General features: G+C 38.5%; 17 protein-coding genes across 29 annotated transcripts in view; 9 read left to right on the top strand and 8 right to left on the bottom strand.

Moving 5' to 3' along the window:
* The window catches only part of myoz2a (myozenin 2a), a 6633-nt gene extending 1481 nt beyond the window's left edge, over positions 1-5152 (top strand). For both annotated transcript variants that reach the window (XM_079451913.1, XM_079451914.1), the window contains 4 exons: positions 933-1099; positions 1376-1484; positions 4219-4402; positions 4490-5152. In XM_079451913.1, coding sequence (XP_079308039.1) covers positions 933-1099; positions 1376-1484; positions 4219-4402; positions 4490-4724 — 695 coding nt within the window. In that variant the 3' untranslated portion in view covers positions 4725-5152. The remainder of the gene's footprint in view (positions 1-932; positions 1100-1375; positions 1485-4218; positions 4403-4489) is intronic.
* A 9089-nt stretch (positions 5153-14241) lies between these two features.
* On the top strand, positions 14242-52585 carry usp53a (ubiquitin specific peptidase 53a). The gene is made up of 18 exons (XM_079458042.1): positions 14242-14615; positions 21423-21656; positions 21835-22001; positions 22832-22924; positions 23018-23152; positions 24976-25089; positions 25652-25734; positions 25849-25948; positions 27216-27362; positions 29419-29568; positions 30879-31056; positions 31911-32060; positions 34942-35073; positions 37789-38491; positions 41031-41092; positions 48288-48339; positions 49156-49865; positions 51110-52585. The coding sequence occupies exons 3-18, from the start codon at positions 21858-21860 to the stop codon at positions 51184-51186; spliced, it is 3030 nt and encodes a 1009-aa protein (XP_079314168.1). The 5' UTR covers positions 14242-14615; positions 21423-21656; positions 21835-21857; the 3' UTR covers positions 51187-52585.
* frem1a (Fras1 related extracellular matrix 1a) lies at positions 52472-79150 on the bottom strand. The gene is made up of 37 exons (XM_079458068.1): positions 79066-79150; positions 71974-72419; positions 70915-71009; positions 70507-70820; positions 69776-69972; positions 69367-69690; positions 69049-69157; positions 68172-68303; positions 67733-68077; positions 67339-67481; positions 66880-67076; positions 66655-66745; positions 65589-65756; positions 64499-64707; positions 63987-64080; positions 63656-63908; positions 63324-63506; positions 62546-62731; positions 62242-62438; positions 61875-62097; positions 61285-61429; positions 60899-61040; positions 59721-59916; positions 59266-59530; positions 57253-57670; positions 56965-57166; positions 56744-56888; positions 56540-56669; positions 56390-56462; positions 55920-56066; positions 55563-55765; positions 55441-55488; positions 54596-54772; positions 54290-54421; positions 53880-53995; positions 53473-53558; positions 52472-53382 (listed from the first exon to the last, which is right to left on the bottom strand). The coding sequence occupies exons 2-37, from the start codon at positions 72202-72204 to the stop codon at positions 53183-53185; spliced, it is 6516 nt and encodes a 2171-aa protein (XP_079314194.1). The 5' UTR covers positions 72205-72419; positions 79066-79150; the 3' UTR covers positions 52472-53182.
* Positions 79151-83097: 3947 nt separating this feature from the next.
* Positions 83098-85900, top strand: LOC306895102 (bone morphogenetic protein 2-B). The gene is made up of 4 exons (XM_079458092.1): positions 83098-83425; positions 83543-84158; positions 84234-84308; positions 84414-85900. Exons 1-4 carry the CDS (start codon positions 83125-83127, stop codon positions 84541-84543), a joined length of 1122 nt encoding a protein of 373 aa, XP_079314218.1. The 5' UTR covers positions 83098-83124; the 3' UTR covers positions 84544-85900.
* Positions 85545-98258, top strand: tspan5a (tetraspanin 5a). 4 transcript variants are annotated; one of them, XR_013786755.1, is made up of 11 exons: positions 85545-85900; positions 91863-91913; positions 92031-92177; positions 92355-92525; positions 93069-93194; positions 93833-93880; positions 94317-94433; positions 94528-94589; positions 95538-95631; positions 97376-97418; positions 97520-98258. XR_013786755.1 is itself a non-coding variant. In XM_079458105.1 (10 exons), exons 1-9 carry the CDS (start codon positions 85817-85819, stop codon positions 97386-97388), a joined length of 819 nt encoding a protein of 272 aa, XP_079314231.1. In that variant the 5' UTR covers positions 85562-85816; the 3' UTR covers positions 97389-97418; positions 97520-98258. The 4 variants fall into 4 exon arrangements, 3 of the variants coding, with proteins under 3 accessions (XP_079314231.1, XP_079314230.1, XP_079314232.1); XM_079458105.1 differs by lacking the exon at positions 95538-95631 and having other exon boundaries at positions 85562-85900; XM_079458104.1 differs by lacking the exons at positions 97376-97418; positions 97520-98258 and having other exon boundaries at positions 85562-85900; positions 95538-95726.
* Positions 98259-98919: 661 nt separating this feature from the next.
* rap1gds1 (RAP1, GTP-GDP dissociation stimulator 1) lies at positions 98920-122266 on the bottom strand. Of its 2 annotated transcripts, XM_079458069.1 has the most exons (15): positions 121922-122266; positions 120570-120677; positions 118370-118492; positions 115766-115891; positions 112459-112605; positions 109353-109481; positions 109115-109240; positions 106058-106201; positions 104681-104812; positions 103655-103789; positions 103419-103544; positions 103011-103150; positions 102700-102826; positions 102099-102227; positions 98920-101167 (listed from the first exon to the last, which is right to left on the bottom strand). In XM_079458069.1, exons 1-15 carry the CDS (start codon positions 121923-121925, stop codon positions 101040-101042), a joined length of 1824 nt encoding a protein of 607 aa, XP_079314195.1. In that variant the 5' UTR covers positions 121926-122266; the 3' UTR covers positions 98920-101039. The 2 variants fall into 2 exon arrangements, with proteins under 2 accessions (XP_079314195.1, XP_079314196.1); XM_079458070.1 differs by lacking the exon at positions 112459-112605.
* Positions 122267-123844: 1578 nt separating this feature from the next.
* Positions 123845-130972, top strand: slc1a1 (solute carrier family 1 member 1; the record flags this gene model as incomplete). The annotated part of the gene is made up of 12 exons (XM_079461010.1): positions 123845-123944; positions 125911-126051; positions 126276-126368; positions 126494-126608; positions 126945-126987; positions 127079-127180; positions 127312-127496; positions 128230-128337; positions 128792-128914; positions 129740-129934; positions 130021-130155; positions 130732-130972. The coding sequence occupies 12 exons, from the start codon at positions 123845-123847 to the stop codon at positions 130970-130972; spliced, it is 1581 nt and encodes a 526-aa protein (XP_079317136.1).
* A 1467-nt stretch (positions 130973-132439) lies between these two features.
* On the bottom strand, positions 132440-139102 carry spata6l (spermatogenesis associated 6-like; the record flags this gene model as incomplete). Of its 4 annotated transcripts, none has more annotated exons than XM_079470149.1 (13): positions 132440-133246; positions 133512-133603; positions 133742-133835; positions 134683-134819; positions 134942-134985; positions 135145-135259; positions 137371-137484; positions 137673-137756; positions 138113-138237; positions 138362-138403; positions 138491-138539; positions 138611-138748; positions 138902-139102. In XM_079470149.1, 12 exons carry the CDS (start codon positions 138974-138976, stop codon positions 133532-133534), a joined length of 1089 nt encoding a protein of 362 aa, XP_079326275.1. In that variant the 3' UTR covers positions 132440-133246; positions 133512-133531. The 4 variants fall into 4 exon arrangements, with proteins under 4 accessions (XP_079326275.1, XP_079326277.1, XP_079326276.1 ...); XM_079470151.1 differs by having other exon boundaries at positions 132521-133246; positions 137371-137481; positions 138902-138949; XM_079470150.1 differs by lacking the exon at positions 132440-133246 and having other exon boundaries at positions 133330-133603; positions 137371-137481; positions 138902-139064.
* A 399-nt stretch (positions 139103-139501) lies between these two features.
* Positions 139502-141928, bottom strand: gabarapb (GABA(A) receptor-associated protein b). Its single transcript, XM_079470186.1, has 4 exons — positions 141561-141928; positions 140534-140612; positions 140261-140379; positions 139502-140182 (listed from the first exon to the last, which is right to left on the bottom strand). The coding sequence occupies exons 1-4, from the start codon at positions 141648-141650 to the stop codon at positions 140117-140119; spliced, it is 354 nt and encodes a 117-aa protein (XP_079326312.1). The 5' UTR covers positions 141651-141928; the 3' UTR covers positions 139502-140116.
* Positions 141929-143609: 1681 nt separating this feature from the next.
* ctdnep1b (CTD nuclear envelope phosphatase 1b) lies at positions 143610-149247 on the bottom strand. The gene is made up of 7 exons (XM_079465360.1): positions 148573-149247; positions 147026-147092; positions 146697-146815; positions 146095-146283; positions 145865-145976; positions 145469-145553; positions 143610-145235 (listed from the first exon to the last, which is right to left on the bottom strand). The coding sequence occupies exons 1-7, from the start codon at positions 148684-148686 to the stop codon at positions 145175-145177; spliced, it is 747 nt and encodes a 248-aa protein (XP_079321486.1). The 5' UTR covers positions 148687-149247; the 3' UTR covers positions 143610-145174.
* Positions 149248-149282: 35 nt separating this feature from the next.
* Positions 149283-151931, bottom strand: elp5 (elongator acetyltransferase complex subunit 5). The gene is made up of 8 exons (XM_079468179.1): positions 151562-151931; positions 151433-151493; positions 151268-151348; positions 150915-151126; positions 150623-150798; positions 150446-150541; positions 150045-150145; positions 149283-149925 (listed from the first exon to the last, which is right to left on the bottom strand). The coding sequence occupies exons 1-8, from the start codon at positions 151614-151616 to the stop codon at positions 149817-149819; spliced, it is 891 nt and encodes a 296-aa protein (XP_079324305.1). The 5' UTR covers positions 151617-151931; the 3' UTR covers positions 149283-149816.
* Positions 151932-155264: 3333 nt separating this feature from the next.
* atxn1l (ataxin 1-like) lies at positions 155265-162307 on the top strand. The gene is made up of 3 exons (XM_079455053.1): positions 155265-155424; positions 156546-157688; positions 159096-162307. Exons 2-3 carry the CDS (start codon positions 156666-156668, stop codon positions 160329-160331), a joined length of 2259 nt encoding a protein of 752 aa, XP_079311179.1. The 5' UTR covers positions 155265-155424; positions 156546-156665; the 3' UTR covers positions 160332-162307.
* A 6742-nt stretch (positions 162308-169049) lies between these two features.
* Positions 169050-179770, bottom strand: znf821 (zinc finger protein 821). Of its 2 annotated transcripts, XM_079467974.1 has the most exons (7): positions 179551-179770; positions 179330-179447; positions 174485-174616; positions 173916-174028; positions 171962-172060; positions 171314-171477; positions 169050-171237 (listed from the first exon to the last, which is right to left on the bottom strand). In XM_079467974.1, the coding sequence occupies exons 3-7, from the start codon at positions 174567-174569 to the stop codon at positions 170448-170450; spliced, it is 1251 nt and encodes a 416-aa protein (XP_079324100.1). In that variant the 5' UTR covers positions 174570-174616; positions 179330-179447; positions 179551-179770; the 3' UTR covers positions 169050-170447. The 2 variants fall into 2 exon arrangements, with proteins under 2 accessions (XP_079324100.1, XP_079324099.1); XM_079467973.1 differs by having other exon boundaries at positions 169052-171237; positions 179343-179770.
* Positions 179771-182326: 2556 nt separating this feature from the next.
* Positions 182327-207154, top strand: ap1g1 (adaptor related protein complex 1 subunit gamma 1). 2 transcript variants are annotated; one of them, XM_079467998.1, is made up of 23 exons: positions 182327-182472; positions 192238-192441; positions 192556-192680; positions 194844-194985; positions 195082-195178; positions 195358-195434; positions 196334-196429; positions 196617-196697; positions 196796-196894; positions 197035-197090; positions 197315-197428; positions 197534-197674; positions 199120-199174; positions 202543-202665; positions 202823-202912; positions 203008-203132; positions 203229-203333; positions 203414-203555; positions 203682-203808; positions 204311-204412; positions 204504-204664; positions 205943-206041; positions 206337-207154. In XM_079467998.1, exons 2-23 carry the CDS (start codon positions 192241-192243, stop codon positions 206436-206438), a joined length of 2460 nt encoding a protein of 819 aa, XP_079324124.1. In that variant the 5' UTR covers positions 182327-182472; positions 192238-192240; the 3' UTR covers positions 206439-207154. The 2 variants fall into 2 exon arrangements, with proteins under 2 accessions (XP_079324124.1, XP_079324125.1); XM_079467999.1 differs by lacking the exon at positions 182327-182472 and adding an exon at positions 182490-182915.
* Positions 207155-211392: 4238 nt separating this feature from the next.
* Positions 211393-249421, top strand: phlpp2 (PH domain and leucine rich repeat protein phosphatase 2). Its single transcript, XM_079460165.1, has 19 exons — positions 211393-211687; positions 213766-214043; positions 218093-218226; positions 230377-230567; positions 230924-231049; positions 232092-232246; positions 234123-234269; positions 236294-236524; positions 238213-238415; positions 238676-238736; positions 239728-239823; positions 240653-240808; positions 241967-242167; positions 242260-242422; positions 243219-243349; positions 243496-243609; positions 244257-244451; positions 244767-244998; positions 245107-249421. Exons 1-19 carry the CDS (start codon positions 211502-211504, stop codon positions 246349-246351), a joined length of 4245 nt encoding a protein of 1414 aa, XP_079316291.1. The 5' UTR covers positions 211393-211501; the 3' UTR covers positions 246352-249421.
* Positions 249188-251486, bottom strand: marveld3 (MARVEL domain containing 3). 2 transcript variants are annotated; one of them, XM_079460171.1, is made up of 4 exons: positions 251366-251486; positions 250685-250925; positions 250513-250604; positions 249188-250431 (listed from the first exon to the last, which is right to left on the bottom strand). In XM_079460171.1, the coding sequence occupies exons 2-4, from the start codon at positions 250912-250914 to the stop codon at positions 249824-249826; spliced, it is 930 nt and encodes a 309-aa protein (XP_079316297.1). In that variant the 5' UTR covers positions 250915-250925; positions 251366-251486; the 3' UTR covers positions 249188-249823. The 2 variants fall into 2 exon arrangements, with proteins under 2 accessions (XP_079316297.1, XP_079316298.1); XM_079460172.1 differs by having other exon boundaries at positions 249402-250431; positions 250685-250917; positions 251366-251470.
* Positions 251487-253648: 2162 nt separating this feature from the next.
* On the top strand, positions 253649-278608 carry usp10 (ubiquitin specific peptidase 10). 2 transcript variants are annotated; one of them, XM_079464698.1, is made up of 15 exons: positions 253700-253954; positions 262889-262957; positions 263401-263446; positions 263763-263822; positions 265692-266891; positions 268683-268774; positions 268888-268997; positions 269537-269595; positions 271305-271408; positions 272024-272123; positions 272255-272435; positions 273715-273880; positions 274354-274498; positions 275047-275112; positions 276604-278608. In XM_079464698.1, exons 1-15 carry the CDS (start codon positions 253934-253936, stop codon positions 276789-276791), a joined length of 2607 nt encoding a protein of 868 aa, XP_079320824.1. In that variant the 5' UTR covers positions 253700-253933; the 3' UTR covers positions 276792-278608. The 2 variants fall into 2 exon arrangements, with proteins under 2 accessions (XP_079320825.1, XP_079320824.1); XM_079464699.1 differs by lacking the exon at positions 263763-263822 and having other exon boundaries at positions 253649-253954.
* The last annotated feature ends 5809 nt before the right edge of the window (positions 278609-284417 follow it).

A 284417-nucleotide genomic window follows, 5' to 3' on the forward strand; every position in this document is an offset into this window, starting at 1 on the left:
TGCCTGTCTGAAGTTCTATTTCAGGAAGCAAAAATTCATTGGTCTGTGTGTGAGTGCAAGTCAGTTTTTGACAGCTGTAAGAAAATACCAGCGGGATACATTTTCACCCTTTGATATGTCTGTAAGATCTTTCTGAGTGACTTGCATCAGGGTCTCTAGTAGTTAATCATTTTATGTCATTGCCGAGAACAGCAGACTACTACTGTATATTTACTGCTCTTCCTGTAATCCAGAACATTTAGCGACATCTAGTGGTGAGGTTGCGAATTGCAACCAACGGCTCACTCCACCCCGCCCTTTTGAAGCACTATGGTGGCTGACACAGGACAAAGATGTCGTCACGTTTTCGCTTCTTTGCCAGAGGAGATAATGTACTTAGGAAACACGCTCTGTACAGCAGTTTGTCCATTTAGGGCTACTGTAGAAACAACATGGCGAATTCCATGCAAGGGGACCCTCGGTGTGTGTTAATAGAAATAGCTCATTCTAAGGTAATAAAAACATATCGCTTCATTATGTAAGAACTTTAAACACCTCTGAAGAAATCGTTGTGCATATTATATTGCATTTCTGTCAATAGATATTCCCAAAAAATGACACACAGCACCTTTAAGAAATAATAAAAAGGTCATATTCTGGTCATTTCAACATAAACGAGTAAAATTCAAAGATTCATGTTTTCTAACCTTAGTACAGTAATATTTAACTGTACCACAGTAATCACTTCTGTTTATCAATTTATCTTAGGTCTAGTTAATATAAAAAAAATGCTAATATACTATAGTAAATACAGAAAGACGTTTTTCATGATTTAAACATTGTATATTGTGTTATTTTAAAGTATGCAAAGCTTGCAATTAAACATTGGCGTACCTCTTTTTTCACACTTTTTTAGTGTACTAGGCAACTCAAGACTTTATGCTTGTTCACAGAGCCAGAGATGGATCTGGGGAAGAAGGTTAGCGCACCAAAGGATATCATGTTGGATGAACTCTCCCTGGCATCAAACAGGGGCTCCCGTCTCTTTAAGATGCGGCAGAAACGCTCAGAGAAATATACCTTTGAAAGCATTCAGAATGAAGCCAACACACAACACAGTGTAAGTGTTTGTATATTATTAGCATTACATAGGCACATTGATTCAAGTATATTTTTTGGAAAGACACATATGAGCACTGATGCAGTCATGTATGTTGTGAAAATAAATCAAAGACCCTCTTCTTTGAAATCCGATCATGATTGGTCATAGGAGACGTAGTCACCTGACCACTTTGTATAAGATCACCCGTGTAGGATCTATGTGTAAACAGGGCATAGGATCTATTCAGGTACAGTTTACTCCTTTTGTGCAATTATCACCCAAATGTGTTCCCAGAACAATGCCATTCATCACGGACAAGACATTTTAAGTAATGTAAATGATCTCGGAGATGACCAGGCACCAACAGTCAACTCCACTCCTAACCCTGAGAATATTGCCCCAGGTTAGTGTGTGTGTGGACAGATGTACTGTAACAGATACACTTCCACAGAAGTTCAAAGCCTGGCGTGTCTCTGTGTTAGTCAGTGAATGCATGTGTTAAGATCTGTGGAACCTATTTACATTTCAATGTAGTGAAAATTAAGGTTTGCAATGTTGTATATACTGTATATCTATGTGATGTAATATGCTTTCAGACAAACCATGTGCGTAAAATTATATTTTTAAGGTAATCGACTACAGATTTTAAAACTACGAAATTACACATTTATGGAGATAAATAGCTAAAATAGACGTGAGGCTAAACACATTTGACAGTAAATATATAGTACAGTAAAATATACAGCTGTTTACAAGCAGTTTTTACCAATTTGCATCTCTTGGCCAGTAAAATACCAGTCCCTCTGTGATCATTGGCTGTGTCCGAAATAGCCCCATACCCTAATATAGTGCACTATTTGAGGGGACATCCATTTTTAGTGGTGTCCGAATTCAATCCGATGATGCATTGTAATAATGAGTGTACAACCGATGTACTCTCATGGGCCGCATCTCAATATGCGTTTTTCAGCAGTGTTGTGTCCTCGGGTTCTCCCTCTACGTCATCAAAAGTCCGTTCCAATTCTCAAGCACACAAGAACATAGAACGCATGAAAGTACCTGGATGTGTTCTCGATTTTAAGGATGCAGCATTGATCACCTACGGAATCCGCTCCCAGAAGTCACTGCGGGGCGTTCATCCAAGTTCGTTCTTCCCAGGCTTCCTTGCAAGACCGGTCTCCACAATAACACAAGTCCATTCTTTGCGTTCTTGGAATTGAGAAACAGCCATGGGCAGCTGTTAGACATCTAACGTGAGTCACACGCTGAACGGATTTCTGCGTCTATTCACAAGATGGCGCACTCTACGGCAGAAGAGTGTCCGAATGTACTCACTCATTTTCATTTGCTTCTCCAAGTGGACTAAATTAGTGAACTAATGTAAGGAATAGTGAATGAGGGTATAGGGGGCTATTTCGGACACAGCCAGTGACTGTAGTGTCCCCACAGGAAGCTTGATAATTGTTTCCTGTATCTTTTTCCACGATAGCATCTTAAACAAACCTTATCCTTCTAACTCCCATGACCTGATCTAACCTGTCTAGATTGAAAGATGAGCACACGTACAGTGTGTCATGCTATTTCCGTGGCTTTGAGGGAGGATTCCTTTGCAGGGTGTGTAAACTAGATATGGTACGAAGACAAGAAGTTGCACAACTGAGTGCATCTGAGATCGCCTACTTCTATTCTGTACTATATAGTAGGCGAAAATGATTATATATATATATATAGCACAAGCAGTATGTCTGAAACTTCAGTATGCACAAAACAGTAGCTGAGAAATACCCGGATGGTCTGCTGCTTCCACCGAGATTTGTGAGAGTGCATCAGATGGACACTTCTGTATCCCATGATGCCACGGGAGCTGAGCAACGGTCAAATTTAAAAGGTTAACCAAATAAAAATTGCTGAAAACTTCATAGCGGGTGTCCGTTTTTTTAATGTAAAGTATTAATGGATTTCTCGTGAATAAATTATGTACGTCCGAAATCAATTACTACCCCCGCACATACTATATAGAAAGTACTGTTGTAACGGAAGATATGTAGGTACTTCATTTAAATCAGTATGAACTGTCTTAGTATGCGATTTCAGACCCAGCTAATTATTTTTATTTCTTTTTACCAGCACATAAAAGTCTTCAATGAATATTTCTTAGTGAGATTAAACGAGTGAAAATGGAAACTTTTGCTTAAGTCTCATCCGTCTCAGGCATTTCTCCTGAGAAAAAAGACCCAGAATCTCTCAACGTTCAGAATCTCTTCTCAATAGAGTTTCAGAAGAGATCCTAACAATCTGAGCACAGATTTGCTAAGTCTGCAATCAAAAGTTAATATTATTAAAGTCTATTTAAAACTGCATTTCAGTCTAATTTTATTATTTTTATTTGTCCAATTTTGGGACGAAATTGATACTTAATATGAAACACTGAATTAGAAATAGTTTGATGTTTAGCTTGAACAGAATTGGTCTGTAGTTCACTTTAATCCACTCTAGTTCATACACAGACTATAAATAACTCTACTTATATTAGGAAGCTGGAAGTTGTGTAGCAGCTGGCCAATCACCTTTCAGCTTGCTAAATTGAAGAAGCACTTTGAGATTTATGGACCATACATCAGAAACGTCATGACCCTGTCCCTCTGGTCGTACCTCTCTTTTTTAAGACCAGCATGTGCGCGCAAATGCATTTCCAATTTAAACAATGCGGCACAGGACAGGAAAATGAGACCAGCGTTGGGCTGAAACTAGCAAAAACACTTGCGGGGCAACTTGCGCCGCATTGTGCCGGGTGTGCGAAAGGGCCAAAAAACATGGGTAAACTGCAGTATTTTACAAAATATATTTTGAGGAATGTCTCAGTAGTTTTGTCTATACAGCTGAAGTCAACGGGGTCCAATGTTGTTTGGTTACCAACGTTATAAAATATTAAAGATCTTGTTCTCTTGTTCTGCGATAGAAAGAAAGTCACGCAGGTTTAGAATGAGAATGAATATACATTTTTCATTTTTGGTGAACTATTGGACCTTTGGAGTCTGAAATAAAGCTTTTATTGATATCCCTTTCAGACCACAACATTAAATTGTAGTCAACGGACTATCTTATGGACTTCAACGACTTTTTTTTTCCTCCACTAGGTTATGGTGGTCCTTTGAAGGATGTTCCAGCAGAGAAATTCAACAGCACAGCCATGCCCAGATCTTACCAGTCTCCCTGGGAGCAGGCTCTCATTAACGACCCTTCCCTGGCTGATACAGTGGTCGCCCAAGTGCCGAGTCCCGAGCCCAGACAGGAGATACCTCAATACAAGAGCTTCAACAGGTTTGTAAAACTGCTACAAAATGTAAGTATAAGTACAATTCTGTATTCATTGTTTTAGAATGTCACTTTCATTTCTGTAAATTCAAGGGTTGCTATTCCATTCGGTGGCTTTGGCAAGGCACCCAAAGTCGCTGTTAAACCTCTTGATGTGGATCTGGGCATTCCAAAACCCATAACACCTGTAGCTGACCCCGTGATCAAACGGCCCACCTTCAACAGAACAGCATCAGGCTGGGTCAATGATGGTGTACCCTTGAGGCTTCACCTGGAACCCATATCATCAATGTCTTCCACATTTGCCCCAGAGTCTGATGACCTCTGAGTATTATCCTTTGTTTTTTTGAGCTTCTTTGTCACTGGAATACAGGTTGCACCTTTCTCTGAATGTTTACTGTCACAAATATTGTTGAATCAGGGAAAGTCTCATTATTGACATCGATATATTATGTCTTAGAAAAACAAAAATGACTCAAATATAGGAAATTCTTTTAAAAAATGTATGTTTTTCCCAAATACTCTTCAGGGCTCTGTAAGACTCTAGAGTAAAGCATGCGTTGCAAATATTTTAACAGATTTTAATTAGATTTTTTTATTTTTTATTAATTGCACCCCATGGCCGTAATCCATTTGCCAAAATATGATGATTAAAATGTGCTGTACATATACATGTATAAATTGCTGGTGACATAAACGCAATTATTTAAATTATTAAATAAACTTAAAGTTTAAGGAACTTATGTTTCTCCTTTTAAATCTTTCAAATGTCTTTTTTGGCAATAAAATGAAATATTTGGGAATGCATGATCTACAGTAAAATCAAATAATACATGTAATGAAAAGCAAGCACTGTATACTTGTGTCGCTGTGTTTGCTCATATCCTCAAGGTTAACATTTCCAGGCCTGACAAATTGAATTTCTTTCCCTGACAGCTGAGATGAGTGATGAGTCCTTTGACTTTTAGCTGCATGTCTTTTGCATCAGACAGTCACTGATGGACGCAGCACATGTTGGTCACACTTCAGTGCAGTGTGACTTCACAGGCAGTCCAGAAACCCATGTTTATACATGCTCATTATAAAAAAGTTGCAATTGCCAAAAATGAGATGGCTTTGAATACATTTTCTACAGCATCTCATTTTTAAATCCTTAAACAAGGTTATTCAAGGTCGGTGTGGTACAATTGGTAAGTCACTTTTGAACTGTTTGCTAAAGAACAGGTCAGCAAAATGCTTTCTAAATGTTTACAAAACAATTTATTTATTATGCAACTTCTTGTCTTGCAGCCATTGACTGATGTGTACAGTTCTAGATTTCAATTTCCCCACTCAGCGCTAGGGTTTAGATATTGGGCTGTTCACATGTCAAAAGTTCATAAACTTTCTTTTAATTGAAATCATAAATCTGAGCGGTTGAAATACTACATACATTCAGTATTGTTCTTATGGCTAGCTCAGTCTGTAAGCATCAGCTCCTGGAGAAAAGCCAGTCAATTAGCTTGAGTCTGCTAAGTCAGAAAAAAAGATGCTGATCTTCAGGCAGATTCAGATTATACAACTGGATGGCAAATAAAGCACTCTGGGACTGAATGGTCAACACATGCACTTTTTTGTACATGACCAAATGTTGCTGTTCATTGCTGCAGAATATTATGTTATTAAGTTATTTTTTATAGTTTTGATTATTAGGGTCCAACATTTCTCGCACCCTATCTTAAATAAGTGATGATAATATTAAAATCAGGCCTATTTATATGACCCTTATATTTTTTGCATTGTGTTATTATTTTCGTTTTACATTTAAAACAATACCGTTTGCCCAATATCACAAGTCAGAAAACACAGGTACATATATTAAATAGTATACTTCACAATTATTTGGTGACCGTTTTTGTAGTGTTAAAAAAATTTAATTAGTTACTGCATTCAACTTTTGCCTGTTATTTGCCTACTTCATTAAATATTTTTCATTATTACACAGCTTGTTGAAATGCTTGATTCTGATTGGCCAGCCGTGACATTTGCAGGTTAGTTATTCCCAGATAATGACCTCTCAAAACTAATAACACGCGGTAAGGTGGATGCAACAAAAAATGTTCTACATCGTATATATCTTATAATAACATTAATCATGACAAATGATTAAAATTGCCTGTGTGTGACATTTGAATGTAATTTCTGATGTAAACGGATTTTCCTCATTCTGCAATTGCCATTTCATGTCCAGTTTTTTTCTCATGTGGCAAGTAGCCGTGTAATAAGCGGAATAATGTACAAGCAGCCGGCTGTTAGCGCGAAATAAGCCCCTTCGGTGTCATACAAGAATGATCGCACTGTCGGGGCTTATTTCTGCACATTATGCCTTACATAAAGTATTTGTTATATTCCTTTTATAAAGAAAATATAATGAAAATCATAATTTACATGCATTACGTTAATACGAATAAGATATTTTGATTTTGTCAATAAGAATTCTGTAGTTTGCCCAAAAAATTCAACAAAATCTAGTTTTTTTATTTTGCATTCCAACTATAAAAACGATGTCATCATGAAAAAGGTCCTAATGTTCATATGGAACAGCAATTTTTTGAGCATGTTTAATAACATTTCACATAGTCATTTTATATTTAATATTAATTGAATCAAACACAGGTAATACAGTGCTGAAGAGTGTCCCGAGACTGTCCTGTTGACATGGGACACATTCCTAACCATAGATTGTTTGATTGCTATTGGACTACCAGAGATGCTCGTAGATGAAGAGCATCTTAGATTTTCTGCACTGGACCTCCAGGAGCTTCAAGTTTCTTTGAAGCTGTTTATCAAAGGTTGGGCTGAAAATAACTTTTGAACGCACCTGTTTTCTCTATGGTTGTGTTTTTTTTTTTTTTGCTAAATTAAATCAACAATAATCATTGATCTTGGTATGGTGTCATGGACAGATGGGTGGATATCTGTCTAAACCCTTATTAAACGTCTAATATTAGCAGATTTAGAAAATAAAATGACTACTTTCTTTAAAAGTTACGGATAGCAAACAATGTTTATGCTTTTAGTATAAAGTACTGCTGCTCTATGCTAAACATCTAGATACATTTTACAGGTCATTTGGATAGTTCATTCATATAAAAACTTTGCACACTATGCAGTATGTTAGGTTTGATTTCATTACACGGAAAAGGAAATGTGACACTCGGCATAGAGCAATAACATCCTGTTTAATATTTGACATAATTCACATGAACACACTATCCTCACATGCTGCCAATTGTTGTTTTTGGCAATTAACACACAATTAACCTCATAAGCTAATGCTTACATCCAGCCTGCGGTCTGAACTTTGAATGGTCACAGCAGGTGGTCAACTAACACAAGTTGGCAGAAGACAGCAAAGAGAGAGCACCCGTGCATTGTCGTTCCGATACTGGATACAAAAAAATATCTAAAGGTCAAGAGCGGGTCGCTGAGAACGTGGTATAAAGGTGTAAAGGTTCCTGCTGAGCATTAATGGAATCCATGCGTGCGGGCGCACCTGCGACCACTCTGTTTATGTCATCGTTGTGACATTGTGAGTCAGCATTGATCTCTGGCACGCTGACAACATATAAATAGACACAATCTGATTATGACCAACAAAGCATGATGCAAAAGGCACACAACATTGGAAACACTTCAGATGTTGTCATCTGATGAGGCTAAAGGATTTTCAACAGAATTCTTTAGGATTATTTTACATTTTTACGAAACCTTGGATGTCCAAATTTGCTGTTTTCAGCAAATGGAAAAAAACTGTAAATACCGTGTTGTCAAGTTGACAAGAACTTTTTAATAGTTTTTTATGGGTTAAATGTATCCAAAATCCAGTGACAAACATAACGGGTGACTACTAATGCTGAATTCACAAAAAATGGAGATTCGAGGTTTCAGAAGGACAGCAGAGTTATAATATTTATTTTGTAAATAACAGTTCAATTAGATATGTTTTTTTAAACATTTAATTGTAAATATTGTGGTATACTACGATACTGTATTTATAACAGATTATCAATCTACTATAGTTAATGCCATAAAATACTGTAGTACACAGTAAATATCCTAAAACATACTACGGTACACTACTACAATTTACTATAGTAAAAATTTAAGTATAGGCCTACTACATTCTTTTTACACAATCTTCTAAACATGACGCAGAACAAAAAGCTGGTCAGATGGTCACTTGGGTGGTCCCTGACCAATAAAAGCTGCGTAGTCTAGACCTTCAGTCTAAAGGTCTGACTATGTGAGACTAACAAGCCCCTAACCTCCTCTAGTGAAAAATGTTTGGTACATTTTATTTAGTTATTAAGAAAATAATATTGAGAGCAACGAGTAAACCTCATTGTCCTGCAGGCTGCGGATGCTGAATTAAAACTATGCAGCATTTCTTTAAAGTGTTTTTATGGAAATGGTATCCTCAGGGGTCCAATTAACCATAAGTAACCTGAGTCTATACATCTATACACTTGGGGTTGCTGTGGTCGATACAAGGATGTGAAGACACGTCACTATAGATCCACACATTGTACTGGAGAACAGTGGAACATAAACATACTGCGCTTCCTCGGAGTAGCACGTTGCCCTCGATTGAGGAACTTTCAAGAGAGAAGCAAAATGTTTGAGCGAGGCTTGCTGGCTTAGCTGATGATGTTTCTCCAATAATGTGTTGAAAATCCGTCCCCGGCTAAGTGTCAATGGAAGAAATTGTTTCTTATCCTAATTTTAGAGCCAGTTTGTCCGCCCTGACTGCCATTATATCAAGACAAGCATGTGATCTCTTCAATAAAGGCTAATGCTGCCATGGCTACAGTAAACACCAGAAAAATACATAACAGCAGTCACCACCTAGAAAACAGTCACAGTTCATAAAAGAAAATCCACAAAATGTGTTACTGCTCCTAAAAATAAGAGCTGCGGTGAGTTTGTGGGAAATTGTGCCATCCCCAACAAAGACTGCTTCCTTGTGTACTTGCTTTACACTTTGGTGTTTTTTAAAACGATTTTAAGAGAAAAGATCAAATGTCTATCATTATCTAAGTTAATCATGAATACAACATTTGCTTTCTTGTATCTCTTTATTTTTGTGTTCTGTTCTCACTGCACACAAATCTGATTTAGGGTTCAAGCTTAGGACTGGCTGCCTTAAACAGTTCTTGTTTTATGGCTGATGTCACTAAGACTTTACATTTTTCTATACCTACCCCAATACCCCCGTCTTATAAACACCCACTTGACAAAATCAGGTCACATCACATTTATTTGTTAAGAAACACTAAGCAGGCTTTAGAGGAGCGTTTGGCAATTGTACTTGAACTCACAACCAAACCAAGGTCATAAATCAAAGATCACATTCCTTGTTTCAACACAAGCAGGGTGAATGAGGGCAGAGATCCACCAGCCCATTTTTTGTGACGTTTTTTTAAGCCCTCCGATTTTAAAGCAGTTGAACAAATGGACTACATGGTCCATTCTTTCTGTCATTTGTGATATTGACATTTATGCAAAGGCGCCTTACATTGCATTACTATACAATTGTTTCTGAGTATGTGCTATCCCTGGGATCGAACCCATGACCTTAGTGTTGATAGCACCATGCTCTAACTAGTGAGATGAAGGCCTTATAACATAACTTAATGAGTTTTTCCAGCTGTCTGTTATACAGTAGGGGGTGCTGTTATACATCTGAAAGAATATTGCATTTACAGATCTGAAAACAAGCACATTTAGTTAAGTTTTAAATGTTGTTTTAAATCTGGATAAAGTCAGAAACACAGAAACGTGCATATTCAAGAAGAGGCAAAAGCACAGGCTTTGTTCTCTCATTAAATATATTGTATGTTCATGTACTCATTGAAGAAAATATTCAGAGGGCCATAAAAGTTTTGTGAAAATGATCAGTAATGCTTGCGCCGGCTGTCAGGGAAAGAGTTCATTGAAAGCACTGAAATGAATCCTAACGTCAATTGAGACATGTTAATTTACACTTGAATGTACAGTAATGCAGTAAATACAATTTTCAGACAAATTTAGTATGAACTTCTGTAGTCCTTGTCCTTATTATCATCATTATACACTTGAGTCTATATACTGTATTTGCTACCAATGAAGTTCACCTCTGTGAAACTCTTTTCAAGGTCAGTATCCTAAATTCAGATAGTTCTTTGCATCTTTGCGATTCAAGCTTTTTTGAATCCCCACTACTGATTTTAAGAAATAAATGTAAAGAAAGAACAGACAAAAAGTAGTAATTTTGGATAGAGATGAATGAATGGACTATATGTTAAAAAAATCATATAGGTTTTAAACCTGTTTATCATTATAATGTAACTGAATATAACATTTATATGGCTTCATGTTTGCATATGTGGTTGCAAGAATATGCAACCTTCATCAGTTCATGTAATATTTACCGATTACTAAGTCATTTCAAGATCTTGATTATGAGAGGAGGAAGCATTATGTGTTCCTCAAGGAAATGATTTGCAGATGGAAACTGCATTGTCTTTTGAATGGGCTCTTCGAGTACTTCCCAGGGAAAGGAGTGTCCCATTCCGATACACGGTGACCCCTCATAGCACACTCAAATAATGTTCCCGATTTCCTTTTACACTCTGTCCCATCGACCAATTTGAGTATGAACAATGAGGAATATGTCTGAATCGACTTGTCAAATCACAATACCTTCATGTTATGCTTTGTACAATACCATCCTCCTTTTAAAATGGTATTTTAAAGCAAAAACGAAGATGCACCTACGATGAGAATGAACAAAACTAAATGGTACAAATAGAGTTAAATTATCTCCCCATATTTTTATGTAACAGGATTGGACAGATGGTGTCCAGATAACAGTGGTCTTTCATCACACTGCACCAGACAGCTTTCACAACGTCACCAGTCCATTACACGTCTAAAGCAGACAATACATAAATATACATCAAACTATAGGGGGAAAGTGTGAAGAGAACACTGCCTGCTATTTCAAAATAAAAGTATGCGAATCTATACTAGGCAATGATAACCGTTTTACACAAATAAATGCTTTGCCGTGCACTGTAAACATTTTTGCTGTAGTTATGCAGCTAGCGACCGGTAACTTACTGTAGATTTATATTTATGTATTTATTGGCAACAGTTTGTTCAAAGGTAAATGAATATTAAACATTAACAAGTCTTTATCTTTACAGAAAAACAAACTGTAATATAACAGCCTCATGCAAAGCATTCTGGGAACCGAAAATCCACATAAGCCTTTTTCAGTTTTTTTTCTAATTTTGGTCTTTGCCAGTGGCGGCTGGTGAAAAATATTCTCGGTGGGGCTGTGCCATACTTTTTTTGTTTCCGTAACCATCGCAATAATATTTAACACAAACTGCAGGACAGCAGTGCTCAGTGAAATAGTCAGTAATTATTTAATGCCAATATTAAAAAGTTGAGGCATTCGTACACAAAAACATAAACATCATGATGCACAAACACAAGCCTTTTATTTGCATTTAAACTGAACTTGTAAACAATTGACTATTTCTACATATAAGTAACATCTTTTGGAAAGGCTGTTGGTGCCATTGGTAGTAAATAGGCAACACAATATGCATGCTGTCAGAACAGAGTGGAAAGTGGACAATAACATTAAATTATTATAAAGTTTATAGGAATTCTTACACTGTATAAAGGATGTATAATATAGAAATGGATATCAAGTGGCTGAACTCAAACCTTTGACTGGAAGAATAGCATAAAGTATTTTATGATCAAACTAAATGTAACTAATTGTTAATGTGCTCCAGAACTGCAACAATTAATTGATACAAAACATATATACAGTAATATTAGCAAACACACTATTAACATTTTTTAGAGTACCATATATAACTGAATGATTTTTATGCTAAGGTCAACTATATACAAAGAAACGTGTGTGTGTGTGTGTGTGTGTGAAGCTACGGGAGAAGCCGCGCATATACTGCTTCCCTTTTTCGCTAGCCTGCTGTTTGATTGAGAGGTCAGGTTGATCTGGGCCCAGCTCTTTCACCCGAACTTTCTCCGACAAAGTTCTCCTCTCAAACGGATCTTGGAGGAGAGATTTCACCGAGTTAGGGTTGGGTCTTGGAGGAGTAACGTCCGCGCTCGCCATTGTCGTTTAGTAAAAATGGCGCCCCTAGAGCCCAGTCCTTATTTTATCAGGGCTTGGGGCGATAAAATGATCGCCCTTCTTGGATTCTATTTAAGAACGCTGATTGGCTAAATTTTATGTCATACATTCATATCTTAAATTAGCAATTGGCTTAACTGCTACATAGACCCGCCTCCTTGGGGCGCTTTCTCTATCGCCCCAGAGCTGATGAAGCGGTCAGACAGGCAGAGGAAAGGTTGCAAATATGATTTTGTATCATATTTTACATGTATTACTGGGTGCATTCCATATTTAAAACACACAAATATTGACATACTGATGTTTTTCTCATTATTATTACTATTTTTGTTTTAATTGTTTTAATTTTTTTTTTTGTGGCTTAAGGGGGGCGGCGCCCTAGCGCCCTCTATTGGCCGGCCGCCACTGGTCTTTGCACCAGGCTGTTTATTTAAAGCTTGTTAATGTTTAATGCTCATTTATATTTATACTGTTGCAAGTAAATTACAAGAATGTAAATCTACAGTTAGTTACTGGCAAACTGCTGTCAGTAATCCTGTCCAGTGTGTTTAATTCAGCACCACCGGACTGTTTGCTTTCATAAATTCCCTTTGTGGTCAGGTCGATGAATACACTGCACGGTGGTACACAGCAATGCTGCCAAAATAATTACTTTTGCATGCCAGAGGAACACCTCAGAACTTCTAGTTATAATTTTGGAAGTACGCTCAGTTTAAATAAGAAATCGGAAATGAGGATGCTCATGCACACGAGGATTTTTGTAACAGAAGCAGCACTAAAACATAGAAAAGACAAAACATAGAAAAACTACAATGAAAAACACACACGTGGACTATACCTGACAATGCTTTCTTACTAAAACTATACTAAATGTTGCAGGGGCACTTCCCACTTAAAATAAGTTGTAAACAAATGTCGTTGCACCACATCGAAGAACCACTTTTGTTCCTCTGAGAATCTTTCAATTAAGAGGAACAATTTATTTCCTACCTTTTTCCTACTATGAACATTATGTCCAACATACATTTAACGGTTCTCTAGATTAGATTAGATTCAACTTTATTGTACATATACAAGTACAGCGTAACGAAATGTAGTTTAGGTCTAACCAGAAGTGCAGGATATACAGTGAATAAATACAGAATACAGTATTAGGAAAATATTATACAGTGGGCATGGACTATGGAAATATGACAGTAGGTACTATGAACAATCTATACAGATGACTATATACTATGAACATTAATGTACAGGTGGCTAAGAACAGATCATAATTTAGACTAAACAATAGTGCAAGTGACTTAAGTGTGCATGAATTATAGACATTAGCTATTAAAGTTGCAGTGCAATAGGTGAGTTAATGCAGTTGTTGAAGTTGCAGTGCAGTGGATGAGTTATGCAGCTATAAAAGTTACGGTGCAGTATACGAGTTAATGCAGTTAATAGAGTTACAGTGCAGTAGATGAAATGCAGTAAATAAGCAGCCCCACAAATAACCTTTATTTATAAAAGCGTATCGCCACCCATAAATGAGTAGTTGCGGTGTTTGGACGGAGCAGAAGAAAGTGTTAGAAAGCAGAGGACAGTGTAACTCCTCCCTTCCCTCCTCCGTGCTGCATGAGTGCTGGGACAGACTGCAGAAAAGACTGGAGCGTAGCGTGGAACACAAGTGGGCGGGGTTTGACCTCAGCACCGAAACCAGCTCTAATCCAGAAATTCAGGTGCCTGCAGTCAGTCAACTCAGTCCGGGGCTCACAACTGCCTGTAACGCGCACACGGGACCTCTGCTGGGATCTCTAGATCCACGGTGTGGCGTTTTGGAGTAACTAGGAGAAGGGGAAATAACACCAAGTCGTACGAACTGGTGATTATAATGTTACGTTTGTGATCTACATACGTCGCTTCCGCTTTGAGACGACCCCGCAGTTTGACGGCGAAATGGGAATATCTAATCGTCGCTAAATAACTTGACTGGAAACTGACGGAATTTGAGGAATACCGCTCGCGATTGTTGGTCGTGGGGTGAGTAGAGTTGCAACTTGTCATGTTTGTACATTTTGTTTTGATCAAACTTTCCTACGCCATGTTTCAGTTGTCAGTGCGCATGCGCGGAAATGCACCTGGATCAGGTATATCGGCCAGGCCGGGAGATTTTACAGCAAGACGGACATAAATAACCCTTCATATAGCACTAATGTTGAGCGTTAGTTTAGCGTTTTGCTAATATAGTCAAATAAAATATGTTTAATGGTCCTTAGGAACACTTAAACTTTGGTAAACTGTGTAAATTATGGTAATACACATGGTAGTTTGTCCGTCAAATAAGGATTTCACTTTTACTATGGTAAAGCCATGGTTACATTTCTAAGAGATGGTTTTAACATTTATAACAATGGAATACGAAATAGAGGCATTTACACGTCATTGGCATCAATATATATATATATATATATATATATATATATATAGAATATTCAATATATAACGAATGTAGTAATGATATATAAGTAAAAAGCCAAAAAAAGGTTACTTGTTGAGTTTAGATAATAATAATGTACGCGATATTTTAATAACACTGTTTAGTTTTTCATTTACGACTTTTAACCATGGTTTTATTGCAGAAACCACAATTCATTTATTGTATTTGTAAAATAATAGTAACCACAAATTTAACTTGGTCTTGCTACCATAGCCATCATTTTACCATAATATGGTTTTACATACTGAGAACAAAAAACAATAGTTAGTACACTTGAATAAGTTGTCCTAACATACTTTAAATCCTATACAACAATAATTATTTCTTCTTAAATATTGGTTGTGCTTCCAAACTGAAATTAAATCTGTAAACAGCAAAGTAATTGGCAAATATAGAATAGTTTATGAAATCTTTGTTTTTCAGACGTAGATGTGTGTCAGGATGCAAACGTCATTCATTTGTTTATTCTTGGCTACAAACATTAGATCTGATTAAACTCCTAATAGGGCTCTGCGCACAAGCGTTTCATTTGCACTTCGCACAGCTTTTCATTGACTCTTAAGTACATTATCAGAAATGAAAATTTGCTTTGATTATCTTTGGATATTTATATGGTTAATATTTCTGTGACAGATATGATTGTTGTGTTGCCTTTCTCCAACTTCAAGTAGGAATTGCGGTAGTTACCCAACGTTGCTTGTTTAGTGTATTGTGAGAATAAATAACATTCGTTTTATTTATGCACATGAGACGCTCTGTTGTACAATTCTCTCCAAACCTATCTTCCACTGTTCTCAGTTGATCTCGGGAGAATTCTGTCTCACCACCTCCCATTCTTTTCATTCAGACTCCGATCAGACCGCATAGGTGCTCATTCACTGCTAGATCCTGTTGCACGAGCCGACAAGGTGTTTCCTGGTGGAAATAAATGGAATAGTTAAAGGAGGAGTTTCGTGGAAAGCTTGTTTTGCAGATCAGGTTTGTTGAAACTAGGACGATTTCACACCATGTAGCCCTTGTTAAAACACATCCTTTAGCTGTGAGGGGGCAATACGAAGGTAGTTTAAGGGTGTGTTTGTTTGTGTTGCGTGATGCTCGTGTCCGACTGAATCACACATGACTGGTGTGTTTGCATCAGAAGAAAGGCTATGACTCTTCGTTCAGGCATAGCGATGATGTCATTTGTGAATCATGCTTGCAGACGTTACAACATAAGGGTTCTTTTTAAGGCTATTATAAATGGTCTTTTGTTAAAGCATGCACACTTGTGTAGTGTTAACTGGTCCGATGTTGTCATAATGATTACATACATTCATTCAGTGTTGCGCATGGAGCGAGCAACGCCAAGGTAAGGGGTTTGATTCTGAGATATGGGTGGTTAGGGTAAGGGGTAAGAGATTGAAAAAAAGACCCTTTCTCCCCATATAAGCCAGCTGCTTCATTTGTTATTGTTTACAAGGAATCCTCTGCTGAAGTGTCTGACTAAGCACTGCACTAATAATGCATGAAGTCGCTGAAAAACTGTTGGAGGAAACTCAATTTTTCAGTTAGAAAATGAAAGGAAGGAGAGTTGTCGCCCGCATTGTGGCTTTGACATTTATTGGCGAGCTGTTGGGAAGAAAGGAAACGTTTGGGAAGTCGAGTACGCTTCACAAAGGATATTCCACTTCAGTCACCGATAAAAGACTTAAAAGTGAGGAGGTAATGTCTTTATAAACCCATTTTTTGTCGAAGAGGTTTGATGGCGTTCAGTCAGTTATTGTAGTTTTGCCGTTTGTGTTTTTCATGTGCGAGTGATTTTGTGACCTGTTCAGTGTCAGAGCGCTGCTGACCGTGCGCTGGAACGCAACGCATGGCCAACAGGAAGCCCACACAGGAAACGGCCGCAGCATTGTTGCATGAAGCCAAAACAGCATTCTCAGATCCTAAGGGAATTCTGCTGCTCCCTTAGTGTTGTTTCAGGATTTTAGGAGCGTGTCGCGTTTCGCTTCGTCAGTATGGCCCACCCGGGATAAATCAGTCTTCATTACAAAATTGTTATGGTGTGTATCAGAAGATGGAGTATTTTACTCTTTACATATTCGTGACAGTTCTAAGCACATGACATCTGTCTACTTTTAGGGCTGGGTCATAATTAAATAGCATAATTTGCATAATTAGCCATCTGTCAATCTGAGCAAATCTTTCTCATACATAATTCTTAAATATGTTGGGTATTTTAATTTCTCTTACAGCATCATGTTACACAAACTGATGCATCATGACATTGCAGGTTGGGCAACTGTAGATTGTTGGGGTTACTGTAGACATGTGCATTGGTTTGCATTATACGTTACTGCATGATGACTCATGGAATTATGTCATTTTTCGTTTTATTTTCTCATTGCACCGTTTATGAATCACAGCTCCCCGCCTTATGATTGTCATATGTCATCTTTTCTGAAGAAAATGCTGAAAATAGCTACTTTGGCGTGTCAAATAAGTATGTATCAGGTTGCACACTTAAGGCATCAAAAGATGTTGATGTTCAGATGTTGTCAGGCCGTAAAAGTAAAATCCTCATATATTTCAATAAAATGAAGCAGTGGTTTTGAAAAAATATATGGAACTTCAAAGTGGTAGCAGAAATATCTATTGGAAATTGGTTGTATTAATGAACGTTTTCTATTATATATTCAAGTGTTATATTGTAGTAAAATGTTCTTTTGATTAATTTACACCTGTAGGCACTTCATTTTCCTGTTCAGGAGGGATCTGTACAGCATCTCAGCATTGAGAAGATATTAGTAAAGCAAAGCCCTGGATTAATATCATTACAACACCCTGAGCTTCATATTGCAAATGAGGGGGTTATAATCTTATTAAAGAGCTCGAAGTAGGTCCTAATTTTATTCTATATGTAATGCGTTCAAGACTGAAAAAAGAATAGCTAAGCATAAACATCTGTGGGAGAAAAGAGGAAGAAATTGGTTTGATTCTGGTCTTTAGGCTATATTAAGAGATTTTAAGAAAAATAGAGACATCTTTACACTACGCTGTAGGGCAGTGGTTTTCAAATTAGGAAGTAGATCAAAGCTGTAATGAGAAGAAAGGAAACTATGTTCTCCACAGTTCAGACATTATAGGTCTTTGTAGCGAGGGTGGGAATATCCTTAGTTACACGAGTTGACTGGTCATAATAGCAAGTCTTCTTTTAACCAGCTTTTTGAGCATTAAGTGTTAATATTGTTATTTTATTAAATACGTGTGTAATTAAATATATTGGAATAAGGATTTAAATGTTGTATTTCTGTTGTATATTGCTTGGTTGTTATTTAGCACATATCATTAAGCCCAACCTAACAGTATATATTTCAGTAGCATACATACAGTAAGCAGTGTGGCAAGTATTTATGCCATGCATTTTCTCTCACTCTATCTCTCTCTCTCTCTGCTGCCTCGACCTCGCTCGTGCTGCCCAAGTTTGTGTCATGGATGGGATAAATGACCATGACCGCAGGCTTATGAGCTCGGGAGAAAAACCGTCACCCATAATGTCAGCATTTTCCGCTCTCCAGTCCAGCTACATCATCACCTGATTGTGGGAGCTGTGATTCGCTCTGCGACACAGTGCTTTCTGTTACAGAAAGTGATGATAAGACCGCAGATGACTGTGGAGGTAAATGTGGACATGTCTCTTGGCTTCTGCAGAATTGAGAGGTGATTGAAATCTGAGTTCCTAACAGAAGTGGTCGTTAGCAGAGATATTAATATTAACAAGATGCGCCACTGCCGTAACAATGAACGGCGATAAAGACTGATTTAAGGTTCTTGCCAGCCTGCACGCATGTGCAGTAGACGAGGCGACCTCGAAAAACTTGATTTTATGCGCAATTCAAGTTATGATGCAGTTTGTGTCATGTTTAATTGTTGATCGTAAATATGCGGTTTAATTTAAAATCTTCCCTGCGATTTTGGAATGATCTGCCTTCCCCCATTCAAGTAGATAGGATTGTGGACTTGCTTTGGCGTAAGTAACTGCCTAGATAAGTTGCATACATGGCCGCCAAGTGGCATGACTTCAGTCATGACAGTGTGGATGCAAGTCATTCAACTTCTTGTCAAAATTTAAACAAAAGAAACCAGGTTCTTGACATATTCAGTGGCCTCTCCCCTTTTTGGCCAGTAGTATTTAGTTCATACCTCACAGAATTTTGATTTCATGGGGAAATTAACATTTATTTTCTTTCCCACTGTGTTGACCCAAACTATTAATAGATATTTCAGCATGTCCTCCTGCACATCATGTTCTGCCAATTTAGTTGTGGTTTCCCCAAGCACATTGATTTTTAGAATCAGATGTTTATGTGTAGGTGCATCTCTAGGGTCAGGCTCTGACATAATCCCGAAGACAAGAACTCCTTAGCAACGCTACGGCTAAAGTGATCACACTGGTATGCTGTTGCTATGGTACACAGGGTACTTCTGAGCTTTTAGTAGACCTTGTTGCCAAGTTTTGCATTGTTACTTACTGTTTTTGTTAAACCCCTACCAAAAAATACTACTGTTGGGTTACTGGTCAAACTGTGCTTCTTGGTCACTACAAAGCTGTTTCAAAATTGTTGGAATACCAAAGTGGATAAAATGCTGTCGAACAGGTTTCCGGTTGCGTTTGTGTGCATACATGAAGTCTGTGCAAAATGGCCTAATTCTATGTGCTTTTTAACATCTAGTGTCTCCTTGGGAGATAACTCATTTAAGTGCTTAATGCTTTAAACTTACAATGCTTTGAAACATTTACTAGCATGTCTATTGTTTACATTTATGCATTTAGATTTATTCAAACCAACTTGCAGTGCATTTCATCTATATGTAAATATTATCAGTAGATTTTCTTTGTTAAAAACATATTACTTTAAATGTTATGTTAGTGAATCTAAGCTGATCAAGAACTCACAATAATAAATCTTCCACCTTTCTTATTTATCTTATTTTTGGCTCATATTTCACCAAAACGATCCACCGTACCAGATGTCCACACCACGGTCTCTGCCCAGAACAAACCATAATCCGCAAAGTATGTCTGAGATTTTGTATAAATTTTTCATCTAATCTTGGTACTCAGTGTTCTGTTTTTATTTTGGTATTAAAAGAATGTTATTGCAACATCGTCCCATTGAAAACCCTTGAATGTAAAGTCTTGTTAAAGGTGCTGTGTGTATGTTTTGGAGTATCTATTCACAGAAATGCAATATAATTTACATAACTATATCTTCAGAGGTGTGTAAAGACCTAACTTAATGAAGCGTTATGTTTTTATTACTTTAGAATGAGCTATTTCCATGTACAAACCTGCGAGTCTGGTTGCATGGAACTCGCCATGTTGTTTCTACAGTAGCCTAAAACGGACAAACTGCTCTACAGAACGTGTTTCGTAAATACATTATCTCCTTCGGCAAACAAACGTAAAGGTGACGACATCTAGTCCTGTGTCATCCACCGTAGTGCTTCAAAAGGGAGGGGTGGAGTGAGCCGTTGGTTGAAATTCGCAACCTCACCTAGATGGCGCTAAATTTGACACACTGGACCTATAACTATTCTGTGCACAACACTGAATAGGTCTGTACCGGTCCATGTTCATGATGTAAAACTCACCCGACCCTTGTTTGCATCATTCAGGGTAGTGTTGATCAATGTAAATCTCACCTCAGTCACGTTGAGGTGTTATGGGTGGTTGTCAGGGAGTGTTGTTGTTTTCTCTGGCTCTCGAAGGCATTCTGGTCTTATCGTAGTCTATTCACAAGCTTGGGAAGGCAACCTCTTTTCAGCAAGCTGCATAATTTTACGTCCATATTGTAAAAATGCTGAGCTGCAGGTTACGTCAAAACTGTTGTTTTTATGTCAATACATTGCCAAACTATTGAAGCTTTGAATATCAACATAGTACTAGCATTTGAAAAATAAATCCTGAAAGTTTCACATGTTTGGATCAACGTAAGAAACTACAGTCATTGGATATGTCATGCATTAAATGTCACATTGTTGTCAGTTTGCTTCTGTTGGATAAACAGACTGCTCTGATAGTATAAATAGGTTGTTTAAAGTATAGTCATTACAAAAAGTTAAACGATAACTTTTCCAAGCTGACCTACTGACTTGTGCACAGTTTTCAGTATAGCCACGCATCTTGCGGTGACACAACTGCTGTTTTGATAGTTCAGGAGCAATAAATAGAAGCGGCATTATGCTCATTGTTTCATTTATTGGCTCGAATTGAAGGAAGCAATTGACATATTTTAGATTTTAGTCTATTTTGAGCTGAAAGAATATAAAATGCTTAATGGATTTAAAGACGTCCCTTCTTTCCACAGGTTGTTTTCTGTGAAACCTAAGGCTGATGTCCTCGGTGAGCAGCGTCTGAGAGATGGATGAAGGTTGACTGATTCTCACTGACGCCTCGTGTGCTTCATAGCTATGCTGCAGGTCACCAGAGGCCTCACGGCCACAATACCCCACACCAACACGCTGAATTCCCCAGCCTCACTCAGGGAATGATCAAACCGTCCTGTCCGGGACATACACTTCACAAGACCTCCTTCATACGGGTCAGTAGCTTCTATTCGTGGCATTACTCACAGATTGATTTTGAAAATGGATCTTAAATACTCAAGTAAACTCATTGCCTATTCAATGTTAAACAACACTTTTGCATTGATTTGCATGGTTTTCTACTCAAGGGTTTAATTCAACTCCACCTGCTTTAACAAGACACTTTATCTGCAGGAAGACAGATACCCCAAAATTCAATGGCATGGGCCAAGTTCTTCAAGAGACCGGGGGGGAATCTTGCCAGGTCGTACCAGCCAGGTTCTATGATGTCTCTGGCCCCTACAAAGGGATTGTTAAATGAGCCGGGCCAGAACAGCTGCTTCCTCAACAGTGCAGTTCAGGTACTTCATAAACCCTAAGCCAAAGTTCAATAACCATGTCTGTATCACATAGTAACTTAAAACGTAGTTAAAATGGAATGTGACACAATCCATTTTTGTAAGTGCTATTTTATGTGAGTTATCATATTCATGATACTAACTGTTTAAGTTTTAACTAACCAAAATCTGTTACAATAAGAGTTACAATAACAGACGTTCTCACATTCTCAAACTTCAGATCAGATTGTCAACTCCTCCATAGTGCTTACTCAAGACAGCTTCCTAAACAGTGTTCTTACACACACCAAATATTTACAGCACCCATGTCACTCCACCCATCAACCCCCAAATCTTCCCCCGAGCGGATGCTGTCATGCTCCCGGCCTGTCCGCCAGTTCCTGGGAGCTCTTTCCCTTGAATGGGCTTGCCGACATTATGATTGAGTGCATCTCTCTGTTATCTTGTTCCTGGACTCATCACCGTGGAGTAAGATAATGCTGATGGTATGCTCAGACTAAATTGTCTGGGGCCAAAGGGAAAGACACATTGCTGGTCCAAACACACAACACACAGCTCTTTTCCCCATCAATGGTCAACCGAGTGTCATTTCCCTTAAGCTCAGTCTGGCGAGCAAGGACACGGAGTCATATTTAATTCCTAAGAGTTTTCGGAACAGAATGACCCCGGGAGAAGTGAATGGCAAAGAAACATGGCAGATGGCTGGAAGATATTCAAACTAAGTTTGAGATATTCAATTCGCCTTGATATCTTTGTTGGCAGCTGGCACAGTTCTTGAGTATACGTATGGTGTAGGAATCCAACTCATCATTTCCCATAATTCCTTTCATTAGGTTCTATGGCATCTCGATATCTTCAGACGTAGTCTTCGCCAGGTTCCAAATCACTACTGCTTAGGAGACTCCTGCATCTTTTGCGCTTTGAAGGTATATCGATGACCAATCAACTAATTTAACAATACATTAAATTGTATTTTGTGCAGAAATTCATAAAGTTGTTTTCGTTTGTTTGTTTTGCAGGGAATTTTCTCTCAGTTCCAGCAGAGTCAAGAGCGAGCGCTGCCTTCGGATAACCTGCGCAACGCTCTGGCTGAAACCTTCAAGGACGAGCAGAGATTTCAGCTGGGCTTCATGGACGATGCTGCAGAGTGCTTTGTGAGTGTTGCATATAGAGCCATTTTACTTTAAAAAGCCTGGAGGAAAAGAGACATTTTAATAAAATGCTAAAAATAAAAACAAAAACTGGATTACCTCAAAAATCTAAAGATATCACTGTTATTTCCTAATACTGTTCACACTTTCTCTGACAAACGTACGTAACAAAACCTGTTTTCCGGTTTGGTCATAGGACGTTTGACATGTACCCTATTAATTAAATTTGATGCGAATAATGACGCTTATTAGCATGTCAATATTTGCTGATAAATTATGTGACGCATACTGCTGCCAAAACTGGCTTTAAAAGTCAATATATTGGTTTTTCCTCATGTCTTTGGACATAAACCTGTGTGCTACTTTAAAAATGCATGTAGAAGCCCTTGTTCATGTTTAATTCTCAACCCATAATGTTATATGATGCTCGTTTACAAGTTTCTTTTTTTGTATGTGTACATGAATAGCGTCCAGCCCGAATGACTTCATACAGCTTTCAATCCATGTGAGAGTTAATAATTTTCGGATGAAAATTATTATTTTCCAAATGGACGAAAAGACAGGCGAGCATAAATCATAATTTCAGGTCCTCAAGATCAAGTTATTAGGTGCAGTATGCACAGTGTTCACTTCATACAGGCAAGGCTGCATCAGCATCCTAACGTTAAGATCGCTGGAAAGGCTGATGTAAGCAAGTTGGCTCTCAGCCGTGTGTGAGATTTCTCTCAGGCCGCCTAATTGCAGTAAACCTGCTTAGTGTTGGGACCTGTAATCATTTTCTGTTTAGCACAGCAGGACTATAGAGAGTCAGTCATTACCTGAGTAAAGATCCATTTACAGTACTACCCTAAACAACACGATCAATGAAGGCTCTCTATCAAACCAGAGGTGCAAAGGAAAGCCAGTCAATAATGGCTTTTGTCTTTTTCTTCCACGTTGCCCTTTTGTTGTGATGTAGGGCTAGACTGTACAAAACAAACCTTATTCTTAATCTTTACTGGAGAAACATAAAATTAATCTTGCTAAAGGGCAGGTGGAGGCAGCGCTGTCGGGGGAAAAATGAATGCGCCGGCGGTTCTCGTGTCTGAAAGGGTATGTTTAAGCAGATAATAGGCTTGGCGAAAATTACTCAAGCTTAGCGTGCGTTCGCTTAATGTGAAAGGTATCATTGTGCCGGCCCAAACAAATCTAATCCGTTCCTGGGGAACTGCGAGTCGTGGAATTGTGGTTGCGGGGTTTGACTGCGGCATACTAGCGTAAATGTTATTTTAAGAACGGTTTCCTCTAAAATAAGAAAATAATCATTGTTTACTTGCCCTTCTACACCGCCATGTGCTTTTTTCTGAACACACATGAGTATTTTAAGGAATATGATACATTTCTATATAATTGAAGTGAGACGAAAAACCAAAAATAGAGTATTCTTTAATAACCCTTCGTACTCAATATATTTTTATTAACATTTAAATTTGACATTTTGGTATTTAGCGGACGCTTTAATCCAAAGTGACTCACAAGAGTAAAAGAAAGCAATAGACCATGGTAATATAATATAAAAGTTATGAAATATCATAATGAAGAAATATTTAATAGGAATTCAAATAAGTTGCCTGCAATTGATGGTATACGTTGTTGGTTTTTGTTAGTTTCATGACAGTAAATAAAGGCTGTAAATCTACAATTTCACACACAAACATGTGAAGAAATGTTTCACAGAAAATAGTTTTCCTGCAATTGAAGGCATACTTTGTTTTTCGGTTCAATATTTAAGTGGTTGCCGTAAATCCCCATGATGCACCCCAACACGTTTGCCGTTTTGTTCACAGGAGAACATCCTTGAAAAAATTCACCTGCACATCGCACCTGACAGTGAGACGGACGCCTGCACGTCCAAGTCCTGCATCACTCATCAGAAGTTTGCCATGACGCTTTATGAACAGGTACTTCAGCTTTTTAAATAATGCGTCTCGCACGTGCGCGCACACGCAGCTCATGTGAGTAATAGAGAATTGATCACTGTCCTACGCCTGTGGCTTTCAATCAGTCGAGTACAGTGGGCGGATTACACGCAGGGAATACTAATGCAGAAACATTTACACGTCCACCACCTCCTATGGATACATGGGCACGAAGTGTTAAAATGTTGGTACCACCCTGCAGTAAAGCTATCTGACGGCAATACCATTTTACTTAGGGAATATACACACCGCGATGGCATAAAGTGATCACTATTTTCATTCCACACGAAACAAAAGATGGTAATATAAACGTGAAATGTGATTAACACATATCATGTGAATATACCACGGGACATTTTAAAAGGATTAAAAGACGCGATGGGTATTTCCTTCACGTTGTACATCATTGAGCTTAAGTGATGTATGAGTGTAAAAAAATAGATTGAGACGTCAATTACATCACATTGTGTCATTTAGACCGTACATCATGTATTATAGCAGAAGTGAGTTGCAATGAATCACAGAGTGTGTGTTTGGCTTGCAGTCGGTGTGTAGGAACTGTGGTGCATCATCTGACCCTCTACCCTTCACCGAGCTCGTGCACTATGTGTCCACCACGGCCCTCTGGTAAACATCTCGTCCAAAAACATCCTTTTTTGATTCTATATTTACAAAACTGCAAACTATGTCATTTAGTTCTGTCACGTTGATTTGTCTTTTTCCTGCTTCTCTGCTCTTCAGCCACCAATTTTATGACAGGCGAGATGAACGGATGCGTCCCGACACGTTCGGAGAAGTGCTGCAGGCCGCCAGCACAGTCGGGGATCTGCGAAACTGTCCGGTAGGTGAATCATGCAGATCCACGTTGCTTTTGTTTGTCATGCTTTGCAGATCTGGTTTATTTTGTGACGGCATACACTGCGACACTTCCAGTCAAAGGTTCAGAGTTCTGTTTATTTGATTGATATTCATTGCAATGCACAATAAAACAACTGATCTCATTTTAGTGACCTAAAAGCATCCAATTTTTTTTTACTTCTGACATTTTTGCATTCAGCTTCTTGGGGTCTTACCCTGGGAAGCTTTGTAAAGAGCATTAAAGTAATTTGTGTCTATGCTGGAGTCTTATTGGCTGCTTTTTATTTATAATTTGGTTCAAGAAATCCATTTCAGAAATATTTTATATAAGTAAAATTTTTGTCTACAACAGTAATTTCAAACATGGATTGGATTGTATGTGTGTAATGACAATAAATTGAATCCAAGTACAGTGTAACGAAATGTATTTAAGAAGAAAAATAAAGCATAACATGGGAAAGGTGAGGAGAAAAACACGTACACAATACACCATAGACAAGACTTGCAACAGGAAAAAGTAATCCGGCAAGCAGCCATCCGGTCCAGTGCAGTTACAGCACCGTTCACAGACCCACTTGTCAGGCTGGCGGGTCAAAGAAATACACACCTTAAGATTAAAACAACATATCATGAGAAACATTTTTGTCATGCGTGTCTGAACTTTTGATTGGTTACAATGCGTCACAATGACGATGATGAGTGATCACATGCAAATGAATAAAATGTTATTAAGGCATTATGTTAAAGCCACACACACAGTGTTTTTTATCTTTTACTGCATGAGTGTAACACATTCACGTGATGAAACATGAGGCTGTTTCTTTCCTCTCACATATCAATACATTCTGCATTTTTAAAGAGCCGGCAGTAGGAAGTCGCATGGTAGTACAGTAGAAGCAGCAATACATCCCACTTAAGTAATGCGCTGAACAGTGTTTGTTCACAAATAAAATCATGGTTACATGTACACACTTTTTTTCAACATAAATAGCTAGTGTCAACATTATTAAAATGTCATAACGTAAAATCACATTTGGAAAGCATGGAACGTCAGCTCTTGTATAGCGATGATAGAGCGCCTTATGTGCTTTAAAACCGAGGACATATGATTTTATCTGCTTTATGAAACATTTGCGTTTACTGGGTGGTAAGCTTGCATACAAGCCAGGAAGTAATGCAGAATCATAAAAGTTTATTTAAAAAATATTGAACATATTTATAAAAATTTTTTATCTTTACCCCATCAATAGAGCGACTGTGGCCAGAAGATGAAGATCAGGCGTGTGTTGATGAACTCTCCAGAAATAGTGACCATCGGGATGGTGTGGGACTCGGAACAGTCAGACCTCACTGAAGATGTCATCCGATCTCTTGGATCACACCTCAACCTCTCAGGGGTAAGAATGCAAACCTGAATATTCTCAAATGCTCCAACTGTTTACGTTTTTAATTCAGCAAGATGCTTGGACCTATCCTAGAACTTCCTCGGTACAAAAGTGCTACGGTACAGGAGGTCATGAGACTGCTGTAATGAACATCTTTAGTTGTTCAAAAAAGAAGACTAGGACTTTTTCAGTCCCAAAATAAATATATGCATATAATGCATATAAAAAAAGGGCATGCTCACGTATTTCAGAAGTCAGATTGTTTTGTAAAGCTGTTCATTGTTTAAATAATGTTCAACTTTACGCAAGCAAAGGCGAAACTTGCGTTGAAATGCGTGATGATGCTTGCAGCGTGAGCGCTTTGATGTGACGCGTCGCAATGCCCGGTTTGAGAAGATGGCCGTGGAATCACTAGATACTCGTAGTACAAAGAGAAAAGCGAGAATAAACAAACCTAAAGACAGAGAGTAGCAACACACTAAAAAGAGCGATGAAGACCTACAGTACAGACCCCATAAACACCAGTTTATAACACCAGTCATATACTGTACTCTCATTGTTCGTGCATAAATTCATACTTTATTGTTATACTTATCTTTCTTCCTACTGTATACATATGATATAGCCAGATATAGTTAATATAATATCTTAAGTACATTTTCATTACTTGCCTACATTATTTATTTATGTATTACTGTTCATTAAAATGCTCACCATAGTTATAAAGTAAATCTAAGAAAAATGAGGTATAAGAATTATAACGGGAGGTTGTTACCGTGAAAGATAATTTCTCATGCCGTGAACTAGATTTTTGGTCATTCCTCCCACCCCTAGTTTGATGGTTTGGTTATAAGTCTTTTTAATGGTTAATTTGAAATGTAATAGTGTTATGTACTTATTCATAAAAAGTACTTTGTTATCGGATTTTAAGAGAAATACCATGGTACTGTACGAGTATCATATTATAATAAGTACTTCAAAGAATACAGTGAAATTCCAATGATGCATGTCCAAAAAACATGCCACAGTCTTAATGTTGTGCAGTGAATTTACAAGAAACTGCTGATCTACATGAATATGTCAGTGAATATAAAATTTTAATGGGAACCTCCTATAAAAAATCTCATTCCTGAACATTACATTAAATATCAAACTTATTGGAACCCACCATCCAGATTAAATGGCTATAAAAAGAGCTCCTGACGTCACCACGGTTGCTCCTTATGTTTTATTAAATTATTTTTGGTAACCTCCCATCTCGTGTCATTGAGGCTGATTTATACCAGAGTCTGAGAGCATATGTGCAAGATAAAGCGAGAGTTTATCCTCTTCGTGTCAGATGACGGTTAGCCCACGCCGTATGACCAGAAGTCGCTGCAGTGGAAGGTCACTTCTTTGATCACCGGTCCCATGTGTGGGAGTATACAGCTGCGTTTGCAGGTTATCTACCACCTGCCGCTTTTGCGTCGATGTACCGAAGCAGATGTATCAGTGTTCTAGGTCACTAATGTGGCTCAGTTGTTAGAACATGGCGCTAGCAACGCCAAGGTCATGGGTTCGATCCCAGGGGATTGCACGTAGTCAGAAACAAATGTTTAGTACAATGCAATGTAAGTCGCTTTGGATAAAAGTGTCTGCCAAATGCCTAAATGTACTGTTGGTCTTGGTCTCAAAACCTACAAGTGATATAGATCTCAAGTGCTTGTTCCCTTCTCAAAACAAGCGATGCAAAATAACGTTCATTCTTAACGCCCACTTCCAGTACCACCCTCCAGCATTGGATTAGTCCCAGTTGAACAAGTACAAAGCCTTTGATTCATTCCCTGCTTCTCCATGTGATGGTGGAATGGAAAACAGCTTCCCGCCTGCGCGGGATCCATTGTTTCACGGGCCTCCAGGAACAAGTGTTGGTTACGCAATATCTGCTTTTATTGAAACTTGCATACTTCTGAAGTCTGTGTCACCTACTTCTCGATTCTCTGCTGCGTGACACAATGGTTTTATTCATAGTATGACGGCGCTGTGCATCAGTTGCCTAAGAAATGCTTTATGCTTTTTGTTTTTGCAGCTGTTTTACCGTGTCACGGACGAACGCGCGAAGAAGGGCGAACTGCGGTTGGTTGGCATGATCTGTTACTCAAGCAGACATTACTGTGCCTTCGCCTACCACACCAAAACCTCTAAGTGGGTTTTCTTTGATGATGCCAATGTCAAAGAGGTGAGAAAGTCACAGAAAATCCCCCCCCCACCTTTGTGTTCCCAATGCAATGCTCGACAATGTAGATACCATTGACAAATTTGATGATAAATCTCAGAAATTCAGGTGCATTATCATTCAAATGAATGTGCATTAAGGAGAAAATACTTTCTTTAAAATAATATCTCCATTAACAAAAAATCCTAACGTCTTAAAATAATCGTTTTGTAGTATTTAATGAAATGTCAATTCTTTATATTCTCGGACGAAATGTGACCTTATTTTGTTTGTATGAGATTTTATTCTTCTATTTTACGTTTCTGGTCATTGAAAATGTCATAAAATATCAGTGTATATATCACACAAAAAACTTAACTAAATAATAATTTTAGTAAACCAACATTTCAATGATCAACTTGACACTAAACCTGGAATAAAAATATACTTCGATAGCAACTTGCTATACAGAAATGGTCAAATAAATAAAAATGCACATTACCAAACTGCTAAAAAATCTAACGAAAATCAAAATGATATGAAAATAAACAAAGTTGAATCAAAATGTGAATAAAACTACAATAAAAGTGAAATCAAAACTATAATAACTCTGGTCACAAATCCCCCTCAAAATAGTGAGGTGAAGAGAGTTTGTTTCTTAAGGCAAAATCTAAAATTAACGGTATTATAATATATGCAGTATTAACACAATATTGGTTGTCATTGTCACTTTTATTGACAACCTGTATATTATGACACCCCTTGTATTATATCAAAGACTTCTGGCTGTTTTTACATCTGAAAAGTGTGTGTGCTCGCATGTTTTCTGAGATGAGGTGTGTGGCTTTCATCTCTTCATCAATCTATCAGTAGTCTGGGGCTTGTGCTTGCGTCTGCACTTCAGTTCTCACTGGGCTAGTGGCGCCCGTTGGCTTCCGTCAAGATGGATCACCCCACACAAACACAATATGTGCACTAGACATCCAGCATTCTGCTGCTAACCCACAGCACACTTTCATTCTTCATTAAGACTAATACAATTTTCTTAAGAACTATTTATATTTAAACAGATTTTAGGAAGTAATACACCCATTTCCTGTGTGTATGTGTTATTGTCTCTCGTCCATTAATTAAGAAGTAAAGGTCCATCTGTTCTGCGCTCAAATCCCTAACTGAACCACCCTGAGGCATACACCCTTCCATGTTTAATTATAATCAAACACCTCAGATGCAAAGTTAAACCCTGGTGTCGTTGTTCACGTTTAACCATTAAATTGTACAATAGCTTTGTTGCAAATGTACAAAGTGAATAGCCGCTATTCATTATGTAATAGGTTGGAACCAGGTGGAAAGATGTGGTCGCCAAATGCATCAAAGGTCACTTCCAGCCCTTACTTTTGTTCTACTCGAACCCCGGCGGCAGTGCTGTGACCACAGATGAAGCCCCGCGGCCCAGCAGCAGCACCCCCAGCACCACCCAAAACAAGAGCTCAGTCAACGGAGACGCACCAGGTACAAAACCACATACAGGCTGTATGCAAACAACTTGTTTAGTTGGTTTAATGTGTCATTCAACACAAAGCAAACAGTGTGACCATCGATGTTATTTCATTCATTTCAAAATTTGCAACTATTTGTAGTTTGTATTAAAAAAATACTTTATTGCAAACGGTAGCTGACCAATGGGGCTCAATGCGCTGTAGTATTGCAAATATTTTAATTGTTGCAAGAATAGGACTGTGGTTTTTGTTTTCCCAATTTTATTGATATAATCTTGGCGTGCAAATGACAGATCAACACTAATGTTAGTATCGATTGACACCTATTGATCATTGTTTGCTATTTATAGAGTCGGAGCAGTCTGTGATGTATGACAATGCTAAACTAGTGTAACTACTGTTGACCTTAAAGATTTAGAAAATAGCTTTGTCTTTAGCTCTTCATAGTTGAACCACTAACAGTTTAACTGTAAACTAAATAATAAAGTACATGTTTATTTATTAAAAGCATCATGTAATTTACACCGATTTCTTTACTAGAATCTAAAAGTATTTTATCGGAGATAAACTATTTATAAAACTATTTATCGCCGAAAAAATCGTTTTAAATTCTTGTTTTGAAGTATTTTAACATGTGCCATTATATTTTAATGTCCATAAAGCTTTTTATATCTGAAGTGAGAGAGAGACAGAAAGAATCAAAAGAAAGAAAGACAGAATAGTCTTTCTTCGATAAAATGGTATACTCGGAATACTTCAAACCATGAATTTAAAACTATTTAATCTGAGACTATTCTATAAAACCACAAAATAAAAATGTTCATAGCATTTAGAATCTTGACATTTTGTTCATCCTCACTTTCTTAGGTACTCCTGTACCGGGTAGTAAGAAGTTGGAGTTGACTCGGGAGAATCTGGCTGCGTTCTTCACGAATCACGGTACTCTGAAGCCAAAGTCTCAGCCGCCCTCAGTGTTCAGTCGTGGCAGTAATCAGACCAGCTGTGGCAGAGGACCGGGTAAAACAAACCTACACAAACTACAATTATATAACCCTACTGTCCACAGCTTTGAATGTATGGTACTACTGTATATCTCACAATGGCTTACAGATTACAACTAACACTGTTTAATGTGGCATTGCAAGATCTCTATGCATCAGAATTTGGTTCGTTTTGGTTGATGTGAAGGCTATTTTCTGCTTGAGAGGTCTGATGTGCAATTCAGACCATACCGGATATGCCGTGCAATTGTTATGCATGCAGTCCGTCGTAATTCATGGAGCTTTTCCGTTATCATTTTCTTTGCATGCTTTGTGCTTTTAATTTGATGAATTAAACAGCCCTAGTTACAGTTCATCATAGGTCATCCTCTTAAAAAAAACAGCACATGTTCCCACTCGAGCATGTGCTGATAACGGAATACCGTTACCTTGATTTACCCGTGTCAGACCTCATCCTTTTTTCATGAACATTGCAGTGGTCAAAACCGTCTCTGCAGCAGGCAACACTGTTCCCCCGCCGAGTGTTTTAATGCCCAGAGGATCAGAAAGATGCACTGTGTGTTTGCACAGAGAAAGACTTCTTTCAGACGTATTACCTTTTACGCTAGAAGGCCACATTCTACTTTTCATACGGACCATAATAGCTTGATGCATCTCTCTTTTATTGTTCAAATTCCTTTAAAGATTTTCCACTAAAAGCTCTTCGATCATCTTGGGTAATGGCTTTCTGTCCTCGGGCAATAAAAACATTTCGTTTGGCTCTGAAGATAAAGCCTTGCAGAAGGACTCACGGTCTGCTGCAATTTAGGTGCATGGCTGCGTTTTTAAATGAATGTGACACTAATTTAGTGCTAGTTTGCACAAAGTCATCGTTGCGTTTATTTTGGGGGATAAAATGACATGTGTTTTGATAGTATTGTGATGATATGCAGTAGCCTCATGAAATCTGTCATGTTTAAGCCACGCATAAAAAGTATTACGTTACAAGATCAAACCAATTTATATTTGTGAGCAAATGATGCTTGAGGTTTTCTGAGCTTAAACAACTGGTGCCAGAGTTTTTTTCAGATTTGGTAGGCTTGTCTTTAAATGCTTCATCTTAATATTTGACATTTTGTGATTTTAAATGCTAAATGCTAAATGCATTTGTTAAGGTGTTTCGGTCGACAAGTGTGCTTGTCATTTCCAGCCTGCAAATAAATGAGGTTTCATTGTTTGATACAGTATCTGGTGCAATAATGTCCCTATAGTATAATTTAAAGTCCCGGTAAAATAAAAAATGACACTCCATATTTTTTCATGAAATATTGAAGCGTTTTTTGTAAATAGTTATCAGTGTGGGTCATTCTCTTTTCTAAAATTCGTGTGCCCTCATAATCTTCAGTTAAAATCTGAAACTTCCGTCCTGTATTTATTTTTATTTATTTATTTATTTAACAGGGACAGTGTATATTAATGAACATTGCTGTAAATGCACCAGAATTAGCCAGAAGGCTATTTTTCATCAGTTGTCCCTGGACAGATCTTAAAATTGTCCAAATAATGACTACCAATCTTAAATGACGTATGTTAGACGGCTTGGGCATCCGTTAAGTCCTCCCCTTCAACTGTTAGTCTGTTGCCGGTTCCATTTCAAAATGCACGGCTGTTTTTATACATCCAATTAAATGGCAAAGACAGGTGAAAGCCACGCCCACTATTTTTAGCATTCGAAATTCCATTTCACTCGGAAATGCGTCAAAATACGGAAGTAAAAACGATTGTAACTTCTGGTTCACGGCACTTTAAAGGGATAGTTTGGCCCAAAATGACAATTCTTTCATCATTTACTCATCCTCATGTTTTGTTCTGCAGGACACAAAAGAAGATATTTTGAAGAATGTTGGTATCCCCGTTAAAGTTTTCCTACTATGGTGATCAATGGTGGCCAAGAACTGCTTGCTACAGGCATTCTTCCAAATATCTTTCTCTGCGTTCATCAGGTCAAAGAAATGTATACAGATTTTGAGGGACAGAAATGATGACAACATTTCAATTTTCAGGTGAACTGTCCCTTTAAGTGTTAAAATACTGTGCCCCGTAGGCCACTGTAAGAGTCAACTTTATATAATGTTCAGTAGGAGATCTTCAAAGTATGTTTACTGAATGTCAGATGTAATATCACTGTGATATGGGGATGTTTTTACAGCTGCGTGAACTGGATTTGCCTCTGTGTTTATTAACCCCTCACACTAATGGAATATTATGAGTATGGCCGTGTTTGGGAATGCTGGTCCCCGGACTGGATATTGCTGTCGGGCGCTTTAGCATTTCTGGAAAATAGATTTAAAAACCACTAACTACAGTTCGACCTTGATTATGACACTGCATCATGTTTGAGGGCAAGAAACGTCTCTTTCTTTCTTTCTCTCTCTCTCGCTCATGTAACACTTCATTGCTTTTCTCCTTCAGCGCAGCAAAAATCTGAAGCACACACACACACACCCACAGCAGTTATCGTTCTTATGCGCGGCTGTCCTTCCCAGAAGCCTCGGGGGTATATTTAAGTAGTGCAGAGGCCACCGTGCCCAATGATTCTTAACTTCTAGTGTACTCAAAAGCTTTATTTGAAGGGTGCTGCATATGGATTTTACAGCAGAGCCATAAAACACACTTGACACCTTTTTTAATGGCCGCATTTACATTTCAATATTCCTGTATAGGTACAGACTGTGACGTATGATCGTTTGTAGTTTTGGATAAGGAATTCTGGCTATATAGTTTTAATACGTCCGTGAGACGTCCCTCACCGTAGAATCTCATTTAGAGGGGAGAAGTGCTTATAAAACAATATAGTTTGTAAAATGGCCACAGTTCTGATGGAAAATAAATGTCTAATGTACTGTTTGTTTTCACAGTGAAGACGAACTTTGATCCTAAGAGTCACTTCAGAGAGATTTTGAGGGAGTCGAAAGAAAGTCGCCCCATCAACCTCATCAAGAAGGATTCTGACAGGTCACAGGCCAAACCAGAAACACAGAGACAGCGCGGTAAGAGAACAGACTCACACTGACAGAGACAGTACATCCTGACTAAAAGGGTAAAGATTTTTGAATATACAACCAAGTGCTTTTTCCCAAGTGCTACCTACACTATCTGTCAAAATTGTGGAAACACGTACACTTTCGTTATAGTTTCAACAAGTTTAGTTGTATTCTAAAAGGTGGGAAAAATATAGATGTATCTGTGGGAGTTTTCTCCACCAATAGCCGATTATTCAGAATAATAACTGCCGATACCGATAGTATGGTGGTTATATTATATCGCAATAACAAAATTCTAAAGATTCAACGAATATTTCGTAACTTTGGGAATGTTATTAAACTGATGATTATTCTTAAAGTTTTCAAATTCACAAATTCATTGCATTTTCCCATCCTCTTTTGATTGACAGGATGTATCGGCCCTGATCATTGACTGCTTTTAAACTATTGGCTGATATCTGATGTGTGAAAAATTGCTTTTCTCGGCCAATAATTGATATCGGCCGATAAAGGCAGTTTTTCACACGTCGGATATCAGGCGATAGTTTAAAAGCAGTCAATGATCAGGGCCGATACATATCGACGGACGACTAAATAAAATCAACACTAGTTTATCTCATAGCATCTTCAAGGTTGCCACCCTTTGACTAGAATTTGCAAAACCGAATTTATCATTCAGCTTCGTAAGGTCTCATTCTGGGAAGCTTTTTAAAGAGCGTCGAATGGGTTCCCAACTGTTCACGGCTCTTATTGGCTGATTTTTATTTAGTCCAAGTCATCCATTTCAAAATTACATTTTTATATATTTTTGTTTACAAAATTAATTTTAAACCTTTAATCATACACCGTGAGATCCAAATCTTGTAGTAAAGCGTTTCCAAACTTTTGACTGGTACTTCACATAATAGATTTTGGTGTGTAAGTCACCCTGCATAATGGACTTTGAAATCCCAAGTTTATGAAAAACCTGGAAATGTTTAAGTATTTGAGTTTAAGTCCAGATTACTCATTATAATTGTGTCACATTGTGGAAAGGAGTTATTTTTATTACCTCTCATAAAATGTATTATGAATTTGTACAAATATTATTTTAGTGAGGGGGTCTTGGCTTGGGGGGTTTACCCAAGCAGAAGTGCTTTGCATATCTACAGTCACTCGTACTCTCTTGTGTTATGTTATTCTAATAAGTCTTTGCGGTCTTCAGACGAGCGCAGATTTATGCTGGTGACACTCGGAGGTTTTAGCAGAGCTTTGGAGTGGAATAAACTGGCTCAGTGTGATCTGCTGGTGCTTATGTAACCTGGGGTCAGTGAAAAGTGTTAAAAAACACAGATTACCTCAGACGTGAGTCCACTGATCTGTGCAACTGTCTCACAGCCTGTGCTGGGCAGCAAGCTCTACAAATGCAAAGTAATGGGTCGTATTTGGGTAATACAGTTATAGTTTATATATATATATATATATATATTGTATTTAAATCGAGTTATGCAATAATATTGCCATGCGACTCGTAAAGATGCTAAATGCTCTCCCTGCTAAAAAAATTTAAATGTAAAGAAGGGGTTAGTAGATCAAACATTTCTATTTAAGCTATGCGTTAATGTGGTGGTACAGAGGAGTATCATTCTCAATGGCTCACCACACAGGTCATGTGACCTCCGTTACTATCCCATTAAAATGCTCATAAGCGGTAAAATCACAGTTTGCAATCCAAGCTGCTTGACTTTCCTTCACCATTTGTGAGCTGGTACATGTTAAATGACTTACTAATGGTTCTTTAAGCCTGTAGCGTGTAGATCTTTGACCTTCCTCTAGTTGAGAGTTAACAATGTTTGAGAATTGTTAAATTGAGGATTTTTTTTGTTGCTGCATTAATGAGATCCTGTTTTTAAGGCTCATACTGCATAGCGATGTAATGGACCTGGCAATGGGGCACAACAGCATTTGAGACGTGCCCTGCTGCAGAATGTCTACGCCAGCTCATAGCCAATATCAGCAGTGTTCCGCCCAAATAGTGTTTCACTTTCACAGAAAGAGAGGTCAAGCGGGCTATTGTGGGAGATGGATTTGACCTGTAGACTAATTTAAAGCATTTGTATTTGAGCAACGACATTGAGGATGGACAGTTTGCCAAGGATCTTTGGGGGGCCCTCCATTTATTGTTATAGCTGGTAATACTTTACATTAATTTTCCATTTGTTAACATTGGTTTATACACGGCTTGTTGGAATGCTTGATTCTGATTGACCAGTCTCGACATTCACCGGATCGTTATTCCCAGATAACAACCTGTCAAAACTAATAACACACGGTAACCCGGATGCAGCAAATCGTTTTGACAGGTTTTGTTTACATATATTAAACATAATGTCATATTTAAAGACATTTAACGAACAGGCAATTTGGTTTAATCATTTGTAATGTTGTTTCTTACCTTAAAACCTTGATATATAATTCAAATCTTTATTTATACTATAAAATAGCATAAGAGACATTTATTTTCGTTCTTTGTTTTTTGCAGTTTTGCTGTCACGCCATAGGACTTGAAGGCCAACGTTGTGTATCATTTTTGAGACTTTTTAAAAGTGTATTTCTTAGACTTAAATTCTGTAATTTCTTATGGGCACCTTTCTAAATTATAAAACAAGTCAAATAAAACCTGACCTTTAGGAATGAATCGTTGTTATATACTGTACTTCAACATATGCATGCTTTTTTCAGATTTACCTCCGGAGAAGCCCTATTCCCGTTCATTGTCACCTCCAGAAAACTGTTTCAAGCAACTGGAGTCTCGGCTCTACAGCAGTCAGGGCAGGGGCCCAACAAGGACCGAGCGCTTCCCTCTTAACAACAGCCACCCCGACCGTCAGCCACGCTCACAATCCCAGCCTCGTGTCCCGGTCCATTCCCCCAGCGGCGGACAATCCCGGAGGTTAGATCTCTACAACAGCTATGACACGGACAGCAGTCAGGACTCTCGCACCTATGGAACTACCCGCAGCCGATGGAGGCCGATGCGGGAGGCACTCAACGTCGACAGCGTTCTCAACAGCGACAATAATCAAAACGACCACAACACTCGCAGACAGACCTCGAATCAAGAGGGCATGGAGTTGACGTGGGACCGTTGGGAGGACCGCAAACCCAAGAGTTTAATGACCATCTATGAGGACGAGCAGAGGCCGGATATGGGCAGCAAGAGCTCGCTGGAGTCGGAAGGTCGTCCGCCTCTGGAACAGGAAAGGGTCAAGGGAACGGTCAACAGTCTCGCCTTTCGAAATGATAACTGGAAGATACAACGCACAGAGTCTGGATACGAAAGCAGCGATCGTCTTAGCAACAGCTCGGCTAACCTGGACTCTCCTGTAGTGGAGAATTTGGGCAACAAAGAAATGCACTCGGTACCGGAACTGAACACAGCACGGTAAGAACTTAAGTTATTCAAAACATTTGCATTTAAGCAAGACACATTGGGAAATTTATGGCACAATGACGGTGACCTGAATATGATAATGAAATTATCAGTATTATTTCAACTCTAGCGTGGTGTTTGGCTCTGTGGGACATGTTTTGAATTATTTAATAAAATTGATATTATTATGAACAAACAGCACCTTTTATAATAAACATGATTTTGGAGAATCTATTGATGAAAATGCAATATAATATACATAACTGTGTCTTCAGAGGTGTTTAAAGGCCTTACATAATGATGCGTTATGTTTTTTTAACCTTAGAATGAGCTTTTTCTATCGACATACAGCACGGGTACCCTTGCAAGGAATTCGCCATTTTGTTTCTACAGTAGCCCTAAATGGACAAACTGCTCTACAGAACGCATTTTGTAAATACATTATCTCCTCCGTCAAAGAAAACGTGACAACATCTTAGTCCTGTGTCATCAACCGTAGTGCTTCAAAAGGGAGGGTGGAGTGAAGCATCGGCTGCAATTCACAACCTCACTGCTAGATGCCGCTAAACTCATACACTGGACCTTTAAAGGAATTATATCTGTAGACTAGAGCTGCAAGATTCATCTTTAAAAGATCGCGATTCAAACACCCACACGATCTCGTTCGTGAAAATCAGCGATTCTCGTGTCTATTAACTTACACCTCCGACTAGAATCGTAACGCTTGAACCTGTGTTGTTGCTGCCGCTGAAGCAGAGAAAGCATTATCATTATAAGGTATGAAACGACGTCACAAACAGTCTTTTCAACCACACACTTTCATTATTTCTGTGTCAAACGATCACAGAAGCACTGGGATTAAAGCAGAGAGTTGATGACGCGTTTACAAGCTCTCACTCTGCCCACATTAACCTCACACCAAATAACAGACCGACATAAAGTAAATGCATCCCGACAACAAAACTGCTGTTATGATTGTCTTTCAGGATTGTGTTACATTGTAGATCGTTACATACTAGACAGATTTGAAACTAAACTAGCAATCCGAGTGCACGCTTATTTCTGTCATTGCGATAAAAACACGTTATAAGAGTGCATGGCGCTTATCTTTTAGAGCTTTTAGCGCTTTTAGAGCTTTTCATCAAGTTGCCAGCATTTCATGTTTATGATAATACTGTGTTGCTATGTTTATTTACATTTACGCATTTGGATTTTGTCCAATGCGAATTACTTTGCATTGTACTATACATTTTATTCTTACTATGTGCAATCCCCTGTGATAGAACCCATGACCTAACCGTTGCTAGTGCCATACTCTTTCCAGGAAAGTGTTGTGCAAATGCATCAATCTTTCTATTGAACTTTAATTGCAAGTGTCACCTTATATATTTGTTTTACTGTAGAAATATATTATATACAAGTTCATTCTTTTTAGGAAGTTTTGGATTTCGAGAAAAAAATACCTTTGGTTGCATATTTGTTGTAAAAATGTTCTCACTGTAGTTACTGTAGATCAACCATGAAATGTGTATTAAGTTTGAATATAAAGTCCATAGCTAAATAAATAATATTTTTTTGTCAGAAATAATGTATTACTTTTACTCGTCATTCAGAATCGTAAAAGAATCACAATCTTTATTAGAAACAAAAGATTCTCAATTTACCCAGAATCGCGGGACTAGAAATAGACATGAGAAAGAAAATCATACAGTAATAAGAGCGAGGACAGTCTATGTAAACAGAATTGTTGAAAACAATTAAAGGGTGTGTAATGGTTTTATTCACTCTCATTGTTTTGACAGAAAATGAAGTATGAAGTACAGTATGTTTCAGTTATGTAAGGTAGATGTGTTTACTGTAAACCAGTCTGTGAATCATTTTTAAACGATGAGGTGTGAGCGCACTGGATGTTTATTAAAGGCCTTGCACATTTTTATAGTGCTTAGTGTATCAACTTTTTTAATACAGTAAAGAAATCTTTGCAAGATGTAAACATAGGTCCAGCAGCACTTCCGATTTTATTTTGTAAATCGTACAGCCACCGAAGAAGTTTAGAGACCACTCCAGATTTTCATTTAATCCGCATCTCTAAATGTATTGTCGCCATTCCCGTTCAGTGTCTGTTGAATTTCAACAAAATCAAACCTCAGGAGTGACAAAGTCATCCAACAGCAACGTGAAAGACATGACAAGACAAGGTTTTCACATAAAATAAGTGAATATGAACTTGTTTTCTTTGTCGTGTTTGAGCATCTCATCATCGTTTCAACCCGTTTCTCCAAATTTCACTTTCTGCTAATTTAAACAAATGGTCTCCGCAGCTGTATATAGTTAAATCGTGTCACGTCGGTTGTATTTTGTTCAAACGTTGGTGCAGTGTTTAAAAAACTGAAACAGGAAGTTCTGTCTACAGAACTGGTCTACAGAGCGAAAGATACAACACCATTTAAATGATATTATTCGCCATGTGATACTTTGGTGATGCGAATTCTCTCAAATTTTCTCTTGGACAAATGTATTGTTTTTGAGTTCAATGTTTTGTATTTTTTAGGCGTTATCAGCGGAGGTACGAAGATTCAAAGGCAGACATCTTACCTTCGTCCATCATCTACGGTAAACAATTACACTTCAGAATAATAAAAAACACCAGACTAATGTCGGAATTAGAAACATTCTGGCACGATGGAAACGATATGCGTATCAAATAATGATTGAAAAGTGTTGGATTGTGTGTACTCTCACCACGGTGGCTTTGGGTCAGCTAGACCCTTTACATAGTGTTTGTGTCCAATGTTTAACTTTGTTCAGCAACGTAAGATTAAACAAATGAGGGGAAGATTGCATTGAATAGATGAAATGAGGTGGTGTGTGGCATAAATGATATAGAGTAGCAACGTGTAAAAGTACATTTATATTAAAACTTTTTTTCAATTGAACTTTTAAATAGTAATAAAAATGCACAGAATCTGAATTACCAAAACAAACAATTAATAGCACGAGTCAAACAGAAAAAGTAAGAGTTTTCCTGCTGTGACCCATCAGACAGAATTCTGAACTACGCTGTCAGGCAGGTGGTATTTGAACACTCGCCCAAACAATATGCCAACGTGTGCCCGCGCCACCCCATCATGGGCTGTTATCAGACAGATAAACTGCTGAAGCAATGGGTGCAGATGGGGTCATGCTTAAGGACGCATCATTTGTACCGCTTGTCAGTGCTGAGAGGCGTTTCTGCATGTGTTGTGATGGTCGGGTGGGGGTCAGTTTACCCCAGCTGAAAGTGCTTTATGGGAACTTTACCGCCTAAGGAAGTGAAGCAGAAAGGACAGCACTGAGTGACGTGTCCTCTGTTTTTACTGCGGTGTTGGTGGCCGTAGGGAGTAATGACCGAAACATCTTCTTTCGGTGGACGAGCTGGTTATGGTCTTTGGGATGTGTATATAATAGTGTATATAAAGATTTTTTAAATCTTTTTACTGCGCAATCTTGAGTTGGAAAGAAAGAAATGCACATTTCCAGCTTCACTTCATGCCTGTTTTTTTTTATCCAGTAGCTGCTTCAATGTTGTATTGACAGCACTTTCCAAATGCGTCAATTTGGCATTAGTTCAAATGCGCCGTCGGCTATTTATTGCCTCTCATAACGCACTGGCCTCATTTCAGTGGTCAACTGGAGTTATTTTGCAAAGTGCTTAAATAAGATTGAGAAAAAGATCAAATAAATAAATTACAAACACTAATACAAATGCATTTTTACATTGTCCCTTAAGGTATTTTTACATTTAAGGCACATTCAAATCAACTATATATATATATATATATATGAATGGTATTATAATAGATAAACAACCGTGACTGTGAAAACTTTTAGATGCATGTTTATCTGACAGTTTTAAATGTACCCCAGAACACATTTTGGAGTGTCTTGTATTAATCTTAGATGTTATTATTTTTTACTCAATGTTTCTTTTGCCATGAAAATGATGGTGTGATGGATAATAAGAATGAATTAATAATGTTTATTATATTAGCTTTATACTTACAAACAAAATTAACTATATACTAACAATACCATAAACTTTACATTTACTTTTTATTGAATGCAGACATTTCACAAAATAAAGTTTGTCAGCTTTGATGGAGCAATGTAAAAAGTTTAGCATCATCTAGTGGTGAGGTTGCGAATTGCAACCAACGGCTCACTCCACCCCTCCCTTTTGAAGCAGGACAAAGATGTCGCGTCTTTGCAGAAGGACATAATGTATTTACCCAACACGTTCTGTTGAGCAGTTTGTCCGTTTAGGGCTACTGTAGAAACATCACAGCAAATTTCATGCAAGGGGACCCGAGGTGTGTGTTGATAGAAATAGCTCATTCTGTCAGAGCCGACAGCCACGTGGCGCGGTTACGCATCGGGCAACCCGCGTTCAATTCCCTCTCCCACTGCGCTTCCAGTCCCCTCTCTCACTTAACTGTACAAGAAAAGGAAAAATCCCCAAAATACGCTTTGAATTGAAAAAAACGCTCATTCTTAGGTAATAAAAATACAAGCTTCATTATGTAAGGACTTATACACCTCTGAAGACATAGTTTTGTATATTATATTGCATTTCTGTCAATAGATCTTCCAAAAAAATACACACTGGACCTTACACAATAGAACAGTAGATTGTAAGAACAGCTGAAAAAGGTTTAGATGTCATGGTTTGACATTACAGTTGAACGCTGCCATTATGTAATAAAACGTGCACTATTTTGTCAAGCCTCATCGGTTTATTTCCTCCACGCTCTCCGGTTAAGTGTTCATCCTGTGCTTGGCGTTTTCAGCGTGCCGGCTGTGCTTTGTGTCCTGTAAGATGTTTGAAAAGGTCACGTCAGTGAGAGCTGCTGTGCGTTCAGTCCCAGCTAAACAGACTTCTGACTATTGTTTGGTTTCCTTGGTTATACAGACCCCTGCCATTCTTACACACTGCGTCCTTAAAGCGTTTGTAAAGGCCAAGACGCTTTAAATATCAGTGCCTGTCTGAACATATTTCCACCTGTTATAAAACATTACTTCAGAACTGAGACGCTGCCAACTCTTTCAAATTGAATCACATGGTGGTGTTTGTTATTGTGAGAGCAGTACATTGCTTTATTATTCAAGAATATGTTTTATCCAAATGTATTTGCTGTGTGATTTGCAGCGGTATGAAGCATTGAAACTGCGAAGAGACGATCTCTGTGTTGCATTTAAAGCATATCCTGTTGCACTGTGGAAAATATTTATTCTTAGACATCAGTTAATATTTTTGACAGGTCGAGAGATCCAGTTCAGTTCAGAGTGTTGGATTATGGGCAGAGAGTTTGACTGCACTCCCTCACAGAGTGTTGGATTATGGGTAGAGAGTTTGACGGCACTCCTTCACAGAGTGTTGGATTATGGGTAGAGAGTTTGACGGCACTCCTTCACAGAGTGTTGGATTATGGGTAGAGAGTTTGACGGCACTCCTTCACAGAGTGTTGGATTATGGGTAGAGAGTTTGACGGCACTCCTTCACAGAGTGTTGGATTATGGGTAGAGAGTTTGACGGCACTCCTTCACAGAGTGTTGGATTATGGGTAGAGAGTTTGACGGCACTCCTTCACAGAGTGTTGGATTATGGGTAGAGAGTTTGACGGCACTCCTTCACAGAGTGTTGGATTATGGGTAGAGAGTTTGACGGCACTCCTTCACAGAGTGTTGGATTATGGGTAGAGAGTTTGACGGCACTCCTTCACAGAGTGTTGGATTATGGGTAGAGAGTTTGACGGCACTCCTTCAGAGAGTGTTGGATTATGGGCAGAGAGTTTGACGGCACTCCTTCACAGAGTGTTGGATTATGGGTAGAGAGTTTGACGGCACTCCTTCACAGAGTGTTGGATTATGGGTAGAGAGTTTGACGGCACTCCTTCACAGAGTGTTGGATTATGGGTAGAGAGTTTGACGGCACTCCTTCACAGAGTGTTGGATTATGGGTAGAGAGTTTGACGGCACTCCTTCACAGAGTGTTGGATTATGGGTAGAGAGTTTGACGGCACTCCTTCACAGAGTGTTGGATTATGGGTAGAGAGTTTGACGGCACTCCCTCACAGAGTGTTGGATTATGGGTAGAGAGTTTGACGGCACTCCTTCACAGAGTGTTGGATTATGGGTAGAGAGTTTGACGGCACTCCCTCACAGAGTGTTGGATTATGGGTAGAGAGTTTGACGGCACTCCCTCACAGAGTGTTGGATTATGGGTAGAGAGTTTGACGGCACTCCCTCACAGAGTGTTGGATTATGGGTAGAGAGTTTGACGGCACTCCTTCACAGAGTGTTGGATTATGGGTAGAGAGTTTGACGGCACTCCCTCACAGAGTGTTGGATTATGGGTAGAGAGTTTGACGGCACTCCTTCACAGAGTGTTGGATTATGGGTAGAGAGTTTGACTGCACTCCCTCACAGAGTGTTGGATTATGGGTAGAGAGTTTGACGGCACTCCTTCACAGAGTGTTGGATTATGGGTAGAGAGCACTCCCTCACAGAGTGTTGGATTATGGGTAGAGAGTTTGACGGCACTCCTTCACAGAGTGTTGGATTATGGGTAGAGAGTTTGACGGCACTCCTTCACAGAGTGTTGGATTATGGGTAGAGAGTTTGACGGCACTCCTTCACAGAGTGTTGGATTATGGGTAGAGAGTTTGACGGCACTCCCTCACAGAGTGTTGGATTATGGGTAGAGAGTTTGACGGCACTCCTTCACAGAGTGTTGGATTATGGGTAGAGAGTTTGACGGCACTCCCTCACAGAGTGTTGGATTATGGGTAGAGAGTTTGACGGCACTCCTTCACAGAGTGTTGGATTATGGGTAGAGAGTTTGACGGCACTCCTTCACAGAGTGTTGGATTATGGGTAGAGAGTTTGACGGCACTCCTTCACAGAGTGTTGGATTATGGGTAGAGAGTTTGACGGCACTCCTTCACAGAGTGTTGGATTATGGGTAGAGAGTTTGACGGCACTCCCTCACAGAGTGTTGGATTATGGGTAGAGAGTTTGACGGCACTCCTTCACAGAGTGTTGGATTATGGGTAGAGAGTTTGACGGCACTCCTTCACAGAGTGTTGGATTATGGGTGGAGAGTTTGACGGCACTCCTTCACAGAGTGTTGGATTATGGGTAGAGAGTTTGACGGCACTCCTTCACAGAGTGTTGGATTATGGGTGGAGAGTTTGACGGCACTCCCTCACAGAGTGTTGGATTATGGGTAGAGTGTTTGACTGCACTCCCTCACAGAGTGTTGGATTATGGGTAGAGAGTTTGACGGCACTCCCTCACAGAGTGTTGGATTATGGGTGGAGAGTTTGACGGCACTCCTTCACAGAGTGTTGGATTATGGGTAGAGAGTTTGACGGCACTCCTTCACAGAGTGTTGGATTATGGGTAGAGAGTTTGACGGCACTCCTTCACAGAGTGTTGGATTATGGGTGGAGAGTTTGACGGCACTCCTTCACAGAGTGTTGGATTATGGGTAGAGAGTTTGACGGCACTCCTTCACAGAGTGTTGGATTATGGGTGGAGAGTTTGACGGCACTCCCTCACAGAGTGTTGGATTATGGGTAGAGTGTTTGACTGCACTCCCTCACAGAGTGTTGGATTATGGGTAGAGAGTTTGACGGCACTCCTTCACAGAGTGTTGGATTATGGGTGGAGAGTTTGACGGCACTCCTTCACAGAGTGTTGGATTATGGGTGGAGAGTTTGACTGCACTCCCTCACAGAGTGTTGGACTATGGGTAGAGAGTTTGACGGCACTCCTTCACAGAGTGTTGGATTATGGGTGGAGAGTTTGACGGCACTCCTTCACAGAGTGTTGGATTATGGGTAGAGAGTTTGACAGCAGAGATCGGATGCTACTCACGTACGCTTTAGGGCTGTAGCAAACATTTAATAATATTATTATTGTTGTATTATTATATAATTGAATGAATCAGAGATCCAGGGAAGGCGGGAGGTTTTTAATACAGTGCTTTAACAATCATTGCCTTATGACACCAGCTGGTAATGTCATCATTCTGTGGTTTTGTCACCCATAATAATCATTTACTCATAAATATGAATATTCATCAAGGTAGTTTGTTTAACCCAGCCGTAACAACTCCTGACCTGTATGATGTTTGTAGCAATGAACAATATGTTTTTACAGTATTTAACTATTTTGTGTTGTTCTTAAGGAGTTCCTTAAACGAGATTCTTTTCATATTTTTCAATGTGATATTCATGCCGAAGCTGTCCACTTTATTGACATAAAACAGTGCGTAATGTCTGTTAATATAAGGAGATGCAAATACGTTTCTTACTGTGCATTAGCTAATGTTTTGATTTCAAAAATGCGTTGTAATGCTGTAATTGACCTTTAGCTATGAAAAATAGCTGCTGTGAAAGTATCGTTCATTGTTTGTTCATGTCTACTAATGTCAACAGTCCGACGCTATTGTATAGTGTTACCGATACGTGTTTATCAGCCTGATAAGATTGCGAGTTCTGGGCATCTTTACACTGGGCTTAGCAGCTTTAACATGACAGACCTGGAAAAAACTGCAGTCTGAAGTCCAATCCTCTCATAATTGCATGCTGGCAAAGGGATTACGTGTTAATGCGCTGGGAAAAAATCAGAAGGGAAAGCAATGGGTGCTCCAACAACACACAGAGAATCGCATGGGTCTTAAGATCAGGAACCACTGGGGCAGAGATCAAAAGCATCTCTTATAAATTCGCCCCAAGTATATGACTTAACATAAAGAGTTAAATGAAAATGATTAAGTATAACTGGAATTGATTGAGGTTCAGTTTCTAGACATTGTAGTATTTATTATTAGTACTTGCAGGGAAACGACGCAACCAAATTGTGGACCGCTGTTGAATAACAACTGAATTTCTCTTATCTTTTTAGAGAAGACACGTAGGGCATGTATTGTAGTGCCCTCTGGTGTTTGTAGACATGTTCATCCTCTTATTTAGATTCTGTTATTATTTATTGACTTTCGTTAGGTTCATTTAAACCAACGGTTGGGTTTGTCCATATTTTTCCCAACCGTTGTTGGAAACAACCCAGAATATAATATAAAGGAGACGGGTTCTTTTTGACTTTAACGTCGTGACAGCAGGTTTTGCATCAATTGTGTTTTATTAGTGCTGAAATTTTTAAAAATGTTTGGTCGTGAAACCGTGACTAAAATAAAATCAGGAGTACATTGTTTAAAGTGTTTGCACAGAGGTGCCGGTGGTACCGTGCTTGACAATCTCTTGTTGCGTGTGAACATGTTTCTGGCACGCAGCCGTGCAGTCATACTTAACAAAATCCATATTATGAAAAACTTTGCTCTTTTACCCTTAAAATCCATGTTTTCCTGACTTACGGCCCACTTGGCTTGGTAAGGGCTCATTCTGATCGAAGCATTGGGAGTTGGTTTGAGCTGGATGCCCAGCCTGGGCCTCTCTGCTTGGGTTTGTCTGGTTTAGACTCGTAGTCCCCCGCAGTGCACCGGCCGCCTGACACCCTGCTGTGATATTTTTTGTTCTGAATCCAGACAATCCTCCAGCCCTGACCCGGTTATATAACACGTCTGCGCTCACAATTTACAGACTGATCTCGCCGGCCGCAACACATCTGTCAGAATTCAGGCTCGCTCTATGTGAACATTGAACAATCGCCATGTTTTTAACACTGTTCCTTCAGTACAGAAACATTTCAACATTGTAATTGTATTAATAACTCTATATAGTAAACATTTATGTTCTTATCTTGTTAGGTGACCATCAAAAGAGACCTCTAGATCACTCCACGAGTCCTTTTATTCCACGGTAAGATGTTGAAATATCACACTTTGACGGATTCACAGCTGTAAAAAGTTAAACTAAGTTAATGTAGATCTTTATGAAAAATACTGGTCCTTTAAAAACACACTTTAAACACTTTTAAGTGGATGCGTGATGTTGCTTTTATTATTTAACAGAAAATCTAACACACAGAAAATCGAAATGACCCATACTGTGTTGAAATTCCATAAAACAACATTTTTTGAGATCTCAAAGAAAGGATTTGGAAAAACGTAAATATTTTCTTTCTTGGTTTAATTAAATGTGATTTAACATTATGTTGTCAGACACAGACTTTGTATTTCTTTTTGTATTTCTTTAAATAATGGGTTAATATTGGCAAAACGCACAGACAGACATTAAAAGTGACAGTAATGATATATAAAAATAACGTAACATTGGTTTTCGACCAACAGCTTTAATAAACAAAAAACAAGAGTGAATATCCTGTAATTTTGTATTAAATATTTGAAATGTAATTTTAAATATTCATACATTTGCAATGCCTTACTATAAATGTGCAAATTGTTTTTTTGGCTTTATGTCATGTTAGTGTCAATATAAATATAGAATGATTATTTTAAAATGTATATAAATAAGTTATACATTTATTATTTATTTATACATTTATTGTTTATTTAATTTTACAAATTACGAATAAATATTTCCATACAACGAATACACGTTCCTAACACAAATTGCTACTGTTGAGGTCAGTGATGGAAGTATTAGAATACAGTTCTGTGTTTTCATGACGGCAGTTCTGTTGGACAAATCTACAACATTTGTTTCCTCTTGCAGAAGACAAGCACTCCGACACATCCCTGTTCAGGAACGGACTGAAAACACCACAACGGAGCGAGTAGACATATTAAACGGGAACCCCACTCCTTTTTATCTGATCAAAACCATCAGCTCCGGGTGGAATAGCTCGGATGTCCTCACCGGCCCCTTTTCCAAGCAGGAAGATTCCTCCTCACGCGCCGATACAGCTTCTCGCGTTCCCGCTCGGACATCACCCCGCGCCACAGCTCCACCCTTACCTCCCAAACCCACCGTTCTGACTTCAGAGAACCGCCGACGCCTCGGGCAGGATCCCTCTCCGCCCAGCCCTCAGCGTCTTCCCCGGAACGGATCGTCTCCGTCTCCCACAAGCCTGCAGAAGTGGCTGGAAAACACAGCCGAATCGAAAACGCTCTCATCAGACACGAGCTCCAAATCGGGTTCGTCTGATCAGGAGAGGAATGATCTCTCGGCGAGTGAGGGTGAAGAGAAGTTTACCACCGTTCCTCCTTCGGACTCTCCAGTCTTTCCCACCACTTATTTTTCTGTGGACGGCTGCATGACGGACACGTACCGTGCCAAGTATCATAAAAGGAGACCTGCTCTTTATATGGTGGCAGACTCTAGAGATCACACCTCATCTGGTGAAAGTGATTATGGGGAGGGAGTTTCACCAGCTCCTTCTGAAACGCTGACGTCACAGCACTCCAGAGCGATACCGGTACCAGGTAACACCAGTCTCGGATGCACGTACACGTGTTAATGTGTGGAAGTGGATGATATACTCGTTTTTAATGATAATTTAATTTCTGTTTTAGTCGCTAAACACACCAGCATTCACATTCTATTGGACAATTTTAGTTACACACACAATACTTGTCTGCTCTTGTTTATAGTGCTGCAGAGAGTATATTTAAAATAAAAAAATGTATGAATTAAATAGTTTAAAATCTAAATGTACATTTATTACATATTATAAAATGATTTTGTTTTATTTGAATTGTATTTACTTATTTCATGTTGGGAATCCAAGCCTTGCTAATGTTACAGTATGTAGACATTCACTGTGTCCCTGTTTACATATTGTTAATCCTAACAGTGTTCAAATTAAACTATTGAGAACTTTAAAGACACTAAACTGAATTAATAAACCAAATGTGTCAAGCGTCACCGAGATAGTTAATAAACCGTGTTATACGCATAAGAAATAAATGAATTATGAAAGAAGAAAAGCTGAAATCCTATTGCAAATGCAGTTGTATTTTGATGTGTGCAACTATGCATATTAGTATTTTCCTATAGACGGTTTCATCGGACGCACACGTCGCCTGCCCCGAAGTTATCCTCGGCCGTTTTTGTTTATCGGTCTGGCTAGTGCCTAATAATATAACTATTTACATTTAATTTATGTTAATGTTAATTTGTATTATTATTCTTTTTTGTAGAATCATTGTATCAAATAAACTATTTGTTGAATTTTGTTGTGTTCGTTTTCTTAAAGAAATTTGTTAAATGGGTCGTGAAACTTTCACGCATTTGAACATATATACATCTAGCGGTTGAACTTGATATCGCAGTCTAAAATCGAAATATTGGAGAGGCAAGTTTAGCAAATAAACTGTTCCTTTGCTTTCAGAAATAATCTGCAGGAACTCTTTGCAGACGTGTAGCAGAAGTTCGGTTCAGACCACAAATGTGCGCATGCGTAGTAACGCTTGTTTATGTTGTTGCTTTAAAGCCATCTTTTAAGCCTACTCTCGTATACTCTCATAACAAAAATACTACATGCTATTAGTATAATATACACATCATTTATGCTATATATAATATATCATCTCGTGTCTGCCCATATTGCAATATTTTATTGCGATTATCGTAAACAACATTACGGCAATGAAATATAATGTTATTTTTATTGAATCGTGCAAATTAAAAATTGTATTTACACATATGTACTTGTACTGTGTTTCAGTTCATGTTGCCAGTAAATCCACTGCAAAATGGAACCTTGTTTCTATGAAAGGCTTGGATGAACATGGCTACCTATGACGATACATCTTATCTGGGAAATACTCGGTGGTAACGAAAGCATGAAATGACATCCCTCTGCCTTTGACATATGGATCAATGGACTTTAAAATGCCTTATTGTTTTTACATTTTGAAATTATGCATTTCAAGAGAGAGTATGTAACAGTTTAGATCTCACGTTTGCACGTTTTCAAGCCAAAAGAGAATAACGTTGCGTAACTTCTTCCTGAAACGCTCCTTAGACTACTAAGACCTTTGATGTATGAGGACTAAAGACTAACAAAACTAACGCTGAAAGTGTAAACCGTACAATGGAAATGAATTTAAAACGCCCATCATACAGTTATTTGATGCTCCTGGTTTTGTCTTGAATGGTTCAATGGGTTGTTTTACAGTTTTTGATGGGGGGGCAGAGCTGGTAAAGCGTCCGATTGTATTTTCAGAGAGTGAAGCTGCTACACGTACTCATGTTTAGTAAGAACTGCCTTTGAAAAGAGAAATGAAGCCTGTCTTAATATATTTCATGGCCTTGGTTTGTCGGTTTAGATTAGATTTTTTTATGTAGTTCCCGACCACTTTGGATATTTGCATCCTTTTGTTCAAAGCTCAGCGTATTTTGACCAATGTGCACAGAGATTTATAGTCGATACTGGAGAGTTAAATATACGCTTACTGAGACGAATTCATACATTGTGCGAAAATGTTAAATTCTGAAATGATTTGGGCACAACAAAGTGCATTTGTTTTTTCTTTTCATATTTGGTACGGAATTTGATATTTTTGTTTGGTTTGTATAATGATGTTTTGTATATTGTTAGGCGGACACCACTGAATATAGTGCCTTATTTTGTATGTAATGACGGGATGATGATGTTTTTATCTGTAAACTGGTCACTTTTTAAATTCTTTTGTATAATGTAGTTCATTTGGGTTGATTAGGACCTTTTAATAAACTGATTTATTTAAGCATAACATCATTTTTGTCGTGGTTATGATGGAGCATAGTGACCCAAATGCAAAAATGAATATGGGTCTAAATAGAGGTTTCTCTTTAGTTGTTAATATTCCTTTTTTTAACTTCCCCTATTTTATTTCATATAACATTTACGCAGGTTAAATATTGTATCAATTTGATGGGATGTAATTCAAGATTCTTCATTACGCGTTCTGAATGGACTCTATCATGTAAAAAAAGAAAAAAATATCTTTACTTTTAGCAGCATGTGATTTATATGTGATGTCTTTGGAAATTTGCATAATTTCAGAAACAGTCACTGTAATTGTAAAGAAACTAACTATACATTCTGTAAAAAAGTATATTTAATCTGGTGTTAAATGTAAGGCATACAGTCACTTTATTGATTTTGAATATTGAATGTAATTTCAAGATAATTTATACATAATATAAACTATACATAAATGTCACGCAGGTTACAGTAAAACTTATTTCTTGTACATTGCAATTTTGGTTCCATAACATTAATAATCTCTGAGTTTACAGATCACACACGGTAAAATATGTACAGTAGAGATACATACAGTATTTCAAGTGTAAAATATATTTACATTAAATGACAGCATCAAAAGCAAACCATTTTTAAAACGCAGTTACAGCAGATGACATTTCATGATCAAATATTTTGGGAATGAAAATTCTGTCAGTCGACTTTGAAATAGATGTTTGGAAGAATGCTTATACCAGACTGACCATGAAAACATTTTGAAGAGTGTAGGGCTACTTCTGACTGACAATGTATTTTTTCCCACTATGGGAGTCAACGGGAGGCAAGATCGGTCTAGTTATAAGCCTTCCTCCAAATATCTTTCTCGGTGTTCATCAGAACAAAGACATTTATACAGATTTGGAACAACTCGAAGGCGAGTAAATGACAGAATTTTCATTTTTTGGGGTAAAGTATCCCTCTAATATATGCACTTGGTAGTCGTGTGGTTTCGTTCCATTCTCTCAAGTTGTGTAATACGCCGCTACAATTTGGTGTTTTGTGAGCATTGACTCACGTTTTAACATTACACACGTAGCGATGTCCTTTTCCTTTCTTGCAATCTCTCATCTGCCATTTTGTTTTCCTCCAGACGAGAACACACTTTCTTGTTCCCTTCATCTTTTTTGGAGGGTTCCTCCTCCAGTTGGTGTAAGTAACAGGCTCTCCGCCGACCCACTCCCACCTGCCTTTGCTTTCACGGTCATTTAGACCTGTGGATGACGAGAGAAACATGTTAAGGTTGAATTGGAAGTATTATGGCATATTTAACCCTCACACATTTTTTGGCCAATGTAATTTACCAATCCAAAAGGGTTTTCTGTCGCTGAAGTCCCAAAGCCAGTCCATATCAGGTTTTGACAAAATACTGACCAGGTTTCCATCGAAGCTTTGAAGAAAAAAACATTTGGTTGCAAGTCAAAGGCTGCCTGTGTTTTCATTTTAGTTATATAGTTAGTATGAAATCATTTTTTTGCAGTTTTCCCCATTTTATATGTATTAGATACTTTAGTTTTCAAGCCTTGATGGAATGGTTCAACCAAAAATGAAAATTTGTCAATGTTGGCCAAGTTTGGTTATAAGCATTCTTAACCTCTTTCTCTGTGTTCATCACAACAACACATTTATACAGATTTGGGATCAACTCGAGGATGAATGATGACAGAATTTTTAACTTTCCGTTTAAATCTGAAGTTTGATCTAGTCTTACCTTTCTCTGCACGCCCGTGCTGCGCCGCTCCATGTGGCTTTGCTATCTGTGCTCAGAAAGTAACAGTAGTTGTTGTGGTACGTCCATCCTGGAGAACATGTCTGTGCTTTCACAGTCTGGATACACGTACAGAAGAGATGAAAACACAAATCATCTCATAATAATAAATAGCAGTAAATTACTTATTGCTTTTATGGCGAACTGTCATTTAAAGACCCTCTCCCATTTCTCAAAATATCTTCTTTTGTGTTCCACAGAAGAAAGAGTCGTATGCAGGTTTTGAACAACGTGTGGGGGAATTCTTGTAAATATTTATTTATTATTAATATTTATGTCGGGTGAACTTCCTTTAAGATGTCCTAAATCATCATCGTGGCACATTGTAAATATTAAAGTGTGATGGTAATGACCTCATTTGTAGGTGTCCAGGGCCTCCAGGTGTCACCATTACAGCGTAAGAGTTGACCTGAGCTCTCATCGTAATGTAGAAAGCCAGTAAGTTCTGGGCTACAGGGTTTAGAATCAGGTTTAGATGGGATCTTCTGTTGGTATAAATAAATGTGCGTTGATTTAATTTCCATACAATTGATCTACTGTAACATCACGTGACAAACAGAAAAAGGGTTTTATAGAAGAACGATACACATTTCAGTTGATAAGTTCACATATGGACAAGGCCATTTGTACTATTACGTAAACTAGGACTGATCTCTCACTTGTGTTTTAAAATGTTGTAGAACTTGAGTGTTTGTGTGAGATGCCGTCTGTAGTTTTGCCTCTCTGACTGGAGCCGAGCGCTGCTGCCCCCTGCTGGTCACCTTCACCTGAGCCTTTCTTCCTGTTAAGGATGCAGTGTTGTCTTCCTCGACTGCCAGCGACATGATCCCGTGATACTGTAAGAACACGACGATATTATTTCAAAACGGAATCACACAATATGTAAAAACCCCTACTTTAAATCCACACCTTTAGACGTGAACACATTTTAATTCAGTATGTGTCAAAGGTTTTGGTTATACAGCCGCGGAAGAAATGAAAAGACCAATCCAAATGTTCATTTAATCAGAATTTCTAGATGTATGGTGGCCATTTCAGTCAAGTGTCTGTTGAATTTCAACAAAATCCAACGTCAGGAGTGACAAAGTCATCCAACAGCAATGTGAAAGACTGACAGCATGACAAGACACATGACAACTGGGATAAAAATCCAGGATACACGTAAAAAAATTACATTTACAAATATTACTGTCGTATTACTAAAAAGTAAATATGAAGTTTTCTGAAAAAATACAGAGCATCTTTTCTGTTATTTTCACGTGTTTCTCCGGTTTTCATTTTCTGCGAATGAATGAAAATGTGACAATATTTCTCCCTAATTTCAAATAAAAATATTGTTTCTAGAATTAAACAAAAAACTGATCATTTGACCCAAAGACAGTTTTTCAGTTAAAAACGCTTAAAATGGTCTCTTAACTTACATCCCCAAAATGCTTGTACATAACCTACAATGGCTACATCTGCTGTACATAATGTGATCATTGCATTGTTTCATGCATCTTACTTTAAAAATGGTATCAGATCCTCGGCGAATAATTTCAGAAGGTTGCACCTGTGAATCGTAGTTTTAGATTAGTATTCAGACTATCTATCAGCACTATTAAAGTTATTCTTTTTAAAACGTACCACTTTGCCGTTTCCATTGACTCTGAGCCTTTTCTTTGTAGCGACGGGAGTCTGAACTACTAGATCTCCATCACCTCTGATATATCCCTGAGAGAAAGGCAACACCTCCACCTGAATTGAGCTGTGTTGAGGGAACGACACCGGCTTCATCTCTGAACCTTGGAGGTCAGTGTTCACTTTGAAATTGTTTTCACTGCATTGCGCTTCAGAATGTGATCAAACATAAAACACTTATTATTAGGACGCTTCTTATCTAGGACACCCATCATAGTTTATAAATATGCAACAAAAATGTATTCAGAAGTTTTTCTGTCGTTTCAAAGGAAGCCTAATCCCTGTTATGTACAACGGTTTTACCATTTTTGTCCATTATGAGGATGGTGGCTTTTGTGTTCCCTCTCAATACCGCACCCCCTGGGAATGCCAAATTCACCTCGAATTTCTCCTCGGCCTCTTCTAAGGAGTCCTGAACTATCTCTGTTCTCCATTCTCGACTGCTCGCCCCTGCGGAAAAAAAACATTTGAATCTTTGTTATTTGTAGCATCTCAATTCCGTTCTTTCTATGTTAAAGTAGTAACCAAAAATAACAGAAAACAAAGCACAAAAGATATTTTGAAGAATGTTGGTAACCAAACGACATTGACCCTCATTGACTTCCATTCTATGGATGCAAAGCCACTTAAACATTTATTTAAATATCTTCTTTTGTGTTCCACAGATGAAAGAGTCAAAGACATGTTTGAAATGACATACGGGTGAAAAAATAATGACAGAATTTGTATTTACAGTAGTTTAATACACAACAGATACAAAAATGTCAACATACCTGGGTCGAATTGAATTAGAGATGAGGACGCAGGAATAAAATCTTTTCCAGCAGATGCTGTTAGTTCTTTTACCTGTGGGAAATAAAAACTCTATAATATTAAAAGAAATGTAAGATTAATAATGAATGAGCTAAATCCATACGCTCTACCTGTACAGTTACAAAAGATGAGTCCTGCACGTTTCCTCTTCTCTTAATGTTTAGTGAAACTGATCTCTGACTCTCACATATCACATAATCGCTCATGGTCAGCTCCACACTGGCCCAGCTGAACTCCAGCCTGCAGACGGGAATGATATTAAACACTGTTCTGTATTATTTATTCATTATTTATTACGTAAGGATGTACTGTACTTGTTCGAGGGTCCGGTATTGCCCAAAGCGTCAGAAACGGAAAACTCCAGACTGTCAGTCAGAGCATCCACAGCCGAGTTTATGATGTAGACAATATTCCTTCTGTTCAGGTCCCTTTGAGAGAAACGCTCCCTTACAAACTCACCTGTTGTTCATGATAGATTTTACAAATATATTATACAATGCAAATATCTAATGATATAAACATTTTTGAGTCTCACCGTTGATTGAATTTTCCAGGTACCCGTGGTAAGGTCCTCTAAGGATGTGGTATATAAGACGATCGTCTGGCGAGTTTGTATCGTGAGCTTCGAGCTCTCTCGATGAAATAAAGATCCCATAACGTCCATCTTTCATCACCTCTACTTTCCACAGAGTATGAAGCGTCACGATCTGTGGTGCGGAGCGGTCTAGAGCGTCAATCTGTGGTGGACACGTACACAAATAGTTATGATTCAAATTTCTACGATCATAAAATGTAAAGTTAAATCATTAATAAAACGACTGACTTGTAGTGTGATGAACGAAGGCACGGTTTGCACTTTTCCATCCACCAGAAAGCCTCTGTCTGTGGTATCGGAGGCTATGAATGTTAAGCGGTCGATCTGAGAAGATCCACCCGAGTGTCTGTATGCTACATCCAGATCATGAATGTTCTTCTGGGTGAAGTTACTGCCTGTGACCAGCGGATGTCCCTTCAGGAGCAGCTGGCCGTACTGGGGAGGTTGGGTCACTTTGTAGATCAGAGCGGTGGGTGGGGTGTCGGGGTCGGACAGGAACAGGACATCGGGAGATAAAGTTATGGTGGACCCCTGAGGAACACGCAGACCGGCATTATGCACAAGGGTGGGCAGAATCGTATCGGTCAGTTCCACAAAGATCTCCATGGTTCCATTGCGGGTTGATTTGCCGTTACTGACCACAAACCTAGAGACAATTTAGCCATATGGACATTATTAGTAAAGACGACACATCTTTAATCTTTAAGATACAGCATTGATAGCCATTATGTGCTTAAATATTGTTAAACATTATGATAGTCACAAATGCAAAGGAATTCAAAAAGTAAATAAGTTAAATACATATGCAAATAAAATATCCAAAGAGTAATCAAAATTCTAAGTGAAAAAGATCGTAAATATTTTACATAAATACAATTATTTAAAGTTTTTGTCGCAAGGAATTGCGAAAAGATTACTTTAGCGTTAAAGTCACTTTTCTCTTTTAATATTTTCCCCAAATTCTAGAATAACAGTAAACCGGATTTTTCACAGATTGTTCTCGTAATAAATTTTTCTTAAATGACAAATGACAGAAAAATACTTTTTCACGAATACAGGTTATTAACAGGAAAAAGCTGTATATTTCCTGTAATATTTCGGAGAAAAAAGTCACAAAGTGGTACATTTGATCATCTATTGCCTACAATTTGCACCAATGGCATTTTTGTCATCCAGCATCTTGGATAGAATGGAGTTCACATCTTTGTTCATTATTATTAAGCCATTCGTTTAATTTTATAATGCATAACATAAACATGTCGGCACAATCATAAATCCTTATGCAGATGAAATTATTTTAAAGATAATTGAAAACATTGTGTTATCCTATAGTAAATTGTGATGCATTTATATGTTAAAGAGCTCCTGAGGTTGACCTTATAACACGCAAACTCCGCCATTTTGGCAGGCAGTCAGGATAGCACTAGAGCTGCTGTTGCAGGCTTTTTAAAGAGTCTCCGGAGTAGGACGAAGGAAAGTTGATGAGGTAGTTGTGACGTTATATCAGGATGGTGCAGGTCGGGAATGCTATCCGTTCCTTTATTGCAGCGATACTCAAACCTGGCTCGCGGTCCATTTTCCTGCTGAGTTTTTAGCCCCAACTCTGATTAAACCACCTGAACAAGCTAATCGCTCTCCCGGTCATACGCCAAGCAATCTGCGCAGCCCTGCATGAACTCTTGAACACTTTGCTAAGCTTGATCACGTGTGTTTTATCAGAGTTGGGGCTATAAACTCGACCGGAATATGGATCTCGCGAGCCAGAAATGAGTATTACTGCTTTATTGACACACGTCAAAAGCACCCCTGGGGCATTATAGGGACCTGTTAAGTTTAATCTATTAGGTTTTGCTACGTACGTGACTGTGTCTTTTGAATTAAAGTGCGCAGTGAACTCTGTTGCTTTGAAACTCATGCTGGCGCCATTCACTTCATATTTGCTCCCGGCTGTCCTTGCCTGCCAGTATGGCGGTGTAAAGAGAATGGGTCACGTGACCTCCGGAGCTCTGTAGTTGGATTCATTTATGCTGATATTATTGTTTAAGAATGTGTGGACATCTGAACAGGGTGATTTTCCATTATTGTATTACAATGCCTAATGACATTCTTTCACATTAAAAAGGCAAACGTGATTAAAAAAGAAACGATAGTGGCTTAAAGCTTAAATCAAGCTTTTATTTAATGCAAAATGATCATTTAGACCATTTTGTCAGGAGTGGTTCATAATGTTTTCGTGATTACCGCAGTGTCTCTTTGGGTGAATCTGCTCTGTTGTCGTGTACGTAGCACACCAGGTTTGCAGCTACATCCAGCTGACTGAAGGACCGAATCTGCACACCCGGGTTTTTGATGTACTCCACATGTCCATGCGCTGGAGGTACAGTGATGATGTACAGAAGTTCCTCTGGCTTATCAGTGCCGTCCACAGCCAATAACACATCTGTGGTGAGGACAACTCGCTCCCCACGACTGGCTCTCACAGGATTCACAAACAATACTAGATCTCCTGGAAAGCAATCACAGATAGATGTTGCTACAAATATTTTGCTTATTTTTAGGTCACTTGCAAATCCGTACAATTACGTTTACAACTTCAGCACAGAAGCGGTCTAAAAATTGTGTCCATGTATTTTCGTGCATCATATACAGTACTCAGATGGTATGTTTCAACTGAAAACAATGAACTCCCAACTCACCTTTCTCTAGTTCTTTGACAGTAATGTGGAAGTGCTGAGCAGGAGAGCGGTTTTTGCCATCAAACAGATGGAAGACAAAGAAGTCAGTGGTGCGAGCTCCGGGTTGGCCAGTGTGAAGGTAACGCAACAGGTTCATGTCCAAAACCTCCTGAGAACAATTCATTCCTGCAGATAGAGCCACCCAGTCTGTGCCTACCTAAGAAACAGCAGGCAGCAAGTACTGTATATCAGGAAGGGGAAATTAAATGTGTCTTAATGGTCAATATGTTCTCAATACATGTTCAAGTTTTTGACATTAGAAGGCGTGACGTGATTCGGACTACGATTCAACAAAACTACGATTGGACGGACGGTTTAGCACCTCAGAGTCAAAAGCATTATAAGGTTGCTCGTTTTAGAAAGATGAACACTACATAACCGTAAATGGTGTATGTTGTAGGAACTGTATAGTTTATTCTGATAGAAATGAGTAAATCAATTACTTAGAGAAGAATTCTTGTTGTGTGTACTTGCCACCTCTAGGGTGACCGTTTCATCGGACAACTTCCGGTCTGTGTTTGGCTAGTGTCTAATAATATGACTATAATATTTGATTCAATTATTTATTTTTATTATTATTGTATTGTATATAAATAAACAATTTGTTGAATGGGTCAAGTTCTTTGGTCGCATTTAAATTAACCGTATAGTAGGCTACATGCGCATCTAGCGGTTGAGCATGGTATCGCAGTCTTAATTCAAAGTATTGGAGAGGCAAGTTTAGCCAAATATCCAAGTTTCTTTTGCCTGTCATCAGAAATAATCTACAAGGCACACTTTGTTTGCAAATGTGTACCGGAAGTTAATCGCAGCCCACGAACGCACGCATGCGCAGTAACATTTGTTTATGTTATCGCTCTGAAGCCATCTATATTAATGACAATTTGATACAAATATGATTTAATTCAACTAGTTTCGCTCTGTGACACAGCAGGGGATTGAGTCATCGCTGAGCACCGCTTACAGACAACGAATGGGGCAAGCGGTGTGTGTTTCTGTTAACAGAAAAATATTTTTTCAAAGATGCTAAAAGACTTTGATGGCACTTTTCATCCAGTGTGTGACTTATCGGTTAAATCTACAAAAAAAATTATATTTGAACTTTGTACCGTTCTTCCTAGACATGTTTTAAGTCTGACCTTCATCTGAAGGGCACCATGATTGGGTACGGTCTCAAAGACGTAGATGACGTCACAGGGGGGAGTGTCTTTATCCTGGGCATTGAGAACAGCACTGGAGATACGTCTAGACTCCCCAGCCTCAATCTGAATCCCAGTGTTCCTAAAAAAAATAAAAACAGTACCCAGTTTTGGGATTTACCCAGTCAGACAAGGGCTGCTACCAGTTGTACATTTTAGCGTTCTGGTAAAAAATTGCTCTCAAAAAGTAATTTTCAACAATCCATTTCCCTTTCAGTTTAAGGACTTTGGGTTTAGAGTCAGGATTATAAAAATAAATATAATTTATTAATGGATAACAGGAACGGTATGGTATTCATTTTCCTTACTGATATACAGCATGTTACCGTGTAATATGTGGTTCCTCGTCATTGATCGGCAGCACTTTCACATGCACGCCTCTCTTGAGCTGGTGTTTTCCATCGGAGAGCTGAATGATGAATATGTCCGTCTGACTCTCGGAGTCATCATGCATGTACATCACACTCATACCTGAGAGTAAAACAATAACTGTATTATGTGATATACTGTATGCATCTAATGTCACTAATGGAAAGAAATTGTTTACACATTACACTGTTGTGACAAATGTGGTGTAGTGACATGTTGCCTTAAATTAGCTAAATGGTTCTTTCAGCATTTCTTTATTTCATCCAGCATCACATTACATCTTGACCAATCTTTTGGTCTGTGTATAATATGATATAAAGTACATAAAAAATATATTGACTTGAGTCCCTATTAGAATAAACTCAGCTATTTGCTTGTTTTATGTTGGTTCAACTGATTTTTCTGTTTTGATGAGAAACAGATTGATAGAAGCTGACATGTTGAGTTGCATAAACTCAAAAACAGCTGTGCAGCAAAATTGGCTTTTCAGTTAACTTTATTATCAACTATATATATATATATTGTGAATCTTTAAAATATTAAGTACCGTTCCTGAGATCATCCATTGTAAAGTGTTCTATTGGTATTTCGGTTCCACGCCTGTTCTTGAGTCTCTTGTGAAACGTCAGATCACTTCCGTGCGCCGCACCCATGATGGATCCATGTTGGGGCTGCTGGATAATGCTGAACGTTAAGCGCTCTCTAGGAATGTCGTGATCCACTGCGTCGAGTACAGTGGGGTCCAACACGGTCATGTCTCCCTCCCTGACCTTAAAGACAAAATGTGTCATGCTCACACGCCTGAAATGACTACAGAAATGCTTCCCAGATCAAATGTGGTTTATACTTATTAAATAAAATAAATATTTTCTTGCTTAAGATATTCATGTGTCAAGCATTTTCTTTGGACTGACCGTGATGTTTCTAGCCAGTAGGTCTGGAATCTCATCATTGGTTGGACTGATGATGATGTAAAAGGGGACTGGAGATGACTGCTGTTTTCCGTCAGACACACGCAGCATAAACTGGTCCGTGGTGGGCTCCATCCTCTGGTGTCTGAACTGGACATAGTTAATGTGTCCGTTCAACACATTCCTGTGAGTAAAAGAAACTAGAAGAAAAATGAATAAACAGTTAAATATCAAGCATTCTTTTTCTTTATTGTAATTGAACAACTTTAATGAAATGTCACAGAAATCACAAGATCGTCACACTGACCGATACTGATTCCCATGTTGCTCTTTTCAAAGCCAGGGCTGGGCAGAATGTTTTCTATGTATCCAAACTGTGGAGGAGAAACCAGGATGAGCTCCAGGTTTTCTGGACGAGTGTCCTGGTCTGTAACTCTCAGATGGGTCGCCGTGATAGAAGCGGACCCACCCTCGTCCACTACAAAGAGTTCTCCTGATGTATGAACAGAAGATAGATTTATCACAGGTAACAAATAACATTTGGTAAACTTTTAAATATTGTTAACATATACACACATAGAGAAGACCCAAAAGGTATTTGGATCAGAGGTATCACACATCTGTTTTCAGTTTAATTATATTGTTAATATTGTTTTGAATTGGCATTGTTACAAGTTTCATTATTGTAACACAAGTACTTTTGTAATTTTATTATATTTTTATTATTATTATTATTATATTTATTTGTATTTATATTACATTATTTGTTCTTTTTATTAAAATTGAAAATTGAGTTTTCATTTTCAGTGAATCCATTTTTGCTCAATTTTGGAATAATGTTTTTGCTTTCAATGTATCAGTACATTTTCAGTAGTATTTCAACTATAAATCAATTAACAAAAAAAAATTAATAGTTTAAGTTTTGGTAATCTTGATTTGGACACAAAAAATGGTCATCTTAAAAAAAAATCTAAAAGTTTGTCGGCTTGTAAATACGACAGATTTTAGGACAAAACTGTCAGCATTAACGTTAAATTGAGGGCTTAAACATATCATTTTTCTCGCAGATTTCGTGTTTCCTTTACCAGCAGCAATAGATGGTGGTTGGTTGTCCACAGGATAAATGGTGATGTTAAGATCATAAAGCGGCAGGCTGTTTTGTAGACGAGGTGTTTGTCCCCTGCCATTACAACATGAAGGAACTGACTCTCCATCAGAAATCACAAATGTAATGATGTCGTGGCGAGGCTGTAGCCCAATCTCTTGTCCTTGAGTACAAAATAAACAAATTGGTTCATGCAATTTATGATTATACTTAAACGCATTAATCTAAAATGGGTCAAAAAATGGCTTGCATTACTAGATCACTTAAACAAATTCAATGCATGTGAATTAAAATACAGCCTTGAAATATCACCTGTGTGCCTGTAGGAAATGACTCCAGCATTTACATCCGCTTGTCTAAAGCGATCCACAACCATGCCGTTCCTTTGAACGACCCCATAATATGGTTGCCGGCCGATCATATACATCAGTGTGCTGTCGTCACTGTCAGGATCTGTGGCACAGATGTACTCTATAGTGATGATCACTTCCTGTCCCTCCGCGCAGGATAAAACAGGTTTTAACCCTGGGACTAGAACTGGTACCTCGTCGTTGACCGGTGTCACCTGTCGAAGTAAGTTTGTCAGACGTGTCTATTATTATCAAATGTGATGCAAAAGTATTGCGAGATAAATCAAGGATACCTTGACATGTAGCACAAAGTCGGCAGTATTGATGCCATCGGTGGCGATGCATTGAAAATCATCTTGTTCTGTCTCAGAGTTGTCATGTTGATACCTGTTAAGAAAACACAGAGGAACACAAATCTGTCATGTTTGTGTTCGAATGCGCATTGTTCTCTAAAGTGACATAAAATGTTTTTAAATGTTTTATTTAAAACATAAAAATTCAATATTTTTAAAGGGATATTTTACCCAAGAATAACATTTTGCTAATTTCTTCACCCTCAGATCAAAACTTGTATGACACAAATGAAGAAGAGTTGTTTGACGCAAACGAACAACATTGGTAGTTGTGGACAGGACACAAACCCGTGAGACATTTCTCAAACTATTTTGTGTTGCGTTAAAGAAAGAGTCATATTCTGGTTTTGAAAGACATGAGTATCGATATATGATGACAGAATTTATTTGGGGGTGAACTATCCCTTTAAATAGCATTGTATGGGTAAAGGATATGATGAACTACACCTGACCTAACTTTTAGGCTTTTCAGATCCCTCATTGCGAACATTTGGCCTGGACTTATGGGTTTGCCGTCGAGATAAATCATTCCATGCTGAGGTTTTCTCTTTAGCTCAACGTGCAGAGAGTCTTCAAGTGAGTCCTGATCAGTTAGACGCAGGTGATCTTCAGTCACCCAACACTCTCCTCCCTCATCCACCGTCAGCTGCTTCACATGCACCTAAAGAGGACAAGAAACACTTTCACATCATGTATGAGCAACGAAGTGTTATGTCTGTAAGAAATTAGGTCTAATTTAAGGTGATATCGTAATGATGTGTGAAATTGCAACAAGCTAATGTATGTAGATGTTTGTTGCTTTTGCCTCTCTATCGCCATCTCTGGTTGAAACGTAAAATTGCAGGTTACTTTGTGTACTTTTCTTTACGTGAAAATGACGTCAAACCCCCAAAATCAAATATCACATTAATATAGATAATAGCACACCTCTCCTGAATAAGCAACACCAAGGTCCTTGGTTTGACTTTTGGGGAATACAAGAACTGACCAAAATGTGTATACCTTACATAATACAATGCAAGTTTGATAGAAGCATCTGCCAGAATGCATACATGTAAATCAACTTTCATCTCAAGAATGGTGCTGAAGAAGTTTTATATAGCTGCTGTATGACAAAGCTTACTAAACAAAACCATTAAACCATTAAAGGGATAGTCCACCCAAAAATTTTAAATCTGTCATGATTTACTCACCCCCAAGAACATTTCTTTGTTCTGTTGAACACAAAGAAAGATATCTGGAAGAATGTTAAAAACGGACCATTGACTACCATAATGAAGCTTCCATATAGTTTGCTTTCCCAAATTCTTCAAAATATCTTCTTTTATGTTCAACAGATCCCCCAAAAATGACCATAATATTTCCTACCATGGTGGTCAATGGTGCCCCAGAACTGTCAGTTGCTTACATCCGTCCAAGTATCTTTCTTTTTGTTCAGCCAAACAAAGAAATGTATATGATGATAAATTATGATGATAGCATTTTCATTTTTGGGTGGAGTATCCCGTTAATGTAGTTTTTTTCTGGATTGGGTAGATGTACCTCTGGTGCCAGGTTGTCCACTGGTAGAACTGTTATGTTGAAGCAGATTCCAGTGGTCGTGCTGCCTTGTTTATTGGTCACTGACAGGACAAACTGGATGTGCTGTCGGTAGGGTCCAATGTCCAGGATGGGGGGCATATAAGCTACTTTCATGTAGTTGACTGCATGCTATATAGAAAGATGTCAGATAGAGTTCTTTCTAAGCTTTAGGTCGCCTCAAAAAATATATGTAGGTATACTGTTTGACTGTATTATTTTAATACATAAAAAGCTCTAGGCAACTATACACAGTAGTGACCAAAAGTGATTTGAAAGAAACTATGATAATCTTCCGCTCTTCTTCAAGTAAATAATGTAAGAGTTTCTATGCGTGCTGTGTTTCTAAAACTGAGCTTTGAGAATTTAAGGAGGCTTTGCAAAAACACAACACATGAGAACATTTGTTGGAGTCAAGACCCAGCAGAATGACTGCTGTAATCAAATATGAAATAACTGTTAATATGGTTGTCAATGTGTGTGTGGTGAAGAAGGCGGGATGAGAGCCGTGACGCGGGGCCGGTGGCGTGAGTAATAAGTTCAAGCAGCTGTGCGTGCACCGGTCCCGCATCTTATCACGGAGGAGATTGGGAGCTTAAAAGGATGTGCGGCAGGACTGTTGACGAGAGAGGACCGGGCCCCGGACATATGTTTAGTTTGTGTATGTGTTATGGCCGGCAGTCGACCGTGAGGTGGCTGTCGGCCGGTTACTTCCGTGTTTATTGTTTATTTAATTAAAGTTTTAGTGTTTGAATGTTCGCCGGTTCCCGCCTCCTTCCTTTCCTTCTATGGAACTTTATTACAGTATGCTTTCTAGTTTTCTACTTTTTTGTAAATTAGAAGAAAATCGATTTAGTTGAATACGCGGTGGTTTGTCTTTTTTTGACGATTAATTTAGTCAAATAACAACGTTCACCACGTCTATCGTCACCATTTTGTAACGTACAAAATGTCTTCCATTGTTCAAATATTCCCACCCAACATCACTTTTGGTCAGTACTTTACATTAAACGTGCACATAATGTTTTACCTGAGTGAAAAGTCTCAACATTGGAGCATCATGGTCTTTGTGAAATTTTGGGATGCTGTCAACCAGAAACAATCTTCCTGCATCTGACTCCCTATAAAATAAAACCAGCATGTTAAACCCAAACGCCATTGACTTTCAATATGTCATCATGCTGTACTTGACATTTAAAATCCTCTTTCTATGGAATGATTGTGTTAGATTGTGATGGACAGGTGAATTTTGTACCCATGAGTGAAGCTGTAGAAGGGTGGGGTGGTGACTGTGTATGTGAGCTCACTGTCTGGTGACTCCAGATCAATAAAACGCAGCTGCTGTTTGGTCAAGTAGATGACGTCTGTCTCATTGACAACCAAGTGTCTTATCACACCTGCTGCCTCTTGGGGAGGTTGATCGGGGACGGGCTGGATTTGTATCACAATCACCTGCAAATGTTACTTTTATTAGTATCATTTGAATTCCTTTTGAACAAATGATCTTTTCTGACTGCAAATGTACAATCTAATGGTTGGTAAAAAGGGACAAAGTTAACCGTTGGTTTAAATCAAACTAGAAAATGTTCACATTTGACCTAACCATGAGTTAAAACAATCCACAATTTGTGGTAAAACAACCCAGCATAACGTGATTTGGTTGGGTTTGTGTGTGTTTCACACACTTGTGCCGAATCAATGTTCGGGAGATTACCTGAGGGTCTGAAAGATTTGGAGGATCGTGAAAATCGGACAACACCACCTCAAAAGAGTCCTCAAAAATCTCACTGCCTGAGTGGCGATAATAGATGATGGAATGGAAAAGGTCCTTCTGAAGGAAACGGCTCACATGGTAACCTGTGCAAAGAATCTCATTGTGAATGACCACCAGAACATTGCCATGCAACAAAGTATGTTTTTAAATGTGTTTTGACTTGAAAAGCTGGCTTGTTTCAATCCATGGTTGGGTAAAATGTGAACAAACCCAACCGCTGGTTAATAAAGGAACATAAAATCTCCACATCTGACCCAACGATGGGTTGAAACAACCCAGCATAGATTCCTTTAAAACTCATTTAAACAATTGAATAAATGTATTCCTATCTCACCTGTTATTCCAGGACCGGGCATCTTCATGATTTCTCCTGCTTGGGGAGGTCTGGTGACGTTGAACATAACGTAGTCATCACTAGAGTCCATATCACAGGCCTGCAGGATGGATCCTCTCAGAAGAGCCGTCTGACCTTCAGAAAGCTCCAGCACCGTATTGGTAATGAGAAAGGGTGGGCTGTCATCTTTGGGCAGGATGTTGATGGGAAACTTGTGTCTAATGTGATGCAAACCATCGGTAATCCGGAAGACTATGTAATCTTTAGTAGTGTCGCTGTCATCGTGGTGGTATCGTACCACACCTTCCTTAACATCATTTACAGTGAACACAAAGCTTTTTCCACCTAAGATTAAACACAGGATTGTTGTTGAAAGTTCAGTGTAGGGGTCATAGTTGTAGAAGAAACAAATTGGGCAGAGATGAAATATATTGCAAACCTCGAACGGAAAGTCTTCCATGCTGAAGGCCGTCCACAGTGATGATTTTTACAGCTTTCGGGTTGTCATTGTCAACAATCTGCAACTGATCCCATGTGATAGGACGAGACTGACCTTCCAATAGACTGAGGCCTGCTCATATGACAGAGAAGAAGGTGAATGAATGTTTAAGATGTTATTGGTTCCCTTAATTTATACATTTCTATGACTAGTGAGGAAACGGATGTAGGGGAAATTTCCGAACAACCCTGAAACTTAAAAAAAGTTGTTGAATTTGTGTTTTTTTACTGCGTATTTTGGTTTGTTTTGAGTATATTTAACACAATCAAAAAAATAGATACTATTTGAAAAATATTTGAATCATCCACACATACAACAATGTTTTGACCAATAGGCTCCTTGAAGCTCACAAATTTGTAAATTGCTAATTTGTTTGAAAACATTTCAAGTGTGGTGTTGCTTTATCTTTGATTCATTTATTTGTATTTATCGAAGAGATGTGGATGTTGGTTAACCTTTAGAAGCCATAAATGTCTATTTACAAAAGATAAACCGATCAATTTTAAGAAATTCAACATTATTTGGTTCACTTTTGGGCTGTTTATCATTCATCAGCTGAAAATAATCACTTAAAATGAACAATATTAGTGTTGTTTAATGTGGATTCTAATATATTTATCATTATGGTTGTCTTTATACATTTTTGCTGTGAATTGTCTAAATAATAACCTAAAACCTGGTTCATCTTGAATTTAAAGAGGATATATTTGTCATCACAGGTTTTTCCATAGTGAAACGATTTTATATGTTATGTAATGTTGTTAGGATAGCAGCAGAATAAATGTGGTGTATACGTAGAAGGACGCTTATTACATACCCATGTTCCAGGACACTCGGGGTGCATTGGTATCAGCCGTCCTGATGGAGATGTGTACCATCACAGGCTGACTTTTGTCAAAGTAGAAATCGTGCACCTCAAACTCTACCTAGAAGAAATGAACGATAATTTACCTCATTCTAAATAAACACAGATCTAAATAAAAATAGCTTAAAGGCTCCTTAAGTTCTGTATAATAATTCCGTTTTTACTAGTTTTGGTTTGACTCATTAACCTTGCGACAGTTACTACTAAATAAAACCATGCATTTGCCTCTGTACATGAATAGATTGTAACTGGTTAGATCCTCGCAGGTACCTCGTAGTTCCTGCGTTGTGTGTGGCTGGAGTTTGGTGGCTGGTAGCCGATCAGCATGTCATTGAGATCCATCCAAGTGAAGGAAGAGATAGGTTTAGTGTGGTCGGACAAATGAGTAATGAAACCCTGAGAAGGAGACTTTGTGATGTTGAACACCAGCCTCTGCTTGGGTGTCTCATCATCCTCCGCATCCAGCGTCGCCGTGGAGAGTGGAGTCAGGATGAACTGATCCACTTCCAGGATGAACATAGACATAAAGGCAGGTTTGGGAGGCTGATTGGTCATAGCGTCTTTAATGGTTACTGGGATCCAGGCCTGCTCTGACTGGATGGTAAAATGGTTGGACAGATATCAAAATGTATATGTTTACTCTGCGTTAATGGGAAAAGCATTCATTTAGGATTTATACCTGGATTATGCTTCTGCTCCGAGTGTCTGTAAGGTCCAGTCTAATAGCGATGTAGTCAATATCCGGAGACGGCGGGTCAATGTGGTGGTAGCGAATGCCCATCAAAAGGAAATCACCGCAGGGTACTTTAGTGATTTTAAGCATTTTCAGGCCCTTTAGACAGTCGTCACTTTTACAATGAGCCCTGGCTTTATTATCTGCAGGGTAGACAATTTAAGTATAAATTAACAAATGAAAAATATAACAATTTATATATTTAACAAAATAAACCAACATGAAGAACCAACATGTTTCAAATTGCTATTCCAAGTAAAGATAATTTTATTTCCATTATAGCTCAGTGCCTCTTTTTTTATAATTTTATACTTATTTATTTACTTTATTCCTTTACTCTATCGTAAGTTTGTTTTCTTCTTCATTCAGCTACTACTGAGACAAATTATGACGGGTTAAAAAATATTTTATTGGGGTAATTTCGATAGCTTTGAAAAATTAGGCTTCGTTTTTAACCTGTAACAACCTTCTCTGGTAGGTAAAAGATTTGTTTGCATAAACTGTGAAAAAAACTGTCATTTACGGTATATATTTTTAGTTTTTCACGTATTTGTTAAACCGTAAAATTACAGAAACGTTTAAGTTTTTTTGTGAATTCTGTTATTTTACAATATATTTCTGGTGCCCCGGCTGCCGAAAAATGTCATTTGTTGTACAGTGCAGTTTGTTAGTTTTACCCAGCTGTCTTCGTAAAGGAACAAAGCTGTCAGGTTCATCTCCTCTCGGTCCGTCTGGTGTCTCAGGCTCGCCGGTGACCAGTTGACCATGAGCGGGTAGATGTGTATCCATAGTCGTCACCTGAACTGTGCATTCGAGACTATTACGATGCTCATAGTGGAAAGACACTATGTTACCATCCAGAACGTTGGAGAGGCCGTAGAACTCCGGTACCTTGAGATTCTGTGGTCCAAACTTAATAACATTACAGTCAGGCTCCATGATTTCAATGTGTAGATTGAAGACCTCGGTGTAGGTTTCTGTCTCTGTAAATCTAACAACATCATCATTTCAACATACGTATTCTTGACAATGACCATGACGACGAACTATTAAAGTTGGCATAAAACAGCATGAAATAAACATACCTGTATAGACGAAGATTAACAGTATCCTCTTTTAAAATTGGACATCCGTTGTGAGTGTATTTCACTTCATCGTCCAGAAAGTGACAGTCAAAAACCTGTCAGATGTGAAAACAGATGTGTGGTAAGTAAAGAAAAGGGAATACGACACTGAAAAAACAAATCCGTACTGTCAGCTGAAGTGACAAAAATATACGGTAAAATAATGTGTTTTCCTGTAAAATTACAGAATATAAGGATACAGAATAAATAGTTTTCCTAGTTTGTCTTGTAAATGTGTTGTCTTTTTCTGTAATTTTACCGTTTAAAAAAAAAAATAAACTATAAAAAATGTAATCTTTTACATGTTCTGGCAGCTGGGTTAATGCTACTGCAACAAAGTGTCAGTTGTCCTATTGCGTCCTTCACTTTTGGTTAATGAAATGATACACTATGCACACTTGACTGCAACAGTAGGAAAAAAAAAGTGTAGTGTCACGGTGAGGTTTGACAGCTTTCATCTTCCACTGCTCTTTGATGAGGGTCACAGTTACCACTAAAAACAGATGCTTGCCGTGTTCTCAGATTGATGACTAGCAGGCATGTGCCAGGTCTGTTGAAGGTTATCATTTTGACAGAACAGTGTGTTGATGACAGGCCTTGCTGACTTTAAAGTAACACAAGTTTGTAAAAAACACTAGTGTGTTTTCTCTTGTGCACTCCAGTGTCTGTGGGACCTAAAAGCCATATAATAATGAACCTGAAGACATTTATTGGATTTGTTAAGACATGCATCAGTATTACCTGAAAACACTATACTGTACTTTAATATATACTATGGTTGTACATTAAAGTGCTTACTACACTTTGTTGCAGTAGTATTAACTATGGCAAAATGTTAAACTGAAGTATTCTTTCATATCTACATCCAGAAATGTTACTTCAGTTTGCTATAGTAAATACTAAAGTATACTACAGTATTTTTCATGATTTTCACATGCTCTCAGAGTAAATCTATATTGTGAAATAACTAATATGTTGAGCTGGGCAATACAATGAAAGTTTATTAAGATAACGTCTTACCAGTGGATAAAGTGTGCCGACCCGTTGTGTGATGGGTTCATTCAGCACAACTTCCACCTTGCATGCATCTTTTCCTCTGGGAATATTAAACTGTAGCTCTGGCTCCTGTAAAAAGACAGACTGTCCTCTCTTCACCTTCAGCTTCCGATTGGTCTTGACCAGAGACCCCTGAATCTGATGTAAAAGTCCAAGAAAAAAGAAGGACAGAAGTGTCCTGTTCTTTAGAGCCATTCTGTTGAGCTTGTGTGGATCAGGACCGCTGATGTTTCAGTGGATGCGAGGGGGTGGATGAATCCGCTTGGGTTGTTTGGGTTTGCTCTGTCTGGTGAATGTTGTTATTCAAAGTCATCTCCCCACCTCCCTAATGCTGATTCGTCGTATAAGTCGTAAGCGTTGCTCAGGGGTTTTCGGAAAACGGCAGTATCCATGGACGATTGAAGGAATATCTGAAATGATGAGGAATATTATTTCAAAACAAGCAAAGGTTCATGTACCGTTAATAAATCCTAAATAAATCTGAACAGGGTGACCAGGACCCAGACGCGACACTACTTAAGTTAATAAATAAATAAAATGAACAATACTTATAATACTTTATTAATAATAATAATAGAAAACTAATATAAATAAAGAAATAATAATTATTTTTAATCATCATATTGAATAAATAAACTAACCAAATACGTGATTGCATTTTATCACATGCCAGCTTATTTAAAACTTAAAACTAAAGAAGTTCTCGGTCACTTCTCTTTGACATGTGGAGTGATCGGGAACAAAACTACTTCCGATCCCAGTCCCACAGAGGTGAGATGTCAAAGGACAGGATGACCTTTTGACCCCAGGCAATCTTCAGGCCCTGAAATGAGCAGTCAGGAGATGAATGCTGTCTCATCTGTCAGCACTGAACACTCTGCTAAAGAGGGTTAATTTTTCCACCTGCACCTATGTGACCCACGGAAAAGCTGAAGGGCATGAAAAATGGTTTCCACCTTGCAGCTTCATTCATCCGATAATCTTTCCATTCATTACCATCATTGAAGGCAGTCGTATGACATAATCAACTCATGGGCTTCCAAAAATATTGTCTAGACTCTTAACATATGTCTCAGCTTCCTCTTTGATTTCATTCAAATTAAATAAATAAAACGTCTTGTCTATTAAACAGATTTATTTTCTCACAACAAAATTGCTATCTGTTTTTTTGCTATAGTTGCCAAACAAATCTGCTTAAAGCAACAAAAAAAATATCGCTGTATAAATTAATACTTTAAAACATCTGGAATCAGTCCATCTTTGTTTGGCCACTAATGTGTTTTCTTTTAAAGGCCTCTGCCCTTTTCTTCCTGCTGTCTTTATCCGTTGAAAAACCCAATTTTCCTAAATTGTTCCATAGCCTCAGGCATAACAACAGCCCTCAAAGCCTTTGAAAGCTTAAGAAGCAGGACGGTCAGAGTTATCAGCCTGTTTTCTTAACAGCGTGAAATTTCACAGAGGGTCTATTCAACAAACTCGAGAACACACAGGCATTTAAAAAAAAAAAGAGAAATGTTATGTATTCTTGATGAGTCAGAAAAGGTTTACAAAGCCATTTTATAAAGATTTATATTGTATCTAAATTGTATATTAGTGTATTTTAAAATCAATAAAAGGCGACTGAGTGAATGATCAGATAAAGGATCAGTGATGAAAGAGAAGATCGCAAACAGGGCATAGTTGATATGGGTTTTAAGACAGAAAAGTGATGGTCTATTTGCTTCTAACATGTGTTTTTAAATAGCTTCCAAGGGATTTTTAATGCATATGGCTCTTGCATGTGGATGAAACGGTTTCAGAATTTAATTCAGTGTCACCTTTTATTAATGCACATTTTCATTTCTCATTTACAGTTAAAATGTGAAAGAAGAGATAATAAGTGGTTGTAATAAGCCTTTGAATCATTATGAAGAAGTGAAACCATTTAAACTCTTGACCATGTGGGCACCTTCATGGAAACCTAATATTTAAAATCGGATGTGGTAAATACGGTGTGTTCCCAAACCCATGTTTAGCTGTCTTCCAGTAAAGAAACCTTCAGTTTTGGATCATGTTTTTCTTTTCAAAGCACACAGCTATCACCCAAAAGTGAAAAAACACAGAAGAAAGTTGGTAACCCAACAGCGCCGGCACCCGTTCACTTTTGTAATGGACATAAAACCAATGCAAGTGAATGGGTGCCAGTTTACAACATTCTTCAAAATATCTTCTTTTGTCTTCTGTGGAAGAAAGAAAGTCATACGGCTTTGAAATAACAAAAGGTCGATTAAATGATGACAGAATTAAAAATGTTGGTTTGTGTTGAATATCTTACAAACCATCTTTATCTCGACCGTGCTTAAATAATCCTTCACTCATAATAAGATAAACCACATTCTCAGACAGATGTCTTCTTGGCCTCTTCACTGTCAAGAATGAGTATACTTGCTGAAAACAAGTACTGCTCTGTATCACAAGAGAGCTGTTGTGTATAACTGATGCGTCTGATGTGCCTGAGTTATACAACCCTGGAGACATCAGAATTAGCCTTAGAGACGTAAATGAGACCGGCTGAGATGGAAAAACGTGGTCAGACATACCAGATACGGAGAGAATCGGATCACAAAAGGTTCAAGGATCCTAATATGTCCTCCGGGAAAAAGGAAATTAAATTTCATCGCTTTACATCAGCATTGTGTCTTTAGGATGTTAGATAACTCGATCCTTGTGATGTAAGGAGAAGAAAGCAATGCATTAAGACCTCATGTAAGTTAAAGTAATACTGTAGGATGTCTATAATAAACAATATTACAGTATACTTTACATGCGCTACTCGTGCTATTGTCCAAAGAACGCCAAACTCCTTCCGCTTTGTGTAGATTAACACTGGGAACTTTTTACATCAATGTAACCCACCCCTGACCAAACGCTCCATCAGTCCAGTAGGCATGTTTGACTATCTCCAATGCCCTTGAGACTTGAAAAGCTGTTTATAGGAAACACTTCTGTTCAGTGAATGTACAGTATTGCAACTGGTATGAATCAGTGCAGTGTTATCTGGAAGAAGATATCAATCGTGCTTTCCGGAAAGGTCAATGGTGTCCAGTGTTGTTTGCTTATCAACATTCTTCAACATTTCCTTTTTGTGTATTCATACAGGTCATCGTGAGGGTGAGCAATTCTTCATTTCGGGTGTACTATCTCTTTAAGGATCTATACAGTACCTGTCTGATTAATGACTGCTTGAGATCTCAATTGTGTTCTGTGCTTTGGTGCACACCATCAAAACCACATCGGTGCATTCCCAAGTCACAGCAGGAAGTGTGATCTCAGTGTCGAGAAACTGTCAACATCGCTCTCAGGGCATGATGCTACACGCTCTACAGTCTATGATTATATGTTTCGCCCCTGTTTGGGATGTTCTCTACAGGTTTGAAGCAAGTTCAACAGACTGTTGAAGGGATCGTTCGTGGGTTCAGGTAAACACAAAATTGTAATGAGGCTTGACTGGGATAAGTTACAGCCAAAGTGCAGATTTGAGAATTTCAGCAGTTCAGTGGAAATGTTAGACATATATTAAACTCTTACTCCCATGTGGGTCAATATCCGAATATGATGATGATGACAGCACGTCAGAACAGCTGTTGGGCTCAGGTGTAAACATGGACGAATGTTTCATGTAAATGTTAGGAATGTTTAAATATATTCTGAAAGCTAGATTTTTTAAAACTCAAAATGTACACACGATACTTCACATTCAATCAAATATCCCATAAAAAGGTAAAAACAAACATCTTTAGTCTCTCAAGTATTCGAAAAAAAACAATGAGATTAAATGGAGAACAAATGAAAACTTTTGCCCTGTGTGTTTCAGACACTTCTCCTGAGAAAAAGACTAAGAAATCTCACAGATGCGTTTCAGAAGAGATCTCCAAATGTCACAAACTGAGCTCAAAAGTCAAGATTATTGAAGACAATCTACATTTGTTTTACACATCCATGCTTTTAATGCACTGTGTTTTCACAAGTGACTAATTTGTTCTGTTTTAATTTCTCTTTTTAGGAGAATATTTGAGACAAATGATTCATGAAACAACGCCACTAAAACTGAGCTATTAAAGAAAAACATCTGGGCAATAAAACTTTCCTCTGGGATGCTTCTTAAATATATTACAAAGTGAAGTAAAGTATAGTCTCACTCAACCTGATCTCACGGGATTTTGTAAGTATTTTACAAGGTGGCGAATTATACAAAAACGTACGATTACAAACAAAAAAAGTAATACTGAAGCCCTACCAAACCCAACGCCACTGGCGCGAAGGAAATCGTACTAAAATGTATGAATGAGATAGTAAGAATTCATATGAATTAGCCATATTGTTAAATAGTTTTGGCTGCGAGATTGTTTTGTCTCACATAAAGTAAATAAAAACAATTTAGCAATTTACCTTCTTAAGTATATTCTACATTATGTTTACTAAAATGAAATTGTGACTATAAAAAAACAAGACAAAGCATTCATATCAGTCACAAGCAACCAGGACTCCATTAAAACCACTTGATTTAAAGGTCGCTGAGGTTTATTTGTAGTGATGGGAGATTATTTCAGTAACATTGTTTGGACATTATCATGAGAGATCATGTGATGTGAGAATCAGTTTCAAGTTATGCCAAGATTCCCATCGTAATGTTTTCGTGTAGATACAAAGGCGATTAAGAGGCTCCAGTCAGGAAACCCCAAGGCAAACCGGGTGGGTGGCCTGCACCCTACTGCACTCTCCTCCGCTTCTATTCAAACATGTGGGGGCAGTTTTCCTGCCATCAAAACGTGACAAACTCAAGAGCGCGAGAATAAAATGAGCAGTGACCAAATGTGCGGTTCGTGATTTAAGAATATAAAATGAAAACCAGAACTTTTGGCTTTAAATCTCTGCTCAGCGAAATGTTTTCTCGCCGTATGGACATGATGAAAATGTGCAAGTCCATTTAAATCGTTTTTTGCTAACAGTGTTCTAAACATTCTCATTTTGCTGTATAATCCTGTATATCCATATTTGCATTTTTTTGCCATAAATCATTATTACTAGGCACCATTTGTTATTTGTCACCAAATATCCAACCAATGTAGAGTATTAAACGTGCTTGTCAACTTTGACTAGTATTTAATCATTTAAAACATACAGTCTTTGTTTCATGTCCTGAAAAGCGAATTTGGACATGTGAGGTGTCAGAAAGACAGTGACAATTTGTTAATGCATTAGATGTCATGAACCAGCATTGCGTAATAATTGTGTTTTTTAGTTTTGATTAATTTACACCAAATTGTTTATTCTTGGATCTTGTTACTTAGAAATGTCAAATGAATGCTTAAATTTGCAATTTCAGTGTGAAATATGTAACATTACCCAAGATTACTACGTTCTATCTCATAAGAAAAGCAAAATCACAGATGGGATCTCTTTAATATCTTGATTATTTCTCCAAGACATCGATGACATTTCTCAAGTTTTTTCTTAAATAATGCCCAGAATTATACACTATTGTAGACAGGAAACCCTCAAAGTTATAAGAACAATTTACAAGCTATCGTTTCCTTCCAGTGCACTCACTGAAGCGTACAATTTCTAAGTCACACGGGAAAAAGTCTCGCGTTCCTCTCTTTACAAGTGGGCATTCTGTACAGCTGGGAATGAGTAGAGACCCTGGCTGGAGCCTGTAGAAATCCACTGCCTTTCCTCACCGTGCACTGCTTCTCATCTCACTAATGACAGGGTAACAAGCAGCCAACTATTTCCAAAGCAGAGATGAGCAAAGGGAAAAGAGAGGGGGGCACAGCGGCGTCTTCGCTCTCTAAACAGCTTTGGCCCCCATTTGGCAGCATACCAGCACTGCCTTCCTCAAGCGCTGAGGACTACCAGATGAAAAAAAGTGTTTTGTTATCAGATCGGGTCTCTGTTAGTGAGAAGAAGGTTGTGCATCAGTGTGATTTATAAGGTTGAAAAAATGAGAGAGATGTTTAAAGCGACTTCACTTTGACCTTGATATGTCAATGGTTTTGAGAGAAGTTACAACAGTCGTGTGGTCCTCGTGGTAGCCCACCCAAACAACATGAGCCCCTATTTCACAATTAGGAAAGTTGAACTTAGGAAGTTCAATAACACAACTTATGAAGTCAACTTGGAATCTTACACTTCTTGTCAAAATTTAGTTATTCACATATTCGGGTCTACATTATGTCATGTTTTTGTCGTTGCGTTCGTGTACGTTTTGGGACTTAAAGGATATATCTATAATATCTAATGGAGTGTAAAACTTTGACGCTCAATATCTCAAAACTGCTCAGAATGCAGATAGAACCAAGATCATCTAAACTGATCAATATAATGCTTACATATGTTTTTACATTACATCAACTCACAAGAAAATTTCCTTTTTAATAGTTTTTTGTCTATATCATATAGTATTATAGTATTTTTAGTGATTTAAAATCCAACTAAACCAATTTTCTAAATTTTTATTATAATTTTAATTGAAGTGAGTTGAATTGCAAATTTGATTGTATTGTATTTCATTTCACCCCGTAGTGTTCAGGTATGTGGGACCCCAATAGTCTTTTCATCCTTTAGCGTTTTCACCTAAATGTGATTTAGGTAAGTGACAAATATTACCCAAAATGATTTCTATGTTGCTTGTGATAATGTAAATGTATTCTAAGTACGTTCCCATAAAATTGTATGGCAGAATGGATTAAAAACACTATAATTGGCTGAATATCAAAAACATGAATAGCAACTGAACATCAATTTTCACTGTTTAAGGCCAAAAGATATATCAACAAACTATAACTTTCACATATAAACACGGGCTGAAGGTTAAAACATTTGGTACAAATATCCACAGAATGCATCTTTTATGTGTCTCTGTTTGTTTGTTTAAATATCAACTCAAGTTATTAAGCTTTTTTAATAATGCATAAATTCAATAATACAGTGACAGTGTAAATTGTATTACAGTCGGCACTGGTTAAACATGGACATACAAAGAGCACATAAGCAGTTGATCACACATGTTCTTACCTGAAATGCACTTCCCACTCCACAACTTTTTGTGTTTTCCCTCTGACCTCCCTAGCGCTCCACTATCCCAGAACACTCCAGTGCTCTCCACGCCAACTGTCTAGTTGAGCACAGTCCAAAGTCCTGCACAGAGATGGGTTAGAGACGGAGGAGGAGGGGGCTCTGTGCACACACAGAGGAGGGGGTGGGATTGTCCTGCTCCGGAGACGTTTAGGGAGGAGAGAGGTGGGGTATGAAGAGGCGCCCAACAAAGTGAGCAAAAAAATGCAGAGGCAACGGAAAAGAGAGAAGCAAACACAAACAGAGCGAGATGAAAGAAACGCCATTAGATAATGAAAGATTGTCCTCCGTCAAAGTGCTGTCGAGATGACACCGCTGGAAAATAACACGTTTGTTCAGAGTGACCGGTAAAAGCATTTTGACAGAGTCTGTAAATATTTGGCTAATTAATTTTTTTTGCATTTCAAGATTTTGGTGAAATCAAATGATGTTGGTTCCATCTGGTAAGATTTGAAAGATGTTAAACGTTTTTATTTTTGACGTACAGTTTGTTTGATAAAGATGTAAAAGTGCAAATATTCATCTTTTTAATGTAGCTGTAAACGAAACATTGACTATAAGCAAACCATTAAAGTTATCCAAGTAAAAACTAAAAAAGGTGAACACACACAAACAACAGACACGCATACGGGTTCATACACACCCACGGACTCGCAACTCCACGCACAGAACACAAAATACACACGTACTAACTCAAGCAGACACACACACACGGTTATCACAGAGAAGCGCACATTAAAGAAGAATAAAACACAGGTCAAATATTAAACAGACTATGAATTCCTATATGTAGTAAAAAATAAATTAAGCAGAATGTTAAATTTAAAGTGATATTAATAAATACAAAAACGTTAAATTCTAAAGGTGATGTCAGCAGGCAAACAGTGCAAAACCTTATGAGGAACTCAAAACTCCAATGGAGAAAAAACCTTGGGAGAACCAGGGGAGCCTTCACATCTGGCAAAAACCGCAGCATCTCTACAAGCTCAACACTGCTTGCACAACTAAATAAAAAATAAAGAAAATAAACATAGTAAAAAGTATATAATAGGTTTAATATTATCATTAGTATAATAAATAAACTAAATAAACACTAAAGGTCAGATTACTTGCAAGTTTCTCAAATCGTGTATCTTGGATAATCCATGGATCATCGATGTGCAGAGATATTAGACATTAAAAAGTCCATATGTCTAAAACACAGTGTATAGGAAACAAATATCTAATGGGTTAAATTGTTAAGCATTAATAATGCAAAATTCACAGTCAAGTTGGCATTGAATACTCTGTAAGGCAAATTTTGTGATTTTTAAGAAGTACAGATACATCTCTGCATTCATATGAAACCAAAGTATACGAATCATAAAAACTAGTGTTATAAATAGCATAAAAATAGACAGATTTAGTATAAATTCTCATTTTGGAAAAATACTTCATTAATTTCACTGAACATCAGTAGATTTATTTATTATACAGTAGGTTTATTTTATTAGCACAATGTCCTAGCCATTGACATTCTGTCACACAGTAACCATCTCTGTTTCCTGTAACCTTTGACCTTCCAATCTCCATCTGTTAATCTCTGAACTCCAGTTTAGTCTTCAAGATCTGACTAAAGCATTGTGTAAGCCAAATAGTTTCCAGCGGTAAGACCTAAATAACATTTTACAAATATAAACAGACATTACAAAATCAGGCATATATAATTTGACTCAATCCATGCCACAGCTGCATCCAAACTTGTTTAATGGGCACATGTACACAGAGATGGTTTTCTCTTACATAGGCATTTAGGTACACAACACTAGCCAGGTTTCCATTACAGATTTGCGCAAAATTTAAGCTATGTTTTATAAATGTCGATTCAAACCATATCGCGGAACGGCTGCGTTTCCATTAAATGATGTTATGCTATTAAAGTGTTTTTTAATTCTTCTCGCGATAAGTCATTCTGGCCGTACTTTAATGCATAGTGCCACCTACTGTGACGAAAGAGTGAGGAGATAGTCTATATTTCCTTTTTTATTTTCATATTGCCTCAGTGTTCCTAATATATCTCCACACTGCACCTTTTTCCATAATGTGATACATGGGAGTTTTTGCGAAATTGATATGTTTCCATTGGACACATTTTCAATATGCTATTTCAATGTGCGAATTTTGAAGGGTAAGGGAAACCTGGCTACTGTTTTAAGCTATAAGTGGAACCAGGCCCCCCTACACAGATAAGTACTTTAGGATGGTACACAGTACAGTATCTGCTCTTCAGTTGTGTATCTTTATCTACATCACGTGCATTTCTATGTAGGCAGTTATTGTCTATGGGGGTCTTTAAGGCAAATGATCAGAATGAAATGTGATTCTAAAAGTTTCCCAACACCAATAATCTGTGGTTGTTGCGATCCAGTGAGTGTGAAAAGAGAAGGTCTATATGAAAACGTTTAAGTTTTAAGCCGTAAGAATTAAACTGATCCCTCCTAAAACTCATAACATCAGCTTGTGGTCAAAGTTGACTCATTCTATAGGTTAGGAGACTGTGCTCATACGTAATAGGATTTAAATTTTCTATCATTTTAATAACTGTTTTAACATTTTTATCTACCTTCAGCTGTTTCTTGTGTCGGTGTTTGCATGATTTAGTGTGATCGGCCAAAACTAAATTGACCCTGTTTGTAAACTCACACTGTGATATTGGATTGAACATAAATGAGCAAAGGCAAACACATTGAAGTCAGTCACTTTAACCGTTGGCTTGTTATATATCTTCGCCGTAAACGTACTAATATACTAATTTTGCGAAAGCCACTTAATTCCTGGCAAAGCCCATGGTGATCTCATTATAATTTTAGTGTCAGCGTCTCTTTGATCAAAACATGATTGATGATTATATGTAATGTACAGCATGTCGTGATCTAATACACCGGAGAGCATTCATTACACATACACAACTATTCGTTCATGACATTAACTTGAAAGCATTTTAACAAAGAACGTAAATATGACCTTTGAATTGACCTCGAGGCACTGAAATCTCTTCTTTTGTAGATCCTTCTTTTGGAATAACTGTGGCGTTTGAATACATTAGTATATAACATTGATGTACTGATTATTATGATATGCTGATCAAAATGATACAGATACTATTTTTATTCTATTCACAGTATACTTTAAAACTTTTTCTTTGCCTGGCTAGTTTCAAAAGTTCAAATATTTCGACAGTAGCTACATTAAAACGTAGGCTACACCTCATATCAAATGTACCATAAAAGCTCTTACGTTGCAGAAACAAAAGATGAAATATAATAACCAACCATTTTGCACATCAAAATGTACATTACACATTTTGTATAGGCTATTTATATCAGATTTTATATTTTAAAAGCCTTCGGAGTGTGGATACAAACACGCATAACGATCAAATTGAAACGATTATCGGTGAATCTGAAAAAGTATTTTGCATTTCCTACTATTAAATTCGATAGCTACCGTAAATTCGTTTTTGAACTTACATTACTTAAACTATAGCGACATCTATCGGTGACTTGTTAATTTCAAAAATAAAGTTAAAACCAAAAGCTAGCGTTAGGGGCGATTCACATTTCGCGTATTTAACCGCTTGGAAAAAGCGACTATTTCCTTGTCGTTGCGGCGCCGGCGCAACTAGAAAGATGCGCTCGCCGCACCGCGACGCTCCCTATTTGCGCGCGACTGCCGTGCAACTTGCGTGCGCAAAAGACGCGAGATGTGAATCGCCCTTTAGACATTTGTGCCAAGAAAATGTCATGCATCAACATGTGCTTGAAAGTATATAGAGCCTGAACGAAAAATGAAGTTCACTCAGCCAGGAAAACTGAGGACACAATGCCTGTCAAATGGAGTGTGACATTCCGAAGCCAGCAAATGCTTTTGGGTGTTTGGCTGTGAATCCTCCCCGCCCACTAATTACAAAGCTCGGCTTCTGTTGTCCTCACTGTTCGCTAATCTTGTTGTGCGGTAGAAATGAGGGCTTGCGGCTTTCCAAACACTTTCAGTGTCTGCAGAATGAGGTTTCCGTGCTATCTTGTTGCTCTTTTAGGAATAGGTGGCCTTCATGGTTTCTTGTCGGTTTACGATCTAGGGGAGGAGCACAGAGCCTTCAACAAAGCGATTTTGGAGATGCTGCACATTAATAAACTGGCAACACCTCAACAGGTAAAGCCGCACCCCTATATGAAGCAGGTGTATGAGTCCCTGGACGCACAGGTGAGAGAGCTGAGCGATGCCGATGGGACTCTAGTGCAGAGTTTCCGGAGCGTTGAAGGTATGCATCTTTTCTTCAACGAAAACATCAAAAGTAAAGCGATACAATTTTGCTCTGGGATATTATAAATGTGCTTATTTTTGTACATTGAAACCTGTTCTTTTCTTCCCAACAAAGACATAAAGTACGGTGTTCCAGGTTGGATCTGGTTCAACACGTCTCGCCTGATCCCATCCATGAAGGTTGCCGAGCTGGTTCTGCTGAGGAAAACTCTTCATCCCAAGCCGCTCAGTGTGACAGTCACAGTACACGGTATTTCGCCAGAAACAGGTGATCTGAGCATAAGTGGACCTCTCGTGGAGCACTTATTGAGCTTGAACCAGTTACCTCCATCCGGCTATGATGTTTTTGACGTGACCGCTGCAATAACCAAACACCTGCCCCGTTCAGACGCCTTGGGCTTCCAGCTTCGCTTTGGGGACGAGAGCGGCAGCTTGGTTCTCCATGAGGCCCTCACGCAGAGCCTCTATTGCCTGAACGGCAGCTCTCTCAGCCAGCCGCTCTTGGTGGTTTATAGAGACAAATCAATGGAGTTGAGAGACGGCGCTGAGCCCAGACAGAGGCACAACTTCACGGGCAGCTCAGAAAATAAAAAAGAGCCAATGCGGTGGAGGGATTTGAGACGCGCCGCTCATGCTCCCTGCAAACTGCATGTACATCATATTAACCTTCATTCAAGTCAGCTGAGTCGATGGATTCTACAGCCATCTCATTTCGACATCAGTATCTGCAGGTGGGGTTTATTTACTTTTCATTCATCCTAGCATGTGACACAAACATGATTATGTCCTTTATTTAATCTTTTCAGCGGGATCTGTCCGATAGAGATGTCAACGCCGTCCATTACTTTCCATAGACATAGCAAAAATAATTTACTTCAACGGTAAGAACATTTAACATTAACCTCTTTTATTCCCATCTAAGGTATTCTCGAATGTGAGTCACACTTTTGGATGACCTTGAAATTCTGTCTTGAAATATTTTCCAGATCAAACTGCATTCCTCAAGGCCTGTCATCTTTGCTCGTGATGTACAGCATCAGCAATTCTGACATTATTATAAAGGAGATAAAGGATATCAGAGCCGACCGATGTGTGTGTCTGCCAACCTCTCAGTAAATACCTGGAGACACATTATTACTAAACCTTCAGTTTGTGGATTTTAAATCTGTTGTTATGTTCATGTAAAACAGAGTTAGCTTCAAATTACCTTCATTATTATTCCTATTATAGGTGTTATACAGTTATTGGAAAAGAGAACAGTATCCTGTGATGCATCTTTTTCGGTATATTCCTACTTATTTCTTTTTAGTAGCCTAATTATTTTTTTAAAACTGGTGAAAAGAGAAAACATTGTACTGTAGGTGCACTTCTGACCGCAAGATGTCACAAAAGAGCAATAATAACTTTCTGTCAATGTCTGTCAATTGTAAGTATATTTTAATTTTCAAATGTTTCAAATTATTGTAAATTGTGATATATTCAAATATGTAGAGGCTTAAAAATAATTTTCAATCGTGTAATTAACAGAATTGGAATATATTGTTATACTTTATGCATATGATAAATAAACTAGGAAAATTTATTATTTTCCGTATCGTAACACGAAAGTAAAAAAAGTATACTTTTTTAAGCCTCTCATTATTTCAGTGTTCTGGAAATACCGTACTGATTTGTTAACTATTTCAAAGTTTAGAAATAATTATAATAAAACAGCACCGCTATGACTAACACGCAGCTTCTGATTGGTTCCCAGCGCCGTCAATCAGAAGCTTAATGAAAGTCCTCCCACAATGCGGCCATATTTGCACCGCCTCCGGGCAGCGCTCTCTCGGCCATGGGAGACCAAGTCCTATCTACTCGAATAGAGAAAGACCGATATCTCTAAGCTCGGCCGCTAAAGTCGCAAGAAACCAACATATTTCCGATCAAATATGAATCTTTACATCCACCGCCGCATCAATACCGTTCCTCGAACTCAGATTTCTGGAATAAACAACTATTCCTCGTTGATCCGGCTACTGCGCGTGCGTACGCATTTACGTCACTACAGCTCGATTGGTTGCTTGTACCGGACTTCCTTCTCCGCAGCGTTGCACGTTCCTATCATTTACAGCGACAGAACTTGCGTCGTCTTGCGCGCGTCTGTAATCTTTGGCCAAGCGTAAAAAAAAGCGACGCGAACTCATAGCGGTCGTTATTTCGAGCTATGCGATAAAACTGTCGGATCCGTTTTACGTAACAGACGAATCGTTTTACGTCGTTTAGTCGCGCTGGTGAAGTGGCCGTTATGTCGCCTTTATGTGGATGATAACATTACCCGGACGGTTCGCCATCCATGTCCTAAGAACGGAATAATCAACCTGCTTCGCGTTTTATTTGTGTCCCAAACATGATGTCGGGAAAGCATTTCAAGGGTCAAGAAGTCAGCTGCTGCATCAAATATTTTATATTTGGATTTAACATTTTATTTTGGGTAAGTGCGCCGCGCGTATTTGTTCACGATGGCCATTGCGCGTGGACGGAGGGTATTTCGCTCGCGCAATCCAGGCGTTACGCTCCAATCCTTTGTTCGTTAGTTTGCAATGCGGTTTTTGTCGATTAAATAATTGTTTTATTGTATTAAGAATGTTGAGCGTTGATCTGTTCAAACGCGCTTTAGTTGCATATGAAGACGTGTTTTTTATCCCCTGGCCTGGTCAAGTGCGCTCTACAGATATCTAATCGGCTTTCTCACTGTAATGCATTGAGCAATAATGCATCTGGAACTGCAAACAGCGACATGAGCTCAACACATATGGGTCGTATAGTTTTTTAACGCAACGAAACGTCATATCTTTATATATATTTATATATCTTTAAATATATCTTTAAGGCACGTCGTGATGTAATGCATAATTTTTATTGGTCGTTTTATCGATTACAAATAAATATATAAAGTGTTACTCTTAAAGGAATTTAAAGAGAAAGACAAAAAACATTAAACTGACAGTACATTTACATTTAGTCGTTTAGCAGATGTCATACAGGAGCAATAGTGCCAATACAAGCACAAAGTTACTAAAATAAAAGTAAAGTACAGTCAAATTAAATTCACATTTTGATTCACATGTAAATAATAATTTACCTTAAGGAACACGTGGCTCTGGGACCATCTAGCTTTTTACTAATCAAATGAGGGATTAACAAAAAAAGATGATAAATATAGTTTACTCAAGAAAGCCAAGCATACGAAAACGCATCAATTATTCTCTAAACGTGATGTCAACGAAAAATCCATATTATCATTGGCAAACGGATTTCAGTGGAGTGCAGACTCTTGTGAACACTGCACAGCTGCTTTTTAGACTGCATGTAGATGCTTTTGCAGTCAGAATATTATTGGATAGGACTATGGAACGTCCAGAGTCAAACCGACTGTATGCCAGTGGACATGTACTGCATTTGTAAATCTGAAGGCCTACTTGCACAATTTGGCAAAACTAAATAAGACTTTGAATTAGTACAACAGCACGTGCTTTTACTTTTTCGTCACGTTTTGAAGCCGTGGCCACACTGCGTGATGTCCGAGTATGTCACGGCCATTAAATCAATGACGTTTCCGAATGATTCCTGTAAAGTTTGTAACATTGTGAATCCGCCTCTTGTTTACATTATAGTGTTTTGATTTGGTACTCAAGTTTGGGAACTGCTATCAAGCCTCTCACATATTTTTAATGGTTTTCCTTATTCGTTTATTATGTTACCATAAACTTATTATGGTACTTATATCGCTTATTGCTCCCAGAACTCTTTGTAAGTCACTTTGGATTAAAGCGTCTGCTAAATGACTAAATGTAAATGTATAAACATATTGGCATTTGGCAGTGGTGGTTGGGTGAAAAGTATAAAGATAAAGTTCTTGGTACTATTTCTAAATCCTTGTCACGATATGTTTGTTATGCTCGCTCCCAGAGAAAACTACAGTTTTCTTCCACGTGTTAATGTTTTTTTGCACAATGATTCCTATAAAATGTTGAAGTTTATTGCATTTCTTTGTATTCGGTTGAACTTGTTTGCCGTTATTAAAGCAAGATTCATTTCCATCAGTATAATTGCATTAGTTAAAGGAAAAATCACATAACACCACACAAAAATGGGCATGTTTGGGTCATTTCCTGTTATGATCACATCCATATGATGTTGCATTTCATTATTAAATTTACAGGGTACGTGTACAGGGTCTTTCCTGCCATCCTAATCTTACACACACACACACACGCCTTTTAAGTTGCTTACATATTAAAACATAAAAATGAGATCAAAATGAGGATTATTAATTTATATAAAACATTACTTTTATTCAACCAAGCAGAAATGTTTTTAAATCAAATAAAGCTTTTTATCCTTTACCACTTTTCAGCCCGCAATAGCCAACTAAATGAACTTACTATATTTGCAAAGGTCATTCACATCCTTTGAATGAATCACTGTTTTTTTATATTCGGAATGTGAGTTTAAACAAATCTGTTCAAAGGAATCATTTGCTTGCGAGTCGTTCTTATCGAATTGTGTGTCAACTGGCTAACTCACTGTGTAGTATAACGCTGATTCACCGAGCCAGCCGCATAGCTTAAAAATTATACAATGATGTGCGCCATGTTGTTTTAAGAAACCTTTAAGAAATTGAGCGTACTTTGAGGCAAAACAAACAAAATTGAAAAAAAACAACTTTTACACCCGCTATTGGCTCTTGTACTGCAACTCTTTAGTGCCTCCCTTGAGGCGTAATGCCGCAACTGCACTTACAAATGACAGTCTTTTGACAGAATACACGCGGTGTTATTTTGTAAAGACACCTGACATTATTTGGGGCGAGAGACCGAGACGGCACGAAATTTGCCGAAGGTGGCCGTCTCCAATTTTTCTATGCAGGAAAAACCCTGACGTATGAAGAAAAGCACATCACTGTTTACATAACTAATCCGCCAACAAATTATTCAGTAATGTCACTTATTAAGAAGTGCTAAAAGTAAAATGGATATATGAAGACAAGTAAAGTGGCACATATTTACAAGGAGGATCGGCACATATGTATAGTGTATGTGTGTAGAATTAGCAATAATTGTTAATGCGCATATTTCTCTGTTAATGCGCGTTCGGATGTGAGTGGGAATATCCACATTGAAGGTGATTCGGGCTCTGCTTGCTCGTTCTTTAAGTCAAAGCACTTCTTTGTTTCTGCTTGACATTTTCTTGGCCATACAGGGTTTTTCCACTAAGGCTTATGTCATTTCCTTTTTGTTTCCATATGTCTATGCGGGTGATGTCAGGATTTATGCACAAGAACACATATAGCTATAAAGGTTGTGCATTTATATATTCTGATAAATTCAGACCTTAGTTTAAATTAAGCTAGAAATTGTCCCAACTACTTTGACACACAAATGTGAAAAGAGGGTGTTGCAAATGTGTGAGTCAGACCCTGACAGGATCGGCAGGGCTTGAAATTGACAATAAATGACAAATCTTATTGATTTTCTTTCAAATATCTAATATTCTCTAATATGCTGTTTTGATAGTTATAATATTTATATCAAATGCATGTTATATTTCCCCTGACCCTGGTGCTAACGCCATAGTGACAATCTAGTCTAACAAGATTGCACAAACAAATGCAAACTGATGAAATCCATGTATTAATGCACAAACATATAGAAACATGTGTGTGCAGCTTTAATATTACGGACAACACGACCACTATGATAAAAAAAGGGGGATGTGTTCTGGTTTTGAAAGTTGGAAGTTTTCTATAACGTTGTCAACTTCTGTCTGTTGTTCTTATCAAGTCCAAGAAACGTAGTTGTCCTCCATGGTCTCTCCCTCTATTAAAATGAATAGTTCACATTAATAAAAAAATAACTTCAAATTACTGTGCTGTTATAAATTATATATTTATGTCATTTGAAATCGTATGCATTGCCCTTGTAAATTTAGATGTTGGTCCCCAGCATGCGATGCTAATGTTTCCATGTTCGTCCACCAGCTGGACCAGCACAAGACCAGCATTGATTTGATATTTTCCAGAATATCTCTACCGACAGCTATTCATTTAATACATTTGTTTGATGTGAAGTTGCTGTAGTTTCTTTCATTTAGTAAAGAGAAGCATTGGGGGACGCTGGACCCACAATCACAGTACTGTTGCCCCGAGTATTTCATGCACACAAGGACTGTGAGACGTAATCTTGTGCACGGTTGGCACCCCCCAAAGGAAAAGACGGAGTATTATAAGAGACAAAAGGGCTTATTTAGGGTAAAACTGTGAATGTTGTTTTGAATTGTGGAGGTTTTCCCAGCCTACGCTGGCTTGAGACATGCAGCGTGATCTGACAAAAGGTCATTTGCCTCTCTGAAATGCACAGTTCATATTAATAAACAACAACCAATGTAATAGTTTAGTTCCTTTGGAACTTCCTCTTTATTTAGCGTCAACAATATGTTTTGAAGGGAACTGGAGATAACTCACATATGACCAGCTGATTATTTTGGGACACTTTGTTCCAGATTCTTTAAGAGACAGTGGTTAGATCACTATAATTATAAGTGGGTTGTTCCGTTTGCTCCTAATACACCATCAATTCATCATAGAAATGAAAGACAGCAGATAACAGAGGGAAGTTTTGTTGTAGAACAGTGGCCAGTGTCCTGACCGCTCCTCCAAAATACCCCCAAGTGGCTGGATAATATTCCAGGCCTGGTCACTATCCAAGTTTTGGGAGTTGCTTCACTTTCATTTGCTTTGGAATGGTGTTTGTTCTTCGGGCGGTTTGCTAAATTACACTTTACACAATTGCTGTATATAATCCACAAAGCCTGTCATGTCAGAGACGTGCCGTTAAAACGCACCAATAATTTGTCCTATTTTGAACTTCGATATGTCTACCATTATGTTGTGTGGATTGTAATATTTGATGTAAATTTGTGTAAATGCCCTGCAAAATCGACATTCTCACTCTGCTATTACTGATAGAAAATTGGTGAAGTTGCACATTTCGCCTTGCATACATAGGCATGGTACCTTTAATATTATTAATTGTTCAAATGTACATGTAGAGAGAGAGAGAGAGGGAGGAGCTCAATATGAAATAATGACAAATAGCCGCTGAAATTAAGAGACAATTTCAAAATATTTTTAGTGTTAATGTAAAGTTTTTCTACCAAATTTCATATAAAAACATAGTTTCTATTTGCATTTATTTGCAGAAAATGAAAAATTGTTTGCTAGATGCTTTGTATTTTTCAGTCCTCAAATACTTCGAAGAAAACTCACTTTTAAGTAATGAAACAGTAATATTTTTTGTACATGTATTGGGGGAAAGCTCAAAATATTTGTATGTAATTTTTATCCCAGTTTTTCACATTGCTGTAGGGTGACTTTGTGTCCCTCCTTTGTGATTTTGTTGAAATTCAACAGACACTGGACTGAAATGGCCACAACACATTTGGAAAATTTGGAAGGGTCTCTTTTTCCTGGGCTTTATATGTCTGTGTATATGTCTGAATTTATAAAAACAATAAGACCACCAAGGCTACACTATATTGTAAGTTTAACATTGATATTCCTCTTTTTCTAAAGAATTTCTGAACAGTCAAGGTCAACTAGGCATTCCAGTAAATGAGGACATGCGTCTCATGGGAGGAAGAGCAGAAGTCAGAAACGATGTCAAATTTTAATACAAGAGACACAAAATACCGTTAAGATTATTAAAGAGTGTAAAACTTCTGATAAAAAATGACTTGCTGTTTTGTTAATATGAATAAATCTGACTTACCTTCCATGTTTTTTTTTCTTCTGATATTCACTATTTAACTGTCATACTAGGGAGTAATTGTAAATAGCATTCTTGGTTTATCTGCTGATAGACTCTCATTCCTGTTTACCGACACAGATACCCAGAAGAGTTTTGCAAAGAGATTAAAACTTTCGTCGTCTTGGAAATATAATGGAATTGGTTTTGTTTTGTATAATGAATTACAATATAACTTTTAATACATTGGGGATCCTTTATACACGTTTTATTTCCATACACTCTTAAAAGGTTCCTGGGTTTTTACAAAAACGTTTTACACAAAATGTAGGAGCTGGTTCTTTAGACTCAAAATGCTCTTTGGGGAACTCAAAATGTTTCCCCTATAGCATTGCTGTAAAGAACCCTTTTTAGGACATTTATTTTGAAGAGAATCCCTAAGGCGTTAGGTCAAATGGGTTGGATTTGTCCTTTTTTGACCCAAACAACCCAGCATTTTTGCAGCGTACACTTTTCTAGACATGACATAAAAAAGCAATAGCCAAGACTAGTCTGCTCAAATAAAACAAATAAATGCGATCTTTTTAAAGAACGTGTGGATATCAACATTATTTCAGTTCAGTCATTAACATTTCTCTTGTTATGTAGTTGCTGGGAGTGGCGTTCCTGGGAATTGGATTGTGGGCATGGAGTGAGAAGGTGAGAGAAAACATTAGGTAAACCTTATTTCCAGTCCACTTATTAATATGTGAGTGAAGCATGAAGCCATTGAATGTTCTCTACTGTAAATGAAAACTATAATATTTTTGTCCTCAGGGAGTTCTCTCTAACATCTCCTCCATCACGGATCTGGGTGGATTTGATCCAGTGTGGTTATTTCTGGTGGTAGGAGGTGTGATGTTCATCCTGGGTTTTGCCGGATGTATCGGAGCCCTGAGGGAAAACACCTTACTGCTCAAATTTGTACGTGTTTAAAGCTTCTACGTTCAAAGAATAAGACTTTTATCCAAGAGTAGGCCAGAGATGATGCTGGACTGAGACCACGAGAGAGCAATGATACAGTATAAAGCATCACTGGCTCAAAATGAAACTTCTGGTACTTCACTCATCATTAGTAATTGGTGTTTGTCGCTCTTCCAGTTTTCTGTGTTTTTAGGGATCATCTTCTTTCTGGAGTTGACTGCTGGGGTCTTGGCCTTTGTCTTTAAAGACTGGATTAAAGATCAGCTCAACTTCTTCATTAACAACAACATACGCGCCTACAGGGACGACATTGATCTGCAGAACCTCATAGACTTCACTCAGGAATATGTGAGCATCATATCACAAATAAACATTTCATGGTTTAAGAATCAGAAGACAAATATATTATAATATGAAGTGAAAAGAGAAATGTGTGTATATAATAATGTACACAAAACCACAGACATACAGTACTCTTACAGTTCTTATTTCTATATGAGTAGCTGCCTATTCACTGTCAACACATTTACATTTTTGAGGTAAACCGTTTTGAATCAGTATCTCGTGACATGAACAAAAAAGTGTTTTATGAGACGGTGATGCAAACGAAACATTGGAAATGTGGAAGAAATGTGTGTATAGAAATGTGGAAATTCCGTCTAATTAAATTATGGAAATTCTGTTAAATTTTGCATAGTTTTCACAATTTTGCATTGTTGCAAAGCACTTTTACATGAAATTCATATTAATACAGAAAATAAGTGATGAAATACTGAATAAATGAACAAAAAATAGTAATCGGACAGTTATATTCATATCGCTATCAAGCGAGCGTTACAAATTTAACAATGTAATGCCGATTCAGTCCTGGTTCTGTGTTTTCTCTGGCAGTGGGAATGCTGTGGAGCATTTGGAGCTGAAGACTGGAACCTCAACATGTATTTTAACTGCACAGACACCAACCCCAGTCGAGAAAAATGTGGCGTGCCCTTCTCTTGTTGCACCAAAGACCCAGCGGTAAAAAACTGCTTGTTTAAACATGGCCATGACAATACTATATGTTTCACATGTACCGTTGTAATACGTGAATGTAGAACGGTACGGGAATATGGTGGTACGTATATCTTGGTATGACCATGTCAGACAGCAAAGACGTGTTGATAAAATATGCTGCCACTTACGTCTTTCTCACCTCTGAGGGTGTGCTGCCAAAATATCAGGCCGTTCTTTTCTTGGCATCATTTGCATGCCACTATGGTCATGATTTAAGAGCGACGATGAAAGTGTTTTTAAGGAAACCGTACGCAAAAGAGTGAAAGAGCAGCAACGGAAGGGAGAACGGACTACGTGCGCTGAGTAAAAACAACATGTTATGAGCTATCAACTCATAACTAGTAAAAATCTGATGACGTAGATTTTTTAATCACGAGTCTCTCTGTGAATGAAGTGATTTATCATTATGCCATAAGGGAAAGTCTATTGCTGACTGTTTCTTAAAATGGATAAGCACTCATTCCGTTTTTGCCATTCTGACAACTATGTCTAGTCTTATCACTTCACACCGGAAGTTTTTCTTGGCAGTCAACATGTTTCCTTTAAGATGACATGTGACTCTTTTCTATTAATCATCTGCGTAAATCATCCTTTTTTTCCAGGAGGACGTTATCAACAGACAGTGTGGTTATGACGTTCGAGCTAAAGCGGTGCGTTACACACATCCATCCTATTGTTTTCTACTGAAATCATTTTCATAGGCAAAATAACATTTCAACTTAAATCTTAATTCAACAAGATGTCTCATGTTCTTAATCCAAGAGTCGCTTTTTTCTTCTTGCAAGCGATCATTACATCATTTGCATCTTTTAGCTTTACCATTTGTAAAAAAGGATTAAACCACTCCAACGTATTGCAGTCTTTCAGACATTCAGAATAAAAAAAGGTTTATTATTAGCTTTTTTTTAAATAAATGAATCAATAAAAGGATGCTAAAATCCTGGAAAGACTCCTGAGGTTTGATTTTTTTCTTGTGGAATTGAACACACACTGGACCGGAATGGTCACAATACATAATGCATACTTAATTTTTTCCTGTATATAAAAGAAAATGCTCCCGATTTTGAACATTTGTTCCTTCATTAGGATGCCGAGCAAAAGATGTTCATTCATGTCAAAGGCTGTGTACCACAGTTTGAGAGATGGTTACAAGAAAACCTGACGGTAGTGGCTGGAATCTTTATAGGTATAGCACTGCTACAGGTAAGCTCACTCCGATCTGCAGTTGATCACCGATCATGGGTCATTTGATCAATTATTGTGTCTCTTCATTAAAAATGATAATATACTTTCACAGATATTTGGAATATGCCTTGCTCAGAATTTAGTGAGCGATATTGAAGCCGTGAGAGTCAGCTGGTAAGAAAATACAATCACACACCTCTTTTATCTGCACGTTCGCATGATGCAACTGCTCACAGTTTGTCCATGTCACCTCAGTGGTTACTGATAACACTGCAGCATCCTTATCATCTTCATTCATGTTCTCAGAGTGCTGGCCATTAGGTTTTAAAGTGAAACATCGGGGTGCCATATTACTGTACACACAAATGTATGATAACGCGAGAGTTATCCCATAAAGGCAGTATTCTACAGGTGTGATCTCAACACATCCAACTCCGCTCCTTGTAAATGTACGTTTTTTTGAGGAACTGATATGACATTTAATCTCATGCATTTATGCTTCAGCTTTCAAAAGGGTTCATTTGTTTTATTAATAAAATGTTTTTGAGAGCATTATAATACCCAACCCTGCTAGCGTAATTCTTTTCTGAATTTTTGAGATGTGTCGTCTTGTGGAAGCAGCAGAACACAGGCTGACTTGGCCAAGTTGTTCATGCTCTTGCATATGTTTAAGACGTCTAGACAAATCCATTTGTTTTATTGTATTATGCAGTGTCTAAAATATTATGCAGATATCATACATATTATTATTACACTTTTAGCGGACGCTTTTATCCAAAGTGACAAAAACATGATGCTCTACTAATTGAACGAAATTTTACTGTAAAAACACTGTAAAATTACAGTAAAATAAACATGTTTTTCATGGTTTTATTGTAAATTTGTGGTCTATTACTGTAATCTAACGGTGTTTCACTGTAAAATGACTGTTTTCTTTAACAGTTAACCTTTATTAGACCCCAGTTAATGTAAAACTATTTATTGTAAGATTTTTGGTTCCTCACATCTTTAAGGGTTTAAATCTCACGACACCCCTGCCGACCCCTCTGCTCCTCCCTCTATGATCACAACCACACCAGCTCACCTCACGACCTCACTTCTCCTCCCTCATGCTTTCGGCAGGGTGCCGCCTCTCTCTTACATCGTCCGCCGCCCCCCGCCTCACTCCAGCAAGAAAGCATCAGTGTACTCCTGAGGGAGGCGCTCTCCTGGCGCGGTGGGTGTGAAAGTGTATGCCCGCTTGTTTTGTCTCTGGTCTCTGTGTTTTCTTCTAGATAAACTCGAGTCTGTTTTTCCTCCGTTGGGAGAACGTTCTCTCTATGTCTTCCTCCCATGACAGAAATCATTCATGTTAGGTCGAGGCAAGGCATATACTACTAATTCATCAGATCAGATACTTATAAACACATTTGTCATAAGGGTCCATTGGCTACTTTCCTACGTTTTGGGTCAAAGTCAGCAAGACGACTGAAGACTTGCAAATGGTTACTCGGATGTTCTTCCCAGTTATGTGAATAGATTACAACATCATCTATGTAGGCCTCACAGTTGGGAATTCCTGACTACACTTTCTGCATTTAACCTTGAAAGGTTGCGGGAGCGATTCCCATTCCAAACGCCATCACAGTGTATTGAAGAAAATCGTCAGGAGTTACAAAGGCACATATATCCAAATCAGTTTTAGAAACTTTCGTTTTACCTTACCCTGGTTTGCAATCCTAAACTTATAGTGAAGTTTATAAGTCGAACTGTTAGGAATTTGCACAAAATGTGAGTGTTTTATACATCCTTTAACTTTCATCAAACGTAAAGATAATGATAAACAATAATTTACAGTGCAATCGGTAGTAGTCTGGAACTTCATGTTTCAAACCAGGTTTCGGCAAAAGGTTCATATTCATGCTTTAAAAGTCTAAAGAATGTGACCTCAAAGTTTAGGACTGTTTTTTTATGATGTGATTATATACTTTAATACAATTTCACCCCAAACACTCAATGTATTGCAAAACAATGGAGACGATATAGACAACAATACAGACATCATCGTGTTTGATGATGTCTAAACATTTTTTTGATCTGTTTTTGCAAATGAACTATTCATATATACATTTAATTGTTCGTCAAAAGTTTTTCTTTAGGCTTTTTCTACTATGACTTTATTGTGTTCTGGAAGTTATCTCATCCTTCAAATTGGCATAATGTGTTAATGTAGCGATTGATCAGTATAGATCTTTATATGAATGGACTTTTTTATACTTTGTCACAAGCCAATAATGCAAATAAATTCATAAATATTTGATGACATTAATGAAAGAAAAACGTTTCCTATAGTTGTATGATGCCTTACCTCGGAATTTCAGACCAGAGATGTCATAATGAATGGCATTGTCTTCTTAACCCTTCCTCTTGCTCCTTCAGTGTCCTTCACACTTCTAGCCCTGTTTAGTTCTCAGACTGTGCTGTGTTGTGCCTTTGCAGTATTCACCGCATCCCTCATAATAACATGCCGACCGGTCCCTCATCTCTTCATTCCATCACACATCATCTTTGTTCACCCTTCCCTAACACAACCACACTTTAGTTAGTGTTAATGGTGTGATCAGCAAGCAGTGGTTCTCAACCTTTTGCCTTCCTTAAATATGAAGGCACCCAATACATATATATGAATACAAGAGCAAATAGAAATATGTTGTTTTAAAATCTGCCTGGAAATTGGATAAGGTTAAGAAACATTTGATGGTTAAGAAACACATGCCTTGATGGAGTATTCCGGGTTTCCAGTTTTGTCGACAGCATCTGTGACATGTAGTCAATTACAAACCTACAGACAAAAATCCTTTTGAGGCATCTGCCACAGATGCTGTTGATATGTATTTTTAACCCAGAATATTGAATATACATAAACTGTCATGTTTGAGATTTGATTTATATTTATATCCGTCATCTCTCCTCTAATGCAGTTTGTTCACATGAAGTGGCAGCTAGTCATTGGGACACTCACAGGTAATAATACCGACAGATAAGATATATCCATCGATTTCTCAGTTTCGAACAATAGTAAGCGTAATGATTTAGTTGAACTGCGATTTCTTCTCTGTGAACAGATCTATGCCAGCATGTTAAACGTAGCAGCTGAGGAACACAAGATGCCAATGCGCTGGATCCGAGTGGGCGTGGATTTCATTTGCACCATCTGTAAATACTTTTTCTAGGGCATTTCATGTGTCCATGTGTTATAATTGTGGGAACGTGTCTTTGTAACCGAATGTGTAGGTGCGTAAGTGTATTTGAGATCTGTCACATTGGCAAAATGTGTCTCATGATATTATTTGTTAGATTTTTTAGATCTTTACCAACCTGCACTCGAGGAACATTGTTAGATTTTGCTCTTTGCTGTTAATGCACTGGGATAAGATTTTGAAGAAACTCATTCTGTTTTAATATTAGGGCAAACTAACAGTAAGAGGCCCTCAAAAATATTACACTTGTTTTTCACTCGCACATTTCTTGTTTCTAAAAATGTACCATAACGGTACTTGTATTTGATGAACTAATTGTTACGTATGCATTCGAGTTTGTTGCAAATATCAGAGTGTTATTTTAGCACTTTTACCATACCAACACAGCCGTATGGTATAGCGTTTTATAATGCACTAAATGGCACTTGTATGTAATCGTACATCACTAAACCGCTTTTAACATACTCTTCGTCTTTATTTTCTGGAAAGGTCATTCTGATGCAGTGCATTTGTAAATGTTTTGAGAACTTTAACCTATATTAATGCTTATAAGTGGGAAGTGAATATTTGGTCTAAAGATACAATAAAAAGGTTTTATAAATGCAAAGGTGTGTGTTAAATATGAATAGTTTTGCTGTGTTGCCAGATATTTAGGTATCGTGCCATGAATCTGCTTTTCGCTCCAGCAATAAGAAATTATTTCTCAACACTTAAGTGCGTTTTTCTGTTGGGTTAACATCAAAATCCTTTACATATTTAGAGGGATGAGGAGATTTTTTATTGAAATTAATATATTTATGTTAAGTTTAACAAAACCTCATAAGACGAAATTCTCGATATTGAATACAACAGCAATTGAGTTCTCAGAATAGGCAAAATGTTTACTTTGTAGTTTGTACACACTTGACATACTACTCTTTTTACAATATTATAGTAGTTAACCCTTACAAAAAATATAATTTGTGTATACTTTTTTGTACATAAAAGTCTCCTTTTAATTATACTTTGTGTTACGGTGATAAACTTGCACTTAGTTCACAACCAGCTTATATTTTTGAGTACATTCATACTTTTTGTTTAAACATTATACTTATAATGGGACACCAACTTTTTTGTAAGTGAAGATATTTGATGTTGCATGGGGCTTTACAAGTTTAGATGTTGAGTAGAAAAAACAATTGTCAGTGCTATTTTAGATTACTTCATGGTTTACCAATGAGTCACTTTTCCACTGCTGATTTAATCCACTTTGTCAAATCAATATTCTGTCAAGTTATTTTATTCATTCACCTGCTGATACAAATGAAATAAGACATCACAGTTTTCATTCAGTCTAAAGGTTTATAGTATACAGTTAGATCATTCTGCTTGTTAGAAATCAAGAAATAGCAAATGTTTTTCAACATATAATCAGCTCTAAAATATATATACAGCGACAGAAAATTGTAGAGACCATTTCAAAATATTTTTTCCGTTTCTCTGGTTTTACTCTTTTATGTGAGTGTTTAGGTCATTTTATCATTTTTGTTTTATTCCGTGAACTACTAACAACACTTGTCCCAAATGCCAAATAAAAATATTGTTTCTATTTGCATTTATTTGCAGAAAACGAAAACTGGAGAAACAGGTGAAAACAACAGAAAAGTTGCTCTGCATTTTTTCAGACCTCAAAGAACACAAGTTCGTTTGTACATGTATTTGGGAAAAGTTCAACACTTTTTTTTGTGTGATAATATTATTCCAGTTTTCTTGTGTCTTGTCATGCTGTCAGTCTTTCACTTGCTGTTGGATGACTGTGAGGTTTGATTTTGTTGCAATTCAACAGACAGGACTGGAATGGCCTCAAGAACAATTTGAGATGGTCTCTTTCCACGGCCGTACAATTCCCGCTATAATAAACATGCATTAAAGGTATATAGTTGACAAATCAAGGCAATAAAGAATTGTCACCAGCAATTGTTTTAATAACTTTAAATCTTTCAAATGTACAATTCGTCAATGACATTTACAACAATAACTTCAGTTTATATTCGTAAGGTTGTTACTTTAGATATACTGGATTGCCATGTGGTTCCTCAAGGGTACAAATATAATAAGAACGTATTAACTGACATAAAATGGGCACATAACAGTGATATTCACAGTATCAGACATGCAGGGAGATGCATGTTTTTAAGATACTGGACAAAGTGGGAAGGCAGAAATCGACATGCAAAATGAAAGCTGTACCACAGCATCAAACATTCACAAAGAGTGTTTTCTTATTCTACTCTATTATTACTCAGATACCCTGCACAGCGTAACAGCCGGTATCTGAAGTTGATTTCCCACGACGTCTCAGATACACACATGTACACACACAATAACCCGTGCCAGCCCTTACACATTAGCAACACGCTTGTGTTTAGCAAACCCAGACATTGCTAAAGTTAACAGGACCCAGCCAAATATTTTTTTATTCTTCTGTCCAGACCCAAGAAAACAGCAATGCCACAGAGGACCATAGGGGCCACCGAGGGGTATCCGGCCCCTCAGCATCCACCAATGAAGGCCCAGCTAAAGACATATTGGCAGTCATGCTAGTCACTTCCAGATCAGGAATGTATGTTTTAGGTTAGTTAAACTGTTTTAATAATGTTACATCGTCTATTGACTTCACTTTGGAGAAAAAGTTATAAAAATCTTGTTTCAGGACACCGGGGCATTAAGCCTTAGTCCTTGGTACCAAGACACATTAGTTGTTCATACATCCCTATGATCTACTTTTGTAAATACAACAGACTAATGATGTGGAATTAGCTCTTTCCGGCAAAGTGACTCCATAGATATGAATCGCGGAGAGGTCCTGGAGGCAAAACATGAAAGGATCCCCACCGGTCCAGAGGTCTCGTATACAGTACAAACACATTTTGATCTCTATTCTTAAATGTATAAGGAAAGTATAAAGCGAGGAGGCGGAGTCGGTCATCATATGGGCATGGCTTAAATGGTACACAGATACATCAATTAACCAGACAGTTAAAAAAACATGCACAAGTTGGTTGGTTGGTATGTAAGATCTTACAAGCTCAACTGCCCTATTTTCACAGCCAACATTAAATTTTTACTTAATTTATAGCGTCGTGTTTTGTTCATCACAGCTATGGTCTTAAAAATGTGCCGTTCAGGTATGAATCTATTGCAGAAGGTCGTCTCTAAAGTATGGCCGCCCTTGGGTAATGCGCCTCTGTATGTTTGGAGCGAGGGTGGAGGCGAGGGCCTGGAGCAGGGAATGCAGCATGGACAACAGCTTGGCACATGACAATGAAAGAGATAGTGTGTGTGTGCGCGTGTTTGTGAGGATGGGAGGCTGGCAGACAGGCTGGAGATGGAGTAAAAGCGTCTTTTAGCTCTGTGCTGTTAGCCGCTGCTCTGTGAGTGAGGCCTGGTGGGCTACCGTCTTGTTCTCATGCGAGCGTAGACCGGAGACCACGTCGATGAACGCTAAGCTCTGCACTTCTTTATGAAGAGGTTCTGAGATGAAAGAAGAAAAGTAGAAAATGCGTTAATTTCATCACTTTAGAGCAGCATTTATAATCTGTGGGTTGTGGCTCCACCAGTGGGCTGTAGAGGTATTGCAGGGGGCCATAGCATTGAGTGAATATATAAAAATGTATATACAAGTATAGATATATATCAAAATATATGCAAACAAATATATACAGCTGCAGAAAATATTAAGAGACCATTCCAAATTTGTATTATATTTATTTCCATTCCAGTTCAATGTCAGTTCAATTATCAAACCTAAAAGTCATCCGACAACGTGTAAGACTGACAGCATGACAAGACGCATGAAAACTGTGATAAAAATCCAGTTTATTGCATAAATTATTGCAGTTTTCGAAATGCAAATAGAAAGAAGATTTTTATTTGAAACTTGGAAGAAATATTTTTGCCAGAATATGATTTGCAAATGTCCTGTTTTTCACCAGACACCCTTACAAACTGGTAATGAATGATTGGAGATTTTACTTTAAATTTATGTATTAATTCTATCAATAGTTTCTTTACAATCAAGGAGTTATAACACAATTATTTATCTTAAATGTTATCCTTATATTGCGTATGTGTGTGAGAAAAGCGATCGCATCACAAGTCGATCACTCTTTCCTATGGGGAGTAAACTCGAATGGTATCCTTGAAAGCATGATGGCTATTTATTTACAACTTGTACAACGTGTTGGCATTAAACAGGCGCATAAAACCAATCTAAATGACACAATCTACATAAAATACGCTTTTTTTTCTGGAAGATATTTTGCTCATTGATGTATTTATGCGAAACTGTACTGCGGTAACGCAGGCAGCGCATTGTGCGTCGTACACACGTGCGGTGTGAAACAGCCGTTATTCCTCTGACCTTCATTAAGTCGTGCCTTCCTAATGCATTACAGAGACTCACCTGATCCCATGACAGAACAGATGATAATCATAGAGTTGAATTTGATCTCTGGTGCGCTGCGCTCATCTGTCAGCAGTTTGTGGAGAACCTGCACCACATTGAATCCAACAAAATCCTTCTCTGCACAGTCTGAAATGAAAATGATGGATGACTGAGCTGGCAAAATGAGCTCAATTAGCTTAAATACAACTAAAACAGACATTTGGAAGTTTGTGTGTCTCACTAAAGGCTTAAATGCTTAAAGTTCTAGACGAATATAGACTGATGTTATGCATTTACAAAACGACTATTTTGTTTAAAAGAAATATCTTGAAACATCTTCAATAATGTTTAAAAAGGATGCGCAGATAACTTTAATATTACTTCCGCTCGCATTTTAATGCAAACTTTCTAGACGCACTTATTCTTTAAGTATCAGACCATCAACCTCACCAAAATGCCACGGACACTGAACATTTTAAATGGATGAACTCCGATAAACCAGCCCACATTTGGTGATTCATTTTTATAAGAAAAGCATTCCAAGCATTGAATGCAAATACACGCATGAATCATAGCCTCAAAAACAATTTATATAACAAAGTCATCTTTCATGTTTTACCAAGGTCAAGAGCTGCGATGACTCCCAAGGCCACCAGAGCTTCGTTCTGCATGATCATGTGTTCACTTGTTGCCATGGTTACCAAATGCTTAACACCTCCACCTTGTGTGACTGTCCGGACCACGTCCTGTTCGGAAACAAAAAGCGGTCAGAACCTTGCTATAAATGAAAATTTGCGACCGACTAAATGGCTCCAATGACCAACCGCACTGCCCGTATCTCTATCAAATCAACTAGTCAAGTACTACATGGGGGGCACGACTGAACCCATGAGATTTCCCAGTGGGCGTGTGAGAGAGAAGCGTTCTGACCTTTGACTTGCTGTGTCGTATGAGAGCGGACAACAGCCGGTTAGATTCTCCCATCACACCTGCGTGATCTTTAGCTTCACACCACTCCACCAAACGCTCCACCAGCTTTGCGTTCGTCCCCAGCTGCTGTGCCGCGTCAGCTGGAACAGACACACACACACGTCTAAACATACACCACATCTAGAATGCATGGAAGAAATCATGGCATTTATTTGCAGCGCATTAAAAATCCGCTCTAAACAAACATAATAGCTATAAAGATATAGGGCTTAAAGACTAAGACCATATTTTCTAATGGTCCAAATTCAGCAAACTAACAGTATGTGACTAAAACATCACATTTTCCAACAACTAGATTATTCATACGTGGAAAATGTGTTTTCTGGAAGGCGAGTTGTGAATAAATACCCTGCGTGTCGATGAGCATCCGTAACGTTCCCAGCAGCTTGAACTGAACTGGAGGCATTTCAGACTTGAGAAACTTCAGCACAACATCTGACACACCGGCCGAGAGCATCTTAGACTTGTTGACCACTGGTGAGAAGATGAAGATTCATTACATTCGGTTATGTTTTTCATAACGCATTATTAAAATGCTTACAGCGTGTAGAGACTGTAAATAACGTGTGAAACCTCAGACCGACCTGGGATAGCCAGATTTCTCAGAGCGCTGAGAGCTGCGTGCTGGACCGTGACGTTTCCCTCATCCACATGTCTGTCGAGCAGTTCCAGTAGCTTCTGTACAATACCAGTGTCTACCATGTGAATGCAGTTTCCATCTGAAAAGAAAAAGCCGGAAGTTGATGTAAAGGGGGAGACTAGGTGCATCTCAACGCATTACACACATTACAATACAAGATACGTTACATGCAACCAAATACAAAAACGTGTGTAAATCCCAGTAGGATTTCTTATCATTGACTGAAATAAAACCATTAAAACATTTCTGTTTATTGAAATCTAATTAAAATGAACATCGGAATATTGTTGGAAACATTTATATTAAATGAAAATTAGAAATGTTGCCCGAGCAATACATTTAAATAGGTCTATTTAAGTCTGTTTAATACACTATTAATAACTGGTGATATGAATAACTGTTAATAAAACTCAAACTGAAATAAGAATAAAAAAGCTAAATAATATATTAAAGAAAGAAAGAACGCACACATCTAAATTGATAAAAATCCAACAAAAAGTCCATGAAAAATAAATAAAACAACATTTGTTATCATAGCTGCTTGCTTGTCAAAGGTACATTATTTATCCCGCATGCATTTCTTTGAATCCATGTCTGGTATGTACTGTATAAACATCCAACGGCAATATCGCTGAGACTTTATTAATACGCAGCGGTTAACCAACACTTACAGTCTCAGTATGAGAGCATACATATAAATCCAATTATTTATTTATTCCCCAAAATATATGCAAATGCAGATCACAGCAAAGAAGAAAAGATCTAAAAAGAAAATAACAGTACACATACAGCACGTGCTAAAAAACATCTGTGCAAGTCAAAAACCCTATATTCACCATTACCAAATGCACCAAACCTTTTTGAGACAGCCGTTGTCTTTATTTTTTCATGTTTTTTGGTCTGTACTGACCAATATGTACTGTACAAACGTCATAGTGCAAACAACAACCCAACACTGTTTTTAAATTACCATTGCGGGCAAAATTAGCGATGGCGAGGGCTCCAGCTAACTGGAGCTGGTGGTTGTTGGAGGGCACCCATGAAAGAACCCTTTGAAAGACGCTGCCTTTACCTCCCTCGAACAGCTTCTGCATCGATTCATCTACAGAAAAATCAAACAAGACTGTAAACACCGCTCTCTACAGTACAACACATTCTGTAATGCATAGTTCTACAAAAGGAGATGACACAAGTGGACCTGGATGATACGTTTTAGTGGTTATAACAGTTTAACGATATCTTACTTGTATGATCCAATCATAAACCAGCGTTAGCCATCTACACTCATAATGAACTATCCATATTGTTCAGTTTAATTTATATAAATTAGTAATTCAATACGACTGGTTGAGGGGGATCAGTTCCCAGCAAGACTGCATTTAGGCGGTACATTTCGTAATACATTTTTCAGTAAAGTTTGTGTTTAATGTCCATTTATCGTTGAGATTTAAAAGAGTTGAGATTAAGGGTATCGTCGTTTAGAAGTGTGGTACATGTGTGAGAGGTTAAAACCATCTGAAGGTTTTGGATTTACCACGTTTGTGTGGAACCACTTGACGCTACTTTTGATGTAAATCCAACAAATTGTATTTTGTGTGTAAATCTAGCTTCACCTTGAAATTTAAAGCGGCCTAAGATGCATTGAGCATGCAGTACAGTAAACTGACAAAGAACACTGGTAGCGATTGTAGTAATTTAGATCGTTTTTAAAAACATTGAGTATATTTCTAATGATGAGATGAATGAAAATGCAAAAAGCACAATTCAATGGTTATCTGTTCATATTTGTGTGGTTGGATTAGGTCTCGCATGAGAACATCTTGCTCTTGGATGTGAAAACGTACCGAATGCAGAAAAGCCTTTAGTGAAAGTCGGACTAATATTCCGTGAAATATTTAAATTGTGTTTAATATTGATGAATATGAATGAAAATCTACCAGTAAAGCCACCCATTTCTTAACCAATAGTTTGACTTATGCATGACATTATAGCTACGACAGTGAGGAAATCATATTAAATTCTAAGAGAATATTTACAGAAATAGCAGTTCCATCACATCTTTATGATTTATTAATATAGGCCGTATTATATATACAGTCTATGACTCCTGTTTAAGCTAGCTATGTTATATGCACAGTGTACAAAATGCTACCTCACATTTTGAAGAACAATACATTACAAGTCAATCAATTTGTTTGAAATTCTGACCAGTGGTGACTTGCTGTCATTTGTTAAAATAAGTTGAAGCCGATTGTAGCAAAAAATGTGTTACAGTGTAGCTATTTTAAGTTTCTGTAAAACTTTGCTTCAAACCATTTAAGTATTCATAAAAGAGCTGTCCGTGTACCTCCCAACAGCAGAAGGACCATGAGGTCGGAAGATGTCTTGAGCTGAGCAACATCCTCCTCTCTGTCACCATCCACGGTCTGATCGACCACTTCCAGAAGACACTCCACCAAACCAGCTTCCACCAGCTGAAGCTTGATCACATCTGAAAAACACAGACGCCGAAACAAAACTCTAATCACATCTAACATGTCACGCGTCTGTTATTATTTATGCATTTTATTACAGATTTATGCATTAAGATAGCTGAGAAAACAGAGAAGAGACATTAATGATGATCTGTAATCTGACTACATTTACATTACTACATTTTACAGATGCTTTTATCCAAAATAAGTTCATGACAGTTTATCGGCACACTCCACCCCTCCCCTTCGAAGCACTACGGTGGCTGACACTGGACTAAGATGGCGTCACGTTTTCGCTTCTTTGCCGAAGGAGATAACGCATTTAGAAAAACTTCTCTGTAGAGAAGTTTGTCCTTTTAGGGCTACTGTAGAAACAACATGGCGACTTCCATGCAAGGGGACCCGTGGTGTATGTAGATAGAAAAAGCTCATTCTAAGGAAATAAAAACATAACGCTTCATTATGTAAGAACTATATACGCCTCTGAAGCCATAGTTAGGTATATTATATTGCATTCCTGTCTATATACCCTCCACAAAACACCTTTAATCAGTACATGTGCTCGGTTTTAAGACCCAACGCTTTCCTTTTATGATTGTTATAGGGGTTAAATAAACGTATAAACCAAAAATCAGACCAAGAGATATGATAAACAAAACATCATGACACACTTTCCAAAAAACAAACGTATTCTATGTCTGAAACTGCAAAAAATCACAGAAATTGAGCTAGTGAACAAGCCAGAGGGAAATATTGAGCACGGATGGATATCTGAGGTCAGACATATGGCTGTCTCACGATGCGTTTGCCTTGTAATGAAAGCCTCGCAGTGTTCAGGTACAGCTTTCTCTCTCTATATCACGCAAGCACATTCGGGCACGTGACTCTGTCGGTTTCGCCCGTAGTGCTGTGTAGTGGCTGTAAGTAGGCCGTTGTCTTGGAGACTGGCAGGATGGGATAGCGGGTCTGTGCAGAGAATACTAACAAGCAGAGCGATGCTTTAACAGCACTGTCAATGGGTCCAGCCCTCCGTCTCCCACGCTGCTCTCCCGCTCGCTTCATCGCTCTCACTTTCATGAAAACTGACATGAATTCTTGGTGCACAGAGGGTCTTTATTTATACATCACCGTTCGACATATTTCCCTCTTCACCTTACAAAAAGCTTTTATAAGAAATACAATATGAGTGCTTTTTGCCTCGGGTTCAATCCGCCAATGGAACAAAATATTAAGAAATAAATTGAGTTCATTTTAAAGATAAAATAAAGTACACTGTGTTTTCAAATCAACATCTTTGTTGTGGTTTCTATTAAAAACTCAAATTCCTTGGAATAAAAGTCCTTACTTAAACACATTTTCATGAAATCTTTAGTTTTCAGAGAATATGTCTAAGATAAAAATGTTTGTTAAAAAATATAAACATACAAAACATAACTTTTTTTTCTTTTTGATCTTGTGAGATTTGTTAATAAAACAAGACACTAGGACTGCACAATATTGAAGAACCATGCAAAATGGGATACCATAATCTTTAGATCACATTAAAAAATATTTTTAAACATTGTATATATATATTTCTGGGAAAAGAAAGCGCTTCCCTGTCAATCTCTCTGCTATCTGCACAGACCTAAAACGTTGACAACACGTAACTCTTTGAAGTAATAAAATCAGTTATTCAAATGAAATATGCCAATATTGAAATAATTTCTGTTTTCTAAATATACTGACAAAAGCATTTTTGCAAAGTATAAATAAAGGCATATAGGAATCTTTTTTTAAACATCTGAATTCCCTCCAGTCATAGAGATCATTCAGGTTGTGCCTCCTCTCATCTCCCCTTCTTCTTTTAGCACCCACCCACACTTCAATATCATCTTAAACCGTCACACGAGCTCAGACAAAAAGGACAGCTGACCACGGCTGGCAGATTCGCAGTCCAGACCACAGCTGTCAGCAGATCCCCAGAGCTCTATTTGAGGAAAAGATGGTGGAGCCAAAGGCAGAATAGATGAGTGATAACACTTATTAACCACAGAAAAAAGAAGCGGAGAAATCTCACACATCTGCTTAATTGTAGCTTCCTCTCGCACAAGAAAACTGAGAGCAACGGCTCTCTGAACATTGAGACATTTTCCTCGCCAAACCAGACTTATTATTTGAGAAGGCACTCCCTAAAGCCTGCCTGGCTTTGATGTTGTGCTTCAGAATAAAAATACATAGACTATAGCTGCAAGCAGAGATGATAGGCCCAAACACGATAGTGCCAGCGCACACATGCATTTATTTGATTAAGTCTCTTTTTCCAGTCTCAACAGGTGGCACAGAATATCTTTCTATATAAGTAGAACCGCATTTTTCATCTGGGAAATAAAGTCTGAACAAAGCCACGGTCATACAGTCAGTGGGTCAGCGGGACTGCAGTCAGCGATTTGTCAGTGTTCATAACCAACCTCAAACAATGCCTATACAACACCTTAACCTCATGCAGCATAATCGATATGTAAAGATGCAATGTGTGAGATTAGGATAGTTTCCGTTTTTTTAAAGAAATGCCATATAACATGCGTAACTATAAAATGAAGCGTTCTGTTTTTATTACCTTAGAATGAGCTATTTCTATCTACATACACAGCAGGTGTCCTTAAATGCAATTTATTTTTGGGCGACAGTAGCCCTAAACGTACAAACTGCTCTACTCGACAAAGCGAAAACATGACAACATATTAGCTCTGTGTCAGCCACCGTAGTGCTTCAAAAGGGAGGGGAGTCGCTGGTTGCAATTCGCAAACCTCACCACTAGATGCCGCAAAATGTCTTCCACTGGACCTTTAACTGATGCAAAACCAGAACTTGTTTTATTTATTTAAAAAAATGTATGGAACTGGTTTTGGATGGAATGATCATGTTATGTTAAACCAAACGAGACTTACCATTCTCAGCAAGAGGAGCCAAAACCTCAAAGATCATCTCCTTCTTGTCATGTTCAACTTGTTTACGAAACAGCCGAACCAGCTCCTCTGCGATATTCGTCGAGGCGAACTGCTCCTTGCTTGACTCTGAGACCAGTCGACAGAGATGTATTACACGTTCATCAAAGTGAAAATCGAACGCACAACGATATAGAGAAACGCGGTATTGGGTTTGGCTGGCTTTATCATGAACACTCACCCAGCTCTGCCAGGTTCCCAAAGGCGATGAGACACATCTCTGTAAGCGCCGTGTTTTGGGAATGAACTCCCAGGAGTTTGACCAGTGTTGGGATCACACCCATAGTGATCAGCTGTGCCTGCAGAGAATCTAGGGAAAAAACCAAAGCAATCAGAGGTACTCCGTTCAACTTTCTCAGGCAATAACATCAATACGCTTGACAATACAGAAGATAAAGACGGTTTCATAAGAACTGCTGAAAGAGCTAGCGTCTCATACGACATAAACTGCTCTGGGATTTGACTTTTGAGTCTCGCTGAGACCAGCACAGAAAAGATGGACTTTACCTGAAAACGTAATAGATAAATCAAAACCTCAAAGGACCGCAGTATAGTAAACCCCTTACCGAATATATTTCATGATCATATATTCCAAAAACATATCTGAGCTTAAAAAACGGCTGGTAGAAGTCACCTAAAAGCAATGCGAGTTTATAATACGACGCTTGTAACTGGAGGTTATGCATGGAGATGGGGGCAGCACCTGCACATCAATGTGTGAGAAAGCAGATGTTGATCCGTAAATTGAGCAAAGCAAAGAGGAGACTGCAGCTCAGACAGCACGCATCCGTGTTTAAGCCCAAGCATAGAAACAACATGGGAAGATGAGATGTCAGATTTTAATTCAAAAAAAGAAGAAATGAAATGAGGAATCATGAAGAAGAAGCAAAGGCATACGGTGTTGAGACTGGCTCCAAAAAACCTCATTAAAAATTCATGCATTTAATCACATTTAACAAAGTCGAAATGCTTTCCCTAATATACAATCTCCCGTAAAAATATTTTGCCTTATTGCTTTGTCGGTCTTTGCAAATGTCATATCTGAGCAACAAAAAGAAGTGGAAAGTATTGAATGAAATAGCAGAAGCTTTTACAGGACTTGACAGTACCACGTATTAAAGAACACAGATCACAAATCGATTTTATCTCTTCATAAAGGAACGACTATAGCTTTCAGTGGTATAGTTTTTTCTCTGTAACCCAGCTCTTTTCTGCAAGCAGCAACGATCAATATTAATGACAGCTAAATCCCGTAAAGACACAAACAATGAGCTGTCTATCCAAACTGGATTACATAGAACAACTGTTAACACATCAGACTTTACATTATATAAATATGTTAATAGCCATGACTATATTCACAATCTAGCACTGCCCTGTAAACCTTATTCAATGTGCCTAATGTATAAATATATGTATAAAAAAGTGTTTCATGTTTTTTATGCATGTATCAGGATTTATCAGAAGAGACACAACAAAGCTAAAAAAACTAAAAAAGGCATATGCACATAAAACCCAGGTGTGATTGCTTCTGTCAGGTATCACGGTGTCTTAATAAAGATAAAGAGAGAAAAACAAATACACTTAGTATGGATTAGCATCTGTTTCGTGGCACAACACTTGCAGACAAAAGAAGAAGTGAGAGAGAACCAGATTGCATAACAGACTAAAGGCAAGCAAGAGCGTGTGTCCCGCTGGCTGTTCCAGTCTATTAAAATCATACCCGATCATTAATTTTATCAGGCAGCAGAAAATTAAAAAGGCTGAATGACTTCGCATGGTTTGCACTGGCCTCTGGACACGAGGTGTAATAGATAAGAAATGCAATTCTCATTTCAAACCCTGCCGGCTAACAGAGACGAAGGCAAACTGGATTCGATAAGAACATCAAGTCACAAAGATGCAAATACGCTGGATGCCATGCATTAAATATTATACAATGCACGGCACTGCTGTAGAACACGAGGTCAGACCCTTGTGTAACCTACCGGTCTTAAAACTGTAAAAGTATAGAGGTGTCTTGCACGTTTTTCTCGTACGCATTCTTATTTGGAGCAGTATTGTAAAGGCAGGTTTAAAGCTAAAGTGTGTATTTTAGATCATGGTTACAGTACGGTATACTCTCAAAAATGCTCGATTATTTTAAGTTTTGCATGTTAGGATGATTCAGGTGGTTCACAGCAGAACTTTTTGAGAGAGATAAATCCTAATCGATGTATATACTCATACTTTGTGAAAATGAATATGGGCTTTACATAGCAAAAAAAGTGAGTTAAAACAGCTAGATCTGTCAGAGAATCTACTAAACTTTTATGTTAAGTGTCTTAATATGATCATCAATTTTAACAATTACAAATATTGCAAGATGGAGCCAACGCTTAAGCAAGCCGTTTAGGAAGTAATCATTTGTTTTGAATTTTTTTGGTGGTGCAAAAACCCTTTATCCTTTATAACTAAGAATCACCCCCACCACAAGCATCAGAGGAAAGACAGGCACCGGTCTATATAAATAGTCACCAAGACAAAAGCAACATGTGGCCATTTAACAAACCAATCATGTCACTTAAGTTAAAGACGTTGATCATATATATTTAAGACTTTAAGAGAAGTTAAGAGTTTCTTAGAGTGGTCCACGAGGTCTTTAAAACAAATCAGATGTGCAAAAAACATATACTGATATAGACGGTTTCATCGGACGCACACGCCTGGTCCAAAATGAACTTCCGGTGTGTGTTTTGTTATAATATATATAATATATGTATTTATATTGAATTAATATCAATATTAATATTATATATTTTTTTATATTTTAATGTTTTATTGTATATTAATTGTATTAAATTAAATTAAAACTAATAAACAGTTACTGATTCTTTGCAGAGGTCTACCGGAAGTTAAGTTTGGGTTACATGACGTTTTTTTATGTTGTTACCGCTGAAACGGTCTTTAATACACAGTAACAAATATATGTTTTTTGGTAAAAATGTATTAACTTGCAAGTTTTCTTCTATACTGTATACACTCAAAAAATTGTTAATGAAGCCATAGAAGAACCATTTTTGTATGAATGGTTCCATAAAGAACCTTTAAGGTCTGACTTCACAAACGGTTGGAAAAAAGGTTCTTTAGATTGAAAGAAAGAAAGAAAGAAAGATGGATCCTCTATGGCATCACTTATTTTCTTCTACATGTATATATTTGAACGATTCTTTGAGTGAACATCTCAGACTACCAATAAGGGACCATTCAGATATATTGCCGTCTTGTTTTGGGGGATCGGTCATTACCATTATCATTGCTATAGTTCATCAGCATGCCACAAAAGACAGTCAAGAGCTTCCCGGAGGCCGGGTCAGTGCTTTCGGCCAGAGCTTTAATGTGCTCTGCAACTATCTGAGCACCGCCCGCTGCATCAACTGCACTTCTGCCCTCATCTGCAAAACAAAGAGGTCACATCAAAAAAGAAAAAAACATAAAAAAGGCAACAAATGACAAAGAAACAACAACCTGGAACAGAATGATATAAAAGGGGTTGTTAAGCACGGGATGGGTTGGCATATCCGTGAACGCATCCTTTACGCAACATGACATGTGTGAGACACTGGGAAATAACGTTTTGGAAATAAAATAGGAGCAAACTAAATGAAAAGTGGTCTGCTGGAAATCCCACTGCACGGATGCTGAATCCGCTGGCGGTTTGCTCCAACTGTCGAGGTGTCATGAGGAGCAAGCGTGACAGAAGGCAAAAGAGAATCCAGGGACCAGAAGTGCAGTAGAGGCACATCATACTAAATCCAGACTGCAGCAATATTACCAGGAGGAAGGTCTTAACATGTGCACTTAGATATTACATAAACACTGTTATTCTAGGACATCCTGAGAGATGACTGGGTTTGATTGGACTGAAATGAGACTAAACGGAAACTTCGCATTGACAGTCCTGCAGAAGTCATATTTACATTTATGCACATTGGCAGACACTTTTATTTGAAACGACTGATGGTGTATTCGTGTAATTTAATTCATTTAACCTTTTGGGTTTTTACTAGAGACGCACCGATATATCGGCCAATAATCGTTATCAGTCTATTAAAGAAAATTTACAGACTATTGGCTATCGGCTGATATATATCGTTTCAACCGAATGAGGACGAATGAAGGAAATGCAATGAATTTGTTTTTCTGTACATTATGAAATGTATAATATTAGTAGTCCTTCTATGAATTAATTACAGAACATTAGGAAATATTCATTTAAACTTCATAATTTAGTTCATGGGAGTTAATATAACCACCACCATACTATCGGTCTCGGCGGAGAAATTTGTTATCGGTGCGTCTCTAGTTTTACATGTTAACTTAAGCAATAGTTGCAAAAGTTAGTTAAGAATCTGAATTGCTCCTTTTAGCAATGACTCGAAATAAAATTTTATATTTGTAGTAGTTGCACTTTTTGGCATTTGACTACATCAGTAGCCAAAAGCGAAAGAAACAAGAACTACAACCACACACTGATTCCAAAACAATAGAGAAAACAGCATTTAAAGCTTATGATATTTTATCAATCCCAAAAAATCCTCTCTCCTCCTCATCGCTTCCTGTCTGTCACAACTGTCCTATCCCAAAATGATAAAGACCCCCAAAAAAAAACTTACCACAAGACTTTATTCAGAGCTCAAAATTAGTTTTTACAAATCTATAACATCTACTACATTCAACATCCTTGAGACCAACTCCAACTAATACCATCCCATTGGGACCAGGTGTTATACTATAAATAAACAGCATTTGCTTACATTAAAATACCCATTGAACCATTTTTTTAGCTTTATTACATTTACATTTAGTCATTTAGCAGACGCTTTCATTATCAAGCACGAATATGTTAGCCTTAAAGATATCTACACACTAATGTGCTTCAAAACATTACAACATTATCTATAATATAAAAAGATACACATAGCAACAGAAAAATTAAAAGTCCATTCCAAATGTTCATTTAATCAGCATTGATGGGATGCGTTTTGACCTGTTTATCCAGATTTCATTTTCTGCAAATAAATGCAAATAGAAACAATGTTTTTTATTTGGAATTTGTGAGAAATATTGTTAGTTCTTCACAAAATGAAACAAAAATGATCATTTTACCTAAACACATACCTATAAATAGTAAACTCGGAAAACTGGAAATTATTTTGAAGTGGTCTCTTAATTTTTTCCGCAGCTTTCACTTACAGTCTCTTACTTCCGACAACAAGGATGAATGATTCTTTATGACATCATTCCGCACTTTTCATTAGATTCCCAGCAGCAATGAGGTAAACTAAACACTTTAGGCTATTTCAAAAAGAAATGCAGCAATGCATTTCAAGGGCCTTTTACATCAAACCAATTCATCCCTAATGCATCATACCAAAGATTTATATGTAAATCTATGTATGGCAGGGTTTCCAGTACGCTCTGTAAACACTTTGACAGTATTTGTGAGTCAGTTTAATTGGTATGAACATTCATCAAGGTTTGTTTACTCTAATGCCTGCCCACTCATAGTCTAGGACAACCACCCGCTATAGTTCACTACACAGAGAGATTGCTTTAGATCAGACTTCGTTCTGTTTTCTGTAACGCTTTAAACACTTTTTAGAAAACAGTCAAATTAAGCACCTACATACAACAGTGAATGATCTGCAAATAAATACTTTGGTTCAAGATGATGTCCGATGGTATCTAGTTTTCATATTGCGATAATTGCTGTGCCTTTTATCACGGTATACTGTATTATCATGGTATTACATAACATCTTCATTATAGTTCTTAATGATGTGACTTCCTAGCGGGGTTTGTTTAGTGAAATGTGTGACTGTTTGCACACGCCTGTCGTCTCAGACTCTCCGTTTCATATGGGATCACATTCAGCTGCCCTGTCAATCATCTTGAAACCCATCTGTGTCCATTTGCCAAAAGCGTGTATAAAAAATTTTTTCGCATGACCGCCTTAAGTTTACACAGAAGATATGGATGAAACAGAGCACTGGATCTTGCTGTACATGAATGCAAAACGCTCTCTTTTCACGGCCCAACTGAGATGCAACTATCAGGACAAGCCAAATTCATCATTTGCTAAATGAAGGCCCTAAATATCTGAAAACCAAATTTGATTGATTTGCAGTGTGATTAAAGTATCAGCTCCATCCATTATCCATCGCTTTCCAGAGCCAAGATAAAACATCTTCCTTTAATCACTGGACTCTGTTAAACTCTTAGGAACTGCATTCGTACAACTTCTTCCCGTTTCCTTCAATTCTGCTACGTATCCCAAAATGTTCAAATCTGCTCATACATGCATGTGCACCCTTTATAGACCAAAGACACAATACCACCATACCGTTTCCTGCAATCCTCCTACAGTTAAGTCAAACTGTATAATACAGGTCACAGAGTCAGGAAGAGTTTTGCCAGGCAACTAAAACTAGCGATCAATTTCACGTCAGTCACATATCAGCTCCACTTCAAATCACCCAAAATATGTTTAAATATCTCTGCGTATATGGACCCGGGCTTGGAATGGCTGACAAAGCAATAATGGGCACTTACGGCTGTCGTAGCAAATGTTCCCAAGGGCTCGGCCTGTCTGGAGCAATATTTCCTGGTCCTCACAGTTTAGCAGCTGAACCAGCGGAGGAATGAGCCCGGCTTCGACACACGGGCTTCTCATGAATTCTGCGGAGAAGGATGAGTAGACGTTCAGATGAGTAGACATAAAAAACTAAAAAAGACAATCCAGTTGATTCTTTGAAGTTTGCCACGTAAACACCGTTGAGAATGAATTTGTGCTATTTCAATAGCATATATCAAAGTACCTACATCACCATATGGCAGGAGTACATCAAAAGTTATAAGGACAGTTCAGCCAAAAATAGAAATTCCGTCATCATTTACTCACCACCAAGTTGTTACAAATCTGTATACATTTCTTTAAACACAAAAGAAGATGTTTGAGAGAATGTGCAAAACCAAGCCATTCTTGGGCACTATTGACAATCATAGTAGTTTCGTTTCCTATTATAGAAGTCAATGGTGCCCCAGAACTGTTCGGTTACATGCATTGTTCCAAATATCTTCTTTTGTGTTCAGTGCAACAAACAATATGACAGAATGAAAATTTTTAGATGAACTATACCTTTAAAGGTCAATATGTTTGTTCTATGTTTCAAAAAACTCTTTCTAGGAATATTTCAATGGATATTATGACAAAAAAAGTCAAGTCAAGTCAGCTTTATTTATATAGCGCTTTTTACAATTTTCCTTGTTACAAAGCAGCTGTATTAGAAAACATTGACTATAAGCAAAACATAAAAGGTTATGCTAGTCAAAACACACGTCAAATATCAGACAGACTATAAATTCCTATATGCAGTGTTAATTAAATAAGACTATAACATTTTTGCAGCCCCCCCGGTCAGGCGAACAGTTCAAGACAGTGTGCAAACGGGGGCGAGAATCCCAAAACCCCATTGGAGGAGAAAAAAAACCTCAGAGGGAAACCAGGCCTAACCAGGGGATTCCAGTTCCCCTCTGGCAAAAACTGCAGCCTCTGCACAAGCTCAAGAGCTCATTAATAATCTAAAAGCGGCTAAAGTTTTGTAGAGTCGCCACGTCCTTTGTCCAGCTCTATCATCACAGCACTTGTCAACTATTAAAAAACTATTGAAATTGATAATGCAGAAAAGTATAATTCGCAAAAATCTTCTGTTGTCATTTTATGAAGCATCTCGCTCTGAGAAGCTTTTTTTTTAAATAGTCCTAAAATTTGCATTTATTCTGTGCTCTTATTGGCTACTTTTTCTGCATTATTCAGTCAAGCATACAATTTTGTGATGAAACAAATGAATAGATCAGCACAATTTTATTTACGTCTACCAGACTAATTTTCAACATTTCATCCTCACTCTCTCATAAAAGAAATTCAGTCAAGTCACCCTAAACTTTTGAGCGGAACTGTATGTCCTTAAACTCCTAAGGTATCTATCCTAACACAGACTGCTCGGAAGAAACACAGATGTTTGGAGAGGAATGCTGATAGCGGGATGCCAGCAGGAGCTGCCAGAGATCTGGCACACCAGCAGGCCACTGTCATTAGCTAACTAGCAAACTGCTAAAAGCCCATTCATTACTGTAACCTTTACACCTCAGACGATGTTCATAAACTTCCAAACTGCAGCTCTATCCTTCTAAAGTGCAGCTTGTGCAATAAGATTAAAAGCGTGAGGTAGGACACCGACTATGCACAATTGTAGGTTTATGTGATCGAGCTGTAATTGCAAATGTGGATGTTGAATCGGAGTGACGTTGAGAAAAGAAATCTAAGTGAAGGAAGTAATTGATGTTTTTTTCTAATACAAAGTAATTAGTTTATGTTTAACTTTACTTCAACTACATATAAATACAAATACACTTTCTAAAGATTTTAGATCTAAAGCTACGATACAAGCATTCTTCCAAATATCTTCCTCTGTGTTCATCAGAACAAAGACATTTATACAGATTTGCAACAATTTTCAATTACAACACATTTTGGGGGGGAAGTATCACTTTAATGTCTTATCTATGAATGGAGATTACAAATGCTTCAAACAATAACATTGCTTCAATTACAATTGGCAAGTATTACAATCACTGGGAAAATGTAAAATATATGCCTTAATATTGAAGTTAACCTGTGTTTGGTCATGAAATAACAATTTATTTTATACCGTTTTTCCTCTACTCTGAGTTTGACAGATTCTGCTGTATTTGTGAGGCTATCATCTCCTTATGCCGTCAATACCAGTAATAATGATACGCATGAATGGCCACAGCTTTAACTGCAGCGTCGGTAAAATCAGAGGAGAAAAAAACAGCCCACACAGCAGAAAGAAATATACAGCACCATGAGGACGAATCAAAAATTTACAAATGTAAGGTTTCTTTTGCCATGAATGATATTCTTATATCAAATAAAGCCTGAATTATACATTTCATATAAAATTAGCATACAAAATGTGTCGGTAACATTTTTTTACCGTGGCCAACATTTCATAATGCGAGTTACCATTACATAACAGACTAAAACGAGGGCAACCAAAGGTTTAAGCAGGTATAAAATTGCAAGTCATGAAAATGATGAAATAAGTACAGTAGCTAGGTAAAAGTACGTACCATTTTTGGCCACTTCTGCAATAATGTTGGCTACTTTAGCTGTAGAGGAGTTCTGTGCAGACAGCAGACTGGGCATTACTGAAAGAACACCCATCTCCTGGATCTTTCCACTAGTCTCAACATCTGTACACAGAGTGGAGAATATATGTTTTTCATACGACAGATATACATATTTCTTATACGTATTTTTGAAAATGAAATGGTCGGTGGTTTGACCAATCGGATGCAAGAAAGGCCTGTGATGTGTTCTGTTGTGCCACTTTTCTATTTTAAAACGGAGAGGGAGAGCATCCTGAAAACAACCTAAAGACGGTTTAAAGCAACAACATAAATAAATACAAAAGTACACATTAGCACATAATAGTGTGCCTGTAGATTACTTCTGATAACAAGCAAAAGAATCCTACCCTGTGTCCGAAATCGACTACTTCCGAACTATATAGTAGGCGAAAAAAGTATGCATCACAAATAGAATGACAGACACCTCTGTATGCAAAACAGTGGGCGAGGAATACCGGAATAGTCTACTGTATCCCATGATGCCACAGGAGCTGAGCGACGGTCAAAGTTTGTAATGTAAATGCCAATAAATTAGTTTCTCGTGATGAATAACTGAGAACTATTAAATTATGTTTTTATAATCGCCTATCTACAGTTTGTTTTTAATGCGTCATAGGTTAAAGAGTATAAGGGTCACATGACAATAAAACATGGCGGATGCAGTGTGTCTGAAATGTATTCATACTACTCCAACTTATACTATATAACTATATGTTACTTATTCAAATTAAGTACTTACTGTCACAGTATGCGATTTCGGACGCAGCACAAGAAAAAGCTTTACTTGGCTAAACTTGCCCTTCCAATATTTAGAATTTAAACTGCTGTACCAAGCTCAACCGCTAGATGTCAACGCCCCATACGGTTTCTTCAAATGCAACAAAACTACAGGACCCAAAATTCAATAGTAAATTAAAGTAAATTGTGATAACAAAAAATACAAAAAAAAATGCAACAAAACCATATTATTCAAGATTTAAAACGTAAGCTCTGTTGATTTTAACAGAGTCAATTTGTTTACAACTAAAGAAAATCCTTTTGACTTATCCCTCAATAAAAAGAATGCACAAAGCATCTACAGTAATGTTCCTGGAAGACTCCTTTCATCTTTTGACTGTGTTGCGACAGCAAAAAGACAAGCAAGGTCCTTGTGCACAAAATGGATTTCGTGCAGGCTCACATCCTTGGAAACTCCAATCGAGTTGTTTTAAAGGGGTGAATTGAACGCCATTTCATGTTTTGCTTTTGATTTAGTGTGTCATATAACCGTTTCTGCATGTATTGGAAGATGTCCAACGTCACAAAATTGAAAGTTTTGCACAAAATGATTTACTCTTACTAAAAGAGAAGTCCAATCCAGATCTACCCAAAACCCCTCGATCAATCACGGCCCCACATTTCTACGTCACTATGTGCAAAGAAGAATGCGTAGCTTCAGTTATCACAGCCGTGGTGCTGCATCAGCCATGTCAAAGTGGGAAAAGCATTAGACAAACTAAAAAAGTGTCCTTCTGGTCGATCCGTTTGTTTCATTCTCCTGACTAGGTCCTTATCGACTAATGTCCTTGTATTTAATCTATCTATAATAACTGATCCGACGCGAAGCGAGCTGAAGATCGTTTCCGGCTTGAGACTTGAGCATTCTGGGCTTTGGCCTCCGCTGCGCTTGCATATGATAAGCGGTTTTGATCCGCTCGTTTCATTAGTTAATCTGACACTTCTGCTGTTATTGGCATACTGTTTTTGCAACTGTTATGATGCACAACGTCACTGAGTGAAAATGAACCGACAATCGGCCTCGTCCTGGAAGTTTGCGGCAGTTATGGTAAGGATCGTAACCTTTCCGACGCACGCTTGAGGTATTCAGCCAATCACAGCTGCTCAACTGGCCACGTTTAGAAAGAAGGGGCATAGGGGAGCTACAATAACGTATGGAATGTTACAAAATAAATAGCTTTTTCCTCCTTAAAACGTATAAACACATTGTATTGCACCAAAAACACAAGTTAGTAATGTTTTTAAACATGTCATATGACTCCTTTAATATGTACAGTATGATATAAGAGGCATAATGAATTCATCACCTTACGTTCTCAATTATTCATTTAATCAGAAAAGAAAGAGGGACAATTTGACTTACTATTGTGGGCCAAAGCTTTGAGCAGACAGTCCAAGCAGCCTTCGATACTGTCTGTAGCACTGTCTGCCGACGAGAGCTTAAGCTTCTTCAGTGCTTCACTTAGATTATCTGTTGATGAAAAACAATGCACACGTTTATCCTTTCAATTATTTATTAATTACACAAATGATAATGATTGATAATGATTGATATTGATATATATATATATATATATATATTACAGTGCGCAATTATAATATACTGTCATATCACTACAGAGATACTGATACATGCTATTCATCAAAATATATGCTGATCATCAAATTGAGCAAAACAAATATCATGCATGCAAAATTGACAAGACCAAAGACATTTATAGTTTGTTATGGATCTGGCAAGAGTTAAGAGGGAAACATGGGGAGCTTTCGGTTTCATCAACACCAAAACACATCCACTAACACACAAATATATCAGCAAGCCTTCCATCAGAACAGTCACTGTGTGTCTTCTTACACGAGACTACTTTATGCATGCTCTCCCGTTATTTTACACATCATCATTTTGTCACATATCATGTGCGAGATGTGCACCAGAGAAACTCGTATACCATTTACAAATCTCAGTTAACTTGCAATATATTGGTGTCAACTATTACATCATACGCAGCATTCCCACAACACTGCCATGCATTATACCATGGCCGTCTGAGAAACACAAACCGTGCCATTCTTTATTTCTTTGTCTCGTGTCCATCCACAAATGCTGTCTACCAGGTAGTCGGTGCACTGGGTGTAATGCACAGCTGGTGAGTTCAGCTGCCTTCTGCCACAGCAGCATCCTGGCTCAGCATCATCTGCCGCCTATGAGCCAATAACACGTTTATCTACTTATAACAGCCTTACTATGCAGGCTAGAAAATATAATAGGACCCAGATCGAAAATGATGAAGCTGTCCGTATACACGGTTCATCTGTGAATAATCCATTACGTTACATCACAGCCTGCCTAAAGGATGGGCAGATGAGCGTATCCAAAGCTCATAACGTGACGCCTTGAACATGTTCGCGCTCCGGCCGTGTCTCATATCACAGTAAGCCGCATTTTGGATCCCTTTGGCGTGTTCCGAGTCACACAAACACCCTCACGTGAAGACACGCAATGCGCCTATGGTGCCAAAAGATGCTGCCTGTACTGGATACAGTCAAGAGCACCGGGTTTAAGTTCAGCCATCCTGAAGACAACCATTACGTACTGCCACTACCATGAGCCATTTAATCATTTAAATCCTATCGTGTGCACTTCATCTTAAAGGAATCAAGAGTTCGTCATGCCCTTAACGTGTGCAAACCATCTTTGGCTTTTTTCTAACTTACCCATTTGGATAGAGTGTCCAAACGCTCCCCGAATGTGGTCGTCGGAGGACCGCTAACTGTTACTAGCTGGTTCTCCGGGTAACCGGTTTTGGTTCGCTTGTCGGACAGATATCCGGGCAAGGCCCACCTTAACCCACGCTACTCCCCGAAGCTGTCAAATGCCCCTGGAGAGATGCACACGCCCGAGAAAAGCCCCTCTGTGCGGCCGTCGATTGTTTCGTAAAAGTATTCGAGGTGATGAATGCTCGCGTACGTCAAAATAAAACCGATTACGCTTCTAGTGCACTTCCTCCTGCCGCGAGAGCGCTGCGATTCTTCTCTGCGCTGAATGAAACCCCGCCCTCCGACCCCCTGATTGGCTGCGGCCGGCTCAGAGTGACATTTTCAGGGTGTTGATTGGTTGAAACTGTTGTCGTATTTACAAAACCGCGCCTAGATGATTTTGATCCCACCCGAAGGCTGATGACGCTCATGAACCTGTGCATTTATTTTGTATAATTGAATATTTACGTGTATTATGGTCTGCGGACACGCTGGGCCTCGAGTTGTTTTTATGGAAAGCCGAATTAGCTTTTAATCGTTCTCAGGAGATTAATTTCTGATATCAATAATTCCGTTTTTTAATGGTAGAATTATAATTGTTAATATAAAAAATACGCGCATACACTAGACAGAAATTTTGAGATTTTCAAAATAAAAGCGCGAGATTTCAAGTTCATTCACTCGGGTGGAACGGTTAGAGTTGCTAGGGTGTAGTTGCTCTGATGTTCCGAGGGGTTGCTAGGGAGTTGCTGTGTTGTTGCTAGGTTGTGCCGGGTGGTTGGTAGAGTGTTGCTATGCGGATTCATCTAACATATTTTAGGAAGAAGAGAAGTTTGAGATGTTTTAAATAGAAGAGCATGATGGTGATTTGGGAAAAACTCAAACTTGAAACTACGCCCTCTGCTGGAAATCTTGTCAAATAAATGATTAAAGATTTACTAGTAACAGAGTTTGGTTTTGGCTGTACCCAGTATCCTGACCAGCTGGACTCACAGACATACGAACACTTACTAAGATTTTCTTTTCGTATATATTGAACTTAAATCACAACTTAAGTCCATTTTGTAGAAATAAATTAAACGCGTACGCATTCGATCAGCAAACTTTTAGAAATGAGATGCCTGTGATATGTCTTATGAGACACGATCACAGATACGTAATGGACGCAGCACAGCATCACTTCACAAGGTGGCAGCATTGCAATAGATAAAACGTTTGCCCCGGTCTGTAATGCTGAGCTATTTCAATACAAACGTGCAGTTATTTGTGTTTTAGTTCAATAGGTATGATGTAATGTCCATGATGTGTTTTAACTTTTTTATCCAGTGCAGAAGAAAAAAAACAATCTAAATTGCAACGTTTACAATGATCATAAAACCAAAAATAAGCAAATAGTTTATTTTTCCTTAAACGAAATGTAGCAAAGCGAATTCCTGAACGTGTTTGGCTTTACGTGTTCGGTGTTAAATGTTAATCTGATCTGACCTATAACACATGGGAGGAATTCTAATGTTTAACTAGAATTCGATTAAAGTGTCATAATGTAACAATAAAAGCAATATAACCATTACATTATTTAACAATACACGTCAGCATCATCTGACGCAGGTGATATTTAATCCTTCCTAAATCCCATTTGTCAGTACATTTGTATTCGCATTCGTAACGAAGGTAAAGCAGAGGTGGTGTGTGGCATTACATGAGTGAGCAGCAGACAGCCTTCACATCACCCCTCCCAAACAGCTTCACTTCAAACCTGCTGCTGCTGCTGCTGCTGCTGCTTTACAGTATATTTGTCACCCTTCCTTTGTGCGTCAGATCAAAGGATAGCAAGATCTTGAACCCAGATCCTTCGCATTTCCATATAGCCTGTGTGCCATCATGGATCTGTTGGGGAAGAAAGAGAAGAGAGGCAGGGATGTAAAAGGCGTGCTGAGGAGGAACTGGCTCCTCTTGGCGACCATCACTTCAGTAATACTGGGTAAGATCTGCGCTTTAGTGCACTGACGTCTACCGCATTTATTTGCATGGTGCATGATAATATCTATATGCATGTGCATATATATATATATATGTGTGTGTGTGTGTGTGTATATGCATGTGATCACATCACACAGTCTTCATTTTATATCGAGCGCTATTGCTTTATTCGTTCGCTTCTATTGCGTGTCTTTGGCAGTACATGCGGTGAATCGCTCGTTTGACAGTATTAACATTACACTGGTTATATTGGTTGCTGCAGATTTCGAAAGGTGTGTTCATGAACGAATTAAATGAATGAAGGCATTGATCATGGGTGCGTTTGTGTCCCAACACCACATATTTTACTACTGCCAGAGAAACGTGACCGGACTGTGACACTGTTACATCTCTCTGTATTCCTGCTAGTGCAAATCATGACATAATAAAACATTATTATAGTCGCATACAATTGATATATCATAGATACTTATATACATAATAAAATAAAATATCAATATTAACTGGGGTTATTTAAAATACAAAAGGGTTATTAAGAAATAAAAGTGACTGAAGGCTATTTGTATGTTTGAAAAATATTGACTTTTTTTACTGTCCATAAAGAAATGGTAGGCTAAATAGTTAATTTAGTCCTATTTAACTGTGGGTTATAGATATGTTAACCTTTTGTGAGTTATAAAAAGAATATCTAAAGCTAAAAAGCCACAAACATTGATTTTTAGGAATTTTTGATGAACTTCAAATAATGCGGTACAGTTATAAACAAACAACAAAACTATAAAAAACTCACGAGACAGGAAAAATTACAAGTCTCCATATTTACAAAGAAATATCAGTTATAAGACAAATATCTAGGTTATGAGTGAATCACAGAATTTATTTTATGTATGTTTAGTTTACACAAAACTTATTTTTCATTCTGAAGAGAGAATTCACAAAATTGAGCTATTTGGTGTATTTTGGTGTGCCAACATACCCAACTGCTGCTGAAGAAAACAAGAATTTAGCAATTGAAGTTTTGAGCTTTAACTTATAATATATGGCCGTCAGTGTGGGGACATCTACACCCGTACACAACCTATGGAAGACTATGGTGGTTGACAAGCATTTGTCACATTATTCTGAGCATTATTTAAAAAAGAAAAAAGCAGATATTTAGGCACCAAAGTTAACCCCTGGGTTGTTTAAAGCACTGTAAAATGATAAAAATTGAATTTCCAATAAAATCTCGATATTGCTCCATTAGGCAATTCTAACATTATGGGTGAGCAGATCTAACAGATTCTTTCCTATTTACTCGTAGGACAGCGAAGAACTGACATTTATAAACAACAACACAGCTTACTTAAAGGCTTCTTCTTCTTTTGTTATGTATATGAGGATATCGGATACGGCATGAAAGGTAGTTTTACAATAGATGAATGACAAAATAACGACTACTTTACATTAGCCTATAGGACCTCTGTTAAAAGCAGAATTTCGAATTTTGGCTTAGATAGCAGATGAGAAGTTGGCACAGGCAGATGGATATCAATACAGTCGGAGAACCTGCAGTACAATCCTACAGACCTAATTAAGTTTATTGGAAAGCTTTTAGTTCTCGATATCTCACTATATCCAAATCTATCATAAGAATGGAGAGGGATTAAATCGAACATAATAAATTTGACCAAAATACAGTACAGCATTTCTATTACTCAGCAGATCCTGTAATGATCAGAAATATTGTGCAACTGATGCAATAATACTAAATCTAAAATGTCTTGTATCACAATGCATGTACATCAAAGCTTTTTACACACGAAAATAATTCACAAATAACAACAAAGCGATAGTTTACCCAAAATAAAAATGCTGTGATCCTTTCTCATGTGGTTCAACACATGGACACTTTCTTATTCAAAAAGAAGATATTTTCAACACATTCAGTCTGACACGTTCTTTAACTTTCAACCAATCTGTTACAGGAATAGGTCTTGGAGTGGTGGTACGGGACTATGCCTCTCTGTCCCATCTTGGTAAGCAGTACTTTGGCTTCCCTGGAGAAATCCTGATGAGAATGTTAAAGCTTGTCATCCTGCCTCTCATCGTCTCCAGCATGATAACAGGTATTTCTCATCCTCTGTGTCTCACACAATATGGCCATGTATTACTGTCAGGGTGAATTTAGAGGCTGTGAAAGCTCTTATCTTACTAGTGACAAAATAAGAATCTCTCACTAACTCCTTAAACCACTATACCGCATGACTTGGCTTTGTTTATCATACTTTGGTGGTGCTGATAAATGTCAAGTTTGCTATGTAGAGAATTACCATACAGTCTTATGGCCTAGGAGTGGCAGCATTGGACTCGGAAGTATCAGGAAAGATTGGTCTTCGTGCGGTACTTTATTACCTCTCCACTACCATCATTGCCGTCTGTCTAGGTGAGTCGCAGAAACATGCACTTTATTTGATAGATGTTGAATCGGTAAACCTAAAGACATACAGTATATTGTGCTGCAAAACCATACTGAAACGGATCGTCTAACAAAATCGCTGTGCTTATAAGGAATCCTTCTTGTGACGACTATTAAACCCGGGGTCTCTCAGAACGCTGATCATATTGACAGAACAGGAAACACTCCAAACGTCACCACTATTGACACCCTGCTGGACATTATTCGGTAAATTTGTAAATACAGTATATGGACATTTCATGGCCAACATCAGTATTGTTGCATTGCTTTTCAAGCAAACGAAAATTAAAATTTGATCGAATCATTTTTATTTTAAAATGTAAAATCAAGTCATGTCAAATGGGTGTTATGTTTTTATATAATTGTATACTCTAATTTTACTCTTGGCCTTATTGACAGGATACTTTTTGGTGACTTAGTGTTTTATAATAAGATGTGATGTGATATATGATATTAGATAAAACATGAGCACCAGAAACAGTCTTTGATCTCTATCGTGCACTGATGACTGTGTAGTGATTTGTTTTTCTCTTCTAATCAAAGGAACATGTTTCCAGAAAATCTTGTGCAGGCCTGTTTTCAGCAGGTAAAAGAGACATAAACAAAGACATGAAGCCATTATATGAATAATGCAAATATAATGCGTGTCGAAATAAACATCATCCGTCTTTTTTTAGTATAAGACGCAACGCAAAGAGGTTGAACTGCCAAAACCCAACGTAAACGCAACTACGACTACATTTCCACCATTGACAACTATTATCACAAATGTTGCACAGGTGAGAAACAATCATTTTTGGCAAAGACTGCTTTATTGAAATAGTATGATATATCTCTGTTATAAAAAAGAGGAGCTATTTTGCTATCATTGTGTTTGAAAGCATTGATTTGTGTCATCTTTATGTTGTAGAACTTGACCAGGGACTACAAGATTGTTGGGGCGTATTCAGACGGGATTAATGTACTTGGTCTTATCGTATTCTGCGTGACCTTCGGCCTGGTCATTGGCAAGATGGGTGAAAAGGGACGCATCCTACTCGAGTTCTTCGATGCGCTGAATGAAGCCACCATGAGACTCGTTCAAATTATCATGTGGTTAGTAAAGACACGGTTTAAGGTATATGAGACCAGAATATCATAGCCAGGTGGATTGTTTGACCAAGCAACAACCCAGAAGACAATGAACCTGTAAGGGTCTTTCATGCTATTAAATAAGAATACTATATTATTGTGCAATATATGCTGTTTTCATTAAGTATGCTTTGTGGCACTTTAGTATGTGTACAGTATATGAATCCAGAGATGGAGAAATATTATTGTTTGGATTTATACAGGTCTAGACTTTTCATATTACATTGAGATTCAAAAACAGCAATATAACGCGACTGATTATTTATTATATATAATGTTACTTTTCTACATTTATAAAAAGGCCTTTAATGCTTTCATGCGTGGAGGTCACTACAGTGTATAGCTACAATATCTAACATCTCATTGGAAATATGCATACAAAATCAGTTCAAATGAAAAATCATACATTCATGAATGAAAGGGTTATAAGATAGACTTGAAACATGATGTGCAATATTACATAAGGTATGACTGGACGAATAAGGTCATCCCAGCTAACTTCATTTGATATAAAAATAACTACAAACCAACAAAAATATAATCAATTCATCCATGGCAAACAGAGATATCGCAAAAAATATTAAATTAGACTTGGCCTCGAAAGACTAACCTTGACAGCATTTACATTGTGTGATGTAAAAAGGAAATTTAAGTAGAAATATAATTTCAATGAATCTTCATTCATTTTATTTTGCAGTTATATGCCTATTGGAATTTTGTTCCTCATCGCTGCCAAGATCATCGAGGTGGAAGACTGGGATATCTTCAGGAAGATGCTCATGTACATGGTTACAGTGCTGAGCGGGTGAGCAGTCTTTAATGTTCTCTTGTTGATCAGCAGCGGAGCAGATTTACTGCTGGCCGTTTACCGTTTAATATCTGCCCTGTCCGCGCACAGATAAGGTCCAAGGACATTTAAAATTGCTCAAGCCGCAGATGTGGTCATAATACAATCCATAAATTCCAAATTTACACTAATTTGAGTGATATAGCCAACCGAGCATCAGTCAGGAGATTCTACTGCTGCAGTTAAACAAATGCCATCTGCACTCATCTGCGACAGCCAGAAAAGACAGGTTTGAGTTGAACATTGCTGAGTCATACGCGATGATGTGAAGCTCCTAAGACTAAAGAAGACATAAATACAAATGTCCTTGGTAAAATACTCTTGGATGCTTTGAAATAACACACAGGAGCTTTTGTTTCTTTTAAAGTTAGTTGACTTTTTGTTTTAAAAGAGTTTTTCTGCATCTCCACAGACTAGCCATCCATTCCATCGTATTTCTTCCTCTCATATACTTTGTGGTTGTGAGAAAGAATCCGTTCAGCTTTGCTCTGGGAATGGCACAGGCCCTGGTCACCGCACTCATGATTTCATCAAGGTGAGTCAAAGAACTGGATCTTCTGCCAGCATGAAAATAAAAGTCCTTTATGCAAATGAACAATGGTTTTATTACAGTTAAAGTGTATTACCCATGTTTTGGGGGTATTTTTGTAACCACACTTTTACCAAAAATTAAAGTCACTGTAGCAAAACCATGTTTTATTTGTAGTTATGATTTAACTGTAGTTTTTTGTTGCTTTGGTTTGTTGTAAAAACCATGGTTAATTTTTGTAAGGGCTTTGGCTCACACATGAGTATCTCTGTCCTTCTAAAACCTTGTATCTCCATATTTCATGATTGATTTATTTTTAAGATTGGCGTAGGGCTGTGTTTGTTTTGGTGATGTGAACATTAACAACGGCTAAGCGAAATCGAACACCCCGCCTTTTAAAGTATTAAAAAAAGTGCTCGTCGACTTTGACAACACAATATTAAATCATCTGAAAAGTACAACGTTTTTACAGTGCGAATTTGGACATTCGAGGTTTCAGAAGGACAGCGACGATATATTCAAGCAATTCTGTGAACTTCAAAAGTTCAACATTTTTAGGGGACCTGCATGTCCAAATACCTTTTAGGACCACTGCAAAGGCAATAGATGTGATTAATGAAAGCTAATAAATTCCTAAAACGCTATAAAAAATCCTGAGATAAGGTCATTAATGTTTTGTTGTGCTCAGCATTTTTAATCTGTTTATACCAGGGGTACCCAGTAATGCACCTGAAAATATAACTTCTGACTTTTATATCTTTTGGAAGAAACAAATTGCTTTGAGTCTTGAACTGTGAGCGCTTCCCTGTGTTTCTGTACATTGCATTTTAGTTCGGCCACCTTGCCAGTCACCTTCCGGTGCGCAGAGGAAAACAACAGGATTGACAAGAGGATCACCCGCTTCGTCCTGCCAGTCGGTGCCACCATCAACATGGATGGGACGGCACTCTACGAAGCTGTTGCTTCAATATTCATAGCTCAGTTGAATAACTACGTCCTTGATGCTGGACAGATAGTCACTATAAGGTCAGTGGAATTTGAGCTTTTTTATTATGAAGTTGCTTTGTAAATGGGATGGAGACCCAAATAATAATTCTATGGCCTGTTCGTAGCATCATGTCAACGGTAGCCAGCATTGGTGCAGCAGGAGTTCCGAATGCTGGACTGGTAACCATGGTGATAGTGCTCACAGCGGTGGGCCTTCCCGCTAGTGATGTCACTCTCATCGTTGCTGTCGATTGGCTGCTGTAAGTATCTCTCTTTTTCATGTCCAATATCGAAATCTGACGTCATCATAGAAATATATACATAGATGCTCATTGCAACTGTTTCCATGAGTTGCTATTTTTTAGTCGTCCGCCATATTGGAAGCTGATGATCACTCAAGAGCAACTCAGCTTACCAAAATATGTTCTAATAACGTTTTACTAACATTGCCATGATGTTCTCAATGTTCCAAGTGTTCCACTAACACGTTTTAACATTTAGGAAACGTCAGCCATAGTTCTAGGAACACATTTCTGTCAGAAACTTTCAGTTCTTGCATGTACGAGTACTGTTGTATAAACACACACATACTTGCTATAGTCTAAAATAGAGGCGAAGGCATTAGCTAACACAACATTCAAATGTTACCATAGTATAAAAATACTATGTATAAAAACACAAACCACATTGTGGAATCCAATATTTTCTGTTTTCTTACTGGTCAGTAGTGCGTGGATCTATTGTACAGTCCACATAATACAAACCACTGCGTGTTCTTCATGTTTGGCGAAATAGTTTGATATTGACGTTTCATCCTTAATGTTTTTTTAAATCAGTGATCGCTTCCGTACCATGATCAATGTCCTGGGAGATGCATATGGTGCTGGAGTTGTCCAGAAGCTGTCAAAGCGAGAACTGGAGAGGATGGACCTCACTTCAGACGTGGATGCCGTCAACCCATTTGCACTGGAGACCACGCTGGACGATGACGAGTGCGAGAAGAAATCGTACGTTAATGGCGGATTCACCATTGACAAAAGCGACGCCATTTCCTTCACTGAAACCTCACAGTTTTAGAGGTAAGAGCTAGCGGAGGGTTCGGAGATGTAGGAACCATTCATAAAATCAGTGCCATGACAAAGACTCATTACGGGAGACATGAATGAGTGCAGACATTAGCAATACCTGGCTGTTCAGCTTCCTTCATTTGTCCTTTAATCGTGCCCTCAAACTCATAGAGACGCAAGAAAAAAATGTCGAAGGAACAACTATGTGCTTCCGCAGTTCCAGTTGCCAAGAATTATGCAAATATGTTAAATTTTTCTTTATTAACTGATGTTGGTTACTTTCGGTATTTGAACTAACCAATTGCTTATTAGCCGTATGTGAAGTTCTAACATATTTTTGTACATTTGTAGGCTATATCAGAACGAGCTCTGTGCAATATGGGCTAGTTGCACAAGATGGCGCCGAGTTTTTCAGACGCCAAAGTCTGCAGACTAATTTCCGGTCGTATAACTATCGAGTTGTTTTGTCTAAACGAAGTACTTGGCATTGTAAAGAGGATCTGTCATATCTCTTACATATTACTTTCTTCTTTTTAATCTAAAAAACACCCAGACTTGCCAGCCCAAAATCCTCCATTTCACATACAGTGTAGGCCCGATTCACATTTTGCGTCTTTTCCTACATTTTATAATCGAGACGAAAATAGTTCAACTTTTCCGAACGGTTTTGAATGCGAAATGTGAATCGTGGGCTTAAACGACCGGAAATTACTCTGCCGATTATGGCGTCCCAAATGGTCACCGCCGCCATCTTGTGCAACTAGCGAATTGCACGTGTATTCATTTGATTCAAAAGAAAGAGATTAGTGTACAGTGTGCATTGCATCAAAAAGCATGCTCCTAACCAGACAATGTTTTCAAACACAAAAACTGCTGACTGTTGCTTTAATTCCATTTGTTTTGGGATTTAAGTCTTGATTTCTGTATTTGCACTTGCTATCGAAAGCCAAATGTTGATGCGTGTCTTTCTTTTCCAGTTAGTGCCAAATTGAATGTGTCAATATGACGGAAACATTTTATACAAACATTTCAAATGAATGAAAATATTGCATGATGCAAAGGGGAGTACAGAAATGGTCTTAGAGTGTAAATCAAATCCGCACACATTTTCAATACATAAACAATTTGTTTAGTCATGAATACATTGAAGGTGGCCAGCCTTAATTCTTTCTTCAGCAAGCCACTGATTCTAATATTTTTATTTTAATTTTAATGAAACTGAATACAGATGTCTACAACTGAGTGCCAATTTCATGCCATTGAGGCAGTTTTATATATATATATATATATATATATATATATATATATATATATATATATATATATATATATATATATTACATTTTTATTATTCATTAATATTCTGTTTAAAATTAGAAATGAGAAAACACGATCAATGTTAAGTATTAATGGTCTGAGTTTGGAGTTCTGAAACTGAATTTTCACCATAAAGCACACTAATATAGTACTGTACAGTAGAGTGGTCAAATTAGTTTACTGTAAAATTCAACAAGTACCGTACGTGTATCCACATAACAATAAAGACAAACCCCAAATTGAGTTTTTGAATGATTTTTTCTACATTTATGCAACAACATAAGATGCTATTAAACATGTGTCTGCTCACCCTGTCTTAATAGCAAAAGAATAATCCACTGTTTTAATGCCTAATAAATAACAATCAGGAAAATATTGGAGGATTACCGATTGTGACATTGTACAGGACACAGCCATGCCTAATATCACTTCCTGTTAGAGATATTAAGATGGATGTACTTTATTTAGTCCTCAACGGAAAAGGCAGTCCAAGGGGAAAATGCATTAGTGGTATTCTACACCTGAGGCTCGCTGACACAAACAGAATAAATCTTTCGAACCTGATGATCAACCAAAGCACTTGGTGCATTTCAATTGCTAATAAAAGCATAATTTGCATTTAAATGGACAGACCAAAGAGGAAGGAATAATCCTTTTCCCTGGTCATTTTTGAAGATTTCGTTTATTTTATATTAGTTGACATAAAGAGATATCGCAAGAACACCTAAACCTGTCAAGTGCATGTGCGCTACTGCTTTGTCATGAGAACAAAAGATTCATCATCTTCAGGATTGTACTTTTAGAAAACACATAATCTGACCATTTATTGTCACGAAAGTCTGTTTTGATGTCACCGAGCTATAATAAGACCACCACGCAAGGAATACATGAATAATTTCACACTGCACACTACGAAAGAAAAGCACACACACTTAATGGAATATGATGCAATGATGCTCTACAAAACCTGTGAAAAACAAGAAAAGCACAGTATGTTGAGGTGATATTACTAGCAGATAAGAATACTACAAAAGAACTATCTTTTTTTTTAATAATAATGGGGTCACTTTTCTGAGTGATTTTTTCAGCCGACAAATGATAAAACAAAGTCCATTAAAATTGAAAGGGCTCTTGCATTTAATATATGAAATTACAGCATGTGAGCTAAGAATAAACATAACGATATCTTTGATAGCTATTGTTCAGATGTTAAATAAGCATTATATACATACTTTATCCTTCACACGGGTGGTTAAAATGAACACGAGTGGGCCACAATAGATCTCCGCATTAGCACTTCATCTATCTCAGACTCACTGGCACCCTGGCAACACAACAGAAGCAGAGGAGGAATAATTCGAGGCACAATCAGTGCAACGTTTCACTGCAGTTAATAACACAGCGTGTGTGTGTGTGTGTGTGTGTGTGGGTGTGTGTGTGCGTGCGTGCGAATAGTACTCACACAGGCCAGCCTGTAAACTGCTTTAGGAGATGTTAAAAGGCTCTGAAGTCGTTCTTGAACCTCCTCCCACACATCAGAAGAGCCCAGGAGTGATCTGTGAAAATAAAACACACTGAAAATAAATAAAACATAATGTAGCATGTGAAGCTTTTATGATCAGTATCATGAGCTCTACATCGCTTTATATTTATATTGAATAGATGTATACCTGTGTGTTGCTATGCAGAAAAAACTACGGTCACTACGGTAAGCATGTTGCTACTCTTTGCATTTCCTTAGTGTTGTAGAGTGATCGGTTCCTATGGTATTTTGAGTTGTTGCTAACTGGCCAAACTCAGAAAATAAGCCCACCTCCAAGCCTCGATGGTGTTTCTTTCATATTTTGATTACATGATGTGTTTCAATCCCCAACCCAAACTAGGAGCAATTCTGCATGGCAATTTAAATACCATCCATCCTAAATAGTTTTCAAAATAGGAACAAGTACATCCCAAATCTTTTTAGGTTGAAATGAGCATCCTTAAATGGTCCCATATGGTCTACGGATTGAATCAGACTCTAACGCCCACAACTCACCACGAGAGAGAGAGAGAGAGAGCGAGAGAGAGGGGAGTTTTGTGATGCAACACCAAATTAATACATTCAATAATATACTGAATGTATAACAATGGGGAAAAGATAAAATGCAAGGAGGAGTTTGATGTGTGTGATAGTTAACAATCCCAATGTGTATCTTCAACGGTCACTTCTGTTAGGTGTTAGTAGCCTATTTACTCTTTTGCAATACACTAAAATGTAACCTCTCCAAAAACAGTTATTTAAGGGCATAGGACAAGAAAAAGGAATCGGGATGCAGCATTTGTTATTCTTGCCAACAGATGTGTACTAATCCATTCACGCAGCTCTACCTGGAGAATACACACACAAACACACACACACACCCATTGTGCCTCTGGCTTTCCGTGCTGGAGTGACTTGGGCTGGAAGAGCCCTCATATTCCATAAGGGAATTATGCTGGCCCACTTCCTCTGCGTAGTCGAGGAGATCATCTGTATCCGAGGAGTCCCCATCAGGGACCTGAGATAACAACATGTTACATATTCTACAGGTAAATTCAATGACTCTAACATCAGTCAATGTTGTCTAGTTTAGGTTTAGTATTTTATTTGTATGTGTAATAGAGATTATTACAGACTTACAAAAGGACTGGAAGAGTTTTTCCTCCTGATTCCTGGTGACAAAACTAACAGAGAAACAAAGGGGATTTAGTTAACATTTGACATTCTGTTGGTTATGCAAAACATAACCTGTCACACATCGCCGGACTCGTGAAACAAACGTGTCAAAGTGCCACAGGACTATGAAATCTGAACCAAATGCTGAAAACGAACAGTGTTTATACCTGCTTCCTTTAATAGAGAAGTGTAATGAGGTGACAGACTTCCTAATCTTATATCAAAGGTCGGTGAACGATAGGAAGAGAAATGTCCACCTGTCCAGGAATCCCTCATCTGAACCTGCAATTGAATCGAGAGATAAATAAAAGATATACAACCACCTGCGTCAGCAACTCAAAAGACCGAAGGACAATGCAAGGAATAAATCAAACAGTAATGAATGATGAGGCCTCAAAAACTATAGGAACAGCCTGTCAGAAAAGATATGTTTTTCACTTAAATTTAGATTCTGATGACATTAATTTGAGCGAAACCGGAAGATTAGTCCACAGTTTTGGCCCAACAACTGAAAAATCTCGGTCGCCTCTCAACTTTAGCCTGGATCTCGGGACCATCAACAATCTTTGTTCGGAAGACCTCAGAGAGCTAACAGATGTATTTAGATTTAAGAGTTCAATATTTAGGAGCTGATCCATTCAGAGCTTAAATTTATTTTTAAATTAAAATGCTTTCAAAATCAATTCTACAGCGGACCGACAGCCAACGCAAAGAGCACAATACAGGGGTGAAATGATGATCAAAAGTCTGGCCGCTGCATTTTGAACCATCTGGAGATTGACTTATTCCAATATAAAGAGAATTTTAATAATCAAGCCGAGAAAACACAAATGCATGGATCACTCTCTCAAACTCTGGAAAAGATGAAAAACTCTTGGCTTTAGATGGCAATCTTAGTATCCACCTAACACCACTGTTTACCGCAGAGACATTGGTGTTCATAAAGTGTTTCATTAAGCATTGAAGACAGCGCTTGTCTCAGTTACAAATGGCTCTCTTTTATCGTCTGACCTTTGTTGTATCTGTCTGCTTGTACTGTTAGATATTTGTGCGGTCTGTGACACCACATATCATAATATTATTTTACCCAGTCTAGAGAATTATGCTGGCATTTGTTGACATAAGTCAAATTGGTAGGATTTTGATTTTGCTTGACTGAGGAACAGTTGAACCTTGCATGGCTCCGCTGGCTAAACTTAGCAATCTATTCATTGTTTTCCTTACATATTAAATATTTTATTTAATGACTCCATTCATTTGAATTAATAATTTATTCGCTGACCACTGTCTGAATGTCTCTATGTGTTTTAGTATGGACTTCAAAGCCTGTACTTTAATCAGTACCTTTGCTAACTATTCATTATCCATTGAGATGGTTTCAACGGAGGCAGGCCCTCGGCCCGAAGTTAACTTCTGTTCCTGTTTGTTGCTTGGTCTGACTAGTGGTTAATAATACAATTTATATTTTTTATTTCATTTAAATAAATATTCATATTTTATTGTACAATCATTGTATTAAATAAATGATTAGGTTAATTTTATTGTAGATTCATTTTATTAAATAAACTATTTGTTGAACGGGTCCTGTGACTTTCGGGTTCAAGTGGTAACCCACAATAATACCGGCTAGACATACTTTTAACTTGCTAGCTAATGAAATTGACTTGGCCTGTTTTCAGAAATAATGTACAGTGACTCTTGTGGATGTGTACCAGAAGTTAAGTTTGGGCCACAAAAGTGTGCATGCGCAGTAATGTTTTTTATATTGTTGCTTTAAACCGTCTATAATCATTATATAAGACATTAAATAATATATTATCATGGCTGGTATTACACATATTATGTAAATGGCTAATGATTGGAACATGAACATCTTTCCTGTGCTTTGCAAGAAGGGCTTCCCCAGCTGAGTATTGTTTCACTTAAGGTTTCTAATCTCTCTTTTAACTAAACATCTTAACATTTCTGCTAATTTGAATCTGTATGTATTGTGAAAAGCATAAGCCTGACATACACATTACAAAAGCGTGCACAGTATAGGTGTCTTGTACTTTAGATCCTGCTGAGTGAGCTTTTGTGCCCTCTGCTGGCCACCACTGTTTTATCCAAAACCCAAACTTAATATTTGTAATTTGGCACAATAATTACAATAATTTACAGTTCCCTGAATGCTGAAAGGGTCCCTTGGAGACCTCCCAAGACCTCAAAAATATTACATTGATCTGGTTAGCATTACCATGTCTTACAATTGTAACATTGTAACTTAATTCATGTAACTGCCACTTGCACTAAATTCCCGTAATTCTATTATTATAATAATAGCATTATTATTTAGCAGAACATTGGTAATGTCTGATAAATTAAGAATGTATAATATACATCAGGAACTTAACCTGGTCTCTGTCCCGGAGTCCTCTTTGCCTCCTGGGAGCAGAAGATGGATGTATTTGGGATTCGTCACTACCCTCCAGTCGGACCTTCTTTGTGCTCTTTCTTGTCTTTGCCTTCTAAAGAAAATAAATTATTCAAACAAGCAAACCTTCTTCGCACACTTGTGGGATAAAAAAAACATAATTAATAAACAATTATGAAAATTGTTATACAGATAAATTGAAGTTAACTGATCAAACAATCTTACAAAGTAATAACCCTATAATCTCATTTCTTATTTTTGTGATCAAAATATGTATTTTACCGCTGGAACACTGTGTGATCCATCTCTATTGTGCAGTTCGCTGATCGTGGTCTTTGTAGAGAACTCTAACCTTGGAGAGATACCCTGTGATGAATACATATAAAGAATTGTGTAGGCCCGGATTCACAGACACAGCTTATCTTAAACCAGGACCATGCCTAGTTGAATTAAGATATTTATGTCACTTTTATAAAAATGGTGTTTATGGTGTGCATCTTGAGACAAAAAAATGGCTCTGATATATTTTAAGATATTTCTGGGCCAATTATTTTCAGTTAAGACAGGTCACACATTCATTGTAGTCTGTAAAGCCTCGACTGTGAAACCGGGCCGTAGTACTGATAAATATGGTACTTATTAAATGCTCTTCTATTCTTGCAATGTTATTTAAGTAGCTATATTAATTCCACTTGTGTGCTCAATAATAAACAAGGACTTACAGGAAAAGTGGGATCCCGTGTCATTAATACCTCCCTCTGTACCCCAGAGAAAGATGGCACCAGCTTCGGCTCTGGGAACAGAAAACTTCGGGCATCTTCTTCAAAACTGGCCAGTATTCTTCCCGCTGTAAAACGGGAATTTTGGGAGCAAGACTGAGAAAACTGTGGTCTGTAATCGGTTGACTATATAAAGACATACACAATTGGTTTCTCATAACAATGAATGGAATTAAAGTAATGCAGTTTTACATGGGGGCGTCAATTGAATGAGTTCAACTTTCACTGTTTCACCTGGAGAAGAGAACAAACAGCATTTTTAACTGAAAGACGAAAAAGAGAAGGTAAGCAAAGGAAGAGAAAGAAGGAGATGCAGCTCACATTGCAAGAATTCAGCTATGGCTGCAGGATCAGTTGCACACTTCAATACCTACAACAACAAAAAGTGAGAGCATGAATTCAAATGAATGCACATTTGAACAAAGTAAATAATGACTTTACCTTTTCAAACCTCATTTTCTCACGAATAATCAATGGAAAGACTGCAGGAAGACATGCAGACTTCCTGTATTGATTCAATAGACACACGCTGACGTAAACATCATCTTTGGCTGGTAAATGGACTCCTGGACAGGTTATCTACAAATACAGTCAAAATACAGAGACTGACACCAGCTCGAACTGCAAAGGAAGTTTTGTGGGCGACAAACCTTTCGATTAATAATACATAGCCTGCGTTCTCGGCGGTTAAAGTTGGGTTAATAATCTTGATAATAATTGATAAATGCTCACCGCTCTCAGGTGGAGCTCAACGATCACTTTAACAGCTTTGTGGGACATCTTGGCCTTTGTTGTAACAGCTAACATAAAGTGCTATTTCCATCGAGATCTTTCATAACATTGTCAAACGAGGAGAGCGTCGCGTTTCTATGGTTTCCAACATAATCCTTAGTTCTTGGGAAGTTGGAGGACTTCTATTTTGAAATACGTCGCAACGAGAATCAGATGGTAATGTCTTAAATGGATGACGTGCTGAATTTTGCGTTTAGGCCTTTGAAGATTTGTTTATTTTTTGCATTAAAAAAAAGAAAAAAACACACCAACGTGTATACGCGTGTTTAATGTCTTGGTGCTGTTTCCAAACAACTAATAATATGCTCGTTATTAATTATATCTAACGTTATACTTTTCTATTAAAACGCATTCTGCAATTGATTTACCTTTGTGCATTTAAATCCGTTAAATTCGAGTGTTTACATTTACATGGTACCTTTCTTTTGTATTTCGGGGAAATCTATCAAGCACGTCACGAGACTGGCCATCATAAATGCAACACTGGCTAAATAGCGCTGAGCAGAACAATCTGAGATGCAAAAGGACAACAGACAAAACTGGTGTAGGTCTGGTTTATATGATCAGCATCGAGGGTACCAGAAAAAATGAGAATATCAACATTTAAAAATCTGCAAATAAAACTTGCACTTGAGATCAATGAACTTAAACGTTAATCAAACCATCTAATCTCTAAATACAATAATACAACTAATTCAACATAACATCATATTAGAATTAGATGAAAACAGAACACAAATCTTGATTTTTCAGCGGACTGGCCAGCTAGTATTGGACTGTACATGCTAGTTACAAATCCACAAGAATGAACAAAAATGTATTTTACAGTCAGAAATATATGAAATAAGATAACCCGGAATGGTCTGTGCATTAGAAATTAAAACTACTGCATATACAGTGGACATTTCTCAAATGGGAAAACTACCGTGCGTGCATCAGTATTAATGGCTAAATTAAATTGTCACTGTATTCTGACACCATTGTGTGAATATAATTTTATCACTTGTATTAAACACCAAAATGTAATCCCAGACATAATAGGTACAATGACAGCAGAAGTGCATCTGATGCTTCAGCTCTGAAACTCTAGGCTGCCAGCATGTCTATATATTGTTTTAAAAGGAAGAAAGGAGTGCGGTTTATTTCCCTTTGGCTTTATTCTCCGTACACGCTCTCATCACTGTAGGCGATGTAAAGGAAGAAGTCTTCTTCATGGTGTTCCTGTGTGTGAAATAAATGTAAGATTAACTATATGACATATATTTACAATTAATCTAAATGAAAGAGAGAGCAAAATACCTGGTATAGCTGACCCATTGTGGCAGAGGTTGGGGGAATGACGTTGTTTACGAAGAAGAAGAGCGCATCCTCGGCTCTTAGGTGGATTCGTTTTCGAATGAGAAAGTAAAACTGGCCCACTTGAAATACGTAACATAAATACAACATGAATAAAAATGTCTCAATGGGGTCTTTTAATACGCAAACATAAAAATGCTCACTACAAAAAACGGCAGCATTGCATTTTATATTCTAATGCTGCGGATCACTGTAAATGAACAATATTCTTCTTACCTGTTAAGTCAGAGGGTACGAGGTATTTCTTCTTGTCTAGGTCACCTATTCTAGCTTTAGGGGCTTTTTCCACAATGACCTAACACAGAAGCAAACAAGAACATTTGGTCTTATTGTTCACAGTCGAGATGGTGGTGTACAGTCGAGACAGAAGAAACTGACACTGTTGGTTTACTTTATGATACAATTCACACATTTCATGGGGGATTTTCACACCTGTGCAAAGAGGATCTGAGAAAAGCTGCTCTATTAATAATAAGGGGGCTGCATATGAGGAAAAAAATAATTGTTTAAAACGATTAATCCGCTGGTCAAAAAGAGCACATCTTCAAATCAGTGTTGTTGTGACACAAAATTAACAATAATATTTGCATTTTGGTCAAAAAAACATATTTATATTTAAAGTTAATGTGTTTACAAATTCGATTTTAATACATAAAAAATTCCTACTTTTATGTTAACAGATCAAGCTAACATTTGTTGCAAAGCAGATATTATCATTGTGTTTCACTGGTTTGTTGTTTAAAATATTAAAATACAATAACTTTGGGAACGTAAACACGTTCTAGGCTATATCACGATACACCATATTTTACCATATTTTATATCACCATATATACAGAAATAATAGAAGCAGATTAACTTCCAACTAACGTTACTTAATCTGATAAGACAATAAAACAAAACACCAAACCTACCTGACTTTCTTTACAGTAGGATTAAAAATAGTTAGTGATGTATGTGCACTTTAATATATAATTGACAAATTGACATGACCGTCATTTTAATAATTGTTTTATGTTAATCTCTCAGCCAGAGAGATCAACAAGGCCTTCGACAGCTTCGCACCTCGCAAGCAGTTTGTGTTACTGTAACTAAGGTTTATAGATTAAATATAATGTCTATTTTATCACAGATTAACTAAAAACCGCTTTATAGACGCTTTTCATGGTTGTAACGTTACTGTGTTTTGTTGTTGAGGTTTAACGCCATGTTTACATATCGCACGCGATACAAAGCGACTTACAGGAACCCTGTCTGGATACTTCTTCCTGATTTTCTCTCCTTCGGACCGTCTCTTCTCAAAAGGATGCTCTTCTTTGTATTGAAACTTCATGGTTGCTAAAAGAACCAGAAAATGTTATAGATGCGTCTTGAACAAACACAGTAACCTGAGCGATGTAATCTAGCGTGCTCCACACACAGCTGTGTTTTCCCCTTTAGTGGCGCATTAATACCGTTGCACTTTGTTTACGTTGTGTGTTTATTTATAACTATTAAACCAAAACACGCATATTGCTTAAAACGACACATGCGGAAAACATTTGAAAACGACAATACTTGTTTCTAGGTGACATGTGAATTTGTCAATATATGGCTGGGTTGTGCATGTGAGTGGGGACTATTTTTTCGGTGATACATAAACGCCAGGCAGCGCTCAGGCTAGTCATATGATCCTTTCTTTACACTTCCGGTATGTGACAGTGACGCATCTTTGCGACAGTGCCGCCATATTGGAAAGGTCAAGAATGTCCTTTAATCACACACAGGTGAAAAGATGAGTTAAACGAATTTAAACTGTATATGCAGTCCTTAAAACTATTGAAAGGTCCTAAAGCACAAAAAATATATGACACCCTAAAATACTTCCCAACTGAGGTTAATAGCTGAACAATAACGTAATTCTCCCCTTATGTCATGTTGTAATTTTCTTAATCTTTTAATTATTTTATTTATATGTCTTTTCCTTTTATAAATCATCTTTTTTCGGGTTTTTTCTAAGACTGCATGTATATTTCCTATTTATATTAAGAGCGTCTCCCTCAGGCTATGTCTTTTCTGTATTATATTATGAAGAAACGGATGTTATGCAGCCATGTTTGTTTGTAAATCTTGATAATTTCAATAAAAATTAAAGGTGAAAAGATTAACCTTGGTGTTTCCGTAACAAATCACTGCAACTGTTATATTTACAAACTGATTTCAAGGCTTAATAAGATTGAGTTTGAACAATTCCGTATGAGAACAACATTTTCTGATTATAAATATGTAAATAGAGATATAAACAGTCTGGCAGATTATCTCTACACTGTTGGAGATGTAAAACAGAGACAGATCCTGATCAGCGATCACAGTCTGGCCATAGAGAAAGGGAGACACAGACAAACATGGCTGCCAAAGGAAGAACGAGTCTGTGCACACTGTGACACTGGTGAGGTCGAAACAGAGACACACTTCATTGTAATCAATTTAAAGATGTGAGAGTGAAACACTTTCACAAAATGTCAAAGCTCAAGCCAGAGATTGATAGGTGTTTAGAAACAGACCAGATGCAGATGTTACTGAGGGAGAAGAGACACACATTCATCTATCAGCTGCACACACTGCCTTAATCTTTTACAATCAATGCACATGGACGCCGTTTACTTTTATTACATTCTCATGTTTCAGCCTGAAATCAACATTTGATATAGATATTCTATTTCCATATTTAATTTGTATTACATGTACTTTATATTTCATTCTATATTTATGCCTTACTCAACCCTTATTTTAATTTTCCCTCTCATGTTTGTACTTATTGAATGTCTTTTGTTATATGTTCAATGCTTTGGCAATATTGTAAGAACGCAATCATGCTAGTGAAGTTCCTTGAAATTGACAATTGATAGAACACAATTATGTATTAATGTCTGTAGAAATCCGTTGAGACATGCAACCGTTATTATTTAAGTACTCCGTATCTTAAAGGAAAATAAAACTCTGTTTCCTCTTCACTTGTGTTTAATAGGGCAGTCTGGCCCTCCCAAGAATTGCGGAGCTGTTGACAAGACTGAGCCGGTCGGATTTAGTGAGAGCCCTTAGCGCTCAATGCAAATTCATGGTAACACAGAGTTCATGTGGTTGATGAACGTTTGGTCACACTTTATATTAGGTGTCTTTAAATACTTTGTAATCACATAGGAAATTCAATTTCCTGTATTGTACCTACTGTGCAAATACATGTACCTAATAGACAGCGAATATAAAGCAACCAAAGATTTGTCACTATAATAAAAACATTTAGTCGCTATATAACGATGAAACTTCCCTTTATGGGCAACCTGCATGTGCTGCAGACACAAATACTTGTGGTAAGAAAATGTTTACTACAAAGATATTATTTTATAAATAAAATAACAAATTAACCCACAGTTTACGAGAGTGACACGTTTTTATTAGTAACGTGCACAGGTCTCTGGACATGTGTCCCAGGAAGCTGCCATGAGACTTTACAAGTGTGACATTTTTGAGAATAGTACTGACATTATCTGACAAGTGCACCGAGACACCAACAAAGCCTTAAAGAGATAGTTCATCCAAAAATAAATTCTGTCATCATTTACTCACCCTCATGTAATTACATACGAGTATAAATGTCTTTGTTAAACACAAAGATATTTGGAAGAATGTTAGCAATTTTCAGTTCCGGGACATCATTGACAACCATAGTAGGAAGAATTAAATGATAGTCAATGGGATTGAATTCTTCAAAATATCTCTGTGTTCAACAGAACAAAAAAATACAATATTTCTTTCCTACTATGGTAGTGGATGATGTCCCAGAACTGAAACTTTCTAACGTTCTTCCAAATATATTTCTCAGTGTCAATCAGGACAAAGACATTTATACAGGTTTGTAACAAACTGAGGATAAGTAAATGATGACAGATCTTTTCCTTTTTGGATGAACTGTCCCTTTAAGAAAAAAGGGTGTTTGATTGCAAAGTCAACTTTTCAATACAAGTTTTATAAATTCAAGTCTTGCCATTATTACATTTACAGGAAAGAAAAAAATTACATTTGTAAAAAGGCTTCCAAGTGGTAGAATTTCAGAGATCACAATTGAGCAGAATTTCTTTAAATCTGTCACTCTCTTTTTCATACACAATATCCTCCCTGATAATCATGATAAATTCATTTACGGCCGAGAATAAAAGAGAAATAAAACGCAAGAATTTGCTGCAGGTCATGGAGAAAAGTTTACAACAATTTCCCCCCACATCCAAATAGGGATAGGTCTACCACACAAGTCATTAAAACCCATGTCTTCCAAGACTGTACCTCAAGAACATATACAATTAGAATAACAATCATGAAAACTACTCAGCTGTCGGGATCCTTTTCATCGATAGTGATTCCAGTGAATTCTCTAGATGTGCAGAGTGGGCTTCATTAGCCAGTCTTTTTAAACAACCTTTAGAAGTGAGGTATGATGTCCAAAGCTGGGCTTGAAGAAGCAGTCTTGAGAACATCTATTTTTCTTACCTCGATACCCAACGACTCACAAGAAAAACAACTGGCGTCCTCATACACACATTCCACTAACATAAACTCACGCACATAATCAGCATAGGTAGAGCTGTAAGGCAGAAACTCCATTTCGAAAATCTAGCTGAAAAAAGGCTTCCCGATGCCTCAATGTTTGTCTTTTCAATCAGGTTGAGAGACTCCCCCACTACTGATACTCCTTAAATAAGGGATTTGCTCGAAAGTGACAAGTCAGTCTTGAGAAAGACGGACAGGCAGATGTCACATAGGGAAGCAGTTCGAAAATTAAGGTAATAAAATTAAAGCCTAAGAATTCCCTCGGTCAGCTGATCACCAAAGTCGATGCTGGTGGAGATTTCTGCTCAGGACGGATCGAACGTCTGCCGTGAATCTGAAGAGAAAAACATATCAAAATGGTACTATTGTATGCATGGTCCAGTATATGAAAATTGCAACCTTTTTGCCTTTTGTTTCAGTCTAAGGAAAAGTTATATTAATATCTTGATATTCTATATCGGCCAATATATAGGTTATCCGCTTCCAATGTTAAAGAATCATCGGTTATCGGCCAAAATTGACATATTTGTGCATCCATAGTTTGTTTGGTTACTTCTTGATCTTTACCTTAGAGCATCCAGCATGGGCAGAAGGTTTAGAAGTGCTGTGTCGCTAGGGTCACTAAACCATGACTTTATAGGTATTGCATTATCTGTGGGTCAAAAGAGAAGAGCAATTCAATATTAAAAACAATTACATATTATAGGTTGTTGGGATTGGGTTCAAATATAAGACAGGTTAATGACATCAGCCAAAGTTATTTTACATTTCTTACATTTACAAAACTTAGCAAAAAAATCTTAATTTTTTAATAATAATGACAATGCTGAATAAGGGTGAAATGTTCCTTTAAACATGCATTCAGAGACATCATGCCAAGAGACCAGCTGGGACACACTACTTGTACACAGCATAATCCTTAGATAAACCAGAGACAAACACTACAGGATTGTTAGTTTTTACCTGGATGACTTCGATAAGCTCCTGGCGAGTTGTCAAGAATAACTACACTTGATAAGTCATTGTGTACGACGGACAGATCTTTAATATAACTTCCTGAATCCAGTGTACAATGCTGCCAAAGGAAATACACAAATGAATAAATAAATACGCATGTTTAAATGATGTCTTTGTTTCTGTACTTCACAATGGCAAAAAACGTTCACGAGTAACACGATCGAAGAAGTGGTTACCTGTCTGTAGTATCTTCTTTTCAAGATTCCCTTGTTATTGTCCAGTTTATCAGCTACTGCAGAGCCATAGATCTCCATACTAGCAGTGAACACAACTAACTCGTACCACTGACTGACCACCTCCAAGAAAAAGTCAACATGCGGCCTTTTATGTACAAAAAATCTGACCGGGTGTTTGTCTATTACCACCTGAAAAAAGAAAAGGACACAGTGCATCAGAATTACAAGATTGTAAACTACACAATATCGCATTATATTTTCCATTATCGTTTATGCGTCTATAATACCACCAGCCACTGGGTGTGTGAAATAATATAATACGATATATATAATCTGGGAGCTGACATATACAGTATGTAAATACAAAATTATTTGATGGGTTTGTCTATTTTTCCTGACTATCACTAAATACCTAAATTAAAAATTAAACTTCTATAAAAGCACTTATACTGACAAAATCTTTATCTATGCACCTTATAAATATATTACAGACTTTCCAGGCTCTAAATAACAATTCAATAAATTCCTGAAATTGTCTTCCATGGCATTTTAAACAAATGCATATGTTCACTTCAATCTCTATTTAGAGCGTATTTTCTTACTTTTAGGATAAAATCTGGCGGCGTGCCGGGCCGTACTGTTGGTCTAAGAACTCCGTCGTGATGCGAATGGATCAGTGTCTCGTCAAGATCTAAAACTAAGATCTTTCGCTTCACGTTGTCTGAGCAGAAACACAAACGTAGACGCATTAACACATGACATTATCTGCACATGCAATACACAAACACTTCACAGCCACAAAAGCCACAAGTTCAAAAACAAAGTGCTGAGCATTTAAACGGTCAAGGACAATTCAGGCTCAGTTTGGGCACGGCAAAAGCTGTCCGTTATGTAAATAGCATTTATTTAATGCGAAATTAGAATTACTCACTGAGTCTATTTCTGGAGATGGGCGAAAATGGTAAAACGTCATACCGCACTGTTTGATACTGGATTATCTAGAACAGGAAGGAAAGAAAACAGGAAACAGTCACCTTAGTAGTTAGTACATTAAATGCGCAAGACATGCAATCTATACCTGAAGACATTGCCTTTAGTACAGCGTTTCTTGTATACTCTTACATGATTTTTAAAACCATTCATTAACCAAAATGAATATAACAATTATGTCTACGTTAGGAAGTCGAAATTATACTGACTTATTTCTCACGAACGATTACACGTTTCATTTATGAATTTGACATGATTTTACTTAAAGTGTCTGCCACTTAGCCAATGCTGCTATCTCTGTGGCACCTTCAAAGAATGAGCACTGTGGTGTGGCTAAGACTACAAGTCCAACAAAGTCAAGCAAACGTATGCACGATTTTACTTATTCAGTAGCCACATTCTATGCATTGCAGACATTCTTTGTTCTTGAACACCTCACCTAAAAGCTGAATAACAAATGAATATTATGTAGCAAGGAGCTCAAAGGTAACTACTGCATGTTTCGATAATGATTCATTCTTAGGATTTTACTCACAATATAACTGTAACATTGCACAAAACGGTAAACAGGTAACGAAAACAAGCAGGCGTACACCCAACTCACAGACCAATATTACAGTGAGCTTAAACTCAAATCCCCGGTCCAAAACCCTGTCCGCCAATATGGATCCACAATATGGATACTCTTCCACCTGGTCTCCAAATCCCGCTCTTCTGAGCTATCTTTAGTTCAACCAGCTGTCCAAAAGTGTCAGCGGAACGTAAAAGAGCACAGCCCAGTGAAACTGGCAGGGTGACTTTGAACAGGAGGCTGTGTGTATTCCCAACTCATTTTAGGCCTACACAGGAATGCATTCACACTGGTTCCGGACCCGACTGCTCAGCATGGGAACATGTCAAATGAAGTGCCCACTACGTTGCCGCTTAAATCAACGCCCCATTCAAGTAATACTTTCATAATTGCATCCTAAAGACCATTTTAAAGATTCTTATACAACCGGCTTACCAAACACTGTCATGCACAGGAGGATTACAGCTCATGTGTTTACATGCACGCGACTCATGTATTACCTTCTCGATTTATGAATTATATTATTGATTCAATACGAAATAAATTACACCGCAAAGCTCCAAAAGAGTTAAACCTGCTTTCAGTAGTTTGTTTGCAAGGGGTAACATTCCATGTGATCAGGAAGTATTTGTACTATATAGCCTATTATTACCAACCAAACAAATTTGCCAGACATACATATGCAGTGAATTAGTTTCCACAGAATATAAATGAATGCAGATTCAATAGTGAAATATAACGTATTAAGCAGCTGATATTTGTAATAAATGTATCTAAAATCTGTCATCATTGCAAGACCCGCAGGTGTTGACATCTCGTGCAGGTGTCTGCTCCCCTTCATGCACCTGCATGACAGTTCAGTGCGCATGTCACTCCAAAAGTTTCTCATTCGAAAAGTAAAGCAGGGTCACACTCACCCTCCTTATGTGTTTCCTGAGGATGTATAAGAAGAAGCTCCATATTCTGGAAGTGACGCCGAGAAAAGTGCGCACACCAAGCAGACACTGTCGAGTCTTTAGCATGTCAACCATCACACCAGAGTCCGTGGGCCGTGTTTTACACAACAATACAACAACGAGCGCTACACACACACCTGGAGAAACAAGATCCTGCCGAACATTCACAACTTCACACGCCGGAGAGCGTCCCGAGCACTGGTTAAAAATAAACGTCCAGGAGTGCAGAGATTAAAGAAAGTGCACTCGATGGAGGTGTTTGTCTTCAGAGAGGCGGTTCTGTACTTCCAGGTCTTCAAACGACCGTTGGCTAATTAGATGGTCAACCCGACTGGCTAAATGTAACGTTACCGCTGGAGTGTCGGACAATTCGGAGTATTCGCTCTCCAAGAGGCCAAGAGAAGTCCGACTGGCACTCTTCAGCGACATTAAGATCCCTTCGAGCTTTACTGACGCTTTAAAACAGCTTGTGAAAGAAAACGCGTGCAAATTATTACCGCTCACAACAGTTTAAAGCCAATACGGTAGAGCAGTACGAGCCGCCATCGTTTCTATGTCGTCACTTCCGGGGAGGCGAGTAAAGTTTGTGTTCACGTGGCCGTGCCGATATATGGTTCTTGTACAAGTTGTGTTGGTATGTTTTGTTACTAAAACACGTAACTACATTATTTCACAGATGCTTTGGGAATCAGGTCGTGATCTTTTATTTGTATTGATCATAAAATAATAAAGAAACAACTTTGTGCAATAGCTTTGTATACTGTGCTAGTCTTTAATGCACTTATTTATTTTGTTGCCTATGTTGTTATAATTGCTTCCAATGTTTCCTCATCTGTAAGACAGTTTGGATGAAAGCGTCTGCTAAATGTAAATGTACAATATCGGCACACGATATGACCGTGATTAGCTACATACATGACATATATTTAAATAAATATTTTTATTTAAAGTGAAACAATTCTTGGGAGTTTATAAGCATGAAAACAACTGAGCGTTTCTATAGAACTCATATTTCTAATGAAACTGATGATGCTAGAGTAATGCTTCATCATTTCATAACCATTGACACAAATATGGTCCTCATATTCTGGGTTAAGACCATTTGTAAAGCAACAACATATCACGATTTAAAGAAATGTCCTTCGTGCGATGAAATGTAGCTGATGTATGGCACTGTCACACAAGGATCTGAGCCAGGTCCTCATTTACACGTCAAGATCATCATCTGGATCCTCTTCATCAAAGTCATCGTTCGCATCAGGCTCGTACGTGATCCTTCCGGAGCCAGGGGTCGGCCTCAGGAGAGCTGTCTTTCTGCGAGTTCGTAAAACAATACGAATTTGAAACATCAAGATCAGTTAAGCAAATAGCAGTTCAATACATCGAACTTTAACTTTACATCCTTTTATAGAAGTGGAATACAGGTCTCTTACTTTTCCTGGCTAAATACAAATGGCAGTGCCACTTTCTCCTTGGCTTCTTTTTCCTCCTTAGACAGGCGAAGATTAAAGGTCAAGTTTGATGTTGGATCAGCCTGCTCATAACAGACATACAAAAGCAGTTGACATCATTCCAATATTAATACAGCAAGGAAAATAAACTAATTTAGTTTATTTATATATATATATATATATATATATATATATATATATATATATATATATATATATATATATATATATATATATATATATATATATATATATATATATATATATATATATATATATATATATATATATATATATATATATATATATATATATATACCCAGAAACCCACTATGATCAACTCTATATAAGCCGTGGCAAAAATGAAAGCAGAATTTGCTCACCTTGGGTTTGTCTTGCTCTGTCTGTACATGCCCAGGTTGATGGGGTCGTGTCTGTACAGAGAGAGCTGCATCTTCTGACACAGCAAAGTACGCTTCCTAGTAATACACACCAAACAAATTCTTCAAAGAAGTTTATAGAACAATCACTTAAATCGTTTACGTAGACTCGCGTCTGACCTCTTGCAAAAGTTTGCCTGACTTTGTTCGTCGTGTAGTCTTAGCCACACCACAGTGCTCATTGTTTGAAGGTGCCACAGATATAACAGCATTGGCCAAGTGGCAAATACTTTCTACAACACCTTGCAAATGCAAGTCTGAATGCAGGAGGCCAACAATTGTTTTTACAAATCCACCTGGTGGCCCATAGAAAAAAGAATTAACGTCAACACAACAAGATCAACTCCACTGGCAGTGATAAGAGACAACAAAGTACGCCAATATAAAAAAGCTTCTGGGGTCATCCTTTAACCTTTCTTGAGCTCTTGAAGTCTCTGACAGATGACGACAGGTTGATGATGCCTTAAAACGAACGAGAGAGAATCAACAATAAGCACTGACGCTTTGGTTTGCGGTGTGTTTTGGACCAGCCGAGTTATGTCAGGAGTAGTGAACTGCTGAACCGTGAATGAGGATTTGCAAGTCCAGCCAAGGGGATCAGGATGACCCTTGTGAAAATGAAACCTTAAAACACAAAAACAGATTAGAAGAATTAGATCTTTTGGAGAGAGACTAAAAGTCAAGACAGTTGTTTTCCACTAAAGACCTTGCTATGGTAGAAAAATTGTCAAATGCATAAAAGGTGAAGAATCTAGATGGATTCACTTTTGCACGCAGCTGCTGTCCAAGCCAGCACACAATTCCACTTCAGAGGTCTCGAATCCCACCACATGCACGTCCTCGCCCCTTTAAATGATGAAAGGAAAGGCTATAGATAAATATTATGGAAAATCAATTGAACATAATGCAGTGTTGTAAACAAGGACTTGCCTTTTTAAAGCTGCATTAATGAAACACTTCAGGATTTCCCGACCGGAGAATGTGACATTATCTAAAAGAGTCAACATCCATTATGAACAGTTTTGATGAAGTTTATTAAATCAATTGATATAAGGTTACCTTCTATTACTATGAAGCCCCCAGACTCTGTTCCATGTACAAGATTTAACAACATGGCTTAAAAGTGGATGCTAACAGCTAAAGAGCTCCTCATTAAAATAAATAACTTCTGACTATCCACTGCCTGTACCTTACAAAAGCTCGAGGCTTGATTAAATCATGTCGACATTTGAGCAGACGCGTATCCAATCTTAAACGTTTCGTAGATACATAGGTATGAAACTATGAACGCAGCTTTTCCATGCGTCTGGCCATAGAGAAAACTCAATTTCCCAGAAACACAAGCGGCCAATCGAACGACGCTCCTGTTCTTCTTTCCTTTCATAGCTGTTCGCAAGGTTAAAGGTTGCAATACTACCACCTTCCGTTCCATGGCGTAGGAGCTTATTGCGGTTTTCAATATAAAATGCAATTCTTATTCAATTAGGAGTCAGCAGGTGTGTATGGGGAGGGTTGTAAGTTTACCATATCGGCAATGCTTATTTTGTTCTAGCTATCTAACTGTAATGACGAATACAATACGAAATATACAATATAACGTTTAGTAAAATAGTTGAAATCCTTGGTTTTTCAACAGTTTATGTTAACTTATATCTTTAAAATAATTAATGTCAAGCTAATGGCAATTAATGGTTAATTAAAGTTTCTTTGTGCTGAATTATATTTTTCTAAAATGTCAAGTTGTATATTTTCACTTGTTATATATATATATATATATATATATATATATATATATATATATATATATATATATATATATATATATATATATATATATATATATACATTTGACATATTTACATTGCTTAAAATTAGATTCTTCATCAAGAGCCTGGAGTAGCAAAAAAACTATAAAGTCAAACTAGACATACTGGTTTAGCAATAAATCTCAGAACTATAAAAAAACAGTGCCCTCGTTTTTGCACTGTCATGATCCCGCAAGGGTTGTTCCATGCATTACAATATAAACAATTGTCAATAAATGTAAACACATTTAAAGGATATGACATATTTAACATATTTTTTCTTTAGAGATTAAAGAATCTGCTAAGGAGGATTTTATAGCTCTATATCCTGGTTTAATTGTGAATCAACCCATGATTCCATCATTAGGCCTCTTAGATGCTGATGAACATTTGAACTTGTTTAATTCTATCTGCTCTAATGTTTTAAATACTGTTGCTCCAATCAGGGAAAAGAAAAATCACCTTAATCATACTTCTAAACCATGGTTAACTGACAATGTTCGTTCTCTCAGACTGATTTGCAGAAGGGCTGAACGCAAGTGGAATAAGGACAGACTACATGTTTCCTATGAAATCTTAAAGAACTCGCTTGCTGTATTTCAGCGAGCTGCTAAATCTGCTAAAAATCAATACTTTTCTGAGTTAATTCAACTCCATAGTAATAGGCCCAATGTTTTATTTTCAGTAATTGACTCTGCTCTTAATCCTACTGCTAATCAACTCCCTGAGATGACTGACTCTCTCTGTGAAGATTTTGCGATATATTTTAATGATAAGATCTCACTGACTAGATCTCAAATGCCGGTGTCAACCTATATGCCATTGGAAATACCCTTATGATCTTCTACATGGTCTGTTTTTGAGCCTGTTTCCCTTGACTTGCTGACTAAGATTGTTTCAGCCTTGAAACCTACTAGCTGCTTTCAGGATGTGATTCCTACTAGATTTTTTAAGCAGGTTTTTGGTGCTCTCGGTCATGACTTGTTGTCTATTATCAACAAATGTCTTCTTACTGGGGTTGTTCCTAACAGCCTGAAACATGCCTCTGTTTTGCCTAAACTTAAAAAATCTAATTTGGATTTGTCAGTTCTGAGTAACTATCGTCCTATTTCTCATTTACCATTCATCTCAAAAATTCTAGAAAAAGTGGTTTTGAGTCAACTTCAGTCTTTTTTAACAGATAGTCAGATTCATGAAAAATTTCAGTCTGGTTTTAAATCACGTCACAGTACAGAAACTGCACTTTTAAGAGTCATGAATGATATAATGCTTTCCACTGACACCGGGCGATCTGTGGCTTTGGTCCTGTTAGATCTCAGCTCTGCTTTTGATCTGGTTGATCATAATATTTTAATCTCCCGTCTTGAAGTGTGCTTGGGTTTTCGGGGTACAGTGCTAAAATGGTTTCGCTCTTACTTGTCAAATAGAAGCTACTCTGTTCGCATCGGGCAACAGGGTTCATCTAAAATGAAACGGGGGTCCGGTGTCCCGCAGGGTTCTATTCTTGGCCCGGAACTGTTTAATTTGTATTTGCTACCCCTGGGATCAATTTTATCTAGACATGGGGTTTCTTTCCATCTGTATGCCGACGACACTCAAATTTATTTGCCTCTGAAGCGAGAAGACACTTCTGCTTTAAAACCACTAATGGACTGCCTTGACGAACTGAAACTCTGGCTCTCTGGTAATTTCTTGAGTCTAAATGAGAAAAAGACGGAAGTTATCTTGTTTGGCCCAAATGATTGTAGTACCCATCATCTTGACCGCCAAACGTTATTACCTTACAGCACCACCTGTGTTCGGAATTTGGGGGTCTGGATTGACTACAACCTTAACTTTGATAAGCAAATAAGTGCTGTGGTTAAATCCTGTTTCTTTCACCTCCGTCTCTTAGCTAAGGTTAAGCCATTCTTGTCCGCTAAGCACTTTGAGATTGGCATGCATGCATTCGTAACATCCATATTGGACTACTGTAATTCACTATACATTGGTGCCTCACAGAAATGCATCACCCGTCTACAATTAGTCCAAAATGCAGCTGCTCGCCTCCTCAAAGGGAAGCGAAAATTTGAAAACATCACACCAGTTCTGATCTCGCTCCATTGGTTACCGGTCAAATATAGAATTGATTTTAAAGTTTTACTATTTGTTTTTAAGTCACTACAAAATCAGACTCCACAATACTTATCTGAATTGCTTCACCCTGTATCTCAGTCAAGATCACTGAGATCGGGGGACTCAAATTCCCTAGCCGTCCCCAGAACTCGACTGAAAAATAGGGGTGACCGTGCTTTTTCGGCCTATGGACCCAAGCTTTGGAATAGCTTACCCCTTTACATTAGATCAGCACAAACTCTGTCACTTTTTAAATCCTCTTTGAAAACGCATTTGTTTTCGCTAGCTTATAAATTATCGTGATGTTTTATTTGTATGTAATATGTTACTTATGTGCTTCTATTCTATATCTTTTGGCCTTGTTAAGCACTTTGGTCAACGCAAGTTGTTTTTAAATGTGCTATATAAATAAAATTGTATTGTATTGTATTTAGCTACTAGTATAACAAAATAGCATGGTATGCCAACAGAACGCACACAGTGCATATGTGTATCAAAATAATTTCCCTACAGGATAAATTGTATATTTAAGACAGAAAAACAGGTTTTCTCATAACCGAACTGAAACCTTTGATTTGTGCTGTATCTTCAAAAACAGTGTAATGTTTTATGAGAGCATTTCATTTCAAATATTGGAGACAAACAACATGGTGATTCAACTGACCAGCTATAGAAAGAGTATTATAGGTGTGTTCGACTTCACTTGGCGCTGCGCAGATCAATCGACATATGAAATCAAGATTCAGCGAGAACTATTACAAAGCAGTACTTTTTAACTTTCTCTCGCGTTACTTTGACGTCATCGGTGCTGATAAGTTTGCGTAGTGGCGCGTTGAGTCTCAACCGCAGACGTCATCAGTGAGCGCCGACGCGCTTCAGTCTGCTGGCCTCCGGAATGGGCAGATATCATCATCATCAGCCCTCATTTTACCGTCGATCAATCGCACGAACTCCACCAAGAGTCTGCATTTTTGTACGTCCTCTACACGATGATATGCGAAGGTGAGTGTTTTTGTTGTGCGTGCGGGTGAATATGCTGGTGTTTAAGTGTGCGGGAGGGGCGATTAGCCCGTTAGCGGCGGGCGGCGTTAATATGTCCGGTGTAAATCGCAGCATTTTATTTATTCCCCCTTCAACTGCATCTATTTTAAATCACGAGCAAGATTTTATTAAAAATAAAACTACACAACTGCACCAAACTGTTTTACACGGATGTAGCATTATATGTCTTAAGCACAGTGTCAGGCTAATGAAGTTACAGGGTTAAATAGCAGCACACGGCTAACGCTTTAGGAGTCTTCGCGAAGACCTCGCATAAAGTTCCTTGTTTCACACGGGCGAAATGTCATTACTCATACGTTTGACACATCGGGTCACTTCAATAATAATGTGTGATCAAATAAATCGCATTAGTGCTATGTGATGCATGTTTCTTGTGTTTATACCAATTTGAGTCGTTTAATGTCTAATGTAAGGGGGTCACGTTTTGGCTTTGTGGGAGTTTGGAGACATTTGATAAAAGTTTCGTTTTTTTTCGCTTATAAAGACATTTTTTATTTTCTATTTGTAAAATTCCCTTGTCAAGTTTCCTATACTAGAAATTAGAGGAAGTGTCTGTTTCTTTATTTTCTTTCCCCTTATAAAATCACCCGTGTATGATAATTTTCAGATCAACGCCGTTATTCTGGAATAACTCTATTTTGAGCCTTGTTGTCTTCATTAATGTTGGTATTGATACTTTTATTTTGTAATTCCCTTTAACGTTTTTTTCTGTTAAGTATGAAGTAGTGGTGGTACAATATACAGATATTTAGAGACCATAATTGTACATGTTTTGGGTTGTTAATATTAACTATATCAACTAAATTAAAACAAACACATTTTGCACAGTTTTGCTCAATATGTTTAACGTTAAATAGATAATATGTATTTTGTGTGACAATGTTGTAAGTAAATCAATTTTTTGCCAGTGTTATTAGGCCAACCGGCAAGATTATTGATCTCAATCTGTATTATACTTTATACTTCATTGCATAATGTAATATAGATGTATCTCTCCCTTATTATTTTTATACAAATCTACTAGTATGAGTCGATGAGATGTCATTTCTTTTTGATCTTAGGTAAGGTGATGGAAGAGGCCAGAGGGAGGTTCTCAGAACTCATTCCAGTGGTGCTATTTCTGCGGCTGTCTGGCTTTGTCCCTTTCTCTGTTCAGTAACGACGCCTATTCAGCGATCGCCATGAAGCCAGTCCACGAGCGCAACCAGGAGTGCCTCCCTCCCAAGAAACGGGACCTCCCAGTCAACAACAATTCCACCACGATCACCAACAACAACAGCAGTAGCATCAACAGCGGGGCGGGAGGAAGTGGCATGGGGGGCGTCGGAGGAGATGAGGCCCCATCTTCACAAAGTTCTGGAGCATGCGGAGAAGCTCAGAGCGCGGTTGGCGAGTGGATGCGTGGCCAGCCCAGCATGCATTACGGAGTGGATGGTTCTGAGGGTCTCGTGGGACTTTCCGTGGACCAGTACAATATGCTTTATAAAGTAGCCCTACCCACCGGGACCTATTCCCCCACCAGCCTGCACCCCGTTCTCAGCCACATTTCTCCAGCTTACACTGTTCCCTCTTCAATGATACAGCACACGAGTGTTCCCTACCCTTCGCTTGGCTACACCCCGATCCCTCATTCATCTTTGCAGTTTGTCAGTTCTCCATATGCGGCGGCGGTTCCCTACGGATTTGTTCCCAGCTCCTTGATACCGCCTCAATCTGGCATTCCCCAGCCCCACCCTGTTTCCCACCTCGTTCCGTACCAGTCGGTTATTCAGGAAGGAGTGGTCGTCTCCTCACCGCAGCAGCAGGTACCGGCTCACGCGTATTCCAAACTGGCTGTACCTGCCGGAGTTCCTCTGGTGCTCCCTTCTGAGCAGGCGGCTGCACAAACGCAGCTTGGGACTGTAGGGATGCTGGCTGCCGCCGAGCTCAGCCCGAGAGGAGTGAACGTATTGTACCACCCTGCCGTCAGGGGCATTCAGCCTCAAAGAGATATGCACAGCAGCACAATGGAGCAGGAACGGGAGGTGAACGGAGGAGACAGGGAACATAGAGAGACCCATCAAGATGCAGTTTATTTGGCCAGAAATACGCGACTGGTGCACGTAGCTCCTGCGCTGGAGTCGCAGGACAAGACCTTGAAAAGTCGCAGACAGGAGGGGAGGATCTCACCAGGCCAGCGCAGCACACCGGACATAGATCTTGAGGTATGGTTGTTCTGTATCATTTGTTATGTTCTGATACGGTTGCAGACTCAAGGGGAAAAATAGTAGCAGCGATCCATGTAATCTGATGATAAATGTAAAATGTAGGGTTTCTGTGGTCCTGAACGTTATCTGATTATCAATGATAAATACAGGCTGTTTATAAATGAAGACTGCGATATGAGAGACGTGTGGAACGGGTTCGGAGAACATGAGACAGCTTAAGAAAGTCAGGAGAACTATTTGAAAGGAGCTCCTTTAAGTATGATGAAGTTGTGGAAGTATTTGGCTGTGACACTGTATTTAAAACCTTAAAGCAACGTTTTTCAAATAATTGTATTGTTAGATGCAGGTGATGAAATAGGTATCATTAATTTATGATTATGAATAAGTGCATACATGTTACTTTTGACCTTTTGTAAAGCACAATGAAGGCAAACCACCGAAGTGACAAAGTCACCTAACATCAACGTGAAAGACCATGAAAACACTTGAAAGTGTCGTCTTGACCCTTCTTAAAGGAACAGTTCACCCAAAAGCGAACAATTCTGATATATGGAAGGATGCTTGTGATCAAACAGTTCGGGGCCACCATTGACTACCCTAGTGGGAAAAATGTCTTTGCTCCAATGAACGCAAAAGAAGATATTTTGATGAATGTAGGAAAGCAAACCGTCCTGGGGCACTTTTGACAACCATTGTTAGTTTTCCTACTATGGGTAGTCAATGTTGGTCAAGATCTGTTTGGTTACGATAATTCTTCCAAATACCTTTCTCTGGATTCATCAGAACAAAGAAATGTATATAGATTTGAGGGCGAGTAAATAATGACAGAATTAAGATTTTGGTGTCTCTTTAAATGCATGTAAAAGCATTGTATTGTGTTGTTTAAAAATGTTTAGTATTTTAATGTAATTGTTGTCCCGTACAATGCATCTCGTTTAATATTTTCTTATTTTGCAGTAGGAAATTCAGAATTTTTTTATTTCGAGTGGTCTTTTAATATTTTTCCAGAGCTATATTTATTTTTTAATATTTCTCTATACATTTATATAGAGATCAATCTTACACAATAAATATATATTTTTGTAAAGAGGAAAGGTGTTCATTTCAAAAGGTTAGGCCACTGCTAACTGTTTTCTTTTTTTGAGATACTCCGGACAGCAAACTATCAGTTTGCCTCATCATTAAAGCATTTGCAGTTTTGAGTCTGCATTAGTTACACCACTTCCTTCCTTTATCAGCTGTAGTTCGGGTGTGTTTGGGATTAAGTAACCATGATGCTCCTGCTTTGAAACAGCAGAAATAGTTTTTGATTTACCTTTTGCAATATCTATTGTGGCTTAACTTCCTTGTTGTCGTACAGCGTACGTGACACCTAATGACACATCAACTTGGTTTTCCTCGTAGGTCCAACAGGCGGTCGGACGACTGTCCTCTCCATGTCACGGAACGGGTCGGAAGGAGTCATCGCATGTCCCCTTGAACCTGTCCCAGAGGGGTAGAGAGTCTCAAAGTGAAGCGAGGACAGCATATGCATCACATCCTGCTGAGTCCAGACATCAGCCGCAGATTGTTCAACAAGGCCACGCTGTGGTTTTGGCCAATGGGCAGCCTGTTCTGGTGCCCCTGGACTACCATCACTACCAACAGCAGCAGCAGCATTATCCGAGTCAAGCGAATGACGTGGCGGCTGTTGTTGCTTTTTCAGCGACGTATGCGAAAGGCGCGGAGGAAACAGCAGCGGTGACGGAGCCTTCACAGCAGCTTCCCGCCCTACCTGCAGGAACCCATCCTCAAGCACCCGTGCTCGCGCCCGCCGGGCCGTCGCACTTCATGAAGGGCGCAATCATCCAGCTGGCTACGGGAGAGTTAAAACGTGTGGAAGATCTGCAGACTCAGGACTTCGTGCGGAGTGCGGAAATGAGCGGCGGGCTTAAGATCGACTCGAGCATGGTGGTGGACATCCGCTCCAGTCAGCAGCGGCCCGGTTTAGTGGCCCTGCATTTTAATGTAGGGGAACAACAGAGCAAAGTGACTATAGATGTACCCCCCGAACATCCTTTTTTTGTTTTCGGACAAGGCTGGTCGTCGTGTAGCCCGGAGCGGACTGCACAGCTGTACGGTCTCACCTGCCACCATCTGCAAGTGGGTGACGTTTGCGTGTCTGTCACGCTGCAGCAGCAAATGGCGTCGCAGCAGAAACCGCAACTGCAGGCGCAGACCAGGACTCCCACCAAAGCCAACTCCACATCAGGGGTCCCACCTCAGCCCATGGGTCCCCCTGCCCCCCAACACACACGGCCCCAAAGCCAACTAAAGATGGAACGCATCCACAGGGAGAGAGACAAGGAGGAGCCCGTGCACGTCGGCCCTTCGAGACACGGCGACATGCCACCCAGACCAAACAGGACTTCAGCCGAGCACACTCGAAGCCAGAGCAATTATTATTTGCACACCGAGGGTGGGACCTCTTCCCTAGGGGCGTCCCAGAGGCGCTGGTCTTCTCCTGGCTTCCAAAGATACAACATGCAGAACGAGGAGGGGAATCTAGCCTCAGCCGCCACCTCTGGCTCCTCCCGTCCCTCCTTTATCTCTCAGGAGGTCAAACTATCCATCGAGGGGCGCTCCAACGCCGGGAAGTAGCAACAGCCATAGCAGCAAACAGGAAAGCATGAGATTGTGTATGGGAGCGACGTGTCAAAGTCGGGTGTAAGGATGCAAAATAGGCACCGTGGAGGAGAGAATGTAGCCTCAGAATGTTTGAGATTTTGCACATATTGGAATATATTCCCTTTGCCGCCCCCTTTTCTGTGTTTCTTTGCTTCTGGTCTTAAGCAGAGAACGGTTGTGTGCCAGGTCATAGTCACAGCGTCTGCAATGATCTGCATGGGCAGCTTTATCCAGTAAATCGCGTACCAAAGCCTGCGTCGTCTGCGTGTTCCTCTGGGTGAAATATCACGTTTGGCAGCGGTCACTAATGCCGTTCTGTAATATTATTATTTTTAAGAAAGGCTAGGGGAGGAATGTGATACAGCCATAGTCTTGACAAGCCTTTGCCCAGTAATACATAGATATTTAAAACAAACAGGAAAAAATCCCAGAGGATTGTTTGGATCTATTTCTGGTTAAAAATGTCAGGCTTCTTTTAACATCGACTATTTCCATAGATGCTCTGCCAGACATTTATTGGCTAAGACCTTAAACCGTGAACAGTTTTATTGCATTTTTAACACGTCTCTCTTTCTAGAGGCGTGTTTGTCGTCACTTTCCTACACTTGATCTACACTCTCCCCCTCTCCCTGCCTTTACTCAGGGTGCTTCTGTGGAGAAACTTTCTAGAGTTTGAGAACGGTTAACCGTCACATCAATCAATCGATCCAACAATCTTTTTTTGCCAATCAGTATCCAGAGTATTTCATTTTCCGATTAAAATCTTGCGCGCGTGTAACACGTCTTTAAGGATTTATTTTTGCATTCCAGTTTTAATCCGTCAGATTGATCACTTCCAGCCTAGAAAACTGTCTGTTGATATTACCTCACGGTTGAAAGCATCCTTCGTTCTAATTGTTAACTTTTTTATCTCCTGCATTTTCTGAAGATAACGTGGGGTGCCCGCCTAAATCCCCCCTGCTCCCGAAGCTAAGACCAAATGCCGAACAGGTTGTTGCTCCTTGCGAATGGCCTGTTTATGCAGAAGTGGATTATTGCGAGGAAGCCTGCAGGTTGAAATAAAGTCATCCTTTGGAAGCGGTGTAGACGCTTTGCTGTTGGGTGTCGACGAACCCGGCTCAGTTACTAAAACAAAGCAATAGTTTCAGAAGACAAGGCTGGGTTTTACACATTTTTATGTTTTTTTTTAAATCCCGTACAGGGTGGTATAATTCCTTGTATTTCAATTTTCTGATGTGCAAAAATTACAGTATGTTTAGTGGAGATGTTTTTAACCTTTTCTTGCACTTCTCTTGGTTTTGTACGATGCAGTTTTCCTTTGTGATTCTAACAGTTTCTACAGGACGCATGTGATGATTTCGATAAGACGTAGTAACTTTTTATTTTGTGACCAGTTGTGTCTTCAGAGATAACTAATATAAAAGCACATGTTTTTTCTAAAGACTCGCAGATCGGTAACGCAAAGTTATGGGTCTGTTTTTACCCTTTACATAAAGATTTTGGTCCCTTACATGCATATTAGCTTTTCCTGTATCTGTTTCACGCATGATGAAATCTCATTGGTCCAAATATTAACTGTCGATGAAACGTCGAATATGATTGGCCGTTCTTTTGTTGCAGCGGTGCATATTTACTTTCAGTTTGAACATTGGAAACGTTCAAATCACGTCTGGTTAAGAGACTGAGAGTTTGTCTTAAATTAGCTCTTTTTCAAACTAATTCGTTCATTTCAAATCTGTGCTGAAGTTCATAAGGTCTTTTCATTGCTTTCTGTAATTTTGTGTATTATTGTACAGTATTTCATTCTAATTCCTCTGCAATATTTCCCATGAGCGGTTTGTTTTAACTTCTGCAGGTTTTGCATTGCACAGATACGTTCACCATTCACACTGACCTGTTACTGGGAATTGACTATGTCGTGTTTTTATTCTTTAATAATGAAGGGAAATGTTTGCGAGTTTTTGTTTGTATATTCTGTGGTTTTTGGCTCAAGAGAAACTGACAGGCAAGGTTCACACTGTTTACAAATTAGCCGAGAGAAAATGCTGCAGTTTTAGTCTTCAAACGGATGAAATCGCGACTTAAGTGCAATTAGACCAAATATGAAATGTTCGGAAAACCATGTTTTATTTCAAACAGCATTCCAGAAGAGCCTGACATTCCCAATTTTTCTAGCGCGGATCCCAGGAGTTCCTCATCTTAGTTTCTGTGTTTCTACTTCTCTGGTGTGAAGTTTTTATTTCCTCTTTGGGACGGATTCTGTACATCTGCATCGATGTGTTTGGCAGGACTGAGTTGCTTCTTAACTTTAGACTTTTACTATCACTTTAAACTTTAAGAGAAGGTTCTTTTGGGTAAGAAATACGATGTTTTTTAATAAATGTAGCATTGCCGTTCGACTGGTTAGCTTTTAAATTTACTCCAAACTGCATGGACCTCAAGTTTTGCAGACCTCTTACATGAAGTTCTCTTCAGCCTGATTGATAGAAAATGACCAAATCTCAATGCGTGTTCCAGCCAAAGCAGTATTTAGTTTTGACTTCTTTTTGGTATAAATCCATCTGTTCTTTACATTTATAAAGAATATAATGAACACCATTTGTTCCTTCTAAGGTGGTTTTGTGAGGTAACTCGTGGTATTTTGTTTGGAGACATCCCGTTCCTTCTATAAAGTGCTCCCACTTTCATGCTATTTATTGTTTGGTCTTGAAACTAGTTCACATCCATCCCATTTTCTTCCTGACCATTTCTGTGGCACTTTGGAGCTCTTTATAGCATTCACGTTGGGCGATGCGTTGTTCTGTTCACCGTGGACCATGCTGTCACCTGAGGTCCTAATGTAGTATTTTACTCGCTCATAGGCAGGAGAGCTGAAATGTGAAGATGTTATAAGGGTGAAAACAATTTCCATTGTTAAGTACAAGTATTTGATTTAAAATAAGCAATACTTGCCTCCAAATACCCGAAAGATTTCAAGTGAGCTATGCAGTAGAGACTCAGACCCATATGCGTGATCGATGGAAGATGAATTTGGTTTTACCAATGCTCCTTACTCAGTTTGTCTGCAGTCTGTTCAAAGAACTCAAGTGGGTTTCAGGAAACCTCTTTATCATGAATTATTCTGTATGTTCTTCAACAGGCTCGGTGACCTTTGTTATCGGCGTATTATCATGCAGTCATGTCGCATAACTTGAAGCTTATCTAGCGTTGCTTGTTTGGCGCTGTATTATGTTGTCAGAAACAGTGCACTTGTTTATTCTTTTCAAATGCACTGCCTTACCAGCGGTCTTGGGTCAACCTTGATCTTTGTGACAGAGGCGGGTCGAGTTTGTCCCGTGCACTGTATACAGATAAGTCGACTCTATTTCTGTGCCTTCCCAACGTCTTAACGGTTCCCTGTCTGTCTTATTTAGCTTTTCTCTTCTGCGTGATTCGCGAATCCGCCGTTTTGTTCAATCGTTACGCTTTGCCTCCTACGTCATATCTCACATGATTAAATCCGTGTTTCCTATAGATAGTTTGCGTTCTCTGTATGGATGTGTGAAAATTAATCAGATCATGTCCTTACCTCACTTTATGCATGAATCACAGCGCCCCCTTTGGCGGAGGTGGGTGGTGTCCCAATGAGCGTGCTTGCTTATTTAGAAAATTCTTCCGAAAGCACATACGAAAACCAAATTTGAAATGGCCATTGGTTGGCCAAAGTCAGAGCGTCTTGGAGCACGTTTAGTTAGGATGTTGGAGCATCACATTCGCAAACCTTCTTGTTTTTCCAATGCGGCTTGTGGCGCAACATCCATTGAAATCTTAAGCATGCCAACCAAGTTAGTTTGATTTTTTTTTTTTTTTCACACAACCTGTGTCGACCGAGTTCTTCTTTTGAGTTCCTCTATATTCACCCAATCACGTATCATAGACGTTTATGCAACGCAACGTTCTGCACTTATTTTCCCTCGCCTTTAGTGTTAGAGCAAATGCTCTTGTTGTCACTTCAAATCATTTGAAATCACGTAAAACAATCAAAACAATTTGTATGTTTGTACAGATCTTGAACTTTTGTATAGTATTAGCTGGTCAGAAATGCCTTAAGATGCGCATCACGTCGATTGAATGATGCTTGTGACTCCCCTTCCCTCTCCACAAAGGTCACAAGAATTCACCCGGAGACAAGGTCTCCTTCAGTTGTGGTTGTTTTTTGGAAGACCGTCAACTCCTCTGTAAAGGTTTTAATGTGGCTCGGGTTGCACTGACTGATTGTAAAATGAAGTTTTTTTGGACTAGCTCATAATGTGTATCGCAATGAACACAATATAAGCTTGATATAAAATCTTAAATGTTTTATTTATGTTTTGCTTTGGTTAGTGAAGAAAGCCTTGATAATAGTTGCTTTGCACTGTTGAGACATCCCTGATTCCAACCCAGGGAAAATATCTCCTCACCTACATGGTACATAAATCCAGAGAGATGTTTGTACGTACCGTTTCTTTTTAGAGAAAGTGTCAGGTATTGTAATCGTGTAAATCTCAAAAAGCTCTCAAGAATCTGTCTGGGTCATATTTCATCCTAAAGTATATACATTTATTTATTATTTTGTCTGGGCAAAATGTGTATTTTGCATATGCATATTTTGCATTCAATATTACATTACAGCAGTATGAATTTAGAGCATCAAATTAATAAAACAAATGTTATCAAAATGGTTCAGATAAGAAAATATTAGATTTTGAAGTTTGGAGTGAAACATGACCCAGGCTTTCTTTGAGACTTATTTTTCAGAGCATCACTATTGAGGTGATGTAGCGGATGCTGAATGGTCAGTAAATGAGCTGGTGCTGAATTTATCCAAGTTGGTATCCGGAGATAGAAAATAGGAACGAACGAAACGGACCTTTCTTATTAACACGGCTTTCCATCTAACATCTCTGTAGTCATAGTTTGGGCAGTCCTGCTGAATAATGGGAATGTTTCTAGAACGTCCATTTAGAGTCTCCATGTTCCTAGTGCACTTAAAATTTCACTCTGGACAAACATGTTTGTGAAGTGGGAGATCGGTCGAAAATCGCATGGATTTTAGAGAAGTGCTCGGTTTTTTAGTGAGTTACATAGTATCATTGTTTCTGATATATACATTATTGTTTTGAAAGGCTTTATACACTCAACGAATGGTGTATGGATTTCTGTATACGTGTAAAACCCAGACGGAACGTGTGGCATAGCACGCCAGAGTCATTCGCGTGGGCTGAAATCAGGTTTTTAACGGTTTCAATGTTTTGATTATATGAAAACGATTATATACACTCAAATTTAACATTGTACTTCTTGGCACTAAGTGACACTGCTTTTAATGTGATGTGTGACCAGTTTTAAATGAGATTTCTCAAATGCATAAAAGTCTGCAAAATATATGCAATGATGTATGTGTAATATTCAATCCTCAAGTATAATCCAGGTTGTATAAACTTTGTATAGTACATTTTAATATCGTATGGCCGTACCAATATGTATTAATTCTTCTCAAAAGCCTTAGAGTTGTCTACCCAAAGTGCTCCCTTAGACTACCCTACACCTACCTGAACTTTACGAAGCATTAATAACTATATTTTGTTGCGTTTTAATTTGTACCCTTTTTTGAATAAAATAGATTTGTACTGTATATTTGTACCTCTCCGTGAACTACTTAGGGCTGTTTTGTTTTTTGTTTTGTTTTCCTGTTTTAATTCTATGTAAGGACACAAAGATATTGTATTTTTATTGTTACAGCTAACTTCTTGGAAACATTGCATTTATCATGTTTGTTAAGTAAACACAATATAATATATATTATATCTATATAATATTAACATGCTGGCTTGACGTTGTCTGTGTTTTTCTTAATGCAAATCAATCTGACAGTAAAAAACATACACCATGATCATCTGACCATGACAAATCAATTACAGAGTTTTAGAGATTTGAATTATTACGTTATACAATGGTTTTCTGCAATAGTTTTAATCCAAAATACATTTCAAAATACAAAAAATGTAAAAGCTTTTTGCCGATATTACATTATACTGACATTGGTTTCCGTTGTATGGACACAAAACCACAGAGACATTTTTCAAAATATCTTCTTTTTTTCCATAAAGGAAAGAGTCGTATAAAGTTTTTATAAGCATGAGACTGAATAAATGATGACAGATTTCTTATTATTGGTTCTAGAAGACAGAAGTCAAGAAAAGGTGCTTTTCAAAGATAAAATAAAGAGACGGAGAGGCAAACTCTTAGCAGTAAAGTCAGAGTTTATTCCACATTCTATTCCTGCGCTTCAATCTGTTAAACCAATAACAGAGCATGGCTTTCTCAACAGGACCAGATCACAACAGTGCTATTCTTATCACTTCCATTAAGATGCATTCATTTTGGCCTTTCTGAGATTTGTAAACATCATGAAAATATCTAGGTAAATTAACAAAAAGGGAAATAAGGATTGGGCTCGAATAAACGCATCTAGAACATGTAGTTTAGAACATGCAAGTTCCGTTACCCATCGGCTTACTGACCAAATATGCACAAAAAAATGCTGCTTTAGTACATAACGTGTCACATGGCAATGCATACCAAGGAATATACTAGTTAAGGAGTAATGCCGAGACCAAATAGGGCTACTAAACATTTGAAAATATTTCAATTTTAAACTAAACATTTCATTCTGGACTGTAGAGAACAAGCTTGCAAGCTTTCAGAACACATTTTATGGAATTTGTCATAGAAATGACATTTGTGCACACATCAACAACATATCAAATCAGTCCACGTCAATGAATAACAAGGATGGATCCCATGCGCTTTGTACTCGAGGACCAATGGCTTGGCTGTCCAAAATTGCCTGAGTTTTGTGAGCGTTCGAGTCCATTTACGGTCATATGAACTGCATAGTCATACAAAGTATCAAATGTTCTTGAGTACACCTCTCAGTTGCATAGTGGCGTGTGTAACACCTTTGAGAGTTGAACATTAAATATATTTACTCAAGACCCCGCTATTAATACTTTACAACAGCACATAACATTAGACTTCTGTCCATTATGTTTGAAGAGTTTGTTTCCAAAATGAGATAACTGGAAAAACATGATGTTCTTAAAGTTTTCAAATTAATGTTGGAATTAAACTCTTCATGTATGCAGAAACTCTCAGCTGTTTAACATTGAGTATTTGAGGTATCTGTAAAGATGCTGAATAAAATCTTTTTTTAAACAATGAGATGTGTCATTCACTGTAATGAAGAACTTGAAGAATAAATAAAACGTATAGGAATGAAATACAAGTCATACATACAGTCTACCCTGTTCCAAGAGGTACTTATAACATTACATACCCCCAATATAAAACACTGAGAAAATCATCAAAGTGATGTCATTTAATCTGTGAAAATCTTTTTCCTACCCACGTTTTATGTGCAGTCTACTATAAGTAAGCTATTTGTTATTTAACGTCCCTGAAGAGTGTGAACACTGGCTCTGTGTTGCTTTAAACAGTACTATCCACTCCAAAAATTCGGTTCTGGCATGATTTACTCAACTCAGTGTAGTTTCTTAGCTCATACGCTGTTATTTTCTAATTCACCCAAACAGTTTACTTCTGTACTTCTGTTTACTCCTCATGAAAAGAAGATATTTAGAAAAATTTTATATTGAATAGTGGTACTTATTCACTTCTATTGTAAAATCAATGGGTACTGCTGTTCTTAAAATACAAAATATCTTCTTTTGTGTTCCACATAGGAAAGAAAATCATACAGGTGTGGAATGGCAGGGGGTGATAAATTATGACAGAATTTTCATTTTTAAGTGAACCGTCCCTTTAAGGCAAACATTTTAGACAGGTGCAAAAACAGATTATGGGCTGTCAAACAATTAATCACGATTAATAAAAGTTTGTGTTTGCGTAATATATGTCTGTGTACTGTGCATATTCATTTTGTATGTATAGATTTAAGGAAAATAACTTTAATTTCAATTATTGTAAACATAAATAAAAACATCTAAATATTTCTTAAATATACATACATGTATATGTATGTTTTTGTGTTTATGAATACAAAATTAATATGCACAGTACATATTGTACAGAAAAACTTTGATTCTGGATGCGATTAATCACTATGAGTCGTTTGACAGCCCAATCAAATGTGTAGAATTAACATATCAATATTATGAATAATGGTATATATGGTATATTGGGACACCAAAAAAACGGATTTTCTCATAATAAACATAACAGCATCTGAGTTTGGAACATCATGAGGGTGAGTAAAGAATAACAGAAGTGACATTTTGGGATAAAGTCTTTAAATTAAAGTGAAACGAGTTTTATAAATTTGAAACGGATCTGCCTTCTTCATTCTTTAACACACATAGCATCATTGCTCTATATAGGAGGGAATTAATCCTGTATGACTTTCTCCCGATTGTTTCATTGTTTGTGCTTAACTTTGTTCTGATGTACAATGTTAGCAATTTTCGCTTCTGACTCCTTGACTGCCACTGATGATCATTGACGATGTCCCGGAAGTCTATTTTTCTTTGTGTTCAACAGAAGAAAGATATTTAAACAGGTTTGAAACTACCTAGAGTAGTGATATAAATGGTGAATACATTTTCATTTTTGGGTGAACTATCCCTTTAAACCTTTACATCATTGCACATGTCAGAAACAGCAAATCATACCTGTATTTAAATATAAAACCATAGCACAACTTTCCAGTGACAAAGGCAACATTTTAACGCATTTTTAAACACTTTGTATTGTTGCTGTAAGCATTTCCGGTCCCAGCGCCCAACCGCACTGGTTAAAAGAGGTAACATACACATTATACAGTACAATGACAGCAGCAGATGAGAATATTGGTTGGTTAGTTGAGACACAATCGTGTAACATCCATACTCACGTCTCGGCTCAGCTGAAGAGATTGAATGATGAGATTGAGTGGAAAAAATGTACTAAAGGAAAGAAACCGGCCAACGTGACCATTAAAGGTGAGGCAGTGTGTCCTGATCTTTAAGATGATTTAAGAAAAAGAGGAGGTCTTCTATTTCATGTTCTCGGGCCATGAAGATACAGGTGATCCTCACCATCCCTGAGTGCCAGCGCAAACCTGTGTGTAGTATAAAGCCTTTGGGAGGATAGAGAAGCGTGTCTAGATGTGCTTTTAAACAAATGAACGTCTTCTTTTTAAAAGGGCAATGTCTCCCCTAAAGGCCTTCAGAGTCATCTTCTCTAAAAGGTGGATGGTAGTCTACTGGTAGTCACCAGTGCAGGTTTGGAAAGACTGTTCAGAGACAGTGCATAGTGAACAAAAAGGTGGTGTTAATGAATGCCGGTCTAAATGCTGGCTAACTATACATGTGTTCAAGACCATTTGGGAAAGTCTTGGCTATGAAGTGCCATTGCATGAAACTAAAGTGTTGCAGGACAGAGAATATAAATATTGTATGCGTTGGCATAAGGGACATCCAGTCAATGTTTGAGGCCATGCAGAGAGCCCATGGTGAGGTAGTTGGTTCTGTGAATATGAGCTAGCCAGTAACCCAATCTCAGGTTCTGGGAGGTGAACGGGTAAACTCAAATTTTTCAGACTGGCGATTTGAACAAAATATGGAGTGTAGAGCTCACTCTGAGGTCCTTGAGCGACCAGAGGAGCACATCATGGAAACGTCTAACCACTCTGAAGATAAATACAAGTGTGAGTCATAAAAATGGAGAAGAGGAATCTCCAAAACATGCCTACAGACATTAAAGAGTCTTTCGTGAATGTTTTTGAATTTTATGTTACAAAAATCCATTAAGGTGCAGTCACACTGAATGGAGCTTAGCAAGTGGTCGGACTCTTGGTTCTTATTAGATGTTCTTCAGTAAACAACTGTTTTAAAATCCAGTGAACTTCTCCGCCCTTGTACCACCAACAAATCCTTGGTTTTATGTTGTCAACCCTTTGAAAACGAAATGACTTCACAACGATTCATCGCAAACCGCTTTCAGTGTGAACACCCGCAAAGAACATAACAGTTACATCCATGCTTTGTTTTAAGAACGCAAAAACAGTGCTCACTATGGAAGTTTCATAAACAACCCATTATCCATATTGGAAACAGACATGGGGAAGGAATACTGAAACAGATTCATATCGGCGGTCAGAGCCGCCATTGCTGCCGGGTCATGTTCGATCTGGTTTCTCAACGACGGGTCGATTTTCTCCAGACGTCGCTTTAGCCTCTTAGCCTCCCTTTCGCGAATCAACCGTGCCTGTCTCTTCTCAGGCGTCTCGTTGGCCCTTTTGAGTCGCATGGCCTCCCGGTCTCGCTGTAGACGGCGGGCTCGCTGTTCGTCCGTCTCCTGCATCCTTTGCATTCGTTTTGCCTCGCGGTCTCGCAAACGCCGCATCTCGCGCTCCTCTGCGCTCTCGCAAGCCCGTTTGGTCTTTTTCGCCGTGCGCTCACGTTCCAATCGCTGTTCCCTCATTTGCACAGGCTCGTTCTTTCTACGGACCGTCCATTTTCTCATGGTGGGCGACTGGGCGTCTACGAGTTGCTGGTAGGCTATGCAGCTGTTGCAGACTAACAGAACACCCGCAGGATACACGGGCATCGGGTTTAGAAGGTCCGTAAGAGGGGGCAGACCTGTGTTGGAGGGGCTGACGGGTGAAAGGCTGCTGTCGGACAGGGAAGGAAGAGGAGGTCCAGATGAGAGGAGGCCGTCTGGGAGTGAGTTCAACGTGGGACCAGGATTGGTGCTGGGGGTAGTCATGGGACTTCTGGGTAGAGAGTTGGGCACCGAGCAGGCCTCACTGTTGCTGTTGATCTCCATACTACTCGTGTTGAGAAACTCTTTCAACTTTTCCCTACAGTTTCAAACAAAAAAGGTTAGAGCATCAATTCTTTAAAAACATAAATGTATGTTTTGAGTAATGAGCCGACCTGTTGAAGTTGTTGGTGTCTGTGAAGTGGGCACCACATATTGCACAGTTGGACAGGCGGTCTTCTGAGTGGATGAGAAGATGGCGACCGAGAGAGCCCGGAGAGCTGAGAGCTCGTCCACAAACAGGACAGATGAAACTCTTACTGCCACCCACTGATGTGTGCTGTTCACATGAAACAAAGAGATTTTATACTTCAAACGGAAAGACAATTTCCATATTTCCATATATTGTCCAATTTCCATATTTCCATATATTGTGTTCAGGTTTTGTTGATTGTTCAGGCCCATTGAACGTTAGTTTACATCTCTGGCTCAGTCATGATTTTAAGACTTGTATAAGCCCTTAAAGGGATAATTTACCTAAGAAAGTCATTGCATTTATTTACCCTCAAGTCCTTCAAAACCTGTATATGACGCTTTCTTTTGTAGACCGCAAAAGTAGGTTTTGAATGAAACGAGGGTGAGTGAATTATTTTTATTCACCATGGCACACATGCTGTTGGTTAAGTGTCAATAAAAGTGATTTGATAATATATTGGCTACTGACTAAACAGTTACTGAGACGCAAGTCTGTGTTGCCTTAGATTCAAAAATGTAGAAATGACTGTGAATAAAAAAAGAGGTTTTGGTATTGTAAGTGTCCTCACCTGGTAGACGTGTGAGATGAGCTGCTCTGGACTACTGAACTCCAGGGGACACAGAGGACATACATAACTGCTCCCTTGGTCTGTGCCTTCCTCACACTCCTAATATACACAACAGACAAACAAACAAACAAACAATAGGAAACGTTGGTCAAGCTCAAAAGTATCAAAACCTACAGCCTGAAAATAAGAAGTGTTAAGTGACCCAAGTTCATATAATTACTCAATGGGGGCCATTCTTTGGGTGAACTATTCCTTTAATGTTAATTTCAAGTGTACTATTCTCATTCATAATTTCACATGCCATCCCACATGTAAACAACTTTCTTTCTTCAGCTGAACACAATTGAAAATTATTTTATATAAAAATATATCTGTAATTTCTTATATGCCAACTTGTTGAAAACGACAGCCATCCATCATTAAAGTAATCTAAATGACGCTAGCGGATTAATAAATGTCTTTTGAAATAAAACGATGCGTGTAGAGAAAACTTTCAATATTTTGAGTTTATTTAGCAAAATTGAGACTCATAAGTGAAGTAAATTAAAATATGGCGCGATCATTGATCACCTGAAATCGTATTGTTTCTTACATGCCTTTTGAATATTGTCATATGACATTTCAACATTATTCAAGTTATTGACATGACACCTTATTTAAAGATCCCGTATCACAGGCAGTTTCTGCCAATCTCATATTAATCTTGAGTGTCTATACAGTAGTATTGCATATGTCGTATCTTTGAAGAGTATTACGTTTGATTAAATTCATAAAAGAGAGATACAGCTTTACGACTATTTCCGGAAAAGCAGGAGCTGCTAGAGGTGGGACTAGTGGGGAGATTGGGATGGAAATACAGCACGAGCAAGCACATTTCCACATTAATCCCTTCGTATTCTGTACAATATGCACATACACGCAGATTGCCAACAAAACAAAGACATATGACTTAGTTTGACTTACTGCGTGCAGTTCATGTTTGTTTTGGTTTTAGTTTTTGATAAGACATTCATTATTTTTTTATTACATTAATGTTGGTTAAGGAACTTTACATGTACATGAAGTAACAGATATTTTTATTAAAAAAAGGTAGTGATATACATCTGGGATGGCATTCAGGCGAGTCAACTATGAGAATGTTCATATTCTTATAGAGAAGATGCAAAACACCATTAAATAGTTCTTAAAATGATTTGAATGGTTTGTCCACAAAATTCTTGAGTTTTCACTCAATGATCAGGAAATGATTATCAGCCTTAAATCAGCCTGTTCCTCATACTAAGCATCTGTATGTCCTAAATATAGCACACAAACAAAGTCCTGAAAATAGATAAGTAGCAGTAGAATTCTTCCAAAGTGTCTTCTTTTGTATTCCACAGATGAAAGAATGTCATACAGATTTGGAATCACATGAGGATGGGAAAAACCAAAGCGGCTTTAGTGTTTTTAGGTTAACACTTATCTAGTGTTTGACTCATCACAGGTGACGATTCTGAGGGCTGTAGCCGTGGATGACTGATGCATCAGTGCAGCAGACATATGAATGCATAAGCTCTCATGACTCACTCCAACTGTCGTGTCAACAGGGTTGCTATAGAGTTATGAGTCACTTTACATAATCACCATAGTTCTCTGGAGCCTCTTAAAGATGACAAAAATTGCTGATGTGTGATGAAAAACGAGCTCTTAGATCATCTTCACAGCAAAAAAAGTTAGAGGATTATAAATAAGATGGTAAATCATGTACAGTGCCGTGCAAAAGCTTTAGCGTGTTCTTGCATTCTGCAATGTGCTACAAAAAACGTATCTTTAAAAAATCTTTATGTAAATGCAGCAGTAGCTTAAACAAAAAGTGATTCATTGGAAATTGTTTTTGTAATGTTATTTGCAGTGATAAAGATCTCAAGGTAATAACAAACTGAACTCTTTTCCGCATTAGATCTATAATACTCGCCTCTTTGACATCCTCCTGCTGTACGCACCACTGGCTGCTCTTATTACTCGTCATGCTGTCATCCGCAGAGCCATTTGAGTCGTCGTCTTTGTCAAAATCACTGTCACCGTCGTCTGGAAGATTGAAAAAAAAAACTTTATTGAAAGCTTCGTCAAAGGCCACATTATGTCTCTGCTTTTAAGTCTTCACACTGAATGGAAAATGTGTATTATTTTATGAGCAATGAACAATAATATGATTTTTTGCATTTAGCACTTTATCAAAAGTGACTTTTAAAATGAAAAGTCATTTTCTTACCATCAAGTTGTGTAAATGTTTTTGTTCTGATGAACACAGAAAAATATATTTGGAAGAATGCTTGTAACCAAGCTCTTCTCTGTGTTTATCAGAACAAAGACATTGATACAGTTACTCAAGGGTGGGTAAATGATGACCGAATTTTTACTTTTGGGTGACCTGTACCTTTAAACTTAACATATTTAGTGCATGTTCTCCATGGCGATTGAACCTGTGACCGTGACCTTAGCACTGTTATAGCAATTGATCTGCAGTAAATCTGTGTAGCTCACCACTTGTGCTATCTTGCTCTTCAGGATCCTGCGAGTTGTTGCTATGGCATTCGCCATCCACAATGAAGTCATTTCTAGCATCCATCTCAAAAGCGTGCTGAGGGCCAGAGAACCCAGTTGTGGGAAAAGACCCTGCAAGTAAAGCAACAGTGTCTGAGAATGTGTACTTACAATGTTATACTAAACCATTTTTTAAAAGAGATTTGCATTTTTACATTTTGCAATCTGAGGACAAAGTCACACTTGGTGTGTTTAACCCATAACCCAAATTGGGTAGAATTGATAGTCGTAGTGATGTAACAGTGAGGTTTGTCCAGCTTTAGTGACCACTTTTTTAACAGGCAACATATATTTAGATATTTCTATTTATGCAAAAAAGCAAACCGAATTAGATCATGTAATACAAACTAAAGGGAATATAGCTCGATATGGGGTTGACATGGTTTTTACCAAAAACAATAACAAAACAAAAGTTTTTACATACACGAGTGCGAATTCTTGCAGTCCACATCAAGAAGCCATCCTCACAATAATGTAGACTTAAAATTTGCAGAACTGTTCCTTTTTTATTTATTTTCTCACTCAACATCATTTTTTTTACATTTACAAATTTGGCAGACGCTTTTATCCAAATTGACTAGAATATACAGCTGTCTAAATTAAGAGACCATTTGGTTTTTAATCTGTGAACTAGTAACAATATTTCTCCTAAATTTCAAATGAAAATATGTTTTCTATTTGGATTTACTGGAGAAACGGGTCAAAATAACAGAAAAGATTGCTCAAATACTGCAAAGACAACAAGTTCATATTCACGTCTAAGTAATACAACATGTTTGTACGTGTATTTAGGAAAAATAAAAAAAACTTTCATTCATCATCTCATGCATTCAGTCTTTCGCATTGCTGTTGTTTGACTTTATGTCACTCCTGAGTTTTGACACAGGAATGGCCACAAAACATCTAGAAATGCTGATTCAGATGAACATTTTGAATGGTCTCTCAATTGTTTCTGCAGCTGTACAGTTCATCAGTATGTATTCCCCCGAGAATCAAACCCACAACATTGTGTTGCTGATAAGAGGGTGAGTAAACAATTCAAACACCACATCAAACCATTCTTATCATACGCCATAAGCATGCATCCGTGCATACACCACCTCACAATCACCAACCCCCCACATCACACCGCAAACAACATACACCGCAATCCCAGAGGAAACCGCCTTCCTCCTTCACGGAGGGTCCGTGCTGCTAATGTGAGAATCTTCTCCTCTACAAACCCTCCCTACACCCACACAGATCTGCTCTTCCCTCTGTCCTCCCTCTCAGCATGCGTCCCATTACTCCATTCCAGCCATCCACCAAACACTTTCTGCGAAGCTTATAATGATCTACTATAACTGTCACGAGTAACATTCATGTCAATCCCTTTCTGAAGCACATGTGAGAGGTGCTTGCCATCACACTGCTATGGATGTTTTGTGAGGTTGCCATGGTGTTGCTCTGTGGTTGCTAGGGTGTTGCCAGATGGTTGCTTAATAGAGAGCTCCAAGAGATTCACTGATATTATGATCCTAGATATGGAAATGGATACACTGTTATCCGAAGTGACTTTCAAGGTATTCATTATTTCTGTATTATTACATTATTACACATTTCCTAGGGATCGAACCCACAACCACAACAGCGAATTGAGGTACAAGGGCACTAATAATAGCATATAATGTTGTAATAATAACATTGACGCATGCCTTAGCTCAAGAATAGCAATATATGAGGTTGTGAAACAATAAATGCCAAAGATCAAACTGGATTAGAACTGGGTTTTGATCGTGTCATGTAGTTTTGATGCTTCAATCCCTTTTTGAGGTTAGACCTTTTAGGAATGCCTCCACCACATGGTGTTTACCCTTCGGAAAAGGCCAAGGGATCAAATATTTTACCTCTAGTCACCAATGGTTGTCTAGAGCGCCCTTTCCCTGCAGAGGGTATCAAGAGTTGGACTTTGACAGCGTACTCTGGACAGTCTCAAATTGACGTCCGAAACGTGTTTGGATCCATCTACAAATGCAGAACATTTGAATGAGGAAAGAGGGAACAGCTAGCTCTATAGCAGTCAGTTTGTGATTGATGGAAGAGAGTTCCCCATCCCCCATTGCCGGTTCTGTCTGTGCATCTGTCTCTCTCCACCCTCCCTCCATCTTCTCCTGTCTATCCACCCTCACCCCCCCCCTCATCCGTGCCACTGTGATGTTATCTCAGAGTCTGTGTGTCTGTAGGCAGAAGGTGACGCAGTGTCTGTCTGAATCCAGACAAAGAGACAAACTCATCAGGCAACGGACATGAGAGAAAGGGTAAAGTCAGTGGAGGGGGTGGGAACACAACAGACAAAACTTAACTGGAATAGGCAACAATGAAAGTGCTCCTGAAATCGAGCCATACTTCTCCCGCAACCTTTATAATTCCCAGCCAAGACTCTATAAAAGAACATTGAAATGGAGAGACTGTAAAAACAGCACGGAAACGATGGAGAGGACTAGGCTTCACGCAACCCATCTCAGTGCCTTGTTTGTTTTCTTGGGCTGGTGGAATAATCACATCAGCTAAAGCCAGACTTTGAGAGAAGGAGTACTCCAGGCATGATGGGGGAACAAGATCTGTGATATACTTTCCCATCGAGAAACTGCAAAAGCCCCTTTCCCAAAGAACAATACTGTACAATGATAAACCAAAATGATAAATAATATGACCCGTTCAACAGAACAAAATATGTAATGTAACTTTTCATTACAGTACCTTCCCAGATGTTGAACTGTTGGACCATAAAGTAATTTACATTTACGCATTTGGCAGACGCTTTTATGCAAAGCGACTTACATCGCATTATACTATACATTGTATCTGAGTATATGCAATCCCCAGGGATCAAACCCATGACCTTGGCGTTGCTTGCGCCATGCTCTAACCACTGAGCCACTGGAAGCATATATCAATCATGTTTATATGCATTTGGAATAGCAAGAAAAAAACTTTCCTGTAAAGAAATTTCTAGTCTTTAGTCAGTTACCACCAATATTACAATAAACCACAAAAATATTATAGTAACACAAAAAAGTTTCTTTATAATTCAAAGGTACCGTTGACAATATGCAACTAGCCACAACCACAGGATTCTCACCCCTTCAATACATTTCAATGACATTTCCATTCCTGGATAAAAGATGTTTATTTAAATATCATGAGCACAAACGGATCATTTCCAAAGCCCATTAAATATAATATTTTAGAGCCAAGAAAAATAACAAAATGCTAAAACAGGCCTGGAAATCACCAGTTCAAAAGGGTTCAGATATTTCCAGGGCTGGGTATCCCGAAACCTTCCTAACGCTACGTCATTCTCAAGTCATACCTTAAGAGTGGTAGCGATATATTCTTAAGAACGACGTAGTGATACGGAGGTTTCGGGAAACCAAGACCAAAATTTTCATAAATTGTGTGAAGCCAGAGAGACAGCCCATTTTACAAAATGTTTACAAATGTTTGATGTTACTTGTGTTTCCTTTGTTACATGCCATTATTATATGATTTTTAGGCCTGTCACGATTTCTTTAATTCAATCACGATTTCTTTAATTCTTGATGACACGTCTTGGGTCTAAAAAATAAATCTTGTTTGTTCATTCTCTCCTTTGCTTACTACAGCTTTAATCCTCCACCGTATGGTTAGCGTGTTGACAAAATGTTTATACGCTCTCCTACTTGTAAGTTGCTTTGGATAAACGCGTCTACCAAATGAATAAATGTAAATTGTTATTTGCAGAAGACTCGGAAATTGTACGAGGCACGGCAGTGCACAGACAAGGGTTTGTACCACCTAAATGTCTATTAGTGGACAATTAATGGAAAGTAGATGAATTCTGTGTTTTAACTACATCAAATGTTATTGAAAATGTATTGTTTGCGGTTTCACATCAACTGTGTGATATTATGTAATAAAGTACGATGACATTTCCATTTTTTGTATGTGATGTCAATGTTGCCTTGGTCTACCCTGATAACTCGATCATCAAAATATTACTCACTTATTCGAATATGCACTCAATAATTATTACGTACTATTTAACTGTAGTCAAAAATGACAGGCTTGAGCTTTAAAAGGTAAAGTAAAAGAGCCAACACAGATCTCGTTGGCGAATGCAAGTCAAAGCTGGTTCATCTTTAACAAAAACACACAAGTTTACCTTTCTGGTGTTGCTGACTATGATCATAAACTCGATGTTGTCCTGGGGATATTAAAACTTCTCGGCACACTAATTCACTTAATTTCTCTATATACTTCTATACAGACATGGCCAGTGATATATCGGGATAACATCCCACAATACACATGCATATAATCCAGTTAAAATAAAGGTACACTATTTTCAGTGAGACTATTTAATGCAAACCAAGTGCAATATAGCATGATATGCAATATTATAAATAAATGCTATGTATATTTTATCATTCTGCATACATGGGCTTTCCAGGAAAGTGTTTTGTGAGAATCAGTTCATAAACGTTAATCGCATCAACAGAAATACAACAAACACATCTTCGTGGCTTCATGGGGGTACCAGGTTTCGTGCACCATCACGCATATTTCATGGGTTTGTCATAATCTGAAGATCTTCACGGAGCTTTAAATAAGATAGTTTGTGAAAGCCTGGCCTTTGGCTGTTGCATCGTTCAGTGTAATGCGGATGTAACACTTCTTCCACAACACAAACGCCACAATGTTCTCATTTAAGTCTAGAAAAAGGCTATTTAACGAGAACTGATGAATTAAAAGTGTTTACAATACCTGAGATACCTACAATTCACTTTGAAAGGGTTGGTCTGTTTTCGTCTTGACATATTAAACCCCACTCCCGAATGAAAAGAGTCGAACCTCTTCCACGATCCGACCGACGTGAAGATGCCTTTAATCCGGAGGAAAAAATATTAAAGCCTCTTCGGAGAAATGTGCAATTCCGTAACCAAAAATGCTGAAAGCTGAAAGAACCGAAAGACGGCTAACGTTACATTGGCCGGTGCAACTGTGATCATTTGACTCATCGTTTAGGAACGGAGTAATATTGCGTAAACGGACATGATGGGCTCAGTCGGCGATGAAATCGCATTCATGTCGATAGATGTGTGTTTCCAAACATGAGAATCGAAGTAGGATGCGCGGAGTTGATGTTAAAACCTGCGACAGTAGCCGGACACTGCGGAGACGCTGCCGACATGCATTTCAAGCGATGCATTGACGCGGAAAGAAAGTCCGTTTTGCCAATGTGTGACACACTATTGTGCCTGCAGGGGGCGCTCGGCGGATCAAAAACGAATTTACCCATTAAAAACAGCGGAATCTCAATTATGTTTTTCGTTTGTTTTGGGTCATTTCAACACTTATAGACATTTTTTATAAGTACTTCACATGTAGGCCTACACAAACCATCGCAGAATATCTTCTCATTTCCATACTTCTTCCGCTCTTCGTGTTAACTCATGACGTGAGCTTGTACAGTAGTGTAAACACCTGTCTTAAATACCTGAAATAAACATAAAACAATATTTATAAATACAAAATATTAAGGATACAAGGTTTTTAAACCAAATGTACGCTGTCGCTCTTTATTTAAACTCGTCGTAAATATATTATATTTAATTTAGATGTGATCACAACAATAATAACAATGGATTATTTTCTAAATATTGACAGTAATACACACATACTTGTTTAGTAAATAACACAGTTTAATCGGATCATCACTAGGTTGTGAACTGCACTACAGCATGGTTTTGGCCAGAAGGGATAAAGATACCTCCACTGGGCATGCGCACTTCACCCCTGACCACCTGATCTATATATGATATCTTCCTGTATGATATGCATCCGCCCGTCCCCTTTTGTATCTCTTGTACTCCTACCATGTATTATCTCGATATACTGAGCCAGTTTGGTTTATAAAGGAAACAACGAGACACATTGTGAAATATGTGGAGGCCAAAAATAAAATACTGATTTTATTAATTTTACATAGGCTACACATCTGTCTGGTTTGTAGTTTTTCAAATTGTATGGATGCATTTGTCTTCGTTTTGATCCCAGGTCAGACAACGTAGACGGACCGGATTGAACGGCATTGATCACAATGAGAGCATCATACTCAAGACTATTTTTAGACCTAATTATGCATCTCCCAAATCACCCAAGTATAACAGTAATATAAAAGATAGGTTGGACTATGACAGATGCAAAACAACACATTAATTGCTATGGCATTTGACACACTGTTATTGAAAAGCAAAAGCAATTCTTGCATTTCTGTTTTTTTTGTTAGTATAGATAGATATGGCAGGGGTGTGCTTTTAGACTTCATAGAAAAGTTAATAATCGAACAACTGAAACAATGAGGACAATGACTGGGTGTTGGTTAATGGCACTCCATCCACCTAGTTTTAAACTCATGTAAAATATGCCCCAGTGCTAGACACCAGTGGCGCCTTGTGAGCATTAACCAAGGAAATATGCTAAAACTATCTAATAAAAAGTGTGATAATATGTTCACTAGAGGCCTCCATTGTCATCACTTGTTTGACCCAGTTAACCAAAGGCTTACAAAGATGACGATGACATGACTAACACGTGAACTAGTAACTTCAATAAGATAAAAACTAATAATAATAATAATAATAATAATAGCAATATTGTGTATAAATAAAATCCGTCTGTAAGAACCATTGCTCTTTATATTATATAATTATACTCCAACAATGTGAATGAACCTTTATTTCAAAAAGCCTAAGAATGTATTTTGATGCTCTTTTTGTTCTTGTCTCTGCACTGTGGTATCAAATCTTGGATTTCTAAATCTTGATGTATTCTAGAAGGACACCAGATCATTAACACACTGATTTGCAAACCTCAATAGCCAAACTTCACCACAAAATACTCCTCAGGTCGATCGAACGACACCTGACATACAAACGAGAACCAGTTGAGTGACTCCCAAAGGAAGTGCCACAATATAACAAGCTGACGTCATCACTGACTGCCACGAGGTGAGGTGCAGACCGCATCACACAGCTCTCTCGGCAAGTCATCCGCCAAACTGACACGTAGCTCAGCATTGAAATAAAAGTATATCCGCTACGGAGCTCCCGTGGCAAAATATAGCAACCAGCTTCTTATTTGTTTACATTATATACGAAGCAAGAATGTGCACCTGCATTGCGTGTTTTCACGTGAACATACCTTGGGTTTTAAGTCGGGTGGCTACTTGTTCCGTTTACTCAAACACCTTTTTACGTCACGTTGAATTCATGAAATTCATTAATGACATATTTCTTACGTTGTATTCTTTGTTACGCAAATACACAGTGGCAATATTCATAAGCTGGCCAGTTGTCTCCCACATACATACTCTAATGGGTGATGCCTGAAAATATTTGACTATTTGTGAAGGTTTACTTCTAAATCTAATTTAAGACCTATAAATTATATGATTTAAATATGTTTTATAACTTTGCTCTGTACTAAACAACAATAAGGGATCAATCAAAACACATCACATTGAAAGGAACTTGAAAGGTTACTCCCAGTTTCGAGAGCAAATTGTATTCACATATTGGACACTGTTTGTGTTCATTTCTTTCTCTTTGTTTTTTGTTGTACTTGTTCTTAACAGGTTAATATTTATGTTAAGCTTTGTTTTGTGTTCTGCTGAGTTTTGGCGAAATAAATGACTGCAGAAGTTGTAAATCTACAGCAAATCTAATCCACAAATTCTCACATCCGCATTTCTTACACCTTGATGTTGTGAGCGTCAGTATATAGTGTAACCTTCCGCCTGCGGTAGAAGTGCTGAGGCTGGCACCGCCGCCATTTTGAATGTCTGCTCCGTTCCTCCTTCCGTCGACTGAGAAGATTGCACTTGTTTTCTGGTATCATAACGGCTGGTGAGTGACACTTTATTGTAACCCTACATATAAAGACTTTATTCGCCGGTAGCGGGCTCGGAGCTGTCAAGTTGCCGTGTTTTGCGAGGTTGACTTTGGGCTGCATAGGAAGTGGAGCTCGCTGGCTGAAGCGGCTCGCGCGTGCACCGGGACGCTGTCACAGGCTCGACCGCTAACGGGCGCCGCTCGCTCGGGAGCGCGTCAAAGTCTCCCTCGCACCGTATTTCCACCGGTGATATGACGCTACCGGGTGTGTCCGCCGCGAAAACCTAGTTACACCGTCATTTCTGAACGTGTCGGCTGGGATACCGTACACTGCGAGCCGTTTATGTGTTCTCATTTAATCCTCCGTCAGATCGACGCTCCGTTTGAGGCCTGACTGGATTTCTGTCATTTAGCAACGGATAGCGCTGCATTCTCCGTCGTTTCTGGCTCTATTAAAGGTAATTTAAGCAAGTGAAAGTGCCTAGCAACGAGTTAAAAGTGCTTGAATTGTTTCATTTTCATCGAAGGGGGATGTAACGTTAGCTTTTCATCACTGTTTTTCCTTTAGCCTAACCGCGATATTGTGTTGTAGCGCAAGGGATGGGGGCCAGCATATTAAAAACATTGAATCGTCATCTTTCAGTGTTAAAAACACATCAGTCGGAGTGTTAAATCGATAAATGTAGGGTAGTATTTAGGAGTCGAGAATGTAAGGTGTACGGTGTTTGGTGTGTCACTTGCCGAGGCTGGTTTAGTCACCTGACTTTTGTGCTCCTTTCAAGTTTACACCATCTCCAACATCGTGAATTTTCAGCCGGCTGATTATTTGTAATGGAAACGGTGAAAGGTGTTGGTATCTTAACCTGGTGATCACGGAGTAAGGTTACAGAAATAAAGGAAGTGACAGACGGTGTGTTAGCATGTACCAAGCCAGTGCTCCCAACCCCTGCTGCAGTTTGCATGGCTTCTGGATCATATTTGCATTCTCCATTCATGGGTCTAGTTTTAGTAGATTGTTTGTGGTTTCCCTCTTTACAAATAAACAAAATACAAGTGTCTTGTCACTGAGCTGACATGATGATATATTCTTTTGGAGCTGACGAGTCGCATTTTATTTGGAAAAATATGAACACACTGTATCCGTCTCCTAAACGGATCAATGTGTCTCTACCCCTTCTCAATGAAACTTTGTTTCAAAGTCACCTCCTTGTGGGGGTTGTGTCGTTTTTTGCTATTTCATTGGTTGCTATGAGCATCTTCCTTGTGCTGACTCTGGAGGCAGGTGTAAGGTAAAACCCATCTGGGTGTAGATGTGGGGATATCATAATATTTTGCCTTGTATGCTTGTATTTGCTCTTGCGATTGCAAAAGTATTAGGAAAAATTATATTTAAACGTAGTTGATAATACGTATTTCTATTGCTGGTATGGTTAGGATACACACCTAGTAAGTTACATGCTTGATGTTTCTTTCCCTGATTAGGACGTTGCTTAAATAAAGTTGTACCTGCTACTGTACTGTATTGTTTTTATGGGCTGTAGTGAGTTCACATTTATTCCACGTTGTTAAAAATGTATTAATTCAAGTGGACTGTATCAGCAAACTCCTGCTCTTCAGCTGTCAATTATAAACAGAATATATTCCCCAGTCCAACATTCTTACATTACCTGTCTTTCCAATTTAGGTTTTGGCAGGAGACTCACCTATGGCTACAAACTGAAACACTGCTCTTAATATCCTGGAAGTTAGACATAAAGTCATGACTACTTTATTCAAGGTCATTTTGACAAAGCCTTAGCTGCTCTTGAGGTGTAGAACCACCCCACCCAGGGTCACCTTAATCCCCGTTGTACAAGCACTGAATTGAACTGTACACTGTTAGCAGTGCGCTTATGTGTTTTGATTAACTCATTCATTTTGTAATTCGTGTAGGCTAAGATTGTACGGCTATAATCCAGAGTTCCTCTTACTGTCAAGGTGTGTCATAACATCTTCCATAATTTATTGACTTGGATGTGAGAAGGCATGGATGGCAGTTATGAGCTTTTTAATGCTTGTGAAGCCAAGTTCCTCATTCATTTTACTTTGGTATTCCTTATGTCACAATTCTTAATGCTGAATCACTAGTTGTCACGATGAGAATGTTGATCTACTGTAGAATTTAGGCTGGTACCAGAGGTTGCGTTAACCGAAAATGTATTATTGATGGGTCTTTTTTTACCAGTGACGACAAAATCTGAAGGCTGCCTGTAATTTTGACGGATTACGATAAGGGCAATTTGTAATTCCCCGTTTTGTCATTTCCTTTCATCATTGGAGCTTGATCGTAGGCTATGACCCCTGCCCTGAAACGATCGCAAAGGGATGTGTCTTTCCCCAATTATTAGCTTACAATGGCTGGTCCGTTTTGAATAACGAGTGCGCAGTCAGCGTAGTTGCGCTGCAGAATAATCTGTCACAGATCCCTTCGTGGCATCACACACAAAGGCGCGCAGTTAACAGAGTTTTTCCTTCAGAAAAGCAACTAGCGTCATTTTGAATAAACGTTATCTTTGAGTGAGTGGAAATATGTCTCAGTGAGCGGCAGAAGCAGCTCATTCATGACCGAACCGCATCTTACATGCGAGCAAGTACAAAACACCTTTTACAAGCACCAGCCTTTGTTACTGAATGGACATATGAACATCTGTAATTATCATTTTATGTTAAATATATAAATAACGGCTTTATTTGTCATTCAGTTGCAATAAATATAGTAAGTTCAGAGAGTAAACGCACGTCACCATGTAACGCCACCTTGCACCATAGTGACGTTATAATAGATTATGAAGGATATTTTACGAGCTTGTCAGTCAAAATGATGGTCTATTAAAAAAGTGTTTGTAGTAAATCTCCCAAAATAAGGTTTGTGTTAAACAATAAATAAACAATTTAAAACAAACATTTTCAAGCCCTACTAAAAACGGCAGTTGCTAACAAGTTGCTAAAATCGAGTACTTTCTACGTTAAAATTTAGACAAATAATGCAACATGGGTACAAATCTCTTAAAACATATATGCGGATTCATTCACAGAGTAATTACTTACAAGGAACAAATTTTTAATAAAGTTTGAAAGAGTTGTTGGAGGCTTGGTGGTGGTGACGTTGATATCGAGCAACCTTAAGTGTAGTCTGTTAATAGCATCTTTTTTAGCTTTTTAATTCGGCCGATTGTATTTCGTCTTCAAAAGTAACAGATGTTGTGTTAATTTATTTGTAAAGATCTTCTTGATAGACAAAACATGTAAACATCATAAACCTTTGCTAATTACAGAGCTTATTTTTTGTGATCCTCCAAAAGTCTATGGGAAAAATGCATAGGCTTTCGGTCAAGGGAACCAGCACGGCACTCAATTCCAGGTTAGCCTACAAATATGTGTAGTCTCTGAGCCTCTCCATTCTATAGCAGCTTTTTTGATGAGGAAAGTCGTCTTTTGTGTGTTTCTGTTTTGAAAATGGGAAGAGTGGCTCAGTGTAAAGAGATGTAATGGGAATTCGAGCTGACTTTTTTGGGGTATCTAGCCCAACCTTACATCTGAGTGTATCTTTCATCTTCCCCGTGCTTTGGATCCATATTTGGTGTTTGTGAGATAAGAGGTGCAAACAAAAGCATTGGAAAGCTATGCAAACTAGTTCTGGGTCTGCTGTGGGGCTTTGAATTTGCTTGCAGTTCCTCTAATGTCTATCATACGTATTTCTTTGTTTCCCAGAAGTTATTTTCCGACCATAGTATCATGTAGCATTTTCTTTAATTTGATGCACAGAATTTTTTTCTTTTTCTATTTTTAATGTTCAGCTTGTTTTCCTAAAAGGCTTAGTGTTATGGCATCTCTGCAACATCAGCTAAATTTAATAACGGTCCCAATTTTGCATCAGCATTACATCTTTACAAAGTCATTATTTACCTTTTTATATTATCTAGGTTAGCATTATTTACAGATGTTAATTTCAGTGTTTTACATGGTTAGTGTTTTTTTCACTGACGTACACGCTAAGAAACAAACAGATGCTTATACTCATTTATTTCAATATATCCCCTATCCCAGCACCACCACTGTAATAAAAAACAGCCACCGTCACAGCCCTAGACAACCACAACGACAAATGTAGAGGCAGTCAATAGAGAGCATCCTAAAAACTAGCTTATCTAGGGTTGGGCCGATAGACGATGCCATCCTCATCACCGATTGCTGACAGACATAATGAAGTTGAGCCCACATTGTGATTCCAACAAATGTTTCACTTGCGTCACTTGACTCTCGCTTTTCTGTGCGGTGGGTGAAAATCTCATGTAAACAAATATGAACAAGGCTAAAGGCGTGTAAAGGTGACACATCTGATTTCATAAATACTCAGCTTGCGCTTAGGCGCAACTCACTTTATAACACCACAGTTTTTTTTAAAGAAGACGATGATGTCACTTTAAATCCTGTTGTTTGACTGTAGACATCGACCAATGCCAGTTTGGTAGACATCGCTCCAACCTAGCTGGGGCTGTTGATTGCCCTTAGTCCTTGTGTCATCTGCATGGAGTTTGCTAATGCTAATATAGTGCCTGCCAAATAAGCTGAAGAGGCACTTAGAAATGAAGCATCCTTTCCTTAAAGGAAGAACACTTGCCTTTCATCAAACTGGCAGAAGACCAAAATCAGAATGAACGGGTACACTTGCTGAATTGTGTGAAGGCATCTGACACAATACAAATATAGTTACTTATTGGTGGAACCTATTGAAATTAAATGGGGGATTTAATGCTGTTTCATGCATTCTTGCTTCATGCACTTCTTTACAATGTTAAACATGCTGGCCTCTCATGCTTAACATGGTCAACTTGTTAAAAAAGTTGACCCTGTTAAAAGGGCAGAGACGCGCTTGTGTACTACAAGCAGTTTTTTTTCGCGGTCTTCTTAATGCCACTCAAAGCGGAACAGACGGGCTTCATATTTTTCACATCGCAGCCTCTTACGATTAGCAAATCACAAAATCTAAAGTCGCAATTCGATTTCAATTAAGTGTTCAGCCCTAGCTGTATCTATCTTTTATAAATGTGATCAAACTAAACACTCTTCGAAATATACAATGTATGCAAATCAACTGTATAGGTAATCAAGATTAATATGAGATTGGCAGAAACTGGGTGTGATACCTGATCTTTTAAAACAGTCACTAGTAATGTGCTGGTTAAGTGTGTCTCGGATGCAAGAACAATTGATTTAGTGTTAAGTGTGTATTTTCTGTTATTATGCTCTAGTGCCTGTGTTTAAAAATGTCGAAGGATACGTTTCTGTCTGTGCACCTGTTAACAGATGTAACATTTATTTTGTTCCTTAAGGGAAAGTTCCACCAAAAATGAAAAACATGTCACCATCACCCTCAGGTTGTTTCAGACCTGTATAAAAGTATTTGTTCCAATGAACAGAGAGAAAGATATTTGGAAGACTGTTAGCAATTTTCAGTTCTTGGACATCATCCACTACCATAATGGGACACACATATTGTATTATTTTTGTTCTGTTGAACACAAAATTATATATTTTGAAGAATGTAGGCGAACAAAGAGTTCTTGGACACCTTTAATTCCTTCTTTAAAATTGTTCCTACTATGGTAGTCAATGATGTCCAGGAACAGGACATTACAAACATTCTTCCAAATATCTTTCTCTGTGTTCATCAGAACAAGGTTATTTATACAGGTATGAAATTACATAAGGGGGAGTAAATTATGTTAACTATACCTTTACGACTGCTTTTTTCACTTAATCCATAACTTGTTAATGACATTGTATATTAGTCTTTAACTGTTTATGTATAGACTTAAAGATTTATGAAACAGACTTTTCTATATCCCTGCTTGTGAGGTTTTGCAGAGAGATGCTGAGAATGTCTTTTTTCAGCAGTAATTACTGTAGGTCCTCTCTTGTTTGAGCATCCTAATTATGTGCTGCATGTTAACAGATTAAATGTGCAGGGTTCCTCTGTGATGGTGAGCCAAAAGCAGCTCGTCTCTCCATGGAGAAAAGGCTTTGGTTGCGAACTTGCGATCTTTGTGCTATGCATGATGTTGCCCCCTCCCTGGTGTAACTAATGCATCTTCTTTGTGCGGTAAACCTCTGTCTTTAAAGTACCACTGATTAGTTCTATTTACACCTTGCAATTAATTTCTGGGTGACCCCACACATTCTTCACCTGTTCTACACCTGAGAAAAGCTTTTGAGGAGCTAATCCCAGTGCGGGTGAAAGTTCTGTACTGTTGATCTAAAGAATGCCCTGTCCTCTGTCTGCAGTCACCTCCTTTGTCCTCTCTTTTAGTACATTCATATACATACATTTGATCACATTCACATAATTAATATATAGTTTAGCTAAAAATTAACGAAGACTTTGTCATTTTGTAATGTTGTTCCGAACCTGTGTTCATTCATTCTTGTTTGTCTGAAACACAAAAGGTGTTTTTCTTAAAAATATCTTCTCTTCAATGTGATAAAAGTAAGGGTTTTCCCTGCTCTAAAATAAGCACCGTTAACTTCAAATGTATGAGTAGTGCAAGATAGCAGTCTAATTCATAGTAATAATGCATTGCTCAACTTTTAAATCTTTCCCCGCCAAAGACGAGTTACGTCAATCGGTGTTTTTACCGTTGTACACTAGGTGGCGCTGTAACCCACCTTTGGAAAAAGTATAGAATCTCTGAACCTAGAACGTGTATATATTTGATATGTTTGAGTCTTTGAACAAAACATTTTAATGATCTCAGCTGTTTAATCTGGATAATGCTATGTAAATTGCTTTGGATAAAAGCGTCTGCCAAATGCCTAAATGTAAATGTAATCTAAGGGGTGATAAAACATAAAAATGAAGATTCCAGAAGAATGCAGTTTCTTTTGTTTGAAAGCAGAGTTTCTGTTCTTTCGTTTTATTTATTGTTTGTCTATAAATTAATTACAGAAAATGTACTGTGAGCCATCACATTTTAAATGTAAAAAATAGTTGGCGCTGGCTGACAACATTTCAATAGTTCAAGCACCTTCTCAAACTGTTCTGAAGCATGCCTTATATTTTTTGTTTGTTGGCAGACTGCTATTAGTCAAAGTCATTCATTATCTAAGTTAAAACAAAAATAAAAAAATCACTGGTGTTGCAGCCTCCTGCTCATAACTGCGTTTTCAGTTATATTTAGCTTTAAACCTTTTTCTAGCCTGACAGGAAAGTAGAAGCTCTTGTGGTTGAATGCATTTAAACAGCCACAAAAGACCGCCTACGGACATAATGCGTAAATGAGGGGAAACAACAAGTCAGGATTTAAACTTTGGCCGAAGATTTAAAAGTTTGGTTTAAAGACCAAAAACGTACCAAGCAAGCAGAATGTTTTCTCTCCATTTCAGATTTCTAACACACACTTCGTGTTCAGCGTGTTATATGGGCAATAGTACTGGCCTGTGGAGCTGTGCAGTATGATGCCTGTCCGTATGTTCTGTTCCCATGTCTAGATTTTTAAGGCGAGTTTATGTGACTGATACATTTTCTTTACATATTAACCTACTGTGTATTTATTTACCTACATATGGTGTCCTTGTGTGATTTGGAAATGCAGCATTCACTAAGCCCATACAAATTTTCCCAAGGGAACAATTAAGTGTATTGTATTGCATATCTGTTTATCTGCCCCGGTCACGTTCATTTGTAAATTGTGTGCACCACTTATTTCGTCCCTTTCATAAAAGATCGACCAAAATGCATCTTAATACCAAGTACCAACCAAGTTGTCGGTGGTAATGTGTTTGCAGCAAGATGCACCTGCCTGATTTGCGACAATCAGCCGATGCCGATTAACTAAAAAATCCCCAAAGTCGGCCCGATTAATCTGATGGCCAATCAATCGATTGACTTAGTAAACATTCATATTTAAAACTCTGTATTGTATTATAATATTTACTGTAGTGTTAATATTTTATCAATTCAGTGCTAAAATACAACAATTTAATAGAGTATACTTATATTTACTAATATGTAATATAATAACTAATATTTAATATATAAAATTTGTCAAAACACTGTTGTATCTGCAAAAGGAGGAATTTTACATGATGTAATAGTATACTACAGTATGTGGACAAACATAGAATTATTGTATTGTAAAATAATGTAAAACAGGACTCCGAAAAATTTAAATGGGATTAAGGATCTTGGGAAAAGCTAAATTATATTGCCCTAAATTACCCAAATGTAACATTAATCTCCTCGTCCGTTACCTGCCTATTTATGTTATAACATACAAATATGTTTAATGTGTATATCTCTTCTAATATAACATACGTTTTATACTTGTGCTGCGACTGTTTGGCCTGTGCTACAAAACCTAAAGGAAAAAGTTAACGCACACCCCTGAAAGAACCGTTTACTGGACTATTGAATCAGTGAGTAGTTCAAGTTTGTTTCAAGTACCACAAGGACTGTTCATTAGTAGTTTTAATATTAGCATTTCGAGTTTTTGTGATCGGAGTTATTTATTTTGTACATGCAGGTAAATTAAAGTCTTCTGACTTAAACACACATTTTGGTCTCTTCCTTCCAGTGTTTGTTTCATAGCACTTACTCAAGTCAGATTGATCATTTTTTACGTGCACTCTGTTGAAAGTGGGCAAAATTAACAGTTGAATGACTATTCTTATAAAAGCGATGTCTTCTCACTGTGACTCTTATTGCACATTCCTAGCATAACCCAGAGAGACATTTGATAAATTAGCCTTCTGTCTTTATGAGCCATACAGTTTCACTCCTTCACTGCTAATATCCAACTCCATCTCAGCGTTTATGAGCTGAAGATATGTGCCGTTTTGTGTGGCTGGTGTGAGTCTGGCTCCTATTTCCTTTCTCTTCTCCGTGCACTCCCTATATGCAAGCCATCTTGGTGTATTCAGTTGACATAGTATTGATCCAAATGCATGTCTGTATTAGTGTTGGGTTTGTGTCGAGTTTGTAGACATAAGCCCATGCCGCTGAGTGTAAATAGGCAGCCGTGTAATCTTACCTCTTTGTGTGATCACCTTTAATTTTTAATCAGCCTCCAGTGGATTGAAACCTTAGTGCTCACGTCTGTTGAAGGAATGGAATTTCATAGGTGAATCACATTGGCTGATGTGCGCTGAATATGTATATTTGCATGTCGACATTTCTTCATACTAGTTGCCTCCGTGGAAAAGATTGTTACACATGCTAGGGGGTTATGAGATACTTGGCATCCTTTGGGATTTTTAGAGCTCTGCGAGAAGATAGATCAAGGGAGCACTCCGGGGTGTTGTGCTTGAAATTCATTTTGCAGTACAGTGATTTGTCTACTTTGCCCTCATTAATATAGCAATGGTTCATTTGGATGTGTACTCTGTCCATTAAATCTGTTCCCCAATGATGTACATAGATAGTTGCAGCTGGAGAATTATAACAAGAACAGGCCCAAAATGAAGATCTATCCACTGTAGATGTATTTTATATGTATTTTTACATTTCTGTGACTGCTATTATTTTTAAGCCCGTTTTTCAAAAGAATAGTTTTCTAGTGCTTAATGATTTTCGTCTCTTGTCTTTAAGTGAAGCATTAAACCGTGATTTTGTATCTTCCTTTTATTTAATCTCTTGTGTGATTTGGCTAGTGTAAGCCTAAAATAAATCTTCATTTATCCTTGTAGCATATTTATTAGCACTCCTGTGACACTACGCTGGCTGACATTGTGCATTTATTTCAGAGGATGCCAGCTCCGATCAGACTGCGGGAGCTGATCCGGACAATCCGGACGGCTCGAACCCAGGCAGAGGAGCGCGAGATGATCCAGAAAGAATGTGCTGCCATTAGGTCATCCTTTAGAGAAGAGGACAACACATTCCGCTGTAGGAATGTGGCCAAGCTGCTTTATATGCACATGTTGGGATACCCAGCACATTTTGGACAGGTTAGTTATCAAACTTTATATAGAAAACGGAGCTTCAGGGTGGAGTTTGTTAATGGTCTGCCAGAAGGGCTCGAGACTCTTTCGTTGTTTGACGGGTGAAATGTTATTTTTCAGCTGGAGTGCCTGAAATTGATTGCATCGCAGAAGTTCACAGACAAGAGGATAGGATACCTAGGAGCCATGCTGCTGCTGGACGAAAGGCAGGACGTCCATCTATTAATGACAAACTGCATTAAGAAGTAAGTGTGCAGGGGATTTTATTTAGACGTTTTATAAGCCACAATTGCCTGTCTGGTGGGCTTCGGTTTTGGATTGGATTGGATTCAATTTATTGTCATTACACACATACAAGTACAGTGCAACGAAATGAGTTTAATATGACAGTTGTTTGTGGACGGTTTTAAATATTTGTGTTCCATCTATTGTCCTTGAATAGATTTAAAGCGGCAATCCGTGATCATCTTGGGGTAAAAATAATCAGAAATCAAGTATTGAGTAAAAACTTAGATCAGTGTTCATAATGATACCCTGATTCACAGCGGTAAGCTTATAATAATGATTTATAATTGGTTGCTGAAAAGATTGCATGAACTGTAGGGGTGGGCGGAATGACCAAAAATCTATTTTACTGAATGAATAGTTTTATTTCACGGTAATGATATATTTCACGGTAACAATATCCTATCTTAATTCTATATCGCATACTTAATTTTCTTAGATTGATTGAATTAATTTATTACAGTTCATTGAAATACACTATATAACTGGTGTTATAAACTGGTGTTCACGGGGTCTTCGTCGCTCTTCACTCTCTATTAGATGCGCACTTTTAGTGTGTCGCGACTCTCTGTCTTTAGGTTTGTTTATTCTCGTGCTTGTCTTCGCACTCCGAGGATCAGCGCGTCACGTTTAAAGCATTTCAACGCAAGTTTCGCCTCAGCTCGTCTAAAGTTAAACTTTATTAAACTATTAACAGCTTTACAAAGCGACCTGACTTTTATATATGCACGCGCAGATCACTGCACCACTACACTGCGGGTGAGAGAGAAAGTGCCGGTAAGAGTATTTGTTTTGTTGTGAATTAATTCACATGATTTCTTTATAATAACACCCAACATGCGCTGAGCGTCGAGTTAACCACACCTACTTATTTACATTCTGCGGAATACACGGAATAGAAAAATCTCTTTCGGGTTGACATTTTATTCCGCTGTTTATTAACAGGCAAGACGTCACTATCATGATATAAGTATTTGTTTCATGTAGTCAAAAGAAAAAGCACCAGCTATCGTACATGTTCAGATGACATGTTTCAGACTGCAGCTTTAAATCAGACATTTTCTGTCACACCTTGAGACCCAACAGGTAAGTTGTTTAGGTAGAAATGTGAACTGAAAAGGTTTTTAACATGCTTAATAGAAGAATGAAAAAGGAGGATAGACATTGTTGGTTTCTAAATGTATTTGCATTTAAATGTAAATCTATTTTTGATAGCTTCATATAAATTAAAAGTTTTTTGACTGACATGCTGCATAGTTTGATTAAGGATTAACTCTCATTGTCCTAATTGAACCGGGCCCGAGTGCGTTTGACACACACAGCCTGGTTCAATTGACTAGTGTGAGTGCTCACAATTCGCTAGTTGCACAAGATTGTGCCAGTAAGCTTTTGGGATGCCAGAGTCGACAGAGTAATTTCCAGTTGTGTAACACTGTATGGGACAGTGTTGTGTCCGGCAAATATGGGTGTTTTTTAGATAAGATGAAAAAAGTCATATATAAGCGTATGACTGATCTTCTTTTCATTGCTGAGTACTTTGTTAAAGGGATACTTTATACCAAAAATGCAAATTACGTACAGGCATGCGTCACCGTGACCAAATCTAATTCACATGTTAGGTTTGTCAAACATAATGTAACACTGTGTGTAACTATCAGCTTTATGATAATAAAGTTATCAAGGGTGATTTAAAATTATAATGAGCCGTTTATTCTCATATCGCTCTCGTATGACTATGATATAATAAGCAGATTGATCTGCGCAGTGCACGCATTAAGTTAAATACACTTAATAAGCCATTGATTCCGTTGTGCTGAGAGAGATTGCTTTGTTTGTTTACTTCAAAGCAGTCGCATCGTAATGATGAAAGCGGATGGTAAAGTACAATGTAAGCGCAGGGCAGTGGGGCTCAATCACGCTCGGGCACAGTTGAGAGCAACCGTGCTAAATGTGAGTATTCCCTAAATGTGCAGCATTTGACAACAGCAGAAATCTTCCACCCTTTGAAAGACCGAAAGCTTGACACCCACTTGCCATTTATTGTTTGAGACCCACCAGTTGAGAAAATATTGCTGGTTTTGTACTCCCTCTGTTAATTTATAAACTGTCTGGGTTTATTGCAGTGATCTGAACCACAGCACGCAGTATGTGCAGGGACTGGCCTTGTGCACCCTGGGCTGCATGGGCTCTTCCGAAATGTGCCGTGACTTGGCTGGAGAAGTGGAGAAGCTCCTTAAAACGTCCAACTCCTATCTAAGGAAAAAGGTATTTTATGCTGCTTCACAGCTGAGCCCGGTGTCCAGTTGGACGTTGAGCTCTGAAGGTGTAATATTTTTTTTGACACAAGCATTTTCCCCTCAGGCAGCGCTGTGTGCTGTCCACGTCATCCGCAAGGTCCCAGAGCTGATGGAGATGTTTCTGCCGGCAACAAAGAACCTGCTGAGCGAGAAAAACCATGGTGAGAGCTCCGCCCTTTAACCTTTTCCGTATTGCTCTGTTTGTCACTTTGTAGAAATGATGCAATGTATATTTAAGTATTTAGCATTGAGCATGTATCCGTTTGTTGTTCATTTTCGTTGCATAACACATTTGTGTTGGCTTGCTCAGCGAGTGACATTAAAAGTGTGTTTTCTGCAGGCGTTCTCCATACGTCTGTCGTTCTGCTCACTGAAATGTGTGAGCGAAGTCTGGACATGCTTACTCACTTCAGGAAGGTACGCAGCAACCATTCATGCATAGAGTTTCAAAAGTCGCATGAAACTGTATGTGCACCACATCAAACACAGAGAGTCAAAAACTCTCTTATCTCTGTACTGATAGCTTTGAAAATGACTGCTGAAATGAGAATCTAGTACTTACTGAAATCTGGATCCTTGTCCTGCGATTAGCTGCATGTGTGTTTATCTCACAGGGAGATGAGTAAAGGTTCTCCACTCTGTATATCTGCTTCTACTCCTCCCACCTCAGCCTGATCTACCGTGCCAGCACGCCCACCTCTCATGCTCATAACCGTAGCATTATGTTAAGCTCTTTGCTGAAAGTTGACTCTTTTTCCAACTCCCCCTAACATCTACTTCATATTTTTTCTGTCATTTGTCTTTGTTACAATTCCTGCATTGTGTTAGAATGAGAAGGTAAGAGGACATTCTGGTTTCATAGCTGGTGCATGCTCATAAAGACTCATCACCTTGTTCTCTGTAGTTGTAGTCCAAATTTTGTTTTGACGTACTGTTATTTTTGAAATTGTCACTTAATTGTATTTACCGGATACAGGATTTTGTAGACCTCGCATACATTTTCACTTGTCCTGCGTGTACTTATTATTTTTAAAAATTCACTTTCATGTGGTCACTTTTGGGTTGTGTTTTTCCAATATGTACATTATAGTGGGGGCTTTAAGATAAATTGAGACTGGTTCAAAACTGATAATGTAATTTAGGGTTACTATAAGTGCAAATTTTGCTTTCTGAATCAGTATGAATCTATTCAGAAAATCTATTGGAAGATGATCAACTCAGGGTGCCTCAGTGTTTTGAAAGGTGCTTAACCTTCTCTCTGTGCATAAACAGGGACCCTGCTGACACTCTGTTTTTCCTCCTCTGGTATTTTCTAGCTGGTTCCACAGCTGGTACGAATCCTAAAGAACCTGATCATGTCAGGCTACTCCCCTGAGCATGATGTGTCTGGCATCAGTGACCCTTTCCTGCAGGTCAGTTTGATAGCTTTATTTAACACTGCAACCAGTGTCGCGTTTTTATAGTTGAATTCAGTTCATTTTTTTAGTTGGATTCAAGCAATAGATTTTTAGAGTGGTCCTAAAGAGTCGATCTATTTGTTTTCCATATGAGATTATTTATATCCAAAAGCTCAACACTGTATCTCTTGACATTTTTAAGGTGCGGATATTGAGGCTACTGAGAATTCTGGGAAAGGGCGATGACGATTCTAGTGAAGCTATGAATGACATTCTTGCACAGGTAAGCGGAATGATTGGATCCGCGTTAGCACCAGATTTGCATTATGCCTTCACATTTTACCTATAGGGTTAATTTTGTCCTAATTGTTTATTTAATAGGTTGCAACAAACACAGAGACAAGTAAAAACGTAGGCAACGCTATCCTCTATGAAACCGTTCTTACTATTATGGATATCAAATCAGAGAGTGGACTAAGGGTGAGTATTGCGCAGAATGACAGTGCTGTTTCACTGATCAGGAAACTTTGTCGGAAATGTTTTGTTCGAAAACTCATACACCTAAATATCTTGTTTGAATGGATTCAAACATAGTAAAATGTGTTTTTGTTATTATCTAGGTTTTGGCCATTAATATCCTGGGACGGTTTCTTCTCAACAATGACAAAAACATTAGGTATGTTGTTTTCTCTGTGACACTGTTGACCAAAGTATGCTTGATTAGCTGTGAGAAGGCAGTTTATTGCTGTTCAGTGATGAAGACCTTGAGTGATCCATCAACTGAGTGACAAATGATGATCTCGTTGTCTCTGACGACAGCTTTACTGTTGATTGAAATAGCATACTAGACTTGATTGTAAAAATAACGGAGCCTTGACATTAATACTCTTATCTACTCAGATATGTGGCGTTGACATCTCTACTGAAGACGGTTCAGACAGACCACAATGCTGTGCAGAGGCATCGTAGCACTATCGTAGACTGCTTGAAAGACCTTGATGTGTCCATTAAAAGGTGATTTATTACCCGGCAGCATTTTAATCTTATCATAAATAAGGGGCGCATAAGGCGATAAGTACGGTTTCCTAAACTACCGCAATCCTTGATGTCCTTCCACAGGCGTGCAATGGAGCTGAGCTTTGCCCTGGTCAACGGTAACAACATCCGGGGCATGATGAAAGAGCTTCTGTATTTCCTGGACTCCTGTGACCCTGATTTCAAAGCCGATTGTGCGTCAGGGATCTTCCTGGCTGCTGAGAAGTAAGGCGCTGTGTTTATTTTGATTGATAAAATGGGTCATTATTGTGATTCGTGTAGAGCCGATGAGTTTTTGAAAATGGGGTGAGGGGGGATCTGTGAGTCTTTGGGTTGCAGTGAATTTAATTGAGAATCATGTCCAGGTGTCGTGGTAACGATGTCAAATCACTAGCCAGTTTGTGTGTTCTGATTGCTGCGCAGATTTAGCGCACATACTCAATTCATGAATCAATATTAGATGTTGTCGAATTACGCAGCAATTCAACTGCGCATTTCTGCCTGACTTCAACATAACCGTCACTAAGCAACATTAAAAAGGCGCACTGGTTTGTTTGCCTTGAACGGAATGGCACAGACCCAAGAAACATAATATGGGTTAAGTGCATTAACGCACTAGCCCTGATGTGTAAACGCAATCGTACTGGACAAGTAGTTGTCTGTCACGTCACCCGTGACTCCCTGTAACGTTAAATGTGCTAATGATGCACTGCTGATGGCTAACTGCTTCATAATGTTTTGCACAGCCGATCTATCTACACCATAGCTGCGCTACTGTATAATGTGACCGTCTACAAGCGTTCATAGACGCCACAATGCAACGCCACATTTCTTGTCCAACATTCTGTACACATGTGAGTGTTGCTTTTGGTTTTAAGTACAACATTGCAGATAGTATCACACCTAATGTATTTGTTACAGCGCAACCTCTGGATTGTTTTGAAGAAGTAATAAAACAAAACAAAAACTCATAAGTAACACAGTAAAAACACGATAACACAATAAAACCATGATTTATGAAAATGAATATCTGGTTTTGCAAATTATCTCTTCACGTGGTTGTCTATCCTAGACACTTTTAGCAGACCATGGACTATTCTGATTATGTGCACTGAATAATATGAAATAGAATTGTAATAATTATTGTAATACAACTTTATATAAACTATGACTAATATATGATATATATATATATATATATATATATATATATATATGTCATCATTGTCACCTGTTTTCACACTGATGAGTTTGCATCCCTGGTATATACAATTGCATTTTTCTATTTTTATAAATTTAATCTATTGCTTATAGTTAACATGTTTTCATGTAAAGCTGCTTTGTTACAATGAAAATTGTAACGAGCACTATATTAATACAAGTTGAGTTAAGTAACGCCTGAAATGTTCGAGACCATAATCAAGCCTGAACACTTAGAATATATTGCACTTTTTTGTTGACTACTGTAGAATTTCTTTTTTTAAATAATTTCTGTAAAGTGAGTAGATGCTGTGTGATGATAAAAGAGAGTGATCCATCGACAGAACCTGCATTGTTGATACCTCTTATCTGACAGCACCAAAAAAAGGATTTTCCATCTAATATGTTAATTTGTACACTGAGGATCTGAGTGATCTTGCCTTGTGGATTTAATATCTTGTCTGTTGCAGGTACGCCCCTTCCAAAAGATGGCACATAGACACCATTATGAGGGTTCTGACAACGGTAAAGAACTTATCATATCACAACATTCCGCTTTAAATTTTTCTTCAACAATTTCACAATCACAATGGGTGTGACTTCCGTGTTTCACACCCATTGTGATTGTGAAATCACTGCCTAGGCAGTTTCCGGTTGGGGAGACTTAAAGCAGAGAGAAATGGAAAAATGAGAAACAGTTCAATTTAGCAGATGCTGTACAGTGTGGCACACAGGCGTGGTATATAGAATTGGCGTTCTACCGTATCTGAATGTTATAACAAAAAGTTAACCTTTTTTGCACATTGCACCGGTTTAAAGTTTTGTATTACAGGCCAAACAGTTGTAGCACAAGTCTGTTATCATCTTTGGAAAATACACAAGTGCAGGTGTCATACGAACAAGCACAACGACAAACGCACTTCACACAAACAAGCGGTACAGTCTAATGCACCTGCCAAACTATTAAATGTATTCTTAGCACAGACTCATTCTTAGCACGATTTTATTTGTAGCATGTGCGACATATACAGTAGATACTCAACCTGAATGAGCCTTCCGCCACCTCTTTAATGTGTGTAAACTCTTGTTTACCGCTGAGTGGCAGTCTATTCACAGATCTTCACTCAGCGCGAGTTGACGCTTCAAACTCATTAACTCACTCAGCAGACGGGCAAGATTTAATACTTTTAGGCGTAAAAGACAAAGGCTGTCTACAATATCAAAGTTACAAGAACTTAAATCCCTAGCACTAATAATTATATTTAATACTAGTCATAAATACATAATTTCCTTCAACAAGGGATTACATTTTAAATTTGCTTTATGCATTCAATCAATGCTATATCATTTTCAATATATAGTGAGTGTTTTCATTTAATTCTGGGTTGCATGCAGAGCCTTAATGTTTGTATTCGCTCTGTGTTTTGTGCAAATTGAGAAATACAGCGAGTGAGATCAGAGTGCCTGTGCAAAACTCTGTGCATGTTTGCTTGTGTGTATTGCAATGCATTTTGCCATTCATAAAAAATGGCAAAACTCAACTTTATTTCATTTAAAACCGAATGTGCTCTATAATAGCATTGGATTATCAGCATATATCCCCCATGTGGAATAAATACCACTGTAAACCAAGCTGGTTTTCTCCGATGTTAACCCAGGATTAAGTTATAAACATTCACGTATACATATTGGTTGGCTACATTCACATACATTGGGGATATGTTGTCATAAATCAAGAAATGTCTCTGCATAGGCTTTTCATAATGTCAGGCTTTTTAAAGTTCTTTTAAATGTGACAGCCCCAGCAAGTACGCGTTCAGAGACATGCCCCGTTCACAAATTGTTTTGTCCTGAAAGCGTAGTCTGTCAAAACATATCAACACATTAAAAATGAAACTGTCCAGTTTACCAAATGAAAGCATGAAGTATATTCATCAAGCAGGACGTGATGAGATCATTGGATAGCCACCGGAACCACAGGTTAAATAAACATTGAAGAAACATTGTTTATTTATTTCTTTGTTTGATGCCTCATTCTTCTTATCACAAGTTAAAACTGATCATAATATTAAATCGACCAAGCAAAATGAGGTTAGGGCGGTGCGAGGCATGAAACTTGCTACTTTGGCTGGTTTCTTACTTTGTGAATATTTTTCACATCGTCAGCCAAAACATCAGAAACGGTCTGTTTGTTTTGTAGCTCAGCTTATTTGGAATACATTTTAAAACTGCTACGTGGCGAAATAATTCAGTTCTTGAATGACTTGCAAGGGTCAATGTGAGGCGGCGCTCTCACAATTCACACGAAGCAGCCTTTAAAAGGAAACTATTTGTATGCTATATTTAATACCAGGTTTAATTAATGATCGGAAAAATGTTGTTCAATTGTGAATTTGACAGCGATTTTTAGAAATGAATGTTGCCAGGCTATACTTTCCAGTATCTGAACCCAGAATGCCTTTTAATATTCAGCTCTTTGTTACTGCTCACACAACCTCCATCAATCTCAGGAAGAAATCACCCTATAGCACTACAGCGAAAGCTCAAGAGGTGCTTGAAAAGTAGCATATTTAAAAATAGATTGAAATGTAAACAGGGATTTTAGCTTAATTACTTTATAAAGTGCAAACATTAAATTGTTTGTCATTTAAACGAGAGGTCATTACAGTGTTTTAATATGTCAAATGTAATATTCAAATAATTTAATGTTACGTGCATTTCGATTTTGAAAAATACGTTTTATTTATGTTTGGAGTTAAGTTTCTTATCAGTGTTACGTTTATTTGTCACCCTGCAGGTAAGACATTAGTTCTTAACTCTGTTCTTAAAGCGAGACATTCACACCTCTCCCAGTCCCCGTCAACTGAGAAGTTTTATTCATTTCTGGTTTAGCACCGGACTTACACCCTCTCCGAGTGAGCCTCAAACCACCAAACGGTCAACGCCGGCGAGGAGGCTACTCTCCACTATTATCTTGTATTGACAACTCTTGCGTGATCAGTGTGATCTGTATATGGTTTTCACTGACGCATATTTTAAGTGTAATGATCGTTCATGGTAATCTGTGTAAATGAGCTTACAAAAACATTTGTTCACTTTGAAAACGATTATTACATCAAAGGTTCTGCCCGCATTGGCTTTACACGCACGTGCTCTTGTCCGTTCAAAATGTCTACTCTTTCGTTTTACTTGGAGATATGTTAAATAAAGACTGTTTAATGTTATTATAAAATTGAATATTGAACTTCATTGTGATGGCGCTGTGGTGGAAATTAGATTATTATATATAAAAGCTTACCCGCAAATAGGGACGTATTAAACTTTGGTTATGGGACTTTTTAATGAACGATCAAACGGTTCAACAGTTTGTTGGTATAAGGACAGAAAAGAGAGTGCACGGTTATTTTTTTTATTATAATATTGTGTTCTTTTTACTGTCAGGCATATTCAGTCTCGTTGGACTGGCAGAAAAATATGATCCTTATATGAACCTCTGTGTTCATAACACGTTTGTTCTAATGATTTTTGTTCTAAAGATTTAATGATTGCTTTACTATGTCCTGCAATTGGCTCAATGCTCCGCCTATATCGCTTTTTTGTAATATAAATGTGAATAACTCTCGTTTCAATCTTTAATGTGTTGCCTCCTTGTAATTATGAATTAACCACATGTACCTACTGTGAATATCAATGTGATTAAGTACTGAAGGTGCAAATTTCATGAACTAGCTTCACATGTTAATGTTTGTTAACTGCCGCCCTGTTCGAACCGCGGCGGTAGAGAGCATTCTGTTTGACTACCTACTGTATATGTATATATATTGGCTTATGTGCCTCATTTGGTCATCTAATATGCCCTTCTGAAAGACGTTTTGATTGATCTGTTTTTATAGGCGGGGAGTTATGTCCGGGACGACTCTGTGCCCAACCTCATTCAACTTATTACAAACAGTGTAGAGATGCATGCCTACACTGTACAGAGACTCTACAAAGCCCTGCTGGATGACGTGTCACAGGTAAGAGTCAACTTAATGCTGCAGTGATGTCATATTTTTGTTGCCCAGCCTTACCTCATGCGCAATGACGTTTATAGTCAATGGTGTTTAGAAACAATATTTTGTACTTATTTTAATAGTTGGTTGAACTAATATAATTGAACTGTTTTTCTAAAAGCAACCTCTAGTACAGGTGGCATCCTGGTGCATAGGAGAATATGGAGACCTGTTGGTCTCAGGCCAGTGTGAAGAAGAGGAGCCTATTCAAGTAAGGCCTTATGTAGGCCCTTCATAAACACTAAAATATGTGTGCGTGTTTTTAAGGTGGAATAAATGCATCATGCAAATTTCTTCTCCTCGCAGGTTACAGAAGATGAGGTCCTTGATGTTTTAGAAGGTCTTCTTGTCTCTAACTTGTCCACCCCTGTCACGAGAGGTTATTCTCTGACTGCTATCATGAAGCTGTCCACCCGGTTCAGCAGTGTGAAGTAAGCATATCTGCTCTGACTCTCTGAACATTTTCCGAAAGAAATTTGTCCTGGCATCCTCGTAATCTTTCAATTTTCTTTCGTCGTAACCTACAGTCGAATCAAAAAAGTGGTGTCGATATACGGCAGCAGCATAGACGTGGAGCTGCAGCAGAGAGCTGTGGAATACAATGCACTTTTCAAAAAATATGACCACATGAGGTAAGTTCTCAGGCCATAACTCTACGCCTAGTTTAGCCTTTACCTTTATAGCCACTCACTGACTTTTTTCCTGCACGAAGACCTGCATTATTAGAGCGAATGCCTATCATGGAGAAAACCGCCGCTAACGGCCCGACAGAGATTGTGCAGACCAATGGGGAAACAGAACCGTCTATACCAGACACGAAGCATCTGCCCAACATCACTCAGCCAGCCAATCAGGTGAGACTGCTGGAGGAATGAGATTGTTGTAAAAGATTGTCTACTGTATGGTTGAGCAGATAAGGAGGATTTTAGCTGCAGTTGAACATTTATGCTAATGCTCTGTGTATGTTTACTGTGTCGCAGGCAAATGATTTATTAGACTTGCTCGGAGGTAATGATGTGGTACCTGTTATCCAGACGACTGTTAACACAAAGCCTGCGTCAGCTGGAGGGGAATTGCTGGACTTGCTGGGAGATCTCTCTCTGACAGGTCAGCCTGCACGCTTTCCTAAACCTCTGTAGCTTTGTACTAAGTACGCACCCTGTTTCTCCCGTAAGGCTGCTGTCATCCTGCCGTTCCTATTTTACCATGTAAACACTGACAGACTTGGTTTAGTTTTGTCACAAGACCTCGAAACATGGTTTTCTGTCATTTTTACGCGCCTTGATATTGTTTCAAACACAGAAACATAATACATCTCACATTTGACAGCCGCAGCAAAAAATAAGATTGTCAGGGAACGACTTTAAATGCAGTCTGTGCATGTAGCAAAGCTACATTGTATAAAGCTAAACACGGATTAGAGTAAAAATGCATGATCTTCTTTTATAATGTTCCCCTATTCACTTTAGATTCAAAGAGTAAACATTTCGCTTTGTATTGAGTGGGAAAGAGGCATGGCTTTGTGATGACATGGCTGTGAGTAATGGACAGTCTTCTCATATTTGGGAGAACTAAGCATTAAATTCCCAATTTTCCTCTCATTCTATAGGTGCTCCAACCCCCACCCCTGCTCCATCTTTACCTGTGTCGCAGCCCCCTTTCCTTTTGGATGGTCTTACCTCGCAACCCCTCTTCAATGACATTGCAGCGGGTGAGCTCATGTGTTTCATCCTAACGGTTGCTGCCTCAGGAGCTTCGTAAAATGGGACAGTTCCAATAATATATTTGTTTCTCCTTCGCAGGCATTCCACCAATGACGGCATACAACAAAAATGGCCTGAAAATAGAGTTCACGTTTGAGCGGTCAAACCCTAATCCCAATATTGCAGTTATCACCATCCATGCCTCTAACCCCACTGAGGCTGACATGACGGACTTTGTGTTCCAAGCTGCAGTACCAAAGGTACGTTCAGTTTCATCGGTTATCGGTTAGAGATCGCAAGAAAAACTATTTTTTATTATTTTTGTGTTTATCATTGATAGTTTGATTTTTATATTGATGATTTTTGAATTGAACTGAAACCTTATTTGCCATTTGTACATGCACACATAATATGGGTGCACAGGACTTTTATTAAAACTCTTTTAATCAGAAGAAATGAAAAAAGATAAATGAATCAGGTCTTTACATAATGAATAAACATTAAGAAAGTAACAAATGAACAGTTTATGAACATGGGGCAAGTCTCCGTTACAGAGATAAAATATTGTGATCTTGCAGAAGTTTTTTCCTTTCAGTTTGGCTTTCTGCCATCAGTCTTACTGTAGCCAGAATTAAACCGTTATCAAATGTGCTTTGCGTGTAATTCTACTGTCTGGTCTGTGGGTCTCGGGTTATATATTGAACGTTGCGCAAAGAATGAGCTGGATGGTGTATATCCCTTTTTCCTTTTTATCACTGCCTCGCCAGCATCTCTTAATTATCTGGACATGAACAAATATACAGGACGATTATTATTTATTCACATTCTAGATCCATCCAGCATCTGTAAAGTTTTCTTGGCAGATATTTGCTAAACTCTGTGTCCTAACCAGATGTGATGTCATTTAAAAAAAACTTTCTAATATCCACCTTTTTTTTGCGAAAACGTGGGTGCTGCAATCTTTGAGCTCTTTGTGTTTAGAATTCCTGTGTGCCACTATAGCTAATGGCAGTCGTATTGCTAGCGAGACGAGTTTGCTGTTTTGACTGGCTAGTTAATATTTATTATACCATGATCTGTTTGAATACTGGATTCTGATTGGCTGGAGGGTGTGCATTAAAACCCTTTAACACAAAGTTTGCTTCAGTCAGTTTGATTACGTTCAAAATTAACTGAAGAAAATACTGTCATTTTGACTGTGATTCACATCTGCTTTTAATAACACGAATTTGTGGTCTATGCCATGTACGAATTTCAACGGACTTTCACACTGTGGATGTAAGTTACTGGTAACTTAAGTCTCTGTGCTGTTATAGTTGCGCAAAAGAAGACCCGTCAACTCCAACAGAAAATGCGAAATAATTTTCACGTGTGAAAATATTCATGTTTTAATGGTGTTTTGAGCATGCTCTCGCAACACCATCTCCATTGTTTCCCACTGGCAGGCTTATAAAACGCAAGTTTCAAGACAATAAGGAAGTACGTCACACTTTCTCACAAGCACACAACTAATATAAGAATATTTTTGTATGTTTCAGACATTCCAGCTGCAGCTTCTTTCCCCCAGCAGTAATGTTGTTCCAGCACTCAACCAGGGAAGCGTCACGCAGGTCATCAGGGTTCTCAACCCACAGAAGGTAAGACATAACTATGGGCACAGATCATGCTCCTCTTCTTTTTTCAGTAGTTGTAAGACCTCAAGCAGATTATATTTTTGGAAAACAGCTTTTAAGGGAAATTTAATGAAAGCTTATTATGTTTGCTTTTGCTCTGAAGTTGTTTACTGCTTGGAAGTAATTCCTACAGATGATCAGTTTTAGCCATTTATAAATATTTAGAGAAAAACTGTCACATCTCAGGGGTTTTGGTGACCGTTCTATATAATTGCATATGTGAATTTTGCACATGCTTGACTTCCTCCTTTTATTTCAGCAACAGTTGCGAATGCGGATCAAGCTGACATACACCCACAAAGGCTCTCCTGTTCAAGACCTGGCAGAGGTCAACAATTTCCCCCCTCAGTCCTGGCAGTGATTTGCTACCCCTCATAATCTTAAAGACCCCCAGCAAGGGAACTATGGGAAAGATGGCCCCTCCCCATTCCCAAATGATCCCCGTGACATCACCACAGATTGCTGCCTTGGGGTTGCATGGGAAGCAGTGGAATCTTCCCGACACAGTCGAGAGCTGTTGGTATGAAGATGATGATGATGATGATGATGATTACAGCGACAATGATGAAGCAAAATCACAAATCTTTGAAAACATATCTACACTTATTTTGCCCGTCTGTTTTTTTCTCTGCTTTGGGGTTAGTGCGACATGTCCATACTCACACATGCACTTAAGCATCGTGCACTCTCACTCACACTTTTAATATAGTGCACTCCCACAGATCAGTCACCTCACCCTGCCACCCGAGGGTCCGTACATGGAAACCGTCGCTCGTGGCCACTTTAGGAAGAGCTGTTTGGTATGAGCCGTTGTTTGATTTGTCTTTCGTTTGATTTTGTTTTTCATGTTTTTAATCTTGTTAATGGGTTTGGTGTATTTTAAGAAAAAAAAGATTGAACTCTGAATGAATGGCAAAGTCTGAACATTTGCACCTTAAGCATTTCAGAATCAAGAGTGAAATGGGTTGTGACGGCGCCTTAAATTGTCATTGTACATGGCATTTCTTAATTTTCCTAAAAGGTTGTCTCTCTACTGATCTAATGTCCTGTAATAAAGTATATCAGATGAATGCTCCAGATACGAGACATGTTGTGGCTAAACCATATTTCACACATTATTTGGCTCATTTCCTGCCAGACCTGACCGTAAGTGCTTGACCTTCATCACATGATTCATCACGATTAGGCAAGTTAATACAGCTCTTAGCTTGCTTGTTGGAATTATCGTTTTTAAGCAGGACTGCTTATAAATGTCGTTGACAATGTTCTTATGAAGCACCTCCATTTGAGGTGAACTATATGAAGTCACTGAGAGATTTTGAGAGAAGATTTTGCTTGTTACTGTTTGTTCAGTTTAGATCCCTTTTCAGCTGTACAAAAATCTATAGTTTTGGATCATCTAAGCTGGACACCACCCCCCCAAAAAAAAAAACTTAATTTGGTATCATTTTGTTAGCCTCTACTCACAGAATAAATGATCGGAGATATAACAATATATAGATTAAAAATAGCATACACTAAACCTTAAGGATGGCGACATGTTAAAAATGTTAGTAGATCAATGTAATTTAAATAAATTTCTCACTAAATTAGGAATGATAGTGGCCAACCAGTGTAGTGTTGCAGGTGTGAGGTTACATCAGCGTGGATGCTGTATAGACTATGAAAATAAGGCCTTCGTGAATGTAGTTTTATGCACTGAATTGTTTTCATTTGTTTGACTTAGTTTTTTCTCTGCAGTGATTTGAAGTACAGAATTATTGCCTGATTTAAAGCAATGTGCCTTTTGTCAGTCGGTTTCGAGAAAACCCTCAGATGACGAACAGTTATACAGGAAGAACGTGAATTCTGATGGGTAGAGGACTTTTTTTTGTTGCTGTCATTTCACTTAAGGGCGTCTTAAAAGTGCGTACTGTTGACGTGTGTTAGATTGTGTGTATGTGTGGGTCCCAGGCTTTCTCTTCTCGAAGCTTCCAAAGGCAGTTAGTAACATTAACCCGAATATACCTCACATTCTTTTTTCCTCTCTATGACTGTTTCATCGAATCATTGACACGCTCTCGAGTCACCTCAGTGGAAAACCTTAGCGTCCGTACGCTCGCACCATCGCTCTCTCGCTGCTCTTCATTTTAACACTTTGTGTAAAATCCTTCGCTATGCCACACGGAAGTCTGGTGACCAAATCAAGAGATTTTCTTTGGACGTGGGAAATATTTTTTAGCAATGTTATGTATATGGAGAAAACTGATTTCCTTCTATTAGCTTCTTTGTCGTCATGTTGCAATGATGATGCTTCCTTAGCTTTTTCTGTACATATTGAAGGCTTTTAAGATGCATCACCTGTTTCTTTTCATCCCGTTTTAAGATGCCATTCTCCGAAACGTCTGCACAGTGTATGGTTTGAAGATCTCCCCTCCGAACATAGTCTAATTTAACAACTTACCTGTCTGATTGTTTGTTGGAAAGAAAATGTACTATGTGCTGCCTGTATATTGTATATAACTGTAAAACGCATCAAAAGGATCAAATCAAATAAAAGTCCCATTTGAAGACCTATGATGTTTAGTTAGGGGCTATAATTGAATCTCGAATGGAAGATGATGTTTGCTGTGCGTAGATGGATGGGGGATTGCAGAAGCGATTTACACAGCTGTCTGACTTTTAAAAGAGCTATGTAATGTCTTCTAATATGGTGGCCTGCAACAAAGGAAATGTATGTACTGATTTTCCCGCATCATTTTCATTCAGGAAAGCTTTAATGTTATAACACACTTTAAAGTATTCTGAGTTTTCTCAGATGTCACTTCTACTGATACGCCCCATGTGGTTTTGACTCAACGTCAACATAAACCAATATTCTCTTTTCTCATTTACGATCAATAATGCTGTAAAGATATGTGCTATGGGGAATTATCTAACTCTGGGAAGTGTGACATGGTTTTCTCACCGAAAGTCTCCAGCTGAATGTGAGAGTGGTCCCTAAAATGGCTGCTTGTGTTTTTGAGGTTACATCAATGGTAAATGGTAAAAAGTTTAGACATCTCTTAAAATACAGAGCAACTTTTGGAATCTGCTGCTTTGTAAACTAGTTTGTCAGGCAATGATGTTTGTATCTTGAAGAGAGCAGAACCGCTGAAGGCATTGTTGGGTAGCCACCTCTCAGCAAATTCCCAACACCAAACGATAATTTTTTTTTCAGCTGCATGCTAAACAAACCATGTAAATATTCTCATTTCTACTCTTTATGTGAACTTCCTGAGGTAATGCAAGCTAAGTTCAAATTCTTCAAATTCCACTGTTCACCATACCTTGCGATACATGCACAAACCTTTGTACATTTGGAAATATACTGTTGATTCTTCAAATTAATATTCATTCAAAATTCAGATTTTTTTTTTCTGTGGAGGTTAGTCCGGGGTATTTAAGCAAGTTTGGATGTAGTTATTTGACCATACTGTATCAAGTGCTTGGATCATGATCTCCGACGAAATCCCTTTGTAATCTACAAGGTATCGGTTGTTTTTCAAGTGTATCTATACATGTTCTCCCCTTCAGATATTTTACACCTGCTGTTACAACCGCATCTGAACTCGTGCAGTTGGGGAGGACTGCTGACTTTTCCACGATGATTTTGACATGTTGAACTTGATCGCAGTCCCATGTCCTCAAGTGTGAGCTGGACTGAATATAATTCGAAATTGTCAACATGGGATATTTTAGACTTATGCTGTGTATTATTGTCTTTGGGTTGGAGAAATGAGCAAATAATAAACATTAAACTTGATGCTCTTCTGTTATGTTATCTTATCTTAAGACGTGTTTAATTTGTTATAAAAATATCTCGGGATCACCGAAGATCCAATTTAAAGGGACAGGGATAGTTCCCCCAAAAATCATTTCAAACCTGTATGACTTTCTGCGTGAGACGAGATATTTTGAAGAATGTTGGAAACCAAACACTGGCCATCATTGACTTCTATTTTATGAACACATCATATATTGACTTCTATTGTATAATCTTCATAAGGGTTACACTAAGAAAGAGTCATACATGAATGTGAATGATGACAACATTTTCATTTATGTGACGACTATCCCTTTAATCCAGTGTGATCTAATACCACCCTCTTGTGTTGAAACTTTGAAAATGCAGAGGTGTTTGTAATGGGAACCAAAGACATAATACACACTTAATAAACCTTAACTGTGTTTCTGTTTATGTAAGAACACACCCTTACGCCTAGACCAATGTAGGCTGAAATAGATTCATATTTTTGGCTGGTAAACCATTAGTGCAAGCAGTGTTTTCTTGTGGGTGTTCATATTTTTTGCTATACGGGATTAGTGATTCATTGTTGTCATAGATAAAAGCAAACGATTTGTCCAGCTTTATCAGTTATTGCACAAATGTTGATACTGCAAATGTGTTTTATCGCATCTCTATGCAATTTTCCATTTGCACCGAGAGTGCCCACCCCTTACAAACATGTTTGTGCCAAAATACCATTTTAGTAAACAACAGGCCTTCATAAATGTTTGTGCTTTTCAAAGTCATTTTACAATCTGGAAATATCTGTAGCATCTTAAATAAACTATGATTATGTCATTTATAAAATAGTCATTGTTTGATGACTAAAAAACACTTGGGGACTGATTTATAGTGCGTCACAACATTTATGTTGAGTTTAAAGTTTAACACGCACATGTTGCACAATCGCTTCAGCGAGGGTGACAGAGATCAACCATTTCTGATAAGACGGTTTTGATCTAAAGAAAAATCATGACATTTACATTTCTCCATTTTGGCAGACGCCTTTATCTAAAATGCATTGTTATTTCACTATGAAGGAAGTTTAATTGATGTGTTTATAAGGATCCGTGATTGTTGGTTCATATTTTCTCTTATATTTTATTCCATTAATTATTATAAACATTTATGTATTGATAACGTTTTTATCCAAAGTAGAGAAAATAAGGGAGTCAACCATTACACAGTATACAACGATAGGCTCACAAGTAGGAATACGTTTAAGGAAGACAGCTGAATCTTTCCAATATTATTTTAATCATATTTTATACTTTATACAAAGTTAATACGATGACTAAATACAAAGGTAAACAGAGTGGGAAATTAAACTAAAGCTCTTTCTAAATAAAAAAACGGATCCTTCGAATCACCTGCTCATGAATAATGACTAACCGGAAGTGCATAAATGGGCGTGGTTCGATGAATAATACCTAGCCACGCCTCTCCTCATGTTTATTGATTGAGTTGATTTGACAGCCGTGCGCTTCGCTCACATTATGGCGTCTCGTCAAATCAGAATGGGCTCTTTCCACCGCCTCCTGCACTGGAATTTAACTGCCGTCCGTTGCCATCGCACGGCTGGATTTCTCCACTGAAAGGCATCAGATGTAGGCGCGATGAAGGACGAGAAAAACACGGAGCGGGCGCTCCGGAGCGCCGACGCGGAGCGTCAAAACGAGGCTGGTGCGGAGGACGGCCGGGCGGGCGGCGGAGCGACGCCGAACCCGGCGCTCCGTGAAGCGGGATGTGACCGAGCCCCCGCACCGGCAGCGCGAGCGGGGACGGGGATACGCGTTTTAAAGGTACGGTGCGTGTCCGCGTTTGAAACGTCGGGATTAGGGCCAAAGTGCGCGTGAAAGCGCATCAGCGGTTATTTGTATGAACACAGTTTCTTATGCGCTGCTTGTGTCTCGAGACACCTTTTGGGACTTCTTGCGAGTGTTTGTGGGAACTGAAATGATGCTCAGAAATGAAAGAAACCCAATAGGAACCATGACAGAAATCCTTGTGATGAGAATTGTATTGGTTTTAATGGGGACTGTCAGTGGTATGTCTACTGGGTTCATTAAATCCATCTTGCATAAAGACATTTGTGTAATGGTTCTGATGGAAAAGCTGATTCAAAATGGTATTTGTAATGGAAACCATTGGAAACATTTCTGCTGTTTTGTGTGATCGGGGATTGTATGGGAATTAAATCTGAATGGCCCTCTCAGTGTATTCAGGGTGTGTTTTTATGTCTTTCTCTGATAGGTGTATCACAATGTGATACCCGTGATATTATCTTCACTATAAACCCTCACATAAAACGCCTCCAGGAAATACTTCAGGCCTTGAGAATCGGAACGAAATGAAATGTCATTTGATCCCATAAGCACGGTTTCCTTGCTGAGGTTACGTGGGGTTTCCGTCCTAAAATTAGATTACTGCATGCTTACTGTTATGATATTTCATCCGTACCCACATATCCCGCTTTCAGATCCAGTGTGATCGCCTAAAAATGGCAATACTATAAGATAAATCTACATGGAGAAGTTCTGGGAAAAAAGTCATATCTCTGTTTGGTGGAGCATGTGGGAAGGAGTCAGCGATGATCTGTAGATCTGATAAACTTTTATAATCATTATTATTGCCGTGTTACATAAATAGCTATAGAGCCGTAAATGAAATTTTGGTTGGTAATCGCATTTCTGAACTTTGAAGTATGTGTTGACAGAGGTTAGCAATGTAGAGTCGGTGATGAAGTTAAAACATGTTTACACTTTCAATAAGGTCTTATTCATCTAAGCGGTACGTTATTAATCATTTACACAAAAGATTGTCAGTACGAACCTGCATGACTTTCTTTCTTCTGCAGAAGAAGATATATTGAGTCTCAGTGGTTTGTGGTTATACAGTGAAAGTCAATAGTGGCCGATGTTGTTTGGTTACCAATGTTCATCAAAATGTATATATATTTTTTATTTAATCTTTTGGATGCGTTATTTTTTAGGTAAGGAATAATCCACGGCTAGCCGTGCGTTAAATCATTATAATGCACGATGTAGAGGCAAAATTTTGACAGGCGGCTATTTTCACCAGTTAATTTCAAACTGACTGGAACTACCCGTGCATTAAACGGTTTAATGCACCTTCCAGCCAATCAGAATCAAGTATTCAAAAAGAACATGGTACAAGGTAGTTAATGCAATAGCTAGCATAAACCAAAACTACTAAATGCTGTTTAATAGATGTTGTTCATGGAACGTATGTTCATAGTTTGTCTATTTAGTTAATTGTGCTTAGATTTTTTTTATATGTATTAGTTGACTTTAACATTATGAGAGTAATGTTAATAGAATTATAAAGTGTAAAAAAAAACATGTTGTTTTTTGTTAGTTTATATAATATTGTTTATTGTAAGTTCATCTAGCATATTGTTAATGAAAGAGCCTCTTAAGGAATCACAATATTTTTTCCTGAAACAAAAAACACATTTATAATACGTATACGCGCCAATAACCAGCTGGCCAGTGGTGTGTATGGTGCCTTACAATAGGTGGGCAGAGCCTCTTAAGGAATCCTGGTTGACTCGTGTCCTTGTGTCATCTCCGAAGTGTGCCCGATTCACACTATTTTCCAGGGCGTTTGTGCCCCAAGTAAGTATTTGGGTATTCACTGTAACCCAAAACAGCGCCTGGTGTTACTGGGTGGAGCGGCCAACAGTCACCAACTTGTGGTTACCAAGGCATGACTTCCTTCCATCCAGATTTGGGTCTGAGAATACTTCATAAGATTTTTCTTATTCTACGTCATCATTTCTCATCTGGCTACAACACACGACTGACGTATATTTATTCCATGTGATGAAGCAGCATCTAATCTAGATTCTCGTCCTCAGCGTAACATGAAGCGGAACGGCAGTCGAGGTTGCGTGAACCGGAAGACGAGGTTTGGCTCTCGCGAGCGGGACTGGCTGAAGGGCGATGCTCAGAGAGGCTGCGTGTGTCTCTACGGGGCCTCGGAGCCCCAGGCCCCACCGTCGGGACCCCAGACCTCCTCCACAGCCCAGCCGGACCTGAAACTGGTGCTCTGCTCCACCAACACCACTGTAGAGGAGCTGTGTGCTCAGAGAGATGTACAGGGTCTCTATCTGCAGCTGCACGGAGATCTAATCAGGTAACACGCACACGTAGATGTGTTCACCTAACTGTAATTTTCTGGCTAGACAGGGAGTCGATAATACGCTTTATCAGGCACAGACTAGGGAACAATCTAGAATCTAGATGCATACAGTTAGTGTGTATGTGTTTATCAGAAAGGAGAATGTGGATTTTACAGCGGTTAAAGGTTACTGCATGCAAGTAGGTTAAAGGAGAGCGTTTTCGTTTTTGTAATTGATTTGCAACTCTTGATATCATAAATATTCATAAAACCTCAGAATCACTTGAACATTAGCTTGGGGATGCCATTTAGAATTGCATCACTTTATTATTAGTAGGGGTGTCGCAATATACAGTATCAGGATAAATTACCATTGTTATAGAGCTATGGTGATGTCATTGATGATGTCATTTTTTTATCATATTGATTTACCAAACATGTGTATATATATTTTTTTGTGTTTTCACCATTTTGAGAAGCACTCGCTTAGGATTAAACTTTCTTTAATTTTACTTAAAATGTAGTTAGTTTTTTCAGATCTATTCAGGTTTTCTTAATGTACGTACAGAATGTTCCAAACATGCTCCTTTAAGCATTGCATTAGCAGCACAAAGGTTGTCGCTTCGATTTGACACACATATACCAATAAAAATGTATTCTCTCAAAGGCACTTTAAGTCTGCCAGATGCATAAATGCATTAAAAAGAAGTACACTAACCCTCTTGTCTCAACAGATAGTGGTCTGGCTTTTGTTGAAACTAGTAACTTTGTATTAGCACCTAATGTACTATTGCTCTTTTATGACATACTGCTTATTTCTCCCCGAACTCTTTGTAAGTCGCTTTGGATAAAAGAGTCTGCTAAATGTAAATGTAAGTAATTGTAGTGCACTGTAGATGCTCGGTTAAAACACACGTTGCATTGTGACAGAGAGTGAGAGTGATGTACTGCAAGGGTTATAATACTATTGCAAACAGTGGCCAAGAGATAGCATCTTTACAGATAGTTACTAAGACGTAGCATCTCGGTTGAAAGGAGACTCTATGTATGTTTCAAAGAGACGTTCATTTCTCAGGGTTTTTGCTTGATGTGAAAACACATCGCTAAACTTTGATCACTAGTTTTCTCTCCGCAGATATGGTTGAAAACATTTGTGCTAAACTAAATCTCAGGAGGATGTGTGATATCGAGTCGACTCCCGCTGACTTTGATTTGATGTAAAGCACACAAGTTGTGTGTGTGTGTGTTGTACATGAACTTCTGAAGAACACGCAAGTGATTTTTTTCTTAACTGTTAAAGTCACAGCCATAGTGCGTCAACCTTTTTGACATAACGAACATAACTAAAAATATTTAATATAAAATACCTGAACACTAGCACTAGAAAATGTCTTACTGTTCTGTTTTTTTAACTTTAGGGATTTAATACACTTGATTCATGGAGCCTTCAGAGTTACGTTTTCTCTTTAAATGCTTTATTTCTTTCCTTTTTTTATTCATTAAACGACTAACGTCTTTAAATGGGTTAAAAGTTTGTCTAAATAAGTCTGTTTAGCCACAGCTCCAGACGTTACTAGTAACTTCCGGGAACCATCGAGAGCCTCCATGAACCGCCATTGTTGTGAAAAAAATGGAGTTGACTCAACTCTCTCTCTCAATGGCTCTGGGCTGTGCTAGAGTGTTGTGGATGGTTGCCAGGATGCTTCAATCTGCTTGCTAAAGTAGTGTGAGCGTTTGTAAGTGTGTTGCAAATGTGATTGTTGGTTTGTTGCTGTGCAGTTGTTAGGGTGTCCTGTGAGGTTTCTAGAATATTCAGAGTGGTTGTTCGGTGGTTACGCACTGCCTCTCCCCAGTCTCTATAATCTTTAGTACGCTTTGCTAAACAAGCATCATTCATGTCCGAAGTAGACAAATGACACAAGAAGCAATAAAACCGAATAATACAGTATGCTGCTGTTTTCCGCCCTTAAAGGGAAAGTTCACCCCGTAATTAAAATGTTCATCATTTATTCATCCTCATGTGCTCATCGTGCTCTGCAGAACACAATAGGGGTTATTTTAAAGAATGTTGGTAACCAAACAACATTGACCCTCATTGACACTGTAAGTAACCACAGAGTCATCTCTCGAAATATCTCCTTTTGTGTTCCGCAGGGGTAGGACTCACGGGTTTTGGATGACATAAGGGAGAATAGATGATGACAGAGTTGTTATTTTTGATTGAACAATCTCTTCAATTTGTGTTTCTGCTGTGTGTTTGAGCACAAAAGGCTCTTTTCCCGTGCACACCCTGCTGTGTCTGTGGTTTGTGAAAAGGTGTGCCTTTCAATCTAAGGGAAGCAAGTCATGGTTTCCCCTCTCTGTGCCCTTCTGGGAATGACTGTGCTGAAGCAGAGATGGCTGAAATCACATTATTTTGCAGGAGTCAGTCCAGCCCTGAGCCGGGGTTACGCCAGGGAGCTAAGCTGAATTAGCTGTGAGGAGCACATTAGGGCCGGCTCACATGAACACCTGGCGATGTGCGTGCCGTTCTTTTACCTTCAAGGAGCAGGGCCCTAGCCCGGGTTTAACAGGAGGTCTACTGACAGGTCCACATACTAGAATGCGTGTCGGTCGGGGCGGCCGTGTGCTTGACGGCACCAGGTCGTGCCTCAGGCCTGCTTCAGAACGCCACGAGGAGCCATTAACAGGATTAGGACGAGATGACGATTTAATCGGGCGGAGAGATGAGCCGGTGATGGATGATTACGAGGTCGGGATGTTTTAATAAAAGAGGGAATGCCGTCATGTCAGTCAGGAAGACTTGATTATTGCTTGGTTTAAGGGGAATTTTGTCGGTTGTTATGAGACTGACGTTATGATCCGGCAATCTTTTATAATGGTTAATGACTCTGGAGATCCTGAGCCGGAGTAGATGTGATCCCTGTGGATGGGGATGTATTATCTGTCTGCCTTTTTGGAAGAAGACCAAGTGCCTGGGGGAGGAACTGCTGGAGGACGTCAGGAGTCTGATCTTAAATCGAAACACCTGTGTGATACTTGCACAGGATCATGTGTATGAGTATTTGAATTGTGTCTTAATATGAATATACTGTATATACTAAATACTGTATGTTCATTTATTATCAATTATAAATTGAGTTCATTCATTCATTCATTTATATGTTTTAAGTAGTGTCATCACTTGGCAAATGGCATGTGGGTGCCGTCCATTTATCATTGTGGAAATGACCCAAAAAGTAAATAGGCCCAAAACCCTATAGAAGCACTTTTTGCATGAATTATAAATCTTAATCTCACTGTAGCTCTTCAAGGGCAATTTATAGCACACCAAAGACACAGAAAAACAGCTTTATGGGGTGTTTAACAAGCAGTTTTTAGTAGGGATGTAACAATATCAAAATCTCGCTGTTCGATATAAACCTCGGTTTAAAGTCCACGGTATAATCGTTATTGCAATATTTAAAATGACAAATGATGACTTGGAAATGTGCCATAAGCATTCGCTTTTCTTTTTCCTCTAATCATAACATATCACACCCTCTTATCATTGTAGAATGAGATAGGTCAAATGACCTAAAAATCCCTTTTATAAAATAAAATAGTTGCACCAGATGGCCCTTGTCAAAGATAACATCTGTTGTTCTTTCTAACATTCTCTACAGTATGTTAGGCCCGGAAGACCTAATGTTTCATACAGTCATGTGACCACGATAATATTGAGACAATCTTGCTATTGCGATAACACGATATCAATAATACTGTTACATCCCTAGCGTTTAGTAATGCTGTTAAACATCTTAGATATACAGTATAATTGAATTATAATAAAACAATGACCTTGTAAAGTTTGAATTGATTCAGTGTTTTAAAGTGTGATATTGTAACGGCATATCGGTTTGACGGCATAGAGGTTATCATACTGCAAACATTTGCTTTCCTGCGGTATTAATAAAGAAATAAACCAGACGGAGAACCTCACCTGCGATCTAACAGCATATATATATTGGTGTATTGTAATAAAGGTTTTTTGAAATCAAATCTCGCTCTTTCTCTCTCTATAGGAGGTTGGACGCTTCTGAACGTCCTCTTCAGATGGTCTATGACTACCTGACTGCTATGGGTTACGATGACCCGCTCCGGGTCCAACAAGAAGCGGCCAACTCGGACCTCAGCTGCATGATTCGCTTCTACAGCGGTGAGTTTGTGTCTCGTGGGGAAGCGGTCCAGTCCTCTGTGTGCCATAGTGTGTTCTCTCTGCAGACTTTGTTCTCAATATTGGCTCTATTGACCAGGTTCAAAGTCCAGAATTCTGCAGGTCCGCACGGATGTTGTTCCATACCTGCGTGAGACGGCGCTTGTGGACTATTTTGGTCTGCTATTCGTAGCGTTTGGGTGTAGTCTGCTGTTACTGTAAGAGCACAAAGTTGCCGCCCACTCGGTGCTGGTGCTTTTCCGTGTACATCCCATTTCTTTATTCACTGACTCTGATAAATAATGTATTGTTCTAGTGTCAGGCAACAGTCTGCGTTAACAGCGTTGAGGGGATTGCGTCTGATTCTCGCTTCTAACTAACTTTCAAATGTTTACTTTAAGTAGTGTGGGCTTTCACAATGATTAAACAACCGTCTCGTCGCAATTATTAAACAACCGTCTCGTCGCAATTATTAAACAACCGTCTCGTCGCAATTATTAAACAACCGTCTCTTCGCAATTATTAAACAACCGTCTCGTCGCAATTATTAAACAACGGTCTCGTCGCAATTATTAAACAACAGTCTCGTCGCAATTATTAAACAACCGTCTCGTCGCAATTATTAAACAACCGTCTCGTCGCAATTATTAAACAACCGTCTCGTCGCAATTATTAAACAACAGTCTCGTCGCAATTATTAAACAACAGTCTCGTCGCAATTATTAAACAACAGTCTCGTCGCAATTATTAAACAACCGTCTCGTCGCAATTATTAAACAACAGTCTCGTCGCAATGATTAAACAACCGTCTCGTCGCAATGATTAAACAACCGTCTCGTCGCAATGATTAAACAACCGTCTCGTCGCAATGATTAAACAACAGTCTCGTCGCAATTATTAAACAACAGTCTCGTCGCAATTATTAAACAACCGTCTCGTCGCAATTATTAAACAACCGTCTCGTCGCAATTATTAAACAACCGTCTCGTCGCAATTATTAAACAACCGTCTCGTCGCAATTATTAAACAACCGTCTCGTCGCAATTATTAAACAACCGTCTCGTCGCAATTATTAAACAACAGTCTCGTCGCAATTTTTAAACAACCGTCTCGTCGCAATTATTAAACAACCGTCTCGTCGCAATTATTAAACAACCGTCTCGTCGCAATTATTAAACAACAGTCTCGTCGCAATTATTAAACAACAGTCTCGTCGCAATTATTAAACAACAGTCTCGTCGCAATTATTAAACAACCGTCTCGTCGCAATTATTAAACAACAGTCTCGTCGCAATGATTAAACAACCGTCTCGTCGCAATGATTAAACAACCGTCTCGTCGCAATGATTAAACAACCGTCTCGTCGCAATGATTAAACAACAGTCTCGTCGCAATTATTAAACAACAGTCTCGTCGCAATTATTAAACAACCGTCTCGTCGCAATTATTAAACAACCGTCTCGTCGCAATTATTAAACAACCGTCTCGTCGCAATTATTAAACAACCGTCTCGTCGCAATTATTAAACAACCGTCTCGTCGCAATTATTAAACAACCGTCTCGTCGCAATTATTAAACAACAGTCTCGTCGCAATTTTTAAACAACAGTCTCGTCGCAATGATTAAACAACCGTCTCGTCGCAATGATTAAACAACCGTCTCGTCGCAATGATTAAACAACCGTCTCGTCGCAATGATTAAACAACCGTCTCGTCGCAATGATTAAACAACCGTCTCGTCGCAATGATTAAACAACCGTCTCGTCGCAATTATTAAACAACCGTCTCGTCGCAATGATTAAACAACCGTCTCGTCGCAATGATTAAACAACCGTCTCTTCGCAATGATTAAACAACCGTCTCGTCGCAATGATTAAACAACCGTCTCGTCGCAATGATTAAACAACCGTCTCGTCGCAATGATTAAACAACCGTCTCGTCGCAATGATTAAACAACCGTCTCGTCGCAATGATTAAACAACCGTCTCGTCGCAATGATTAAACAACCGTCTCGTCGCAATGATTAAACAACCGTCTCGTCGCAATGATTAAACAACCGTCTCGTCGCAATGATTAAACAACCGTCTCGTCGCAATTATTAAACAACCGTCTCGTCGCAATTATTAAACAACCGTCTCGTCGCAATTATTAAACAACCGTCTCGTCGCAATTATTAAACAACCGTCTCGTCGCAATTATTAAACAACCGTCTCGTCGCAATTATTAAACAACCGTCTCGTCGCAATGATTAAACAACCGTCTCGTCGCAATGATTAAACAACCGTCTCGTCGCAATGATTAAACAACCGTCTCGTCGCAATGATTAAACAACCGTCTCGTCGCAATGATTAAACAACCGTCTCGTCGCAATGATTAAACAACCGTCTCGTCGCAATGATTAAACAACCGTCTCGTCGCAATGATTAAACAACCGTCTCGTCGCAATGATTAAACAACCGTCTCGTCGCAATTATTTGACACAATCGCAATTCTTTCACATAAATGCTTTGATTGTAAATCCTCAAAATAAGGGTGATCTGCAGCATTTTACATCCACCCTTGTTATTTTCAAATGACATTTCTTCATCGTTTGAGTTGTACCAGATTTTTACTGTGTTTGTGTTTATGTGTTTTATTAAAGTGATACCAGATTTGCTTCATCTATATAGCAAAACGACATTATACTCGTATATCAGTTTTATCTGTTAAGATAGTATTTTTTGCTAAGGTCACTCTATAGGGATTGTTACTAGTTATGTACATAATTGTTTAATCGCTTGATGTATATACACAGTGTATATATATATATATTTTAAATTGTGTAAAGGAATTGTAATTAACCGTTATAATTGTCAAAGCCTCTAAACCATAATTGCAATTTTTTAATAGACAATTAATCGTTAGCCGAATCGTGACAGCCCTAGTGGTGGTAGCCACTAACTGCCACGTCCTTATGGCGAAAATTTATTATTTTATGGTAAGACAAAAATGGTTTGAGAGAACCTTTGACTTTGAATGGTTCTTTGTGGAACCAAAATGGTTAAGCACCTTTATTTTTAAGAGTTTAGTTTAATGAAATCTAGAGAATATTGTCGAAGTCAGCTCCCCTTGGTCCTGGGCATTGAGTAAACGCCCATCTGTCAGGGCCGCAGGGAAACTGGGACACGCCATTCCTCATCCTCAGGTCCTGTCAGGGCCGTAACTGTGACATAGAGTCCCACACGTCCCCCTGATATATAACCGCCGAGACTGAACGCACGACCTGTATCCTTCTCATTTGTACTCTGTGACTCCGGGGACAGATAAAGTGAGGTGCCCTGAAACCTTGGCACAGCCGTCCCAGCATCTTGGAGGTGAGGGTGACGATCAATGTGGTAGTTTTGTTATGGTGCTTTGTCACGTTGCATTAATCGACTGATGCCAGCTATTGATTTTTTTTTACTGTTATTGTTTTAAATTGCGTATGTGGCGCAAGAAAATGCATTGCTTTGAAAATAGGTTGGGGTGAACTCTTTTTTTTTTTACTCTATATGTTGCTTCTCTCAAAATGATTGTATTTAACGAAGTAAATAAGTTTAAATGGGCTTTGCAATTGGTTTTAATGGCACATTAATGTACGTGTTATGTTGGTCTGCCACCGGCAAGCTCATCTCCCTCCATTATGCCGTATCATAGTAATGCGAATCATTATGTAATCGTTTCGGTTGAATTGTCAATAAAGCAGATTGTGTTTTATTGAGATAATGTTGTATTATGGGATCCAGGGTGATTTCCACTAATACACGAAGCAGATTTATTGATCTTTTGAAGTTAAAATGCTGATGCGAAGGGAAATGGGAATGCGTTTTAATACAGAGACGAGTGATGTGTGTATTTATAAGAATGATAAAGTGATAATGTGTAGATGTTAATAAGCACGTCCGTACCCCTGAGTCACTGCTATACTGATCCATCTGCGCTGTGGCAGTGCATGGGCAGCAATGATAAGAGAGAGAAATGATCCCACGGTCATGAATTAAACAGGGAATGTAAGGGAATTTTCACTTATTTATGTACTTTAAAGGGATAGTTTACCCAAGGATATCATTTACCTCCCATTTATCAGTTCAAACCTGTATGACTTTCTTATGCAGAACACTAAAGAAGATATTGCAAAGAATGTTGGTAACTGAACAATGGCGGTACCCATTCACAGCTATTATATGGTCACAAAACCAATGCAAGTCAAATGGAACCACCATTCTTCGCAATATCTTCTTTCGTGTTCTACGGACAAAAGTATTTGAAATGAAATGATTCTTCATTTTAACATTCATATAATAAAATGCCAGATGTGCTTATAACCCGTTGTCCAATAATGACAAATATTATATTTAGATTCAGGAGTGGTGTTTGGTTGACTCATTGGCCATCTGTAAGAAAGTGAGCTAGTTCTCTTCTCATTGAGTTCAGGCTGATGGTTTAGATGCCGGTCAGGCTCTAGGAGTTTAAGTCACTCTTTTTGTTCATTTATAGGACAAATACAAGGCTCAGGCTCAGCACCGGTGCTTTTTAACTGGACACAGGCCGGTGTGTATGATGAATGGATCTTTTTTTTGCACAGCTCTGGCTCGTGTTTTTCTCACCCTAGCTGCTATGTTTAATTGACAAAACTGACCATGGTGTTACCATGTTTGGACATGGTTTGTTTGGAGACATTTCCTGGAGTAGGGTGAAAATACTAGGTTGGTGGGTAAATGGTATGATGAATTTGGAATTAAAGTAATAGTTCACCCGAAAATGAAAATGAAAATGTAATTTCAAACCTGGTAACCAAACCAAACAACATTGGCCCCATTGACTTCCATTATATGAACACAAATGAGGCATTTCTCGAAAGATCTTCTTTTGTCTTCTACAGGTTTTGATCGACGAGTGCGAATACATTACGACTCACTTTATATACTTAATTTTGTACATATGCATACGTTTCTTCAAGGAGAACGTATTGGGTCATCTGTTAAAATTTAAGTCCAGCCATGGAACTGACTCGTTTAAGGTAAGCCCTGGGACCATCGGCATGTTTTAGGAGAACAGTTTGGTCTGGTTTGTGTTAGATGTCAACATTCGTACAGTGCATTGTACTGTACTTACTCATTTTCAGAGTAGAACGTGTTCTTTTACATATGGGGTTTGGGTTACCCAAAGAAGGGCTTACTTACAGAGTATTTGATTACAGTATTTTATTTTCAATGAAAACACATAAGTTAATTTTCTCAAACCTCCCCCTTAAAAATCCTGCTGTGGCCACAGAACGCTCTTAGGGAGTGAACATTACTAAGCGCTTAAAGGCATAGCACACCCAAACATGTTCTGTTCTCATTTCTTAACCTTTATATCACGTACAACCCCTTTTCTTTATTCTGTCTGCATTCGAAGACGAGAAACACAAGGAATAATAAAGCAATTCTAAAACAGCATGAGGGTGAGCATATGATGACATAACTGTCATTTTTGGGTGAACTTTCCCTTTAAGAGTCACGATGAGGCAAAAGAAGGCCCTGGGCCCTGGGGTGAGTTCTGGACTGGTTTCACGCGGTGTGGTTGGGTGTTTCTTTGGAACTGTCCTTTTTGCACTGAAATCCTTCTGGATGGAGGAATTGCAGGCCATCGCTGTGGTTTTACAAAAATAAATCATCTATGGTGCTGGATTTAGCCTCTAATGAGGTATTGATTTGTTGGGAGCCTTAGCGTTTCAGGGCTAATGCTTAGGAAGTAGAAGGAGAACCTTCGAGCTGAGACCCGTCTTCAGTCAATGCAAACGGATTTCTACTCTTATAGCTATTGTACATCCCCCGCCCAAAGAAATGATTCACCTTTATGTCGTTCCAAATCTGTATAAATTAAAAGCAGCAGTGTAAGGTAACATAACTAGTCATTTAATAATGGACTTTATCGAGTAAATAATGTTACCTTTGAGCTGCTCGTGTGATGTAACGGCGTAAAATGATGTAATGTCTTTAAAAGATACAAACAGATGTTACCCGGGGATGATAACCAGAGTGGACATATGGAGTTCTCTCAGTTAGATGAAGTTCTTGCCCTTATGTTTTCGTTTTACAGTGTATTCATGCGAACTGTGCTTATCATTAACAGATTTATTATTCATTTTCCTCTTTCACAAAGACTGGCCTAAAATAAAAAAGGCCACCAATTTCTCAAAGGTAAACTCCATTCACTGATATCGGCCATGTTTAATATGTTTAGTATTAGCAGGATGTCATGCTGTTGTTTTGCTGTGCTTTGAATGAACTCGTGTTTCTTCCCCTACAGGTTCTCTCCCGCAAGCCGACTTAATCTATGCAATATCATAATGTTTAAAAAAGGACCCATTCATCTTTTCTCTACACGGGTGATGTTATTTCTAAACTCTGCGGGAGTCAAATCATTTCATGATTTTGTTCTTCGAAGGAGGCAAAGCTCTTTGAAATCGGTACATGCTGATCTAGCAACAAGTAGAAAGCTTTCGTTCACAAGTTTGTAAACAGAATGTGTATTAGAGGTTTATTTGCCATTTGCTTTATTTTTTCTCTGGTTAAACTCTTCCCACTGAATCTTTTCACCTTTGTTACGTGGCACTTTGTATTATTATAGTTCGTGAGCTGTATTTCGAGTCACTGTGCAGTTTTCTCAGCCAGAGAGTTTTTACTTGACCATTCAGCCATTTGTCTTGCATCGTCTTTACTAAAATGTTAAACATCGAAAACATTTCCGCTTATGGAAATCAAATGAAATATTTGATTTGGCTTTTTCAATATCGATGCTCCACATCTTTGTTTTGGCAGCCGCTGCGAGCAGCAAACTCTTATCCAGAGCCTGATTGAAGTACGTTTAGACAACCGCCGGCTGTCATCCGCTCTCAGAGAAGCTGGTCTTCAGCAGTTAGGAAGGATTTCTCTCTGTAATTGAGCTCTGGGCTTGTTTAAGGCATTGAAAGCATATCTCCGACTCCTTGTTGACTCCTAATGCCTCTCTGTGCATTATCACCCAACCTCTGTCGTTCTTTAAGCACAGATTCAGGATTGTTGGTTTATTTTTTCCAAGTGCTTTTTAGTTCATCCATAGATAGCAGACATCATTTTGGCACAATACAATGTACTCTGCTTTATTTTTTCAATGGACAATCACTTGTCATGTGATTATATGACCTCAGGCTGAATGAAGCCATCAACCGTGCATTTACCGTGACATGTTTTACGTGTTTTTTATCTGGATTTATTCCAGTCACAATCTGCAGCATTGTCTTTCCTCATTATGTGCTATTCAAATGTTTAGTTTAATTTGTGCTTTTTCTTTGGGGGGGCTCTTGTATCGGGATGGTCTCAGGGTTTGGCCTGCTGGTCACTATGTGTGCTATGTTTTGTGGTGGCAGTGTTGTCGCTTTTTTTGCCGTAAGCACTTTAGTGGTGGAGTGATTCATTCTTTAGTCACGGATTTGAATGAGTTATAGAGGTAGATTACCGGACAGAAGGAGCAGAAGCATGCGGTTAGATGTCTGCTGACTAGGGAGGATTTAATTTTTCTTACATGTTCAATCAAAGTGAGTTTGTTGATTTCTTTGGTGAATTTGTAAGAATACATTTATATATGTATCTGTAGGACTGGGTGATATACAGTAGATTCGTTTTTGTTTACTTACAATATATATACATTTTTAGTGACTTTCAGTCTGTATATGATATTTTATATTTATCTCCATGAAGTTATGGTTCACTATCATAATCTTGATGTTGTTTTAGACAAGTAGAATTAAAAATCATGTTTGAGGTAGGAAGTAAGTAATGCAGAAAAACTTTTTCGATTTGCATTTTTATATTCGGATCCTTCAAGCTTTATGGAACTGATATGTAAGCTCTCTGATCACCGTTAACCTTTTTTCAGTTAAAGTTATATCATAGATGTTTCCTTTGTTATATTTTTGTTGTTTGTGCTGAATCAGGTTCCTCGTATTAAATGCTTTGGACACTCCTCCTCCATGTGACATTTCTTGAGAACATATGGGCAAATAACACATTTTTCATTGTATTTCCACACCAGCGATGACATGACTGCGGCGCCAGATCATTTACGTCCTCACCGTTGATGTCATCAATTTCGCAATGTTGAATATTTTTCCCATCCCCAAACATTGCACAGATGCTTTAGCTTGGGATTAGATGAAAGGAGGTCTTGGTACCTCACACCCTACAAGCCTACACTTTTACACTTCAAGGAAATTCCCTTCAACAGCTCTCGGGACATATTCAGTGGTTTGACAACAGATCCTTCCTCACTCAGACTGTCAGCGCTGTCTTATATTCCAAAGCAGCTTTCTAGACTCTATCCAGTTCTACTGGCCGCTTGCCTCAGAAGTGCTCCAACAAAGAGCCTTGAGCGAGCACCTACTCTCTTGAGACAGTCTCTCGTGCATCCTCAAGACCGCTCCTCATAAAGTTAAGGGCCCAGTAGGGTGTTAGGAAAGAAAAGTTTGGACCAGCAATTAACCTGAGAGCGTCCGGCCCCCGGCAGAGCGGCGGGCTTGTTTGTTTGATGTGCCCTTCAGAGGTGTCAAAGAGGAGCGGCGCCCGCCACTTGCTACATAATTAGATTGAGCGAAGCAAGTTTAATGTTACAAAAGCCTGACTCGTTCATCAGGCTGACCGCTGCATATGGAGGAGAACACTTTAGCAGAGACCTCAGAGATGTGTACCTGTGTGAGAGTTGCTTCACTGTGAACCTGTGCATTTCTGTGCTGTTTCATTGTTTGTAAAAGTAGGTCTGTACCATATTGACCATGCACTGTTTTTTACTCATCACGAAAACTATTTTCACAGTTTGCAGTAGTTTGAAATATGCGTTAAAATACCTGAATGACCTATCGCATTACCGAAGTTTAGAAGACCCTATAAAACAGAGAACTGGACTACATGCACAAACTACTTAAAGGGACAGTTCACCCAAAAATAAAAATCCTGTCTTCATTTACTCGTACTCGAGTTGTTTCAAATCTGTATAGATTCCTTTTATCTGATGAAGATATTTGGAAGAATGCTAGTAACCAACCATTGACTACCATAGGAGCAAAAGTTATAATGGTAGTCAAAAGTGCCCCAGAACTTATTTCTTTCCTACATTCTTCAAAATATCGTCTTTTGTGTTGAAATAAAGGAAATTCATAATGATACTACTATGGTAGTCAATGGTTGATGGGATTTTCATATTTGCTTGAACAGTGTCCCTTTAAAAGCAGTTACACAGCTAATGTTAAATGTATCTTGTCTGTACGGGGCGTCAACGCTTGATGGAGCGTGGCCGACGCGATCGCCATTGTGACAACGGCCTATCACATTGTTCTCTGGTCTTGCATGAACGCAATTGGCTAGCGCCTGTAACGTGAAGCTGAAGGACCCACAATTAAGTTCGGCAACGCATGACGTCACCCATTCAAAGTAAATGAGTAGCGTTAGCGGAATACACCGCTAGGCAGTTTCACGCTTTTTTGGTTATTGATGTTTCTACCTGTGTGTGGACGATATGTATGACTTGGCTTTCAGTGTCTACTCCACGCTTGAAGGTTTCCTGAGTAAGTGTGTATTTGTTACTATGAGCTGACTAATACGTGTGACATCATTTACTGGCAGACCTCTTCACCTGATTCCCGTATCCCACTGAGGGTCTGTGATTCACACTACACATGGACTACATTAGCGCGTGGATGTCGATGCACGTACATACGGGCCCCCACATGAGGCTTTGTGTGTGTTAAAGGAAGATATTTGGAGGAATGCATGTCAGTAATTCACATGTTATTTATTATCCCCACTAGGGCAGTAAATGGGGGATGAGATTTTGTTTGGTTACTGACATTCTTCCAAATACATTCCTTCGTGTTCAGCAGAACAACGAAATGGATACAGGTTTGGAAATATCTGAGAGTGAGTAAATGATGAATATTTTCGGGTGAACTGTCCCTTTAAGAGTGAATTTAGAGCGAGCATCTCTTTTAATATCACTGATGCTGTGGGTTATGCATTTGAACAAACAACTAACACAAAAATTAAAGATGAGGTTGCATTTATGCTACAGATGCGACTGATACCATCTTATCACAGGACTATTTTGCAAACTTACAAACTAAATATATAGTCCTGCAAGGTATAAAAAATGACGAATGAAAGACCATTTAGGCTACAGTAGGTAAAGTAATATAAACATATTGGACTTATTTTCTTCCTGAACCTCAATTGTTGCTTACACGTTTTCTTATTCACAAAGTTGATTTTCCAGGTTTGATCTTTTTTATATGCTCTCTTAGATTTTTATATTTGATATAATCTTTAATGTTTTACTGTGATTTATATTACATGGCCTTTTAGCCCATCTTGAAAGGAGAAAAAATAAGAATATCATTTGACCTTGTACACATGACAATAAAGGTCTTGAATCTTGAACCTTGTTTTTCATTTGAAATAAAAACAAAGGCAAAAGGTCTTAAATACAATATAAACAAATGAATCAACATTTCCAGGTACTGCAGGTCAATTTATAACTTACAAAGCATTTTGAGGAAAAAAATGTATTCGATAAAAATCAATGTATGAATTAGAGATGCACTGAATTTTGTGCTTCAGTCTAAGGCAGTGAGTGGTTTTCTGTTTTGTGGTTTCATTAATATCACTTTAAAGAGACAGTTAACCCAAAATAAAAATGCTGTCATCACTCACCCTCCAGAGGCCCTTCAGAAAGGAGGTTAAGTTAAAACTCTGAGTATATCAACCTTGAAATGAGTTAAACTCTGGGTTTTCCGTTTCAGAATGTGAGGTAAGTTATACCTGCGAAAGCGAGGTAACTCAAGCCTGTTTCTTAAAAGAGAGGTAACTTATACTCAGTCAGTCAGTAACCGGAGTATCTTACTCTGTGTAACCTAACCTGGTCATGAGCAGGTTTTCTTTGGTAAACACAGAGTTTATTTCCATCTCCTCCCCTTTTTAAAGCGCAAGTGGTTCAATAATACAGTGAATAAAATGTCATGTGTGATTTTATAGAGGATTCCTGTATGTGAAGAGGCTGCATTCATTCATAGGGATGTACTTTGATTTCAGTGGAGCAATTTAGGACCCGATTGGAATTTTGTTATTTCCATGTGAAACTTTTCTTTACGGTGAATTAGATATAGCAAAACTCATCATCCATTCATCAATAACATCAGCCATCATGACTGTGTACTACATCAGAGCATATTCTTTCCCTTACATGTGGTAGTTTTCTACATAGGAAAAGATATGACTTAATAAAGTGTTTAAATAAAGAAATGAATAAATACAGACAAACGAAGCGATAAAGGTAATAAACAATTCATTTTGACATATAGCTGTTCCTACCCAAAACTGCTCTGAGCAGGGTTTGAACCGAGTATCCTATACACCACGGTGTCTCTCACTCATCACTAGAGCACTCGTAAGGAGTGAGAACATGATACATTTTATTATTTATAAATTATTTTACTGATTATTTTGTTTGTTGATAGCTACATTTATCTATTTATTCATTTAAACTTAAGTCATATTAAGCACATTAGTAAATCCACTGTATGCAGAGCGGAAAGTATTAGAAAGCAAGCGCTTAACTCAAGGTAAAACTACCCAGAGTTGATAGAACTGACCGAAATCTGCTGTTCTGAAACCAAAAACTCAAAGTTTCTAAGTAAACCAAGTTCAAAGTTTAACCTAGAATTGGTTGAACCTCCTTATTGAAACGGGCCCTGGTTGTTACAAATCTGTATAAATGTAGTTTTTTTCCGATGAGCACGGAGACAGATATTGGGAAGAATGCTTCCAAACTGGCCACCATTGACTACCAAACGTGTCCCAGAACTGTTGGCCTTCTTCAAAAGATAATATTTAGCGTTCAACAGAGCCAAGGTATCTAAACAGATTTGGAATAACTCAAGGATGAGTAAATGATGACAGAATTTTCATTTTTGGGTGTACTGTTTCTTTAAGAATAAAATGTGCAAATTGTATGTCCAGTGAACTGTTCACGTGTAAATCGTTGCATTCATTTAAACAAACATGCTGATATTCATTTTTCTCGATGCCCTAATGTTCTCACTTTTTTATATTTGTGGTTTGCACAGAGAAACCGGTGAACGCAGACCAGCAGGAACGGACTTTACTGAAGGGCGTGTTCAGTGTGAGGAAGGGAAAGACGCAGCTTCATAAGTGGGCGGAGCGCAAGGTCATCTTGTGCGGCACCTCCCTTATCGTGGCCTCGGTCAAGGACAGTCTGACCGGCAAGATGCACATCCTACCCCTGGTCGGAGGAAAGGTGAGGGTTCACAGACACCCTGCAGGAGAACAGATAACACAGAGCAGATGCAACAACACAGCTGTGAATGAACAGGAACGGGGAGGAAGACTAGTACAAACATGATTCAAGAGTGCTGCTTTTCTTCACTGTATATGTATATCGAACACAACATGACGAAGATTTGAAGCGTTTCATTTGAAATACTACATAAGAAAGTACATTCAGGATTCTGACGTCTTACAGACTCGTGTGTGGCGATGACGGCAAGCTTTCAGATCTTCCAGACAGTCACACACATCAGATGTACTATCACAGTGGATTTAGTGACACAAAAGATAAAAGTTGATAGCTGATATCCTCCGTTCTGTGCTCAGGTGGAGGAGGTAAAGAGGAGACAACACTGTCTGATGTTCAGCTCGGCCGGGCCTCAGGCTCAGACCTACTACGTTAACTTTGACACGCTGGCAGACTACCAGCGCTGGCACCGGCAAGCTTCTAAAGTGAGTGCGATGTGCTTTATCTAATCTAGACTTGCATTAAGATTTCATAAGGAAACCCACGATCATCAGATCAGCAGGTTTCAATTCTTTGAGATAAAAATGTGAATATGTTTGGTACGGTGGGACGCATTGTACCCGCCACCTGTAGCGCGCAGCTTTAACAGCTGCACATTTGCCTTCATCTTAAAGTTTTATGTTTGCTTTCATAGTTTTGTTTTGGGTTTCTCATGCCTGCTCTATGTGCTCTGTTAGTCCTCATTTGTCTTAATCGTCTTACTCCGAACACCGACCACGTCTCCGGAGTCTAATGAGGTCTGACCATCTCCAGAGTCCTCGCATCAGAAACGTGCTGAATAATGCAAAACCACTTACAAACATTTGTGTGAGAGGGTCATCCTGAGGTAGCGTGCTGTGTGAGGCGGCATGATAAATGAGAGAGAGTTTGTGTGTTTGCATGACTGGTGGCGTTCAACGTACGATTAATGTGTACATTTATTTCATTATGCAACTATAATAATTATTATTATTAAAACAAATTGTGCATCGCTAATGTACATCTTGGAAAACGAAGAGTTTAACGTAAGAGATAATAAATACTGACACAGATAGTTTTGCTAATGTGTGTGTTTGTTTTACTTCTGTACTTTCGTATGTCTTAACTGTTGTTCTGCAGATCGTTTTCTGTAATACTGCTTTGCAACAATGCAAAATTGTGAAAAGTGCTCTAGAAAGACATTTCGAGGTCAATGGAGATTAAAAAAAAATGTGTGTTTAATATATGTGCCACGTTTCCTTAAACTGAATTTGTGTTGTTTAGCTTTATTAATGTCGGTGAAGCACGTACAGTATATGTTCAGTATGCCATGTTCAGCAAATGTGAAGATTTAGGATTTAATAAAGTTTCACAATTGAAAACATTCCTTAAAATCACTGAAATGCACAGCGTCCAGTGGTTCGTTCCTTGTTTTTTTATAGATATGTTCCATGTGCATTATCCTTTACGTAAAGATGCTATTGAGGTTTATGTTTGCATTGTGTGCAGGTGGTGTCTCAGACGATAAGCCTTGTAGATTTATCCTGCTATAGTCTGGAGGAAGTGCCCGAGTATCTTTTCTACTGCCAGGACGTCACGCATCTCAACCTACGGCACAACTTCATGAGACTGGATGGCCCTGGAGGACTGGTCAACTTCAACAGGTGAATATCACAGACACGATTTCACTTCTTAGAGACACATCTATCCCCACAAACTTTGCAGCTCTTTGTTTCATAATACAGAGAAGAAAAGACAAAACCTAGTGAGCTACGCATCTAGGCGTTTTTTGTTTTTTAGTGTAAAAACGATGTACCTTAAAGGAGCAATGTGGAGGTTTTGTGGTCAAATTTTAGGCTGAGGTAAACTAAACACATTATTTAAAAAGGGGGAGGGGCCACTTAACATGTCACATCCTAACACTTCCTCATTTTAGATCACGTCCATACAACAAACAAAGCTGCACATTTTAAGACACTTTCGAGACATTATGCCCCGGTTTCACAGACTTAAGGCTTAAGACTAAAATTTTGAGCAGTCTTAACTGAAAATAACTTGTCTCGTCACAGTACATCAATATAACGCAAACACTTCATGCAGATAAAATTTGTTTTTTCTATTTGTTTGGGGGCTAACACATCACACATCCTTTTCTGACACATATCTAGATGGTCTTTAGTTCTGCCAAGGCATGTCGCTGTCCTTTTCTACTTGTCTTTTCTCATTCTGCCCTTCCCTTATGTCCCCATGTGTGATGTATATTTACTAACTGTGGGTGCTGCAGGATGTGCGGGGTGATTGTGGCGTGTGATGTATGCACAAGCGTGTGCATATGTGCACGAGATGAGCTGGCATCACCCAGATCTCAGCACATGTTCTGAGTCAGTTAGCCTCCTCTGTGAGTCTGTCATTACTTTATCTCCCCTCGACATCCTTCAGTGGCAAAAGCATTGTGCTTTGCAGACGGGTTTGTGTGTTGCTCTGGTGTCAGGCTGTTGCTCTGGGGTGGATGCGAGGTCTGACAGCATCATATACCCGTGGTAACCAGAATACACAAGCCATTGTGGCAGTTACCGGAAACAGGAGTGTGGCAAATTAGGCCGCAGAGATCAGCACAGTCATCCGGTGTGACTCGTCTGACTCAAGTTTATTAAAGAAACGGCATCGGACACTTTCAATCATTGCTTCCATTTTACACTCGTTATGTATAAAGTTCTTTAATTTAAGTGACTATAACATGAATGTGTGAATTTGCTATTAATTTATAGAAATTCATTTCATTCTTTTGTCATTTTCAGTCTATGATTATATAGAATTAGCAAGTTTATTTATTTCATTCTTCCTTCTGTCCTTTCTTCTTTCTACTTTCTTTCTTTCATTCTTCCTTCCGTCCTTTCTTCTTTCTACTTTCTTTCTTTCATTCTTCCTTCCGTCCTTTCTTCCTTTCTTTCTTTCTTTCTTTCTTCCTTTCAATTTTTCCTTCCTTCCTTCTTTTTTTCTTTGTATTTTTGTATTCATTCTTCCTTCTGTCCTTTCTTCCTTCTTTCTTTCTTTCTTTCTTTCTTTCTTTCTTTCTTTCTTTCTTTCTTTCTTTTTTCTTCCTGTCTTTGCTTTATTTCTTTCTTCCTTTCTATTTTTCCTTCCTTCCTTCTTTTTTTCATTCCTTCCTTTCTCTTCCTTCATTCCTTTCTTTCTTTCTTTCTTTCTTTCTTTATTCCTTTCTTTCTTTCTTTATATGTTTTCTTCCTTTCTTTCTTTATATGTTTTCTTTCTTTGTATTTTTCTGTCTTTCTTTCTTTAATTCTTTTTTCTTCATCCTTTCCATTCTTTCTTTCTTTCTTCCTTCCTTCTTTTCTTTCTTTCTTTCTTCTTTCTTTATGCTTTATCTGTCTTTATTTCTTTCCCCTCTCTAAACATTTGCTTATTCTCTCAGTGCATCTGTTAGACTCCATTATGTATAAGTGTTTCTAATGTCTCAAAATGGAATCATATCTTTAGGAATTAACTTCTTGTCCATTAAGAGTGCTGATATTTCCGCAGATTTGCACAGTTGAGGAGCTTAAATCTTTCTCACAACGGGTTGGGCACATTCCCAGAGTCGGTGTGCGAGATCCAGACCCTAACTGAACTCTATCTGTCCTGCAACGGCATCAGTTGTCTACCAGACCGCATCGGCAACCTCCAGAGGTCAGGGCACATTACACTATTGTCACAAAACATACAAACACTTCTTTAGCTGATGTTTTGAAAAGACCTTAATACATAAGCGTACAGCAACGAACAAACAATAGCCTATCTATATTCCTGAACATACTTTTGTTCATTTATCTCATATCTGCATTTATTTTCTTGATGGATCATCGCTGACAACTTTTTTTGATGAGCTTATCAAGCAGATACTTGCCTCGAAGGTCATTTGGGGAAAAGTGCATCGTAATGAATGTGATCACGAGAGATAATAGCAATAATTCTCAGATTTGCATGATGGTTATATTTTCACTGGCTTGTAGTGCTTAGTGCTTAGGCGATTACAGTCAGCTACTTTCAAGTGCGACACCAAATAGCCTGTCAAGCGGAGGACAATGAAGCCAGAAAGATGTATGAGGTTCAGCCATGCATATTATGCCACTAGATTGAATCAAGCATAGAAATCAGCCTTGTTTTACTGTTCTCAACCCAGTTTATATGCGGTGAGGTCTGAGCACACAGGGAACACCTGCAGTGGGATGAACAGGGTATATTGGGGATTATACAGCTAATTGATTATACATAAATTAAGAAACCATTTAAATTATCATTTTCCGATTATCTGAACTAACTATTTATAGGTATTGTTTAGGTAAAATTAAAAAAATTAATTCTGTGAACTACTAACAACATTTCTCCTAAATAAATAAAAATATTGTTTATATTTGCATTTAATTGCAAAAAATGAAAAATGGAGAAACACATTAAAATAACATATTAAGAAGCAAAAAAGACCTGAATTGAAACACCAGATTGATCTCAAGATATCAGATTATAAATGTAGCAACCCTGCCGATAAAAACGAAAGAAAAGCTTTCTGCATTAATAACGGTCAACAGCTTTAAACAGCCATCCAAGTTCAGAAATAAATGAAAAGGCACTTTATTTACACGAACCTCCCTTCACGTGCATTCTGAACTCATCGGAAGAGAGAGAGACTTGCGCTTAATAATTAATAAGACAAACATAATTATATGATCTACCTGTTTCTTTACATGATGTAGAGGTAATGCTGCTGCTTCCTGAGTGGACGTTTGCCTACTTTGTAGATTTTAAGCTTTGGTGCTCAGCCTAAAATTACACTGCAAAGGAACTACAATGAGTCTGCTCGGCCACTAACGCACGGAACATAGCCCTCCGTCAATTTGCAATCGAGTTACAAAGGTTAGGGTTCGGGGAACCATCGCACCCCACCTGCGGCACCTCTGGGCCCCCCTGGTTGAGCACCACTGTATTAAAGCAATGGCAAAGCCACGAGAGGCCACACAACACACTTATTATATAAAATCTGATTCATTAATTCAATGTTTATGTTTTTATGCATTTATAAATGAGTTTATAAGTGTTTAATTTGGTTCTGTGAGATCGGTAACAAACTGATCAGACTTATACAGGGGTAACGTTATTATAAATAAACGTTATTTGGCCAAAACTTAACTTCCGGTAGACCTCCGCCAAATAATCAAGTTGAGTAGTTTTAATTCAGTTGATATCCAATTAAATTTGGGACCAGATGTGTGCGTCTCATGAAATCGCCTAGAGTCGATTGGAAGTAACAGTCCCTCTCTTTTTCTAGTCTTGAAGGGAAGGCCCATTTATCAGTACATGATGGATCATCATATATAAATGGACGCAGACGGGATAAAGTCGTTTGTATGGTGATATTGAATTCTCACCGGAGCTTATCGAATGAAATATCACCAACAAGCAAACTCATGCCAACAAAATCAGATTACAGACATTAAAACAAATGTGCAATATGACAATAACAAAACTTCCCCCAAAGTTTATCGCATTTGTGTTTACACAGTTAAAGAGACTATAAAACAGAATTTGTTTTGTAAAAGCGGCCGAGAACTGGACTTGGAATGTGTTAAAGCGTTTACTACGAAGTCATTATTATTATGTTGATGACAAACCTGCACACATTTATGTCGGTGAATGAAGGACTGTTATCTGTTCAGCCTACAGACTCTGTCACTGGATGGAAATCGCTTGGATTCTCTACCAGAGGAGTTGGGCAGTCTCGCGCAGCTCAGCAGCTTGGGACTTTCCTTTAATGATTTCCCTCAAATACCCGGCGTGCTGGAGCGGCTCTGTGCGCTGGACAAGCTATCCATGGCCGGGAACCGGGTGGAGATTCTGGACCTGTCCGACCTGCTACGAATGACTCACATTAAGAGTATTGATTTGCGGTGAGCCGGTAGAAACATCCACCTCATTCTGTCCTCATTCTCTCTTTCTATCTGTCACCTGTCTGTACGTTATTACTGCTCAGACTTGATGCATAATGCAAGATCAGTATTCAATGGTAATGTAATAAGATCACCTATCAGCCAATCACATCATTGACTACAGCACTGGATGGCCAAAATGAAAATTCTTTCATCATGAACTCATCCTCATGTCATTCCAAACCTGTATGACTTTCTTGTGCACAACACAAATATATTTGTAGTAATATATATATAATAGATATTTATAATAATAATCAAACAACATTGGCCCCCACTGACTTCCATTGTATGGACACAAAACCACAGAGACATTTCTCATAATATCTTGTTTTGTGTTCCACAGTCTATAGATTTTGAACGACATTTTAAATATATTGTGTATAATTGTGTGGCGTACACAGCAAAGAAGGTTTTTACAACTGTTCACAGTCCGTGAATCGAAAGAGAATGACACAGAGGTTTTCAGATTTTCTGGTGACTGGCTGCACCTGCTGAGGATTAGAAATCCAGCCGGGCTCAAAACGCAGAGCTGAGCCGTCGTGGGAACTTACACGGGGTCTGAAATACTTCTTGGCAGTGGCGGCGGGGTGAAGGAGATACCGATGGAGGGGGTGGTCTGTCACCTCAGCATGCTTATAGTTTTTTGCTCGATAACTCCACTGCTCTTGACACACTATATTCCTCATATCCGCAGATGTCATCGGCACACCGAGTGCAAACAGCATATACAAGTTCACGGGAGGGCTTAGAGCAACAGAACCCTTTAATGTACTTGTCATTTGGCAGGGATGGTCATTAGCGAACTCTGTCATCTTTCGTAACAGGAAGCTGTTTGGTTAAGAGTCTTTCTTTGAACAGATGGAGATGTAGATGAACTCTTGTGAAGGTCACTGCTCTTTCACTCATACCTGACCTATAACCAATCTCTAACTCCTCTGAATGCAATACACGATACAGTACACAGACTGTTTTGAGATCTTGCTCCCAGTTGTCGTTGCCATTTTCAAAGGATAATGTAATTCCGAGATCTGAATCAATCAAACAAATTTGACGGATGTTGAAAATGATGTAAAGTCACATCAAGTCTGTCCTTCTGATCATGTTTATAAATACAAACTGCATGTATCCATATCAATAAGTGTCATTATAAAATCAGAGAGCACTTTTTCATTGGTTGTTTAGGACTAAGGATTAATCACAATTAATCGCATCCAGAATAAAAGTTTGTGTTTACATATTGACTGTGTACTTTGCATATACATTTTGTATTTATAAACACACACACACATATTTATAAACATGTGTGCACATTTAGGAAATATTTAAATGTATTTATTTATATTTACCAACAATGAACGTTTATATTTTTCCTAAATATATGAATGAATGTGAATGCGCTTATAAATACAAAATAAAATACGCACAGTACATATTATGTAAACACAAACTTTTATTCTGGAATGCGATTATTTATTGAAGCATGGCATCCTTTTAAAGGTAAATGAAAATCACAAAACAACCCTTTTTTTTAAATCAATGAAAACCAGGGCTTTCAACGACACGAGGACGACTAAATAAAGACAACATTCTTACAGATGTTCGTTAGTATTATTTATGGCTGACATGAAGCTTGTTTCGTCTTGTAGGTTAACTGGTCTCCGCTGTATTAAAAGCGAAACCCTGGAGCCTGTGAAACATCTCACCCAGTTAGACCTGAGAGATAACCAGCTGACCTCTTTAGACCTGAGCTCGACCTGTAGTCTGGAGACCCTGTACTGTCAGAGAAACCAGCTGGGATCCCTCACGCTAAGCGGCTTCACGCTCCGCACACTCCACGCCAGTAACAACCGTAAGTGAAAACACTGTCAACATGACACAATGAGTCAGTTGTGAATTGGAAAACATTCAGATTTTTAGAAGGCCCAAGCTAAATCCTTGCCAGCGGAAGCCGCTCGAGTGTTTATTAAATATTTAAGAAAATTGTATTAGTCTTTCCACTAGTAAGATGAGTGTGAAAAAAATATTTTCTCCGCAAATTAGTGAAGGGAATGTGAAACAAGATAATGAACCGGTCCTCATGAACAGCGGTCACATTGTTATCTTCCACAGGTCTGACCACAGTGAACATCTACCCTGTTCCCAACCAACTAACACACATGGACCTATCGAGGTAAGTCGAATATTAACGTGTTTACTCCCACTGTGCACAAAACTGTTTCATAACCATATTTCCAGTGACATTTTTGGGCAAAGCATCCGAATAATACCCAATCATAACATATTTAATGTGAACGCAATAGCAATGTTAAGATGGTAATGTTAATGGCATTGATAGTCCACTGTAACCAGTGTTGGGTTCAGTGGATTACTAAGTAACTTTAAAAATGTAATCGAATGTTGTTCCCCTGAGGAATAGTTCATAAGTCACTAGCCAGAGCGACCAACAAACACAGACCTTTGGGCCAGACGCGTGCGTCCGATCATACTGTCTATATATTATAAACATAGAAACACAGAATTGGTGAAAAACTGTTAAACGGTTTGACTCCACAATTCAGAACTATATACTTCTGAGTCTTTGTAACGTGTTTCAGCAATATATTTCTAACATTTATGATGTTTTTAGAGAAATTTCTCTTTAAACATTTTGTATGTTTTGCATATGAGAGAAGATCAGCAAAAATATGAACTGATATAACTGATAAGATTGTAGTCAGTCTGTGCTTTATTTCTATTATTTTAGTTTTTCCAAGCATTTTTGTATAGCCCATATTCCCTGATATGTTGTAGTTTGCCTTTTTGGCCCCAAATTTTTCTTAAATAAACATGCTACCCAGGTTTAGTGTTTTCTCCATTTTGTAGCATACACCTCCTATTTTCATGCTTTACTCGAACCTGTAATTTGTAATATTTTATTTATTTATTTTGTAATTGAATTAAATTGTACAACATTTTATTTTGTAATTTTTTTAATTACTTTTACATATTTTTTGAAGTAACTTGTCCAACACCGACCATAACGGAGTAATGTCACACATGTTCATGAGCTAATTTATACAATGAGAGGCTCAACATGTCCTGCACAGGCTCAATGTACAATGCTAATACTCTCATGTAAATGGCCTTGACTTAATTCTGACTTTTCCTGGATGATCCTACAGGAATGTCTTGGAATACCTGCCAGACTGGGTGTGTGACAGCAGGAAGATCGAGGTGTTGGATGTCTCCAATAATCTTCTGTCTGAGCTGCCAGCCAGGTGGGAGAGTCTGCGTGTGTGCGTCTGTGTCTGTAAACTGCACCTTCATCTCCCGCCCAGACTGAGAAAATATCGTGTCCTCCTGCTTCTTAATGTCAAAATCTTAACGTCAGCATTTTCTATGTATTTATTCAACAAATTGCCCGTTTGATATGAATGATGTCGGTTGAAGCGTCTGTCTGGTCGGCCGGCGCGGCGTGAATAGAGACGCAACAGCATTCATCAGCACAAGCTTGATGAGATGCTCTGTCATCTCAACGCAAAGTGATGAAAGCGGTGACATTTTCGGCTAATTCTCCATTAACATTCAGTCATTTGCATTTGAAAGAGCTAAAAGCCGTGCGCAAATGAGATAATGTGCGAAATGAAGTTTGTGCCCCGGTCGTAACTGCGAGTGTTGCACTCTTTGATGTGCATGAAAATGCTGCGTTGGTATTTTAAAGGAACGGTTTACTCGACTATAACAGTTCTGTTTTATGCTCTCAGCCTTATGTTGTTCCAAACCTGTATTCTGTTATTTTATCTGTGGATAACTTTCTTTCTTCTGCACAACACAAAAGAAAACCTTTTGAAGAATGTTGATAACCATACAACCCTATCCCCATTGACTTCCTTTATATGACCACAAAACCACAGAGAGATTCCTCAAAATTTCTTGTAAATGTGACTCTTGCTTCAGTGGAACACGTATTGAATGAAATGAGGGTGAAAAAATAATGATATTATTTCATTTTTAAGGGCGGCTGGGCATCGATGGTTTATTTACTGACGTGTTTTGCTCACTATGTGGACAGCAGCTCATTCTTTCACTTTCCCACCGTTCTCTCAGACTCCTGAGCAGCCTGAGTCTGCGTAAACTGCTGGCCGGCAACAATAGGTTGGAGAGATTGTCTGACCTGCTCGACCACATCCCGCTGGAAACACTCGACCTGCAACACAACAAGTTGAAAGAGCTGCCAGAGAGCTTCTTCTACAAGGCCTTAAAGTAGGTCACTGCCTCCTTCTGTCCTCTCTCCGCTCCTCTTACTCTCCGAGCTGTGTTGTGCTTTTTTCTCTCTCTCCCCCTTTCTCTGTTTTTTCTCTTGCACTTTCAGCATGTGACAGGTGCAGCTGCCTCTCTCTCTCTCTCTCTCTCTCTCTCTCTCTTTCTCTCTTTCTCTCCCTCTCTCTCTCTCTCTCTCTCTCTCTCTCTCTCTCTCCTCACTCCGTGGGCCTTTAGTCCTTGAGCAATCCATCACACCTTAATGACTTTTTACAAGAATTAAAGAACTCTTTAGTGACCATTAGTGCTGTGTGGGTGTTTTCTTAAACACTTTTAAAAAAAGACAACGTATTTGCCTACTAAAAATGCACAGCAGAAAGCATGGGCTTGTTGGTAGCTGATATGCTTTTACGTGGACTCTTCTGAATGCACTGTACATTGTAGGATGAGGACTCCGAGACGCTGAGATATGAGACGAAACATCCCGGAGCGCTTTCATTTCCTGTGGCTTCATTTACTCGTCAGCCATTAAGCATCTCTAATGCTCAACGATGCACAGCCGCTCTGAGACTTTGGTTTTTCAAAGATGTTATTCAAGACGTTTGTTCACAAAACAGATTTTTGGTTTTCTCATTGAAAATTAATAACCGTATTGAATGACTCGATTAAAGATCTGCTGTATTTATACAGGATTACGTTGCATATAAAGTTGCACTGACGTTAGGGTGTTTATATAAACTTTAGTATTGCTGTTGCCAATTCTGAGAGCAAATGCGTTTAGTATTGAACTTTGGAATGTAGTTTATCCTGCACCGGTTTTGCAACAGACATGAATGATACCTCGCATCATTCGGCTTGCTGGGTCGAGGTTGCTTTTACTGAGCAATTAGATTTACAATTTTACATGATTGAAATGGCTAAAAACTGTATAGACTTTAACTGCGGAAGGAAGGAAGCCTGAATCTTTTGACTTGGGGATGCAGCTGTCGAGGAAACCGGAGCATCCAAGTAGCAATGCACCAAAACGTGTTCAGAACACCTTAGCAACCACATAGCAATGCCCTGACAACCATCCGCAACATCCAACAACGAGTTTGTCTAGATTTTGAATTGATTGCCAATTATTAAATAAACTTCTCTTTATCTTTTCTTCTGTAATAGTTTAAAGTATCTGAATGTGTCTGCAAATGCACTGGAGACAATCCCACCAAGCAGCCAATCAGAGGAGAGCCTGAGCACCTTGCAGGAACTCTATCTCACAGGAAACAACCTGAATGAAAACTGTGGCGCTCTACTGGTGGGCCACCAGAACCTCCGGGTCCTGCATATGGCTTATAATCAGCTGTTGTCCTTCCCTGCCAGGTACCTACAGTGCCTTTGTAAAAAATGTGAACCAATAAAACACTTAGATTTGGGATTGGAAGTCGAAATGTTGTGCTTGTGAATGTTTGTAGTAAACTCAGTAAACTGGAGGTGCTGGAGGAATTGAATCTGAGTGGGAATAAGTTGAAAGCGATTCCCTCCACCGTGTCCAGCTGCAAGAGACTACACACCCTCATCGCCCACTCCAACAATATCGGTGTGTTCCCTGAGGTCCTTAACCTGCCTGAGATCAAGGTTAGTGTGTCACAGGATGACCACATGTGAGCATAAACATTGGAAGGTTCTTTAGGGTCAAGCACCCTAGTTTGAAAAGCTATAAAGATGCATGGGCATACTGTGGCTATAACCTCAACAAACTAAAACATATAAATACATTTTGTTTATACCGTATACGCCCCCAATCAAAAGTTTTCCCCTCTTTTTAGAAGAATACATTAGGACACTCATCACATGTATGCAGTTATGTTACTGTATTGTTTTATGGCATATGGAAAGTATAGATGAATTTGCAATGTAAATTAGTATTCATGGTTTATGTGTGTCACTGGGTTTTGCGAATATTTAACCAACATAAAGTATTAAAAAGTGCTTGTCAACTTTGACAACACGGTATTTAGTCATTTACAAAACTAGTGTTTTTCCCCTTTTTTGGAAAAACTAATGTGCAGATCTTAAGTTTAGGAAGGACCGCAATGATACCCTTTTTATATTAAGAATATATAGCTACAAAATTTACTTATTTATAAATCACCAGAAATACGTAAATCCATGTGACATTGACGTGTTTCATCGTGTTCCCTGCAACGCACAAAGCTCATTCTTCCGTCTTGTATTCCTCGTGTGTTTTAGATAAAATTGTTATGCTATAATTTGTAATGAAGAAAACTGTGTTGCATTACAGAAATGCCACTAACAAGCATTTACATGATCTAAGGACTTATCCTTAGAGATCTTAGGGGTTTTTTAACTGTAAGTGTATCTTGTCATACAAAAACATCAAAACAATGTTGTTTTTTCTGTGTGTGTGTAGCTAGTAGACGTGAGCTGTAATGAGCAGACGGAAATCCTGTTGCCGGACTCTCTGCCTTCCACACTACAGGAGCTGGACCTCACGGGCAACAGCAGTCTAATACTTGAGCACAGAACACTTAACCTCTTCAGGTGAGAGACGACGAACAGCCTGTCTCCTCTCATCATCCAATTGATAGATATCAATAAGCTATTTGTGATCAGACAGACCCAGGTGGTTAACTGCTTTTTGTGTCTGTTTTCTCTCTCTGTCCATCTGTCTGTCTTCTCTATTCCAGTCACATAAGTACTTTGAAGCTGGACCAAAAACCAGCTGTGACCGCAGGAGATGCGCAGGGGACGTCCACCCTGTGGAATCATGGCTACGCTGAGATGTGCGGTCAAAGGAACAAGTGAGTAATGTCTGCAGACTTGACTGTGACGGATTCAGAGTGTGTTTGTAAACGTGGTTAGTATGCTTAAAGAGATAGTAATTCATTAGAGATTAGTCCTGTCATTCAAAAGCTGTATATGACTCTTTCTTCTGTGAAACACTAAAGAAGATATTTTAAGAAATGTCTCAGTGGTTTTGTGTCCACCCAGCGGAAGTCAATGGGGGCAGTGTTGCTTGGTTAGCATCGTTCTTCAACATATCTTCTCTTGTGTTGTGAAGAAGACAGAAAGTCATACAGGTTTGAAATGGCAATTTTCATATAGATGCTGCTGTTAGCTAGAGGTAAGAATCAACAACGATCTTGTTTTTAAATGCCGAATGCTTCCCATAGGCTTAAACTTCCCGTTTCTACATGTTTAATGTGACCTTCGTGTGCCCGGCACCCCCTGTGAAGGGCATTACCTCCACGGTTTCAAAGCAGCTGGGTTCAAATGTCCCATCCTTTCTTATTACTCTTCCTTCGCCGCGGGGGTCACTTTTGTGTGTTTGTGCCTATATTGGCGTATCCATTACCATTTAAATGTGCTTGTAATGTGATCTAGAAAACAAAGTTTGACTGGAAATCATCTATTGTGATGGTGTATTTGATTTTTATGTGCTTTTTAGGTTATGTGTGTCGGTGCTGGCCGTGGATCGCTTTGGGGATAGTACAGAGGCAGCTTATGGGATTTTCGATGGTGACCGTAATGAGGAAGTTTCCAGGCTACTGCAGTGCACCATGGGAGATGTGTTAGCAGAAGAGATACAGCACTCCAGTGTGGACAGTGTGTACATGTGCAACACTTTTCGTACGTCTCACAGGTGTGTTTTTATCAAAACCAGACTGTTTATTTATGGAAAAAAAAACTAAAACACAATATGCTTTAAAGGTGCTGTGTGTTATATTTAGGAGGATTTATTGACATAAATGCAATTTAATATACATTACTACTTTGTCTTCAGAGGTGTATAAAGACCTAACATAACGACGCATCAAAAACAAAAAATTACAGATTCAAGTGTTGCAAAATAATCTATATGCAAAATTATTTACAATAACTGTAGTGTTATGAACAACTAATTCCACATGTCCCCGGATAGCTACACGGGTAAAAATAATATTATTTTTTTCTGCAGAAAACTTGGCATGGCAGGTCAAAAACTAGGTGCCTCTGCTTTGCTCTGCTATATCCATCATGAGTCATCTGAACCTGGGAGCTACTTCAGCCTCACCGTGGCCAACGTGGGCACATGCCAGGCTGTGCTGTGTCGAGATGGGCAACCTCTCGCCCTCTCCAAGGTTTTCAGCCTAGAACAGTGTTCTGAGGAGATGGAACGTGTCAAACTGGCTAAAGCTATCATTACCGAGGTATCGATTATGTTGAATGTCTGATGCTTTGTCTGATTTCTGGTTTTACTGGAAAACCCACCTTAAGCTGGTTAGCTGTGCTCATTAGCTTTATGTTTTCATCTCTAGGACAACAAGGTGAGCGGCGTGACGTGCTGCTCACGATTACTTGGCTGTTCCTACCTGTTTCCTTGGGTGCTTCCCAAACCCTGGGTGCACACGGAGCCTCTGTGTTCCAAAGACGAGTTCCTCATCCTAGGAAACAAAGCTCTCTTCCAGAAGGTTTCCTACCAGGAGGCGGTAAGCACCGTGTTGGCGGTCAGAGACCCACACGCCGCTGCCAAAAAGCTCTGCACCCTGGCACAGAGCTACGGGTGCCGAGACAATGTCGGAGCCGTGGTGGTGGCATTGCACATCGGGGAAGACAGCTGTACGTGCGAGCCTCCCCTCTTGACAGCGGAAGCGCGAGGACCACCTGCTCCTACGCCTTTACCAATCACAGTATCCCCCGGAGACCCTGCCACCCCGTCATCTAGCAGCGGCATTGCGTCTGAGTTCAACAGTGAGATGTCCGCCTCGGAAGTTGGAAGCGAGGCTGGGTCCACGGCATCCGATGAGCACCCGTCTTCAGGTCCGACTACTCGGCCAGAACGTCGCTGCAGTTTGCACCCCACCTCTACGTTGTGTAACGCAGTTCCGGTGACGAGCTTAGGGCATGGGGGTCATCCAGCTCTCTTTCAGCGCCAACCATCCAGCGCCACATTCTCCAGCAATCACTCTGACAATGGACTCGACAGCGACGACGAAGCTCCCTTGGAGGGTGTTATCTCAAACGGGAGCAAGCTAGAAGTCGAGGTTGACATTCACTGCTGTGCTTTTCAGCTGCGCTCCGGACCGCCGGAAAGACCCAAGGAACTTGATGGCCGCCATGACTTGCGGGGCTCTGACTTTCCCAAAAGCAAAGTGCGCCGCCAAAACAGCGTGGTGGTTTCCGCCACCAACGGGTGCCTGCTGGCTGTGTGCGGGAGAGAGATTACAGACCTGAAGAAGTCTCCCTCCACCTCCAGCCTTTTTGGAAAGAAGCTATCCAATGGCTCAGTAGTGGCTCTGGAGGACAGCCACAACATCATTGAAGTAGCACTCGAGGCTCCCAAAAAGAAATCAGGGTATTTTGCCGCACCAGCTCAACAAGACCCAGAAGATCAGTTGATCATACCACCCAGTCTGGAACAAGATGTACGAGAACAGCTGAGAGGTCTGAGTCCGGTAGTTCCTGGGCCACCTCCTCCTTCGACACCGCCGTTGGCAAGAGACCCCAACTGGGATCACCCCATCACCGTCCTGCAGCAGGATGTCTATGACACAGCTCTGTAGCGGGACGGCATCTCTGCGTCATAGTGCCACATCAAAAAGGCAAGCTCTTGCTATTCCTGCCAAGGAGATATTCTAGTTCTTATTTAGCGCCGTCATCGCGTGTTGTTCCCTGCATGAGCGTTCTTGGGCGGATCCGTGGTGTCGCAAGCCATGTTCGGGTCATAGAAAGCAAGTAAGGGCACACGTTTCAAGACTGATGAATTCGTGAAAATTGAAGTCTTGAAATACATGGGCTGTTCCTGACCAAAGTCCTTAGCACGGAGCTAGAGGACCTCATACATCACCATGCGTGAGCTCATTTACACATTTGCCCTTTATAGCGACGGTCACAGGCTTAGGTCGGTTTCAGTCATCACATTTGCCTTCTGACGGTTAGATGCTATCAGCTAAACTGAGACCAAAAGATGAGAAAAGTGCCTCTTGAAGATTAAAAGATGGGTTTAAGAGACAGTGCAGTGTTCCCCGTAGGTCAAACAGATCACTGTTATGCAGGAATGCTTTTGTTGTTGAAGAAGTCTAGAGCTTTCTCTCCTGATCTTCTGCCGACTGAATGACTCGAACAAAGCCATGGGGACGTGTGACAACAGGAACCCAACGTTTAAGCACTGCGAGAGACATGATGGAGGTCAGAGAGAGAAAGTCATAGTGAGAAGACCAGAAAGACCTCTCAAAACATGAACTTGTCTCGGGTTGTTTAGAGTACTTGAAATTTTGAGTGTGCCATGAATATGACAGAACTCCATTGCATTATGGCGTGAACATGTCATTGGGTCTCAATTTCAATTTTGCTGTAGGTGATTGAGGATGGGATTATTTTCATCTCATGGAAAAAAATTGTATGAAGATGTATATGGTGTTGTGCGTGTGTGTGGAAGGGTGTGCTTTATTTTGCCATGCAAGTGGTACGTTTAAGTAAAGAGTCTTGTTAAAGTTTTTTATTTTAATCAGAGGATCTAAAGAATGGAAGGTAAAGAAGTATTGGCTCTTATAACATGGGTTAGCCATGGCCACAATCAAATCACAAGGGAATTGTGTGCAGGAAAGCACTGTGCTCATGAGGGGACACCTAGTGGTGGTTATTGGAAAGAGCAGTCAGGCGTTTTTTTGTGTATAAAGCAGTCTAGCAGATTGTGAATAATGATGTTTCAGTACTTTATTTTACCTTTTTCATTTGAAACTATGGAATATAAACAGGACGACTTCTTTTTGTTAGATTTAAAATGCTGCCACACGAAGTCCACTTTTGCATTTGCAAATGTATGACGTTCAGGCCGTCAGTACATATTTCATCATAATTTCACATCATAATTAATTGCATACACTTATTATGTCATGCATACAGAGGCGATTCCACTGGACGTTGATGTATTGTACACAAAACAAACAATAAATTACCATTGGCATTAATAATGTTTTTAACACTTACATTTCTAAATTCTTATCAGATCAACTTATAAATTATAGGTAAAGATTTATTTTTGCATTCATCTGTTTTCTTCAACGTCATGTGCATGCTATTTGTGCCAAACGTGCAAACAGATTAGTGTTTGTGTAGGAGAAAAGTAGCACCATGATAAAAAATTAAAAGGCCTGCATTTACAGTAATATCTTAATCTTGGAAGACTCTTGAATTAATAGTTTACCGATATCACGTCTTGTGCATTTTAAAATCTTCGAAAAGACACGTTTGTCTGTTATATAACAATTAGCTGGTGACCAGAAGCTGTTGTGTTTGTGCCAAAATACATGTAATAGTGGCATTTCAAAGGAGGTACATTTTATTTTCTGTTCGATGAAGCACAGTTATATGTACACACTGTCATTAGATGTTATTTTTGATGGAATATTTCATTATTTATTATATTAAAGAGCATATATGGGTGAGGTCTGAAATTGTTAGATGGAGAAGTGGTTGCCCAACACTATAGAGAATCGGTTTAGGAGGTTTTATTTATCCTTTAAAATGACCCTGCTCGGAAAGTTAATTCAATATATAACCCTACATATTTTCAGTGTTGTTAGTTAATGGTGTTATGTGTCGTTTTATTTCAGTTTTTTATATGTTATTAAAAACATTGCTGTGTTTGAGCTTAATAGCAACGTTGTCTCAACCTGTGAGTTTGGGAAACTACACACTTCACTTTTGATTTTCAAACCTTCTGAAGTTTCCAACCACTGTTTGTCTCACAGTATATACAATGTAACCAGAAATGTGTCAATCTTGATTTTTTTACTGTATGTGACACCGAAAGCATTTACCTAAAAGTCTGAAAATGCGTGCAGTGCGTGAGAGAATGGTTGGTGGTGCATGAAGTGTGTGTTGTAGGGATAATATTAGCTAGAATGCAGAAACACTTTGTTTTTTCTGGTGTATTAATAGACATTTGCACATAATCAGTTTATTTTGAAAAGACATGGATTCAGATGATGTTCCTGTTGTTTGACATGTGACCAAAGCTTGATCTTGTCATTATTTGTCTTTTTTTCAAGAGATGCTTTAATATGTCCTCTCGATGCCAAGAAGCTGAGGTTTATTTTTGTACTTCATTGTTTGCAAATTTATAGGTCCTCTAGGATTAAAGGTTCTATAGTAAACTGTCACCCATCTAAGTACTGTCTTTAAAGATATGTATTTAATGTGAGAAGCATGCCCTCTATAAATGACTATATATACATATAAATACATATAATATATAATGTGATTATTTGTACAAAATGTACATTTTTGTTTATATGAAATTGTTTTAATATCTGAAGCATACTGTATATTATATTTTTAAGTTTCTATTTTAGCATGCAGTAAACTGCTGTTTATTTTCATCACGGTAAATTATTTAATTGTAGAAGATGGTTTGAATTGTTTCACTGATTTAGTTCAAGACTACATGCGAGCACTTTTGCTGTTTGCCAGCTAGGACTGTAATTATTTGGATTTCTAGAGTGGGTGATAAATCATTCTTTCATTTGAGATACTGCTACAGTATGCTTAGTTTTGAGCAGAAAGCTGTATTTTTAATTAACTTTTCAGCCAAGTAGCAATAAATTTTTTTACTGTGATATGCGTCTAAGATTTTTGTCCATTTTCAAGAGGCTTGTCCACCCTTAGTTTTTCAATGTCAAGATACTGTATAATAAAGGATATACAAACAATAATTGATCCACATAAGAAAACAAATAACTTGCATAAAATCTTAAAAATATAATAATGGTATTTAATACAATTGCGTATTTTTATTTATTGATAAATGTCTGTGAAGATTACATAAAGAAATAATTAATAGTACTGCATACTGGATGTGAGACATTTGTAAAAAAAAGAAGTATTAAAAACATGTGCAGACCATTATGATAAAATGAGTGCCTACTTACAGTCATTGTTTACAAAATATACATCAGAAAATCGAATCTATTTCTGACATTGTAACACCAGTAACGGTTTATAAAATCTGTCATGTCAACATTTGAACACGTCTCAGAGGTTTCCGTCTTCTGTCGGTGTCTGCTTCATCTTCCACACTCTTCTGAACGCTCTGATGGCCAGCACTGCGCTTAAGGGATAAATAATAATTCCCAGCACACCGAACAAGCCCCCTGCTATGTCTGCCCCATGCAGATTGCACTCGAATCCCCTGTGACCTTTGCTGTTGTACAGCTCTTCCCTTTCTTTACAGATGGGGTTGCTGTAGATCTCCTGCAGCTTTATGAAGTAGAAAGCCACGGCGGGAATAAAACCAATACCTATGAGTGCATCAACCAGTGCTTCGCCAAGCAACAGAGGAGGGAAACGGTACGGCATGCGGAACACTCCCAGAGCCAGCATGGCACAGGCGTAAACCATTAATGCCCCGCCGCATGCCATGCTGTTGACGTAAGGCGGCAGCTTGAGCTGGTAAAAGAGTTTATCGAGCTCCTGTACCCTCTTTGCGTCGGCTCCAGTGAACGCATTGGCTCCTCCGTAGTAGTACTGGTACAAACCGCCTAAGCTGGCGATGTCTTTATATTGACCCGAATTGCTGTAAGAAACTCCAGAGCAGATGACGATCAACAAGTCTAGGAAGAATTCCATCACCTGACAAATGCCTGCAGAAAATGAACGTAGAGAGTATCAAATATAACGTCGATGACAAAGGTTTGGTTCGTTGAAACCTTAACTAGATTTACCTCTGCTTGTGGTGATGTATCTAAGGTTGTAAAGTGCCTCTCCATGTTGTGGTTCACTGTCATCGTCATAGTATGATGTTGTTGTACTCGGCCTATAAAATATTTCAACACAGCAGGATATCAAAGAATGTCTTATAATTCGCTGTGTATTTTTGAAGGTGTCATAACTTACGCTGCCTGATTGTAATGTCTGTTGTCTTTGTATACACGGTGGTCCCCGTGTGTGTAAGCATCTCCATGGTTGTTTCTGTAGCTCTGTGATTTACCCTCCCTATCATGTGGTGTTCTTTCCTCTTTGTGTCTTGCATCCGGTCTGTGGTCCCGTCCCCTCTCTCCAGCTCTCCGTTCTGGACTCAAGCGGTCCCTGTTCCTTTCGTTATAATGCTGGTTTGACCCCGGCATTGCCTAAGAGACTTAAAGTGAGACAGTCACCTTTAGATCGCAGACCTTGGTGTATCTAAAGGTGTGCTTCTTAAACTGGGGACTAGATGGTGCCAGAAGGGGGACAGTTTATATCACTATATTAAATATAGATTGTATGATAATAAGGTTAACAGAACTGTCCTAACTGCATGTACACATTTAGAAAACGACGACTGATTTAAAGAGACCGTTCACAGGTCGTTACAGTTACAACCAAACTGATGTGATTGAGCTTTGACAAGTTAAAAACTGCGTCTGCGTGTTTGATAACTGAGATGCAGTTAAGGTCAAATCCATATTATGTGAATTTTTTCAGGCGCTTTCTCTTCTTATTTCCTGAATCTCATCAACGTAAAAAAGAAACAATACAAAGGCATGTAAATCCGAAATGCAACTCACTAATAAAGCAATTCATAAGCCCATAGTTTACCTTTGACTCGGAATGAACGAAATCAGCCTCTGTGTTGGTGATTTGTAAGAGTTTCGGTCAGTTGTTGTTAAAGGAGTTGCACACCTGTAAAATCTTTCTGAGTCTGACTCCGCCCTACAAAAGCGTCATAAGAGGCGCGTTCGATGTCAAGCAGCGCTGCGCAGACTGGTCGGTTAATGACGTCAGTACCGCGGTACTTTGATGTCATGTTTCGGTCAGTCTGCGCAGCGTCGTATAAAGGCGAACACGCTTAAACATTCCCATAAAAACGCAAGTTAAAAGCATTCTATGGTTTAAAGGTCTGAGAATAGGAGCCATCTCCAATTGTATTCACCCTTTAGTTCACCCTAAAATGAAAATTCGGTCATGCATTACTCAACAACCAAGTTGTCCAAAACTGTATGGATTTCTTTGTTCTGTTAAACACAGAGAAAGATTTTTAGAAAATAAATGAGATTTCTGGGGCACCGTTGACTACCATAGAAGAAAAAAATAAAATGCTAGGGCCCTAGAACTGTTTGTTTTTTGTGTCCCAGAAATCTCAGCTGCTAACATTCACAACGAGTGGAGAAATGACCAACAACCACATCGGATTAGGCGATGATGCAGGCCATAAAGCCAACAATTTTGTATTTTACAAACAAGAAGGCAGATGCATGACTATTGAAAAAAGGCAGACCCAAAACTAAAAGAAATTGATATAAAGAAAAATATATTTGGACATAACATAAATTACGTTTATATATCAGGAAGTGAGAGCGCTTAATCGTGCTATATTTTCAGAAACAATGATAACAAATATATATGATATATAGTTTATTGTAGAAACTGCTACAGTATTCATAATTTTGGAAAAACTTGTGCGATGCTTTTCAGTAATCTACACTATGTATGATTAGTCCGATTTGGACGAGAGCATGAAGTTCTGCTGTGACAGAGGTTTAAAATGTAAGGCCCAGTAACACGTCCAATATATAATGTACCCCAATTTATATCCCTTTCAAATACAGAAACATTTTCTTCTTTCTTTTTGTTTCTTTTGACTTTGTTTACCAAATGGCCATTGCTTTCCAAATGTTGGAATCTTCAAAGACCAATAACAAATTGTCATTTGGAGAAAGGCTTTTCAACACTGTAGAGCAGGCTGAGGATTAGAAACACATTATTAAGAAATAGAGAATGAAAACACTTACACGTCTTTTCATTTAATTTATCAGGCATATAAATTAAAGTGATGAAGGGAATTACATTTGTAAACACTATGCAATAGGTGATAACCTATAATCAAACTTATCCTGGGAATCAGGCCTGCCAGACTGGGATTCAAATGTGCAGCCTTTGGGTAATAAGTCTATCTCTCTAACCATTACACCACAACTGCCCCGAGATGCCTCTGATATTGTATAGGTAGCGGGACGGGAATGAGATGCATATTCTGAATGCTCAATCCCAATGGGTGTGACTGGAAACGTCTTAATAATGCACAATTTGAATATATTTGTGCTTCCACGCCCACTTGACGCTCATCAAAAGCGCACGCATGCGCAGACAACCCCTGAACGTAGTAACATTTCCTTGAAATATGTATAATATTTTCCTAATATTGTATTCTGTATTTATTCACTGTATATCCTGCACTTGCTAATGGCACTTCTGGTTAGACCTAAACTACATTTCGGTACACTGTACTTGTATATGTGTAATGACAATAAAGTTGAATCTAATCTAATCTAATTTAATTTGAGAATCTCCTTTTAGAAAAGCATCAGAAATTAAATCTTCAAAAGAATAGTTTAACAAAATAAAATTGATACAAAACACCTCCTTCATAGTGTGTAAACCAATAATAATATTTTTCACATATATATATATATATATATATTTAAATGCTTTATTGAACATTTTGTTATAACAAAACAATGTCACAACAGAAACTTAACATAAAGAAACACTTAGATTAATGAAAAGAGAGAAAATAAAACATTTCCATGGCTCGAAACAGACAAGACAAGACAAATAAATTAAGAATAATAATAAAACAAAAAACAGGAGAGGGAGTTACACAAATAATACACTTTTTTTCAATTAAATAGGTTGAAAAGTCATATGTGCTTTCATATTGGAAGCAAACATTATTGTTTTTAAATGCAGTTTTATCTCTTGTAGAAATACTACAAAAATAGGTTTGTTATTAGAAAATTTACATAGAGAAAGAATTAGGTTGATTATATATTTTTCACACATTGTGTGTCGTGTATTTGAATGTGCGCGTCATTTTCGCGCGCCCACCCTCCTGGCCAGACGTCACCGCGCGCTCTCGAGCCACTCGCATGCAGCACACACACAGGCGCGAGATAAAGATGGCGGCGACGGTGGGTGAAACAGCGTGATGTGCAGGAGTAGTGGCGCTGAACTCGAGTAATACCGCTGTGTGACGAACCATCGCAACATGGTAAACATGTCACAGTAGGTGTTTACTGGTAAAACCAAGTACCACAAACTCACCTCAACCCCCTTCCCCCCGTGAAAACATTCATCTTGTAATCGTGGAGAAGTCTCAACGGGAGCATGGCTTCGCGGAGTAATCAGGTAGGGGACGCTTTTTGATCTTTTGCACATGCTCGTGTCAAATACAGACCCTGTGCGTTATGATGCTGACATATTTCGGAGCGTCTCTTCGCCCCACGCGATGCTTTCCGTGGGACTGTAAGGCACGCGTGATATGTCATTGTGAAGCTCATTGAATCACCAGCAGCATGCTTGCAGGCCCACAGCCTCACTCACGCGGCTATTCGAGCCTCTCACTTTCACGCAGCTAGCTCGAGCAGGCCTTGCGTGCACACCGCAACCGTCACGTTTAGCTGTCACCAGGCCGCGCGTGGAGCTGTGGGGCGAGTGTGCATTTATCCGCCGTGAGTTTGTATGCGACCCACCCGCTCGCGCTGCTGCAGCGGCCTGGCCACGCGCGCGTGCGTGCTCATAATAACGGTTATTAGCAGGCTAATGTTTACCTCAGAGAGAACACGCGACGCTTTTGATGACATTTATAACGGATTTTACGCGTCAGGATCGCGCGACCGAATGTAACGTTGGTTACGGAGTTAGAGGTTCGTATGTGAAGTGTCCGCAGGTTAATAAGTTGAATGGGATCGTGACGTTTGGTTAATGTAGTGAAATAGGCCTGTTGATTTGGGGGCGGTATCGCTTCCCGTCGCGAGCCTCATTCAAACTCGTTCGTTGGAGTTTTTCAGCATAAACGGCTAGTTCGTTTAAAAATGACACTTCGTTCCCCACGCGTGTTTTCAGGACTGTTCTTTTAGGCAAGAAGTTAGCCATAACTTTAAACGTGCTAGCATGTGAACTCTTCTCGTGAAGATGCTACATCACTGTAGCTCACACTGTTAGCCACATACTCGATGACAATGTCAGTGTCAGGCACTTCATTCGCAGTGGACATGCAGTATACATACGATCCCAAAATTAAGTTAGAATATTATAAAATGCTATTATATATTTTTAGATTAGATTAAATTCCATTTTTATCACTACACATACAAGTACAGTGTAACGAAATGTAGTTTAGGTCTAACCAGAAGTGCAGGATATACAGTGAATAAATACAGAATACAATATTAGGAAAATATTATACAGTGGGCATGGATTATGAAAAGTCTTTACAGTAGGTGTGTACTATGAACGATATATACATATTTATTCATCTGACAGATACTTTAAGCCGAATCAAAGACATTAAACACAAAACAACGTACCTAAATGTAGTCATATTAACATCAATATTAATGCATTTACAGAAACTATTAAAACCGGTCTTTCATTAAAACTACATGAAACTTTCACTTTATTTTATAATGCCGTGTGGTACAAATCTGCTGTTTGGCAAAACTAGAAATATATTTCTGGCTATTATGAGATGTTTTGACTATTCAGACTGTTGTGTTAAATTACACATAGTTACAATGCTTCACCGTTGTCATCATTTTTAGTTTTGTTTAGGCTTCATGTCAAAATACTTTGGGGTTTGTCATGCAACTTTAAGAACATGCTTAGTTTTCTTCAACTTTGCATTTTTAAGTCTTACGCAACAGTTTTTTGTAAACAGAGCGGTGTATAATCGTAATGAATGGTTACTATTATTCATATGTTATGGTTATTCTTTATACACAGTTATGGCCATCACCGAAGCCTTTAACTGAACCAGAAAAGCGCTTCAGTTCACAAAATCGTGAACATGAATTACTGTAGCTCGCTCCATCAGGCCGTGCTTTTATTATGCCACATATACTGCTCGTACCGATGACAATGAGAAGTTATTTTACATGAGACTGAACAGCTTCATCATTCAGTACTATTTATCCCCTTCAAAGTATTGCAATTCCGGGTGTGTCAGGTTATGATGACTGAGGATATCCCTCATTTGTATCCTAATATAGATAAATGGAGGGGTCTCGGGCAGCTGATGGGCACTCTCCAAGTATGATGACATCTCTTTTAGACTCGGTAGCCTGTGCTTTGGCATGGAGGTTGGGGGGCGATGGCAACTCTTTAGAATGGTTCTCTTGGCACAGAATTAAAAACTATGAGCCTTGAATTTGTTTTGTGAGTTTGCGTATTTTGTTTCATTGATGGGTCTGCTTTGATTTACCTGTTGCTTTACAAATTGACTTTCTCAGATATTGTACATTTGCTAAAAGGTGTCTTGAGTCTTGATACTGAGAGCGCACGTAACTAAATGCCTTCGGCTGAGAGTAGAAGTGCAATTTATGGTGAGGAGGTCACTACATAGGTTAGGTTCATTTGTTTTTATTTAACCTAAAAGTGGTTTATTACTTCAATAGAATGGGTGACAATGACATTTTCCTTTTTGTATGTCACCGGTTGCTTCATACGCACCAGTTAGGCAGTTCCTCTATAATCTTTTTCACTAAAACATGCATGTTTTATCCGCAGTACATGTTGCAAGTAAAGCAAATGGTTAATTTGTGATAATCCCCATTCCAAATCAGCAGCGAGGGAGAGCTTAGTGTGGTAAATGCGTGCCGCCTGTCGATAAAGGGGCAAAGAAACATTCTTTCTGTTGTGATTGTACTAGCCATTCAGAGGCCATTGGATTACTGGTCGCTGTTTGTGGTGCGGTTTCAGCAATGTAGGTCGATGGTTTGCAAACAGTTACATGTGCTTGAACTGCAGTTTCTTTTTTTCATGGTCTCCCTTTTCATGCTGCTAGTGTCGAACGTGTAGGGAGGATTACACGCATGTGTAGAAAGAATCGTTTGAGTTTTCACCTCTATTACCTTCAGGCTGCCCTAAAGATTTGCATGGTCATTAAATTACTTGCGAACGCCTGGATGTCAAAAGCAAAGCATGCTTTGGGCTTTGCGAAGTAACACGTTGGTGTGAGTAGTAAGTGCAAGAGTCTTTGAGTTACACCGTTGGTGCTTGCGGGATTAAGATAATTATAGCCTGGAGAGGAAGCAGGTTATCTACAGGACAGTCTGACCATTAAAGGACCGTATGACCTGTATTAACGAATTGAAGGACAGTCAAGAGTTTAGCCCTACAGCGAGTTGCAACATCTAAGAGGTTACAAGGTTTTTTGTAAAAAATATCATGGCATAAGAGGTTGAGCTTTTTGCTTTCATGACAAGTAAATGGGACCGTATCAAAACATTGCTCCGAGCATTTTGGAACAGCCCAACCTAGAAATTTTGGCTTGACCAAGAAAAACCTGTTTGAAGACAATTAGTTTGCAGTTTGGTGCCTCTTATATCACACAATGTTGCATGCTTTAGTTTTATTGGGTTTGTTTTGCCTTGGGTGTATGTTTTCATCTGCAATTGATTTCATGGGTATATTTGGCAGTTATTTTATCTTGTTTGTGGTTTTGGTGTTGTTTTTATGGTTGTGATTGTTGCTATGGTATGTGATTGTTTATATATTGTACAGAACATTGGTCAATGGTCAGTTGTGTAAAGGTGCTTTATAAATAAAATAAACGAAGCATTTATCAGGGATGTGCACGCATGTATTTACTTTTCATAAGAATAAAACTGCGTCACCACAAGGTTAAGTTACCGCTACAGAAAAATGCTACAGATAAATGTTACAGATACCGCTTTAAATAAAGAAGACCTTAGTTGTCATGTCTTTAGCGCTCCTTCACCTTATCTGTGATGATTTTATAATATACATAAACTAAAAAATCATTTGTATGTGTTACTAAATCTTTGTTCACTCAGATCGCAATCTAGTTGAAATATTTTAAGTTTACAGTTTCTGTTTTTCGATGCCCGGATCGTGTTTTATGCTTGGCTCACATCACCATATTAAAATGTTTCAAAACTGGTTAACCACATAATTTGTAAAAATTACTTGCATTCGGTATAATAATACTAAAGTAATATGAATGATTATCAATAATCCATTTGATGGTTAACTGGTTCGTAATGTTTTGCACAGCCGATCTATCTACACCATAGCTCTGCTAAAGTATAATTTTGACCGTCTGCAAGCCACAATGCAATGCCAGATTTCTTTTTACAACATACTGTACCCATGTGAGTGTTGCATTAACACACCTAATTCAATTAAATTTCAATCTTCATTCATGTTTAGACTACAGCTGTGACTGAACAGATCACCTTGAAGTAAATGTGAAGTTCATTTGCGAAAACAGAATAATATAATTCAAACAGTTGGATTGTTTTAAGTAATAACTCATAAAAAAACAGATAAGTAACGCAGTAAAAATACTAACACAATAAAATCATGAACAAAAACAACATTATCTGGTTTTGCAAATGAACTACGGATAAAAGAACAGTAGTTGTCTATTCTAGACACTTTTAGCAGACCATGGACTGGACATGGATCATTACTCGGCGCTGAATGCTCACATCACACGTCATGTTCGGTTAGGTTGCTGAAAGTGACACACACTTTAAGCATTTCTTTCTGATCACAGAGTCATGCTTCATGGAAAAGCTACGCATGAAACCAGTGCTGCAACTAACGATTATTTTTGTCGTCGACTAATTTTGTACTTTTACTTTTAAACACCACAACTGATGAATCCCCAGATGTCAGTTGAAAGCCAAGAAATACGAACTGATGAGAGTTTACAATGAAAAGGGGAATGTGATTTGACTCTTGTGAAAAATTAATTAATATTGGCAAACATGTATTTATTTATTCAGAACGTAACCTTTAAGTAGGGTTGGGTATCGTTTGGGTTTTTTCGGTGCCGAAACGGTGCCTGAACCGATACTTAAAAAAAGCCACAATATGATGGTGGATGACTCAAGCTGTTTTGGAATCCTTTCGTGTGAAATATAGCCACACTTTAGAGCGATAGACATTTGAACTTGAGCGTGTTTAACCTAAGCGTGTTTAATGTAGCTAGCTAAGCTAAAGGTAACGTTGGACCACCTGCTGCACTGCAGTCAGAGCAAGTGTAGTATTCACCCTTTCCTGCGTTCACATCAGTTTTCTCATTCAATAATTTATTTTCGAATCATTCTGATAGCCCATGAAAACAGTATTTAAATATAACCAGTGATCATGCGTGTTGATGAATCTAATGCTTCTTTTCGTCCGTGTCATGAATCATGGCTCCAGAGGAGAAACGTTTATCAGTTCAGGCATTTAAGTGGCACCAAAATGAGACACCGAAATTTGCGTTCTGAATCGGTCCGGTACATACCGTTCATTTAGGTTTCGGTCCCCCACCCTACCGGTATATTTCAATAGATAACACAAAAACCGTAGCGCACTGATAGTGTTACAGGCGGGTACACTGTTTCATCGGTTGTTCTTTCTCTCTTTGTTTATTATGATAAATGTAATTTAAGCCCTCTTTGCGCGGGATTAGTATTATCTGGAGACCTTGTGATTTAGAAATTACCTCCCCACATCTGTATTTTATGTGACGCACGTGATAACTGTAAAGAAATAACCTCTGCCCATCACTTGCAGTTGCAATTACAAACTGAGATGGTGACAAAGCCATTCTTCCGGACTGCCGCTTTAAGTACTGTATTAAAGGTAAAAGACATTTTAAACGTTTATGAAATGAGCATGTATTAAGCTCTGTATTTTTTTCCTCCAAGTAAGTCTCATAATGTACTTAAAAGTAAACCTACTGCTTTTTCTGTTAATTGCAAAAAAACTATCCACTCACCGACTAAGTAACAGTCACCACACACACACACGCATTCAGAATGGAGATTGACAGATGACAGCATCAGCGGAGGTCAGAGTTTCTTATGCAATATTGGTTTATACTGTAAAAAACAGTAAATCACAAAGAATGACTAACTAGGTCACAATCTGCAAAGGTTCACTTACACTAGTACAATAGCGTCAATATATAATTCAAATATGTCTAGGTTAGTAAACCTCTGTAAAAGACAACGCCCCTTTTAAATTATGAATTTCCAGTTTTCTTACTGTAAAGATTTCCCCTGAAAATCCTGTGTCTTTACGGTTTCCATGTTTCACGGTCTCAACTGTTATCTTTCCCTATATGTCCTCCACTGTCCTGTATTTAACAGCGTCTCTCCCATTGTGCCTGATGAATTTAGGGAAAGCAACCAACACTGTGACGTCTCCGTCAGCGGTACTGCAAGATGGCGGCGCCCTTGCTACAAAACCTATACAAAGTCATCCTTTTTTCTTTTAAACGGTCACACTAAGCTGGTTTGCTATATAATTTTTGATTGAAGTGGAAACCAATTTAATTTATAAATTGACCGGATGGTTAATTTTCACTTTATGCGTAGTGTTAAAGTAATTTATTATGGAAGTCTACATCTACCTATCCCTCTCCGTTTGTTCGCGATTGCGTGTCCATGCTGTGATACCCCCCCCCCTCCCCTGTCCATTCACTACTGCGTCCGAGGCTCGCGATCGCTGTTTGCTGCTGTATTATACTCTCTCTTGTTCTGCTGATTAACTTGCAAGCGCCCGGGAATAGAAACTGCCATTACAGCAGATAAACTTAAATAATATGATGCGTCGTTGCAGCCCTACCTGAAACACACTTGTAGCCTTTGCAGAATTTAATAAGCGCACTAGCCAACTCGATATAAGCTAATTTAGTGGTAATTACGATTTTATCTTGCACCTGATGGATATGCTTTTTAGCCCTCTTAGTATGACACAACTTAAACTTTAAAGGGAAAGTTCACCCAAAAATTCTTTCTCCGTTTACTCACCTTCAATTCATTCCAGGAAAAAGTCATACAGGTTGGAAACGACAAGAGGGTGAGTAAATGATTGACAATTTTTTTTTTTTTGGGTGAACTCCCCCCCCCCCATTTGTAAGTATGCAAATTGTATATATACAATATTTTGCTATGCATAAATGTAACTATGCGCATCATAAAGTGACAGACCATACTTCCGCCTTACTGCTAATGAACGGCTCAGTCGCTCTGCTACTCCGTGTGTATGCAGATGAAGCATAAAAATATTCAAGGAGAAAAATATTTATCGTGAGGAGAATTTTCAACGGTGTATCGCAATCGCGAGATATCGCCCATCCTTGCAACATAAAGTAGGCCAAATGGAAACTAGATGAGGTTAAAGTTTGTGAACAAACTTTATGTTGGCTTGAGAAAGTCTAGTGAAAAAGTTTGAATTGTGAGATAGAAAGCAAAAAGAGGTTAGTGTTATAGATAAAAAGATAAATAGATAAAAATAAGTAGATAGGTAGGTTTATTTTTAAAGAAATTTAATAAAGTTAATAATTGTAAAGAAAGAAATATTTTAAGAAAAGAGATAGAAAGGAAAAAGAGGTTAGTAATATAGATAAAAAGATAAGTAGATAGGTAGGTAAATAGGTAGGACTAATTTTAAATAAATTTAATAATTAAAGTTAATAATTTTAAAGAAAACTATATTTTAAGAAAAGAGCTAGAAATGAAAAGAGGTTAATAAAAAGATAAATAGACAATAAGATAGGTAGGTAGAGATGAATGCAGAGATTTATAGAGAGTGAGTGAATGTTTATGTTTGAAATATAAGAATTGTAAAGAAAGAAAGAATAAATGAAAAGAAAGAAAGATGGATGGATGGATAAATAGATAGAGATTAGTGCATTCAGCAGACACGTTTATCCAAAGCGACTATTCATTTTTTTTCCAAAGAGACAAAATCATTATTGTATTTTTAAAGAAAAGAGCTAGAGAGGAAAAGAGGTTAATAAAAAGATAAATAGATAAAGAGATAAAAAGAAAGATAAAAAGATAAATAGTAGTAAGATAGGTAGGTAGAGATGAATGCAGAGATTTATAGAGAGTGAGTGAATGTTTATGTTTGAAATATAAGAATTGTAAAGAAAGAAAGAATAAATGAAAAGAAAGAAAGATGGATGGATGGATAAATAGATAGAGATTAGTGCATTCAGCAGACACGTTTATCCAAAGCGACTATTCATTTTTTTTCCAAAGAGACAAAATCATTATTGTATTTTTAAAGAAAAGAGCTAGAGAGGAAAAGAGGTTAATAAAAAGATAAATAGATAAAGAGATAAAAAGAAAGATAAAAAGATAAATAGTAGTAAGATAGGTAGGTTGAGATGAATGCAGAGATTTATAGAGAGTGAGTGAATGTTCATGTTTGAAAGTTGTCAGTTGACATTTGGAACATAAACATCTCCCCTGAACATTCCGTCAATGTAAGTCAATGGGACTTTTTTGAGAGTTTGATCGGCATTTTTAGGAAAACCGTAAGTCCAATCCCTTAGAAAAGATATAGCAACTCGAGTGAGACCAGACTGAAGATGCGTGGGAAGTTTAGTGGCTGTAGCTTAAAAGCTCTAGGAGGAGTAGCAGCAGTCAGAAAATTTCAATAAGAAGAAGAATAATAAATTTATGTAGCATATCAGTATGTTGGCTCTCTCAAGCCAACATAACTAGCATTGTAACTATTAGAGATTTAATTTCCAAAGAATGCTGACATTTCACCAAATTTTTCAGCAGAGGCATACAGCTTAATGTTTTAAGCATGGGAAAGGATATTTAATCATTGTTCCACTTGAACATCCATAGATTTCATTAAGACTTTCAAATCACATGTAAATGTATCAAGTGACTGTTAAGTAATTGTGGCAGTGTTATGCTTAATATAAAAACCTTCACGGTACACTCTGTAACTGCCCTCCGGCAGTGTGTTACACATTGGCGAAAGTGAATGCATGATGGGTTTGTCTCTGGGCATGCGTTGCCCTGTAATGCCATATTGCCATTCAGCATGACTCATCAGTTTCCAACTTCTTACTTTTACCCAACCTGATGTTGCAATCATGTGGGAGTGATGGCTGCCATATCCATTTTACTTGTGTACAGAGCTTGCATTGTGTTTTATACAGAGGGGGCTCAATCAAATGCCAAACAGGTTATCCCAGTTCTATGTCTCATGGCATGGCACAGTCCGTCTAATGCTTCGGTAAACCGAGTCTAATGATATGTATTTCTCTCCCTCATTTGTTTTTTCTCTCCACAGTACATCTTTGGGGAGTTCAGCCCAGATGAGTTCAATCAGTTCTTTGTGACTCCCCGCTGCTATGTTGAGGTAAAAAACGTCACAACTATTACATTTCACACTGTCTGAAATTTGAATATTTTAATTATATGTCTTTGTAGATGTATTAACAGTCATGCCATGGGCTACTGGATGAATCTTACAAAACCTGTCAAACATGTCCATGACATGTTTCATCATAAAAAAAAAGCGAGTTATGTTTTGCACAAACAAAATTAAGCTGATGTGTTTTAGTTTTTTTGTGATGTTTTCAAGGCTTAGTTATTTAGCATGTTATTAAGTAAGCAGTGCTACATATGAAGGATACCTTGTTTTCTGTCCGTTTGTTTAACTCTGCCCTTCAACTCCAAAGTACGTGTCTAGTATAGATAACACATTTGTATTAATAAATTGTGGAATAAAGGTTCTGCTCCTTCATCTGTATTTTTATTGCCTTCATGTGATTGAGTGATCTCATGCGCATTTCTTATCAGCTTCCCCCCTTCAATGATAAAGTCTCCTGCGTCAGTCATCCCACAGGTAAGATCAAAGCCACACTGCATGCTAATAACACCAAATCAGTAATACAGATAAAAAATAGCTGTCAAACTGTGGTTTTGTATAAATATACATATGTATTCTTTCATATCACACCTGGAACAGAAAACTCCAAAAAGTCCTATTTATATCACAATGCTTAATGTAAACGAATGGCCCTCATTTTTCAGTGCGTTGATTGTAGACTTCCTTAGACTACATACCCATCTCCGTAGTCTTAATAATGTGCCCCGAGACAGTATCATATTGTCCTCTCGGGTACTTGTGACCTTCACCCACATCTGTATCAATTATTTAGGAGGTTACTACACTCCTGCTATGCCTTGCATAACGGAATCATTCAGACGGCAGGTTTGCGGTGAGTGTCCGGTCCACTACACTGCGCCTTATTCTTCTGTTTTCGTTGCAGAACTAAACACACAGATCTTGAACACTGACAACTTTCTAAACCTTAAACCCTTACTTCTCATTCCTGCCTGCCCGTTTAATCTGTGGCGCTTTGCATGTTTAGGTGCCAGGTTTCTCTCTGGCGCATATATGCATCTACCTGCAGTGCTTGACGGAGTTGACAGGAGGCTTTTTTCTGTGAAACTTCTCTTACAAAACTCTTCCTGGTTTCGTGATTTTACTCCACTGTGATCTGTCTTTCGGGACGTCTAAACAAACCGTCTCTTTGTGGTCCAGAACCTGAGTTTGTCCTCCATGCTTTCCTTAAATAAATCCTCTAAAATAATATTAACCGAGGAGGTTGCCTTATCTCTTCATTTAACCAATGCTTGGGAGCTTGTGTTCCCATGATGACTTCTGATTGCTTAGATTTTTGCTGATTTCTGGACACTTTTTGAGACTGATGAATGTCTTATTTGGAACAATTGTGACTTGCATTCACTAACGCTGTTTTCATTCACTTTAAACTGTCCTTCACTGCTTAAAGTCGACATAGCTCAATACCACAAATGCTGACAGGGTGTGTCCAGTCAGAATCTATGGGTCTCATTCATGAATTCGAGCAGAACAAGCTTTTGTGTCAATCGTTCGTAAAGTCATTCTAGCGTATATTTTCAGATTCATTAATTAAAATCTTTGTATTTTCACAATGATAGTTTGTACGAAATAAATGTACACCTGCTCCATACCATGTGTAAATCCTGCGTAAAACATCATGTAACGTTGAAACGTTTATCATAATGAAATTTCACGAGTTCTTGACCTTTAACTTGGGGTCGATCCTTTTTTACACAGCCGTGTAAAATATTAAGTAATATTCTTCAAAATAAGATACTAGGTTACTAGTAAACAGTTTATAAATAAATTTATAAATTTATTGGTAAGCATATAGCCTATGAGTCTCTTGTGCATTTATGCAATATGAGAATGAAACCAGAGGATTCCAGCATTCTGAGATCTGTAATTCATAGGTGGGATTCTGCTGAATGTGAATGAGCGCGCTTGCAGGTCCTGTTTACGAATACACTCATTGTATTATGAAATCTGACGTTTTCGAAGTATTTGTGTATCCGGTGAAAAGTTTTCGGGAAGGTCTGTTTTACTTTCAGAAAACTCGGAATTTACTCAAATATTTACGAATGTTTCATGAATGAGGCCCAATGTGTCCAATGCATGTTTAACTCTTTCCCAGCCAGCCTTTATAAAAAAAGTTGCCAGCCAGCGCCGACGTGATCAGTTAAATTTGATGGTTCACAGTGCATTTTCTGTAATGAATATATTGGTCAACAATATATGAAATGAAAGAACAGGGACTCTGCTTTTAAACAAAAGAAACCGAAATCTTCATGCTTTTTATAGCCTCTTTAATGGGGTAGGTTTCATCAAATATGCATAATTTTTTATTAAAAAGCAAATATCATTTGCATTTTTTAACCAAAGACTCGCCCAGATTAGATTCAGCACGATGTTTAAGAAGCGATAAACCTGCTGTACAAACACTCATTGCAGTATTAACTCGTCTTTGGTAGGGAACAGCTTATCTTTAAATGACGTGAAAACTCGTCAATGGCGGGGAAAGAGTTAAAACGTGATTTTTGTATAGCATATTTAGTTAAGACCTTTTGGCTTGTAAACAAAAGTGAAACAAAACTGAAAAATGACTAAAAATGTTTTTGTGTACTGTCGCTTTAAGAGGACCTGTTTGTTTAATTGGTATTAACTCTATAGGAACGCAATCCCACTATTTTTGGCAAACTAACTGTGGTGTTTTGGTCTGCAGGAGAGGATTACCAGCATATCGAGTTTGGCGTGGACGAGGTAATGAGTGCGGAGCCAGTGGCTTTGAAAGATTCACAGTTCAACGTATCCAGCACCCTAAATCCTCAGGCTCCTGAGTTCATCTTAGGCTGCCAACCATCTCAGAAGACCCTTCCCACAGCCACGCTGGTCACTAACATCCCAGATGATGCAGACTTTAACTCCCTTTGCTGCGGCAACTCCGAGATCTCAGATCTGGGCGGCCACCAGGGCTGTTCAGACATGGACGGGGTTTCAGGCGGCTTAGGACAACGGAAGAAAAAGAAAAAACGGCCACCAGGATACTACAACTATTTAGAGGGTTCCGGCAGCAACAGCACCGGTGTGGTCACAGATGGAGTTGGGGGTTCGGGTCTGGTAAATGGACACACTTCGATCACTCCGGACGACATGGTTGGGGAGGTGCTAGCTGAGGCTGAGCTCCTTCCCCCTGCTTCTGTAACATCCACCACATCAATGCCCCAAACTGCCCCCCTTAGCCATCAGAGGACTTGTGATAGCCCTGAGAATTCTACATTGGACTTGACGGACAGCACTGCCGCTTTGTTAGACAGAAACGGTGCAGCTTCCTTGTCTACTTCATCTTCGTCCTCTCAGAGCAGCGGGGTGACGCATTTTGCCAGGACTGCAGAGCAACACGCAGAACCCCCTGCTTTAGAGAGTCCTGAACTGTTGGGTAATGGAGGGCACAGCCCCTCTCCACCATCTCCCATTCCCCCTTCTGCTGCTGTGGCCACACCCACTGTCAACACAATTTCTGCTACTACTGATGAGAGGGAGGCCGAGGGCTCGGGGGAAGCTAACGGACTGCCGGAGACCACCCTGCCTGCTGAAACTGCAGACAGACTCCAAGACTCGTCTGAAACAGGCGATGTGCAGTCGGCTTCCTCTGTCACTCCTTTCCCCGTAGACTCTGAGGTCCAGCCTTTAGTCTTGCCCGCTCCCCCCGCAGCACCCGTGGCCAACCCTCCAAAATCCTGGGCCAGCCTCTTCCACAATGCCAAGCCTCTTCCTGGAGGCCCTCAGGCTTACGTCGAGGTAAAGAGCGTGCCCGCTGTGGTCATGGTGTCTCCCGCTCCCTCTGAGTTGCCCGAGAAGACCACGGAGGTGCATGAGGGTCCGGTTCCTGTGTCTGAAGATCCTATGGCCCCAAAATTGGCAGGTAGTTGGCATACCTCTTGTTTTATACGTTTTTCCACTTACCTGGGCGTTTCCACGATTAAGGGTGTTAAACAGATGCCTTTTTGCATCATATTGATTTCCATTTAAAATCACATGCTGTGTGTATATGCAACACTATTGACCATTTCAAACAGAGGTGTCACTCAACATCCTACATCCTAGAAACATATATTTTATGGCAAAGGGTGCAAATAAAATAAAATTGGTACTAGTCTGAATCGTAGAAATATAATTCAAAATTTTACTAAAAGGACAGTTCACACCTAAATACACACACTGTCATAATTTACTCCCCCTCGAGTTGTTCCAAATCTGTAGAAATGTGTTTGTTCTGATGAACACAGAGAAAGATATTTGGACGAATGCTTGTAACCAAACAGATCTTGACCCCCATTGACTACCATAGTAGGAAAAATTACAATGGTAGTCAAAAGTGCCCCAGAACTGTTTGCTGTCCAACATTCTTCAAAATGTCGCCTTTTGGAGTAATGTTTCCTACTATGCGAGTCAATGGGGGTCGAGATCTGTTTGGTTATAAGCATTCTTCCAAATACCTCTCTCGGTGTTCATCCGAACAAAGAATGTGAGTTTTTGGGTGAACTTTAAAGTGGGCTTTAAATCTGTTGTTTGCATTTCTGTCCACAAGATGGCAGCAGTACCACCACATTGTGGTGATTTTCGGGCATTGCTCAAAAGCCCTACTGTGTTTGCAGATTGCAGAACGCTTAAAACCAGTGTTTTGGGACTCGCAATCCTTTTAACGGCCACACATTCCCCATCCTGTCGCTCCATTTTGTTTTTTGCTTACAGTGAAATCACATGATAATGAGCATACCTTTCCATGAGGATCTATACATTAATATTGGCGTTACTTACAATACATCACAAGTGTTTTTGTGCCAGAAGAGTCTGAGAATGCTTGTTTATTAGTGTTTTTACAGTTGTGATAGCCGGTGTACAACGACCATGGAAACAAGACTCACTCCCGCCACAATAAATCTAGCTCTAGGTTTCTCCCTTCTTTCCCTAAAGTATGAACGATATTGTGCAAGATTATTTTTTTATGTAATTGGCGACGACAGTTATTTCCAAATCTCTTGTCATAAATGCACATCCCCGAGGTCTTGCACAGACTTTCCATACATTGCGATTGAATGCATCATATTGATCTCAAATGAGTCCTTTCTGAGTTAATGTGTCTTTAATTGTATAACAGGAAGAGCGTTGCTTGCTTGATGGAACTTATGTGTGCATTTCATGTGTGGTTCTCTTCAAGACTGCTAAGGGGAAGAAGATTTGTAATCTTGTGAATCTGTTTCTTATTACGTGTATACAGGTTCATAAAACGGTGATTGTCAGGAAGTGTGTCTTTCCATCAGCATTTCTTAATCATTTATTACTCTCCAATGATGTAAGAGAGTTGGACAGACTGGTGAGACTTGTCATGACCATTGGCTGCCCTTGTTTTAGTCTGAGGCGTTTTCTACAGGGAGCAAGTATGCATTTTGCACTTAACCTTTTAGCATTGTGAATGTTTTCAGTCTTCTCCCTGACCTTAGATATAGTAGCAAAAACATGTTATCATATTGAATCCGCATTACCATGGGAGATGTGACATCATTCAGTCTCCTTTCCTAGGCGTGGCACAGAAACTCCTTGTTTTGTGCCAAAACGCTTCAACAACGCAACTCATGGACCACACGTATTCACTTGTTTCAAACATCATTTTATTTATTTCCCAAGCGTGATGTATTTTCTCCCCTTCCATCAGAAATAATCGAGAATGTGAAGTTGATACACAAGCCAGTGTCTTTGCAACCACGAGGACTGATAAACAAGGGAAACTGGTGCTATATCAATGCTGTATCCTTTTTCCTGGCCTCATTTCTTCCAGACTTTGAATTGGCTTAACGTTACTGATTTGATCAAGCCCCTCTTGTCTATTATTATTTTTGTCCTTTAACTCTGAGCTTCAGACCCTGCAGGCCCTCATTGCGTGTCCACCCATGTATCATCTGATGAAGTCTATTCCACTTTTCAGTGAGGTGCAGAGACCCTGTACATCCACACCCATGATGGATAACTTGTAAGTTTTACATTTCTGTTGATCAAAATTGTATCATCTGTGTGTGTTCCTGCTCTGGAAGAGTTCAGTTTTCATACATGTGCTTTGGGTTATTGTTCACCACACTTGGTCAGTAAAGAACACCTAACACATAAGTAATTGCTTTGCCGAGTAAATAAAGTGATAACATTTGTTGGAACGGCAAAACGATTACAGAAATGTAAGAATGCGTCACGTTTGTAGGTCAAGGAAATGCATGCTGTCAAAATGGATTTAAAGGAATTGTTCACTTTCAACATACATTTTCATGATAATTTACTAACCCCTGTTATCATCATCATCATCATCAAAGGTTTTTAATGAAATCGTTCCAGGATTATTCTACATAATAGAATAAATAAAAGAATACATAAACATATCGGATGACAACAGGGTTGAGTACATTTTCATGAAAATGTATGTTGAAAGTGAACAAGTGAACTTGTCTATTGTGGTGTATTGTTTATTGCATGTAATGCAAGATGTGCCCTAATGTTCTCATCTGATCCCCTTTCTTGTAGTATTCGACTTGTAAATGAGTTCAGCAATATGCCTGTTCCCTCCAAGACCAAACAGCAAGGTAAAGTCTCCAGTAACCTTGTGAGCCCAGACCAACGATCCATTTTTCTTGTATGCCAAAATCAGGGTATTGTGTTAAGATCATGTTCCATGAAGTAAATTTCCTACCCTAAATATATCAAAACATAATATGGTGCAAGTACAGCTCACTTTTGGGGGTTTTTCCACTGGGTACAGTACCTAGTACCTGAGACCTTTTGTCTTAGTACCACCTCGGTGGAGGTTTCAAGTGTACTGTACCCGATACCAAAATGTGACGTGTTTACACACGCAAGGTTGCGAATTGCCAACCAACCACTCACTCCTCCACTCCCTTTCGAAACGCTGCGACGGCTGACAGAAATTGGCGAATTACATGCAGGGGGACCGGCGGTATATGTAGATAGAAAAAATTATGCTTCATTGTGTAAGCTTTTTATACACCTCTAAAGACATAGCTATGTATATTTTATTGCATTTCTATCAATAGATCACCCCAAAAATTACACACTGGCATTGACTTTATAAATGTGAAATAAAAAAAAATATATCCTTTGAATTATAATCAATATAATTATTTCTGATTTCGATTGGTCAAGTTTGCTTCCAAGCATTTTAACTAGTGTCCGCTTTGGCCGCCTCAATTAGGTTATAGGCCTACTCCCGTGACTGCTATAAAACAATGGCAAGTAGTAATTATTATTTTTATTATTTGTGTTAAGGCTATAAGTGAACATTTTTTGTTGCTAGAGCGGTTTACAGTTTGGTAGCACAGGCCAAACCGTAGGAGGAGAAGAATAAATCGTCTGTTTTCGTCATTGTCAAGTTCATTGCACACGTCGTCAAGTGCAGTTCATCATGAATAAGCCGGTAACTGACAAAATACATTGTTAGATAGAGATGGATAAATTACATCAACATTTTTAGACTACCTAAATTAGTTTAAATTATTTCCTTTTCTTACAATAATTTGTGGACAAATATACCAGTAATGTACTGTAGTATAATTTTAACAACCTAGTAATTTCACTGCAGTTTACTAAAATTTACTGTAGTATACAGTGTTTATCAATTCACTACAAGGGCACTACAATTTTCAATAGCAAATAATATTAGTACACTACAGTATTTATCTTGATTGTTCAATTGAACTTTTATTAAATTAAGGACTTTTATTTTGACGTGTCTTCACAAAGACGCTTGAGTTTTTGACTGTTTCCTGATAGCTTCACTCAAACAGTAAACCGCTTGTAAAATTAACACTCAGAGGAACTTTGGGGTGAAGTTCATGTGTTCATTTCCTCATACAGTACAGATGCAGAAAAATCCTCGACCAGGTTTTTATTTTCAAGTTACTTGTCCGGTAACATTCTCTTTCACTTGCCCATACAAAACATTCTCTTGTCCCGGACAAGTGGTCAAGCATTAATGTCGAGCCCTGTATAATGGCTCAAAACATAGTTTCTTAGAAACGGCCTGCTGATGGACAACGTTTAAGGTGACTTCCCATTATTAAAAATGTTTTGCACCTCCAGATTTTCAAAAAGTATGTCAGCCAAATGTTCTCCTATCCGAACAAACCATACTGAATTAGCTTTCCATTGATGTAAACATCAGTTTTAGAAAATGTACCCTTATGACTGGTTTTGTGGTCCTGGGATAGGGTATTGACCAATCAAAATGCAATATTCCACAGAACTAAATGTATTCTTCTGTGCTTCTTTTTGTCAGCTGTTGGAGACAAGATCATAAAAGACATTAGATCAGGCGCTCCGTTTGAACCCACGTATATCTACAAACTCCTCACCCTCATCAAAACAAGCCTTTCGGAGAAGGTAAGCGCGATGAAGGTTGAGCTATATAAAGTAATTATAAAGTGTATCTCAAGTCTAAATTTGTTGCAGCATGTAGCACCTGAGTAAACACCAATTCAGGTTTTCGTGGGAAAAAAGTAGAAAGTCGTATGTTTGGCTGTCGCAGTGAAGTTACGACGGTAGACCGCCTGATGCTTGGCGCACCTTGTAGACATGAACTTCCTGTTCTGTCTCTGTTTGTATCTGTCTGAACTTTTACTAATGTTGAGTACTGAACGTCTCACTGAGTCAGAATCCTGCGATGGAGGAGATCAAAGCAGATAGATAAAGCCTTCAGTTAGAGCGTTCTTGAGCTCCTAATGAGGCGAGTCTGGATTCATGGTGGTCTTCCAGACACCTGAAAAATGTTAAATTTAATATTTGTGTAATATCCTATCTACCAAGATGCCTTTATCGGGTCTGTTTAGGATCACTCACTAGGATTAACATTCTTTAAGATATTATAATTGTAGATATTAGCTCTATGAAGGTATTTGGATTCAGACACTGTTGATGAACCTAACGTCTGATGTGACCGTTCAGTTAAATGCTTGCAATTGGCAGTGTTAGTATATGATAACTCGTTTTGTTTCTCAGGGTCACCAAGAGGACGCAGAGGAGTACCTGGGTTTTATTCTGAACGGACTGCATGAGGAAATGGTGGCACTGAAGAAGCTCATTTCTCCACAGGAAGAGAGTATGTTTCTTTATGATTTCTGCACTTGTTTCAACATAAATTCATCTCTTTAGATTCCCCCAATTTCAGGCAGATTTGAAATAACCGAGGTTGCTCAGAATTTGGTTTAAAATCTCTGTGTATCTGAGCAGAAGCTCCCACGCCAAACGGGCCCGAGTCTCAGCCTGGTGTGGAGGAAGACCCTGCTGAGAAGCAGGAAGATGGCAGCGAGGATGAGTGGGAGCAGGTGGGACCCAAAAACAAAACCTCCATCACCCGCCAGGCAGACTTCATCCGCACTCCCATTACTGACATATTCGGCGGCCTCATCAGGTAGGCTTGATGGACCTACGTCAGGATTTTGTCGTCAGGTCCATCCAGATGCTGTTGTGCTGATTTAAATTGATATTTTTCTTTGATAAAATATTATATATTTAGCTTTATTAATAGCTTTGTGTAATATGTTCATTTTCAAATGTATGTTATCCATTTGGAAATCGCATGATGGTGTCTGTGCACCTCAGTTTTTTTAAAGGCTAGTCGAGTGGGTTGACTGATGTGGGTTGTGTGACACAAAAGTTTAAAAAGCATTTAATAATAATCCAAATGTCGTAGTAGACACAATTTTAAAAGCCACTACTGTAGCGTCACACCCGTCATAGAGAGGACGCCTGACCTCTTTGGCACGTAAAACCACCGAGATGAACAGATATTCAGCACGTTTGCAAGAAAAATATACTTGTGGAAAAGAAAATTGGGTTTGGCCTTCTGTTTATTGGCTCACACTGCACAGTTCGACACAAGGACTTGGTGAGCGTGGTGCCATCTCCAACCCGTCATGTTGTCCTGATGCTCCTCCAAGCTGTGTGGCCACAGCCATTACAAACAATCCCACTGTCTCACTTAAACTCTCCACTGCACAATAACAAGCCCTGTGGCTCCTCACCACCACCGTCATCACCCACCCAGCTAAATTAGGTAGCTGCTGAAAAGCAGACGCCCGAGCATGTGGGGGCGTCCAAACGTAAATGAAGCCTTTTCTAGGCTACGGTTTGGCACACTTTTTAACCGAGTTTTGGGCACAGAATGCTTAAGAGGCGAATTCACATGAAGGTAAATATGAATAGAAAAGCACTTCTTTTGCATTTACAGTTTGGGACAGTTATGGTTTAGTTTCAACTTTTTTTGCTTGGTTTCACAGACCAGGTTTAAGGCTAGTCCCACATTAAAATGAAAGTGAGGAGTGAGTGAGCCGTCTTAACTGAAAATAAATTACCCTGATATATATCAGTGCCATTGTTTTATCTGAAGATGCAAACCTGTTTTATATAAGGTATTTTAATAAAAGCAAATTAAATATGCTCATTTAACTTAGGGAAAGTCTTTAAGCGAAGCCTTGTCTATGAAACTGGGTCTTAATTTGCTCTTTAGACACTTTTTTATAGTTTATTAAAATAAATTGTTAATGAGAAAGAACACAAATTTACGATAAAAATGTAATCTTTCATTACCCCGGTTTACAGTGAAAATCAGCAATTTGATATAACTTGATTATCTCATAAAAAAGGTTTGCCTTTTAAAGCAGTTTCTTGTGTTTTATTTTCATGTTTAGATCTGTGGTATACCAGCAAAGCTCAAAAGAGTCGGCAACCCTTCAGCCCTTCTTCACGCTGCAGCTGGACATCCAACCAGAGAAGATCCGCACAGTCCAGGAAGCCCTGGAGATACTGGTGGCGCGAGAGTCCGTTCAGGGCTACACCACTAAGAGCAAACAGGAGGTTTGAATCTTTAACGTGGCGCATTAACTGCCCACACTTAATGAACAGTTCACCCAAAAAAAGTTGTCAATATTGTCTTTATTTACTCAACAAATTTCTTTGTGAAACGATTTCACTAGTAGGAAATGTTGCTTTATTAATGTCTTTGTAATGTTGAAGACAAAAGAGGATATTCTGAAGAATATAGGAAAGCAAACAGTTCTGGGGCGATTTTGACTACCATTGTAATTTTTCCCAACTATGGTAGTCAATGTTGGCCAAGAACTGTTTGGTTACAAGCATTCTTCCAAATGTTTTTCCTCTGTGTTCATCAAAACAAAGACATTTATACAGATTTGCAACCACTCGCAGGGGAGTAAATAAAGGCAGAATGTTGTATTTTTGGTGAACTTTTCCCACTGTTCAGTTGATCCGTTATAATTTTGAATTGGTGTAGAGGTTAACTTTGTTGTCTGTTGGTCTTCTGTTTTCAGATCGAGATCAGCCGGAGAGTGACTCTTGAAGAGCTTCCTCCAGTGCTGGTTCTTCACCTCAAGAGATTTGTTTTTGAGAAGACCGGTGGATGTCAGAAACTGATCAAGAATATCGATTACCCTGTTGATTTGGAGATCAGTAAAGGTATTGCTATTCTTACTGAGTGTTCTGCTCCTATCATGTTGCTTTCAAAAGACTCATGGTTTTCTTCAGAAAGCACCTCGTACATCAAATCTTTTGGAGTCCGTGCCGACATCTCTATCAGCCTCAAACAAGCACATATGCACTGCAGACCCGGGCTGTTTGAGAACTTGTGATCTCTCACCTTGTTCTCCCTCTGAAACCTCTTTGTTTTAATGGATTATTCGAGTCATTACTCGTGAAATGAGATGAGAAATCGTTTCGTGAGCAAGAACCTGCGATCGCTCTAAAATCAACTCCATAAAGAGACTAAATTCTCCTGGCTAAAATAGGTTCCTGTGCAAAATAAACAGTAGCAGTAAGCAGGGAATAACACAAAGCCTTTTCCATTATGAATGGTTTCCTGCTGATGAAAGTAGGATGTGTAAATACTTTGGTTAGAAACTAGAAATCTGGATTTAGTTTGCTTAATGCTGGAACTCTTTTCTCAAAATTACCAAATCCACGTGAGTCTGGTAAATGGTTCATTATAATGTGTTGTTTCTCTGCAGACCTCTTGTCACCGGGGGTGCGGGGCAAAACTTTCAAAGGCCAAAGAACCTACAGGCTCTTTGCAGGTATGTTATTTTCTTTTACAAAAATACAAGGATCCACCTGATCACAAAAGGTGTTTCTATCAATGTTTGTTGGCTAACTTCCATGTATGCATTTGGCAGATGCTTGTAATCCAAAGCTTTGTATTTGTGTATTCATTGAAAGCAAACATGCTGTGGAGCTTAGAGGTGTTTTATAAACACGATACTCTTGGATTAAAATATCTGATTTTTCTTGGCTCAAAGATAAGCAGCGTCACTGACTGAGTCATAGTTTTACTAATGAAATACGGGAAAGATGGTAAGGCTGTGGTGGCTACATGTGTTGATGATTCTGAGGAGCCGCCAAGGGCTACAAAGTATGGCGCAACACCTTCCGGCCAAGCGATTTGTTATTTGGACCTTTTCCACAGTTCAGTACTAATCCTGTTTATATGAACTTATACGATAGGTTTATCTGTACATACTTTTATGATGACTTCCAACAAGCTGTCATCAGGAGCTTCTCCTTCATTATTCCAGAACCTTCTTTCTGCTTACTCCTTGGGGCTTGTCTTCACCCCCCAACACGCCCACGGCTCACTGACCTGTTCAAACACACATGGTCTTCCTTTACGGGAGATCGCCTGCTATTCACCTCTGTCCCACATCAGGACTGCCTTTCATTTGTTTGTTTTTCTTTCTGGGGGAAAACGGCTCCCTGCTCATCAAAAAGTAGCCCATCCACCAGGCCCTAGCAACAGTTGCTACACCAGTGAATTTCCCAAAAGTCGCTTTTCCGAGCAGTCTCTCGTGTTGAACCATCTGGTATTAGAGGAAAATAGAAGTGCTGCTGTGAAGGTCTCCATTTCTTTTATTTAATCGCCTGTGATATGGCCCACGAGATATTTCATCATCCCTGATGGTGAGCTGAAGTCAATGCCAAGTGCTGACTGAAGTTAAAATGCCCAATTGTATATAATAAAAACTGTTTAGCTTCCAGTACTGTGCATGTGTAGGAAAAATGTAAGCAACTGACATTTCAGGGACATCATTGACTACCGTAGTAGTTAAGTACATTACTGTGCATAATACAGTCAATGAAATGCTTTGCAGATGGAGGGCACAGAGTCTCTGCCAAATGCGCAAATGTAAAAGAAAAAACAGACTCTTCATCCAAAGCGACTTGCATTGAATTGTACTTTACATTTGTTTCTGACTATGTGCAGTCCCCTGGGAACAAACCCGTGACCTTGGCTTTGCTAGCGCCATGCTCTTACCACTGAGCCACAGGAAAGATGTGTGTAAAAAAGCCAAAGGATACGAAATGATTGAGTCTGGCATCAGTGCAATAGCAGCTTCCCTTTACGTAACACAAATTCATAACAAAAGACTCAAAAACAGGAAAAAAATTAAGTTTTGACGTAACTAGTCCAGACAAGAAATTGCTGTTAAGAGTTGTGAAGTATGATCATGAATCTGTATTGAAATTGTATATGTTGTTCTTTAAACGTTCCTTCTGGTGTCTTCCTTCAGTCGTCTATCACCATGGGAACAGTGCTACGGGTGGCCACTACACTACAGATGTCTTCCACATCGGTCTGAACGGCTGGCTGCGCATTGATGACCAGGCGGTGAAGATCATCAATCAGCACCAGGTGGTGAAGCAGACTGCAGAGCGCACCGCCTACCTGCTGTACTACCGCCGCGTGGACCTGCTGTAGAAACCACACCCCCACGACACAAGCGCGCACACACACACGTACATTCAAACACACGTTTACATACAGACACACACACACACACACACATACAATCACACACATACAATTACACACATACCCAAGTGTCTCCACAAGAACACTGCCCAACTTCACGACTGTCCTTCCTCCCTCGATCCTGCTATTCCAGAGAGCCAGCTTTGCAGACTTCTTTGTTTATTCTTTTTGTTAGTTTGTTTGGGGAAGAAGATGTAAACACAAGAGACGTATCTAAAGACTTGTTTTCCTTGCACGCGCGGGCCCGCACGGGTGGCGAGAGGTCGGGGGGGCGCAAGATAGCATTGGAGAGAACCAGTTTAGACGCACCTGAATCACTGCTAATGTCCACAGCCTCATGTAAAGAACTCGAACCAGTTGAGGTCGAAAACTGAAGGACTGCTGGAGAACTTCATTCTTTGTTTCTGTTTGATCTACTTTCTTTTAATGGCATAGAAAAATGAAGTGTTTTGCCTTTTAGCGAGGGGAGTCGTCGGCCTAATTTGCGACAGTTAAGTGGAGCACGTTGAATTCTTGACTACAGCATAAGAGGCCCAGCACACCAGCAAGCTACAGAAATCTCAATGTTTCTCCTCACGCAAGACACTCTACTCTATCACCTCTACCTCCTCTTCTCTCCCCCGTGTATCGCAATCCCAACAGATCCCTTGAGGTCATGGAAGTAAGACCTCGGGGGAGAGAGAAGGCACTGCGGTGTGCTAAAGTGGCGAAAGCAAAATGGGAAAAACAACAAAAAATGTCTTTGTTTGAGAGAACCTCTGTGTGATTTTTTTTTTTTTTTTTGGTGTAGGATTAGAATGACTTACAATTTTAACGCGCTTTAGAATATAAACGATTAAAAGCTTTGTGCACGCAAACGAATTAAACTGGTTAATACAAACGCGGATGTGCGTCTGCACGTTCCTTGCAGATATTTAAGTTTTAAAAGTATTAACGGAAAGGCAAACGGATCCGAATCGTGGCGGCAGTCAACTCGTTCGGCTCCCGGACGGGGGGTTTCGCTTGTTCTGTAGGCTTTTATTGGACTCTCTGACACAAACACGCGCATCCACTTTTATGCTGGTGAGGATATCAATGTCGTATAAAATTTCACCATGAACATTAACCCCTGTTTACTTCGTGTCTCCTCTGGCCATCTATCACGCACTCTTTTAGATCGCTTCTGTATCAAAGGAATAATATTCACCAGCCGTCTGCTTTTTGATGTCGGTAAAGGAGCAAGAACCAAGCCACTCCTGCCAAGGAGCTGTCTTGACACATGTGCACGATGCGATCTGCATCTCATTCTGCGTGTTAGCCTGCTCCGAGCAGTCAGCCTGTTGTGTACGTGTTGAGGCTCTGTGTGCAGCTCCGAGGATGACATCTCAGAATGAGTGGCAGAAATTGTCTTGTACTCCAGTTAAAACTGCGTTACCGTGAGGTGACCTCACCTCTGCTTAGGAGAGCCTGAAATGCTACCACGGATGCGCACAAACAACCAATCATGTATGTGTCTGTTTCAGAAGCATCATCCTCATCGTCAATATTATACCTGATTGTATTTTGGTTTTTGGAGTTGATTTTTTTTTTCATTTCTCATTCCCCAAATTTTTTGTTCTATCTGAATTTATATTTTGAAAGTAAAGTGACCCAAGGTTAAAGCACAATAATGAATAAAGTTATAGAAGTGCTACGTTTGACCATATTTATTTCTTTTAGCCTTTTGTTCTTTTTTTGTGATTTAAATTCGGATTTCCACACAATAAAGTAACGTTTGACCTGAAGAGTATTTATATGTATTTTGTAACTAATGCAGCAGATTGCTCTTCTTGCTCATGACCGGACCCACACAGAAACTATACACAGCATTTTGCATGGAGTATATTTTAAATAAATCCTATTGATGTTTTATTGAGAATAGTGCGCTACTCGAACACATTTTACGTATAAATCCATTTATACATTTGAGAGTTTTCTGTCAATGCCTTCTACACTTTAAAATAATATTTGCTGACTTAAAATCAACTTGACTTCACGAGTCATCTCAACTTTATTCCATTTTTGTCAGCTGCGAGCTGATAGAGCTTAAAACTGAAGTTATATCATTTACAAAAGCTGTTATACTTATTTTCATCAGTTGTAATGTCAAATTGATTGATTTAAATTTTAAGCAAGCAAAGATTTTTTGACAGTGTATACCACTTGGTGAAATCCAAATATTACAAAGATTTAAGTGTATAACACACTCGCATTTACACACTTGCCATTATAGAATGCCATGTAGCTCCCAGGAACCTTTATTTATGTTTCTGACCACAAGCTTAGTGTGTCCACTCTGGAAAAGCAGAACATGAATTTCACATCCATTTCAACGAGCCCATTTATCCTAGCAAGTGCCATCAAGACTTGCTTTCCATTTTTCTTGCAGAAATTTCAATGTGAGATTTAATGTGCACAAGAGGTTGGTTTCTTTTCAGTTGTGTAATGGCAATTGCCAAGTCATGTTTGACCCAATACCCTCATGAACTTTAATTTGGTTATTAATCTGCAGAGAGACATTAGAAGCGCATCCCCCAATTGAAACCAAAGGAAATGGAACTCATCAACAGACACTGTTGCCTCATCATTGCTACAAGACGAAATGTAAGAAGTTGTTTTGTTTTTAGCCCCCAAACTCTTGATGGCTTCATACGGTATGCACCAAGAACTTGACCTGATTTCAGTTTCAGATGCTCTTGTCAATGAGGAGCGCTAGGAAGATCACTGCTATTCCTCAGTGTGGTTTCAAACGTATCGATTTGATGTATTCGGTGCATTTGACGCACCCTTCATATCTTGATCGTTCTTCTCTTTTTCAAAGTGGAGATCTGAAGGTTTTTGTGTTGATTCAACCCTTAAGGCTGTTGTATTTTCTTTCTTCACTGATGTTGGTCAAGGAATGTGCCGGTGTATCGCTAAAAAATGATGTCTGTCTCTTTTCATTTTGTGCTACCTTACCCTTGTGTCTGCTGATAACTTGATGCGTTGGGAATTTGAGCTAAATACAAACTATATGCTGTGTCTCATCCTCGGCCTTCAGCCTTCTACTTTTTGTCAAAATGTTCAAATAAAAAATAAACAAATTGTGGCAAGTAGTTTATTTGTATAGCAGGTAAGTCTAAAGAGTTTCAGTTGAGGCTGGTCAAACAATCTGGTCTTTCCACGGCACGTCGCTCGAGGAATGTGCAGTGTAACCACGAGCAAACAAAAAGAAACAGATCCTCCGCATCCCATTAACATGTATTTTAACCAGAAGAGTTGGAATTTCAGCTTGCTTTTTTAACAGGCGCAGTGTATTGTGAACATTTCTTAAATAATTGTTATATCCCTCAGTTTGGCCATTCTGCATGCACTTGTGGTTGAGCTGGCTGCCTGCTAGTCCAGTGTTCAGTTGTTGGATTACATGCCCTCACTGTTTGTTTTGTAAAGGAGTGTCATTACTATGTCATTTAAGTAAGTGGAACCCCTCACTCATGCATTGAATGGAAGACGTTTCTTAAAGGGGTAGTTCACCCATTTACTCACCCTCTTATAATTTCTGGGTTCGGATTGACTTTGGGCTAATAAATTCTGAAATATTCTTTGTGTGAACTATTCCTTTAAAGTGACAAATAAAAACGCTGTCATCCGTTCTCACTCTCTTTTTATTTCAAACCGGAGTCTGCTGATTTTCTGCAGAACACAAAAGAAGATATTTTGAACAATGTTCACGATAAACTTTTGTGTCCGTACAATAGAAGTAATTTGGTCCAGTGCTGTTGGGTTACCAACTTACTACAAAATATCTTCTTTCGTGTCTTGCGGAAGAAAGCAACAGAGTTATTATAGTATTAGTTTTTATTTTTGTGTTTATTTTAAAGTTTTAGCAATGCTTTTGTCATTTTATAATTTATTATATATTTAAATATTGCTTTATAAGATTAACACATTTATTTTGTTTATTATAATTTTACTGCTTTAAACTTTCATTTAGATTTCTCTTGAGTTAAGCCTTTCCAACAATTTTTTGTTCAATATTTTTATTTGATGTCGATGAACAGCGACGTTTTCAAAGTTTCAATTATAGTTAACTAAAATAACTGGAAAGTATTTGGAAAGCAATTAATTAAGGTTTGAAATGATAAGCAGGGGAGTAAATGTTGAGGAAATTCACATTTTTGGGTTAACTATCACTTGAAGATCACCTAAATGTTTAAATTAACTTCTTTTGTTTTAAGAAAATAATGCAACTGAATGGTTTCCGTTGTTGGACAAGTGAATATATGTAGCCAGAAGTCATCTCAAACAAAGTGCCTTTAAGGTCATATTGTACTTATCTCAACATGATTTCTGTCAGAAGCGATCGTTCGCCAAAGCTCCAAGGTTCTCATAACAGAAAATCTGGTAATATTTTTTTTTAGTGTTCTGCAGGCATTAAGAGTCATGAAAACATTTATAAAGTACGTTTTCTAGTTCTGCTCCTTTATAAACATTTCATCAGCTAGAGTTGCTCTTTATGAAGCCAATGTTTATAAAATAATAGTTTTTTTATGTGAACAATTACATTGGGATTTCAATGGAGAGTCTTTTGGTGTCAGGGTTCCCATAGCTGTACTTTATATCTTGGTCAAGTAACATTATTGAACCTTGAGTAGGCTATTGGCTTTATTTATATGGTCCATATATAATTTCCTCAAAGTTACGAGGAACGATGCATTGGGCTCTGATGATCTTATAATGATGTAGTATAACTTCGTGATTATCTTGGCATTATGAACAACCTTTAAACAAAAGAATGCCATTCAGTACAGCAGAGAGATCCTTGTTCTTACAACAATAAATTGTCTTGGTGCCTCTGACCATCCCATAATTTGCATTTGCCTGACATGGAGCAGTTCCCCACATTCAGGGTTGGCACTGATTCTGGTTCATTCAAACAAAGTCCAGGAAGCAAGTCTGGATTGCACAAGAATGTAAAACATGTGCGTCAGCTCAATAGGAACTACATATTCAAAACAGACAGATTGTTAATTCCAATGTTACAATGTGGATCCTGGCAGAGCTGTTTGGGAACATTTAAGATGTTGACTTGAACATTATGTAGTTAATATAGTAGCTCCCTCAGTGTCTTTGGTTAGGTATGGCATAAAGTCCCTGTGAAATAAATGACAATGCCCCTTTGTCATGAAATATTGCATCATTTATTGTAAATAGTTAATCAATGTAGGTCATTCTCTTTTTAAAATGTGTGTGCCCTCATAATCTTTAGTCAAAATCTGAAAATGCACTTCCTTCCTGTGGGGACTATACGTTTTAAGATCAGGTACCACACGCAGTTTCTGCCAATCTAATATTGATCTTGAGCACCTATACAGTACTATTGCATACGTCGTATCTTCGTGATGGTTTAGTTTGATGAAAAGATGGATACAGCTGTACGATTATTACAGCTTGTACGAAAAACAAGAACTGCTGGAAGTGGGACGGAACTACAGCATGAGCATACAATTATACACGTCATACACCGATTGTCATCAAAACACAGACATATGACTTAGTTTCACTTACCACGGCGTGCAGTTCATGTCCCACATATTTTAGCATTGGGACATCGTGCCTACTATCGGGTTCAAACGATCTCCAAATCCAGCGTTATATCCACAGTTTATATAACGTACATCACTGAAATGCTGTGAACAAACAGACACACATAAATCGCAAGAGTAACGACCCGGTTCCATCATCGCCCCAAAGTCAATGTTTTTTTTTTTGTAAATCGTATTTGCAACATCGGCACAAACCTCTTAAAACGTAGAAGCGAATTCATTTACGGAGTAATACTTACAGTTTGAAAGAGATATCAGCGGCTTGGTGGTGGGGACGTTGATCGATTTCTAGCTTCAGATATATTTAGGCTTCAAAAATAGCAAATATTGTGTTAATATATAAAAATGATCCTGATAGACAAAACGTGTAAACGTCATGAACATTTGTTGATCAGAGATCTTATTTTTTACAATCTTACCAAAAGTCTATGGGAAACATGCATAGGATCTCGGTCAAGGGAACCAGCGGGGCGCAACTTCCGGGTTGGCTTACAAAAATACATCATCTCTGAGGTGTGAGGGGCTTTGCACAGCACCTTTGAGTGACTATAGTAAAACATAAACACATATTAACAGTTATTATAGACAGTCTTCACTACTCTCAATAAATAAACAACTAGTCGTGAGGATGGCGTGCGAACGGCGTACAGTCCCATCCAATGCCCACTCACCATCTGGATAGAATCATCAGGGTCACGCTTTGTGATCTGTGCTGGAATATACACAAATTGCTTTCTTACATGACAGAACCAGTATCGGTTTAGGATGTTTGTGTCATGCAGGTTTTCTTATTTGTGTTCAAAGAACGATTACGGATTATTGATGTGGATATTGGATCAATATAGGACATACAAAGAAGTTTGAGGGACCATGACCTTATGTAAAACTGAAGTCTTGTCTGGAAATCAGGGCTGGTGCCCTCTGGTGGATAAGTGAGGTATAAATATTGTGTAAAACTGCGTGACATAAATAACTGTAGTCTCCTATGTTGTCCACCATGTTTTTGTTTCAGAAATACAATTATTATGATGCAGTTTGCTTAAAAATGACCTTATTCGACTGTCCAGTGAAATGATCATTTTGATGTATGTCTTTTTTTTCTAGTTAATTCATCGCACTTGCAGTTGAATAATAGCGTAAGCACATTGCATTGTGGGATACAGAGTTCACCACAGTATTAAGTTTAATACCACATATAAAATAAATACAGACACTTTATTATAAAAAGACACGGAATAGTGAGAAATAAAATTTACATTTACGCATTTGGCAGATGCTTTTATTCAAAGCAACTTACATTGCATTGTACTATACATTAAGTAGTGTGTGTTATTCTGACTTCATCAAATGTGGCCTGAATAATTTACAGAATTAAGTTCTAGCGTAATCGAAAACCAATGGTTTACACGTGGTTATTTTTTGTACCATTTCTGAAAGCCAATGGAGCGAAATCGTGATGTAGTCAAAGGTCCCGAGAAGCCAGTACAAACACCATGAACAAGCACCAAGGACATCTCTTCGGGTGTTCTGTTGACTCTTAAGAAAAGTCCAGACAGCCAAAGAATACTCGCTGTGTTTAAACTGTTGAGTTTACTGAAGGTTTCTCTGGTGATGCAAGGAGGGATGCGCTGGTCCCCATATCTCCTCTCTCATAAAAAAACATGATATTTTATAAGGTAATGGTTGAGCCACAAACTAAGCTATAAATCTCTAGATTATGGCTTTCCTTTTACTCGGCTTTGCACTGCTGTTGTGTTTGGACTTCAGGGTGTCACAGCTTGGTTTTCTTGTAAAAACGGATTCAAGTACGAAAGTTTGGTTTGGTAAAAGGTAGTTAGAAGCTGTCAGGTCAGCAGAATTCTGCCTGATGCCAGACCAATACAATGTGCTGCGAGTGTTTAATTTAATGAGAAATACTTCTCTGTAATTCAGCATCATAAATAATATAAGTGTTATCCATATTTCATGC

Source organism: Barbatula barbatula (assembly GCF_947034865.1).
Source record: "Barbatula barbatula genome assembly, chromosome: 1".
Taxonomy (NCBI): domain Eukaryota; kingdom Metazoa; phylum Chordata; class Actinopteri; order Cypriniformes; family Nemacheilidae; genus Barbatula; species Barbatula barbatula.

Excerpts from the sequence above, each read along its gene's own strand:
- znf821 (XM_079467973.1), bottom strand. The coding sequence starts at position 179,382 with ATGTCAAGACGAAAACAGACCAACCCTTTCAAAGTGAATT. Across the intron at positions 174,617-179,342 it reads CAACCCTTTCAAAGTGAATT|GGTCTTTTCCCACAACTGGG; the intron begins GTAGGTATCTCA and ends CTTTACTTGCAG. Across the intron at positions 172,061-173,915 it reads AGCAGGAGGATGTCAAAGAG|GAGTGTGAGGAAGGCACAGA; the intron begins GCGAGTATTATA and ends TGTGTATATTAG.
- phlpp2 (XM_079460165.1), top strand. The coding sequence starts at position 211,502 with ATGAAGGACGAGAAAAACACGGAGCGGGCGCTCCGGAGCGCCGACGCG. Across the intron at positions 238,737-239,727 it reads ACACACATGGACCTATCGAG|GAATGTCTTGGAATACCTGC; the intron begins GTAAGTCGAATA and ends ATGATCCTACAG. Across the intron at positions 243,610-244,256 it reads ATGTGCGGTCAAAGGAACAA|GTTATGTGTGTCGGTGCTGG; the intron begins GTGAGTAATGTC and ends TGTGCTTTTTAG.
- marveld3 (XM_079460171.1), bottom strand. The coding sequence starts at position 250,914 with ATGCCGGGGTCAAACCAGCATTATAACGAAAGGAACAGGGACCGCTTG. Across the intron at positions 250,605-250,684 it reads AGACATTACAATCAGGCAGC|GCCGAGTACAACAACATCAT; the intron begins GTAAGTTATGAC and ends AATATTTTATAG. Across the intron at positions 250,432-250,512 it reads ATACATCACCACAAGCAGAG|GCATTTGTCAGGTGATGGAA; the intron begins GTAAATCTAGTT and ends CATTTTCTGCAG.
- usp53a (XM_079458042.1), top strand. The coding sequence starts at position 21,858 with ATGGCATGGGCCAAGTTCTTCAAGAGACCGGGGGGGAATCTTGCCAGG. Across the intron at positions 25,090-25,651 it reads CCATGACGCTTTATGAACAG|TCGGTGTGTAGGAACTGTGG; the intron begins GTACTTCAGCTT and ends TTTGGCTTGCAG. Across the intron at positions 29,569-30,878 it reads ATGATGCCAATGTCAAAGAG|GTTGGAACCAGGTGGAAAGA; the intron begins GTGAGAAAGTCA and ends ATTATGTAATAG.
- rap1gds1 (XM_079458069.1), bottom strand. Across the intron at positions 112,606-115,765 it reads GAACATTTGCTACGACAGCC|ATGAGGGCAGAAGTGCAGTT; the intron begins GTAAGTGCCCAT and ends TTTGTTTTGCAG. Across the intron at positions 109,241-109,352 it reads TGGGAACCTGGCAGAGCTGG|AGTCAAGCAAGGAGCAGTTC; the intron begins GTGAGTGTTCAT and ends GACTGGTCTCAG.
- atxn1l (XM_079455053.1), top strand. The coding sequence starts at position 156,666 with ATGAAGCCAGTCCACGAGCGCAACCAGGAGTGCCTCCCTCCCAAGAAA. Across the intron at positions 157,689-159,095 it reads CACCGGACATAGATCTTGAG|GTCCAACAGGCGGTCGGACG; the intron begins GTATGGTTGTTC and ends TTTTCCTCGTAG.
- ctdnep1b (XM_079465360.1), bottom strand. The coding sequence starts at position 148,686 with ATGGTTGACATGCTAAAGACTCGACAGTGTCTGCTTGGTGTGCGCACT. Across the intron at positions 146,284-146,696 it reads CGCCAGATTTTATCCTAAAA|GTGGTAATAGACAAACACCC; the intron begins GTAAGAAAATAC and ends TTCTTTTTTCAG. Across the intron at positions 145,554-145,864 it reads AGCTTATCGAAGTCATCCAG|ATAATGCAATACCTATAAAG; the intron begins GTAAAAACTAAC and ends TTTGACCCACAG.
- gabarapb (XM_079470186.1), bottom strand. The coding sequence starts at position 141,650 with ATGAAGTTTCAATACAAAGAAGAGCATCCTTTTGAGAAGAGACGGTCC. Across the intron at positions 140,380-140,533 it reads CGTACCCTCTGACTTAACAG|TGGGCCAGTTTTACTTTCTC; the intron begins GTAAGAAGAATA and ends ACGTATTTCAAG. Across the intron at positions 140,183-140,260 it reads CAATGGGTCAGCTATACCAG|GAACACCATGAAGAAGACTT; the intron begins GTATTTTGCTCT and ends TTTCACACACAG.
- tspan5a (XM_079458104.1), top strand. The coding sequence starts at position 85,817 with ATGATGTCGGGAAAGCATTTCAAGGGTCAAGAAGTCAGCTGCTGCATC. Across the intron at positions 93,195-93,832 it reads GTTGCACCAAAGACCCAGCG|GAGGACGTTATCAACAGACA; the intron begins GTAAAAAACTGC and ends CTTTTTTTCCAG. Across the intron at positions 94,590-95,537 it reads GAAGCCGTGAGAGTCAGCTG|GGTGCCGCCTCTCTCTTACA; the intron begins GTAAGAAAATAC and ends TGCTTTCGGCAG.
- elp5 (XM_079468179.1), bottom strand. The coding sequence starts at position 151,616 with ATGTTGTTAAATCTTGTACATGGAACAGAGTCTGGGGGCTTCATAGTA. Across the intron at positions 151,349-151,432 it reads ATTAATGCAGCTTTAAAAAG|GGGCGAGGACGTGCATGTGG; the intron begins GCAAGTCCTTGT and ends CATCATTTAAAG. Across the intron at positions 151,127-151,267 it reads GACAGCAGCTGCGTGCAAAA|GTTTCATTTTCACAAGGGTC; the intron begins GTGAATCCATCT and ends TTGTGTTTTAAG.
- LOC306895102 (XM_079458092.1), top strand. The coding sequence starts at position 83,125 with ATGAGGGCTTGCGGCTTTCCAAACACTTTCAGTGTCTGCAGAATGAGG. Across the intron at positions 83,426-83,542 it reads GAGTTTCCGGAGCGTTGAAG|ACATAAAGTACGGTGTTCCA; the intron begins GTATGCATCTTT and ends TTCCCAACAAAG. Across the intron at positions 84,159-84,233 it reads TTCGACATCAGTATCTGCAG|CGGGATCTGTCCGATAGAGA; the intron begins GTGGGGTTTATT and ends TAATCTTTTCAG.
- ap1g1 (XM_079467998.1), top strand. The coding sequence starts at position 192,241 with ATGCCAGCTCCGATCAGACTGCGGGAGCTGATCCGGACAATCCGGACG. Across the intron at positions 194,986-195,081 it reads ACTCCTATCTAAGGAAAAAG|GCAGCGCTGTGTGCTGTCCA; the intron begins GTATTTTATGCT and ends TTTTCCCCTCAG. Across the intron at positions 196,698-196,795 it reads TGAATGACATTCTTGCACAG|GTTGCAACAAACACAGAGAC; the intron begins GTAAGCGGAATG and ends TTTATTTAATAG.
- usp10 (XM_079464698.1), top strand. The coding sequence starts at position 253,934 with ATGGCTTCGCGGAGTAATCAG. Across the intron at positions 263,447-263,762 it reads CTGCGTCAGTCATCCCACAG|GAGGTTACTACACTCCTGCT; the intron begins GTAAGATCAAAG and ends TCAATTATTTAG. Across the intron at positions 268,998-269,536 it reads ACACCCATGATGGATAACTT|TATTCGACTTGTAAATGAGT; the intron begins GTAAGTTTTACA and ends CCTTTCTTGTAG.
- frem1a (XM_079458068.1), bottom strand. The coding sequence starts at position 72,204 with ATGGCTCTAAAGAACAGGACACTTCTGTCCTTCTTTTTTCTTGGACTT. Across the intron at positions 70,821-70,914 it reads GTTAATCTTCGTCTATACAG|ATTTACAGAGACAGAAACCT; the intron begins GTATGTTTATTT and ends TGATGTTGTTAG. Across the intron at positions 64,081-64,498 it reads CTGAAAAGCCTAAAAGTTAG|GTATCAACATGACAACTCTG; the intron begins GTCAGGTGTAGT and ends TTTTCTTAACAG.